We start from the raw sequence: 228232 nt of genomic DNA, 5'->3' as shown, positions 1-228232 counted from the left end.
AGATGACAGCGTCGGGAATCGAACCCCTGACTGCCGCGGCAATAAAGACATTTTCCAGTCGTCATAACCAATATATAGCTAAAGTAGTGAATAATGACTTCAAAATATAGATACTTATAATCGAGACAGTTTACCTGGAGTATAAGCGTGACAAACGCTTTTCCATTTTCATCTTAAAAAGTAGTAAAAACAGCAAATTCTCAAGTGTTTCCGTAACATAAAGTATGTTAGTAATTAAGGTTTAAAGCCTTCTTAAGAAATATAGCATTTATTTCAAGACATCTAAAAAAAAAAAAAATTGTTGTCAAATGATCTGGAGGCATGCCGCTTTAAGAAGAAATGTTGTAGTTGGAAAAACTACATGTTTCTCTCTTCAAGAAAAGCTGTCAAGTGAAATGTGTATTTTCAGTTGCCGCCAAGAACGTGATTTTGTGAGATTTTAGTGTGCAGCCAATCAAAACTTGTTTTACATACTCTCTCGCATCAGCGATTTAGTTCAAGTTTCAAGTTTATTTCTACATCAGGGCATATAATATGCATGTGATGAAATGATACACATATTGAACAGTAAGTACAAAGACAATGCTAAGTGTATAAAACAACAAAGCAGCATATTGTATATCTAAAAAATAAAAGTTATATAAATCACTTTACTAAGAGTTACACATGTGCATCCAACTATGAGATCAGTATATTTTATATGGAGAATGAAATTATTTGAACTGAGACAAAATGGTTTCACAAAATAATGCTAGTTTAATAAGTTTTGTCTTAATTTTACAATTCATCATCTAGTTTGAATGAACTAGGATGATTAAAACAATACTTTGGCATAGACTTTTTTCTACTGGCACTGAAGAAGACACATTCAAATAGTGAAATTAATCACCAATTGAATGTTTGTCACAAAGTGTACATTTTCTTTCACAACGTTCAATGTTATAATGTCTTCCCTTCTCAATAGGTAGAGTGATTCATAGTTCTAAATTTTCAAAGAGTCTTAGCCAAATTATGTGGCAAGATATCCAAATATTTTTCAAAACAATGTACTTTTTTATACATACGATATACAAGGCATTTAGGAGAGTTATCAATAGAGTTATTCCATTTTTGTACAAAATGATCTTGCAATCTAGTCTTAACCAGTGATTTAAAATGTCTCAAGTTTAATAAAATATTCAGACAAACCAAGCTCGTCAAGATTAGACTTAACAAAAGATATCCAAGGGTAAGTAAATGCAGAATAGTTTTATACAATATTTTACAAATTTTATCATCTTTAGCATTTAATAATTTGCTCCAATAACATACTCTAGATTTGGCCTGCAGCATAGGTATGACAATACCAATTTATTTTACACACTGTGACATATACGTTGGGTTATTGAGGAAACACAGTGAAATTAAGATACCGAAATGTACAATTTAAAAGTAAAAATGCCTTGTATATTTACACTACTATCGTATGCAGCCCGGACTTAAATCCTTCGATGGTCGCAGCTGCAACAGTTTGAGCAGGAAGTGAGTTCCATAGTCAAATGGTACTTTGGGAGAATGATACCTTATGTATCTGGATCCTGGAGTGGAATGAGGTATCTCATGTTGTGCCTCCCTCGATTGACAGGTATTTGGTCTGGCCAAGTAAATTTCAGCTGGTATTGCAATAGGATGGTGGACTATGCAGTACAACATGATGGCTTTGGCTTTTTGACAGCATTGTGGTAAAGATTCCCGTGATAATTGATTCAGCATGGATGTGACACTAATAGTTCTGCTGTATTCACCAGTAACGTATCTTGCGGCTCTTCGTTGAACTTGTTCTATTTTATTGATGTTTTACTTTGTATATGGATCCCGGATAGTGGCAGCATATTCTGTAATTTGTCAAAGTAAAGACTTGTAGCACATCTCTTTAACTTTTGGTGGACAACTGTATGTATTTCTTCTAAGAAAGGCCAAGGTGTTACTAGCTTTACAACAAGTTATATCTATGTGTTTGTTCCAAGACAGATCTGAAGAAATATTTACACTGAAGTATTTTGTTGTTTTGACAGTTGATAAAGTAGATCCATGAATACTATATAATGGGATGATTGGTGAGCATTTCTTGGAGATTCTGATGACCTCACACTTGGCTGGATTGAATTGCATTAGCCACTTATTTTCCCATTCTTGAAGTTTATATAAATCTTGAAGTTACATTGCGTCTGTCATTTGTTTTGATGGTTCTGTAAAGCAAACAGTCATCTGCAAAGAGAGGAGAGGTAGATGAAACAGTCGGGCATGTCACTGATATACACTGAAAACAACAGCGGCCCGAGGACTGTGCCTTGTGAAACGCCGCATCTTACAGGAGTACGGGAGTAGTGTTGGTTTTCTAGCACCACTGACTGGGTTCTGCCTGTCAAAATGTCTGATGTCCTATCACACCATAACATCGTAGTTTTGCTAGTGGGCGTTGGTGGGGGCACTTTATCAGATGCTTACTAAAGTCAAGTAATATGGCATCAACTTGCTGGCCAATGTTGAGACTGTCAGCTAGGTCTTGGACTGTAAGGATCAGCTGTGACTCACAGGATCTCTGTTTATGAAAGCCGTGATATGCATCACTGAGTATGCCATGTCGATCTATGTGAGAGATGACATTACTATGTATGACATGTTAAGAAGTTTACAGCAAATAGAAGTAAGCGATACTTGTCTGTAATTAAACGACATACTCTTGTCCCCCTTCTTGAACATTGGAGTGATGAAAGCTTCTTTCCAGGCAGATGGTAACTTGCCGCAGTCTAGTGAGGTCTGAAAGATAAGTGCTAATGCATCTACACCTTGCGGATATTGATGTTTTTCAGTAATTTCAGAAGTCCATTTTTGGTAACAGTAATATGAGTCACTTTCTTATAAAATTCATATAATGTTGGTATATTTTCAGTGCCTTCTGAACTAAAATTTAGTCTTGTTATAATATTTCTTTTTCTAAACTGATAGATGTTTAATACTTCGATTCATCCAAGGCTGGCTATATCTGGACGTAGTCATCTTACTTGGAACATGTAGATCTAAGAGTTGCTTTGATTTACTTGAAAAACAGCTCCAAAGAAAATCCATATCCGTATTGGTTTTGTGTTCGTTACAAACGTTTTTACTAAATTCAATGAAGTCCGATTTTAATCCCTCTTCGTCAGCGCTTTTCTAAAGATAAATCTTTCTTTTTACAGGGCACCGATATTTGACGCTGATATCTGATTTGCCCCATGTGGTTCTGGGACGATCTGTGTATGAAAAGAATTGGAACCACTGCCTTACCCTTGCATGATCGTAAGAGGCGACTAATAGGGTCTTAACACTTGGTTGTGCAGTAACTCTGTGATTCCAGCAGGTATGCAAATTTGGATTCCATACCTCATGTTTTTATTTCGATGTAAATGAGATGTGGAACCAAAATTTGTAGTCCTGTTTGGCGCCATATAACCTATACTGTGTTGGTGCGCCGTAAAACCCAAATAAATAAATAAATAAAGATATCTGATTTTGCAAACACTATCTTATGATCACTGACACCGGGTAAACAAATACAACTTGTCACTAGAGATGGTCTGTTGGTTGTGAACAAGTCTAAGGTTTTATTAATCCTAGTAGGAAAATCCAGCATTTGTAAATTGGTAAATTAAGGTCACTAACAAGCCATATACAGTCTTTCAGATGAATTACTAATTGCTCTACCTCTAAGCAAATGTGTAAGTATAATCTGGGTCATTGTTACTTGGTCTAAATCCATTCAGAATGATCAAATTAGAATGTTTACCCGCATCCTGTACTGCAACAAGTTCAGCATCCTATTCCATAGTAAGTTGATAGCAGATAAGTGTCTTTTTAACAGGTCAGTACTTCGCCCAAACCATCCTTGCGATCCTTTCGAAATACCTTGAAATCCTCCGGAATAACCACACTACTATGTATACTAGAATTAAGCCACGTCTCCAAAACCGTTACTATGTCAGGATTTGTTTCGCTAATCGATAACCAGAGAATTTCTTTTTTAGCTCTTATACTTTGAGTGTTCACTATCATAATTGTCAAGCTGTTAAGTTTTTGCTTACGTTGTTCAGGTTTTGGTTCAGACATGAAAACACTATCATCAAGTAATGAGTCATTTTCAACATTTAAAGAATCACTTAGTGGGGAAAAAGATGATGTTGATGACATATCGACTGACTGAAAAAGATGTCCTGAGGAAACTGTCTGGGATTCATATTTGGTGCAAACCATAGTAATACTGCTGTCTGACAGATATCTTAACTGTAACAATTACTCATATTCAAGCATTCAATATGGCCCCAGCTATCACAACAGATACTAGGATCATTGTTTTTCACAGCTTTATTACACTCTTTAGACAAGGGTACTTTGGGGTGCATGGTCCTGGGTTTGGGTGACAATCAGATGAGTTCATAATAAGTAATAAACACAGGTAGGTTAGACATATCTTTCCATTATATGATGCACTATATATGTGTGAAAAACTGCTACGGTTGGTCAAGAATACTCCAACAAACAGGATGGTAACACTGTCATAACGAGTACAACTGACAGTTATGTATTTGTTATTTGAGGCAGTTTGTTTGTCAGGCTTTAAGTTCAATGAAATGCATATTGAAGTAGTAACTAAGGCTAAAGTCAATGTGGGAATCCTGGTCTGCTACAGGATGACGATTCTGCCAAGCTAGGTACCATGTGCCAATTTTGTCAGTACCTGGTTAGAACTCGAAGTGACCACTTGGTTATACCACACATTTGATCACGCCAAAGTACCTTATGAATGTTTTCCAGCTACCTAGATGGTATAGTAGAGCCACATTTGATTGGCAGAATATTTCTTAGACGGATACCTTCCCAGCCATGAAACTTTAATAAATTCCTTTAATAAACTTCATTTCTCCTGACCAGATATAACATGATATTCACAACCAAGAATAAAATACTATTTCTTATTTCCCAATACACCAGGGACCCTGAATAAACTGATTACTATTTAATTTACTATACTACCTATACAAGACTACCATTATTTAGACTTAACACAGATTCCTTTCAACAACCATATTTTCTGACAAAACCTATAGGCAAGATGTTACACTGTTTTTGTCAGGGATGGGGTAATGGATAATGGTAATGGGCATTATTATTTTTTCAGTAATGGAATGTAATGAGTAATGGAGCTATTTTCCCATTACGTGTAATGGTAATGCTTTGCATTATTTTTTTTTAATGAGGGTAATGGTCAATTAGTTTTCCATTACTTGCAATTAGTTATCTATATATTGAGGAAATCCGTGCTTTTATTATATTTAAAACAAATGTTTCAGTAAATAAATTTACCCTCTGATCATAATGTAGGTGTTAAACAGTCCATTGTTTGACCAAATGTAAGGTGTGAACTGTTGGTATGGACTGTGATATATAACCTGTAAATTTGGTATAGTATTTTAAAACAAGTTACACTAATTACGATTTGGAATATATCCCGGCATTGACCAGTAATGCATAGATCCGTAACAGGTCTCAAAATTCAAATTTTGCTGGGCCTACGATTGATTAGTTTAGCTGGAAACGGCCATACCTACGCAGCGCAGTGTAACCAAATAAAAATGAATAAAACAAAACAAAATAGTAAAACAAGCAGTTCTGATGGTTCAGCATTTTAATCCTAAATCATATGCAAAATGTACCCTTATACTGTACTGCCTGGGGCAAATCAACACAGTACATTTATGTTCGCTGTATAGATTAGTATATCATTCGCATCTAGTTTAGAGTATAGTGAAGATAGTAGAAGTATCAACTAGTATACTAGTACTATAAATGTTCTTTAAAATGTTTAAATATAATGATAACGGTAATGCACTACCATGGCATGTTAATGGTAATGCAGTATCTTCAAAACTGATGTAATGGTAATGGGGTAAATCTCAATGTAATGGTAATGCATTATGTTACCAAGTAATTGGCCCAATCCCTGAAGGCAAGACGTGACACTGTTTTTGTTAAGCCTCTTTTAACACTTTTGAATTTTCTGAACTACATCTAGATGAGGAACTTTTGACTGGCATAGATGAGCATTCCTGACCAGAGGTAGACAAGGAGCCAGGTCCATAATACAGATAAACCATATCCCATTATATTGTTTGTGAAATGACATATAAATAAATTATTGTCTTTTAACTTTATTTCAGGTGTCCGAATAATTTACTCCCTATCATCTCCCTATTTTCCCCCACGTGTGTTTGAGAAGAACTCACGTTTGGATATTGACGTGTGCATGGGCTAGCAGACCCCGTGTACGTTTCAATATATAATGTACAATAATTTCATTGAAAAATAGGTCATTCATAATTTACAAACAAATAGATTACCGGACGCCAAGAAAACCCCTTAATATTCGGTTACTGGACTTAACAATAACGTCATTGTCAGTTTATATAATCAAACAACAAAAAGAAGTACTGTCATCATTATAATTATAAAAAATTTTTTGGGAAAATTGCTTCCAAAAAGTCGGCTTAATAAGCATTGCGCTATCGGTTACCGTAAACGCAGCCATACTTAACCACAGAACACATGATCAATGATAATTGTCCATTTTCCAAGAAAGCCCCATATTGCAACTTCGAATGCTGTTGCATTTCATCAAAATAACTCAAAAACTTTGGAAATATACAGGCCAGAATCTTTCATGGGCACATGTAAATTGTGTATCAAGCGTACTGATTGGGCGTAGTACATATCGGAAATTTTAGTTGGTCATATACGTCACGCGTATTAAAGACGTTAAGTTTAAAAATAGAATTATTGGAAATCCAAATTAATCCTGTCAAAGTAGATTGAAGTTCTGTAAGGACAATAATCAATCTGTGAAACAATTTGTCATTTCTGCAGCTGTGCAGTGCTTAAAGCTATGTTTGACACATGAAAAAATGTCAAATGTTTGTCAATTAAATGTACCTGCAAACATAATATACTGATATTTAAATCAAATATCCAAATAGCATGGTAGTGCCGCCTGCTTTGCATGTGAAAATGGCTTAAATTAAATTGTCAGGCTTCCTGACAGATGTAAATATCCATGTTATACACAATTGAAATTGAAATCCAGACAACAGATATTTATTTTTAATCAATGAAGATCAATCATAAATTTAGATAAGAAAATATATTGACTTAGTTTTTTGAAATCAAAAGTAGGTTGTCAGAATGTCTGCTAGCGCTGCGAAACTGCCAATTTTTCATGGAAGTTTCTCTTAATTTATTTTAATAATAGGTAATATCAGATACTGTCAAATGCTGTTAAACTGTCTTTGAATCATTGCAATTTGTAAAACATATTATTGAAACTGGAGATTTAGGTAATGTTTATGAAAGTGTATCAGTATCTGGACATACATTTTTGGATGTCCAGAATTTGACTTATAAAAAGGGGATTTCAGATAGTGAAGCTTTGTTTTTGATTTGTATGCAAACTTGTTTGTTGATTTTGTTTCATAAAGTTACATTTTGTACTGGTGATATATTTTTAATAGACAAAATGTAAAGTCAGGTATTCTTTGCTTTATCCTAGCTGTTAACAAATGCCTTTGAGGTACACGATAGTTGCCATTAAACAGGAAATAAACGTATCAAAACTCACCCCCACCAAACGTCTCAAAGCTTTGATGTCAACTATACTTATATACTACAAAATGTTAGCCAAATTTAGTAACCAGCTTTTTTGGAGCAGTATCTCTTGTGGCCCTTGAATTGGTCAAAATTGCAAAAATTGACTGTGTCCCCTCAAAAACTATGGTAATTTTTCTTTGATGTCAGCCATACTTACAGAAAAGATAATTACTGTACAATCTAGGTCAAGTTTAATTAACAGACAGATCAGACCATATTTCGAGTTATGGCCCTTGAATGAGACATTGCAATAATTGATTGGTGTCCACTCTATAACAAGTTTCCACTCAATAACAAGTTAGAGTAATTATATGCCCACGAAATGGGACATATTATGTGATCACCTGTGGCAGAGTTGCAGTTCACTTCTCTCAAACTTGAGCAGTTCATATTCAGTGTTCATCAAATTTGGTCACAATGTTTATGGGTATAATGTCTCAGTTATGTCTGATAACCATCTGCACTGTCTCAGTGGCTGTGGAGTTCTAGCCTTTTAATTAATAAAAACTGGTTCTCCAATGGTCACTCAGCTTGGTCACAATGTTTATGGGCATAATATCTGGGTAGAGTTTGATAACCAGCTGTATCCTCCAAGTGTTTTCAGAGTAATGGCCCTTTAATCAGTCATTAAATAGCAAACAAGAGGGCCAAGATGACCCTAGGTCGCTGACCTGAGTAAAACACTGTAACAGTGTAAACATGTTTTACCTAGTGATTTCATGGAGAAAAATTTTCCGACCAATTTTCATTAAGATTGGACTAAAATACGTGGCCTCTTGAGTGTAAACAAGCATTTTCTTTGATTTGACCTAGTGTCCTAGTTTTTTACCTCACATGACCCAGATTCGAACTTGTTCAAAATTTCTGAGCAAGTTTTATGAAGATAAAATCAAAAATGTGCCCCTAGGGCGTAAACAAGCTTATTCTTTGATTTGACCTGGTGACCTAGTTTTTGACCCCACATGACCCATACGAATTTCATGAGCTTTTCCTTTGCTTTGACCGGATGACCTAGTTTTTGACCCCATACGACCTAGTTTCGAACATGGCCTAAAAGTCATCAAGATAAACATTCTATCCAAGTTTCATGAAGATAGAGTCATAAATGTTGCCTCAATAGTGTTTACAAGCTCTTCTTTTGATTTGATCGAGTGACCTAGTTTTTGACTCCATATGACCCAGTTTTAAACTTGGCCTAGAAATCATCAAGATAAACTTTCTAAGTTTCATAAAGATAGGGTCATAAATTTGGCCTCTAGGTTGTAAACAAGCTTTTCCTTTGATTTGACTGGATGACCTAGTTTTTGACCCAACATGACCCAGTTACAATCCAGGCCTAGAGATCATCATTCTGTGCAAGTTTGTATCAAATCAAAGCCTAAATGAAACCTCTATATGGCTGAAAGGGCCAAAATAAAAAAATTTGCCCCTTTCAGGGGCAGTAACTCTAGAACCAATGATGGAATTTAGCCGGTTTTCGAAAGGAAGTGAGATCTTATTGTGACTTAAGTTATAGGTAAGTGTGGTTAAAATCAAATATAAAATGTCACTTCAATCGTGTTCACAAGGTAAAAATTAATTAAATTTGGCTCTTTCAGGGGTCAATTAGGGGTCGTTACTCCGGAACCTATGCTTGGATCTGACAGATTCATCATTGAATCAAACATTTATTAATGTTGAAGATATTTTACAAGTTTGTATCTAACAAATGAACCCCAGGGTGGGGCCTCTTTTCACCCCAGGGTCATAATTTGAACAATCTTGTTAGAGATCAACTAGGCAATGCTACATACCAAATATCAAAGCCCTAGGCCTTAAACTTTCAGACAAGAAGATTTTTAAATCTTTTCCTATATATGTCTATGTAAAACTTGGGATCCCCCAGGGCAGGGCCTCTTTTCACCCCAGGGGCATAATTTTAACAATCTTGGTAGCGGACCACAAGGAAATGCTTCATACCAAATATCAAAGGCCTAGGTCTTGCGGTTTCAGACAAGATTTTCAAAGTTTTTTCCTATACGTCTATGTAAAACTTGGGACCACACGAGGCAGGGCCTCTATTCACCCCTGGGGCACAATGTGAACAATTTTCATAGAGGACCATTAGATAATGTCACATACCAAATATCAAGGCTCTACGCCTTGCAGTTTTGGACAAGAAGATTTTTTAAGTTTTTCCTTTCGGTTGCCATGGCAACCAGAGTTCTGCAGGGAATTCAATTCTTTGAATAATTTTGAAAGGGGGCCACCCAATGATCATTCCTGTGAAGTTTGGTGTAATTATGCCCAGTGGTTTTCAAAAAGATTTTTTTAGAAAATGTTGATGGACACACGGCGGACACAAAAGCTCACCATGAGCTAATTGTATTAGAAATCAAAATAAACAAAGGGCCATAACTCAAAAATTGTTGAACCAGTCTGATTTTCAGGGGGACATATCTAGGGTACCAATACATCATTCTGACAAAGTTTGGTCAAAATCCCCCCAGTAGTTTCTGAGGAGATGCAATAATGAGAAATTGTTAACGGACAGAATGTCAAGACGCAGTGTGATTTGAATACATTACCCTAAATGTTAAAATATCTATAGAGTTTCAATCCAGTATCTGCATTAGTTTTGGAGATAGTAACTTGCATGTAAAACTTTAACCAGGATTGTTCAAAAGGGGACATAATTTGACCAAAATGCATGTCAGAGTTATGGGACTTCATGCAATCAACTAGTTTTATAATCCCGAAGGCACGTGAAGTTTCAATTTAATATCTGCATTTCTTCTGCAGGCAAAACTAACCAGAATTTTCTAAGTCTACAAAGGGGCATAACTTGCCCAAAATACATGTCAGAGTTATGGAACTTGACCCAGTGAGGTTGGTATCCAAATATATACATGTAGATATTTTAACATTTAGGGTAACATATTCAAATCACTCTGCTTCTGTCATCAAGAAAAATAAACAAGAGCTGTCAGTGGACAGCGCGCTCGACTATTCTCAGTGCTTGATAGTATAATATAAGCAATGAGTAAAACTTTAACATTACAATAAGCATATTCTAAGTCAAAATGGGGCCATAATTCAGTCAAAATGCTTGATAGAGAACTTTGCCTCCTCCTTTTTACAGACTGGGGTCATGATGGTATACAAGTATGCAAAATATGAAAGCAATATCTCAATGGACTTTGCAAATATTTGGGGTGGTACGCAAACTTTAACATTTATTCTAAGTCGAAAAGGGGCCATAATTCAGTCAAAATGCTTGATAGAGTTGCCTCCTCCTTTTAACAGACTGGGGTCATGATGGTAAACAAGTATGCAAAATATGAAAGCAATATCTCAATGGACTTTGAAAATGTTTGGGGTGGTACGCAACTTTAACATTTATTCTAAGTAGAAAAGGGGCCATAATTCAGTCAAAATGCTTGATAGAGTTGCCTCCTACTTTTTACAGACTGGGGTCATGATGGTAAACAAGTATGCAAAATATGAAAGCAATATCTCAATGGACTTTGAAAATATTTGGGGTGGTAGGCAAACTTTGTGTGATGCTCACGCTAACAGGGCGAGTAGGATAGCTCCCCTATTCTTCGAATAGTCGAGCTACAAATAAGTTTCAAATATATATGCCTTTAAGTAATAGCTGTATGTACTTGCATACAAAACTTTAACCAGGATTTTCTAAGTCAAAAAGGGGACATAATTTGGCCAAAATGCAGGTCAGAGTTATGGGACTTGATGCTATCAGCTAGTTTTATAACCTCGAAGACACATGTTAAGTTTCAATTCAATAACTGCATTAGTTTTGGAGATAGTAACTTGCATGTAAAACTTCAATCAGGATTTTCTAAGTCCAAAAAGGGGCATAATTTGCTCAAAATACATGTCAGTGTTATGGGACTTGACCCAGTGAGGTTGGTAATTGACCTAGAAAGAGAAAAAATAAGTTTCAAAGCTATATGCCTTTAAATGATAGCTGTACTTGCATGCAAAACTTTAACCAAGGTGTGACGTCGATGCCACTATTCTTTGAATAGTCGAGCTAAAAACCAAGGTGCACAACTTCACATACTGAATAACATTCCTGTAATATTTCATGACTAAAGCAATAGGTGCGACACTAACTTACCTCCTTTATGCATTTTTTTTTTTTTTTTTGCTAAGTCTAGGGTTGTAACTCTCTTCCCACTGAGTGATTTACATGCTGAATAACAGTCCTATGTCTGGTAACTCTAGGCAAAATCCTTTCTGAGCTGTGCACTTTCTGACAAAGAGAAATCAAAGTGCACAAAAACTTCAAAGCTCAGTTAACCAGCCTAGGTAGCTTCAAAGAAATCATTGACAACACTGAAGATGAAAAATAATTGTAATTGTGTAACACCCAATACTGTTTTAAATCCCATCATTACTAAAACAAACACGGCAAATGTGTTTTTCTCTTTATTTCCAGCACAATTACAAAGCAAAAGCTGATGACTATGACGTCTCCATAATGGATTCTTCTGTGTGTTTGCCTTTGTCTGCTGCCTGTCTGGAGCGAGCTTTGCGCTCGAGGATCTTCTTACGGTCCTTGTCCATTTTTAGTTTTACAATAACCACCTGCAAAAATAATAAAAACCTTAAAATGTACAGCAGGTTTGAATAAGTTTTAAAATTAAATGGCAGTTTTCTATTAAGTTAACGAGCCAAAAGTTGCAGTCTACAATCAAGACCAAAACCTAATAGAATGTAACAAATAGATTTCACACCTTAAGCAAAGCTGTAAGTATGACTAAGTATAACACTTGGGAGGCCAAATTCACAGGGATTTTCTAGGTTTAAAAGGAGCCCAATACCAAATTAATACAGAGTTACAAACCTCCCCCACCCAGGGACATTTTTCACAAAATATACTGCCACCCAATACGAAACCACTCAAGTTGGTAAGAAAGATGAAGGGTATACCCAGTGCGCGAGTTGAGTTGGTAAGGAAGGCGAGAGTATACCCTGTGTTCGTAGTTGAATTGTAAGAATGGTGGAAGATATAGCCTGCATGCATAACCGAGTTGGTAAGAAAGATGGTGTACCCTGCGTTTGTAGTTGAATAAGTAAGGAAGATGGAGGGTATACCCTACATGTGCATTTGAGTTGGTCAGAAAGATGAAGGATTATACTATATGAGTTGGTAAAGAAGATGACAGGAAAACACTCTGTGCTGCCATGTTTGTAGTTGAGTTGGTAAGAAAGATGGAGGATAAACCATTCATCTATCCAGCTTCTAAACATTTACTATTTCCCTTCAATATGAAGTCAGCACTATACAGAACCAACTTTGAGTAACAGGGAATGAATGCATTCTGAACAACATAGGTTACTTTTTCTTTCACTTAGTAGAGATGGTACCTAAAAATTCAAATTTGTCTTTACAGTTTTCTTTTTTTGGTGTGAAATGAGCTTCCCCAAATATAGTCTATATCAACAGTTTCCACAGTAGGGTATAAGTACTTTCAACACTCTGAAAGAGCCTATACGGAACTTTCTTTTGTGTTTTAGTAATTTCAAAATCCAAGACTAGCCAAGAAAACTCATGAAAAAAATCCGAGTGAAAGAATGACATGCTCTTTATTATAAGCTTACCATAACCATACTAAGATTTTATAATGTAAACAAACCCTTCCAACATTTTACCATCAATATTTTCCACCCATGAATGCACTCAATTCAGATGATAATTGTTGATATAATTGTAAATGTGAGGCTCCTACAACAATCTTTTTTAAGTAGTGTAAACAGTCTAACCCTTACCCTGCTCAATTTCTATAATGAGCTTGTCCATCTTTAATTTGGACAGTACCATTAACTGTAACAAGAGGGCCATGAAGGCCCTGTATCGCTCACCTGACCTACTAACCTAAAGATCATCAAGATTAACATTCTGACCAAGTTTCATTAAGATATGGTCAAAAATGTGGCCTCTAAAATGTTAACTAGCTTTTCCTTTGATCTGACCTGGTGACCTAGTTTTTGACTCCACATGACCCAGATTCGAACTTGACCTATAGGTCATCAAGATTACCATTCTGAACAAGATTTCATTGAGGGTAACAACATTCTTTGGGCCAAAATTGTGATTTCTAGTGTTAACAAGCTTTTCCTTTGATTTGACCTGGTGAATAAGTTTCACTTTGTGTTCAGGTGAGCTAACAAGAGCTGTCCGTAAGACAGCGCACTCGACTTTTCTCAGTGCTTGACTCTGAATTAGAGCTTTGCCAATAAAAACTTTATAAAACTTTAACCAAAAAATCTAAGTTAAACAGGGACATAACTCTGTCAAAAAATTCTAAATTAACAAGAGAGCCATAATGGCCCTATATCGCTCACCTGTTATCATTGCACTTAAGGACAAGAAGCTATTTATAGTAACATAAAAGGGAAGTAATTAAAATTTTTTTTATTGCAAGTGAACAAAAGAAGGATCTGCCAAATAAAAACAATAGAACTGCAATGCAAGGCAAATGCAGAGTAATATACCCATTATAGGATCTGGCCGGTTCAAGAAAGGAACCAAGATCTTATGGTGACACAAGTTTTGTGAAAGTTTGATTAAATTCAAATCATAAATGAAGCTACTGTTGTGCAGACAAGGTCAAAATAGCTAATTCTGGCCTTATCAGGGGCCACAACTCTGGAACCCGTAATGGAATCTGGCAAGTTCAAGAAAGGAACCAATATCTTAAGGTGATACAAGTTGTGTGCAAATTTGGTTAAAATCAAATCATAAATGAAGCTGCTATTGTGTAGACAAGGTCAAAATAGCTAACTTTGGCCTTTTCAGGGGCCATAACTCTGGAACCCATTATGGGATCTGGCTGGTTCAAGAAAGCAATCGAGATCTTATGGTGACACAAGTTTTGTGCAAGTTTGATTAAATTCAAATCATAAATGAAGCTGTTATTGTGCAAACTAGGTCAAAATAGCTAATTCTGACCCTTTCAGGGGCCATCACTCCGGAACCCATAAAGGCATCTGGCAAGTTCAAGAAAGGAACCAAGATCTTATGGTGATACAAGTTTTGTGCAAGTTTGGTTAAAATTAAATCACAAATCAAGCTGCTATTGTGCAGACAAGGTCAAAATAGCTAATTCTGGCCCTTTCAGGGGCCATAACTCTGGAACCCATAATGGAATCTGGCCAGTTCAAGAAAGGAACCGAGATCTTTTGGTGATACACGTTGTGTGCAAGTTTGGTTAAAATAAAATCATAAATGAAACCACTATCGTGCAGACAAGAAATTGTTGCACGCACGCACGCACACAAATTTTGGCCCTTTAAGGGGCAATAACTCTAGAACCCATGATGGGATCTGGCCAGTTTTCGAAAGGAACCGAGATATCATGCCAATACAAGTTTTGTACAAGTTTGATTAAAATTGCTTGCAAAATGTGGTCTCTATTGTGTTCACAAGAAATTGTGGACAGACGGACGAAGGGCGATCAGAAAAGCTCACCCTGTCACTATGTGACAGGTGAGCTAAAAAGGGGCATAACTCTGTCAAATTTAAATCAGAGTTATGAGGTTTGTTTCTCCGGGTGTAGACTTTGATAGTAAATAACTGTTTAAAGTTTCAAGTCAATAGCTTTGATAGTACCAGAGATATTTCACTTTATCAAAAACTTTAACCAAAAATTCTAAGTCAACAAGAGGGCCATGATGGCCCTATATAGGGCCATGATGGCCCTATATCGCTCACCTGAGTAGAGTTGCTTGCTTGAACAAATTTCTTAGCTAAAGCTTTAAGATCTAGGCCTTCTGGTTTATTTTTAACAAATTTATGAAGATTTCCCTATGTACAATCAAGTAACCCCTGGGGCTAGGTCAATTTGACCCTGGGGGTCAAGATTTGAACAAATTTTGTAGAGGTCCACTAGGCAATGCTACATGTCAAATATCTAAGCTCTAGGCCTTCTGGTTTATTTTTAAAAAATTTGAAGATTTTTCTATGTACAATCAAGTAACCCCATGGGACGGGGTCAATTTGATCCCGGGGGTCATGATTTGAATTTTTTTTGTAGAAGTCTAATAGGCAATGCTACATATCAAATATCTAAGATTTTCCTATATAAAATTAAGTGACCCCTGGGGCGGGGGTCAATTTTGACCCCGGGGGTCATGATTTGAACAAATTTTGTAGAGGTCCACTAGGCAATGCTACATGTCAAATATCTAAGCTCTAGGCCTTCTGGTTTATTTTTAGAAACTTTTGAAGATTTTTCTATGTACAATCAAGTAACCCCATGGGACGGGGTCAATTTGACCCTGGGGGTCATGATTTGAACAAATTTTGTAGAGGTCCACTAGGCAATGCTACATGTCAAATATCTAAGCTCTAGGCATTCTGGTTTATTTTTAGAAAATTTTGAAGATTTTTATATGTACAATCAAGTAACCCCATGGGACGGGGTCAGTTTGACCCCGGGGGTCAAGATTTGAAATTTTTTTGTAGAAGTCTATTAGGCAATGCTACATGTCAAATATCTAAGATCTAGGCCTACTGGTTTATTTTTAGAAATTTTTTGAAGATTTTCCTATATAAAATCAAGTGACCCCTGGGGCGGGGTCAATACTGTCCCCGGGGGGTCATGATTTGAACAAAATTTAATGTTGTAGAGGTCCACTAGGCAATGCTACATGTCAAATATCTAAGCTCTAGGCCTTCTGGTTTATTTTTAGAAATTTTTTGAAGATTTTCCTATGTAAAATCAAGTGACCCCTGGGGCGGGGTCAATTTTGACCCCGGGGTCATGATTTGAACAATTTTAGTAGAGGTCCACTAGGCAATGCTACATGTCAAATAACTAAGCTCTAGGGCTTCTAGTTTCTGAGAAGAAGATTTTTTAAGGTTTTCCTATGTAAAATCAAGTAACCCCTGGGGCGGGGTCAATTTTGACCCCGCGGTCATGATTTGAATAAACTTGGTAGAGGTCCACTAGGCAATGCTTCACACCAAATATCTAAGCTCTACGACTTCTGGTTTTTGAGAAGAAGATTTTTAAAGTTTTTCTGCATGGAATTCAATTCTTTGAACAATTTTTAAAGAAGACCATCCAAGGAACATCCCTGTGAAGTTTCATCAAAATTGGCCTGTTGGTTTAGGAGGAGACGTTGTTTAAAGGAAAGTGTGGACGATGGACGGACGGACGGTGAGCAATCACAATACCTCACCCTGAGCACTTTGTGCTCAGGTGAGCTAAAAAGGGGCATAACTCCATCAAAATTCAAATCAGAGTATGGGGAATGTTTCTCCTGGTGTAGACTTTGATAGTAAATAACTATTTTAAGTTTCAAGTCAATAGCTTTGACAGTAACAGAGATATTTGACTTGATAAAACAAGAGGAACATGATGGTCCTGAATCGCTCACCTCTTCCCACATGACCCAGTTTTGAGTATGACGTCGTTTTTTCTATTATTTGACATAGTGACCTAGTTTTTCAGCTCATGTGACCCAGTTTTGAACTTGACCTAGATATTATCAAGATAAACATTCTGACCAATTTTCATGAAGATCCATTGAAAAATATGGTCTCTAGAGAGGTCACAAGGTTTTTCTATTATTTGACCTATTGACCTAGTTTTCGAAGGTACGTGACCCTGTTTTGACCTTTACCTAGATATCATCAAGGTGAACATTCTCACTAATTTTCATGAAGATCTCATGAAAAATATGGCCTCTAGAGAGGTCACAAGGTTTTTCTATTTTTATACCTACTGGCCTAGTTTTTGACCGCACGTGACCCAGTTTCGAAACTGACCTAGATATCATCAAGGTGAACATTCAGATCAATTTTCATGAAGATCCATTGAAAAATATGGCCTCTAGAGAGGTCAAAAGATTTTAATAATTTTAGACCTACTGACCTAGTTTTCGACCGCAGTTGACCCAGTTTCAAACTTGACCTAGATATCATCAAGATGAACATTCAGACCAACTTTCATACAGATCCCATGAAAAGTATGGCCTCTAGAGAGGTCACAAGGTTTTTTTATTATTTGACCTACTGACCTAGTTTTTTATGGCCAGTTTGTGACCCAGTTTTGAACTTGACCTAGATATCATCAAGATGAACATTCTGACCAATTTTTATGCAGATCCATTCACAAGTATGGCCTCTAGAGAGGTCACAAGGTTTTTCTATATTTAGACCTACTGACCTAGTTTTTGATCACACATGACCCTGTTTCGAACTTGACCTAGATACCATCAAGATGAACATTCAGACCAATTTTCATACAGATCCCATGAAAAATATGGCCTTTAGAGAGGTCACAAGGTTTTTCCATTATCTGACCTACTGACCTAGTTTTTGATGGCACGTGGCCCACTTTAGAGCTTGACCTAGATATCATCAAGACGAACATTCAGACCAACTTTCATACAGATCCCATGAAAAATATGGCCTCTAGAGAGGTCACAAGGTTCTTCAGTTATTTGACCTACTCAGTGTTCGAAATTCACGGTAGTCTGACAGCCCGTGGCTACCAAATTTCAGCTCGGGCTACCGATTTTCCGCAGGTACAAGCCCGACCAGGCTACCGAATTTTCCTAATTTGTTTGAAAAATCATGCTAATTAAACGAGTACTGCATCCAGACTGAGAAACGCTTATGGAATTATTGTTGGTTTTGCACTCTCACGTGCTGACAATCAAACACAACCGCAGCGCTTATTGGCTGAATACAATCACCTCTAGCGTAACGGATAATTTGATTAGCTTTGAAATTCATACTTCTTGCGAAAATCTCACAAGTAGCTGCAGTAGGCGGAGCTTAAATTATGCTATCAGCGTGTGTGTAAATGTGTATTCAGCACTCGTTATTACATCTTGCAAATTGTCAACAGTCAGAGTTGCAGTAATTGGCGAGTGCGGATCCTAAAAAATCGGGCGTAACAGTTTAGATTTTGTTTTGGCAAGGAGTGTCATGTCCGATGCTTTTGGACTCTGACGATGCTGATCTGGACTGGAGTATTTAGAGTTAAAATTTTTCAAAAACATGGCAAACATGTACTGTATGTCTTTTTTATTACTTCAAACATGCATAGAGATGTCTGTAAAACAAAATGTTATATGGTGCAAAAATTATATATTTTAAGGTATAAAGTTCGGGCTATTGAAATTGGTGTCGGGCTTGGAAAATTTCCAATCTTGTAGCCCGAACGGGCTAGTGGATTCAAATGTAAATTTCGTACACTGCCTACTGACCTAGTTTTTGATGGCACATGACCCACTTTCGAACTTGACCTAGATATCATCAAGGTGAACATTCTGACCAATTTTCATGAAGATCTCATGAAATATATGGCCTCTAGAGAGGTCACAAAGTTTTTCTATTTTTAGACCTACTGACCTAGTTTTTGACCGCACGTGACCCAGTTTCGACTTGATCTAGATATCATCAAGATGAACATTCAGAGCAACTTTCATACAGATCCAATGAAAAATATGGCCTTTAGAGAGGTCACAAGGTTTTTCTATTATTTGACCTACTGACCTAGTTTTTGATGGCACGTGATCCAGTTTCGAACTTGACCTAGATGTCATCAAGGTGAATGTTCTGACCAATTTTCATGAAGATCTTGTGAAATATATGGCCTTTAGAGAGGTCACAAGGTTTTTCTATTTTTAGACCTACTGACCTAGTTTTTGACGGCACGTGACCCAGTTTCGAACTTGACCTAGATATCATCAGGGTGAATGTTCTGACCAATTTTCACGAAGATTTTGTGAAATATATGGCCTCTAGAGAGGTCACAAGGTTTTTCTATTTTTAGACCTACTGACCTAGTTTTTGAAGGCATGTGACCCAGTTTCGAACTTGAACTAGATATCATCAAGGTGAACATTCTGACCAATTTTCATGAAGATCTTGTGAAATATATGGGTCTAGAGAGGTCACAAGGTTTTTCTATTTTTAGACCTACCGACCTAGTTTTTGATGGCACGTGACCCAGTTTCGAACTTGACCTAGATATCATCAAGATGAACATTCTGACCAACTTTCATAAAGATCCCATGAAAAATGTGACCTCTAGAGTGGTCACAAGCAAAAGTTTACGGACGGACGCACGGACGGACGACGGACACCGCGCGATCACAAAAGCTCACCTTGTCACTTTGTGACAGGTGAGCTAAAAAACTTTAACCAACGGCGACGCCAACACTGGGGCGAGTGCAATAGCTCTACTTTTGCTTTAAAAAGTCGAGCTAAAAAGGGGTGCATACAGAAAAGAAACTGACTGAATGGCGACCAGTGAAGATCATGATCAGACTGCATGGATGTGAAGGCTGATCATGATCTGCACTGGTCACAAAGGCAGAATCAATTGTGTCCAGCAGTTGTAAATTGATGTGAATATCTTAAGTTACCCATTTACATTGTTTACAACAATCTTATTTCAGTTTGTTTAAGGTAGTCGACCTGTAACGAAAATTGTCAAATTATGAATTCTCCATATGCATTTTTAGCTTTTTGTTTGTTTGTTTGTTAACAGAAAGCAATGATAACGTAAAGCTCTAGTTACTTCCAGAGTATGTCGAACTGCTTACAAACACATAATTACATGGAAATTGCAGTGCGTCATTACAGATCCACTATCTTAAAATTTAATGCTTCAAAATAAGTAAAGCACAAGAAAGGCTTGTTTGTCAATGTTTGGGTCGCTCGAAACCATGGATAACTCTAGCATTTTGCTCATCCCATTGCGACCTCGAGCGAGCGGTGTTTTACTGTATGTTGTTCCTAAATCTCATTGTATTTTACATTTGAATATATATTATATCAATTTTTGTATAAATTAAGTTATCATCATTGAGTACAAAATATAAATTTAGCTGATAAGCCAAAATTTAAATTCGAGGCAACGTTTCTTAAATGTCGTAAAATTTCTTGACAGGAGTTTATTCAATTATTATTTTATTTTGATGCACTACTAAACTTTCTAACAGGGCCTCAGCACAACATATAAAATAATTGCCAGTGTAAGCCATAAGAAAAGTGTATATGTTGTATTTCAAATATAAAGAGTTTTAACAAATGAAGGTCGTATTTTGTCTGCCTAATCAGTTATTGGGAAAAGGACACATTTAGTTTTACTTTCACTTTTGACCACTGTTTTTATGTGGGCTTCAGTTAATTTGTCAATTCTTAGATCTTCCTGAGTAGGTACTATCTCTATACTTGGGCTACAGCAAATTGACTTTGACAAAGATACAGACCATAATTATGCAAGCCTGCTACTGTATGTGTAGATGAACTGTTGATAAGGAAGATGGAGGATATACCCAATGTGTGTAGTTTAGTTGATAAGGAAGACAAGAGGGTATACCCTGCGTGTGTAGCTGAGTTGATAAGGAAGATGGAGGATATACCCAATGTGTGTAGTTGAGTTGGTAAGGAAGACAAGAGGGTATACCCTGCGTGTGTAGTTGAGTTAATAAGGAAGATGGAGGATATACCCAATGTGTGTAGTTGAGTTGGTGAGGAAGGCAAGAGGGTATACCCTGTGTGTGTAGTTTAGTTGATAAGGAAGATGGAGGATATACCCGATGTGTGTAGTTGAGCTGGCAAGGAAGACAAAAGGGTATACCCTGTGTGTGTAGTTGAGATGATAAAGAAGATGGAGGATATACCCAATGTGTGTAGTTGAGTTGGTACGGAAGACAAGAGGGTATACCATGCGTGTGTAGTTGATAAGGAGATATACCCTACTTATGTAGTCTAGTGGGTAATGAAGATGAGAGGCAATCACTGTACTGCCATGTTTGTAGTTGAGTTGGTAAGGAAGATGAAGGATATACCATTCATCTATCCAGCTTCTAAACATTTACTATTTCCCTTCAATATGAAGTCGGCACTATACAGAACCAACTTTGAGTAACAGGGAATTAATGCATTCTGAACAACATAGATTATTTTTCTTTCACTTGGGCTATAGCCTATTGACTTGAACAAAGATACAGAGCACATGCAAGACAGGAAAACAGCTCTGCTTCCATATGAGTAGATGAACTGGTAAGAAAGATGAAGAATGTACCCTACATATGCAGCTGAGTTGGTAAGGAAGACGGAAGATATATCCTACATGTGTAGTTGACTGGGTAAGGAAAAGGGAGGATATACCTTGCATGCGTAGTTGAGCTGGCAAGAAAGGAAGGAAGATGGAGGATATATACCCTGCATGTGAAGCCCAGTTGATACAGAAGATGAAAGATATACCCTACCTATGTCATGGTTCATACACATTCTTTCAGATAAAATTCCCTGACATTTCCCTGACTTTTCCCTGACATGAAAGCATTTTTCCCTGACTTTTTGGTTCGGTACGATACAAACCAAGTCACCTAGTATGACTTCTGTTATCTTAAAATGTGCACATTTAGTGGTTCAATTTTAAATGAAAAATAGAATGTTGGCCTCCACCACCCCTACAGCCAACCCTTACCTCCTTTTTTGACAAACATTTACATTGTTTAATATTTTGTTTGTTTATTCCAAATCAACTGGATATGGAGCTGGTGATTATACAAAACACATTGGCAAGCAAAATGACATGAATTATCATGCATTAAAAAGTAATCAAATACACTGTTTCAAACAAACAAATGTTTTTATGTTATGACCAATAGTTGCCTAACCAGATCAGAAAATTCCCTGACATTTTCCAAATTTCCCTGACATTTTGTAAAATTCCCTGACAATTCCGACCTTGAAAAAAAAATTTTCCCCCTGACTTTTCCCTGACGCGTATGAACCCTGTATGTAGTCGAGTTTGTAAGGAAGATGAGAATAAAACACTCTGTGCCACCATGTTTATAGGTCAGTTGGTAAGAAGATGGAGGATATATGTTGGCTTCAGTTAATTGGTCAATTCAGAATTGTTTCCCTTTGATCTTCTTGGGTAGGTACTATCTCTACACTTAAGCTACAGCATATTGACTTGAACAAAGATACAGACCACATCCAAGAGAGGAAAACAGCTCTGCTACCATATGAGTAGATGAACTGGTAAGGAAGATAGAGGATATACCCAGTGTCTAGTAGAGTTGACAAGGAAGACAAGAGGGTATACCCTGTGTGTGCAGTTAAGTTGATAAGGAAGATGGAAGAAATACCCTATATGTGCAGTTGAGTTGGTAAGGAAGACTGAAGATATATCCTACTTATGTAGTTGACTGGGTAAGGAAAGGGAGGATATACCTTGCATGCATAGTTAAGCTGATAAGAAGTCGGAAAATAAACTCTACTTATGTAGTTGATTTGGTCAGGAAAGGATATACCTTCAGGGTTCGAATTTAAGCTCGCATACTCGCGAAATGCGAGTGCAAATTTCAAACTGCAAGGTGAGATTTCAGACACCAGCATTTTTTTGCGAGTGAAAATTTTTGGCCGAATAATGTGCATTTCTAACGGTCGTCTCGATCTTACACTGTTCTTTCTTTCGGAGCACTATTTCATCTTTTGTCGTAAAAGGACATTTACACTCGATACATGTCCCGTGCGCATGTCTTTTCAACTACTGACAAGTACCTGCGCCAATTTTGATGACATTTACCACATCCGGTGGGTTTTTTGGTAATCTATTAAGTTACTATTTATATAGCGCAAATACGATTGGCTGGACTTGTCACGTGGATGTTTGTGTTAATGTTCTAATAATGTAACATGTCGCGGAAAATGCAAGTTGTTCTTCATTTAGCATGTTAAAAAAATACCACTTGCGAAAAAATGCAAGTAGAAAATCAGGCTAAATTCGAACCCTGACCTTGCATGTGTAGTTGAGCTGATAAGGAAGTCGGAAGATATACCCTACTTATGTAGTTTAGTTGGTAAGGAAGATGGAGGATATACCATTCATCTATCCAGCTTCTAAACATTTACTATTTCCCTTCAGTATGAAGTCAGCACTATACAGAACCAACTTTGAGTAACAGGGAATAAAAGCGTTCTTATTAACACAAGTTAAGGATTCAGCATATTGACCTAACAACAATACAGACCACATCCAAGACAAGAAAACACAGCTATTATATGTTTAGTTGACTTGGTAAGGAAGATGAAAAATATACCATACATGTGTAACCCAGTTGGTAAAGAAGATGGAGAATATACTATGCATGTGTGGCCCAGTTGGTAAGGAAGATATAGGGTATACCCTGCATGCATAGAGGAGATGGTTAAGGAAGATGAAAAATATACCATACATGTGTAACCCAGTTGGTAAGGAAGATGGGAGAATATACCATGCATGTGTAGCCCAGTTGGTACAGAAGATGGAGAATATACCATGCATGTGTAGCCCAGTTGGTAAAGAAGATGGGAGAATATACCCTGCATGCATAGAGGAGATGGTTAAGGAAGATACCATGCATGTGTAGCCCAGTTGGTAAAGAAGATGGGAGAATATACCATGCATGTGTAGCCCAGTTGGTAAAGAAGATGGAGAATATACCATGCATGTGTAGCCCAGTTGGTAAGGAAGATGGAGAATATACCATGCATGTGTAGCCCAGTTGGTAAGGAAGATGGAGAATATACCATGCATGTGTAGCCCAGTTGGTAAAGAAGATGGAGAATATACCATGCATGTGTAGCCCAGTTGGTAAGGAAGATGGAAGAACATACCATGCATGTGTAGCCCAGTTGGTACAGAAGATGGGAGAATATACCATGCATGTGTAGCCCAGTTGGTAAAGAAGATGGAAGAACATACCATGCATGTGTGGCCCAGCTGGTAAGGAAGATGGAGAATATACCATGCATGTGTAGCCCAGTTGGTACAGAAGATGGGAGAATATACCATGCATGCGTAGCCCAGTTGGTAAAGAAGATGGGAGAATATACCATGCATGTGTAGCCCAGTTGGTAAGGAAGATGGAGAATATACCATGCATGTGTAGCCCAGTTGGAAAAGAAGATGGAGAATATACCATGCATGTGTGGCCCAGTTGGTAAGGAAGATGGGAGAATATACCATGCATGTGTAGCCCAGTTGGTAAAGAAGATGGAGAATATACCATGCATGCGTAGCCCAGTTGGTAAGGAAGATGGAAGAACATACCATGCATGTGTAGCCCAGTTGGTACAGAAGCTGGAGAATATACCATGCATGTGTAGCCCAGTTGGTAAAGAAGATGGAGAATATACCATGCATGTGTGGCCCAGCTGGTAAGGAAGATGGAGAATATACCATGCATGTGTGGCCCAGTTGGTAAGGAAGATGGGAGAATATACCATGCATGTGTAGCCCAGTTGGTAAAGAAGATGGAGAATATACCATGCATGTGTAGCCCAGTTGGTAAAGAAGATGGAGAATATACCATGCATGTGTGGCCCAGCTGGTAAGGAAGATGGAGAATATACCATGCATGTGTAGCCCAGTTGGTAAAGAAAATGGAGAATATACCATGCATGTGTGGCCAAGTTGGTAAAGAAGATGGAGAGTATACCATGCATGTGCATGGTAAGGAAGACTGAAGATATATCCTACTCATGTAGTTGACTGGGTAAGGAAAGGGAGGGTATACCTTGCATGTGTAGTTAAGCTGATAAGGAAGTCGGAAGATATACCCTACTTCTGTAGTTGAGTTGGTAAGGAAAGGATATACCTTGCATGTGTAGTTGAGCTGACAAGGAAGTCGGAAGATATACCCTACTTATGTAGTTTAGTTGGTAAGGGAAGGGAGGATATAACTTGCATACATAGTTGAGTTGATAATATTTATTTATTTATTTGGGTTTTACGGCGCACCAACACAGTACAGGTTAAGTTGAGTTGACAAGGAAGTCGGAAGATATACCCTACTTACGTAGTGGAGTTGGTTAGGAAAGGATATACCTTGCATGTGTAGTTGAGCTGATAAGGAAGTCGGAAGATATACCCTACTTATGTAGTTTAGTTGGTAAGGAAGATGGAGGATATACCATTCATCTATCCAGCTTCTAAACATTTACTATTTCCCTTCAGTATGAAATCAGCACTATAAAGAACCAACTTTGAGTAACAGGGAATAAAAGCGTTCTTGTTAACACAAGTTAAGGATTCAGCATATTGACCTAACAACAATACAGACCACATCAAAGACAAGAAAACACAGCTATTATATGTGTAGTTGACTTGGTAAGGAAGATGAAAAATATACCATACATGTGTAACCCAGTTGGTAAAGAAGATGGAGAATATATACCATGCATGTGTGGCCCAGTTGGTAAGGAAGATATAGGGTATACCCTGCATGCATAGAGGAGATGGTTAAGGAAGATACCATGCATGTGTAGCCCAGTTGGTAAAGAAGATGGGAGAATATACCATGCATGTGTAGCCCAGTTGGTAAAGAAGATGGAGAATATACCATGCATGTGTAGCCCAGTTGGTAAGGAAGATGAAGAATATACCATGCATGCGTAGCCCAGTTGGTAAGGAAGATGGAGAATATACCATGCATGTGTAGCCCAGTTGGTAAAGAAGATGGAGAATATACCATGCATGTGTAGCCCAGTTGGTAAGGAAGATGAAGAATATACCATGCATGCGTAGCCCAGTTGGTAAGGAAGATGGAGAATATACCATGCATGTGTAGCCCAGTTGGTAAGGAAGATGGAAGAACATACCATACAAGTGTAGCCCAGTTGGTAAGGAAGATGGAGAATATACCATGCATGTGTAGCCCAGTTGGTAAAGAAGATGGAGAATATACCATGCATGTGCAGTTGAGTTGGTAAGGAAGACTGAAGATATATCCTACTTATGTAGTTGAGTTGGTAAGGAAGATGGAGGATATACCATGCATGTGCAGTTGAGTTGGTAAGGAAGACGGAAGATATACCCCACTTATGTAGTTGAGTTGGTAAGGAAAGGATATACCTTGCATGTGTAGTTGAGCTGATAAGGAAGTCGGAAGTTATACCCTACTTATGTAGTTTAGTTGGTAAGGGAAGGGAGGATATAACTTGCATACGTAGTTGAGTTGATAATATTTATTTATTTATTTGGGTTTTACGGCACACCAACACAGTACAGGTTAAGTTGAGTTGATAAGGAAGTCGAAAGATATACCCTACTTATGTAGTTGAGTTGGTAAGGAAAGGGAGGATATACCTTGCATGTGTAGTTGAGCTGATAAGGAAGTAAGGAAGTAGGAAGATATACCCTACTTATGTAGTTGAGTTGGTAAGGAAAGGATATACCTTGCATGTGTAGTTGAGCTGATAAGGAAGTCGGAAGATATACCCTACTTATGTAGTTTAGTTGGTAAGGAAGATGGAGGATATACCATTCATCTATCCAGCTTCTAAACATTTACTATTTCCCTTCAGTATGAAGTCATCACTATAAAGAACCAACTTTGAGTAACAGAGAATAAAAGCGTTCTTATCAACACAAGTTAAGGATTCAGCATATTGACCTAACAACAATACAGACCACATCAAAGACAAGAAAACACAGCTATTATATGCGTAGCTGACTTGGTAAGGAAGATGAAAAATATACCATACATGTTTAACCCAGTTGGTAAAGAAGATGGAGAATATACCATGCATGTGTAGCCCAGTTGGTAAAGAAGATACAGGGTATACCCTGCATGCGTAGAGGAGATGGTTAAGGAAGATGGAGAATATACCATGCATGTGTAGCCCAGTTGGTAAAGAAGATGGAGAATATACCATGCATGTGTAGCCCAGTTGGTAAAGAAGATGGAGAATATACCATGCATGTGTAGCCCAGTTGGTAAGGAAGATGGAGAATATACCATGCATGTGTAGCCCAGTTGGTACGGAAGATGGAGAATATACCATGCATGTGTGGCCCAGTTGGTAAGGAAGATATAGGATATACCCTGCATGCGTTGATTTTTAAGATTTCTACTATATACATAGAGGGAAAAGTGACCACGCCCTCTGGCAGCCACGTTTTTTGACGAAACGGTATAATTTCAACAGTCTTGGTAAAGGGTCACACATGCACCATTTGTGCAAAATTATTTTAAAATCAGGCAAGCAGTTTCACACAAGATTTTTTAAATTTCCACTATATACCATATAGGGAAAAGTAACCACGCCCCCTGGCCGCCATGTCTTTTGATGAATCCAAATAATTTGAACAATCTTGGTAGAGGGTTACACAAGGACCATTTTTGTTAAATTATTTTAAAATCGGGCTAGCAGTTTCACACAAGAAGATTTTTAAAATTTCCACTATATACATACAGTGAAACACCGCTCCCTCGAGCATCGATGACTCAAGCACCCCGGCTCGCTCGAGCAATTCATGTAGTCCCGGCCGATTTCCTTCTATTTTCTATGTGAAATTACCATGGCTTGGTCGAGCATCGATAACTCGATCGAACGAGCGTGACACCTGTCCCTGTGTATTAATTTACTCTTTGTTGCTTATGGCAAACTCGAGCAAAATTTTTCACACCTTCGGCAGTCAGAATGTATCGGTTATTTTAAAATTTTCTCACGCAGTGAGAATTGCATGGTCTATTCCCCGACTGTCTTAAATGTTTGTTTGTTGGTATATTTGATCTGATAATGAGATTAATTATTGATGAAAGTTGGAAGAAAAATTTTATTGATCCAAATTGTTATTAATTATTACATTTTTTGCGGGATCGAGAAGATAATTATGAGATGTTAATATTTTATTCAACAATTGTTTGCATGCAAATAAAGGAAATAATATAGCCTTTTCATAAAAATGAGACGATAATTATGAGATCTTAATTTGGAGAAAAAAAATGCGAATTCGATTACAGTATTTCAAATAAATAAAAGTCTTAGCTGTTTCTTCACATGTGCCATTTACGATCTATCATAAATAACGTTTGTAATATGATTTTTTTTGAAAATGTCACGAGTGTGTTATTATTACGTATCACCGTTTCCTCTGCAAATGGTCTCGGTGACAATTGGTAAAACAAACTTCAATTTTCTTCGTATGTTGGTCAATGTTTGGGTCGCTCGAAACCATGGATAACTCGAGCATTTTGCTCTTCCCCTTGCGACCTCGAGCGAGCGGTGTTTCACTGTATAGGGAAAAGTGACCATGCCTCCTGGCGGCCACGTTTTTTGACGTATCGGAATAGTCTGAACAATCTTGGTAGAGGGTGACATAAGGACCATTTGTGTGAAATTATTTAAAAATCGGACCATTGGATTAGATGGAGATGTTGTTTGAAGTTTTTTCTATTTTTAGATCTGGCAGCCCCTATGTGCAACCAAGCGGAACCGTTTGAACAACTTTGGTAGAGGACCACACAAGGAACAAGGAACATTGTGGCCAAGTTTCTTCAAAATCCATACAGTGATTTTGGAGGAGATGTCGTTTAAACACAATTGTTGACGACGGTTGGACGACTTGACGAACAGACGACGGACACAGCGAGATCACAATACCTCACCATGAGCACTTTGTGCTCAGGTGGGCTAAAAAGTTACCATATAAGTTATTTATCTATAATATATAATCTGTCAGTAACTCAGTTTCAAAACCTTCTTAGAAATATAACAACAATATAAAACAGGAGGGCCAAGACGGCCCTAGGTCGCTCACCTGAGTAACACACCATAACAGTGTAAACATATTCAGTGATTTTTTTTTACTTTTTTTGGCAACAGCCCATGCCTTTTCAATTGGGAATTTTAAGCACGATAAACTTCAAAATTGGGAAAAATTAACAAACCTTAATAAAGAAATCATTTTTAAAAAAATGTTTTATTTTAAGATAAATTTATTTCATTCAAATATGCAATGAGGTTGAACAGACAGGACAGACAGGTTATTTTCTGATGTCACAGGATCTGATGGCTCAGATAGCTTAGGGTCACCATGAGCTTCTGTTGATGTCTGAGGGTCATTTTGTGGGGACTCAGATTTCTTGGACAGATAACTCTGATTTTCTGACGTTTGATTTGAATTTAATTTCTCTTTAACTTTACCAAAAGATGTTCGAATGTCCGGAGTACCGATGGCGTGTTTAAGTTTTATTTTCTTATTATAATACAGTGAAACACCGCTCGCTCGAGGTCGCAAGGGGATGAAAAAAATGCTCGAGTTATCCATTGTTTCGATCGACCCAAACATTGACCAACATACGAAGAAATTTGAAGTGTCACCATTTGCAGAGGAAACGGTGATGCGTAATAATAACACACTCGTGACATTTTCAAAAAACGTATTAGAAACGTTATGTAAATGGCACGTGAAGAAACAACTAAGACTTTTTTTAATAAAGGTCCCTTAATTATCGTCTCAATTTTATGAAAAGGCTATATTTATTTTCTATCATTTGCATACAAACAACTGCTGATTAAAATATTAAGATCCCATAATTATCTTCTCGATCCCTCAGAAAAGATGTAATAAGTAATAACATACTTGCTTTAATCTAAAACAAACAGTAATTGATCAATGAAACTTTTCTTCAAGTTTTTAGCAATAATTAATCTCATTATCAGATCAAATATACCGACAAACAAACATTTAAGGTAGTCGGGAAATAGACCATGCAATTCTCATGGCATGCAAATTTTTTAATTAACCGATACATTCTGACTGCCGAAGGTGTGGAAATTTTTGAAACCTCTGCTCGAGTTTGCCAGAAGCAACAAAGAGTAAATTAATACACAGGGACAGGTGTCACGCTCGAGCGATCGAGTTATCAATGCTCGACCCAGCCATGGTAATTTCACATAGAAAATAGAAGGAAATCGGCCGGGATCACATGAATTGCTCGAGCGAGCGGTGTTTCACTGTATTTGGAATTATGCGACATTTTTCAATAATTTAGGTAAGTTTCTAACAATTTTTTTTCCGACTCATTTTGACGCACGAAAAAGCGTTTAGCGACCGTGATGAAAGTCATACTAAATGCCGTACTATGCCGTGACCCGTTTTATGTAAACAACGCGCTTCGAGTTGGCAACAAAATTCTACGAATAAACCATAATTAGAGTCGGAATTTTTATGATTATTTGCATCGTTTTAGTTCAACTTTCACATGAAATCAATCTAATTGGGAAAAATCATCTCGTTTTTGGGAATTTTTAAGCATTTTTTTTGGGGAATTTTGACCATTTTTGTCAGTTGGGAAGATGCCGAATTTCAGAGTCAAATCGGCGCAAAAAAAATCACTGATGTTTTACCTAGTTATTTCATGGAGACAAATATTCTGACCAATTTTCATTAAGATTGGACCAAAAAATGTGGCCTCTTGAGTGTAAACAAGCATTTTCTTTGATCTGACCTAGTGACCTAGTTTTTTACCCCACATGACTCAGATTCGAACTTGTCCAAAATTTCATGAAAACAAACATTCTGACAAAGTTTCTGGAAGATTGGAGCAAAGAAGTTGCCTCTAGTGTATACAAGCTTTTCCTTTGATTTGACCTAGTGACCTAGTTTTTGACCCCACATGACCGAGTTTCGAACTTGGCCTAGGAATCATCAAGATAAACATTCTGACCAAGTTTCATGAAGATAGGATCATAAATGTGGCCTCAAGAGTGTTAACAAGCTTTTCCTTTGATTTGACCATGTGACCTAGATTTTGACCCCATATGACCCAATTTCGACCTTGGCCTAGAAATCATCAAAATAAACATCTGACCAAGTTTCATGAAGATACGGTCATAAATGTGTTGTTTAGGTTGTTAACAAGCTTTTCCTTAGATTCAGGGGCAGTAACTCTAAAACCCATGATGGAATCTAGCTGGTTTTTGAAAGAAACCGAGATCTTATTGTTTGTGTGTGTGGTTAAAATAAAATACAAAATGTCACATCTATCATCTTTAAGGGGCCATAACTCTAGAACCCATGATGGGATCTGGCCAGTTTTCAAAAGGAACTGAGATATTATGCCAATACAAGTTGTGTGCAAGTTTGATTAAAGCTGACTGCAAAATGTGGTCTCTATCGTGTTCACAAGCCAAAAATCGCAAATTTTGGCCCTTTAAAAGGGCCATAACTCTGAAACCCATGAAGGAATTTGGCCAGTTTTCGAAAGGAACCGAGATATTATGCCAACACAAGTTGTGTGCAAGTTTTATTAAAATCAATTGCAAAATGTGGTCTCTTTATCGTGTTCACAAGCCAAAAATAGCAAATTTTGGCCCTTTAAGGGGCCATAACTCTGGAAACCACGATAGGATCTGACCAGTTTTTGAAAGGAACAGAAATATAATGCTAATACAAGTTGTGTGCAAGTTTTATTAAAATTGATTGCAAAATGTGGTCTCTATTGTGTTCACAAGCCAAAAACAACAAATTCTGGTCCTTAAAGAGGCCATAACTCTGGAACCCATGATGGGATGTGGCCAGTTTTCGAAAGAAACCGAGATATTATGCCATTACAAGTTGTGTGCAAGATTGTTCAAATTATTTTGATTCGTCAAAAAACATGGCCGCCAGAGGGCGTGGTCACTTTTCCCTATATGTATTAATGGAAACTTTAAAGATCTTTTTTGCGTGAAACTGCTGGCCCGTTTTTAAAATGATTTTGCACAAATGCTTTTTGTGTGACCCTCTACCAAGATTGTTTAAATTTTACCGATTCGTCAAAAACATGGCTGCATGGCTGCAAAATGTGGTCTCTATCGTGTTCACAAGAAATTGTGAACGGACGACGGACAAAATGCGATCACAAAAGCTTACTCTGTGACAGGTGAGCTAAAAAGGAAATGTGCAGTTACCTTTGATGGGTGGATGCCCACATTTACAGATGCACCATTAGCCTTCTCCCTCTGTATTCTCTCAATATATACAACAAACTTCTTTCTGTAACAAGACACAATTTTGCCCACCTGCTGACCTTTGTAATGTCCACGAACAACCTGTAACACAAGCACAGATGATATAAATACAGTTGAAGTTCACTTATTTACATCAACACCACTGCACAAATGTTAAACAGTGCATGCATGTTGCTGTATCATAAACCTAGACTTCTGAGCATTAAGTCTTAACAAAAGATAGGACAGAACTAGAATTGTCTGTAGGATACAGGGAGTGCCCTCACTGGTATATTTGTCACAAATAAGGGGCAATAATTCAAATGTTTGCAGTCTTAAGGGCCAGATGACCCAATATCAAACTCATCCAAGATTTTACTGAGGGTAACATTCTGACCAAGTTTTATTAAGATTATGCCAAAATTGTGACCTCTAGAGTGTTAACAGTCAAATTGTTGATGACGGACGGACAGACGGACGACGGACACAAGGCGATCAAAAAAGCTCACCTTGAGCACTTCGTGCTCAGGTGAGCTAAAAACTTTAACCAAAGTGGAGACGCGGAAGGATGCCGACACCTGGTTGAGCAGGATAGCTCTCCATATACCTCGTAGAGTCAAGCTAAAAATTAACAAGGCATTCTGAAAGACAGCTTAATCCCCTGCCACTGCTATGGATAGTGAAAGGGTAAACCTTTGATTTTAGCTGTGACCTTGACCTTGAACTGACATGGCTGACTCATGAATTCTGCACAACGTCTTGTGGTGATCATTTGACCAAAGTTTCATGAAAATCTTCAAGGGGTTTAGGAGATACAGAGCTGAAACCTTTGACCTTCAGTTGTGACCTTGACCTTGAGTTGACATGGCTGACTCATGAGTTCTTGATGAGGTGATCATTTGACCCAAGTTTGATGAAAATCCTTCAAGGGGTTAAGGAGATACAGAGTGGACACCAAATGGAAGGCTCAAACCTTCGACCCTTAGTTGTGACCTTGACCTTGAGCTGGCATGGTTGACTCATAATTTCTGCACATCGTTTTGATGAGGTAATCATTTGACCCAAGTTTTATAAAATTCCTTCAAGGGGTTTAGGAGATATAGAGCGGACACGAAATGGAAGGCTCAAACCTTTGACCTTCAGTTGTGACCTTGACTTTGAGCCGACATGGCTGACTCATAAGTTCTGCACATCGCCTTGATGAGGTGATCGTTTGACCCAAGTTTGATGAAAATCCTTCAAGGGGTTTAGGAGATATAGAGCGGACACAAAATGGAAGGCTCAAACCTTTGACCCCAAGTTGTGACCTTGACCTTGAGCTGACATGACTGACTCATGGGTTCTGCACATCGTCTTGATGAGGTGATCATTTGACCCAAGTTTTATAAAATTCCTTCAAGGGGTTTAAGAGATATAGAGCGGACACAAAATGGAAGGCTCAAACCTTTGACCTTGAATTGTGACCTTGACCTTGAGCCGGCATGGCTTACTCATGGGTTCTGCACATCGTCTTGATGAGGTGATCATTTGACCCAAGTTTTATAAAATTCCTTCAAGGGGTTTAGGAGATACAGAGCGGACACAAAATGGCAGGCTCAAACCTTTGACCTTCAGTTGTGACCTTGACCTTGAACCGACAAGGCTGACTCATGGGTTCTGCACATCGTCTTGATGAGGTGATCATTTGACCAAAGTTTCATGAAAATCCTTCAAGGAGTTTAGGAGATATGGACCGGACATGATTTTGTTACGGACGGACGCAGACCATTCCTATAATCCCTCCGCCACGGCGGGGGATTAATAAAAGATGCATAAATTTATAATTAACAGGGATCTAACTCTTTGTTTGTTTGTTTGTTTTGGGTTTAACGCCATTTTTCAACAGTATTTCAGTCATGTAACGGCGGGCAGTTAACCTAACCAGTGTTCCTGGATTCTGTACCAGTACAAACCTGTTCTCTGCAAGTAACTGCCAACTTCCCCACATGAATCAGAGGTGGAGGACTAATGATTTCAGACACAATGTCGTTTATCAAATAGTCACAGAGAACATATGCCCCGCCTGAGGATCAGACTCGCGACCCCGCGATCCGTACACCGACGCTCTACCTACTGAGCTAAGCGGACGGGTCTAACTCTTTGTAATTTGTCTTTTTGTTCATAAAATAAATCTCAAACAGAATGTACTAAATCTGAAAAATGTCATATAAAATGTTGCTTAAATGTGATCGACTATCTTTAATGGTTACCCCTACACTTCTTAAGGTGAATAATAAATCCTGCATATATGTGCATCTATAATTGAGGCCCATATTTAAGATTGGTTGCCAAATATATTTGCCTCATAAAATAGTCATTATTATTATCATTACCTGCACTTCATCATCCTTTCGGATTGGAATAGACCTAACACTGTATTTCTGTTTAAGTTCTTTAGACAGAGGAGCACTCATCAGCTTCCTTCTCACATGAGACGGAGCATTGAAGTGACGCTTCCTGTTCTTGCGTCGTGAAGACGATGACATCTTATTAAACTTCATCTTGACGGCCCTGAAATTTTAAAGAAATCAGTAACTTTTTACAAATAATAATCTCTTATAAAATCTTTAAATTTATTCATTTAATATCCCTTGTTCTTAACATAAATATGTAACTTGATTGGAAGTATCTAGCTCAAGTGTCAAAATGTCTTTTGTCCCCTTCTGTAGCTGGGCACTCTTGAAAATTTCTTTTAAACCAAGCAGTATTCTCCTAAAATTGACTTTACATCAAGATTTTTCAACTGCCTGCATACCAGGCTATTTTTCCCCAAATAAAAGGTGCAGACCCCTTTCCCTCTTAGAAATGAAATGACAATGGCGGCCATGTTTTTTTGATGAAACAGAATATATAATTTGTATAATCTTTGTAAAGGATCACCAAAGAAACATTTGTGTCAACTTACTTTAAAATCGGGTCAGCAGTTTCTGATAGAGATTTTTGAAGTTTCACTACATAAATATAGGGAAAAGTAACCATGTCTCCTGGGGGCCACGTTTTTTTTGACAAGCCACAATAATTTGAACAATCTTCATGCAGGGTCACCAGAGACGATTATTCTAATGCTAGCTCTGACAGCCCCTATGTGCAACTAAGTGGAACAACTTGAACAATTTTGGAAGAAGCCACCCATCCAGGCCAAGTTTCATCAGCATTCACCATATGGTTTCAGAGATGTTGTTTGAAGAAAATTGTGGACAGACGGTGAGTGATCACAACAGCTCATCCCTAGCACTTTGTGCTCAGATGAGCTAAAACAGGACTTTTTCTAGGGTTTTTGGGAAAAAGGCCCCTGGTCAATTGGTAATTTTTTACGCGGTAAATTGCCAAAATTGGGAACTGTATCGACAAATCAGGGGGCTCATTAGACTTTAAAATTCAAGAGTCAATGACCCTTGAAGCCAAAATTTCAAGAATCAAAATGAAATTCTCAAGAGTCAATGTCCAAACTTCAAGAGTCAACCACTGTGAACGCATTGTACTGTACACAGGTTTGAACTTCGGATTCATAAGTACATTTTTGTACTTAACCACAACTAACTCCAAAATTAAAATGGCTTTTCTGAGCCATTGTTTTTAACGCAGTAAGTTGTCAAAATTGGGAAAATGTATCAACAAATAAAGCGAGTTTTTAACATTTAATTATGTTCATTTAAAACTTCAGTTTCAAGTATTCAAATGAATTGTGTTAAGTATCAAGTACAAATTTAAAGTATCCCCTTGTGCAATTTTGAGAATTTATTTTTTCAGGATTATTTTCCAAGTTGCTGATACTATATAATATTGCAAAAATACAATACAGTAACTCTTCATTAATGGCATGTTTAAATTTTGTTTTCATATTCGCCACAATTATAACTGAATTTTCTAAAAAGTAGAGTGGCAAAGTGCGTGTATGTTTGAGTGAAAAAGAAAACTGGGTCGCGAAAATATGTGAAAATTGACTTTAATAGTGTAAGAACTATCTGTCAACATGTTTTGAGTACTTTAACCAAAAAATATTGATGTACTTACGCATTTTGAGGTTTTTGCATACAAATCATACAATTTTTTTAGCAAAATCTTGTATTTAATTTTTGCCGAGGTTACAGACTAAAAATAAAGATAGTTGGTTTTTCCAAAATTTTGTTTAATTTCCTTGGCAAACAAAACTTGCTATGCAAGAATTATATTTGAATAACAAAAAATAACTGATTTCAGTTGGGAATTTTTTCTTTGGATTGGGAATTTTTTGCTCCATATTGGGAAAAATGGAACATATTTGGCATTGGAAATGGGGCCGAATATCGGCACCGGGAGACAGGTCGAGAAAGCCCTGAACTTTTCATAGAATGGCTTGATGTTTGTGCCCGTTAATATTTTACAGAGGAACAATTATATTTTTTATAACAATATGCCATAATTGTTACTGTTGATAATAAATTATTATAAAATCAAAATTATTCCTACTCATCGATCAAGTTGGTCCCAACAGAATGGCAACCATAAGAAAAGTTTTTTCCTTATGTAAGTCTTTGTAAAAACTTGTGACCCCCAGGGCGGGGCCTCTTTTTACCCAAGGGGCACAATTTTAACAATCTTCATTGAGGACCATTAGATGATGTCACATGCCAAATATCAAGGCTCTATGCCTTGCGGTTTTGGACAAGAAGATTTTTAATGTTTTTCCTTTCAGTTGCCATGGCAACCAGAGTTCTGCATGGAATTCAGTTCTTTGAACAATTTTGAAAGGGGGCCACATAAGGATCATTCCTGTGAAGTTTAGTGTAATTCTGCCCAGTGGTTTTCAAGAAGATTTTTTTAGAAAATGCTGACGGACGGACGACACATGTCGCACAACTGACGACAGACATTGAGCGGTCACAAAACTTGAAAAGCTCACCATGAGCTAAAAAGAAACAAGAGGGCCATGAAGGCCCTGTATCGCTCACCTGACCTATTGACCTAAAGATCATCAAGATCAACATTCTGACCAAGTTTCATTAAGATATGGTCATAAATGTAGCCTCTAAAGTGTTAACTAGCTTTTCCTTTGATTTGACACGGTGACCTAGTTTTTGCCCCCACATGACCCAGATTCGAACTTGACCTAAAGATCATCAAGATTAACATTCTGATTAAGTTTCATGAAGATACAGTCATAAATCTGGCCTCTAGAGTCTTAACAAGTTTTTCCTTTGATTTGACCTAGTGACCTAGTTTTTTAACACACCTGACCCAGATTTAAACTTGACCTATAGATCATCAAGATTAACATTCTGACCAAGTTTCATTAAGATATGGTCATAAATGTGGCCTCTAAAGTGTTAACTAACTATTCCTTTTATTTGACCCCCGTGACCTAGTTTTTGACCCGACATGACCCAGATTCGAACTTGACCTAAAGACCATTAAGTTTAACATTCTGACTAAGTTTCATGAAGATATAGTCAACAAGAGCACCGTCTTGCGGGTGCTGACGCTCATCTGATTTTTTTTGTATAATAGAAATATTGTCCTACCCATGATTTTCTAAGTCTAAAAAGGGCCATCACTCTTGCAAAAAGCAGGATAGAGTTATGTTTCTTGATGTACAGTGTCCACTTATGATGGTGAAAGACTGTTGCAAGTTTTAAAGCAATAGCTTTGATAGTTTATGAGAAAAGTAGACTTAAACATAATATTCAACCAAGAAAATGATTTTTCTAAGTCCAAAAGGGGCAATAATTATTGCAAAAAGCAGGATAGAGTTATGTTTCTTGATGTACAGGGTCAGCTTATGATGGTGAACAAGAGTTGCAAGTTTTAAAGCAATAGCTTTGATAGTTTAAGAGAAAAAGTTGACCTAAACATAAAACTTAACCAAGAAATCTGATATTTTCTAAGTCCAAAAGAAGCCATAAATCTTGCAAAAAGCAGGATGGAGTTATGTTTCTTGCTGTACAGGGTCAGCTTATGATGGTGAACAAGTGTTGCAAGTTTTAAAGGAATAGCTTTGATAGTTTAGGAAAAAAGCTGACCTAAACATAAACTTAACCAAGAAAACTGATTTTCTAAGTCCAAAAGGGGCAATAATTCTTGCAAAAAGCAAGATGGAGTTATGTTTCTTGATGTACAGGGTCTGCTTATGATGGTGAACAAGTATTCCAAGTTTCAAAGCAAAAGCTTTGATAGTTTAGGAGAAAAGTTGACCTAAACATAAAACTTAACCAGGCAACGCCGACGCCGACGCCGACGCCGACAACCGCTCAAGTGATGACAATAACTCATCATTTTTTTTCAAAAAATCAGATGAGCTAAAAATGTGGCCTCTAGAGTGTTAACAAGCTTTTCCTTTGATATGACCTAGTGACCTAGTTTTTGACTCCATCTGACCCAGATTTAAACTTGACCTAAAGATTATCAAGATTAACATTCTGACCAAGTTTCATTAAGATATGGTCATAAACGTGGCCTCTACAGTGTTAATTAGCTTTTCCTTTGATTTGACCCGGTGACCTAGTTTTTGACCCGACATGACCCAGATTCAAAATTGCCCTAAAGATCATCAAGTTTAACATTCTGACTAAGTTTCATGAAGATATAGTCATAAATGTGGCCTCTAGAGTGTTAACAAGCTTTTCCTTTGATATGACCTAGTGACCTAGTTTTTGACCCCACCTAACCCAGATTTGAACTTTAGCTATAGATCATCAAGATTTGACCAAGTTTCATTAAGGTATGGTCATAAATGTGGCCTCTAGTGTAAACTAGTTTTTCATTTGATTTGGCTTGGTGACCTAGTTTTTTATCCTACATGACCCAGATTCAAACTGGACCTTAAGATCATCAATATTAACAATCTGACCAAGTTTCATGAAGATACAGTCATAAATGCGGCTTCAACAGTGTTAACAAGCTTTTCCTTTGATTTGACCTGGTGACCTAGTTTATGATCCCAGATAACCAAATATCGAACTCGTCCAAGATTTTATTAAGGGTAACATTCTGACCAAGTTTCATTAAGATTGGGCCAAAAATGTGACCTCTAGAGTATTAACAAGCTTTTTCTTTGATTTGACCTGGTGACCTAGTTTTTGACCCCAGATGACCCAATATCGAACTCGTCCAAGATTTTATTGAGGGTAACATCCTGACCAAGGTTTCATTAAAAATTGGGCCAAAATTGTGACCTCTAGAGTGTTAACAAGCTTTTCCTTTGATTTGACCTGATGACCTAGTTTTTGACCCCAGATGACTTAATATCGAACTCGTCCAAGATTTTATTGGGGGTAACATTCTGACCAAGTTTCATTAAGATTGGGCCAAAAATGTGACCTCTAGAGTGTTAACAAGCTTTTCCTTTGATTTGACCTGATGACCTAGTTTTTGACCCCAGATGACCCAATATTGAACTCGTCCAAGATTTTATTGAGGGTAACATTCTGACCAAGTTTCATTAAGATTGGGTCAAAAATGTGACCTCTAGAGTGTTAACAGTCAAATTGTTGACGACGGACGGACGGACGGACGACGATGGACGCCGGACACAGGGTGATCACTAAAGCTCACCTTTGAGCACTTCGTGCTCAGGTGAGCTAAAAAAGAGAAAATTTTCTATTTAACTGGTTTCTATTATCATAATTAATATGATTAACTGTGTAACGGAAATATTTTAGTTATAATTAATTCTCCTAATCTTTATGCTGTAGTAAGTATATTTAGAATATAAATTTTGCCAAACTGAGTTTTAATTTTAATGCAGTCTAAGAATCATAACTAACTGATATATCATTCACGAATTATGGATTATCATTAATGCAAACAATTGTGTTAATAACTTAAAGAACATTAAACTTCTTAAGAAGAATCTGTAATACCAGGTATTTCCATAAATTTACACAACACTAATTAGGCCTAGGTCAAGATCAGCAGCTTTCCCACAGGTTTTACTTTTTTTTCTGTATTATCTTTTTCATGCCTCATTTTTTATTTTCTTAGAACTTTGCATCTAGTGATGGGCCGATTAGCGGATATAATCGATTGACGGCTAGAAAAGCCCAACCGATTCCGATGATTGATTATGCTTTCTCTGAGTCGATAGCGGGTACGAATCTAAACGAGTATGAACGAAGGTTCCGAAGGGAAATACGATGGGTGAGAATTTGAAATGTGCGAAATATGGACTACCTGAATGCATAGCGGATAAAACAGAAGTATGTCGACAATCAAACGTTAGTATTTCGTTTCAGTTATCCAATGAAAATGGATTTAACATCTTACAGTTAGGCACAGCTGTTAACATGGCGGCGTCCATAGTGTCAATAATGGGGCAAAAAATTAGCGAAACTTTGATAAATCTTCGTATTTTACAACGGTATGTCGAGGGAATTTATCTGTTGAAACTAAACAATAATGCTGTCAGTAATGTATAAATATGTACTGTTACAGGGTTACTTCCCTTGCTCTTTTATGACTGTGCTTTTCCTTTACAGCTGTTTTATTCTATTTTATTCTATTATCATTTGTTTGCCGGGAAATAGCTTTAAGCTAATGTTAACTGTTAAATTCATATCAGACGTTAAGGTTCTTGTCAAGTCTTGAAACCACCCCTTGGGTGAATTTTTGTTTTAACCCCTTCTGAACAATTCTGTATATGTTATGAATATTACGGGTCTGTCAGGTATGATTTCCAAAATGAAAATTTACCCGAGGGGTGGTCTCAAAGGTTTTTACATGATCCTTAAATAAAGTTTCTTGTATCTTCTATCTTGTAACACAACTTCTTAAATTTTTTTTATAGGGCAATGATGTTGATTTATCTTTAGGCTAATTTCATATTGGTTTCCTATTAATTGTGATGTCCATTTTCTCTTCAAAAAGACGTTTTAAAAGAAAATTTTAAGTTTGCTATGAAGCATGAATAATGTCACGTCTGACTTGATGTTGCAACATCATCCAAATGCACTGATGCCATGAGATTGAGCATGATGTTATGCAGGATTAATGTGTATTTTTTAAAAAACAACAACTATGTAACACATGAACTGAAAAGAAACTTTGCATTCCCGTATTCAGAAATTTGTATAAGAGAGCTTATACAAATTTACAGCAAACATATGATCGTTGAGGTGAATAACGCCGAGTGTAGGTATGTACCAAAGGGGGTATACTGGACAGTTTTAGATATTAGGATGTATGTAAATACCTCTGGTGCATTTTGGAACTAGATTCTGAGCACCCAAATATCACTATTATCTTTAAATCATGAATACTATTTTCCATCACTAGTCCCTTGACACATTTGAAGAATGATTAGCTCCAATTCATTTAAACCAAACATTTTAAAACGTTTGTCTTTGTTCATAATTTTCATAACAAGAGCAAAACCGTCAGGCTTAGTATCCTGGCATCATGACATTGTGGTCACAAGCAAAAGTTTACGCACGGACGGACGGACGACGGACGCCGCGTGATCACAAAAGCTCACCTTGTCAATTTGTGACAGGTGAGCTAAAAAATACATGTTTTTATTTTCGTTGAGTTCATAGTAGCACATTTTATCAGTGACCTTAGTGTTTCCTGCAGACTCTTAAAGGGGCATGGTGCTTCCCTTGAAAAAGGGCACTTTTAACGCGCGGTTTGGCATTGAAAGGGCATTCGTCCAAGAACACTAAGTCTTGCCGGCGTCATTTTACAGGCGCCATTTTACATACTATTTTCACATTGCATTTGAGAATCTTTCATATCTCAGATATGGGACAGATATTTTGTGTTATTCTTTAGGTAATGCCTACCATGTTGTGAAAGAGCTTTTCTTTCTTTTATTCAAAGATGACACTGATGATTCGTACTTTCAAACATTCTAATTCTGTTATCCTAATGAAGTGTTGGCTTGCATTTTCAGAGACAGATATCAGGTGATAATTAATAAGCGACAAGTTTTATTGAACAACTATCAATGCGCAACTTTATTTTGTCAATCATCACATATCATTTCACCATTTATTTACGTTAAGAGCATAGGCAGTTCGTCAAATCTACATGTAATCAATGACTGTGTACCTATATCGCTGATTAAACCCATTGTTCTTCGTTGTCAGTAAGATTTAGACGACAAATCGACATGGAAAGTTATATTTTTCTAGTGTTTTGAGCATGCGAAAACGAAAGTAGAATGTGACGTAAAAAGTACATGCTGTGAAATTTGCTAGATTAGATCGTCTGCTAGGGCTGTCATTGATTGGGTCTTAGGCGTATCGACGATACCGATATATCAGAAGACAAATATCGACGATACATCGATATATTGATTATTAAGTTAGATTAACGACCTATTTGTTCATATGCATACAATATACCTTCCTGTAAATGCTATTTTAAGTTTTATTGCCTACTTTCCATATTTCTGTTTGATTGTGTTGTATTTGTATTTATGAAATAAAAGAAATACATAAAAACAAGAGATCACAGAGTGATCTTGGCGCCCACCAATGCGCCATTTTTGAGTATTCCAAATTTCAAGACTTACTGACCAGCTCAAGGTCAAATTTCAGTTCCGTACACAACACTGTGCATGTGGTCCAAATTCGAAAGCTGTAGCTTGAGAAATGTGAAAGTAGGTCACTAGATCAATTTCAAGGACAAAGTTCTTTGTACACAAAACTATGCATGTGCATCAAGTTTGAAGGCTGTAGTTTGAGAAATTTGAAAGAAGGTCACTAGGTCAATCTTAAGGTCAAAGTTTATTTCGGTACACAAAACTATGCAAGTGGTCCAAATTTGAAGGCTGTAGCTCGAAAAATGTGAAAGTAGGTCACTAGGTCAATGTCAAGGTCAAAGTTTGTTTCGGTACACAATCCTATAGATGCATGTGGCTGTAGCTCGAGAAATGTGAAAGTAGGTCATCAGGTCAAAATCAAGGTCAAATTTTATTTCGGAACACAGAACTATGCATGTGGTCCAAATTTGAAGCCTGTACCTTAAAAAATGTGAAAGTAGGTCACTAGGTCAATGTAAAGGTCAAGGTTGTTTCGGTACACAAAACTATGCATGTGGTCCAAATTTGAAGGCTGTAGCTTGAGAAATGTGAAAGTAGGTCACTAGGTCAAAATCAAGGTCAAATTTCATTTCGGAACACGAAACTATGCATGTGGTCCAAATTTGAAGCCTGTACCTTCAAAAATGTGAAAGTAGGTCACTAGGTCAATGTCAAGGCCAAAGTTCTTTTCAGTGCACAAAACTATGCATGTGGTCCAAATTTGAAGGCTGTAGCTACAGAAATGTGAAAGTAGGTCACTAGGTCAAAATCAAGGTCAACTCATGTCAAGGTTCATCTTGCCACTCAAAACCATACATGTGGTCCAAATTTGAATGTTGTAGGTTATTGACAAGAAGATTTTAAAAGCTTTTCCCTATATAAGTCTATATGAACCATGTGACCCCAAGGGCGGGGCTATATTTGACCCTAGGGGGATAATTTGAACAAGACTGGTAGAGAACCACTAGATGATGCTACATTACAAATGCCAAAGCCCTAGGCTTTGTGGTTTGGACAAAAGATTTTCAAAGTTTTTCCTTATATAAGTCTATGTAAACCATGTGACCCCCAGGGCGGGGCCATATCTGACCCTAGGGGGATAATTTGAACAATCTTAGTAGAAGACCACTAGATGATGTCACATACAAAATATCAAAGCCCTAGGCCCTGTGGTTTTGAACAAGAGGTTTTTCAAAGTTTTTCACTATATAAGTCTATATAAACCAAGTGACCCCCAGGGCGGGGCCATATTAGACCCCAGGGAAATAATTTGAATCATCTTGGTAGAGGACCACTAGATGATGCTTCATACCAAATATCAAAGCCCTAGGCTCTGTGGTTTTGGACAAGAAGATTTTCAAAGTTTTTCCCTATATAAATCTATGTAAATTATAGAAATAAACAAAGGGCCATAACTCACTAAAAAATTGTTGAACCAGTCTGATTTTCAGGGGGACACAACTAGGGTACCAATACATCATTCTGACAAAGTTTGGTCAAAATCCCCCTGGTAGTTTCTGAGGAGATGCGATAACGAGAAATTGTTAACGGACGGAAGGACGGACGGACTGACTGACGGACGGACGGACGGAAGGACGACGGACCACGGACGCAGAGTGATTTGAATAGCCCACCATCTGATGATGGTGGGCTAATTAATAACATCTTTCATTTTTATTTTGCCTTCACTCCTTTTTTGCATTTATCCAAATTTACAACTTTTTGAACTTTAGTTGTTTTTTAGGGTCTGAGTGTTTATTTGGGTAGTTTTTTTCTCTCTGTAAAATATCGATTTTTGAAAATGGGAATCGATAATCGATCGACAAAAAAATATCGTTGATACATCGATATCGTTTCTATCGATGACAGCCCTATCGTCTGCCACTATTTTTATCACTCCCTCGTTGCTCGGAAGTTTCTGCGATACATACAACGACTGACTATGAATTATTTTCCATCTAATCATACAGTATTCAATAATATAAATGTGAAAACCTATGGTTCATTGCTAGTAATAACTCAAAATTTCGGCTTGCTTGACGCATGCGGTCGTGCACTTTCAACTTAAATTTCGGCATTATAAAATCATTTTGACAAATTATTAACGAAAACAAAACTAGGGCCTTGCATTTTTAGTTATTCATTTAAATCTCGATCAGTTTTTATAACTTAATCGCTAAGTTATCGGTTATTTTCATACCGATGTACGTTTTCAAAATTTCAAGATGGCGGCGACTTCTGCATCGGCGCGTTATGAATGTGCTTTGGAAAGTACGACTTCGTAATTATAAATCAAGACATCGGTAAATTTTAATGAATTTGTTATCATTCTAAAGCTTAAACGTTCATCTTATTATTTTTATAAATAATATCCATAAAGGAATAAAATAAATCTTGTAGATAAAATCGATATAAAATATTTTGAGTCTGGTCAATTTTCATGGGTTGGTCGGCGATCGGGCAAAGGGCAAACATTCAATATTTTATTTTTAAAGGCCTAATGAGCGCATCGAAAATGTGCGACAATCAATCTACATTTTAAATGATTACAACCTTTTAAAATAATTATTGTTTAACTGACCGTTTTCAATCATGTCTTCCGTAAAAAAGACTACATGTAGCTTCACAGTCGACATTCTAAAAACAACAAATTTTCATCTACTGTTCCCAATTAAAGTGTCATAAAACAGTAATTGATTGCATAATCCTATCAGTTCTTAATCAGGGTCATTCACGGTTGATGCACCCACGTGCCGACCTGTTGATCAAAGCCGCTAATTGACGGTACAATACACGGAACATGTCCCGCGGACATTGGCTATCCAGACTGGTTTTGAAAGGGCACTTTTCAAGATAAATACAAAAGCCTGATAAAATAAAAGGGCACATGGCGCAAACGGGCAGCTTGAAGGGCACCTTGGCGGCACTTCAAACAGGGCATGGCGCTGCGCCATGTTAAAAAGGCCTGCAGGAAACACTAGACCTACTTTCTAGTTCCAGGAAGCACCCGTCATATATTCCCGAGCTATATTTAGAAACCGGTCACACATTAAACCGGAATCCACCTAAAAAACACTTTCCATAACCGGAATACACCTTAATTTTTTAAGTTAAAGGTATTTTTGAAGGGTTTTTGATATAATTCAATCATATATATCATAAATAATTAACATACGAAAGGAAAATAAAATACGTTTACGCAAAATGATTTTATACGAGAATGAAGTTCGGCGACCGCGCGGGAAATTTCCATAACCGAAATACACCTGTATTTTATAAATAAATGGTATTTTTGTAGGGTTTATTGCAGAAATCATTCGTGTATAATATAAATGATAAGTTTACAAAAGGAAAATAAAATACTTTAACGCAAAACGATTTTATACGAGATTTGAATTTAGCGAGCGCACGGGAAGTTTCCATAACATAAATGCACTCGTCCTTTTTTAAAAAATAAATAGTATTCTCTTAAATAAACACTTTTATCATTTTTTGTAAGTTGTAGAACCATGTTCAATCAGATAAAATATGAATGAATATTTGAGAGAAGTTTATTAAAATTTAATTCTGTATACGAGATTATAACTTTACGATCTTACGGAAATTTTTTACGCTTACGTCGCTATGACTAGATACCGGAATGTTGATTATTAAAATTTATTTAATTGTTTCTTCAAATAATAAGAAAATAATTTAAGATGAAAACATATCAATATTCGATTTTAAAGGAATCATAAACAAAATACGGGTCCCGACATAAACCGCGCGGATCGGAAAGGGCTTAACATGATCGGAAAGGGCATGTCACATGTTTATTATTGAAACTTATTTAATTGTTTCTTCATATTTCGTTTAACAAATAAAAAAGAAAATTAATTAAGAAAAAATATCAATATTCAATTTTTAAATGAATTATACACAAAACACATGTCAGTGCATAAACCGCGCTGATCGGAAAGAACCGGCCGTACGTTTATTATTGGAACTAATTGAATTATTTCTTCATGTTTAATTTGATAATTTAAGAAGAAAATAAATTACGAAAAATCAGTTTTCAAAAGAATTATATTATGTTTAATATATAAATATAAAAACGTTTACTGCGCTTATTTCCAAAGCACAGTTAATATCATTTGAATAATATTATTATATGCAGCGTAACAAACACGTGCCTCTGATTAGTCCTGATAGAGTTTGATTGGATTATCACACCTATTGATTATATCAATTAATCAGTATATTTGTAAGCACACACATGCGACATGTGACAAATAATGTCTGACAAGGTATGTGCAGTTAAATATGATAAGCTTTTATTTAATTTCATACTTGTCGTTATAATTGCAAATTGAACAAGAGCACCGCCTTGCGGGTGCTGACGCTCATCTGATTTTTTTTGTATAATAGAAATATTGTCCTACCCATGATTTTCTAAGTCTAAAAAGGGCCATCATTCTTGCAAAAAGCAGGATAGAGTTATGTTTTTTGATGTACAGTGTCCACTTATGATGGTGAAAAACTGTTGAAAGTTTTAAAGCAATAGCTTTGATAGTTTATGAGAAAAGTTGACTTAAACATAATACTCAACCAAGAAAATGATTTTCTAAGTCCAAAAGGGGCAATAATTATTGCAAAAATCAGGATGGAGTTACGCTGCTTGCTGTACAGGGTCAGCTTATGATGGTGAACAAGTGTTGCAAGTTTCAAAGCAATAGCTTTGATAGTTTAAGAGAAAAAGTTGACCTAAACATAAAACTTAACCAAGAAATCTGATATTTTCTAAGTCCAAAAGGGGCCATAAATCTTGCAAAAAGCAGGATGGAGTTATGTTTCTTGCTGTACAGGGTCAACTTATGATGGTGAACAAGTGCTGCAAGTTTTAAAGCAATAGCTTTGATAGTTTAGGATAAAAGCTGACCTAAACATAAAACTTAACCAAGAAAACTGATTTTCTAAGTCCAAAAGGGGCAATAAATCTCGCAAAAAGCAAGATGGAGTTATGTTTCTTGCTGTACAGGGTCAGCTTATGATGGTGAACAAGTATTCCAAGTTTCAAAGCAATAGCTTTGACAGTTTGGGAGAAAAGTTGACCTAAACATAAAACTTAACCAAGAAATCTGATATTTTGTAAGTACAAAAGGGGCCATAAATCTTGCAAAAAGCAAGATGGAGTTATGTTTCTTGCTATACAGGGTCAGCTTATGATGGTGAACAAGTATTCCAAGTTTCAAAGCAATAGCTTTGATAGTTTAGGAGAAAAGCTGACCTAAACATAAAACTTAACCAGGCAACGCCGACGCAGACGCCGACGCCGACGCCGACAACCGCTCAAGTGATGACAATAACTCATCATTTTTTTTCAAAAAATCAGATGAGCTAAAAATTGAAGAAAAACAGGTACATTCAGTATATTTTTTTATTTTTCATGTACTTTAACGTATCAATACTAATTCAATGTTTTGCTAAAACAGCGATGTATTGTAGATTTAAACATTTACCCGGGAGTCGTAAAGATACAAAACATCATGCTGGTAATTTTCCATTCCACGAGCACGTGCGACCTATCGTAATATCTAATTTACATCGCTCGACGTTACTTTTGTTAATCAACACGTACAAAAAACGCGCGTAGTGCATTTATTTTTTAATATTATCGCTTCAAGTTTTTAGCACCGCTTAAGAAGTAATACAATTTGAATTCTATAACGATTTTAATAAGATATCGACAGTAATGTAGGGAAAATTCTATAAAAACGGTCGAATTTTCACATGATTATTTGTAAAACTTCAAACAGCGCGATCTTAATTACTTATTTCTTTCTAAAAGTAAATAAATGATACGTACTATGGCCATAAAATTCAGACTTTTGACCAGAAAGTACAAAGAACAGAATAAAAAAATCTTAAATAATGAAAAAGCGACAGCAATTTAAATAAATGGAGTAAAACGATTTTTTGGCAAACAGAAACAGATTTCTGTTAGTGTGGCATAATAGGTTACGTGACCTCGTGAACGTAAATAGAAATGTGGTTTTAAATGAAGCAATATGATGTCGTTGCGGTTTTAAATGCATCTTTGTACATGTATATTTTTGACACGACACTTTACTTTTAAGATATTCTTCTTAAACAATAATGTAAATTCCTTGAGGGCAAATAGGTCATAGAGGTAGGATATCCGCTATTATCGTTTGACACATTTACCTGTCAGTTTATGCACATTCGCTTTTAATAACAAATTGAAGGAGCTGATATGGTTACACTATATTTCATAAAGGAATATTATATTATAGCATAAAAAGACTATTTTGAAATAATTTGAACCAAAAAGTCGAAACTTGAAAGAAATTTACCGACCTAAGTAAAATCTAACAAAATTATGGCGATTGTGGTTCATCCACGAGTGCGCAAATTTCCCGTGCGCTCAACAAATTTGCAACCTCCTATAAAACGTTATGCGCATTTTAATTTCCTTTTGTAAATTAATTATTTATTTTAGATATGATTGATTTCTATCATAAACCCTAAAAATATGATTTATTTAAGAAATACGGGTGTACATTAGAGAATTTTAGGGCATGGAAATTCATTTACGAATACGAAAATATCCAGTACCTTTGTCGATTTTCAATCATGTACAAAACGTAATGCGCAAAAGTATTTTAATTTCATTTTGAAAATTAATTATTTATGATATATATTTTTGAATTCAATCATAAACCACTTCAAAAATAGCATTTGTAGAAGAAATACGGGCGTATTTCGGTTTAATATGGTAATTTCCCGCGCGGTCGTCGAATTTCAATCTCCTATAAAATCGTTTTGCGTGAACGTATTGTATTTTTCTTTGGTATGTTGATTATTTATGCTATATATGATTGAATTATATCAAAAAACCTTCAAAAATACCTTTAATTAAAAAAATACAAGTGTATTCCGGTTATAGAAAGTGTATTCCGGTGTATTCCGGTTTTTAGGTGGATTCCGGTTTAATGTGTGACCCTTTAGAAACTGATATTTTTACCATTTCTGTTAAAATCACTGTTGTGAAACTGTGTCACTGCAAAAAGTATATAATTTTGAAATATCACCTGTTTTACAAAAATAGCATTTTTCATTATTTTGTTAATATTTCTAAACTAAAACAATGGGTATGCACAAATGATATGGTTGCCCAGCAACTTATCTGACAATTGAAGTAATTCGAAAACCCCAAATTGCTACATATTTTTCAAAACCTACCGATATCAATATCAAAAGGCTATAGACTAAACTTCTTTTAAAAGTTAACACTTTTCCTGAGTCCTCTAAAATATTTCCTTTACAGATAGCCCTGATTTATATCTGAGAAAATAAATGTGTTTCAGTTCTTTCACGTAACGCCTATTGCTACTTTACGCAGTCCACATCTCTTACAGTTGAAATCAGGCAGATTGATGTCATCTTGGTTTATTTTGATTGACTTCTGATGTAGAACTTTTGATAGCAGTAATGATGCTTGATGGAAGATTTATGGATATATACCAATTTTTAAACCATGTTAAGTTACATTAAGATTTTCTAACTTAATTACATAATTTGAAATCAAACTGAAACTGTCTTGCTTCGACTCTAGGTAAATTGTTTATTTTTTCATTTTTAAAACAGCAGACACAATGTTTACACCCTTGTGTATTTACTTGTGAGGATTATGTTGCATGCAAAAATATACTGGCCATTTCCATAATAGCTCGAGAACACATGACGTCGGGATACTGTCAAAACTGAAAATATCAAAATGAAAACTTATGCAGAAAGAAGAAAGAATCGGTATGAACAGGTTTTCCCATTAGATAGGCAGAGCCTAATTTCATATTATTTGTTATTTTATGTGCCAGGATTTTTTTCCAGCCGTTTTAAAAGCCGTTATTCGGCTATATTCCCAATGCCAAAAAGTATGTATTTTTCCCAAAATGAGTGCAAAAATTCCCAATCTACATTCTACAAAAAAAATTCATCAAAATTAAACAAACATTGACCAAATTATGGACAATTTTGTAATGGAAGTAATTGTTAAAGAGGTTGTACAATGTGAAACAAGTGTATGAGAAAGAGCTTAAACACATCCTTGCTATAGCCTATTTTATAGAAGGGGGGTCTTTTTTCATATACAGACTTTTCGTGGCTTTTGGATAGAATTTCAGGCTCCTGTGTATGTACAGAGGCATTTCCTTTCAGTTCTGGTGCCAGTGATCCTATGGGACTAAGTATTTCCCAATTTTGAACATTTACGCGTCGAAATTCCCAATTTTGGGGGTATAGGTTGTTCCCAAATTTGCTACAAAAAACTCTGTGTGCCCTCTCAGGCCATGACAGCAAAGGTCGAAGGCTAATCTGCCTATAAAACCTGTACTTTAAAAAAAACAGCAAAGCTGATGTCAATGGCTTTCGATAACTAAAATGTTTGTAACCTGTCTGTTATGGCCTGAAACCGGAAAAGGAAGAAACCGGGCGCAAAGTGCAAACAAGTAAAAATTCTGTTTATTTTTTGTCTTTGATTTTAAATGAAATGTTTCAAACATTTTGTTCTTTGATATAAATGGGTTCTTATTTTGTTATTACACTTAAGGTAGATACGAATTTAATTATTAGGCAGTTATCTGTTGTGCATTGCCAATTACATTTCCGGTATAAGCGGCCATAATCAAAGAACGACAACTCAATTTCCTTAACGTTTTCTATTGATAATACACACAGAGCTATGCCAAGGAGTCGAAGTAGAAGTAGATCTCCGAAAAGAGGTATAGTTCTTCTCCAGTTAATTTTGTAATCAGTATAGATGTCCAGGAAAAAATATCTCTACTATCATCTATTCCCATAGGCCATAGCCTGTTCCCCTATATAAATTTCTCGCGGTACTAGTGACACTAAATACAGTAAACAAGCAAATAGAAATATAACAGTTATTTTCTTTAATAAATAATTTAAAATAATTCATTAAGGGGACGCATATTGCTACATTCACAGTTCATACAGAAATGCGGAAGGGGTGCATATTCAAGAAATCGATGGTGGGAAAATAAAAAATATATTCCTAAACTGATAATACTGATGGACACCTGTAATATTCAGTACTTTGTGGATAAGGATGCGGTACAATGAATGTAATAGCACATTTTCAGATTACAGGTATCACTACGTCACACTCAATGTGGTCATCCCTATTACTAGTAACAAACACACGTGGCAGAGAGATTTTCGGACAGTAGAATTCTGCAGCACATAGAGTTAATTACTGTAAGGATTGCATTTGCACATTCTTATCTCACAGTAAATGATGTACCTGGCCAGTGTTGCAAAATTTGTTTATATTTAAGGCACTAGTACGCATATTAACTGAGATGGTTGAATATTTGATGCATTTTGTTCATATATCTTTTAATATAATCATAAATGGAATATACATGTAATAATTGATCATGTATACATATTTATGAGACTTATTCTTTGTAAAAGAAATGCTTATAAAATGTCTTAAGAATTGGCGAAATTGGGCAGTTAAAATCAGGGTCCACGCTTCTAGGCGACGTGAGCGAAGTGGTCGCTTTTTTTCTGATGACTTCGCTCTGTTTGTACAGAAAAGCTAAAAACAAGTCGCCCTAAAATCTGGCGCCCGAGGCAGTTATCATACATGTATATATCAATCTAACAACATTTTCACTGTATTTTCAAAATTAAAACAGTTTTGAAACAACATTTTCACTGCATTTTTAAAATTAAAACAGTTTTGAAATACTTACAATTTAAATATGTTAGTATTCAAATATTTTTTAATGAATAACTGTTTTAAATGAAACAGTTCATTATACTTACTCCATTTTATTTAAGAAATAATAAATCTGTTCCTATATTTTATCAGTAAATATAATATGGGCAGGAGTTTGGATGCGTAATAGTTAAATCACGAGTGCGTAGCACTGTTGCTGCTTCCCACAAGCTTCTTTCAAAATGGCGGATTCATGCACATTTGCGATGGACTTGCTAGAAAGTATTACAGATGATTTTTCTGTGAAATGCTTGTCAAATTGTGAAAAAAATGCACCAAGAAAGCTGTCAAAGGTACCTAATTATTTTACTGAAATTACTCAAGGGTATGTACATGACATTAAAATTAACCACGGTAAAAGTTAGCGCTAAATGTTGGCGTTCTCAAAGAAAGAGTGAAAAACCGTGGACACTCACTAGATATTGTTGGCAGGAAAATTGCTTAGTCCTTACGAAGGTGCATGATTTGGCATATATAATTAATGTTAATTATTTTCTAATAGGGATGGGAACGAATATTCGGATATTCGAAAATCGGCCGAATATTCGAATATGAAAATCAAATTTGAATATTCGTAATTAGTGTATATTAAGTATAGTTTATTTAGGGAAATATAAGCATGCTATTTTTAGCTCATCTGATTTTTTGAAAAAAAATGATGAGTTATTGTCATCACTTGAGCGGTTGTCGGCGTCGGCGTCGGCGTTGCCTGGTTAAGTTTTATGTTTAGGTCAGCTTTTCTCCTAAACTATCAAAGCTATTGCTTTGAAACTTGGAATACTTGTTCACCATCATAAGCTGACCCTGTATAGCAAGAAACATAACTCCATCTTGCTTTTTGCAAGATTTATGGCCCCTTTTATACTTAGAAAATATCAGATTTCTTGGTTAAGTTTTATGTTTAGGTCAACTTTTCTCCTAAACTATCAAAGCTATTGCTTTGAAACTTGGAAATCTTGTTCACCATCATAAGCAGACCCTGTACATCAAGAAACATAACTCCATCTTGCTTTTTGCAAGAATTATTGCCCCTTTTGGACTTAGAAAATCAGTTTTCTTGGTTAAGTTTTATGTTTAGGTCAGCTTTTATCCTAAACTATCAAAGCTATTGCTTTAAAACTTGCAACACTTGTTCACCATCATAGGCTGACCCTGTACAGCAAGAAACATAACTCCATCCTGCTTTTTGCAAGATTTATGGCCCCTTTTGGACTTAGAAAATATCAGATTTCTTGGTTAAGTTTTTGTTTAGGTAAACTTTTTCTCTTAAACTATCAAAGCTATTGCTTTGAAACTTGCAACACTTGTTCACCATCATAAGCTGACCCTGTACAGCAAGCAACATAACTCCATCCTGCTTTTTGCAATAATTATTGCCCCTTTTGGACTTAGAAAAATCATTTTCTTGGTTGAATATTATGTTTAAGTCAACTTTTCTCATAAACTATCAAAGCTATTGCTTTAAAACTTGCAACAGTTTTTCACCATCATAAGTGGACACTGTACATCAAGAAACATAACTCTATCCTGCTTTTTGCAAGAATGATGGCCCTTTTTAGACTTAGAAAATCATGGGTAGGACAATATTTCTGTTATACAAAAAAAGTCAGATGAGCGTCAGCACCCGCAAGGCGGTGCTCTTGTTTCAGAATAAAACCGTTTGTTCTGTCGTGTTTGTTTATCGTATATCAAATTAATAAAGATGTCCAATTAACAAGAAAAATGCAATGCATAATTGACAGGGCTTACCGTTACGGATTAACCGTTTGCAACAAGTGTAAATGTGATGCATGTCAAAAATTGTCCAATTAACTAGAAAATTGCAGTGTATAATTGACAGGGGTCATCATTACGGATAAACAGTTTGCACCAGGCATACATGTGATATTTATTTGTCTTTTGTTCATTTTTATTGGCACCTGTTATATGTAACAAGTTTTAGATTATTTTTTTCGAAAACAATAACAAACTTGTAGATATTGGCGATCTTTTTGCAAAATTTTGTAAGAGATTTCATACCGTCCACAGAATCGGTTTTCATCCACAGCGCCCAGACAATCGGCCGTATTTGAAATAAATTTTGAAGTAGTTTATATTAAAATCAAGGAATAGTATATGATCATGTTGAAGAAGGCTTAAGTCTGCCTTTGTTTAGTTTGTCGGATTTTACACGCCGATTGAAAATTTTCAAAATGATGGCGGTAATACAACACTATGACACGTGCTTAAATTGGACGACCTGCTATTTTTAGATAAAGTTGCGACGGTCTAAATTATATTCGATTTGGATGTTTCTTCTAAAAATCTGAATTAGTTAAATATGTTCATGAATATACTGTTAGAATCGTGAAATAAAACACTAGGGTCGGCGGGTCTAACTAGGTAGGGTCAGGTTACCCGAAACAAGCATTTTTCGGTCTAATAACGTACGATGATTCACGTTTTAAACAGCGGAATATATTGTGTATATGCTAATCACTTAATAAGAATTTAAAAATTCCATTAAAACATGTCGAATATTCGAATATTGGAAACCGAATATTCGAATATTGATTTCAGTATTCGTTCCCATCCCTATTTTCTAAGCAACATTTTAAAATAGACTACGTCTTAGATTATTAAACAAATTATCTGATTAAACTATTAGGCCTACTTCAGTAGTAGATACATTAATTCCACGCTAGGCTTATCTGATAAAAATACCAAAGCTCCATGTGTTGTCACAAATGGTGTAAGTGATTTCTTATATGGGTGGTTTTCAAAATAATGAAGCAAAAGTGTGACATAGGGGTTAAAAATTCAAACTCATTTCTTATGGTGGTCACCTATTTTTTATGATAGCAAATACTTCAAATTTGAAGGAAATAACTTTAGGAAAGTGTTGAGAAATGCCAATCAGAAAATATTTCAGCCTTTAATTCGAAAGTTCAGTGAATTTCCAGTAAGATGGGTGATAAATGTTGCATGGTTTTATGACAAGGAAATATGTATAACAGTATTTTTTTCAACATAAATGATAAGTAATGGGTGTATGTGTATTGTTTGAAACTTATTTAATCATATGTTTGTGAACATTGGTTTTTAAAATCACCCTTTCTGCACAAATCTGACATGAAAATAAAACATTACCTAGAAAAGTTGTTGCTGAATGCAATATAACTAACATATAATTATAAAACCTATTTTTTTCTCACACTTCGCATGTTTATAAACCACATGCCAAATTTCAAGAATGTCCAGTAATTCTAATTTCTAGAATTGTCTACAGATGCACAGGGGACAGATACTGAAGATCAGTGTAATATTCATCCATTATTAGTTTTCTATTCATAAAAAGACTAATGGTAATCAACTTTAGACAAATACTATTAAAAAATTAGTTTATTCCACAAAATAACTACAAAATTGAAAATTTTCACTACAAAAACATGAAAATTCAACAGAATGTAATGCTTTAAATAAAAAATAAGTGACTTTAAACATAACTAACACATTGAAATCATTTAGCTTACATGAACTGCTTATTCAGAGAAGAAAAATGGCTAAATGCCATGCATGATAAAACGGAATAGTAAAATTCATACATACTTTATAATTTTACTAAAAAGGGTGCACAGGGGACAAATTGTGTCAAAATATTTATTCATAGAATATGTTCATGGTAAGTAAAATTCTTTTAACTACACAATATTTACTAGTGAACATTTACATATGTAGGTAAACTTAAGAGCTTAAGAAGCAATAAAATTGACGTTTCCACTTTCAAACTTGAAAACTGGCAACTTCAGAAAAAATGCAAACAATGAATTTTAAATTGTCCAGGGTTTCTTATATAATGCTAAATTATCAAGTAATGCCTAAATTTTGCATTCACACTGCTAAGAATATAGAACTGCCACCACAAATTACTGGAATGCTATGATAATTGATATATGTAAAAAAGGGTGCACAGGGGACATCACTTTTGTCTTTGTGAATATTTAACAGTCTGTAATATGTGAAGTTGAACGCTGCTTTTGTATCTGTTGTAACTCCCTTTCAAGGAAAATAAAGTAAAATCCTATTTTATTTAAAGAATAAAAGAAATCTGACACTTAACAACTGAAAAGGTGCACAGGGGACATTTTTAGGTGTATAGAAATTCATCAAGTTTCTGAGAAAGTCGATTTATTAAAGAAAAAAATCATACTGTGTCTTCATAGCTGAAAGGATAAACATCTTAGAAAAACATTAAGACTTTAAAAAGTAATAGGGTTATGAAATTGTAGTGTTCAACATTTTAATTTAGTATTTTTTTCACTATTTTTTGTGAAGGGGGTTCCATCACAAGATGTGAAATATTGGTAACAATAAGATGTATGTAATGAAAAAGAAGTATTTTATTTAAATGTGCAGAGTTTAAGTTACATAAAAAAGTCAAAGCTGTAACAATAAAGCATGATTTTAAAAAGTAAACCACAGTTGAAAACTATACTTCATGTAAAATGTCACACTTTTTTGGGTGCACAGGGGACAAAATTAGCTATATAATTTAATATAACTTTAAAACTGCTTGAGCCATCAAGATAAAATTGCACACATTTATTGATTACATTGATTTGGATATAATTTGCTCCAAAACACATTCTAAAACTGAACTGAATTAAAGTAAGGTGAGAGAGAAGAAAAAGCTTCATTATTTTGAAAACCACCCATATCAAAAAACATTTTCATCAGATAAAGAAATGCATTAATTAGTTCAATAGCTTTTTATTAACATTGCGTAATACCATAGCTACTGTTCTTATTTTACAAGTATGTACTGCGCTTGCGCTGCAGTTGATTGCGGACATGTCGATCAGGGCCCCAAAACAGGCTAGTTTGATCATTAGAATGTTAAAAACGGCAGGAAACGACGCAATTAAAATTTAAAAACATGGACATGACCATTTTATAACTTCAATAACTCTGACAATTCGAAATCTACAACCCTGAAACGCAGAACCGAGTGTGACGTAGACATAGAACTGATGCATGCACATATCCATAGAGTTCAAAGTACCATAGAAACCCACTTACCTGATAAAAAAGCAAGCGAACATGCGATGATTTCAGAAAATATCCGGCATTTTGTAAGTTTGCAACCATTTTGCCCGCTTGAACCAAGTGTGCAATGACTTCACGTCCTACCCCTTGATTAATGTTTTTGAAATTCTGTTTTCAACTGTTTTGCCCTGAAATAATCACAGACACTTGGGGTATGAACCCCCCCCCCCCCCCCTAATGAGATATAATATATTTTTTTAAATTAGCTCAAATAAGTTTAACAATGTTTGTGTGATTAGTGTCTGGGTCTCGATATACAATGATGATGATAAAAAATATATACAGGTGCGTAGTAGTTTGGGCTGGGGAGGGGGGGGAGGTCCATACCCCAAGTGTCTGTGGAAATAATTTGTATGTAATGGAACTGAAGTAGAATCTCTCATAATCATAGGGGGTTGAAATGTAACAGCCAACCATATTTTATCGTAGATTCATGTATAGGCGATTTCGCTATATGTTTATATAGCAATTGCTGCTGATCATGTTAGAATTCGAAATAATAGTCAAAATTAATTAATGAATTGCTTGTTATGTCTCCCACCACACAGTGGTGTGGGAGACATATTGATTTACTCCAGTCTGTGTGTGTGTCTGTCACAAAGCTTGTCCGCACTCTAAGTTGAACATTTCTCATCCGATTTTCACCAAACTTAAACAAAATGTGTTTGACCATAAGACCTCGGCCAAGTTTGATAACTAGCCAAATCGGTCCAGGCGTCTTGGAGTTATGGCCCTTGAATTACCAAAAATCGGTCTTTTTACTCTTGTCCACACTCTGATTCGAATATTTCTCATCCAATCTTCACCAAACTTAAACAAAATGTGTTTGACCATGAGACCTCGGCCAAGTTCGATAACTAGCCAAATCGGTCTAGGCATTTTGGAGTTACGGCCCTTGAAATATCGAAAAATTGGCCTTTTTACTCATGTCCACACTCTTAATCAAACATTTCTCATCCGATCTTCACCAAACTTGAACAAAATGTGTTTGTCCATGAGACCTCGGCCAAGTTCGATAACTAGCCAAATCGGTCCAGGCATTTTGGAGTTACGGCCCTTGAATTATCGAAAAATCGGCCTTTTTACTCTTGTCCGCACTCTAAGTCGAACATTTCTCATCCGATCTTCACCAAACTTTAACAAAATGTGTTTGACCATGAGACCTCGGCCAAGTTCGATAACTAGCCAAATCGGTCTAGGCATTTTGGAGTTACGGCCCTTGAATTACCGAAAAAATCCGTCTGTTTACTCTTGTCCACTCTCTAAGTCGAACATTTCTCATCCGATCTTCACCAAACTTTAACAAAATGTGTTTGGCCATAAGACCTTACCCAAGTTCGATAAATAGCCAAATCCGCCCAGGCACTTTTGATTTATGGCCCTTGAATTACTGATTGGATCCACTCATCCAGACCATCTAATTGGATCCACTCGTCTAAAACATCTAGAGAAGCTAACATTTTTCATATTGGCAGTTGTGGGAGACATGCGCTTTTCTCAAAAGCATCTCTAGTTTAATATAAGCTTTTCCATTCTTCAAAAATATATAGGGGCCTACTGGTATATATAAATTTGTGTTTTAAGAATAAAAGTTTAAGCCACTTTTTACAAATCAACATGGACGTTCGGCAATCCATGTTTTATCATTTCTAATAATAGAAAATCAACGGATTTTTATACAGACATGATCTCATTCGTTTTATCGGCTGAAAAAAAATCAGATAAGTATTGATATGTTAAGTAAATAACATTTAAAACTATATAAAATCATTACTTATTCATTAAGAAAGTTGAAAATATTGTAGTTCATTTGTGTCCTATACACAATATAATTACTGTGTTGCTGATAGACCTGTCAGCCAATACACACGACTAATTTTCGAAATGTTTTTTAATTGCAGAACGAAGACGGTCAAAATCTAGAGAAAGGGATCGTTCCAGGGATAGAGATAGGCACAGAAGTAGGTTTTATTGGCTTACTTAAGCACTCACAGCATGCTGGAAGTGAACAGTTGTGATTGCCCAATGTCCATCATGAATGCATTGTCCAGCATTAACATTTTTACAGTAAAAATTCAATTTAGGCCCAACCTTAATGAAACTTGGTCAGAAAGTTTACCATGGTCCTTTAACTAGGTGAGTAGGTCATTAGGTTAAATCTCCTTATTTTAAGCTTGACTATACGAAGTATATGGAGAGCTATCCTACTCACCCCGGCGTCAGCGTCTGTGTCTGTCTGTGTCCCCACCTTCTTGGTTAAAGTTTTTTTTATCCCCTGTCAAAGGCAGAGGGATATAGTTTTGGAGTGTTCGTCCTTCTTTCCGTCCATCCGTCCGGAGCCATAACTAGGAAGTGATTGGGAATATTTATATAAAACTTCATATACATGTTCACCACTATGGGTTATGTGGCCCATCAAGTTTCAGTCAGATTGCCCAAGTAACACCAGCAGGGTTCCCGCTGTCGGTCGCCAATGGCGCCAAATGCGACAAAATATAAATTCTGGCGCTAAAAATCTTCAATTGGCGAATTTCATTGGCGCCTACAAGATAATCGTCGATCTGATCTTGTGATCTTTCTCAGTGACGCAATAACGGATTATCCGATACTTAACACTACACGAAGACAATACACAACATGTCAATATCGATTTACACCTCGGGGCATAATTTAAAACTTCGCCTAGTCACTAGAGCGTTCCTCCACGCAAGAACGATTATCAGTCAATCTGATTCGCCAAATTTAGCCCCGCCTACTTACACGAAAGCAAATGAAACGAAATATTAGCTGCGTGCTTCGTCTAAGCACTACCTTTTTATGATGCAAAAAACGCGAGATAAATTTACAGGTTATTTTAATGACAATCCGATTCGCCGAAGTAACTGAGACCGAGAAAATGCCGGAAATAATGACACGATTAAAAGATACACATATTCTCCGATCGTAAATAGATCAATTTTGCACAAGCGTTGTTAAATAAATTTACCCCGTTCGTAAATTTCAGTCGCGGTCGTATAATTTCAATCGGAGAATTTCAGTCGCGGTCGTATAATTTCAATCGGAGAATTTTTGAGATACAAATGAACTAAAGCAGTTCTTTTGGTTCTTTTATGTGCCCAACGTAAAGCATTGATACACGGGGATAATTGTAAAAAGCTCAACCCCAGAGCTTTGAAACAAAGTGCTAATAATACCTGTAGGTGGTATTTTCGCCATACATTAGTATGTATGAAAGGAAACAGAAATTTAGTTATATATATAATGAAACTTAAGCATTTTTAAAAAGCTTTTCAAAAGTTATAAAATAATATAAAACAACACTGTTTTTGATAAATGACCTAAATTAATTTTGAAATAAAAAGTTAAAAGAATAAAGAGATAAATATTCATGTTTTAAAAACATCTATTTAGTGAAAATAACCATTAAAGGGAGATAATTTAAAATGGCAAACTATATAAAGAGATAATTTTATAGATTGAGCAATTACTTTTGTTTAGAAAATGTTCCTGAAAATGGTTGAGAAGATTAAAAACTTTTTTTGATTCAATTATGATATTAGGATAAATATTCATGTTTTAAAAACATATATTTAGTGAAAATGACCCTTAAAGGGAGATAATTAAAAATGGCAAACTATCTAAAGGGATAATTTTATATTAGATTGAGCAAAAACTTGGTTTAGAAAATGTTCTTGAAAATGGTTGAGAAGATTAAAAACTATTTTTGATTTAATGTGATATTAGGATAGACTGGTTCAAGAGCAAATTGCATGGTTACTGTAAAGAATCAAATGAAAAAGAGATTGAAAAAGAAAACGGTATGTCGCCCATCACAGACTATTGGCTCCAACTTGAGAGCCACTGGCGCTAACTTTTCCTGATTGGCGAATTTGTTGGCGCAAAGTGAAATTGACCCAGAGGAAACCCTGACCAGAGTTATGGCCCTTAGAAGTTTCTAGTGTTACCTATATAAGGTACTATAAATATGGCAATTTATGCTTCATAACTTGTGATATATTTGACCTATGGATCACCATAATGTGGTATTGCACACACAGTTTCGTCAGGATCTCTTTTGTAACTTCAGAGTTATTGCCCTTTAATTGTTTAAAAATCCTCATATTTGTACATAACAAACTAAGCAATTGTGACACGCCTAACTAAAAATGTATCACATCAGGGTTTCAGAAATCTGCAAATTTATTGGTAGCCTACCAGAATTTTAATCTGGTAGCCCGAACATTTACGTTTATTTGGCAATGGCCATTTCGGTTTATTTACTATGTGCTTCTATACTACAGTGGATGGAATGATTAAATCATTAGAGGTTTCATAATTTTAGCCATGCGCACATTGTTATAAATTTTGTTGTCTTAAATAGCAATTATCATTACTCCTTTTTCTCATTTTAAAAAATAAAACTACATGTATTTAAACTGAGAAATATTATCAGGAGTACTCCAGATAGTTATTGCAACATGGCAATACAAAATCAATTTTTATAAACTTGCAAATTCCTTAGAGCTGTATGAATTGTAATTTATCTCAAAATTATTTAAAGTTGATTTAATAATTCTGTCTGATTCTATACATCTGTTAGTTTAATAAACAGACTAGAACCGCGTATATAACGTCTCTCAGTTTCTTGGCACTGTGTATTCACTTATCCGAATTTATGTTTGTCCAAAATTATGTATACTTTCTGATATTTTGCTAAATCATGGTTGATTTTGTTTTTCATGTTAGGCAAGTATTTAAACTGAAAAGCATAAACAATAAGTGTAAGCACTAAACTGCCTCAAAATCAAATATCTTTTCTTTCTGATCGCTCGATAAATATTGAGGTCAGCGAAACCGAAAGTACACTTTGGCAGGTGGCGCTAAAATGACGTAATTTTAAGACTGGTTTGCACATTGTTTTAAACAAAACCGATCACCGACTTCAGTGTTATTGGACCAGTCTAAAATCACTCGTGCACGTGTTTTTGTAACATTTGCCTGCGGGTACGATTAAACGGTTAATTGTTTGCCGATTGTGACAGTAGGTGGTAAGGTAATTAAAGCCTCGGGCGTGTATCTCTTGATAAACAAGGGGATTATAGACAACTATCAAAATTATATTTGAAGACTAAATTATTGATTTCCGGGCTACTCGTTACGGAGTTTCAAGATAGCCCGGCGGGCACGCTCTGAAAAAAATTAGTAGCCCGATAGAATTTTCTGGTAGCCCCCGGGACTCCGGACATGCGATTTCTGAAACCCTGATCACATGTAAATTGATTAAACCTTGCATGAGTCTTTATCATGATATGAACATGTGCACCTCCTATTTTTTTTTATCTGCCTCCGCCCCCTATTTTCTGAGTTGTGGCCCCTGAAATAGTCAAAAATGCACATTTTCACCTTCTGACGCACCTAGCTCAAAAAGTATATGGTATAAATGGATGAAAACTTGCATGAGTCTTTATCATTATATAAACTTACACACCTCCTATTTTTTGGCTGGCTCCATCCCCTATTTTTAGCTCATGGTGAGCTTTTGTGACCGCTCAATGTCCGTCGTCCGTCCGTCAACATTTTCTAAAAAAATCTTCTTCTTAAAAACCACTGGGCAGAATTACACCAAACTTCACAGGAATGATCCTTATGTGGCCACCTTTCAAAATTATTCAAAGAATTGAATTCCATGCAGAACTCTGGTTGCCATGGCAACAGAAAAGAAATTTTTTAAAAATCTTCTTGTCCAAAACCACAGGGCCTAGGGCTTTGATTTCTGGTGTGTAGCATCATCTAGTGGTCCTCTACCAAATTTGTTCAAATTTTCCCTCTAGGGTCAAATATGGCCCCACCCCGGAGGTCACATGGTTTATATAGACTTATATAGGGAAAACTTTGAAAATCTTCTTGTACAAAACCACATGGCCTAGGGCTTTGATATTTGTTATGTAGCATCATCTAGTAGTCCTCTACTAAGATTGTTAAAATTATCCCCCTAGGGTTAAATATGGCCCCGCCCCAGGGGTCCCAAGTTTTATATTAGACTTATATAGGAAAAAGCTTTAAAAATCTTCTTGCCTGAAACCATACAACCTAGGTTTTGATATTTGGTATGATGCATTGTCTAGTAGTCCTCTACCAAAATTGTTCAAATTATGCCCCTGGGGTTAAAAGATTCCCCGCCCTGGGGTCACTTAGTTATTATGTGAGTTATATAGGGAAAAATTCCTAAAAAAAATCATCTGATCCTATTTCCAAGACTGTTTAATTATAATTACCTGATGACCCCAAGTAATATGATGTCACTTGACTGTGACCTTGACCTACTGACCTACTTTTTTGTTTTTTTAAGATACAGCCTTGAAATTTTGATGACATACACAGTTTTGCACACAAATCGTAAAACTGAATTTCACTGACCATGAATGTGACCTACTGACTTTCTTAATATTTTATCATCAGTTTGACATTTGAAACATGTAGCTCATATTACTCAGGTGAGCGATCCAGGGTCATCATGACCCTCTTGTTAAAGTTATGGCCCCTGAAATAGTCAGAAATTGCATATTTTCACCTAATTATGTGCCGAGCTCGAGTCTTTACCATGATGTGACCTTGCACACATTTTGGCATTCTTTTTGAGAATCTTAGCGCTTATTACAGTTTTGTTGATATACTTTTTTCTGTTCATATACTTTTTTCACAATTCGTGTTGCCAGAATTTATGTGATAATTGGGCCAAATCATAAATTACAAACAGCTATTTGACATGTATGATGTTTTATCATATTGAGGCTGAAAAGCATTTTGCTTTTTGGAGAACATTTATGACTGTGTCTTACTGAGCAAAAACATAATTTCACATACCTGAAATTGGTCTTTTTTACGTACATGACCAGCATCGGATGTTGCGCAACCCATTTTAAGCGTATTCTCAGGGGGAATTGGATTGCATGTTTACCGACCATGTATATGGCATGACCAATGAGTAAAAATAGATGTTTACCTATATATCATATATAATGTAAAATTTGATAATTAGTAGATATGCATTGTATATCCATGTTTTAAGGGCACAGAAGAAGTAGATCACGTGACAAAGGTCGTAGAAGGTCAAGGTCAAGAGAAAGAAGACATGACAGAGATGACAGGTTGGTTTTTGGTTTGTTCAAATGGGGACTCTTGATGACTTTTTATTCGGTTTACTAACAAAGCCAGTTGTTAAAAAGTAAAAAAAAATACACATGAAAGAATTCCAGCGTTTTTAAGAAATGAACATAATACATTTTATAGAAATAAGGAAGTGTAGATTTTGACTTTTACTAGAAAACCTTAAATTTCACACACATTAAATGCTCTTTAATGACAGGGCACGACAACAACTTTATTCTGTTTGTGTTGTCACTTCCCTCGTAACAGTAGTTTGTAAATTCTAGAAGTTTTGGTATATTTTTGTGACTTTTCAAAGATGGGTTGAAGTCGTAAAATGAGCAAATTTATATGATACCAGAATTTGAATTTGTTTCAGTTGTGAAACTTAACATATTGTTCTACACATAGACTAAATTTCAAAATTGTACGTTCAGAAATTTTTAGCTCGACTATACGAAGTCCGCACTTTGGTTAAAGTTTTGATGCACTTTCTCTATCTTTGTTATTACTTGATGGATTTGCTTCAAACTTAAAATAATTGTTCCTCATCACCACCCACATCATAAGGCACAAGGGTCATAATTCTGGCACCAGTATTTCATGAATCATCCCCCCTTCTTAGCTCACCTGAGCCAAAGGCTCATGGTGAGCTTTTGTGACCGCTCAATGTCCGTCGTGCATTGTCTGTCCGTCAACATTTTTAGCCCACCATCATGATGATGGTGGGCTATTAAAATCACTCTGCGTCCGTGGTCCGTCCGTCCGTCATTCCGTCCGTCCGTCCGTCCGTCCGTTAACAATTTCTCATTATCGCATCTCCTCAGAAACTACTGGGGGGATTTTGACCAAACTTTGTCAGAATGATGTATTGGTACCCTAGTTGTGTCCCCCTGAAAATCAGACTGGTTCAACAATTTATGAGTGAGTTATGGCCCTTTGTTTATTTCTATAATTTATATAGATTTATATAGGGAAAAAACTTTGAAAACCTTCTTGTCCAAAACCACAGAGCCTAGGGCTTTGATATTTGGTATGAAGCATCATCTAGTGGTCCTCTACCAAGATGATTCAAATTATTTCTCTGGGGTCAAATATGGCCCCGCCCTGGGGGTCACATGGTTTATATAGACTTATATAGGGAAAAACTTTGAATAATCTCTTGTCCAAAACCACAGGGCCTAGGGCTTTGATATTTTGTATGTGACATAATCTAGTGGTCTTCAACTAAGATTGTTCAAATTATACCCCTAGGGTCAAATATGGCCCCGCCCTGGGGTCATATGGTTTACATAGACTTATATAGGGAAAAACTTTGAAAATCTTCTTGTCCAAACCACAAAGCCTAGGGCTTTGATACTTGTAATGTAGCATCATCTAGTGGTTCTCTACCAAGTTTGTTCAAATTTTCCTCCTAGGGTTAAATATGGCCCCGCCCCGGGGTCACATGGTTCATATAGACTTATATAGGGAAAAGCTTTTAAAATGTTCTTGTCAGTAACTACAACATTCAAACTTGGACCACATGTATATTTTTTGAGTGGCAAGATGAACCTTGACATGAGTTGACCTTGATTTTGACCTTGTGACCTACTTTCACATTTCTGTAGCTACAGCCTTCAAATTTGGACCACATGCATAATTTTGTGCACTGGAAAAAACTTTGACCTTTATTTTGACCTAGTGACCTACTTTCACATTTTTGAAGGTACAGGCATCAAATTTGGACCATATGCATAGTTTCGTGTTTCAAAATGAAATTTGACATTGATTTTGACCTAGTGACCTACTTTCACATTTCTCAAGCTACAGCCTTCAATTTGGACTACATGCATAGTTTTGTGTACCGAAAAAAACTTTGACCGTGACATTGACCTAGTGACCTACTTTCACATTTTTGAAGGTACAGGCTTCAAATTTGGACCACATGCATAGTTTTGTATTCTGAAATAAAATTTGACCTTGATTTTGACCTAGTGACCTACTTTTACATTTCTCAAGCTACAGCCTTCAAATTTGGACCACTTGCATAGTTTTGTGTACTGAAATGACCTTTGACCTTTACATTGACCTAGTGACCTACTTTCACATTTTTAAGGTACAGGCTTCAAATTTGGACCACATGCATAGTTTTGTATTCCGAAATAAAATTTGACCTTGATTTTGACCTAGTGACCTACTTTTACATTTCTCAAGCTACAGCCTTCAGATTTGGACCACATGCATAGTTTTGTGTACCGAAACAAACTTTGACCTTTACATTGACCTAGTGACCTACTTTCACATTTTTGAAGGTACAGGCTTCATATTTGGACCACATGCATAGTTTTGTATTCCGAAGTAAAATTTGACCTGGATTTTGACCTAGTGACCTACTTTTACATTTCTCAAGCTACAGCCTTCAAATTTGGACCACTTGCATAGATTTGTGTTGTGTACGGAAATGAAATTTGACCTTGAGCTAGTCAGTAAGTCTTGAAATTTGGAACACTCAAAAATGGCACATTGGTGGGCGCCAAGATCACTCTGTGATCTCTTGTCTAAAAAAAAATTCTTGAAAACCACTAGGCAGAATTATACCAAACTTCACAGGAATGATAATTGGGTGGCCTCCTTTCAAAATTGTTCAAAGAATTGAATTCCATGCAGAACTCTGGTTGTCATGGCAACCGAAAGGAAAAACTTTTAAAATCTTCTTGTCCAAAACCGCAAGGCATAGAGCCTTGATATTTGGCTTGTAACATCATCTAATGGTCCTCTTATAAGTTTGTTCAAATTGTGCCCCTGGGGTGAAAAGAGGCCCTGCCCCGGGGGTCAAAAGTTTTACATAGACATATAGAAAAAAAACTTTTAAAATCTTCTTGTCTAAAACCACACGACCTAGGCCTTTGATATTTAGTATGTAGCATTGCCTTATGGTCCTCTACCAAAATTGTTCAAATTATAACCCTGGGGTGAAAAGAGGCACTGCCTCAGGGGAGTCTAAAGTTTTACATAGACTTATATAGGAAAGAACTTTAAAAATCTTCTTGTTTGAAACTGCAAGGCCTAGGCTTTTGATATTTGTTATATTGCATTGCCTTGTGGTCCTCTACCAAAATTGTTCAAATAATGCCCCTGGGTTGAAAAGAGGCCCTGCCCCGGGGGGTCTCAAGTTTTACATAAGACTTACATAGGAAAAAACTTTAAAAATGTTCTTGCCTGAAACTGCAAGGCATAGGCTTTTGATATTTGGTAGGTTGCCTTGCCTAGTGTTCCACTACCAAACTTGTTCAAATTATGCCCCTGGGGTGAAAAGAGGCCCAGCCCTAGGGGTCCCAAATTTAACATAGACATATCTATAGGGAAAAAAATCTTCTTGTCTGAAAGTTCAAAGCCTAGGCCGTTGATATTCGGTATGTAGCATTGCCTAGTGGATCTCTAACAAGATTGTTCAAATTATGCCCCTGGGGTGAAAAGAGGCCCCGCCCTGGGGGTCACTTGTTATATGAGTTATATAGGAATACATACTTCAAAAATTATCAGATCATATTTCCTGGACTGCTTGATTATAATTACCTAAAGACCCCAAGTGATTAGGGGTCACTTGACTGTGACCTTGACCTACTGACCTACTTTCTTATTTTTTAAGATATAGCCTTGAAATTTGGATGACATGTACAGTTTTGCACACTTAAAACTAACGCTCAGTGACCATGAATGTGACCTACTGACCTACTTTCTAATATTTTAGCATCGGTTTTCCATTTTAAACATTTCAGGGCCCACGCTGTCGTTCGCCACTCGAGCCATTTGGCGAATCTGCGATGAAAGTGGCGAAGAAAAATCACGAGTGGCGAAAATGAAAAAAATGTTCGTAATTTGGACCGCCATTTTGTTTCAGACGTTCTAAATCGTAACCTCCGAGAAATTATGTTAAAAAACAGTTGACTGGTTCCGATAATTTTACCTTATAAAATTAACTTATTTCGGGATAGTACTACCCAGTCTGCGCTTACTTTACATATAACAATGTGTAATAAACATCTTGACACGCGAGAAGATGCAATTTGCAACCAATTAGCAACCGATTATCGGGTTAAAATAATCTTTTTGTTTTGTTGTCATTACGGCAGATTAAATGATTGATGCCTTTAATTTCCATGGATCAAATAATTAATAAATAAATCGGCAAAATAATGAATGGTTTGATGAATTTTTTAACGTTGTCGCCACCGTCAGACACTGTGACCGGATTTTTGTCATCATTTTTTTTTTTCATTTGACTAACATATACTGTAGAAAGCTATTTGTGTGAAAAAAAGGTTGTTTTTTATATTAATCAAAAAAAAAAAATACACTGGACCCGTGTCTGTGATCTTAGTAAGTAATTAGTAAAGGTGTTTGCCAAGTTTTTTGAATGTCTTTAAAAGTTAGGAATGGATTTGAAATGTAATCCTGTATCAGGGTAGATTTCTCGGAAGCACAGAGCACCAAAAACACAGCCCCCGGGCCATGCATTTACATAGTAGGCCCACAACAAAAAGAAGCTGTAATGGAAAAATATTTCAGACAGGTTGCTTCAAACATCCAACAACATTTTAAAATACAAAACTTGCTTTAGAGGTATACCCGCTTTCATTCAAAAGTCCCCCTATATAGCTAGAATATCACCATTTGCTTATGGGAAGTAACAAAAATTTTCAACGGACCGCGGGAAGGGAAACCTCTCCAGCAACCTCCCTACCGTTTCCGAGAAAAAAAGTGGCTCCAACTTTTTTCAGCCCAGTGTGGGCCCTGCATTTGTCTCATATTACTCAGGTGAGTGATTCAGGGTCATCATGACCCTCTTGTTACTTAGAATTTCAGGTTAAAGTTTTGGTGCACATCCACTTTATCTCAGTTATTACTAAATGGATTTGATTCAAACTTAAAATAGTTGTTCCACATCATCACCCATATCATATGACACAAGGTTCGTAACTCTGGCACCAATTTTTCATGAATTATGCCCCCTTTTTACTTAGAATTTTATGTTAATTTTGATGCATTTTCACTATATCTCTGTTATTTCATAAGGGATTTGATTCATACTTAAAATAATTGTTCATCATCACCACTACATCATTTGACACAAGGGTCATAACTGTGACACCTGTATTTTATGAGTTATCCCCCTTTTGTACTTAAAATTTCAGGTTAAAGTTTTGATGCACTTTCACTTTATCTCTGTTACTACCAAATGGATTTGATTCAAACTTAGAATAGTTGTACTACATCATCATCTGCATCATATGATACAAGGGCCGTAACTCTTCCACCAATATTTCATGAATTATGCCCCCTTTTTACTTAGAATTTCAGGTTAATTGTGGTGCACTTTCACTACATCTTTGTCATCACATAATGAATTTGATGAAAACTTAAGTTAGTTTTTCCAGATCATCATCCTCATCATATGGCACAAGGTCAGTCACTCTGGCAGAAATGTTTTATGAGTTATATCCCCTTTTTACTTAGAATAAGTTTAATTTTGATGCTTTTTAGCTCATCTGATTTTTTGAAAAAAAATGATGAGTTATTGTCATCACTTGAGCGGTTGTCGGCGTCGGCGTCGGCGTTGCCTGGTTAAGTTTTATGTTTAGGTCAGCTTTTCTCCTAAACTATCAAAGCTATTGCTTTGAAACTTGGAATACTTGTTCACCATCATAAGCTGACCCTGTGTAGCAAGAAACATAACTCCATCTTGCTTTTTGCAAGATTTATGGCCCCTTTTGTACTTAGAAAATATCAGATTTCTTGGTTAAGTTTTATGTTTAGGTCAGCTTTTCTCCTAAACTATCAAAGCTATTGCTTTGAAACTTGGAATACTTGTTCACCATCATAAGCAGACCCTGTACATCAAGAAACATAACTCCATCTTGCTTTTTGCAAGAATTATTGCCCCTTTTGAACTTAGAAAATCAGTTTTCTTGGTTAAGTTTTATGTTTAGGTCAGCTTTTATCCTAAACTATCAAAGCTATTCCTTTAAAACTTGCAACACTTGTTCACAATCATAAGCTGACCCTGTACAGCAAGAAACATAACTCCATCCTGCTTTTTGCAAGATTTATGGCCCCTTTTGGACTTAGAAAATATCAGATTTCTTGGTTAAGTTTTATGTTTAGGTCAACTTTTTCTCTTAAGGCCAGAGTTTTTTTATCTTTCGTTTTACGGGAGATTTTTGAAAAATGAGCAGGGGGAGGAGGGAATAAGAATAAAAATAAAAAGCTTGAAAGTGAGCATCTCGGAAAAAAATAAAAATAAAATAGAATTTTTTAAGATTTTTTTTATTTTGATGAACTTTCGTTTCAAGTTTTGTTTTCTTGTGTTTGTGTCCAGTATTTAATATTGTGATGTATTGTTATGTTTTAAGACTATAAAAGCCATTTATACAGGATGAACATTGAATAAAATTTTCATGCATGCTTGTGAATAAACTGCTTCAGGCACTGTAACTCACACTGGCAAGCCTTTAAAATTCAGAAAGCTTGTTTTACTTAATTTAAGTGGAAGACAAAAATTATTTTATCTGTTACAACTGCCACAGTAAATTTCAGTGACAGCAAGTAGAGACTAAACACGTCTGGTATAAAGTGGCTTAGTAGTGTAGTAATTTGGTGGTTTGGTTTGCTTGCATCTTCTGCTGTGTAACCTCTGCTTTTTATACACAATATTTACTTATTGTATCTTTCACCAATATCATCTTTAACGAGCTAACTTTACAGTTTATGCCAGCTCATAATATACTGGATTTTATCAGCAAAATAAAGTATTTAATAACTTTGAATAACAGTCACAGTGCAGAGGGCAAGATTTTTTTTTCAGTGATGAAAAATGAAAGATAATCTAGCAAAAAGTAATCTGAAAATTTACTTCATTTAACTCTGTAATTTGCACCTTTTTATAATACACTTAGTTCAAGTACTGAAGTTGCTTCTGTAATTTGCACCTTTTTATACTACACTAAGTCAAGTACTGAAGTTGCATCACTTTTTATTAAAATATTGTCTCCAATAAAAAGTATTCTTTATTATTCTTTATACACTTATGAATTCTATTGAAGTTAAAAAAGAAATGGACCATCTGTCTGAGATTTTGCCAACACTACCAGCTGCTTTATGCCAGACAGTCCCAAGCCTGTGTAAAGTGTGATCGAGGGGTCACCATTGAAATAGAAATGTAAAAAAAAATCTGTTGTTACAAACATTTATTTGTTCTGCAAACAACTAATGTTTGAATAAAATTTAATGTCAAAGCACCTTTGATATTGTATTACCTTTCTATGGCAAACTTTAAGTTGAATCTATGAAAACAAAATGTGAGTAAGACAATCTTTAGACAATTTAATACTTTAAATACTGTCACTTTATGAAAGGAGTATTATGTACAATAGTATTATTTCCCGAAAAATATATTTTTGAAAAGTGTCTAAAAAATTTGGATACAATCATCGTCCATCCACCCGTGTAGAAAGAGAGAAAAAAAACGTTAAAGATTATCGGTAACTATTCAGTGATAAACTAAGTCATGTGACCTATGTTTTCATGATCAATTACACCTCTCTAAGAGCTAAAAGAAGTGTGTCAGTATCTTGACATCTGAAGCGGAGATCAAAGCGGTATTTTTGCTCGAGATTGTCATGGCATTACGTCATGTTTTCGCGCCATGTGACATATCACTGTCTGATCGTACCGCATCGGTTCTTAAAATTGCTGAGAAATAGAAATCAATAAAAAATTTCTTCTTTAATTTGTTATCAAAAGCGAATGTGCTATATCCCGTATAAAAGGTAAATGTCTCAAACGATAGTTACTATAGTGGATATCCTACCTCTGTGACCTATTTGCCCTCAAGGAATTTACATTATTGTTTGACAAGAAAAAACTTTTAAATTGTTGGTAAAAAAATACATGTACAAAGATTCATTTTAAAACATATGAAAAAACCGCAGTGACATCACATGCTTTATTTTAAAATCGCATTTCTACTCACGTTCACGAGGTCACGTAACCTATTCTGCCGCACTAACAGAAATCTGTTTGCCGAAAATCGTCTTACTCCATGCATTGTAATCGCAGCCGCTTTTTCATTATTTAAGATTTTTTTATTCTGTTTTTTGTACTTTCTGGTCAAAAGTCTGAATTTTTAAGCCCATAGTATTCATCATTTATTTACTTTAGAAAGAAAAATAAGTAAACTAAGATCGCGCTGTTTGAATTTTTACAAATGATTATATGGAAATTCGACCGTATTTTTATAGAAATTTTGCCTACATTTCTGTCGATATCTTATTAAAATCATTATAGAATTCAAAAAGTAATTATTTCTCAAGGGTGTTGAAAACTTGATGCGAAAATATTAAAAAATGAATGCACTAACGCACGGTTTTTGTGTACGTGTCGATGTAAATTAGATGTTACGATAGGTCACACGTGCTTGTGGAATGGAAAATTACCGGCATGACGTTTGATATCTTTACGATTCGCGGGTAATTCCAGTCAATCCAGGTAGCGACTGAACCATCTCAAAGTTTGTTGACGTTTTGTAGATGTAATTTCTGAATTTGGTAAAAGTAAGGACGTAAAAAAAACCACTCGCCCGATCGGCCGAGTACACAGTGAGGTCCACTCGTCCTACTCAGACTTAACTCGCCAATGCGAGCAGGCGAGTGGAATTTTACACCCTGTTAATGCCGATAAATGTACGGCAAAACACGATATTTTGCACACGTTAAACTCCCTTCCTGTGAAATTACGTCCAGGTGAAAATACACTAATTTTATTTTCTTTGGGGCTGTAAACAACCAACCGGCGGAAAAAATAACATAAAACTCGGGAAAATGAATTTTAATTTTATTCCACTTTTGCAATATTTAGGACCGGCGCTCCCGTAAAACGAAAAATAAAAAAACTCTGGCCTAAACTATCAAAGCTATTGCTTTAAAACTTGCAGCTCTTGTTCACCATCATAAGCTGACCCTGTACAGCAAGCAACATAACTCCATCCTGCTTTTTGCAATAATTATTGCCCCTTTTGGACTTAGAAAAATCATTTTCTTGGTTGAATATTATGTTTAAGTCAACTTTTCTCATAAACCATTAAAGCTATTGCTTTAAAACTTGCAACAGTTTTTCACGATCATAAGTGGACACTGTACATCAAGAAACATAACTCTATCCTGCTTTTTGCAAGAGTGATGGCCCTTTTTAGACTTAGAAAATTATGGGTAGGACAATATTTCTATTATACAAAAAAAATCAGATGAGCGTCAGCACCCGCAAGGCGGTGCTCTTGTTATATCTTTGCTGTTACTAAAAGGATTTAATCAAATAGTTGTTCCACATCATCACTCACATCATACAACACAAGTTCGATAATGTCGGCACCCGTACATTCTGAGTTATGCCCTCTTTTTACTAACAGAAGTTCCGGTTCAAGTTGCGATGCACTTCTGCTGTATCTGCAGTATTACTAAAAGATTTGATTAAAACTTAAAATAGTTGTTCCAAATTATTAGCCACATGATATGACACATGGTGCATTACTTTTGCAGAAGTTTTCCATGAATTATGTTCCTTTTATACTGATTTAATTTTTTGAGACTTAAGCTATTGTCCAATATCTTCATCCACATTTGAGTCGTTAAACACTCCAGTGACAGCTCCAGCTTCCTCAGATGTACGCAGTTTCACTTTCCAGCATCAAAATAGTCGAGCGCCCTGTCTTCTGTGACAGCTCTTGTTAAATCACTGGCAAAAGAACTAATGGCGGTTTAAGTGTTTTGTTCATGGGGATTTCTACTGATAGACAAATAATTCATTTTACTTGTCCTTTTCAGGCTTTCAAATGGCCCTAACATTCCTAATTTTTTAGGCCTCCCTAAAATTCCTAAAAAAAAACAAAACACTCAGAAAGGGCCAAATTCCTAAATAAAGGCCCTTTTTTTTTTTTTAGCTCACCTGTCACAAAGTGACAAGGTGAGCTTTTGTGATCGCGTGGCGTCCGTCCGTAAACTTTTGCTTGTGACCACTCTAGAGGTCACATTTTTCATGGGATCTTTATGAAAGTTGGTCAGAATGTTTATCTTGATGATATCTAGGACAAGTTCGAAACTGGGTCACGTGCGGTGGAAAACTAGGTCAGTAGGTCTAAAAATTGAAAAACCTTGTGACCTCTCTAGAGGCCATACTTTTCAATGGATCTTCATGAAAATTGGTCAGAATGTTCACCTTGATAAGTCAAGTTCGAAACTGGGTCACATGCCATCAAAAACTAGGTCAGTAGGTCAAATAATAAAAAGACCTTGTGACCTCTCTAGAGGCTATATATATATATATATTTCATGGGATCTGTATGAAAGTTGGTCTGAATATTCATCTTGATGATATCTAGGTCAAGTTCGAAACTGGGTCAACTGCGGTTAAAAACTAGGTCAGTAGGTCTAAAAATAGAAAAACTTTTTGACCACTCTAGAGGCCATATTTTTCAATGGATCTTCATGAAAATTTGTCTGAATGTTCACCTTGATGATATCTAGATAAAGTTTGAAACTGGGTCACGTGTGGTCAAAACTAGGTCAGTAGGTATAAAAATAGAAAAACCTTGTGACCTCTCTAGAGGCCATACTCTTCATGAGATCTTTATGAAAATTGGTGAGAATGTTCACCTTGATAATATTAGGTCAAGTTCAAAACTGGGTCATGTGCCTCCAAAAACTAGGTCATTAGGTCAGATAATAGAAAAACTTTGTGACCTCTCTAGAAGCCATATTTATCAATGGATCTTCATGAAAATTGGGTCATGTGGAGACAAGTAAGCGATTCAGGACCATCATGGTCCTCTTGTTTTTTTTAATTATCCTTATTTTTAGCTCACCTGAGCACAAAATGCTCAAGGTGAGCTTTTGTGATCGCCCTGTGTCCGTCGTCGTCAACAATTTGACTGTTAACACTGTAGAGGTCACAATTTTGATCTAATCTTAATGAAACTTGGTCAGAATATTACCCTCAATAAAATCTTGGACAAGTTCTATATTGGGTCATCTGGGTTTAAAAACTAGGTCACCAGGTCATGTCAAAGCAAAAGCTTGTTAACACTCTAGAGGTCACAATTTTGACCTAATCTTAATGAAACTTCGTCAGAATGTTACCTTCAATAAAATTTTGGATGAATTTGATATTGGGTCATCTGGGGTCAACAACTAGGTCACCAGGTCAAATCAAAGGAATAGCTCGTTAACACTCTAGATGTCGCAATTTTGGCCCAGTCTTAAAGAAACTTAGTCAGAATGTTACCCTCAATAAAATCTTGGATGAGTTTGATATTGGGTCATCTGGGATCAAAAACAAGGTCACCAGGTCAAATCAAAGGAAAAGCTTGTTAACACTATAGAGGCCACATTTATGACTGTAATTTCATGAATCTTGTTCAGAATGTTACGTATGATGATTTCAAAGTCCAGTTTGAATCTGGGTCATGCAGGGTCAAAAACTAGGTCACAAGGTCAGATCAAAGGAAAAGCTAGTTAACACCCTAGAGGCCACATTTGTGACTGTATCTTCATGAAACTTAGTCAGAATGTTTATCTTGATGATCTTAAGGTCCAATCTGAATCTGGGTCATGTTGGATCAAAAACTAGGTCACTAGGTTAAATAAAAGGAAAAGCTAGTTAACACTTTAGAGGCCATATTTATGACCATATTTTAATGAAACTATCTTGATGATCTTTAGGTCACTAGGTCAGGTAAGTGATACAGGGCCTTCAAGGCCCTCTTGTTTTGTAATTTCTGTCTGAACTTGAAAACATTTTGCACAAAATCATGCATATAATGAACCAATTAACTTACTGAAGTTAATATTCTTTAAGATTCATTTACAGTGGGAGAGCGTCGGTCTTTGGATCGCGGGGATGGTGAGTTCGGTCCTCGGGCCGGGCTTATGTTCTCCGTGACGATTTGATGAAAGACATTGTGTCTAAAATCATTCGTCCTCCACCTCTGATTCATGTGGGGAAGTTGGCAGTTACTTGCGGAGAACAGGTTTGTACTGATACAGAATCCAAGAACACTGGTTAGGTTAACTGTCAGCCGTTACATGACTGAAATACTGTTAAAAAAGTCGTTAAACCCAAAACAAACAAAAGAGGATGCTTCTACCGGTTTCCATGAATTCCTAGGTTACAGCTTCATGAAACATAGTTATGCTCTAAATTATTTATAACCTCCAGGCATACACCTTTAAATAAACAACAAACAACAGTATATGTTTAGGCCTGAGGTCACCTGGGAGCCCTTATTTTTGGCAACAATAGTCCAAGCTTTAATTTAAGCCCTAATTTTTTGGCCAAATAGTGCTTGTCAATGAAAGCCTGCTGTTTTTATCAGGTACAAAATTATACATGACCCTTAAAGTTCATTGTTTGTCCAACTTCTATGTTTTGACTGAGTTTGGTGCCCTGACTATTGTATGTCATTGTCAGAAATTAAATGTAATATAATTAGTAATCACAAATTTATGTAATCATGATTACTGATGTCAAGTTATTAGTAATTCAATCATAGCTTTGCAAAATATTGCAATCAGTAATTAAATCTGATCAGACTTATTATCCCCCGACGAAAGTCTGAGGGATATAGTTTTGGCGTTGTCCATCCGTCCGTCTTTCCGTCTGTCCGTCCGGAGCCATATCTGGGAAGTAGTTGGGAATATTTATATAAAACTTCATATACATGTTCGCCACTATGAGTTCTTGCGGCCCGTCAAGTTTCAGTCAGATTGCCTTAGTAACACTAGAGTTATAGGCCCTTAGAAGTTTCTAGTGTTAACTATATAGGGTACTATAAATAAGGCAATTTCTGCATCATAACTTTTGATATATTTGACCTAGAACTATGAAACTTAAACAGAATTTAGATCACCATAATGTGGTTGTGTACACCCAATTTCGTTCGGATTTACGTGTAAATTAAGAGTTATTGCCCTTTAATTGTATAAAAATCCAGATATTTGTACATAACAATTTTACCATTTGGTAGAATTTCATTAAATTTCTTTCATTCTTTTCCATTATTATTTATTGTTAACATGTGAAGTTGTGTACCCACACCTGGTCAGCCCCTGACCTTGATCACACCCCTTCCCCCCCCCCCCCCCCCCCCCCCCCCCCCCCCACCTCCAAAAAAAAATATAAATTTTTTTTTTTTTTTTTTTTTATTTTTACAAGTTTCTAGTGTTAACTATATAGGGTACTATAGATATGGCAATTTCTGCATCATAACTTTTGATATATTTGACCTTAAACTATGAAACTTTAACAGAATTTAGATCACCATAATGTGGTTGTGCACACACAATTTGGTACAGATTTCTTTTGTAACTTCAGAGTTATTGCCCTTTAATTGTCTAAAAATCCACATATTTGTACATAACAAACCATTTGGCAGAATTTCATTAAATTTCTTTCATTCTTTTCTATGAACATTTACTATAAACATGTGAAGTTGCGCATCCACACCTGGTCACCCACTTGCCTTGGTCACACACACCCCCCCCCACCAAAAAAAAAATATATATATATATATATATATATATATATTTTTTTTTTTTATCATTCCTTATTTTAGATTTTTTTCAAACCTTCCATGAATATTTATCAACATGCAAGTTGTACCATTCTCCCACCTCGCTCCTCCACCCAGTCAATTCAGGGGTGTAAAATTCCACTCGCCCGCTCGCATTGGCGAGTTAAAGTCTGAGTAGGACGAGTGGACCTCGCTGTATACTCGACCGATTGGGCGAGTGGTTTTTTACGTCCTTACTTTACCAAAATTCAGAAATTACAACTCCAAAACGTCAACAAACTTTGAGATGGTTCAGTCGCTACCTGGATTGACTGGAATTTACCCGTGAATTGTAAAGATATCAAAACGTCATGCCGGTAATTTTCCATTCCACAAGCACGTGCGACCTATCGTATTAAATATCTAATTTACGTCGACACGTACACAAAACCCGTGTGTAGTGCATTCATTTTTTAACATTTTCGCTTCAAGTTTTCAACACCTCTTGAGAAATAATACTATTTGAATTCTATAATGATCTTAATAAGATATCGACAGGAATAAAGGCAAAATTCTATAAAAACGGTGGAATTTTCATATAATCATTTGTAAAAATTCAAACAGCGCGATCTTAGTTACTTATTTCTTTCTAAAAGTAAATAAATGATGAATACACTGGGCATAAAATTCAGACTTTTGACCAGAAAGAACAAAAAACAGAATAAAAAAATCTTAAATAATGAAAAAGCGGCAGCAATTACAATACATGAAGTAAAACGATTTTTGGCAAACAGATTTTCTGTTAGTGCGGCAGAATAGGTTACGTGACCTCGTGAACGTAAATAGAAATGCAATTTTAAAATAAAGCAATGTGATGTCATTGCGGTTTTTAATAAGTTTTAAATGAATCTTTGTACATGTATTTTTTGACCAACAATTTAAAAGTTTTTTTTTTGTCAAACAATAATGTTAATTCCTTGAGGGCAAATAGGTTACAGAGGTAGGATATCCACTATAGTAACTAACGTTTGAGACATTTACCTTTTATACGGGATATAGCACATTCGCTTTTGATAGCAAATTAAGAAGAAACTTTTTATTGATTTCTATTTCTCAGCAATTTTAAGAACCGATGCGGTAAGATCAGACAGTGATGTGTCACATGGCGTGAAAACATGACGTAATGCCATGACAATCTCGAGCAAAAATACCGCTTTGATCTCCACGTTTTTTTTTTCATCTTTTTCAACACGGGTGGATGGACGATGATTATTGTGTCCAAATTTTTTAGACACTTTTCAAAATAAATATTTTTCGGGAAATAATACTATTGTACATAATACTCCTTTCATAAAAGTGACAGTATTAAAAGTGTCAATTATTAGGGCGAGTGGCTGTTCACTAAGGGCGAGTAGATATTACTGGCTACTAGTCCTGCAGGGCGAGTGGTGTGAAAAAAAATTTTACACCCCTGCAGTCATGCCCACCACTGATCATGCATCCTCTGCCGCCCCCCCCCCCCCCCCCCCCCCCCCCCCACACACACACACACACACACACTTCACCCATTTTTTTAGCTCACCAGAGCCAAAGGCTCAGGGTGAGCTATTCTTATCGTTCACCGTCCGTTGTCCGTCCGTAAACTTTTACTTTAAACGACATCTCCTTATAAACCGCTAGGCCAATTTCATCCAAACTTCACAGGAATGTTCCTTGGGTGAAGCTCTACAAAAATTGTTCAAAGAATTGAATTCCATGCAGAACTCTGGTTGCCATGGCAACTGAAAGGAAAATTTTTAAAAATCATCTTCTCAAAAACCAGAAGCCCTAGAGCTTAGATATTTGGTGTCAAGCATTGCCTAGTGGACCTCTACGAAATTTGTTCAAATCATGACCCCGGGGTCAAAATTGATCCCGCCCCAGGGGTCACTTGATTTTACATAGGAAAATCTTAAAAAATCTTCTCAGAAACCAGAAGCCCTAGAGCTTAGTTATTTGACATATAGCATTGCCTAGTGGATCTCTACTAAAGTTGTTCAAATCATGACCCCGGGGTCAAAATTGACCCTGCCCCAGGGGTCACTTGATTTTACATAGATTTCTATAGGAAAATCTTCAAAAAAATTTAAAAAATAAACCAGAAGGCCTAGAGCTTAGATATTTGACCTGTAGCATTACCTAGTGGACCTCTACAAAATTTGTTCAAATCATGACCCCCGGGGTCAAAATTGACCCCACCCCATAGGTCACTTGATTTTATATAGGAAAATCTTCAAAAAGATTCTAAAAATAAACCAGAAGGCCTAGATCTTAGATATTTGACATGTAGCATTGCCTTATAGACTTCTACAAAATTTGTTCAAATCTTGATCCCCGGGGTCAAATTGGTTACTTGATTGTACATACAAAAATCTTCAAAATTTTCTAAAAATAAACCTGAAGGCCTAGAGCTTAGATATTTGACATGTAGCATTGCTTAGTGGACCGTTACAAAATTTGTTCAAATCATGACCCCGGGGGTCAAAATTGACCCCCGCCCCAGGGGTCACTTGATTTTATATAGGAAAATCTTCAAAAAATTTTCTTTAAAAAAACCCAGAAGGCCTAGATCTTAGATATTTGATATGTAGCATTGCCTAGTAGACTTCTACAAAATTTGTTCAAATCATGACCCCCCCCCCCCCCCCCCAGTCAAATTGACCCTGCCCCATGGGGTTACTTGATTTTCTAAAAATAAACCAGAAGGCCTAGAGCTTAGATATTTGACATGTAGCATTGCCTAGTGGACCTCTACAAAATTTGTTCAATTCTTGACCCCAAGGGTCAAATTGACCCAGCCCATGGGTTACTTGATTGTACATAGGGAAATCTTCATAAATTTGCTAAAAATAAACCAGAAGGCCTAGATCTTAGATATTTGATATGTAACATTGCCTAGTAGACTTCTACAAACTTTGTTCAAATCATGACCCCCGGGGTAAAATTGGCCCCGCCCCAGGGGTTACTTGATTGTACATTGGAAAATCTTCCAAAAAATTTCTAAAAATCATCAGTTTGACATTTGAAACATGTAGCTCATATTACTCTGGTGAGCGATCCAGGGTCATCATGACCCTCTTGTTTTATTTTTTTTTTATTTTTAATTTTCCATCAATATTTATAATCAACATGTGAAATTTTGTTTCCTCACCCGTTCCCCCGCAGCCCCACCCCCTAAAAAAATAAATATATACATATATCTATATAGATATATATATTTCCATCCTTTTTTTTTTTTTAAATGTTCAAACCTTCAACGTGTTAAGTTGTGACTGCACAAACCTTGCCCTCAGCCATGTTCAAGATATCTTACTTGATTGTGTTATCTTAAGGACATCTGTTCTTTTAAGTTCAACTGTACATGTTAAACAGCAACACCTGGTGCCAAACCACTCAAAGACAATATTTCGTTCCAGTTAAACTTCAAGCTCACATTTCAATTAACTGCATTTAATTTTAAAAGCAAAGCTTATTACAGTAAGCATATCCCATTCAAAATAAATTCTTTAGTCAGGATCAAAGTATCATACATTTATTATGTACTCTTTAATCAAACATTTGTTTTCTGTTAAATTGATTTTGACTAATGAAATTATTTGCTTCTTATTAACATCCTTAACTTTTTGCCTTAAATATTTTTTTGCCATTCCTCACCACAAACCCTTTCGGCGGGGGATACCAATTCATCAAATATGCTTGTTGTCAACTAATTTACAACCCAAGTGAGATTAGGGGTGTTGCAGTTTCCATTACCTCTTATGTAAAACTGCTATCATTTTGATTGGTTGCATTCTTTGCTTCTAAGGGATCTTCTTGTAGATTTAATTGATAAAATATTTCTTTTATCATATAAAACATAGAAAAAATATTTTAATACATGTATATATTTACAGACGTCGTGATCATGGAGATCGTGATAGGGATCGTGGTCGTGGACGAAGACATGAAGAGGAGGAAGAAGAAGAATTGATTTTCCAGACAATAGATAAACCTCCAGTATCAGGTCTGCTGTAAATTTTTGTTATTTGGTATTGAAATGGCGTTGTCCGTCCGTCATTCCGTGGGTCCATCCACAGCCACAGCCATTTCATAAAACTTGAAATAAACATGCACCAATGTACTGCGATGATGCTCGTCAAGTTTTTTTTTTGGATTGGTCAATTTCCCTTTTTGCATCATTGTAAGGTCCTCTCAATTTTGTTCCAATGGGCACTTGGTCCCTTTTAGGGGCTGCTAGAGATAAGCATAGAAAAACCTTTAAATAAGTTCTTCTCATGAACTGCTTGATGGTCTTTCATCAAGTTTGGTCTGTAGCGTCATTGTGAGGCACTCTCGCCGTGGCGGAGGGATTATAGGAATGAACTGCGTCCGTCCTTCCGTCCGTAACAAAATCGTGTCCGGTCCATATCTCCTACACCCCTTGAAGGATTTTCATGAAACTTGGGTCAAATGATCACCTCATCAAGATGATGTGCAGAACCCATGAGTCAGCCTTGTCGGTTCAAGGTCAAGGTCACAACTCAAGGTCAAAGGTTTGAGCCTGCCATTTTGTGTCCGCTCTATATCTCCTAAACCCCTTGAAGGAATTTTATAAAACTTGGGTCAAATGATCACCTCATCAAGACGATGTGCAGAACCCATGAGTCAGCCATGCCGGCTCAAGGTCAAGGTCACAACTCAAGGTCAAAGGTTTGAGCCTTCCATTTTGTGTCCGCTCTATATCTCTTAAACCCCTTGAAGGAATTTTATAAAACTTGGGTCAAATGATAACCTCATCAAGACGATGTGCAGAACCCATGAGTCAGTCATGCCGGCTCAAGGTCAAGGTCACAACTTAGGGTCAAAGGTTTGAACCTTCCATTTTGTGTCAGCTCTATATCTCCTAAACCCCTTGAAGGATTTTCATCAAACTTGGGTCAAACAATCACCTCATCAAGGCGATGTGCAGAACTTATGAGTCGGCCATGTCAGCTCAAGGTCAAGGTCACAACTGAAGGTCAAAGGTTTGAGCCTTCCATTTCGTGTCCGCTCTATATCTCCTAAACCCCTTGAAGGAATTTTATAAAACTTGGGTCAAATGATAACCTCATCAGAACGATGTGCAGAAATTATGAGTCAACCATGCCAGCTCAAGGTCAAGGTCACAACTAAGGATCGAAGGTTTGAGCCTTCCATTTGGTGTCCACTCTGTATCTCCTTAACCCCTTGAAGGATTTTCATCAAACATAGGTCAAATGATCACCTCATCAAGAACTCATGAGTCAGCCATGTCAACTCAAGGTGAAGGTCACAACTGAAGGTCAAAGGTTTCAGCTCTGTATCTCCTAAACCCCTTTAAGGATTTTCATGTAACTTTGGTCAAATGATCACCTCATCAAGACGTTGTGCAGAATTCATGAGTCAGCCATGTCAGTTCAAGGTCAAGGTCACAGCTAAAATCAAAGGTTTTACCCTTTCACTATCCATAGCAGTGGTGGGGGGATTTAGCTGTCTTTCAGACTGCCTTGTTTTAAATGGAATACTTTGCCTCTTTAAGGGGCCATTAGAACTAAAAGTAGAAAATCCATGTAACGACTTACATGAACCTCTTTATGGATCTCCATCAAACTTTGCATGAAGAATCATTGTAAGATCATCCTCCATCAAATTTGTTCGAATGCAGGCATGTGGCTATTCAAATCACTCTGCGTCCATGGTCTGTCCATCCCTCCGTCCTTCCATTAACAATTTCTTGTTATCGCATCTCCTGAGAAACTACTGGGGTGGGGGGGGGGGGGAACAATTTTTGAGTGAGTTATGGCCCTTTGTTTATTAGCTCACCTGAACAAAAGGCTCTTGGTGAGCTTTTGTGACCGCTCAATGTCCGGCGTGCGTCGTCCGTCCGTCAACATTTCCTAAAAAAATCTTCTTCTTGAAAACCACTAGGCAGAATTACACCAAACTTCACAGGAATGATCCTTGGTGGCCCCCTTTCAAAATTATTCAAAGAATTGAATTCCATGCAGAACTCTGGTTGCCATTGCAACCAAAAGGAAAAACTTTAAAAATCTTCTTGTCCGAAACCACAGGGCCTAGGGCTTTGATATCTGGTGTGTAGCATCATCTAGTGGTGTTCTTCCAAAACTATTCAAATTATCCCCCTAGGGTCAAATATGGCCCTGCCCCGGGGGTCACATGGTTTATATAGACTTATATAGGGAAAACTTTGAAAATCTTCTTGTACAAAACCACATGGCCTAGGGCTTTGATATTTGGTATGCAGCATCATCTAGTGGTCCTCTACCAAGATTGTTCAAATTATCCCTCTAGGGTCAAATACGGCCCGCCCCGGGGGTCACATGGTTTATATAGACTTATATAGGGAAAACTTTGAAAATCTTTTTGTACAAAACCATATGGCCTAGGGCTTTGATATTTAGTATGTAGCATCATCTAGTGGTCCTCTACCAAGACTGTTCAAATCATTACCATGGGTTGAAAAGAGACCCCACCCCAGGGGTCCCAAGTTTTACATAGACTTATATAGGAAAAAAAGTTTAAAAATCTTCTTGTCTGAAGCCACAGCACTTAGACGTTTGATATTTGGCTTGTAGCATTGTCTTTTGGTCCTCAACTAAAATTATTCAAATTGTACCCCTTGGGTGAAAAGAGGCCCTGCCCTGGGGGTCCCAAGTTTTATATAGACTTATATAGGAAAAAGCTTTAAAAATCTTCTTGTCTGAAACCATACGACCTAGGTTTTGATATTTGGTATGATGCATTGTCTAGTAGTCCTCTACCAAAATTGTTCAAATTATGCCCCTGGGGTTAAAAGAGGCCCTGCCCTGGGGTCACTTAGTTATTATGTGAGTTATATAGGGAAAAAACTACTTAAAAAATCATCTGATCCTATTTCCAAGACTGTTTAATTATAATTACCTGATGACCCAATGTGACCTACTGACTTTCTTAATATTTTATCATCAGTTTGACATTTGAAACATGTAGCTCATATAACTCAGGTGAGCGATCCAGGGTCATCATGACCCTCTTGTTTTTATAATTTACATAGATTTATGTAGGGAAAATCTTCTTGTCCAAAACCACAGGGCCTAGGGCTTTGATATTTGGTATGTAGCATCATCTAGTGGTCCTTTACCAAGATTATTCAAATTATTTCCCTAGGGTCAAATATGGCCCCACCCCTGGGGTCACATGGTTTATATAGACTTATATAGGGAAAAACTGAAAATCTTCTTGTCCAAAACCACAGTACCTAGGGCTTTGATAGTTTGTATGTGACATCATCTAGTGGTCCTATACCATGATTGTTCAAATTATTCCCCTAGGGTAAAATATGGCCCCGCCCTCAGGGTCACATGGTTTACAGAGACTTATATAGGGAAAATCTTCTTGTCCAAAACCACAAAGCCTAGGGCTTCAATATTTTTAATGTAGCATCATCTAGTGGTTCTCTACTAAGTTTGTTCAAATTATTCCCCAGGGTTAAATATGGCCCCGCCCCGGGGTCACATGGTTTATATAGACTTATATAGGGAAAAACTTTGAAAATCTACTTGTCCATGACCTACATCATTCAAATTTGGACCACATGTATAGTTTTGAGTGGCTAGATGAACCTTTGACATAAGTTGACCTTGATCTTGACCTAGTGACTTACTTTTACATTTCTGTAGCTACAGCCTTCAAATTTGGACCACATGCATAGGTTTGTGTACGGAAATAAACTTTGAAATTGACTTAGTGACCTACTTTCACATTTTTGAAGGTACAGGCTTCAAATTTGGACCACATGCATAGATTTGTGTTCCGAAATAAAATTTGACCTTGATTCGACCTAGTGACCTACTTTCACATTTCTCAAGCTACAGCCTTCAAATTTGGACCACATGCATAATTTTGTGTACCAAAATGAACTTTGTCTTTGAGATTGACCTGGTGACCTACTTTTACATTTATCAAGCTACAGGCTTCAAATTTGGACCACATGTATAGTTTTTATGCCCCCCGAAGGGAGGCATATAGTTTTTGAACTGTCTGTCCGTCTGTCAGTCTGTCAGCAATTTTCGTGTCCGGTCCATATCTTTGTCATCGATGGATGGATTTTCAAATAACTTGGCATGAATGTGTACCACAGTAAGACGACGTGTCGCGCGCAAGACCCAGGTCCATAGCTCAAAGGTCAAGGTCACACTTAGATGTAAAGGATAGTGCATTTTATGGGGGTGTCCGGTCCATATCTTTGTCATCCATGGATGGATTTTCAAATAACTTGGCATGAATGTGTACCACAGTAAGGGCGACGTGTCGCGCGCAAGACCCAGGTCCGTAGCTCAAAGGTCAAGGTCACACTTAGACGTTTAAAAGGGTAGTGCATTGATGGGGGTGTCCGGGCCATATCTTTGTCATCTATGGATGGATTTTCAAATAAATTGGCTGAATGTGTACCACAGTAGACGACGTGTCGCGCGCAAGACCCAGGTCCATAGCTCAAAGTTCAAGGTCACACTTAGACGTTAAAGGATTTGTGCATTATGGGGTGGGCCGGGCCATATCTTTGTCATCCATGGATGGATTTTCAAATACCTTTGGGATGAATGTGTACCACAGTAAGACGACGTGTCGCGCGCAAGACCCAGGTCCGTAGCTCAAGGCCCAACTCTAACTCGGCCATAACTATTCATTCAAAGTGCCATCGGGGGGCTGTGTCATCCTATGGAGACAGCTCTTGTTTGTTCTGAATTGAAATTTAACCTTGATTTTTACGTAGTATTTACTTTCACAGTTCTCTAGCTACAGTCTTCAAATTTGGACCACATGCATAGTTTTATGTATCTAAATGAACTTTGACCTTGATTATGACCTTGAGCAAGTCTTGAAATTTGGAACATTCAAAAATGGCTCAATGGTGGGCACCAAGATCACTCTGTGATCTCTTGTTGTATGCTAAACACAGATATTACCATCCATGATTCAGTGTGTCATCTGTATATCGAAGGTCTAATTGTCAAGGTCCAGTGAGCGACTTGTATATTATCCTAGGGATCGTGTGTTGACCAACGACTAGGTTAATGGGCTTGAATACTTAAGAACAAGAGAATAAAAGTGATATTTTTGAGGAGGGAGGGGGAAGGGTTGGATAGGGGAGGGGATATATGTGAGTGGTGATGAGGTGATTTCAGGAGTGCAACAATCCACGTAACACATTACTCCTCCCCCACTCCCCTCTTACACATTAACACCCTTCCCCTTCCACCCCCAGCCCCCAAAAAGAATATATATATCAGTTTTAGTTTCTTGTGCCTGAGTATTCTGCCACCACCAGACAATGACCTCCAAACCCCTACCCATTACCACATTACATCCCCTCTCCCCAAACTCATCAGAAAAACCAGAATGCAGCCTGGGTTATGTCTGGTCAAGGTCGTCCAGGGAGACCAAAGATAAAGTAGAGATTATTTTGTTTCATCTCCTGTATCTCTTAACCCCTTGGAGGGAATTTCAAGTAACTTGACGCAATTTCTAACTAATTAACTTTATTTTATTTCGTTGATGTAACTCGATTGTTCAGGTCTCAAAAAGTAGCACTGTTTACCTTTAAGTTTAAAAATAAACTTAACTGTTAGAATTAACCTTTTACAAGGTTGGTGGTTCATAATAATGTTGAGGGTAGCCTGGGGTCTCCCTCAGTATCAAAGCTGGAAACTTGCCTTATGACCAGAGTTGCATTAGTGTCACTTAAGTCCCAACAAGAGAATGTCTAAGATGATTACCAGTGCAAGTACATGTAAAGGTGGAGTATCTACGGTATAAACACCTCCCTTAAAGGTAGAAATTTCAAATTCCCAAGACAAAAAAAAACCAGCAGTACAGCAAACAGGTTTTAGTTGTCCCACAGGTGTTTGCTGGAGATAGATTGCACTGTACGTAATGAAATATTGTATGTTACAGAGGAGGAGATACAGAACATGCCTGAAGATGAGCAGGAACTAATGAGGGTGATGGGATTCTCAGGATTTGATACAACTAAGGTATGATTATTCCTTTGAAACTTGGTATGGAATTTCTTGTATGATCCTTTTCCAAAGTTGTTTAAAGAGTTCTGCTCGGCTAACACAGCTAAGAATAAAAATTTCTTCTAACAGCATCTGCTTTACTACAGGTTAGACACGTAAGTTCCTTGAGTGACCTTTTACACTTGGCCCAAATTAGGGGCCGCTAGAGATGAAAATAGAAAAATTCTTTAACAATCTTTTTCTCACAAATCACTTGATGAATCTTCATCAAACTTGGTCTTTAGCATCATAATAAAGTCCTCCCATTTTTTGTCGAGCCCGCTTGCGTTGAGCTCGATAGTCAGCACTTTGGCGGGTCAGTGTATGTGCGTGCGTGCATCTGTGCCCATGTTTCTATCTCAAAGGTCAAGGTCACAGTTGGAGGTCAAAGGTCAGATTGAAGTTTGTCCAGACCATAACTTTGACATGCATGGACCAAATTTGTTTATATTTTTAATCCCCCGCCGTGGCGGAGGGATTATAGGAATGGTCTACGTCCTTCCGTCCGTCCGTCCGTAACAAAATTGTGTCCGGTCCATATCTCCTAAACCCCTTGAAAGATTTTCATGAAACTTGGGTCAAATGATCACATCAAGACGATGTGCAGAACCCATGAGTCAGCCTTGTCGGTTCAAGGTCAAAGTCACAACTCAAGGTCAAAGGTTTGAGCCTGCCATTTTGTGTCCGCTCTATAACTCCTAAACCCCTTGAAGGAATTTTATAAAATTTGGGTCAAATGATCACCTCATCAAGACGATGTGCAGAACCCATGAGTCAGCCATGCCGGCTCAAGATCAAGGTCACACCTCAAGGTCAAAGGTTTGAGCCTTCCATTTTGTGTCCGCTCAATATCTCTTAAACCCTTTGAAGGAATTTTATAAAACTTGGGTCAAATGATAACCTCATCAAGACGATGTGCAGAACCCATGAGTCAGTCATGCCGGCTCAAGGTCAAGGTCACAACTTGGGGTCAAAGGTTTGAGCCTTCCATTTTGTGTCTGCTCTATATCTCCTAAACCCCTTGAAGGATTTTCATCAAACTTGGGTCAAACGTTAACCTCATCAAGGCCATGTGCAGAACTTATGAGTCAGCCATGTCAGCTCAAGGTCAAGGTCACAACTGAAGGTCAAAGGTTTGAGCCTTCCATTTCATGTCCGCTCTATATCTCCTAAACCCCTTGAAGGAATTTTATAAAACTTGGGTCAAATGATTACCTCATTAGAACGATATGCAGAAATTATGAGTCAACTGTGCCAGCTCAAGGTCAAGGTCACAACTAAGGGTCGAAGGTTTGAGCCTTCCATTTGGTGTCCACTCTGTATCTCCTTAACCCCTTGAAGGATTTTCATCAAACTTGGGTCAAATGATCACCTCATCAAGAACTCATGAGTCAGCCATGTCAAGGTCACAACTGAAGGTCAAAGGTTTCAGCGCTGTATCTCCTAAACCCCTTGAAGGATTTTCATGAAACTTTGGTAAAATTATCACCTCATCAAGATGTTGTGCAGAATTCATGAGTCAGCCATGTCAGTTCAAGGTCAAGGGCACAGCTAAAATCAAAGGTTTACCCTTTCACTATCTATAGCAGTGGCGGGGGATTTAGCTGTCTTTCAGACTGCCTTGTTGCATGAATGTTTACCTCAATGAGAAGGAGTGTCATGCGCAAACCCCATGTTCCTATCTCAAAGGTCAAGGTCACAGTTGGAGGTCAAAGGTCAAATTGAAGCTTGTCCAGAGCATTTCTTCTTCATGCGTGGTGGGATTTTGATGTAACTTGGCATGAATGTTCACATTTATGAGACAGAGTGTCATGCACAAGAACCAGGTCTGTAGGTCTAAGGTTAAGGTCACACTTATAGGCCAAAGGTCAGATACAAGAATGACATTGTCTGGAGCATGTCTTCTTCATGCATAAGGGGATTTTGATGTAACTTGGCACATATGTTCAACACCACAAGGCAACCTTGTTTTTAGAATTACTTCCCTTTGTTGTTTCTATAAATAGCTTATATTGTAACTTTTTTATTACTGGCCGTCTGGAAAAATTGAGACCACTTTTCTGTGGTACAGTATGCATGTTACATCCAATTTTTAGGTGTATTTTGACCTATTTCTATCTGGTAAGGTGTTTTGTGTGGACTTATATTATATAGATATTTTTTTGTAATTGGTCAAATTATTCCATATGCAAATACAGGTGCTAGTGTAAATCAGTTCTGACACCGCCAAATAGTATAATAAATGTTACTTTTTCAGACAGCTGGTGGGCTTGACATTCTGCCCGTGGGCATGCAGAATTTATTTGTAGTTTTTTAAATGGGGCACTTAGTCCCATTTAGGGACTGCCAAAAAAAAAAACGACAGAGAAACCTTTTAATAACTTTTAATGAACTGCTTAGTGGATGTTCACTGAAGTTGCTCAGAAACAAGGTCTGAAAGTCACGATCTTCCTGAAATGAGCAGCTTAAGGCCCATTTGGGCCTCGTATACGCCCGACGCTGAAAGAGGGTATTATGTGAACACCCATAGCGGGTAGCGGTCGGCGTCCAAAGCATGACCGCTCTCTAAGTCGAACAGTTTTCATCCGATCTTCACCAGACTTGCTGATATTGTTTGTTGGCATAATATCTAGGCCAAGTTCGATAACCACCCAAATCGCCTTACCAGGCACTACTGGATTATGGCCCTTGAATTACTCGAAAAAACTGCGAATTTAACCTTGTCCGCTCTTTAAGTAGAACAGTTTTCATTCAATCTTCACCAAACTTGCTGACAATGTTTGTGGGCATAATATCTCAGCCAAGTTTGATAACCACCCAAATCGCCCCAGGCACTCTTGGATTATGGCCCATGAATTACTCGAAAAACTGTGTATTTAGCCTTTTCCGCTCTCTAAGTCCAACAGTTTTCATCCGATTTTCACCAAACTTGCTGACAATGTTTGTGGGCATAATATCTTGGCCAAGTTCGATAACAACCCAAATTGCACCAGGCACTCTTGGATTATGGCCCTTGAATTACTCGAAAACCTGCGAATTTAGCCTTGTCCGCTCTTTAAGTCGAACAGTTTTCATCCGATCTTCACCAGCCAAATCACCCCAGGCACTCTTAGATAATGGCGCTTGAATTAGGCCAAGTTCGATGACGGGTGTAATTTGTGACAGTCTGGCACTCTTGTTTTATCTTTTGACCTTTTTTGTGTTTTATAACTATACATTATTATTTATTACTATTATATTATTTTTTCTTCTTTTCTATTACAAGTTGGAAGGAAAAAGCAACATAAGTTTCTTGTTTTTTAAAGTAAAAAAAAATATTCATTTGTCTCTTGTTTTCTGTTTCAGGATAAACAAGTTGTAGGCAATGATTTCTATTCAGCAAATATTTGCAAGAAGAGGCGTTATAGGTAGATTATTTTTACTGTAAATTTCCTGGCATGATTGATAAACAAATCACACTTTTAACTGTGTCTGTTTTAACACTCATAAAAATTGGCAATTAAAGAATGTCATATCAACATTTATAATCTCTGTTCATGTCTCATAAATCAGCAGCGGCTTTAACGAGCCTTTTCAACTGACCTGGACTGGAGAAACTTCACACGCAGTGCTGAATTTAAAAATGGTTAAACCATATATAATAAGGTTACATTTGCTCATAACACAGTTGTTTTTAACTTTAAAATTATTTTTTCCTAATTGTCCTTAGTTAAAACCCAAACAAGAAGTTAACTGCAATGCAATTATTAAAATAAAATGAAATGTGCCTACATACGCAGGTTTATTTCTGATTTCAGATAATATTATGCACATGTTATTTTACTGTATACATGTAGCATGTGTATGCTAACATGATCATTTTAGACTGACCAGTGTTGCTATTTTAAGAAAATTGATAATACGCTTGATGAAGTTTACAAGTGCATCTATGGATAGGTATATAAACTGAATGATAAAATTTAAATTGTTTCAGTTTGTTCTGTCTCCCACATGTGACGGGATCTGTCTGTCAGTCACAAAGTTATTCCGTGCAACTTCTCCCACACCACCAGGCGGATTTACACTAAACAATATAAAAGTGATCATTGCCAAGCCTACTTATGTATGTCGTTGGCATGCTCTGGTTGGGAGATTTTCAGCAGAATTATAGCCCTTGATTTGTCAAATTTTATGTTTCAACCACTTCTCTAATATTATTGGTCAGATTTTCACCAAACCTTACAAGGGTAATCAGTGCCAAGCCTCATTATGCAGATTGTTGGTATGTTCCAATTTGGTGATATTCAGTAGAGTTATACATGGCCCTTTTTGTCCCCCACCTTTATCGAAGAAAAAAATGGGGATATAGAAATAGGCTTTGTCCTTCCATCCATCCGTCCGTCACACTTCGTGTCCGGTTCCATAACTCAGCCATCCATTAGGATTTTGAAATAAATTGGCATAAATGTTCCTCATAATGAGAGGACATGTCATGCGCAAGACTCAGACCCCTAGCTTCAAGGTCAAGGTCACACTTAGAAAAGGTTACAGGATATATTTCATGTCCGGTCCATAACTCGGGCATTCATCAGGGATTTTGAAATTACTTGACATAAATGTTCCCCATAATGAGACAACATGTCATGCACAAGACTCAGACCCCTAGCTTCAAGGTCAAGGTGACACTTAAGACTTCAAAGGTTAACAGGGTATATTTCGTGTCCGGTCCATAACTCTGCCATTCATCAAGGGATTTTGAAATTAGTTGGCACAAATGTTCCCTATAATGAGAGGATGTTTCGTGTGCAAGACCCAGACCCCTAGCTCTAAGGTCAAGGTCACACTTAGAGGTTAAAAGTTAACATGGTCTGTTTCTTGTATGGTCAATAACTCTGCCATTCATCAAGGGATTTTAAAATTTAAAATCTAAGGGCTCACTTAGAGGTTAAAGGTCAGATTTAAGAATGACTTTGTCCTGAGCATTTCTTTTTCATTCATGGAGGGATTTTTATGTAACTTGGCACAAATGTTCACCACCCAGCGATTTTTTAGCTCACCTGAGCACAAAGCTATTGTGACCACTCACCATCCGCCATCTGGCCATCCACACTTTCCTTTAAGCAACATCTCCTCCTAAACCAACAGGCCAATTTTGATGAAACTTCAAAGGGATGTTCCTTGGATGGGCTTCTTTAGAAATTGTTTAAAGAATTGAATTCCGCACAGAAATCTTCTTGTCCAAAACCACAGGTCATAGGGCTTTGATATTTGGTATGTAGTATCATCTAGTGGTCCTCTACCAAGATTATTCAAATTATCCCCCTAGGATCAAATATGGCCCTGCCCTGGGGGTCACATGGTTTTTATAGACTTGTATAGGCAAAACCTTTGAGAATCTTCTTGTCCAAAAAAACAGGGCCTAGGGCTTTGATATTTGGTTTGTAGCATCATCTAGTGGGCCTGTACCAAGACTGTTCAAATCATTACCATGGGGTGAAAAGAGACCCCACCCCGGGGGTCCCAAGTTTAACACAGACTTTCCATTACTGCTCATGAACAGACTCAATCAAACCGAGTCTGCAATTTTCACTGTTTGCTTTGTTTTCGGTGCTTCCGAGGGATCTACTTTCCAGATTTTATATAGGAAAAAAGTTTTAAAAATCTTCTTGTCTGAAGCTGCAAAACCTAGGCTTTTGATATTTGGTACGATGCATTGCCTAGTGGTCCTCTACCAAAATTATTCAAATTATGCCACTTGGGTGAAGAGAGGCCCCATGTTTTACATAGTCTTATATAGGAAAAAAACTTTATAAATCTTCTTGTCTGAAAGTTCAAGGCCTAGGCCTTTGATATTTGGTATGTAACATTGCCTAGTGGTTCTCAAAGTTTTCAAATTATGCCCCTGGAGTGAAAAGAGGCCCCATCCCAGGGTCACTTTGTTGTTATATGAGTTATATAGGAAAAAATACTTCAAAAATTATCTGATCATATTACCTAGACTGTTCAATTAATCCCCCGCTGTGGCGGAGGGATTATAGGAATGGTCTGCGTCCGTCCTTCCATCCGTAACAAAATCGTGTCCGGTCTATATCTCCTAAACCCCTTGAAGGATTTTCATGAAACTTGGGTCAAATGATCACCTCATCAAGACGATGTGCAGAACCCATGAGTCAGCCTTGTCGGTTCAAGGTCAAGGTCACAACTCGAGGTCAAAGGTTTGAGCCTTCCATTTTGTGTCCGCTCTATATCTCTTAAACCCCTTGAAGGAATTTTATAAAACTTGGGTCAAATGATCACCTCATCAAGACGATGTGCAGAACCAATGAGTCAGTCATGCCGGCTCAAGGTCACAACTTAGGGTCAAAGGTTTGAGCCTTCCATTTTCTGTCTGCTCTATATCTCCTAAACCCCTTGAAGGATTTTCATTAAACTTGGGTCAAACGATCACTTCATCAAGACGATGTGCAGAACTTATGAGTCAGCCATGTCGGCTCAAGGTCAAGGTCACAACTGAAGGTCAAAGGTTTGAGCCTTCCATTTTGTGTCCGCTCTGTATCTCCTAAACCCCTTGAAGGAATTTTATAAACTTGGGTCAAATGATTACCTCATCAGAACGATGTGCAGAAATTATGAGTCAACCATGTCAGCTCAAGGTCAAGGTCACAACTAAGGGTCGAAGGTTTGACCCTTCCATTTGGTGTCCACTCTGTATCTCCTTAACCCCTTGAAGGATTTTCATCAAACTTGGGTCAAATGATCACCTCATCAAGAACTCATGAGTCAGCCATGTCAACTCAAGGTCTAGGTCACAACTGAAGGTCAAAGGTTTCAACTCTGTATCTCCTAAACCCCTTGAAGGATTTTCATGAAACTTTGGTCAAATGATCACCTCATCAAGACGTTGTGCAGAATTCATGAGTCAGCCATGTCAGTTCAAGGTCAAGGACACAGCTAAAATCAAAGGTTTACCCTTTCACTATCCATAGCAGTGGCGGGGGATTTAGCTGTCTTTCAGACTGCCTTGTTATAATTACCTGATGTCCCCAAGTAGTTAGGGGTCACTTGACTGTGACCTTGACCTACTGACCTACTATCTTGTTTTTAAAGATACAGCCTTGAAATTTGGATAACACTGACTTTCAGTGACCATGAAGTGACCTGCTGACCTACTTTCTTAACATTCTAGCATCAGTTTGACATTTGAAACATGTAGCTCATGTTACTGAGGTGAGAAATCCAGGGTCATCATGACCCTCTTGTTAATAATATTCTTAATACAATATGCAGTATGTGTGTTTCTTTGCTAATTCTGACCTTATTTTATTATACCCTGCCAAAGGCAGAGGGATATTGTTATGGCGTTGTCTGTTCGTCTGTCCATCCGAAATTGAAAATGCATATTATTCAAGAAGTTGTTTAATTAGAATCACCAGACCTAACATAATTATTAATTAGCACATGAGTTTTGCTCGCATTCCTTGACCCAATAAAAGTAGAGATTTCACCCTTGATTTGGTACAAAATAAGGATTTTCAACTGTATCTAAGTAACGTATTGATGGATCTTCATGAAATTTAACATTAAATGAAGTTCATTATTGGGCGATGGTGCACAAGCAATTTTGTCAGGATCACTTCATTTACAATAGTTATTGCCCTATAATTATTTTACTATCCATAATTTCACACATAACAAAGTAATCCTTGGATGGTTCTTCTTGACATTTTGCACAAATATATAACACTATAGGGCAGTGGTGCATACTAGTATGCATCTTTCATCAGGATCTCTTCTGTAACTGCAGAGTAAATGCTCTTTTATTGTTTTAAAATTCACAGATTTCCTCAAAAAATAAGTAACTCATTGATGGATCTTCATGAAACTTAATACAAACAAGGTCACTATAGGGCAGACCTTTTCCCACTTTATTTTGTAAAAAAATGAAACCAGCAAACTGTTGAACAGTCCTTTTGTACATGACTTGTGTATACCTTGAAATTAAATATCTTTCAAAATATAGTCCCCTCATCCAGAAAACGACTTGTTGGGTGTAGTTCACCCGCTTAGCTCAATAGGGAGAGCCTAGATCTACGGATCTTTGGGTCATAAGTCAATCCCTGGGCGGGGCATATTATGTTCTCCGTGACAATTTGATAAAAGACATTGTGTCTGAAAACATTCGTCCTCCACTTCTGATTCATGTGAGGAAGTTGGCAGTTACTTACGGAGAACAGGTTTGTTCTGGTACAGAATCCAGGTTAGGTTAACTGCCAGCTGTTACATAACTGAAATACTGTTGAAAATGGCGTTAAACCCAAAACAAACAAACCTGTTCGGTGTGGGATATAAATTCACTGAATTGGCTTGTATGAAACAGTGGAATCTTGGTTGGCTCGTACAAATTTCCAGGGGTCAAGTTTGAGCAAAATGAGTTAAAACTGTGTATGATTTTACCCATTACCATAGCAGCGTACAAGCTTTTAGCTCACCTAAGCATGAAAAATCTCTTTTAGGATTGTCAAAATTAATGTCCGTCATCTATTTTTCTGAAAAGTGAGCTGGGATCTTCATGGATGTTCCTTCAATGGCTGTTGTGTTTACTGCTGGTTCAGTGTTAACAGTGTCAAACCAAAAATTCATATTTGTGACATTCATTGAGATACTTTATGAATTTTTATTTTCAGACAATACATGAACAGAAAAGGTGGATTCAATCGACCATTGGACTTTATAGCTTGATACAGTATATAGGATCTCATGTGTTTAGTTGTCAGCAGAGATTTAAAATAGGAAAAACTGGCTGAATTTAAATGTGGAGGGAAAAGAGCGCTACATATTCTTCTTTTAAAAAAGAGGTAGCAGTGTGTGATTTTCAAGGAAGAAATTTAAATTGATAGAACAGTTGTCATTGGATCAAAATGAAAGGGGTGTGTTGGATTTACAAAAGAAAATGGACCCAAATTTTCAGAAATTTCAAAAGTGAATGACAACATTTAAAAGTAACTTGCTTTTAAAATATTGATGTCTTATCTAAAAAAAATGTTACGTTGGGTATCGGAAACTTAATATTTACATCAACAGATACAGGTACTTTCTACATTTTGCACACAGAAACACCAGGAATTGTACTTAGTCTTTGAAATGTGTTTAAATGGAGGCTTAAGGAGAACTCTGTCATTAAATTTCTTTTGCTTTTCAAGAAGTTATGTGTATGTCTGATGGTATCAGTTGTTTTGCATGTTGTAATTGACTCTTGCAATTTCTGAAAATTAGGGGCCATTTTCTTTCATAAAACCTATGTACATCTTTAAAGGTGGTTAATCAGATTTTGGTCAAGTAACGGAGATGTTCAAAACTTTAACATCCTATTAATTACACTTACTTGTGTTCACTGAAAGGACATACTTTTATTTTATTTACCTATCTCAATTGCCTAACCAAGATGAGGGTTTTATCATGATAAGTATGAATTTGCTAAACATACTTTGACTGAGGAAATATATACATATCAGGCTTATTGTGTAATATTTGTTAAATATTTTCCTGAACAACAGTCTTACCTAGCTAAAATTCATTAGAAATGCAAGTTTGAAATGTTGGTATTACCACCCTTTGCCTGTCTTGTTTTTGCAACAAAAATAGATTGGATATACATGTAGGTTAATTCAGAATCTATACACAGTTTTAAGATTTGCTGTTTGGTCCATATTGTTGAACCAATATTTATTAAATGCAAATGTAAAATTAGAACTTATTGAATATAAAAAGAAATACTCGGCTTTAAATTGTAATTAATTATTTATACTTTCGTATTAAAATGGGGTAATTACAATATTTATAAAAGTCATTGAAACAGACATTTCTAACTGGGATCTAACTCTACGGAAAGGAGTCTTTTTGTTCCTTAAATAAATCTCTAACCGAATATACAAAACATGAAACATAACTTAAAATTTTCCTTAAATGTGATTGACCACCTTTAAACTTAAGACATGTATAATGAATATATATATAATGGAAATATGATAACACCTGTAGTTACTGCTAGATCTCTTAGTAGAAAGGTTAAGTTATGATTATTTGGAATTGCCAAATTGGTTTAAATTACAGCATTAGATGTCACATCATCATTCCTACTGACATTTGCCGTCTGCAAGCAGCAACTGGTGTTTTAAACTGTATGCTCTGTTTCTTTTTTCCTAGTCTGCAGAAGATTCTGCTTCAGTTCATGAAATTACCATTATATGACACGTTTCAGGCAATAATATGTGGTATGTTAGTAAAAATATCCATTTTAAAGTACTATTTTTTGTCTCTTAACCATAGAGTTTGGTTTCATGTATTCATATCATTTCATCTTGACATGTTCCTGGTAAAACTGATCAGATATCAAGTAAAACAGATTAAATGATCACTTCAATCTGTGCTATGATATACTTTAACTTGATGTAAACAAAACTTGTTTCTATGGTTTAGTGAACAAGCTGGGTATTTGACTTTTCCAAAACATTATAAAGTAACAATTTGCACAAAACACAGCCTTTAGGGAGGCACTGCTTAAAGAAACACTGCCTGTTTTGTTTTTACATAAGATCATTTGTATGAAGTTATTTTTACCTTTCTTTGAACAACTTTCTGTGAGACAGTCGTGTGTCTTGTTGGTGGTATATTTTACCTGTACGAATGTATTTGATCGTGAGAAGTGTTGTCTGTAATTATATTGTCATACTGATAGAGTGTCCTGTCAATATTTTAAAAGAATAACTACTTTGTAAAATAATTGATCAATAAAAAATGTAAAATGGTTTGTTTCATGCTTTCTTCTTGACATTTTACAGGTCATCTACAAATTTTCACTGTAAAATATTTTATTTAACCCCACTTCAGAGAAATAGGGGCATATTGCTTTGCACATTTTGGTTGTGTTCGCCAAGATGTCAGTCTGTTGGTAGAGCAAATGATTTCCACTCAATAAGAACCACTTGACCCAGAACATTCAAACATGGTAACATGATTGGAATTAAGAAGTAGATTACCCCTCTTGTTCTCACGTGAATTGTTGTGATCGCTTGATGTCCGGCGTCTGTCGTCCGTCAACATTTAGCTTGTGTATGCGATAGAGGCTGTATTTTTCAACTGATCTTCATGAAATTTTGTCAGAATGATTACCTTGATGAAATCTAGGCCAAGTTCGAAAATGGGTTATCTAGGGTCAAAAACTAGGTCACTAGGTCAAATCAAAGAAAAACCTTGTGTATGCAATAGACGCTGTATTTTTCAATTGATCTTCATGCATTTTGGTCAGAATGATTACCTTGATGAAATCTAGGCCAAGTTCGAAAATGGGTCATCTGTAATCTACATATGAAATCTAGGCCAAATTCGAAAATGGGTCATCTGGGGTCAAAAACTAGGTCACTAGGTCAAATCAAAGAAAAACCTTGTGTATGCGATAGAGGCTGTATTTTTCAATTGGTATTCATGAATTTTGGTCAGAATGATTGCCTTGATTAAATCTAGGTCAAGTTTGAAAATGGGTCATCTGGGATAAAAACTAGGTCACTAGGTCAGATCAAAGAAAAACCTTGTGTATGCAATAGGGGCAGCATTTTATACCGGATCTTCATGAATATTGATCAGAATTTTTGTCTGGATAAAATCTAGGTCGAGTTTGAATATGGGCCATCTAGATCAAAAACTAGGTCACCCGGTCAAATAAAAGAAAAACCTTGTGTACGCAATTGGGGCTGCATTTTACACTGGATACTCTTAGAATTTAGTCAGAATGATTGCCTTGATGAAATCTAGGCCAAGTTCGAATGTGGGTCATCTATGTATAAAAACTAGGTCACTAGGTCAAATCAAAGAAAAACTTTGTTTATGCAATAGGGGCTGCATTTTGCACCGGATCTTCATGAAATTTAGTCAGAATGGTTGTCTGGATGAAATCTAGTTTGAGCTTGAATATGGGTCATCTAGGATCAAAAACTAGGTCACCCGGTCAAATTAAAGAAAAACCTTGTGTACGCAATAGGGGCTGTTTTTTACACTGGATATTCATAAAATTTAGTCAGAATTTTTGCCTTGATGAAATCTAGGTCAAGTTTGAATATGGGTCATCTGTGTCAAAAACTAGGTCACTAGGTCAAATCAAAGAAAAACCTTGTGTAGGCGATAGAGACTGTATTTTTCAACTGATCTTCATGAAATTTGGTCAGAGTGATAGCCTTGATGAAATCAAGGTCAAATTTGATTATGGGTCATCTGGGGTCAAAAACTAGGTCAAATTAAAGAAAATGTTTTGTATGCGATAGAGGCTGTATTTTTAGCTCACCTGTCACAAAGTGACAAGGTGAGCTTTTGTGATCCCGCAGCGTCCGTCGTCCGTCCGTCCGTCCGTGCATCCGTGCGTAAACTTTTGCTTGTGACCACTCTAGAGGTCACATTTTTTATGGGATCTTTATGAAAGTTGGTCAGAATGTTCATCTTGATGATATCTAGGTCAAGTTCGAAACTGGGTCACGTGCCATCAAAAACTAGGTCAGTAGGTCTAAAAATAGAAAAACCTTGTGACCTCTCTAGAGGCCATATATTTCACAAGATCTTCATGAAAATTGGTCAGAATGTTCACCTTGATGATATCTAGGTCAAGTTCGAAACTGGGTCAAGTGGGTCAAAAACTAGGTCAGTAGGTCTAAAAATAGAAAAACCTTGTGACCTCTCTAGAGGCCATATATTTAACAAGATCTTCATGAAAATTGGTCAGAACGTTTATCTTGATGATATCTAGGTCAAGTTCGAAACTGGGTCACGTGCCATCAAAAACTAGGTCAGTAGGTCAAATAATAGAAAAACCTTGTGACCTCTCTAGAGGCCATATTTTTCATGGGATCTGTATGAAAGTTGGTCTGAGTGTTCACCTTGATGATATCTAGGTCAAGTTTGAAACTGGGTCACGTGGGGTCAAAAACTAGGTCAGTAGGTCTAAAAATAGAAAAACCTTGTGACCTCTCTAGAGGCCATATATTTCATGAGATCTTCATGAAAATTGGTCAGAATGTTCATCTTGATGATATCTAGGTCAAGTTCGAAAGTGGGTTACGTGCCCTCAAAAACTAGGTCAGTAGGTCAAATAATAGAAAAACCTTGTGACCTCTCTAGAGGCCATATTTTTCATGGGATCTGTATGAAAGTTGGTCTGAATGTTCATCTTGATGATATCTAGGTCAAATTCGAAAGTGGGTCACGTGCCTTCAAAAACTAGGTCAGTAGGTCAAATAATAGAAAAACCTTGTGACCTCTCTAAAGGCCATATTTTTCATGGGATCTGTATGAAAATTGGTCTAAATGTTCATCTTGATGATATCTAGGTCACGTTTGAAACTGGGTCAACTGCGGTCAAAAACTAGGTCAGTAGGTCTAAAAATAGAAAAACCTTGTGACCTCTCTAGAGGCCATACTGTGAATGGATCTTCATGAAAATTGGTCAGAATGTTCACCTTGATGATATCTAGGTCAAGTTCGAAACTGGGTCACGTGCCTTAAAAAACTAGGTCAGTAGGTCAAATAATAAAAAAAACCTTGTGACCTCTCTAGAGGCCATACTTTTCATGGGATCTGTATGAAAGTTGGTCTGAATGTTCATCTTGATGATATCTAGATCAAGTTTGAAACTGGGTCAACTGCGGTAAAAAACTAGGTCAGTAGGTATAAAATTATTAAAATCTTTTGACCTCTCTAGAGGCCATATTTTTCAATGGATCTTCATGAAAATTGGTCAGAATGTTCATCTTGATGATATCTAGGTCAGTTTCGTAACCGGGTCACGTGTGGTCAAAACTAGGCCAGTAGGTATAAAAATAGAAAAACCTTGTGACCTCTCTAGAGGCCATATTTTTCATGAGATCTTCATGAAAATTAGTGAGAATGTTCACCTTGATGATATCTAGTTAAAGTTCAAAACAGGGTCACGTACCTTCGAAAACTAGGTCAATAGGTCAAACAATAGAAAAACCTTGTTACCTCTCTAGAGACCATATTTTTCAATGGATCTTCATGAAAATTGGTCAGAATTTTTATCTTGATAATACCTAGGTCAAGTTCAAAACTAGGTCACTATGTCAAATAAGAGAAAAAACGACGTCATACTCAAAACTGGGTCATGTGGGAAGAGGTGAGCGATTCAGGACCATCATGGTCCTCTTGTTTCAATTGAGGTTCATGAAATTTAGTCAGAATGATTACCTTTATGAAAATTTAGGTCAGTTTCGAATATTGGTCATCTGGGGTCAAAAACTAGGTCACATGGTCAAATTAAAGAAAAACCTTGTGTACGCAATAGGGGCTGCATTTTACACAGGATATTCATAAAAGTTAGTCAGAATGATTGCCTTGATGATATCTAGGTCATGTTTAAATATGGGTCATCTGGGATCAAAAACTAGGTCACTAGGTCAAATCAAAGAATAACCTTGTGTATGTGATAGAGGCTGTATTTTTCAACTGATCTTCTAGAAATTTGTTCAGAATAATTTCCTTGATGAAATCTAAGTCAACTTTGAATATAGGTCCTCTGGGGTCAAAAACAAGGTCACTAGGTCAAATCAAAGAAAAACCTTGTGTATGCAGTAGGGACTGCATTTTACACTGGATCTTCATGAAATTAAGTCAGAATGGCTGCCTTGATGAAATCTAGGTTAAGTTTTAATATGGGTAATCTGGGGTCAAAAACTAGGTCGCAAGGTCAAATCAAAGAAAAACCTTGTGTATGCAATATGGACTGCATTTTACTCTGGATCTTCATGAAATTTGATCACAATATTTGTCTTGAGCCTCTCAGTCAAGTTCGAATCTGGGTCATGTTGGGTCAAAAACTAGGTCATCCAGTCAAATCAAAGGAAAAGCTTAATAACACTTTAGAGGCAACATTTTATTACCATATCTTCATGAAATTTGGTCAAAATATTTATCTTGATGATCTTTGGCCCAATTTTGAATCTGGGTCATCTGGGGTCAAAAACTAGGTCACCTGTTAGAATTAAAGAAAAACCTTGTGTATGCAATAGGGGCTGCATTTTTCATTTTAAGTGCATGACACTGTCAGAATGTTTTTCTGCATGAAATCTTGGTTTAATTTATATCTGGGCCATGTGGGGTTAAAAACTAGGTCACCAGGCAAATCAAAGAATAAGCTTGTTTACATCCTAGGGGCCACATTTTTTTATTCTATCTTCATAAGACTTGGTCAGAATGTTTTTTATCATAAAGTCTTGGATCTGGGACTAATGTAGGTCAAATCAAAGGGAAAGCTTGTATACACTCTAGAGGCCACTTTTTGCTCCAATCTTCCCAAAACTTTGTCAGAATGTTTGTTTTTATGAAATCTTGGACAAGCACGAATCTGGATCATGTGGGATCAAAAACTAGGACAAATAAAAGAAAATGCTTGTTTACACTCAAAGAGACCACGTTTTTAGTCCAATCTTAATGAAAATTGGTCAGAATATTTGTCTCCATGAAATCACTAGGTAAAACATGTTTACACTGTTATGGTGTGTTACTCAGGTGAGCGACCTAGGGCCATCTCGACCCTCTTGTTTTTATTATGTATATACTGGAAACTTAAAAAAGTCTTGTATGAAACTGCTGGCCCAGATTTTAAAAACATTCACATAAATGGTCCTTGGGTGGTCCTCTACCAAAATGGTTCAATTTATTCTGATTCGTAAAAAATACGTGGCCACCAGAGGGTCTGGTAACTTTTCCTTATTATATATATAGTGGAAACTTAAAAACAAATCTTCTTGTATGAAACTGCTGGCATAATCACACAAATGGTCCTTGTGTGACCCTCTACCAAAGTGATACAAATTATTCTGTTTCTTCAAAAATCGTTGCGGTCAGGGGATGTGCCCATACACATTTAACCCTTTGTCATGTGTTTGCAGAATATATTTTGAATATTTGTTTTCTCAGAAACTATATTCCAAGTGATTGCAAAGTATTTGCACCAGACTTTCGCAAACAGTCTGCAAAACATATCACAGTGAAGCAAAGGGTTTGCAAATAAACACTTAGATAAATTACAGACTGCAAAGGTTTTGCAAACAGACAGCAAATTATCAGATCATATTTCCTAGACTGTTTAAAGGTTAAAGGCTTAAGCCTTTGATATTTGGTATGTAGAATGGCCTAGTGGATCTCTAACATGATTATTCAAATTATACCCCTGGGGTGAAGAGAGGCCCCACCCCGGGGCACATGAGTTATATAGGAAACTTTAAAAATTATCAGATTATATTTCCTAGACTGTTTAATTATAACTACCTGATGACCCCAAGTGATTAGGGGTCACCTTACTGTGACTTTGACCTATTGACCTACTTTCTTGTTTTTTTTAAAGATAAAGCCTTGAAATTTGGATGACATGCACAGTTTTGCACACTGATCTTAAAACTGACTTTCAATGACCATGAATGTGACCTACTGACCTACTATCTTAATATTTTAGCATCAGTTTGATATTTGAAAATCGTAGCTCATATTACTCAAGTGAGCAATCCAGGGTCATCATGAACCTCTTGTTTAAGATACAGCCTTGAAATTTGGGTGACATAAAATTGTACAGTAGTGCACACCAATCTCAAAACTGACTTTCAGTGACTATGAATATGACCTACTGACCTACTTTCTTTATATTTTAGCATCAGTTTGATATTTGATACATTAAGCTCATATTACTCAAGTAAGCCATCATGAACCTCTTGTATGTTAATATTAATTTTATTGAATTACATTCTTACAACACAGACATATCTGACATTTCCTTATTGAAAAATATGAAAGAATTTGGATTTGTGTGACAGCATTTTTAGGGTAGGTCATTATTTTTTTTCTCCTTCATTTTTGTACACATGTGAAACAGGACATAGTATGGGATTGCTGTCTAAGTTGAGCAGTTTTCATTGTTCACCAGACTTGGTCAGTGTTTATAGGCTTAAAAGCTCAACCAAATTTAATAACCATCTGGATTCACTATACCTTTCTCCGGAGTTATAGTCCAAAATAGAAAACCTAAAGAGTCCACTCTCATAATTAAGCAGTTCTAACTCAATATTCACTAAACTGGGTCACAATGATGATGGGCAAGTTAGATAACCAGCCAGTCCCTTGAGACTGTTGAGTTATGATCCTCGAATTAAATTGAGAAAACTGACAGTGTCCATTTAATAATTTAAATTAATTCTAATCCAATGTTTAATACCAAACTTAGAATGTTTGTAGGTATATTATCTAGGCCAAGTTCGATAATAAGGAGGATAGTCTTTGTTGCTCAAGAGTTCTGGCTCTTGAATTAGTTGAAATTTAGACAAGGCAGTCTAAAAGACAGCTATATCCCCGCCACTGTTACGGATACTGAAAGGGTTGATGGTATTGGGCGGAAGCATTGAGTTTGATAAGTATATTTTATAGTCCATGTATGAGGAAATCAATGAATTTGAAAATACTTCAAGGGGTTAAGGAGATACAGAGCAGACACAAAATGGAAGGCCCAAACCTTTGACCTTGAATTGTGACCTTGACCACGAGCCAACATGGCTGCATGACTCATGAGTCCTGCACATCGACTTGATGATGTGATCATTTGACCCAAGTCTCATGAAAATCCTTCAAGGGGTTTAGGAGATAGAGAGCCCAAACTGTTGAACTCGAGTTGTGACATTGAGCTTGAGTAAACACAGCTGACACATGAGTTCTGCACATCGTCTATATGAGGTGATCATTTGACTCCAGTATCATGAAAATCATTCAAGGGGTTTAGGAGATAGAGAGCGGAGGCGAAGGCTCAAACCTTTGAACTTGAGTTGTGACCTTGAACTTGAGCCAACATGGCTGACTCATGAGTTCTGCAGTCCGTTGGTTGACTCATGAGTTCTGCACATCGTCTAGATGATTTGATCATTTGACCATAGTTTCATGAAAATCCTTCAAGGGGTTTAGGAGATACAGAGCTCAATCTGTTGACCTTGCATTGTGACCTTGACCTTGAGTCAACACCACTGACATATAAGTTCTGCACATCGTCTTGATAAGGTGATCATTTGACTAAAGTTTCATGAAAATCCATCAAGGGGTTTAGGAAATAGAAGCAGACACAAAATGGAAGGCTCAAACCTTTGACATTGAGTTGTGACCTTAACCTTGAGCCAACATGGCTGACTAATGAGTTCTGCAGTCAGATACCCTCATATTGCCTCATTTCTGAAAGCAGTCTGCAGAATAAACACCCTACTTTCGTTTTCAAGTAAACAACTCGAAAACATGCGAATATTAGAATATGTAAAATTCATTCCATTAGTGGAATGAATTACGCGCATAAACCGGGGATCAAATGGGCATTATTTCACTAATGGAATGAATTTTACATAAAATAAGACACTTTTCATGCTAATATTCATGTTTTCGAGTTGTTTACTGCGGACCGCTTTCTGAAATTGAAAAAAATCAATAGCAGTGCCCGCCCATGTAGTAAATTTATTTACTAGTGTAATACCTACGTGAGATATACCATTATAGGCCTAACTAAACTAAAGGAACCAGCGTGGGAGCCATCTGGTCTAGTCGCGTAATGGCTGCCAGGTATTTGAACACTAATTTTTCACTTGGCTTGGCAACAGAGGTCTAAATTGAAGCTAGTTTCTGTTTAAATTTCATTGTGGATGTATTTTTGACATTTTGGTAGGAAAAATGGGAGAGCAGGTTGTATTTGGTGAAGTCAAGCTCAATTTTAGTATGAGTAGTAGTTCCAGGTCACAGCAGTGTGATTTTGATGTCTGTTTACACAAAGAGCTATAAAAATAATGAATATTTTATACTTCTTTGGTTTACAGTAAGCAAATGTGACCAGAGAAATCTCTCTTAGAAGATACATGACCCCTACTTTTCTCTTCATTTTATATTAGTTTTATTATAACTCTTTAAAATGGGGTAAGGATTTGTTCTCTGAAATGGGTCTAGCTATGTTTGGTAGCTCTTTAAAAAAGGTCAGTTTTATATAGAATATATAGGGAAAACTATTTAGCTTATTGTGACCTATAATGGGATAAAACCAAAACATATCCGATTGTCATATTTTTGCGGGAAATGCTCATAGTCGCGAAACGCTTACCATCAAATTGTGTTTGTGCCCAACATTTTAATGTTTGCATGCGAAGATATACGATATTAAGCAGCAGCATTTTAAAAATGAGTAACCAGAAGAATATTTTAAGTTTTTTCTCCCCGCAGCAAAAGCGATCTTCAGATAAATTCGAGGTAGGGTAATTTATAATGTCAAAGGGGTCCGGCACATGAGTGGATTGAGTTTAAGGTGTACTTCCGCAAATTGAAATTAGAAATTCATGTAAAAAATCAGAATCCTCGAAACAGCTTTCGAAATGCAAGGACACAAAACATATATGATAAAAGTTGAAAAGATATATCTGTAGGTTAACTTGTGAGCATGAAAGCTACGCTGAATCAGTTTTTATCCAGGTTTGAAGAACATGACCCTCCAAAGGTATTTTATATTGAAAGAAGAAGGAAAATTTACGGATATTTAACACTTTTCAGTGTACTTTAGTTTCACTGATATCCGTAGAAGTCTGCATAACTGATAATTTTACTTGTAAGCATGTTAGGCTAAAAAAAAAAAATATGTGTGGTTCAGGTAACCCGACCGACCCTATTTTTTCATCGCCGACCCTAACACTTTTTTATAGTTTTTTTGTGGTTTTTAACCTGGTACGAAAAATATTGAGTACGAAAATATACGAATCAATGCAAGCGTCCTGAATATGGATTTGAATTGTTCCTGAATATGGATTTATATGTAGTTAGCAATTAGTAATCAATAGTGCTTGACAACTGACTTGTATTTTGGAGAACTCTGTGCATCCGAGTGTTCGCATGGTACACAGTATCACACACCGACCATCCAGGGTCTTGGGCTGGAGCACTGAAGAGCTGATTTCCCCACACAAACAGTCAGTGCCCGAGCCTGGCCATTGGTCACATATATTAAGACCATGTTGCCAATTTTGATCAAACTTCACTGGAATATCCCTTTGAAAGTTCTTTTTGGTTTATTGGATAAAGCATTGAAATCCGTGCAGAACTCAACTGCAGATTAAGTAGCATTTTTGTATGAGGCCTGTTTGCCTGGACAAGGATTTGAACCTTGGTTTTAATCCAGAGAACGGATTATGTCTTAACCACTAGACCATCCTGGCACCATGTAGTAGCCTATTTATAACAGAATGCCACTTAGAATTGCATATATTGTTGAGATGCTTTCCATGTGCATATCTCACAGAGTTGTGACCAACAATGTCTGTACCAACTGGCGTCGAAGGGGAAAAAAAAAAAAAAAAAAAAAGCCTACCTACCTACCCTATTTTTTTTACCAATGTTACCTGAACCACACATATTTTTTTTTTTTAGCCTTAGCTTTCTATTATAAGCTTAAAATTTATATGTCGCGGGGCTCGTGTTTCCATGGTAATGCATTTTCTTTCATTTTTAAACAAGTATGTATAAAAAACGGGGTTTTCGACGGCTTCAGTACAATTTTGTTAATGACCAACATGGAATATTTGGATAATATTATTAGCAAAATACCAAGCACTTTACATGGTACCCTATTTTTCTTAAACAAAGAATGATGTTTAAAATAGCTTATATCTTGCTCTTTGTCGTAATTTCTTATAAAAATATTGAATAAAAGTATTTTTCTTGTCAATGTAGCTTTAAAACATATTACATTCACACTGACCAGATCTACCAATGATAAGGTATTCTAGCCCATACTTACATCACTGATTTCCAGATGGCAATAATTTAGATAAGTTCATGTAAGGTCAGGCAGAATTCATCTTAGATAGTGTATGAGGCACATTTGTATTTGTTTCTCATACATGTATATTTATACAGGGTTCTCGGGAACGCTTAATTCTGCATATTTGTACGCATACTTTTCGGAAAATGATGCCAAAATATTCCAACCACGAGTCCTAAGGACGCGTAAAAATTGTCGGACGCATAGCTTACTGAGTACACAAAATAACTGTTGGACAATTAAAGGCGGAGTTTCAGTGGCTGCTTGGCGCTCTCGACCAATTAGAAATCATTGTTTTCCAATAATCGCAGGGTAGATTGGGGTAGTACTGTTTATTACGTAATAGATTTAATCAACACGCGACAACACGCCTTTGATTGTGGTAAGTGTGTTGGTCAATTAATGTACACAACACGCGGCTTACTTATGCTTCTTGCATTCGCCGCAAATTTAGATAATTGGATTAAATGAATACTGAAGAAGGTCAGTGTAACTGAACTAATTGTGATGTTTTTCGTAGCCGTTCCCGAATTATGATTTATAAATAAATATCGCTTTGTTTCCACATTTTAATTGACCGAAAGATGTCGACGTTTGAAATGTTTTTTGTAATGCATCCATTCAATGTCATGGATAAAATTTTGGGTATTATATCAACCAAATCACAAAGTTTGAACATTCTAATGTGATTATGTCGCAGTTAGCATCAGAAAAACTCGCGTGTTGAATCTACATATTGAAAGTGAAACTGAAAGTAGCCCTGGTAATGCTTACACGCCGGTTTAAATAAGCAATTGGTATGATCAAAGATGTATAAAATTATACATTTGTTTATTTGTAGCTGATTGGTATGACGTTTTAGAAGTATGTTGCAAAAATGCATATGTAGCCTAGTTTATGTCATTGATGAAGAGATCTGATAATGAATTGTTTATTATTTTATTTCACTTGAATAAATTAGACTTTGTTTTGAAATGTTATTCCTTCATCTTTTTACATGAATGGAATTTTATAAGGTAACAGTTGTTAATTAGTTGTTTCTTGGGAGCAATAAACAAGATAAACTGAAATTAAAAAGTGAAAATAAAAGTAGGCCTGTTATGACATTTAGATTTACAGCAGTCTGAGAAAAAATCTCTGTAAAGAAGTTTTAAGATGAGTATCCACCCAAGGTCCCTTCCTCCCAATATCTTTAAATTATACAACTTTTCTGAGACCAGTCTGAAAGGTGCAGCTACTGTTTCATCACTTTGTAATCAACATGACTATTCATCACATTGAAGACCATTCTCTGTAAGTTATATAAACTACAACCTTCTTCAGAAGGCTACGACTTAATGTAACCACCGGCAAAAATATAGGACTCCAATTTTTCATACTGGGACTCCAACTTTTTCCAGGAAGGGAGTCCCAGACTCCTACTTTGAAAATCCTAGCGAGAACCCTGTTTATAGATTGGCATTTGCTTTGTTAAAACTGCCAACATTAAATCACCCCTATTGCATGTACGCACGCACGTTTTGAATGTACAATATACAGACTAAAGGTTAGGGTTAGGTTTAACATAGGTTTAATAGAGTACATTCAATGCCTGCGTACGCTCAATGCGGGAGATTTAATACCGACCTAAAATCTACCAAAACCCGCAACCACCAGACGTCTCAAGGCTTTGATTTTAACCAAACTTGCACACAACTTGTATCAACATAAGATCTCGGTTCCTTTCTTGAACTGGCCAGATTCCATTATGGGTTCCAGAGTTATGGCCCCTGAAAGGGCCAGAATTAGCCATTTTGACCTTGTCTGCACAATAGCAGCTTCATTTATGATTTTATTTTAACCAAACTAGCACACAACTTGTATCACCATAAGATCAGGGTTCCTTTCTTGAACTGGCCAGATTCCCTTATGGGTTCCAGAGTGATAGCCGCTGAAAGGGCCAGAATTAGCTATTTTGACCTTGTCTGCACAATAGCAGCTTCATTATACCCCCACAAAACGAAGTTTGGGCGGGGTATATAGGAGTGAGCTTGGCGGTTGGTCGGTTGTTCCGTTGGTTTTTGTGGGTTCCAGATGATAACTCATGAAAGGCTTGACCGATACGAATAATTTTTTGTACACAGGTGTGACATCAGAAAATACAGGTCAAGTTCGAATTTTGGGTCAATAGGTCAAAGGTCAAGGTCACAGTGACCCTGAACAGTTAAACAGTTTCCGGATGATAACTTGAGAATGCTTGGGCCTATGATCATATATTTTGGTACGCAGGTGTAACATCATGAAATACAGGTCAAATTCAACTTTGGGGTCTGTAGGTCAAAGGTCAAGGTCACAGTGACTCGGAACAGTTAAATGGTTTCCGGATGATAACTTGAGAACACTTGGGCCTAGGATCATAATTTTTTGTACACAGATGAAACATATGAAATACAGGTCAAGTTCGACTTTGAGGTCTGTAGGTCAAAGGTCAAGGTCATAGTGACTCGGAACAGTTAAACGGTTTCCAGATGATAACTTGAGAATGCTTTGGTCTAGGATCTTAAATTTTTATACACTGGTGTAACATGATTAAATACAGGTCTTGTTTCGACTTTGAGGTTAGTAGATCAAAGGTCAAGGTCACAATAACACGAAACAGTTAAACGGTTTCCGGGTGGTAACTTGAGAACGTTTGGGCCTAGGATCATGAAAATTGATAGCGAGGTTGGTTATGACCAGCAGATGTACAGTAGACTTCATTTATGGTTTGATTTGATACAAACTTCCTAACTATCTTCAACAACAATAAATCTTGGATTCCATGACGAATCTGTCAGATCCAGTCGTAGGTTCCAGAGTTATTTTATATCTGATTACCTCCCCCGATTGTAATCAAAATGGATTTATATCAGTAAGTACTTATAGTTATAGGACTTATTTGAAATTTCATAATTGTCATTAGTTGGACTGAGGCAATCAGGGTAGATAACTATGGACTGATTTTATGTCAAATTACCTCCCTTTATTTCAAATTAAAATGGGTATATCTCCGTAACTAATGAAGACACTGATCTGAAATTTCATTATGTCAACAGATGGACTTGGACAATCAGTGAAGATACATATTGACTGAATTTATGACAAACTACCTCCCTTTATTTTTTATCTAAATGAATACACCTTAGCAGCTTCTAATGAGATTGGTTTGAAACGTTATTTATGTCTTCCATGGTAAGAAATAGTCATATTAGATAACTCTTGATATAACATTTATCGATAAGAATACTTTACTAATATATTGTTTTATAGGCTTGTACTCTGTATCTTCTAACCAGTGCATGATTACCTCCCCTGATTTTTATAAAAATGGATTTATCTCGGTAAATATTTATAGAACTCATTTGAAATTTCATTATTGTCTTTAGTTGGACTGAGGCAATCAGGGTAGATAGCTATGGACTGATTTTATGCAAAATTACCTCCCTTTGTTTCAAATTAGAATGGGTGCTCAGTAACCAATGAAGATACTGATTTGAAATGTCATTTGTGCCATCAGATGGACTCTGACAATCAGGGTAGATAACTTTTGACTGAATTTATGACAAATTACCTCCCTTTATTTTATGTAAACAAATATATTACTATTACTGAGGCCATTTACCATGTAGTTAGTTTGTTTTTGATCGATACAGGAACGTTCATTCCGATGTATCGATCGAACCCTGAATACCGGTATTAATACATATAGAGAACCAGTACGCACCCCTATCGCCCGGTGCAACCAGATTTAAAGCTGGTCAAGTCAATCTTTCAAGATAGTCACCCAGTTGGCGAATGGCTTTGAATTCTTCTAATGTCAATATTCTGGGTTTTCCGAGACTCTTATAATTGCAAAGTCAACAAATATGGCTGAAACTCACAAGTGACCTTAATTTATGCATACTGTAAATAAACCATTAATTTCAAACTGCGGTTTTGAGAATAAGTATAATTTCATCAGTTTTCATACACACATTCTGAAAATTTATTGATTGAAAAATCTGTCAATTTATAGATTATCTGTAAATTTACAGATGTCTGTAAATATACCACTTTCTTAGACCTGTTTATAGTGTGACAGGTCAAACTGTAACTAAAATCCAATGCATACAGTTTGTTTCATAGCGTGATAGGTCAAACTGTAATGTCGCAGTGGCTGCAATTAAATGTAAGAAATTAAAAAGCTCAATGACAGTAAGCTAGTCTACTCCTGCTACAGGATAATGTACTGAAATGAACTGATGAAATGTCACTGCCCACAGGTGCAATACACATAATCAGATATTTTACTTAATAAGCCTATACTCTCGAAACCCTTTATAACGCTATTCGATATACCGCTGTATTCGGTATAACGCTGTATGCTCTTGGGCTTCCAAGACCAAAAGAAAAAAATCGGCGCTCGCGGACATAACTTATTTTGATCATAACCAGCGATACAACTACCTGTGTACCTGACACCTTTGCCATGACAACTGTGACGAAAATCAATAATCGTCTGCCAGCTTACTTGTTTCTGTAACGCCTTTGTTAAACTTTGAATAAATATAGGCATGTGGCAATAGGCAATCAGGAGCATGTCAGAATTAGATTGTTTGCATTGCATAAATATTGTTCAGTCAACTATCAAACCGTTCAACTTTGCACCAATTAAGCGGACGACATGAAAATTTAAGTGAATAAAAAATCACTGTCCGCAATTTTTCTCTTATAATATTTTTAGCTCCCCAGAGCACAATGTGCTCAAGGTGAGCTATTGTGACCGACATTGTCCGGCGTCCGTCGAGCGTCTTCTGGCGTCCATCAACATTTGCCTTATGAACACTCTAGAGGCCACATTTGTGACCCAGTCTATGAAACTTGGTTAGAATGTTAGTCTTGATGATCTCTGGTCAAGTTCGAAACTGGGTCATGTGGGGTCAAAAACTAGGTCATTAGGTCAGATCAAAGGAAAAGCTTGTGAACACTCTAGAGACCACATTTGTGACCCAATCTTTATGAAACTTGGTCAGAATGTCTTGATGATCTCTAGGTCAAGTTCGAAACTGGGTCATGTGGGGTCAAAAACTAGGTTAGTAAATCAGATCAAAGGAAAAGCTTGTGAACACTAGAGACCACATTTGTGCCCCAATCTTTATGAAACTTGGTCAGAATGTTAGTTTTGATGATCTGTCATGTGGGGTCAAAAACTAGGTCAGTATGTCAGATCAAGGGAAAACCTTGTGAACACTCTAGAGACCACATTTTTAATCCAGCCTTTATGAAACTTAGTCAGAATGTTAGTCTTGATGATCTCTAGGTCAAGTTCGAAACTGGGTCATGTTGGATCAAAAACTAGGTCACCTGGTCAAATCAAAGGAAAAGCTTGTGAACACTCTAGAGGCCACAGTTGTGTCCCAATATTTATGAAACTTAGAAAGTTTGGCATGATGATTTCTAGGTCAAGTTTGAATCTGGGTCATGTGTGGTCAAAAACTAGGTCACCTGGTCAAATCAAAGGAAAAGCATGTGAACTCTTTAGAGGCCACAGTTGTATCTCAATCTTGATGAAACTGGGTCAGAATGTTTGTCTTAATCATTTCTAGGTCAGGTTTGAATCTGGGTCATGTGGGGTCAAAAACTAGGTTACTAGGCCAGATCAAAGGAAAATCTTTTCAACACTCTAGAGACCACAATTTAAGTTTGAAACTCATGAGAATTAGTCAGAATGTTTTGATAATGTGTAGGTCAAGTTCGAATCTGGGTCATGTGATGTCAAAAACTAGGTCACCTGGTCAATCAAAGGAAAAGCTTGTGAAATCTCTACAGGCCACAGTTGTAACCAAATCGTAATGAAATTTAATCAGAATGTTTGTCTTGATGTTCAACTCTTGGTCATGTGGGGTCAAAAACTAGGTCAATAGGCCAGATCAACTCTGGTGAGCGATATATAGGGCCATCATGGCCCTCTTGTTATTATTCTACTTGTTTAAAAAACCCTTCAGCTACGCTATTGCATTGTAATATTCACCTCCACGCACTTCTCACATAGTTTACATGTCTGTTTTCGGGATACACAATATCAACTTTCTTTTAGAATCATGACGAAATGGGAAGCTAACATGGTTATAATCTTTTTTTCATATTCTCCAGTAGCATATAAGGTAAATAAATGTCCCGTTTATATGCATAGAATTTCTCATACAACATGTAGCAGCATTCAAAAATATGTCTAATGCATTAAGGGTGGGTGGGATATTGCGTATATGGCCAACCAGCCAACCACATTAGATCCGCCGGTCAGGAACCTTGGATCCCATCGATAGGCGTTATAAAGGGGTCCCAGTGTATATATAGGGGAAATCCGGTGAAACACTGGACATCATTGAAATAAGGACAAATATTTTACTACATGTAAAATTTTATGTCTGAGTTTTACCCAGTATAACATTATACGTCCGAGTTTTCTAACCCTGATGTCCGTGTTATGCCTTCCGTGTCTGTATTACCCCAGAATTGATCATCGTGAATTATTATTTTAATATTAAGCATTATCTCAGACCATTACTATAGCCAGTGTGCATTTTTATCTCACCTGAGCCAAAGGCTCATGGTGAGCTTTTGTGACCGCTCGATGTCCGTCGTCCGTCGTGTGTCTGTCAGCATTTTCTAAAAAAAAAATCTTCTTGAAAACCACTGGGCAGAATTACACCAAACTTCACAGGAATGATCCTTGGGTGGTCCCCTTTCAAAATTATTCAAAGAATGTAATTCCATGCAGAACTCTGGTTGCCATGGCAACTGAAAGGAAAATCTTTAAAAAATCCTCTTGTCCAAAACCGCAAGACATAGAGCCTTGATATTTGGCGTGTGACATCATCTTTTGGTCCTCTATCAAGATTGTTCAAATTGTGCCCCTAGGGTGAAAAAAGGCCCCACCCCGGGGGTTACAAGTTTTACATAGACTTATATAGGAAAAAACTTTAAAAATCTTCTTGTCTAAAACCAAAAGACCAAGACCTTTGATATTTGGTTTGTAGCATTGCCTTGTGGTCCTTTACCAAAATTGTTCAAATTATTACCCTGGGGTGAAAAGAGGCCCCGCCTCGGGGGTGCCTCAAGTTTTACATAGACTTTTATAGGAAAAAACTTTAAAAATCTTCTTGTCTGAAAGTACAAGACTTAATCCTTTGATATTTTGTATGTAGCTTTGCCTTTTGGTCCTATATGAAGATTGTTCTAATTGTGCCTCTGGGATGAAAAGAGGCCCGCATCGGGGGTCCCAAGTTTTACATAGACTTATATAGGAGAAAACTTTAAAAATATACTTGTCTAAAACCAAAAGACCTAGACCTTTGATATTTGGTATGTAGCATTGTCTTGTGGTCCTGTACCAAAATTATTCAAATTATTACCCTGGGGTGAAAAGAGGCCCTGCCCCGGGGGTCCCAAGTTTAATATAGACTTATATAGGGAAAAAAATAGAAATCTTCTTGTCTGAAAGTTTAAGGCCTAGGCCTTTGATATTTGGTATGTATCATTGCCTAGTGGACCTCTAACAGGATTGTTCAAATTAAGCCCCTGGGGTGAAAAGAGGCCCCGCCCTGGTGGTCACTTGTTATATTAGTTATATAGGAAAAAATACTTCAAACATTTTCAAATCATATTTCCTAGACTGTTTAATTATATTTACCTGATGTACCCAAGTGATTACTGTGACCTTGACCTACTGACCTTTGGAAGACATGTGCAGTTTTGCATACCTATCTTAAACTGACCTACAGTGACCATGAATGTGATCAACTGACCTACTTTCTAATATTTTAGCATCAGTTTGCCATTTGAAACATGTGGCTCATGTTACTCAGGTGAGCGATTCAGGGTCAACATGACCCTCTTGTTTCGGATATCCATAGAGATGTTCTGATTGAACAATACTAAATCCAATTAGGTTTGGGGCTTCCCAAACTTGCAGTGACGTAAACAGTCTGCATACACTGAAATCGTCTGTATTTCTCAGGAATTCCCCTATATAAAGATATCTTTATAGGCTTATTGATTGATGTGTCTAGCACCTGTGCTACTGCCATTGTGGTTATAAAGATTTATGCAAATAGACTTGTAGTCAAAACAATTTGACAGTCAGATATTTTTAGCTCACCTGAGCCAAAGGTTCTGGGTGAGCTGTTGTGATCGCTCAATGTCCGGCGTCCGTCCACACTTTCCTTTAAACAACATCTCCTCCTAAACCATCAGGCCAATTTTGATGAAACTTCACAGGATGTTCCTTGGATGGTCTTCTTTAAAAATTGTTCAAAGAATTGAATTCCATTTAGAACTCTGGTTGCCATGGCAACCGAAAGGAAAATCTTTAAAAATCTTCTTGTCCAAAACCACAGGTCATAGGGCTTTTATTAGCTCATCAGAGCCAAAGGCTCAGGGTGAGCTATTGTGATCACTCACCGTCCGTCGTCCGTCCATAAACTTTTACTTTAAACGACATCTCCTAATAAACCGCTAGGCCAATTTCATCCAAACTTCACAGGAATGTTCCTTGGGTGAAGCTCTACAAAAATTGTTCAAAAAATAGAATTCCATGCAGAACTCTGGTTGCCATGGCAACCGAAAGGAAAAACTTTAAAAATCTTCTCAAAAACCAGAAGCCCTAGAGCTTAGATATTTGGTGTGAAGTATTGCCTAGTGGACCTCTACCAAGTTTGTTCAAATCATGATTCCGGGGTCAAAATTGATCCCGCCCGAGGGGTCATATGATTTTACATAGGAAAATCTTAAAAAATCTTCTCAAAATCCAGAAGACCTAGAGCTTAGATATTTGACAAGTAGCATTGCCTAGTGGACCTCTACTAAAGTTGTTCAAATCATGACCCCGGGATTAAAATTAGCCCCGCCCCAGGGGTCATTTGATTTTACGTAGATTTCTATAGGAAAATCTTCAAATTTTTAAAAAAAATAAACCTTAGATATTTGACTTGTAGCATTGCCTAGTGGACGTCTACAAAATTTGTTCAAATCATGACCCCCGGGGTCAGAATTGACCCCGCCCCAGGGGTCACTTGATTTTACATAGGAAAATCTTCAAAAAAATTCTTAAAATAAACCAGAAGGCCTAGATCTTAGATATTTATCGTGTAGCATTGCCTAGTAGACTTGTACAAAATTTGTTCAGATCATGACCCCAGGGGTCAAATTGACCCCGCCCCATGGGGTTACTTGATTGTACTTAGAAAAATCTTCAGAATTTTCTAAAAATAAACCAGAAGGCCTAGAGCTTAATATTTGACATGTAGCATTGCCTAGTGGACCTCAACAAAATTTGTTGAAATCTTGACCCCCCAGGGTCAAATTGACCCAGCCCCAGGGGTTACTTGATTGTACATAGGGAAATCTTCATAAATTTGCTTAAAATAAACCAGAAGGCCTAGATCTTAGATATTTGATAGATACCATTGCCTAGTAGACTTATACAAACTTTGTTCAAATCATGACCCCCGGGGTAAAATTGGCCCCGCCTCAGTGGTTACTTGATTGCACATCGGAAAATCTTCAAAAAAAATTCTAAAGATCATCAGTTTGACATTTGAAACATGTAGCTCGTATTACTCAGGTGAGCGATCCAGGGTCATCATGACCCTCTTGTATTTGGTATGTAGCTTTTATATTTGGTATGTAGCATCATCTAGTGGTCCTCTACCAAGGGTGTTCAAATTATTCCCCTAGGGTCAAATATGGCCCCGCCCTGGGGGTCACATGGTTTACATAGACTTATATAGGGAAAACTTTGAAAATCTTCTTGTACAAAAGCACACGGCCTAGGGCTTTGATATTTGGTATGTAGCATCATCTAGTGGTCCTCTACCAAGAGTGTTCAAATTATCCCCCTAGGTTCAAATGTGGCCCCGCCCTGGGGGTCCCAAGTTTTACATAGACATATAGGAAAAAAAGTTTAGAAATCTTCTTGTCTGAAACCACAAGACATAGGCCTTTGATATTTGGTTTGTATTGTCTTATGGTCCTCAACCTTCTTCATAAATTTTTGTCAGAATGATTGCATTGATGAAGTCTTGGTCGAGTTTGAATATTGGTCATCTGGGGTCAAAAAGTAGGTCACTAGGTCAAATCAAAGAAAAACCTTATGTATGTGACAGAGGCTGTATTTTTCAATGTTCTTCATGAAATTTAGGTCAGAATGATTGCCTTGATGGAATCTAGGTCAATTTCAGATATGGGTCATCTGGGTTCAAAAACTAGGTCACTAGGTCAAATCAAAGAAAAACCTTGTGTATGCGATAATGGCTGTATTTTTAAATTGATCTTCATGAAATTTGGTCAGAATGATTGCCTTGATGAAATCTATGTCGGGGTTGAATATGGGTCATCTGAGTTCAAAAACTAGGTCACTAGGTCAAATCAAAGAAAAACCTTGTGTATGCGATAGAGGCTGTATTTTTCAATTGATCTTCATGAAATTTGGTCAGAATGATTGCCTTGATAAAATCTAGGTTAAGTTTGAATATGGGTCATATGTGGTCAAAAACTAGGTCACTAGGTCATATCAAATACAGTACTTGTTTAAACTCGAGAGACCCCATTTTTGGTCCAATCTTAATATAAATTGGCCAGAATATTTGTTTCCATGAAATCACTAGGTCAAACATGTTTACACTGTTATGGTATGTTTCTCAGGTGAGCAACCTAGGGCCATCTTGGCCCTCTTGTTTTTCTGTACACATTTGTTTGTTTCTTATTTCAGTTAGTAGACAAACCGACAAAAAAGCCAAAACTTGATGATGGGGAAAACTCCCCAAAGGCGGGTAAAGAAAATGTGAACATTTCATTAAGTCCAGAACAGAAGCAGAGGATTGAGGAAAACCGACAGAAAGCTCTTGCCAAATTGGCAACCAAACACTCAGATCCTGGTGGAATATTAGTCAATGTTGGGGAATCATGGAAAGAAGCTTTGCAAGATGAGTTTTCAAAACCATACTTTGAAAAAGTATGGAACTTTTGTAAACCATACACTCTTATTATGCCCCCCTTCAAAAAAGGTGGGATATATTGTTTTGCAGATGACGGTCGGTCGGTCTGTCCGTAGACCAATTGGTTTCCGGATAATAACACAAGAACACTTGGGCCTAGGATCATGAAAGTTGATAGAGAGGTTGATCATGACCAGCAGATGACCCCTATTGATTTTGAGGTTAGTAGGTCAAAGGTCAAGGTCACAGTGACCCGGAACAGTTAAACGGTTTCTGGATGATAACTCAAGAACACTTGGGCCTAGAATCATGAAAGTTGATGGGGAGGTTGGTCATGACCACCAGATGACCCCTATTTTTTAGCTCACCTGAGCAATGCTTATGGTGAGCTATTGTGATCACGCTGCGTCTGGCGTCCATCGGTCGTCAACAATTGGGTTTAAAAGACATCTCCATAACCACTGAATGGATTTTGATGAAACTTGCTGTGGATGTTCCTTGGATGGTCCTCTACCAAAGTTATTCAAACAGTACCGCTTGGTTGCACATAGGGGCCCCTAGAGCTAAAAATAGAAAATCATTTCCTAAACCGATGGTGCGATTTTGAAATAATTTCACACAAATGGTCTTTATGTCACCCTCTACCAAGATTGTTCAAATTATATTGATTTGTCTAAAAACATGGCCGCTAGAGGGAGTGGTCACTTTTCCCTATATGTATATAATGGAAACTTTAAAAATCTTCTTGTGTGAAACTGTTGGCCCGATTTAAGAATAATTTTACACAAATGTTCCTTGTGTGACCCTCTACCAAGATTGTTCAGATTATTTTGATTCATCAAAAAACATGCCCGCCAGAGGGCTTGATCACTTTTCCCTATATGTATATAGTGGAAACTTTAAAAATCTTCTTGCTGGCCCGAAAATCTTCTTGTCCAAAACCACAGGGCCTAGGGCTTTGATATTTGGTAATTGTTTTACCTTTTCAAACCTGGGGCCCGGGGCCCATTCAGTTGGGAAAAATGATGCGTAAAACCTGAAAATTGGGAAATTTCAAAACTAAGTTAGTTTAACCATCATATGACATTTATTTCAATCAGCATTGTAAGTCACTATGTTTACAAGTCAATTTTTCTCTTTTTTTATTTTTAGCTCACCTGTCACAAAGTGACAAGGTGAGCTTTTGTGATCGCGCGGTGTCCGTCGTCCGTCGTCCGTGCGTCCGTCCGTCCGTCCGTAAACTTTTGCTTGTGACCACTCTAGAGGTCACATTTTTCATGGGATCTTTATGAAAGTTGGTCAGAATGTTCATCTTGATGATATCTAGGTCAAGTTCGAAACTGGGTCACGTGCCATCAAAAACTAGGTCAGTAGGTCTAAAAATAGAAAAACCTTGTGACCTCTCTAGAGGCCATATATTTCACAAGATCTTCATGAAAATTGGTCAGAATGTTCACCTTGATGATATCTAGGTCAAGTTCGAAACTGGGTCACGTGCCGTCAAAAACTAGGTCAGTAGGTCTAAAAATAGAAAAACCTTGTGACCTCTCTAGAGGCCATATATTTCACAAGATCTTCATGAAAATTGGTCAGAACGTTCACCTTGATGATATCTAGGTCAAGTTCGAAACTGGGTCACGTGCCACCAAAAACTAGGTCAGTAGGTCAAATAATAGAAAAACCTTGTGACCTCTCTAAAGGCCATATTTTTCATGGGATCTGTATGAAAGTTGGTCTGAATGTTCATCTTGATGATATCTAGGTCAAGTTCGAAACTGGGTCACGTGCGGACAAAAATTAGGTCAGTAGGTCTAAAAATAGAAAAACCTTATGACCTCTCTAGAGGCCATATATTTCATGAGATCTTCATGAAAATTGGTCAGAATGTTCACCTTGATGATATCTAGGTCAAGTTCGAAAGTGGGTCACGTGCCATCAAAAACTAGGTCAGTAGGTCAAATAATAGAAAAACCTTGTGACCTCTCTAGAGGCCATATTTTTCATGGGATCTGTATGAAAGTTGGTCTGAATGTTCATCTTGATGATATCTAGGTCAAGTTCGAAAGTGGGTCACGTGCCTTCAAAAACTAGGTCAGTAGGTCAAATAATAGAAAAACCTTGTGACCTCTCTAAAGGCCATATTTTTCATGGGATCTGTATGAAAATTGGTCTGAATGTTCATCTTGATGATATCTAGGTCAAGTTCGAAACAGGGTCATGTGCGGTCAAAAACTAGGTCATTAGGTCTAAAAATAGAAAAACCTTGTGACCTCTCTAGAGGCCATACTTATGAATGGATCTCCATAAAAATTGGTCAGAATGTTCACCTTGATGATATCTAGGTCAAGTTTGAAACTGGGTCACGTGCCTTAAAAAACTAGGTCAGTAGGTCAAATAATAAAAAAACCTTGTGGCCTCTCTAGAGGCCATACTTTTCATGGGATCTGTATGAAAGTTGGTCTGAATGTTCATCTTGATGATATCTAGATCAAGTTTGAAACTGGGTCAACTGCGGTCAAAAACTAGGTCAGTAGGTCTAAAATTATTAAAATCTTTTGAACTCTCTAGAGGCCATATTTTTCAATGGATCTTCATGAAAATTGATCTGAATGTTCACCTTGATGATATCTAGGTCAGTTTCGAAACTGGGTCACGTGCAGTCAAAAACTAGGCCAGTAGGTATAAAAATAGAAAAACCTTGTGACCTCTCTAGAGGCCATATTTTTCATGAGATCTTAATGAAAATTAGTGAGAGTGTTCACCTTGATGATATCTAGGTAAAGTTCAAAACAGGGTCACGTACCTTCGAAAACTAGGTCAATAGGTCAAATTATAGAAAAACCTTGTTACCTCTCTAGAGACCATATTTTTCAATGGATCTTCATGAAAATTGGTCAGAATTTTTATCTTGATAATATCTAGGTCAAGTTCAAAACTGGGTCACATGAGCCCAAAAACTAGGTCACTATGTCAAATAATAGAAAAAACGACGTCATACTCAAAACTGGGTCATGTGGGAAGAGGTGAGCGATTCAGGACCATCATGGTCCTCTTGTTGAAAGTTTCTACTAGATTCTCTAGCATTTCCTCAGTGAGGGACTCAGGTCCTTCACTGATGAGCATCATCAAGTAGGTGAGGTGTTGTTGGGTAAGCCTTGATCTCAGGGGAGTGCATATATCATTCATAAGACTGAAGCCCCTCTCCACCACTGCTGTGGATGCTGGTATCAAAAGGCTGTATTCTAACAATTCATAGACCCTTGGGAAACAATTCTTCAACACCTCATCTTTTTGCATCTCTTTAAGAACTTCAGCATTACAAGTGATTCTTCTCTGCCTGCAAGGAAATTGGTAATAATATATTTCACCTGACTCAAGGAGACATTTAAGATTAAAGTGTAATGAAAAAAAAGATGGAAAAGGAAATTTTTACCAATCATTTACATTATTATATTGTATCAAATTTCTATGAAATCTTGTTTTAAACTAACACTTTCAGAACAAAATTCTTTATCAAAACAAATTTGTTTTAACTTTATTTTTCTGTATCCTTGAAACATCAACTTTGAATAAATGAATGCAACTGAACTGATTCTATGCTGGTCCTTTTTCAATGCTGGGCTTGCAGACATTGAAGGGACAGATACTGGAAGGTCAGTACCAGTGTCATATTCTTGGCAATCTTGCACAGTTTTGTCAAGACTTGGTGTTTTTAAACTTTTGGCTTGATCTGAGGATTCATCATCTAATGATGCACTTACAGACATTGAAGGATCGGATAATGGAGGGTCAGTACCAGCGTCATGTTCTTGCACAGTTTTGTCAAGACTTGATGTTTTGCAACTTTTGGCTTGATCTGAGAATTCATCATCGGTGTTCACCGATCTTACCAAAATTCCAGAATCCTGGGGCGGAATCGTGGTTGTCTTTTCCTCGGCGATTGCTTTTTGTACAAAACCGAAAGTTGAGAGCTTTTTATTATCGGCAGCGTACTTTTTTGTTAATTTTTTCGAGTAATCCTTGCTGTTATTACTGGGCATGTTTACATTTCCAGTGGAAATTGGCGAGCTTGATTAAACATGATTGCGGTCATGAATACGGAACAGTGTAACTGTTCGCAAGATTTAATCGAATATGCGGGTACGGCGCGGAACAGCGTTAACTCGGTTAAATAAAAGGAATATTAAAGGTTCAAAACGAAATATAATCAAGCCAGTATTGGAAGTCACCGGCAATATTTTTTGAAACTTTAAGCAATATTGTTATTTTTGACAGATTTTTTGGGAAATATAACCCTTAGAATTGGGAAAATATGCAGATTTTTACAATTGGGATGGGGTCGAAATTCGGCCCCAAAATCGGCCTTAAAAATGTCATATGATGGTTAAACTAACTTAGTTTTGAAATTTCCCAATTTTCAGGTTTTACGCACCATTTTTCCCAACTGAATGGGCCCCGGGCCTCAGGTTTGAAAAGGTAAAAAAATCCCTGGGTATGTAGCATCATCTAGTGGTCCTCTACCAGGGTCAAATATGGCCCCGCCCCGGGGGTCACATGGTTTATATAGACTTATATAGGGAAAAACTTTGAAAATCTTTTTGTCCAAAACCACAGGGCCTAGGGCTTTGATATTTTGTATGTGACGTCATCTAGTGGTCCTCTACTAAGTTTGTTCAAATTATTCCCCTAGGGTCAAATATGGCCCCGCCCTGGGGGTCACATGGTTTACATAGACTTATATAGGGAAAAGCTTTAAAAATCTTCTTGTCCAAAACCACAAAGCCTAGGGCTTTGATATTTGTAATATAGCATCATCTAGTGGTTCTCTATCAAGTTTGTTTAAATTATCCCCCTAGGGCCAAATATGGCCCTGCCCCAGGGGTCACATAGTTTAAACCTTAAAAATCTTCTTGTCCATATCCTACAAGATTCAAATTTGGACCACATGTATAGTTTTGAGTGGCTAGATGAACCGTGACATGAGTTGACCTTGATCTTGACCTAGTGACCTACTTTTGCATTTCTGTAGCTACAGCCTTCAAATTTGGACCACATGCATAGTTTTGTGTTCTGATATGAAATTTGACCTTGATTTTGACCTAGTGACCTACTTTCACCTTTCTTAAGCTACAGCCTTCAAATTTGGACCACATGCATAGTTTTCTGTACCGAAATGAACTTTGACCTTGATCTTGACCTCCTTCCACATTTCTGTACTTCAGCCTTCAGATTTGGACCACATGCATAGATTTGAATACCGAGATAAACTTTGACCTTGACATTGACCTAGTGACCTTCTTTCACATTTTTGAAGGTACAGGCTTCAAATTTGGACCACGTGTATAGTTTTGTGTTCCGAAATGAAATTTGACCTTGATTTTGACCTATTGATCTACTTTCACATTTCTCAAGCTACAACCTTCAAATTTGGACCACATGCATAGTTTTGTGTACCGAAATGAACTTTGACCTTGATCTTTACTTAGTGACCTACTTTCACATTTCTGTAGCTACAGCCTTCAAATTTGGACCACATGCATAGGTTTGTGTACCGAAATAAACTTTGACCTTGACATTGACCTAGTGACCTACTTTCACATTTTTGAAGGTACAGGCTTCAAATTTGGACTACATTCATCTTCTTCTCTGAATCAATAATAGCTAGAGCCTTGATTTTTGGCGTATTATATCAGAGTTGTACTGTCTAACTATTGCCTTAGGCTAAAGAATATGTGTGACGGCTAACATAGAAGAAACCTATCAATACTTGTACCATTACGTCATACAAGCACACTTAAAGACTTATACACAGGTGGGCACATTGACCCAGAACAGTAGAACTTTTTTTTGCCAAGTAACTGGAGAATGCTTTGGTCTAAGATCACATTGGATACTGAGTTTACTTATGATTGGTACATGACCCATAATTATTGATTTTAGGCCAGTACGTCAAACATCCAGTGCACAGTGACAAATAATTTCTGTTCCTTGTGCAATTACTGAATGCATCAAGGGGGTCATTTCGTGTTCTACGAGCTCTTGTTTCTTCAGAGTTAATAAGTTTGTTTTGATTCATAAATTTTTGATGTATGCATATATTTTGCACATTCACTGGTACAATGTATATGGCAATTTGTACAGGTTTGAGATAAAAGTTGTGTAATTTAACCTCTGTGTTTTATTATATATGCTTATTTTATTTCACCTTGATTATAAAGAGATAATTCAGCTTATAATTTTAATCAGTTTTCCGAAAAGGCTGTGTTGTAATATAAGGAACTGAGTATGCCCGTAGTAATAGTTCTAGTAACACCAAGTCTATAAATATTCCACAATACCATGAACAATCTATATCTCCTGTTTACTTTGCCAGCAACATTAATTCCAGTAAACACCTTCAATAAATTAATGAATTTTCTCAAGATGTCTTTATGTATTCAATGATTGCAGTTGAACAAGTTTGTGATGTCAGAGAGAAGCAAAGGAACAGTTTATCCGCAGCCAGAGAATGTGTTCAGCTGGACAAAGGCATGTACTGTTAATGATGTAAGTGTTATACCTTAGTATTATTACCATTTTTGTATGCCCTTGTGTCAAAGACCTGGAAGGCATAGTGTTTGAACCACCCATCTGCCAGTCCATCTGCCAATTGGTCCATCTAACTTCTTTTTACTTGGCATCTACAGTTTCCAGCCAATTTAAATGAAATTTAGTATACATCATCAACATAAAGTGGACATGTGCAGATGTCCTTCTGACCGACCTTTATGAAACTTGCTTGATAATCTCTAGGTGAAGTTTGAAACTGGGTAATGTAGGGTCAAAAACTAGGTCAGTAGGCCAGATCAAAGGAAAAGCTTGTAAACACTCCAGAGGCCACAATTGTGATGCAATCTTAATGAAACTCTGTAAGAATGTTTGCCTTTATGACCACTAGGTCTAGTTTGAATCTTGGTCATGTGGGTTCAAAAACTAGGTCAGTAGGCCAGATCAAAGGAAAAGCTTGTGAACACTCTAGAGGCCACAGTTGTGACCTAATGTTTATGAAATATAGTCATCGTTACGGATTAACAGTTTGCAATAGGCGTAAATGTGATGTCTTTTTATACCCCCACAAAACGAAGTTTGTGGGGGTATATAGCAGTGAGCTTGTCGGTCTGTTGGTTTTCTTGGTTTTCGGACAATAACTCATGAAAGGCTAGACAGATCTAAATAATTTTTGGTACATGGGTGTAACATTAGAAAATCAGGTCCAGTTCGACTTTAAAGTCTGTAGGTCAAAGGTTAAGGTCACAATGACCCTGAACAATTAAACGGTTTCCAGATGATAACTTGAGAACGCTTTTGCCTAGGATCATAACTTTTGGTACACAGATGTAACACCATGAAATGCAGGTCAAGATAAACTTTAGGTCAGTAGGTTGAAGGTCAAGGTTACAGTGACCTGGAACTGTTGAACGGTTTCCGGATGATAACTTGAGAATGCTTGGGTCTAGGATCATAAATTTTGGTACACAGGTGTTAGATGATCAAATACAGGTCAAGTTCGACTTTGAGATCAGTAGGTCAAAGGTCAAGGTCACAGTGACCTGAAACAAATGGTCAATGTGACCTGGAACATTTAAACCGTTTCAGGAAAATAACTTGAGAATGTTGGGCCGAGGATCGTGAAACTTCATAGGGAGGTTGATCATGACCAACAGATGACCCCTATGATTTTGAGGTCAGTAGGTCAAAGGTCAAGCAAATTCTGCTTTGACATTGGCATAGTTCTGTAACGAGGCCTTATTGTGGGGGTATAGTTTGTCACTCCTGTGGCAACTTTTGTTATCTTTTGTTCATTTTAATTGGTGTATATAACAAATTTTAGAATGTACTGTCAGTTTCTGCTACATCTCTGTACTATCAGTTTCTGCTACATCCCTGTACTATCAGTTTCAGTTGCACCAATGTACTGTCAGTTTTTCCTACATCCCTGTACTGTCAGTTTCTGCTACATCCTTGAACTATCAGTTTCTGCTACATCCTTGTACTATCAGTTTCTGCTACACCCATGTACTGTCAGTTTCTGCTACACCCCTGTACTGTCAGTTTCTGCTACATCCCTGTACAGTCAATTTCTGCTACACCCATGCACTGTCAGTTTCTGCAACACCCATGTACTGTCAGTTTCTGCTACACCCATGTACTGTCAGTTTCTGCTACATCCCTGTACAGTCAATTTCTGCTACACCCATGCACTGTCAGTTTCTGCTACACCCCTGTACTGTCAGTTTCTGCTACACCCATGTACTGTCAGTTTCTGCTACACCCCTGTACTGTCAGTTTCTGCTACACCCATGCACTGTCAGTTTCTGCTACATCCCTGTACTGTCAGTTTCTGCTACACCCACGCACTGTCAGTTTCTGCTACACCCCTGTACTGTCATTTTCTGCTACACCCATGCACTGTCAGTTCTGTACAGCCATGTACCGCAGTTTCTGCTACACCCATGTACTACCAGGTTCTGCTACACCTGTGTACTATTACTTTCTGCTACACCAATGTACTGCTAGTCAGGCGCGTAGTACGCGACTGAATCCACATGATTCTGACCAAAAAAAATCAAACAAAGTTTACACATACTGCAGACAAGATGGGCCAGTCTTGCGGACTCGCTTTACATCTTTAAAGCTGCATTCACCACTATAGTAAATGCCCTCGAGGTGCTAGAGCGAGAAGGAGACTCCAAGGCGCGCAGCTATAGGTGCAGCATCCTTGGGTTCGACTTTATCGTCTCTCTGGTTGTTGTTGAGCTCGTGCTTCAGGGTGTAATGCCACTGAATAAACTTTTACAGAAGCAAAACATCGACTTAGTCGAGGCAGCCAGGGAGAGCCAGGTTCTTATAGCAACATCCTGTGCCAAGAGAGCGGACGACGCTGTGTGAGCTATACGGCAAAGCATGGCCAAGGTGCAGGAAGTGGTACCACCGTAGCAACGTTCCCGCCGATTCCGTCTCGGAATACTGGAAAATGGTACTATACTATCCGTTCGTTGACCATCTGGTTGTAGAACTGGAAGATCACCTTGTAATCGATCGGCAGTGACAGATTCAAAGCACAGTACCTGATACCAAGTCAAGAAGATTCCATGATGACTTCAGTGCAGATTGTGAAAGTTTCAGACGTGAAGTTGCCCGCTGGAGAGTAAGGTGGTCTTTGGAAGAAACAAAGCCTTCTGACCTGAGTGCAACTTTAAAAGACACAAACAACACTTTGCATCCAGACATTTTCATATGTTTTGGTGGTGCTTATCACCATGGCGGTCTCAACAAACTCAGCTGAGTGGCAGTTCAGTATCATGAGAAGGGTGAAAAAACTATATGAGATCTACCGCTGTCACCCAATGTCTGGACTAGCAATGTTGCATAGTTACAGACATATGGATATTGACATTGAAAATGCAATCATACAGTTTGCTGGCAAAAAGGACAGAAAATTAGACTTCTTTTAGACAATCTGATTATTATGAATATAATCGGGCTTGTATTTATTTGATATTTTAGCTCTATTTCAGAGAAAAATCTGCCGAGTAAATGGTTTATTTGTTGATATATGCTCTTTAAACTGTCGATTTTCAGTACTAAATAAAGCACCTCAGAATGCACCAGATTGCACCATTGTTTTCAAAATTTTCCAGGGTGTGGGGGGCATGCCCCCGCACCCCCTAGCACAATTATGAATCCACATGAATAGATGGCTAGCTACGCCCCTGCTAGTTTCTGCTACACCTGTGTAATGTTAGTATGTGTTACACCACTTTACTGTTTCTTCTACATCAGTGTACTGTTCAGTGTACTGTCAGATTGATAGCTTCTGAAAGTGTTTACGGCTGGTACTTGCTGTACATAGCAAAAGTGCATTTTAGAACTGAAAGAAATAGTAGCAATGTAATTTAGTTACAGTAAGTGGTTAAATGAACAAAATATTATTGTTTTCATTTGAATAGGTGAAGGTAGTGATATTAGGTCAGGACCCATATCATGGACCTAACCAGGCACATGGTAAGACCAGTTTCTTTGTTTATTTCTCAGGTTTTTACATAATTACAGAATGTATTTTAAACTCTACTGTAAGAGCTACTGTTGTCACTCTTCTATTGGCATCTTGAAAGTTTTGCATGTAAGTTGATGTCTCTGTAACTATTGGACAGAATGCTTTTAAACAGGATCATGAGTCGGGTTTCATAACTGATTTAAATTTTACACACTTATACCCCTTTTTAACGTACATATTTTAGTAAAAGTATGTAACCTTACTCCTCAGCAGATAGTAAAACCTTAAAAAGACTTCTTCTCAGGAACCGCTCAATGGATCTTCATCAAACTTGTCTGTAGCATCCTTATAAGGTCCTCTTCCAATTTTATTCATATAGGGGCACTTGATCCATTTTAGTGACTGCTTGAGCTAAAGTAGAAATATCTTTAAACAACTTCTCATGAACTGCTGGATGGATCTTCATGAAACATGGTTTGTAGCATCATGATAAGGTCTTCCAGTTTTGATCAAATGGGGATGATGTAAAATGGGGACACTTGGGCCGTTTTAGGGGCCACTAGATTTAAAATAGTAATACCTTCTTCAAATTTTGCGTTTTTGGTGGGTGACAGCAAAATGTAGATTTTTTTTAAATGACTTCTGTTTTAATGAACAGCTTAAAGGGTTTTCACCGAACCGAGTTAGAAGCAAAGTCAGATGGTTAAGGTTTTCATCAGGTGAGGGACTTAGGCCCATTTAGGCCTCCTGTTTAAACAGAATCTGGTGGTGCCATGCAAAGTTTGAAAACCTTGTTTTCGTGGAATTTCCATGTTTATTGTTGTAGGAATGGATTCAAAGTTGCTTAGATGCACAACCTTATCTGAATACAATTTGCATCAAACCTTTAGTCGAACATCTTCATGTGAAGATGGACTGTACTAAAAACTTTGCTATTATATATATGGCACAGTATGTGGGGGAATCCGTGTCCAATGGACACAATTTTTATTTAAGGTCAGTGTGGGCCCTGTATTTTAAAAAGTGTATGCCTTCTAGCTTGACAGCGTTAAACCCAAAACAAACAAACAAAAGATGACTCCTATTGATTTTTGGGTCACTTGATCAAAGGTCAAGGTTACAGGAACCAGAACATGGAAAACAGTCTCCGATTAGTAACTTGAGAACCATTCGACCAGGAACCTTTAAACTTTATAGGATGATAGGACTTACAGAATAGATGACCCTTACTGTTTTTGAATCATTTGAGGTGAGGTCAAGGTCACAGGGGTTTGAACATGGAAAATAGTTTCCGATCAATAACTTGAGAACCACTTTACCCAGAATGTTGAAACTTCATAGGATGATTGGACATGCAGAGTAGATGACCTTTAATGATTTTTGAGGTCATTTGATCAAAGTTCAAGGTCACGGGCATGAACATAGAAAACGGTTTCCGATCATCAACTTTAGAACCACTTTACCCAGAATGTTGAAACTTCATAGGATGATTGGACATGCCAATTAGGTGACCCCTGTTGCAGCCAACCATCAGTGTCTCTTTTGACTTTGCGCCTGTCCTCTATTGATGTCTTGCTTATTACAACTATGCATTGGGGGAGACGTGCGCTTTTCTATAAAAGCATCTTCTAGTTTTGATAAAAATCTTACTGATTAACACTCCAGGTAGTATCGCTATGTTGTGTGTACAACCCACAAGAAAGGTGAGTAATTTCACTAGTGTCTTTTGTATTTTTTACTTTCAGGAATGGCATTCAGTGTTTTACCAGGAGTAGCACCTCCTCCAAGGTATGCTTTTTGTTTTGTACCAGAGACTGTATTCACCTCTCCCTAGTTATATTTTCCATTTTTAGCTCGACTATTCAAAGAATAGTAGAGCTATTGGACTCACTCATGCGTTGGTGCTGGCGTCCCAATTTGGTTAAGGGTTTGTATGTAAGCTGATATCTCAGTAACCACTTGTGGGAATGGATTGAAACTTCACACACTTATTCACAGTGATAAACTGACCAACATTGGAAAGGTTCCATAACTCTATTTTGCTTTTTTACAAAATTATGCCCCTTTTTCGACATAGAAATTCTTGGTTAAGGTTTTGTATGTAAGCTGGTATCTCAGTAACCACTAGTGGGAATGGATTGAAACTTCACACACTTATTCACTGTGATAAACTGACCTACATTGCACAGGTTCCATAACTCTATTTTGCTTTTTAGCTCACCAGAGCACAAAGTGCTCAGGGTGAGCTATTGTGATCGCTCACCGTCCGCCGTCCGGCCATACGTCCGTCGTCCGTCCGTCCGTCCACACTTTCCTTTAAACAACATCTCCTCCTAAACCAACAGGCCAATTTTGATGAAACTTCACAGGGATGTTCCTTTGATGGGCTTCTCTAAAAATTGTTCAAAGAATTGAATTACATGCAGAACTCTGGTTGCCATGGCAACCGAAAGGAAAAACTTAAAAAATCTTCTCAAAAACCAGAAGCCCTAGAGCTTAGATATTTGGTGTGAAGCATTGCCTAGAGGACCTCTACCAAGTTTGTTCAAATCATGACCCCGCCCCAGGGGTCACTTGATTTTACATAGAAAATTCTTAAAAAACTACTAAAGGTGTTCAAGTCATGACCCCGGGGTCAAAATTGACACTGCCCCAGGGGTCACTTGATTTTACATAGGAAAATTTTCAAAAAATTTCTAAAAATAAAGCAGAAGGCCTAGGTCTTAGATATTTCACATGTAGCATTGCCTAGTGGACCTCTACAAAATTTGTTCAAATCAGACCCCCGTGGGTCAAAATTGACCCTGCCCCAGGGGTCACTTGATTTTACATAGGAAAACCGTAAAAAATCTTCTTCTCAAAAAGCAGAAGCCCTAGAGCTTAGATATTTGACATGTAGCATTGCCTAGTGGACCTCTACTAAATTTGTTCAAATCATGACCCCGCCCTAGGGGTCGCTTGATTTTACATATGAAAATCTTCAAAAAATTTCTTAAAATAAACCAGAAGGCCTAGAGCTTAGATATTTCACATGTAGCATTGCCTAGTAGACCTCTACAACATTTATTCAAATCATGACCCCAGGGTCAAAATTGACCCGGCCCCAGGGGTCACTTGATTTTACATAGGAAAATCTTCAAAAAAATTCTAAAAATAAAGCAGAAGGCCTAGGTCTTAGATATTTGAAATGTAGCATTGCCTAGTAGACCTCTACAAAATTTATTCAAATCATGACCCCCGGGATCAAATTGGCCCCGCCCCATGGGGTTACTTGTTTGTACATAGAAAAGTCTTCAATATTTTCTAAAAATAAACCAGAAGGCCTAGAGCTTAGATATTCGACATGTAGCATTGCCAAGTGGACCTCTACAAAAAAAATTCAAATCTTGACCCCCCAGGGTCAAATTGACCCAGCCCCAGGGGTTACTTTATTGTACATAGGGAAATCTTCATAAATTTGCTTAAAATAAACCAGAAGGCCTAGATCTTAGATATTTGATATGTAACATTGCCTAGTCGACTTCTACAAACTTTGTTCAAATCATGACCCCCGGGTTAAAATTGGCCCCGCCCCAGGGGTTACTTGATTGTACATCGGAAAATTTTCCAAAAAATTTCTAAAAATCATCAGTTTGACATTTGAAACATATTACTCTGGTGAGTGATCCAGGGTCATCATGACCCTCTTGTTTACAAAATTATGCCCCTTTTTCGACTTGGAAATTGTTGGTTAAGGTTTTGTATGTAAACTGGTATCTCAGTAACCACTTGTGGGAATGGATTGAAACTTCACACACTTATTCACTGTGATAAACTGACCTACATTGCACAGGTTCCATAACTCTATTTTGCTTTTTTACAAAATTATGCCCCTTTTTCGACTTAGAAATTCTTGGTTAAGGTTTTGTATGTAAGCTGGTATCTCAGTACCCACTAATGGGAATGGATTGAAACTTCACACACTTGTTCACTGTCATGATCTGACATGCACTGTGTAGGTCCCATAACTCTACTTTGCATTTTTTTCAAAATTATGCCCCTTTTTCGACTTAGCAGTTTTTGGTTAAGTTTTTGTATGTAAGCTGGTATTTCAGTATCCACCTATGGGAAAGGATTGAAACTTCACGCACTTGTTCACTTTATGAGCTGATAGGCACTGTGAAAGTTCCATAACCCTTTTTCCCATTTTTACAAAATTATCCCCCTTTTTCGACTTTCGTATTAATTCAGTTTACAAGGCTGTTGAATAGTCGAGCATTGCTGTCCTCCGACAGCTCTTGTTTACCAGAGTATTAATGAATGTTTCAACCTTTTCCTAGATATACTTTATATTTTGTAGCATGGCCAGTATTCATCATGTTATGTCCCCCTTTGAAGAAGCAAGGGTATATTACGTTGCACCTGTCTGTTACCTCTGTTTGTCAGTACAGGGGTGTTTCATCTTCCATAGAGCCAACGCTTTTGCCCAATGACATCAGAACCACTGGTAGCATGATTTCGCTTTTGAGTAGATGATCCTGATTGTTCTTGGGGTCAGTGGATCTAATGTCAAGATCATAGGGCCCTGAACTTTTAAAATGCTTTTTGCTCAATAACTAGAATACCACTTGACCTAGAACCTTCAAACTTGATAGCTTGATTGGGCTTATAAAGTAGATGACCCTGATTGTTTTTGTGATCAGTAAGTCAAAGGTCAAGGTTACAGGGACCTGGATCTTGAAAATGGTTTCTGCTCAATAACTTTAGAACCAATTGACCAAGAACCTTCAATTCTGATAGCTTGATTGGACTTTTGAAGAAGATGACCCCTGTTGTTTTAGGGGTTAGAAAGTCAAAGATCAAGGTCACAGGGACTTTAGACTTGAAAACAGTGTGTGCGATAACTTGGGAACCACTTGACCTAGAACCTTCAAACTTTATTGCTTGATTGGGCTTATCAAGTACATGACTATTGTTTTTGGGTGAATAGGACAAAGTTCAAGGTCAAAGGGATCTGAACATTGAAAACTATTTCTGCACGGCCACTTGAGAATAGCTTGACCCATAAACCTGCAAACTTGAAAGCATGATTGGGTTTATGAAGTGAATGACTCCCTATTGGTCAGTAAGTCAAAGGTCAAGGTCACAGGGGCCTGAACTTAAAAAAAAAGTCTGCTGAATAACTTGAGAACAACTTGACCCAGTATCATCAAATTTAATAGCATGAGTTGGCTTAAGAAGTAGATGACCCCTAATGCATTAGAGTTTTTGGGTTAGTAGATCAAGGTCCTAGTGATCACATGACTGAAAATGGGACAACACATCATTTGGGGCATAGATGTATTACAGATTTTGAAGCTCAGTTGATTTGTTCAGTTGTTGTTTTTTTTTTTAGAGAAAAGAGCATAATACATTTTATCCTGGATGTTATTTTCTGGTTTCTGTATGATAGCAGGACAATTGCAGTTACAGTTGAACTTCGATGGCTCGAACTCGAGGGTCCCGTGAAAATTAGTTCGAGTTTTCCGTTGTTCGAGCCATCCAAATGACGGCCATTTTGAATTTGGGAATTTGAGGGCATGATGTGTTACAAACCTTACATCGTAATATATTGTCACATTGTACCTAAATGTGTGTATGATATGATGATAAATAAAAACCGAACGGTGAAATATGCTTTATTATTTATTTTCAAACATGACATAGATACGGAAAAAACACGGATAAAACACTAATATAATTATAAGAATTTGGTGAAGACAGCATCAAACAGAAAGACATGAATAACAAACCTTTTTGAATCATAGTCCAGTACAAATATTATCAATTATTTTGCTTTCCAGTAGCCGACTTAGCTATCCCCCCGTATCCGGGTCCTTTACTAAGTTGTTCAGCCATGCAAAAGCAGTATGAAAGTTGACGTCGGATCTCCCGTTTTTATGCAGAAAAAATAAAGACAAACGTAGTATGTACATTGCTCAATCATTTTTTATTAATAAATCAAAGCCCATTAAAGCATTGCAGTGAACGAAAGTCACTTTGTTTAATTTGTTTACCGACGCTAATTACGTAAGCGTGTGAAAATTACGCACAAGCCGGTTAAAGGGGAAGCTTGGCAAATGTCAGGCAGAAATGTGAAAAACTTTGTAAACACAAGCCATCCCGGCAAAAATTGTCTGTTCGACTGAATAGGTGTAATTATCACTGTAATTAAGCCGAGGGGACCACCAAATGAGTTCGAGAGTTCGAATTATCGAAGTTCGAGCGATCCGAGGTAAAACTATATAGAATAAAGAAGGAATAAATTTGGGACCGGGCGACGAGTTCGAGCGATCCCGGGTGTTCGAAAGATCCGAGTTCGAGCCATTGAAGTTCAACTGTATTTGTTTCTGACTTGTGTATACACATTCCTCATTCTTGAATCATGGATATTTCAGTTTACTGAATATGTACAAGGAACTAGAGAATGATGTGGAAGGATTTAAACGACCAGGTCATGGTTACTTGATGGGCTGGGCAAAACAAGGTAGGAGTAGTTTTGTAAAAGATTGGTGAAAAAATGTTCTTCATGTCTTCCAGCTCTTGCAGTATAGTTAAGGTAGTGTATCAGGTAATGACAGACAAACAGCAGTTTATACACTATTTCATCATTCTCTGATGTTTAGCTATTCCATACAGGTAATGAGCATTCACTACAAACTAGGAAGATCAAAAGAGCAAACAAAGAATATGTAATTTAATCATGCAACAATTATAGAAACTTCCCAGTAACGCTTGCCTGATTTTTAGCTCACCAGTCACAAAGTGACAAGGTGAGCTTTTGTGATCGTGTGGCGTCCGTCCGTGCGTCCGTAAACTTTTGCTTGTGACCACTCTAGAGGTCACATTTTTCATGGGATCTTTATGAAAGTTAGTCAGAATGTTCATCTTGATAATATCTAGGTCAAGTTCGAAACTGGGTCACATGCGGTCCAAAACTAGGTCAGCAGGTCTAAAAATAGAAGAACCTTGTGACCTCTCTAGAGGCCATATTTTCAATGGATCTTCATGAAAATTGGTCAGAATGTTCATCTTGATGATATCTAGATCAAGTTTGAAACTGGGTTGCGTGCGGTCCAAAACTAGGTCAGTAGGTCTAAAAATAGAAAATCCTTGTGACCTCCCTAGAGGCCATATTTTTCAATGGATCTTCATGAAAATTGGTGAGAATGTTCACCTTGATGATATCTAGGTCAAGTTCAAAACTGGGTCACGTATGATTAAAAACTAGGTCAGTAGGTCTAAAAATAGAAAAACCTTGTGACCTCTCTAGAGGCCATATTTTTCAAAAGATCTTCTTGAAAGTTGGTCTGAATGTTCACCTTGATGATATCTAGGTCAAGTTCGAAAGTAGATCACATGCGCCTGGCGTCTGTCCATCCGTGCGTATGTGCGTCCTTCCGTAAACTTATGCTTGTGACCACTCTAGAGGTCACATTTTTCATGGGATCTTTATGAAAGTTGGTCCGAATGTTCATCTTGATGATATTTAGGTCAAGTTCGAAACTGTGCGGTCAAAAACTAGGTCAGTAGGTCTAAAAATAGAAAAACCTTGTGACCTCTCTAGAGGCCATATTTTTCAATGGATCTTCATGAAAATTGGTCAAAATGTTCACCTTGATGATATCTAGGTCTATTTCGAAAGTGGGTCACGTGTGGTCAAAAACTAGGTCAGCAGGTCTAAAAATAGATAAACCTTGTGACCTCTCTAGAGGCCATACTTTTCATGAAATCTGCATGAAAATTGGTGAGAATGTTCACCTTGATGATATCTAGGTCAGTTTCAAAACTGGGTCACGTGCCTTCTAAAACAAGGTCATTAGGTCAAGTAATAGAATAACCTTGTGACCTCTCTAGAGGCCATAATTTTCATGAGATTGGTGAGAATTTTCACCTTGATGATATCTAGGTCAAGTTCGAAACTGGATCATGTGCCTTCAAAAACTAGGTCATTAGGTGAAATAATAGAAAAACCTTGTGACCTCTCAAGAGGCCATATTTTTCAATGGATCTTCATGAAAATTGGTCAGAATTTTTATCTCGATGATATCTAGGTCAAGATCAAAACTGGGTCACATGAGCTCAAAATTTAGGTCACTATGTCAAATAATAGAAAAAACGACGTCATACTAAGTTCAAAACTGGGTCATGTGGGGACAGGTGAGCGATTCAGGACCATGATGGTCCTCTTGTTTAGCTCACCTGAACAATCTGGTGAGGTGTTGTAATCACCATCGGGTGTACGTCCTTCCATCCACTCTTTTAGCTTGACTATTCAAAGTAAGAAGAGCTGTCCTATTCAACCTGGTGTCGGCATCTTTCCGAGTCCGTACCTTGGGTAAAGTGTTGATGCACTTTCTCTTTATCTCTGTAATTACTTGATGGATTTGTTTCAAACTTAAGACGGTTATTTCTCATCATCACCCACATGATATGGTGCAAGGGCTGTAACACACCAATATTTTATGAATTATCCCACCTTTTTATGCCCACACTTTGAGGGGGGGCATATAGATTTGCCCTTGTCTGTCCGTCCTTCTGAGAATGTGTCGCGCCTGGCGCCAAAAGTATTTGACGTAGAGTCACAAAACTTAACAGGAATGTTGGTCAGCATGTGTAGTTGTGCACCTGGGGTTTTGCGTCTGGATTCATTCAGTCATGTAGGAGTTATGGCCCCTGACTTTGTAAAAATTGGTCATTTTAGTGTTGTGTTGTGCTTAGCTCCAAAAGTATTTGACGTAGAGTCACAAAACTTTACAGGAATGTTGGACACATGTGTAGTTGTGCACCTGGGGTTTCACGTCTGGATTCATCCAGTCATGTAGGAGTTATGGCCCCTGATATAGTAAAAATTTGGTCATTTTAATGTTTTGTCGCGCGTAGCTCCAAAAGTATTTGACCTAGAGTCACCAAAGTTTACAGGAATGTTGGTCAGCATGTGCAGTTGTGCACCTGGGGTTTCGCGTCCAGATTCATTCAGTCCTGTAGGAGTTATGGCCCCGGACTTAGTTAAAAATTGGTCATTTTAATGTTGTGTCGTGCGTAGCTCCAAAAGTATTTGACTTAGAGTCCCCAAAGTTTACAGGAATGTTGGTCAGCATGTGCAGTTGTGCACCTGGGGTTTTGCATCCGGATTCATTGAGTCGTGTAGGAGTTACGGCCCCTGACTTAGTTAAAAACTGGTCATTTTAATGTTGTGTTGCACGTAGCATTAGAGTTACCAAAGTTTACAGGAATGTTGGTCAGCATGTGCAGTTGTGCACCTGGGGTTTGATGTCCAGATTCATTCAGTATTGTAGGAGTTACAGCCCCTGATCTAGAAAAAAATTGTCATTTCAATGTCATGTAGTGGGGGCATCTGTGTCCCATGGACACATTTCTAGTTACTCACAATTTCAGGTTAAAGTTTTGGTGAACATTAACTCTATCTTGGTTATTACTAAATGGATTTGATTCAAACTTAAAATAGTTGTTCCACTTTATCACCCACATCATATGATGCAAGGTCCATAACTCTAGCAGCAATTTTCATGAATTGTGCCCCCCTTTTACTTAGAATTTAAGGTTAATTTTGATGCATTTTCACTAAATCTCAGTTATTACAGAGAGGATTTGATTAAAACTTAAAATAGTTGTTCAACATCATCACTCACATCATATGACACAAGGACCATAACTCTAGCCCAATATTATATGAAATATCTCCCCTCTTTACTTAGAATTTCAGGTTAAAGTTTTGGTGCACATTTTCGCTCTATCTCAGTTCTTATTGTATGGATTTGATTCAAACTTAAAGTAGTTATTCCACATCATCACCCACCGCATATGACATTAGATGCATAACTCATGCACAAATATTTTATGAATTATGTCCCCATTTTGCTTGGAATTATACTTACTTAATGTTTTGATACACTTCATCTTTATCTCCCTTATAAATTATCACTTTTGACATGGACTCAAGCTATTGTCCAATATCTTCATCCACACTGGAGTCATTAAACACTCCAGTGACAGCTCCAGCTGCAGTTGAAACTTGCAGTACTTGCTCATAGTGACAGTGTGCATTAGTGTGACAAGATGCATAATTTCCTGCCATACCCTGAAATCCTGTAAATAAGCCGTGGCTTATTTTAAATTTTCGTAAGGATTTGGTGGCTTATTATTGAGACCGGCTTATTTTTTTTAGTCCAGCGAATTTTTGAGTACATATATCCAGAAACGGTTTAAAAACCGGCATATTTTCGAGTACCGAAAGACTGAAGATATGGATTTCATATAGTTTGCTTTTTAGTCAAAACATCGACGTCAATAAATATTTATACTTCTGACATACCAGTTTTGTTACATTTTATTACAATTTCTTAATGAAAATGATCCAAAGCTAACAGATAATTACCCATTAAATAGTTTTGTCTGGCCTAACAAACAAATACACCTATGATTTAATCGGCCAACAGGTATGAATAACTTACACAATAGGTGATAAACACTGCATTGTGTTATAAAGACCGGTCACTTTAATTAGTAGAATTACTGACGTGACAAAAAGTGTTTGAGACAAGTTTTTTTTATATTTTTTTTCCTTTTAAAGTTTTAATTTGTCTGTGGTTTTAAATATCAGCACAACTTTCATTGTTCTAGGTGTTTTATTCCAAAGTAAGTTTTATTGCTATTACGTTTGGAAATAAATGTGCTATGTACACATTGGTGACTTTTGCTATCTCATATGGTGTCCTAACAAAGTCATTGATATTATTACTGATACAAAAAACTGGATGGCTTATTTTTGAGTGCGGCTTATTTATGAACCCTTTTTGCCTGTAGTGAAATGGTGGCTTATTTTCGAGACTGGCTTATTTTCAAAACCGGCTTATTTTTGGGATTTCAGGGTATTTCCAGAGTTATGCCTCTTTATCACCTGCCGAAGGTGGAAGGGAAATAGAATTGGCATTGTCTGTCTGGCTGTTAGTCTGTTCATCTGAAATTGAAAATGCCTGTAATTTAAATTTAAAAAGAATTTAAGCTGTAAACCAAACCACACATAACTTTTATGCCCCCCTTAAAAGAAAAGAAGTTTATTGCGTTGCACCTGTCAGTCTCGTTGGCAGTTGGTCCATCCATCAGTAGAGGGAATGGTTTCTGACCACTAACTTGAGTACCATTTGACGCAGAACTGTACAATATGATATAAGGATTGGGCATATGAAGTAGATGACCCCTGTTTTTGGGGGATCAGTAGGTCAAAGATCATGGTCACAAGGGCCTGAACCTTTTAAACAGTGGCCAGCCAATAACTTTAGAACCATCTGACACCAGAACATTCCAACTTGGTAACATTATTGAGCTTACAAAGTAGATGACCCCTTTTGTTTTGGGGATCAGTAGGTCAAAGGTCAAGGTAACAGGGTCCTGAACATTGAAAATGGTTTCCACTCGATATCTTGAGAACCACTTGACTCAGAACCTTTAAACTTCATATCCTGATTTAGCTTATTGAATAACCCTCTTTTTTTATGGTTTTTTTTTTTTGGTCAATAAATCAAAGGTCAGGGTCACAGGGGCATGAACCTTGAAAACAGTTTTCAGTGTCTCAGGTACCTGAACCTTGAAAAACAATTTTCACGCAGGTCAAAGGTCAAGGTCATAGTGAGCATGGGACTTGAAATGGGACAACCCATCATGGGGCTCATACATGTTTTACAAACATCTCTTGTTCCCCTTAATTTGGAAAAATAGGGACTTGACTATTGATGGATCTTCATGAAACTTAACACAGATATAGGTCACTGTACTGCAGCAGAGCATTCACAACTTAGCTCATGATTACCTCAGTAACCTCTAAGTTATTGCCATTAACAGTTTACAATCCATAAATTCCCACATAAAAAAGTAATCTGTATTTTCATGTGATTTAACAGAAAAATATAGATCACTTTTGAGCGCTAGTGCATGCAATCTCTTTAGTAACTACAGACAGGGTTGCCACTTAATTTGAAAAGTCGGGAAACATTTTTGAGTCGGCTAAACGCTGTCAAGCGTTTGACGAGTCCTTGCTATCGCACGATTTCTCATTCTTAAATGGCCTCACAACACAGCGAAGTGATGTAGTTCCATTGGATTGTCTCTAATTTCAAAGAGTTCATTGATCGAATGAAGTTCATTTATGTCAATCCTATTTGCTATGACCAATATACGATGTAATCTGTCATATTTATGACTTGTAATTGTGCAATACTCGAATAAAGCCACGTATTTTCTTCCGCAGTAACTCATTAAGCATAAACACGCATAACGATTCTGCGGGATTTGGTAATACATTTGCGCATATGATTATGGTGATGAATTTTATGCCCTTTTGTCACAAAATAGCAAATATGATGTTCACAAATTCAAATAAAAGCTGCATATTAACTTATTAGCCAAATTATCCATTTGTTACCCTGTCCGTTTCAAAAATAATCTTTAAAATCATTGCGCAAATAACAAATTTATTGTGCTGTGCATTTTATGAATTGCGCAGACTTACAAAGCTTGCGTAACATCCAGCGAAAGACAAAATATAGTTCCAGAACGGTGTGCCTTAATACAGTAATGTATATTTATCTAAGTAATGATGCAAAATGAGGCGTAATGAGGCGTAATGCTATATAATGAATGAGGGAATTGGGCGTAATGTAGATTTATCTTGGTTATTGATTGTTTTAATGGAAGAAAAAAGATTTTATACGACTAAATTATGCATTTATAGCCTAGAAATCAGGCATATGTATATTCAAAACTAGCAACAAAACATTTACAGTCAATAATTAATCGGCAAATAATATTAATGATTTGATAAAATAGGGATAACAATGTAAAATAATTAAGTATATATTCAAGTATTATGATGTTATGTGTTACAATTAGGAAATTTATCAAAATGTCTAAGTACAAAGAAGTACAGACATGAAGAAGGACTGTTTTAAGGCAATGAAAAAATATTTATAAACAATATTCTTTTAAATATTGCGATTTTGTTCACTTCTTTAAAAGACTTATTCCGGATCCTTTTCTATAATATTGAATTGAAACCTAATTCTCTAAATATATAAGGATATTACCCTCTAAAGGTAAATTTCTTTCATTTTTAGAATTCCCATAATTTGCAGCAATTAGCAGGAAAAGGCAATGTTTTTCCTGTGTTTAAGCATTTATTATATACATTTAGACATTCCTACCCCTTTATCTTTTTTAGTAATAATAAAGAAAAATAATATTTTATTTTGAATATAATTTGACCTTCAATATAAGTTTTATTTCCTATATGTATTGATCCAATGTCATTTAATGTCTATTCTCAAAGGATACCGCTGTTCAAATTCTTAAAAATCATTGTCACATTTGATTTAATCAAAATTAAATCGCATCATGGAGGAATGTTTATTAAGCAAACGAGGGGACAATAACCTGCTATTATCGTGTATATCACACGTGTCTTCTTTAATTAATTAACGTGTATGTCACACGTGTCATATTTGATTGAAAAAAAATGCGTCGGGTAACCTGTGAAATACGATACAGTGAATGTGTTGATTATGGAAATAATTGCGTGAACCTTTCACATCAGCAATTGTGTAACTTTTAGGAATTTAAGTTGATATTAATATAATTGTAGTTGATAAAGTATAACACTATGTATATTTTTTCGAAAATGTTTTATTAATAGTCTCGGGTTATACAGTCGCGTTTGACTTATTTCATGTAACCTTTTTAAGATTTTGGGGAAGATCTTATACAGATAGTTTCAATCTAGTTCAAGAAGATACGACAGTAATGATTCAAAGTCAAATGCATATGTAATTAAACTTTCGAATACGTAAGAAAAATACACAGCGTTAGTCACACCGAAAATATCAACTACTTATGAAAGTTTGATAACATTGATAAAACATTTTCCATATTTCATAGACTTTGTATTTACCTTAAAATTCGTTGTTATTTTTGACGAAGACATAGAAGTCGGAACTAGTAAAGAATGTGTTGTCTCCTTTTGATCTACTAAATAGATATAGTAAATAAATATTGCGGTCATTTCATTGCTTATGTGGTGAAATAAATACATATATACATTACGCCTCTATATATTACTTTATATTTACAGCTTATAATTACTCGGCAAATAAAACTTATGATTTGATCCTAAAACTAGAAACAAGAAAATGTAAAATTAATTCAGTATATATTCAAGCATTATAATGTTATAAATTACAATTAAGGAATTTATCAAAATGTCTAACACAAATCACTAATGAGATATATTATTTCTTAAACAACATTCATGTTTTGCGATTTTGTTCATTTCTTTAAATGTCTTATTCAGGATCATTTTCTATAATATTAAATCGAATCCTTATTCTCTAAATATCTTAGGATACTGTACCTTTAAAGGTCAATTTCTTTTATCAATGGAATTTCAATTATTTGCAGCGATTCTATAAAGGGAAAGGCAATGTTTAAGCATTTTTATATTTAGACATTCTTTCTCCATATTTTTTTTCAGTAATAGTTATAAAAAATACAATTTTTAATATTGCTTGACATTCAAAAGCAATTACAAATCCAATATAAATTTTATTTTCTAAGTATCGAGTCTGGTGCCATTAAATGCCTTTATATTTTCAAAGGATACCGCGGGCGGATCAAATTCTTAAAAACCATTAGCATATTTGATTGAATCAAAATAATATCGCACTATCAAGGATTTTTTGTTAATCAAGCGCGGGAACGATAACATGCTACTACCGTGTATATCACACATGTCTTCTTTAATTAACTACCGTGTATGTCACACATGTCATATTTGATTGACCAGAAATGTGTCGATTTAAAACAACACTGAAATTATCTAAAAGGCCGTACCAGTTAGGATCTCAATCAACATGAAAGGTATTTTTAAGTCAAAATTGTACTATGTTCAAAAAAATGTTTAAGTTATGTCTTTCACATCAGTAATTATGAAACTTTTAGGAATTTAAGTTGATATTTATATAATTTAATTGATCAAGTATAACATTATATATATATATATATATATATATATATATATATATATATATATATATATATATATATATATATATATATATATATATATATATTTAATATCTAATATCAATTTACCATAGATTTTTTTTATACTCAATAAAACTTGTCACTCAGCGAGTATTTAGCCTTTGGTATAAAATTTGTACATGTATATACATTACGCCTCTACAAGCTTTACTGATGATCATTACTTAGCTGTGAGAGCGATCTATATAATGTGTTTAGCCGCATACAAAATAATATTTCTCATGAATTTATGAAAGATAATGATTAATATTTCCACAAAAGATGTCATTGTGCAAGTATTTTGTCACTGGTATTAAATTTACACATACATTACGCTTTTACCAGTCTTACAGGGCATCATTACACCGACCTGAGCTTTGAGTGCTATCTAGATAATGTATTTTACCATTTATAAAATAATATTTTTCATCATTTTATGAAAGATAATGATTTATATTCCATAAAAGATGTCATTATGCAAGTATTTTACCACTGGTATTAAATTTATACATACATTACGCTTCTACCAGTCTTACGGGGCATCATTACGCCGATCCGAGCTTTGAATGCTATATAAATAATATGTTTTACCATTTACAAAATAATATTTTTCATCATTTTATGAAAGATAATGATTTATATTCCATAAAAGATGTCATTATGCAAGTATTTTACCACTGGTATTAAATTTATACATACATTACGCTTCTACCAGTCTTACGGGGCATCACTATGTCGACCTTAGCTTTGAATGCTATATAAATAATATGTTTTACCATTTACAAAATAATATTTTTCATTAATTTATGAAAGATAATAATTCATATTCCATAAAAAAATGTCATTGTGCAAGAATTTTACCACTGGTATTAAATTTATATATATACATTACGCTTAACCGTAAACTTCAATGTCAGATACTGCCAATTGCTGCTAAATGTCTTCGTATCATCACAATTTGTAAAATATATTGTTCAAACTGGAGAAAAGTGTAATCGTATCCGGATATAATATTTTGGGTAAATATCGAGTTGTGTTATGAAATTTTAACATTCAAGTAACATACATGATAGATATTATTGTAACAGAAATGATTCTAGAATTTATTTTTATTACACCTACATATAATCTATGTCAGACTCGTATTCTAGTCCTGAGGCATGATCTGAAAGTAAAAAGATGAAGTGACAGTCATACTTTGGATATTATAATACTAGAAAGAATCTAGATCGTAACCTTTCTGGAATTTCGACTGGTTTGGATAATTTGCTTACGATTCAGGTTCACAAAAAAATGAAACCGTCACCCATTCTGCTTTTCATGATGACACATGGCTTGATTTTTGCAGTCAGTAAGCGGATAAATTATCCCGAGAAAGAGCTCTTACTGGTTTGTTTAATTACTACCGATTTAAAAATGATTTTATTTCTTATTTTTCGAGAAATAAACAAATCGGCGAAACATTAAATTGTATTTTCTTGTAGTTTTTGAAATCGAAAGTAGATCGTCTATGTTAGAGTGCTTTGACGAAATGAAACAATTTTTTTTATGAAATGATTTAAATAATTTCACCGAAAACTTCAATGTCAGATACTGCCAATTGCTGCTAAACTGTCTTCATATCATCACAATTTGTAAAACATATTGTTGAAACTGGAGATTTTGGCAGTATAAAAGAAAGTGTAATCATATCCGGATATAATATTTTGGGTAAATATCGAGCTGTGTTATGAAATTTAAACATTAAAGTAACAGACATGATAGATATTATTGTAACAGAAATGATTCTAGAATTTATTTTTAGCCCACCATCATCAGATGGTGGGCTATTAAAATCACTCTGCGTCCGTGGTCCGTCCGTCCGTCATTCCGTCCGTCCGTCCGTCCGTCCGTCCGTTAACAATTTCTCGTTATCGCATCTCCTCAGAAACTACTGGGGGGATTTTGACCAAACTTTGTCAGAATGATGTATTGGTACCCTAGTTGTGTCCCTCTGAAAATCAGACTGGTTCAACAATTTATGAGTGAGTTATGGCCCTTTGTTTATTTTTATAATTTACATAGATTTATATAGGGAAAAACTTTGAAAACCTTCTTGTCCAAAACCACAGAGCCTAGGGCTTTGATATTTGGTATGAAGCATCATCTAGTGGTCCTCTACCAAGATGGTTCAAATTATTTCCCTGGGGTCAAATATGGCCCTGCCCCGGGGGTCACATGGTTTATCAAAAACCTCTTGTCCAAAACCACAGAGCCTAGGGCTTTGATATTTTATATGTGACATCATCTAGTGGTCTTCAACTAAGGTTGTTCAAATTATCCCCCTAGGGTCAAATATGGCCCCGCCCTGGGGGTCATATGGTTTACATAGACTTATATAGGGAAAAACTTTGAAAATCTTCTTGTCCAAACCACAAAGCCTAAGGCTTTGATACTTGTAATGTAGCATCATCTAGTGGTTCTCTACCAAGTTTGTTCAAATTATCCTCCTAGGGTTAAATATTGCCCCGCCCGGGGGTCACATGGTTCATATAGACTTATATAGGGAAAAGCTTTTAAAATGTTCTTGTCAGTAACTACAACATTCAAACTTGGACCACATGTATATTTTTGAGTGGCAAGATGAACCTTGACATGAGTTGACCTTGATTTTGACCTAGTGACCTACTTTCACATTTCTGTAGCTACAGCCTTCAAATTTGGACCACATGCATAATTTTGTGCACTGGAAAAAACTTTGACCTTTATTTTAACCTAGTGACCTACTTTCACATTTTTGAAGGTACAGGCATCAAATTTGGACCATATGCATAGTTTCGGTGTTTCAAATGAAATTTGACATTGATTTTGACCTAGTGACCTATTTTCACATTTCTCAAGCTAGAGCCTTCAAATTTGGACTACATGCATAGTTTTGTGTACCGAAAAAAACTTTGACCTTGACATTGACCTAGTGACCTACTTTCACATTTTTGAAGGTACAGGCTTCAAATTTGGACCACTTGCATAGTTTTGTATTCTGAAATAAAATTTGACCTTGATTTTGACCTAGTGACCTACTTTTACATTTCTCAAGCTACAGCCTTCAAATTTGGACCACTTGCATAGTTTTGTGTACTGAAATGACCTTTGACCTTTACATTGACCTAGTGACCTACTTTCACATTTATAAAGTACAGGCTTCAAATTTGGACCACATGCATAGTTTTGTATTCCGAAATAAAATTTGACCTTGATTTTGACCTAGTGACCTACTTTTACATTTCTCAAGCTACAGTCTTCAAATTTGGACCACATGCATAGTTTTGTGTACTGAAACAAACTTTGACCTTTACATTGACCTAGTGACCTACTTTCACATTTTTGAAGGTACAGGCTTCAATTTTGACCACATGCATAGTTTTGTATTCCGAAGTAAAATTTGACCTGGATTTTGACCTAGTGACCTACTTTTACATTTCTCAAACTACAGCCTTCAAATTTGGACCACTTGCATAGTTTTATGTACCGAAATGAACTTTGACCTTAAGATTGACCTAGTGACCTACTTTCACATTTCTGTAGCTACAGGCTTCAAATTTAGGACCACATGCATAGTTTTGTATACCGAAACAAACTTTGACCTTGACATTGACCTAGTGACCTACTTTTACATTTTTGAAGGTACAGGCTTCAAATTTGGACCACATGCATAGATTTGTGTTTCAAAATGAAATTTGACATTGATTTTGACCTAGTGACCTATTTTCACATTTCTCAAGCTAGAGCCTTCAAATTTGGACTACATGCATAGTTTTGTGTACCGAAAAAAACTTTGACCTTGACATTGACCTAGTGACCTACTTTCACATTTTTGAAGGTACAGGCTTCAAATTTGGACCACTTGCATAGTTTTGTATTCTGAAATAAAATTTGACCTTGATTTTGACCTAGTGACCTACTTTTACATTTCTCAAGCTACAGCCTTCAAATTTGGACCACTTGCATAGTTTTGTTTACTGAAATGACCTTTGACCTTTACATTGACCTAGTGACCTACTTTCACATTTATAAGGTACAGGCTTCAAATTTGGACCACATGCATAGTTTTGTATTCCGAAATAAAATTTGACCTTGATTTTGACCTAGTGACCTTCTTTTACATTTCTCAAGCTACAGTCTTCAAATTTGGACCACATGCATAGTTTTGTGTACTGAAACAAACTTTGACCTTTACATTGACCTAGTGACCTACTTTCACATTTTTGAAGGTACAGGCTTCAAATTTTGAGCACATGCATAGTTTTGTATTCCGAAGTAAAATTTGACCTGGATTTTGACCTAGTGACCTACTTTTACATTTCTCAAACTACAGCCTTCAAATTTGGACCACTTGCATAGTTTTATGTACTGAAATGAACTTTGACCTTAAGATTGACCTAGTGACCTACTTTCACATTTCTGTAGCTACAGGCTTCAAATTTAGGACCACATGCATAGTTTTGTATACCGAAACAAACTTTGACCTTGACATTGACCTAGTGACCTACTTTCACATTTTTGAAGGTACAGGCTTCAAATTTGGACCACATGCATAGATTTGTGTTGTGTACGGAAATGAAATTTGACCTTGAGCTAGTCAATAAGTCTTGAAATTTGGAACACTCTAAAATGGCACATTGGTGGGCGCCAAGATCACTCTGTGATCTCTTGTTTATAATACATACATAGAATCAATATCAGACTTATATTCTAGTGCTGAGGCATGACCTGAAAGTAAAAGTATGAAGTGACAGTCATTCATACTTTGAATATTGTAATACTAAAAAGAATCTAGGTAATATTTAAAAATTGAAACATAAAATTTTCAGTTAGAAATCGCACCAAAGGCTGTATCAAGGGTCTACATTTTCAAAATTTCCTTGCAGTGATACACCAAACCCTACTTGCAGGAGAGGGTATCCTCCCACACCCTCCCCCCATATTGCCACTTTACAGTTTGATACATTTGCCCTTTTACCACCTGCCACAATGCCTATTTCAAAATCTGACTGCAGTTCAAGCGGGAAGGAACACCCCTCCCCACACCCACCCTGCTACCGACCACGTAAAAATGGCTCAAACATTTTTTCAGCCCAGTCTGGGCCTGTCTGTCTACATGAATCAAAACGGATAATTGAAAGTACATAGACTTGGGGACTACTGGCATGGTTTTGAAGGGGTTAACAGGTCTGAAATAGAATAAATGATGGTTTTAACTAAAAAAGAATATTGGTTATCTTTTCCGAAATTGGTAGCTAGTCCGAGTAACTTCTCTTAGTTTTGAATGCGCAATTTTCCTGTCAGTGTAAACATTCATGACACTATATGTTGACACTCAGCAACATTTACATATCTTTAAACGCAAAAGTAAGTATACTTTAAATTCACATCCCTTATAATATGATTGAACAATACCTAGCGTGTGACACGGTTATTGTCAGGCCCCTTATCTGTAAAATATCTGAACAGTTCTTTCGTCCATCCGTTACAAATTGTATGTGGCAATCCGCGCTATAAAATTTCAATATATAAATTTTCATATTCAAATTCTATCATGTGCGAATATATACCAGCCGATAATTGCCTGTTTTGGTAATGCCGGAAATCAAATGTTTACTGGAAAAATATTTATAGTCATGGGCAGTATCTTAGTGTCACCTGTCAAATTGTAGTTTGTACTTTCAACATTTTTATTTTTGCGAACCACTCTTCAATTTTAGAGAAATATATTGGGTTTAAATACTTGTATAATGTCAATCAAAGTTTTACTAGGCATCGATTGAATGTCCATTTCATCTATTGTAACAAAATCTCTGTTTAGTTGGGGAAAAAAAACTAAAACCAAACTGAAACTGGTAGACTATACTACCAGTACATCAATCATTAGCCGACTCTCAGGCCCTTCAGGCCTTTGATTTTTTTTCAAGGTCAGTGAATTGTCAGGGAAATCTTGATAATGGTCGGTGAAAAATGAAATTTTAGAAAGGTTGGGGAAAAGTCAGTGAAAAATGAAATTCTTGGTCAATGTGTAAAATGTTCAGTGACTATGGCAGTCTTCAAGCAGTATTTATAAGTATTTCCAGACACATTTTGGTGTAATTATGTATAAACGTAATTTAAATGTGTTTGGATCAATTTTGTTTTTGTGTTACTTTTGGAATTTTGAAGACTGAATGGCTTTGCAACACTTGCCTCGAGAGCAGACTAATCCTATACTTTTCCTTTGTATAAAAGGATGGAATGGACATCTGTAGGGGAGGAAGATGCCGAAAACATATGGTGGTATTGATCAGTGAAAAGTATGGTTTAGTCAAGGAAAAGTCAGGGTATTTCATTTTCTCAAGTAAGTGGCAACCCTGAAAAAGCTTGTTAAATCTCTAGAAGTCTCAGTTTAAGAGCTAAGTCAGGTGAGCGATAAATCTGTAACAAATGTACATATTCTTGTAATGTTGTTTTTGTGTAATCCACTTTACAGGTGTATTGATGTTGAATGCTGTTTTAACTGTTAGAGCACATCAAGCTAACTCCCACAAGGATCAGGGATGGGAGAGGCTTACAGATGCCACCATTTCATACCTGAACAAAAATAGGTCAGGAATTGTGTTTATGCTTTGGGGATCATATGCACAGAAAAAAGGAATGCATATTGACAAGGTTTGTTTTCATTTTATAGCAATATTTAAGTTAGATGTTTATCAGTTAGGTGTTGGTTGGTCAGTTAGTGTTGATCTGTTAAGTGTTGGTCAGTTAGATATAGATCAGTTTAGTGTTGATCAGTTAGACATTGATCTGTTAAGTCTTGGTCAGTTAGATATTGATTTGTTTAGTGTTGATCAGTTAAGTGTATGTCAGTTTGATAAAGGTCAGTTAAGTGTTTGTCAGTTAGATGTTGATCAGTTAGATATAGATCTGTTAAGTGTTGGTTAGTTAGAAGCTGGTCAGTTAGATATAGATCCAGTTACGTGTTGGTCAGTTAGATATAGATCAGTTCAGTGTTGGTCAGTTAGATATTGATCAGTTAAGTGTTGATCAGTCAAATATTGATCTGTTTTGTGTTGATCAGTTAAGTGCTGGTCAGTTAGATATAGATCAGTGAAGTGTTGGTCAGTTAGATGTTGATCAGTTAATTGTTGATCAGTCAGATATTGATCTGTTAAGTGTTGGTCAGAAGTTGGTCAGTTAGATATTTATCTGTTTTGTGTTGATCAGTTAAGTGCTGGTCTGTTAGATATAGATCAGTTAATTGTTGGTCAGTTAGATATTGATCAGTTAGATATTGATCTGTTAAGTGTTGGTCAGTTAGAAGTGTTGATCAGTTAGATATTGATCTGTTAAGTGTTGATCAGTTAGATATTGATCTGTTAAGTGTTGGTCAGTTAGATATTGATCTGTTTTGTGTTGATCAGTTAGATATTGATCTGTTAAGTGTTGATCAGTTAGATATTGATCTGTTAAGTGTTGGGTTAGATATAGATAGTTAAGTGTTGATCAGTTAGATATTGATCTGTTAAGTGTTGATCAGTTAGATATTGATCTGTTATATGTTGGTTAGTTAGATATTGATCTGTTAAGTGTTGGTTAGTTAGATATTGATCAGTTAAGTGTTGGTTAGTTAGATATTGATCAGTTAGATATTGATCTGTTAAGTGTTGGTTAGTTAGATATTGATCAGTTAAGTGTTGATCAGTTAGATATTGATCTGTTAAGTGTTGGTTAGTAAGATATTGATCTGTTAAGTGTTTATCAGTTAGATATTGATCTGTTAAGTGTTGATCAGTTAGAAATTGATCTGTTAAGTGTTGGTCAGTTAGATATTGATCTGTTAAGTGTTGTTTAGTTAGATATTGATCAGTTAAGTGTTGGTCAGTTAGATGCTGTTCAGTTAAGTGTTGATCATTCAGATATTGATCTGTTAAGTGTTGGTGAATAAAATATTGATTAATTAAGTATTGATCAGCTATGTCTCAATCTGTTCAGTGTTGATCACTTGGGTGTTGATCAGTTAAGTGTTTATAACCTAGGTGTTGATTAATTAAATATTGATCAGTTAAGTATTGGTCACGTAAGTGTTGATGTATAAGGTGTTGGTTGATCAGTATGTGTTGGTTGATCATTTAGATGTAGATGCACTCCTAGATATTGTGATCACGCGGTGTCCATCGTGCGTCTGTCTGTCTATCGTCAAGAATTGTGTTTAAAAGACATCTCCTCCAAAACCACTGAATGGACTTTAAAGAAACTTGGCATGAAATGTTTCTTTGATGGTTGGTTGCACATAGGGGCTGCCAGAGCTAAAAACAGAAAAAAATCTTCAAACGACCTCTACTCCTAAACCGGTTGTTCGATTTTGAAAAAATTGCACACAGTTGGTCCTTATGTCACCCTCTACCAAGATTGTTCAAACTATACTGATTTGTCAAAGAACATTGCTGCCAGGGGGCATGGTCACTTTTACCTATATGTATATAGTTGAAATTAAAAAAATCTTCTTGTGTGAAACTGCTGGCTAGATTTTAAAATAATTTTACACAAATGGTCCTTGTGTGACCCTCTATCAAGATTGTTCAAATTTTTTTTATTCGTTTAAAAAACATGGCCTCCAGAGAGCGTGGTCACTTTTCCCTATGTGTATATAGTAGAAACTTAGAAAATCTTCTTATATAAAACTGTTAGCCGGATTTTAAAGTAATTTCACACAAATTGTCCTTGTTTGACCTTCTACAAACATTGTCCAAATTTTTTAGATTCGTCAAAAAACATGGCCGCCAAAGGACGTGGTCACTTTTCATCAACAATCTTTAAGCAACATCTCCAAAACCACTGAATAGATTTGATGAAACTTTACACAAATGATATCTGGGTACCCCCTCCTAAAAAGTTGTTAGAACGGTTAAAAATAGGTTTTCAGCTATCAGACTTTTAAAAATATTTTTCTCTAGAGCTTTATATTTGGCATGTGATATACTTTACCATATTTATCCAAATTTTTGTCCTAAGGTCAAAAATGGCCACGCCCCTGTGTGTGACATGTACTTACTATAGACTTATATGTAAGAAACTTTGAAAATCTTCTCTGAATCAATACAGTGCTCCGATATTTCAGTTAGGTTACAGGGCTCCGATATTTCAGTTAGATTACAGTGCTCTGATATTTGTTAGGTTACAGTGCTCTGATATTTCAGTAAGATTACAGTGCTCTGATATTTCAGTAAGGTTACAGTGCTCTGATATTTCAGTTAGATTACAGTGCTCTGATATTCAGTTAGGTTACAGTGCTCTGATATTTCAGTTAGGTTACAGTGCCCTGATATTTCAGTTAGGTTACAGTGCGCTGATATTTCAGTTAGGTAACAGTGCTCTGATATTTCAGTTGGGTTACAATGGTATTTAAAGTGACAAAGCTTGTAGATTTCAGCAAGGTGTGATTACATTGTTTAACAGTGATAGGTTAAAGTAACTGTGCTCCTAGATTTCAGTTAAGTAATTGAGGAAGTTTGGTAACAGTCCATCTGCCTGTAAATTAAATTGTTTCCATTCTTGTCTTTTTACCCCATGGAAGGATTTTCAAATTACTTATGATTGATGTTTGCCATAACCAAACACCACGCATAGTGCAGCTTTAAAGTAATGCATAGTGCAGCTTTAAGGTAATGCATAGTGCAGCTTTAAAGTAATGCATAGTGCAGCTTTAAGGTATTGCATAGTGCAGCTTTAAAGTAATGCATAGTGCAGCTTTAAGGTAATGCATAGTGCAGCTTTAACGTAATGCATAGTGCAGCTTCAGCTTTAAAGTAATGCATAGTGCAGCTTTAACGTAATGCATAGTGCAGCTTTAATTTAATGCGTAGTGCAGCTTTAAGGTAATGCGTAGTGCAGCTTTAAGGTAATGCATAGTGCAGCTTTAAGGTAATGCATAGTGCAGCTTTAACGTAATGCATAGTGCAGCTTTAACGTAATGCATAGTGCAGCTTTAAGGTAATGCATAGTGCAGCTTTAACGTAATGCATAGTGCAGCTTTAACGTAATGCATAGTGCAGCTTTAACGTAATGCATAGTGCAGCTTTAAAGTAATGGAGCCATAATGGCTGTCAGCAGTTGCCATGCGATAACGTATTCTCCTTATGTGATTCCAACATTCTCCGCCTGGTATGAACTACACTAGCAGCCAGAGATTAGAAGAATATGTAATGTAATCGTATGTAAGTTGCTAAATGTCATTACAGATCCATTACCTTAAGTCAGGTTGATTGAAGGTCAAGGTCTATGGAAAGATCAAAGGTAAAAAGAGGCAGTTTTTCTTGTCTGCTCAGTATCTTCTTACCAACTTGAAGGATTTTCAGATATCTTGGCTCAAATGTTTGTGATGATAAGATCTTAGATGAGGTGCAGAACAAAACTTACTATCATGCTGGTTCGTGTATGGCGATATAAAAGGTCAGAAAGGCAGTATTTCATGTCAACTGGTTATCTTTTAAGCCCTTTAAGGAGATTCAAGTAACCTAAGTGCAAATATTTGCTGTAATGAGGCCATGTACAGAATGGTAACTTTCAGTCATTTAGGTAAAGTTGTACATAAAGATCAAAGGTCACTTATGTAGTACACTCAACAAAATTCCTAATTGGTCAGTTTATATTGTATTACTGTTTTGTTAATAATGCATGTATTCATACGAAATTTCACATACCGATATTTGAATAGGTACTGCAGCTAATTATTGATTTATTTTTGACGACTCACAGCCAAAGTAACCGCATTAGGCATTTTGACCAACATTACATATTTTGCACATGCAGGGCATGTGTACTAACATGCACGTGTTCGTTTACACTTTTGGCATCACTGACGAAAGTCATACTAGAAAAACACATATTATGGTGAAATTGACACAAAAGCAACGCGATCGAGCTGTCTGAATGTTGCTAGCCCGGACACATTTACGACACGTGTGTAATTACTTTTTGCAACTTTAAAATAATTTTGATATAATTTGTTTGTAGCTGTTACTTTGATAGTTATTTCCATTTTTAACCTTATTTCCGTTTACAAGAACCTTCAATCATTGGTTATCTACCATCCGCATTCTTTTGGCAAAATTAAACCCAAGGACAATTCTTTAAAGTGACCGATTTTGAGTTTTTGTTGTAAAATTCCAACAGCCCGGGTGCGTTGCTCTTGTGTCAATTTCACAATGATATGTGTTTTTATACCCCCACCAAACATGTTTGAGGGGGGTATATAGGAGTCAGTTTTGTCACGTCGCGTCCCGTCCCGAAATCTATTATCTCTGTTATTACCAAATGGATTTGATTCAAACTTAAAATACATGTTACACCTTATCACCCACATCATTTGACACAAGGTGCATAACCCTTGACACCAAGTTTTCATGAATTATGTCCCCTTTTACTTAGAATTTAAGGTTAATTTTGTTGTATTTTCACTATATCTCAGTTATTACTAAATGGATTTGATTCAAACTTAAAATAGATGTTCCACCTCATCACCCACATCATGTGACACAAGGTGCATAACTCTGACACCAATATTTTATGAATTATGCCCCTTTTTACTTAGAATTTAAGGTTGATTTTGATGTATTTTCACTATATCTCAGTTACTACTGAATGGATTTGATTCAAACTTAAAATAGATATTCCACTTCATCACCCACATCATCTGCCCACATCATGTGACACAAGGTACATAACTCTGACACCAAGTTTTCATGAATTATGTCCCCTTTTACTTAGAATTTAAGGTTAATTTTGTTGTATGTTCACTATATCTCAGTTATTACCGTAGATACCCATGTATAATGCACAGTTTTTTGACCCCCGGGACCACCCCCGAATCGTGGGTGCGCATAATATACAGGTATAGACAATTTTCCTACTTCAAAACAAGTTTGTTACCGATGTTCGCCATTTTGGTAAAGGGAAACTACTCCCCGCGCTTACTGTCTCCGCTAAAATCTAAGATTGCCGTTACGTTCCGTAAAAGATCGAATTGTTTATTTTTCTTTGAAACAAAATTAATTTCATATAAATTTAAAGTATTTTGACGAAAGAAATGTTTATAAATCACAAAAATTATGATACTAATTAAAGATCGAGAATTATCTTTAACCGAGATCAAACTGTGAACAACATAATTGACACGAGGTGACACGTTAATTGCCGGTAATTACTGGCTTTATGATCGTGACAAAAAGACTATCACACCTTTTGTTATCAGTTTGAATTGAGAAGCTCATGTCATTTTGAAAGATACCATTCCGAAATATTGAATCAGCTGCTATTTATTTATTCAAAATAGTGAATTAAAAAAGGTAAAACAACAAATATAACAATAATTTACTGGTTTTATTTTCGAGAAAACAAAAATCGATAGTACCGTGAGACAGATGCTGCTCTCCGCCGCGGAGATAAAATTTATTACCGGTGTCGATGTAAACTCTACTTTCGTTTTCCATCCACCTCAAAAATTGACCAAATTTTTTTTTTTTTTTTTTTTTTTTTTTTTTCCCCAGGATTTTGGACTAAGATCGGGGGTGCGCATTATACACGGGTGCGCATTATACATGGGTATCTACGGTACTAAATGGATTTGATTCAAACTTAAAATAGTTGTTCCACCTCATCACCCAGATCATGTGACATAAGGTGCTTAACTCTGACATAATTTTTTATGAATTATGTCCCCTTTTACTTTAAATTTAAGGTTGATTTTGATGTATTTTCACTATATCTCAGTTATTACAAAATGAATTTGATGCAAACTTAAAATAGATGTTCCACCTCATCACCCACATCATGTGACACAAGGTGCATAACTCTGACACCAATTTTTCATGAATTATGCCCCTTTTTACTTAGAATTTAAGGTTAATTTTGATGTATTTTCACTATATCTCAGTTACTACTGAATGGATTTGATTCAGACTTAAAATAGATGTTCCACCTCATCACCCACATCATGTGACACAAGGTGCATAACTCTGACACTAATTTTTCTTGAATTGTGTCCCCTTTTACCTAGAATTTAAGGTTGATTTTGATGTATTTTCACTATATCTCATTCTGATTGGCTTAGAGCCAAAGGGAAGTAACCTTTTTTTAACTTTTGTACTGAGTTTCTTTCCCTTAAATTCCAGGAATTAGTCTATTTTTAGAAATCCTATTTTTAGATTTTCAATATTTTAGGTATTTTTATAACTTTTTTTATTATAAGTCCTATGTAAAAAGTAAATACATTTTTCTGTGGTAACATGGGTCGGTAAGACACTTTTTTGTATTCACTTTTAGTGTATCTCTAATATTAGAGATTTAATATATTTACTAGTATTACTATACTAGTATTATACTAGTATTACTTATATGTGGAAGCCCAGAATGAAGTACTCCAAAGACTAAGTACTTTAAAGATTTCTTACGGTTGCCATTCTTCTGTGACAAGACCGTATGGTGGGGGTATGAGTCACTCCTGTGACAGTTCTAGTTCTAGTAGGACTTTCGTCAGTAATGCCAAAAATGTTCACTAACAAGTGCATATTGGTGTGCATGCCCTGCACTTGCAAAATATGCAATATTGGTCAAAACGCCTAATGCGGTTAGCTGGCCGTGAGTCGGCCAAAAATAAATCAATAATTAGCTGCAGTACCTATTCAAATGTCAGTATGTGAAATTTCTTGTAAATACATGTAGTAATACAATATAAACTGACCAATTAGGAATTTTGTTAAGTGTATTTTATCTCTGCTGCATTTTTAGCTTGACTATTCGAAGAATAGTCTAGCTATTCTACTCACCCTGGCATTGTATTTTGAGCAAATTATGCCCCCTTTTGAACTTAGAAAATCCTGGTTAAAGTTTTACATGCAAGTTACTATCTCCAAAACTAATGCAGATATTGAATTGAAACTTCACGTGTCTTCGGGGTTATAAAACTAGTTGATAGCATCAAGTCCATAACTCTGACCTGCATTTTGGCCAAATTATGCCCCCTTTTGAACTCCTGGTTAATGTTTTGCATGCAAGTACATTCAGCTATTACTTAAAGGCATATAGAAATTTGAAACTTATTTTCCTTTTTCTAGATCAATTACCAACCTCACTGGGTCAAGTCTCATAACTCTGACATGTATTTTGGGCAAATTATGCCCCATTTTGGACTTAGAAAATACTGGTTAAAGTTTTGCGTGCAAGTTACTATCTGCAGCATTTGTTATTGAAGCTTCAAATGTGCCTTCGGGGTTATAAAACTAGTTGATTGCATCAAGTCACATAACTCTGACATGCACTTTAGTCAGATTATGTCCCCATTTGAACTTAAAACTTCTGGTTAAGTTTTGCATGCAAGTTACTATCTCCAAAACTAATGCAGATACTGGATTGAAACTCTATATAGATACTTTAACATTTAGGATAATATTTTCCTGCTTCTGGGATAATGATTCGAATAGTAAAGCATTGGCTGTCTTACGGACAGCTCTTGTTTTTTAAATCCTAGAAATGCACCTTTTTAGTTATTTCTGTTCAAGGTCAAGGTCATACAATGAGTTACCCAAATCTATTTTTTCCAAGATAAATCCTACTTTTCTTCTTTTGGCTTAGAACTTAACTGCATGATTCTGCTAGATAGCAAATGGCCTTGAACAGAACCTCATCTCTACGCTGCACACAGCAGTAAATGGCCTTGAACATAACCTCATCTCTACGCTGCACACAGCAGTAAATGGCCTTGAACATAACCTCATCTCTACGCTGCACACAGCAGTAAATGGCCTTGAACATAACCTCATCTCTACGCTGCACACAGCAGTAAATGGCCTTGAACATAACCTCATCTCTACGCTGCACACAGCAGTAAATGGCCTTGAACATAACCTCATCTCTACGCTGCACACAGCAGTAAATGGCCTTGAACATAACCTCATCACTACGCTGCACACAGCAGTAAATGGCCTTGAACATAACCTCATCTCTACGCTGCACACAGCAGTAAATGGCCTTGAACATAACCTCATCACTACGCTGCACACAGCAGTAAATGGCCTTGAACATAACCTCATCACTACGCTGCACACAGCAGTAAATGGCCTTGAACATAACCTCATCACTACGCTGCACACAGCAGTAAATGGCCTTGAACATAACCTCATCTCTATGCTGCACACAGCAGTCAATGGCCTTGAACATAACCTCATCTCTACGCTGCACACAGCAGTCAATGGCCTTGAACATAACCTCATCTCTACGCTGCACCCAGCAGTGAATGGCCTTGAACATAACCTCATCTCTTCGCTGCGCGCAGCAGTGAATGGCCTTGAACATAACCTCATCTCTACACTGCGCACAGCAGTGAATGGCCTTGAACATAACCTCATCTCTACGCTGCACACAGCAGTGAATGGCCTTGAACATAACGTCATCTCAGCACTGCACACAGCAGTAAATGACCTTGAACATAACCTCATCACTACGCTGCAAATGGCCTCGAACATAACCTCATCTCTACGATGTGAAACCAAAATTTGTAGTCCTGTTTGGCGCCATATAACTATACTGTGTTGGTGCGCCATAAAACCCAAATCAAATCAAATCAAAATCATCTCTATGCTGCACACAGCAGTGAACGGCCTTGAACATAACCTCATCTCAGCACTGCACACAGCAGTAAATGACCTTGAACATAACCTCATCACTACGCTGCAAATGGCCTTGAACATAACCTCATCCCTACGCTGCACACAGCAGTGAATGGCCTTGAACATAACGTCATCTCAGCACTGCACACAGCAGTGAATGGCCTTGAACATAACGTCATCTCTGCACTGCACACAGCAGTGAATGGCCTTGAACATAACGTCATCTCTGCACTGCACACAGCAGTGAATGGCCTTGAACATAACGTCATCTCTGCACTGCACACAGCAGTGAATGGCCTTGAACATAACGTCATCTCTGCACTGCACCAGGCAGTGAATGGCCTTGAACATAACATCATCTCTGCACTGCACACAGCAGTGAATGGCCTTGAACATAACGTCATCTCTACACTGCACACAGCAGTAATTGTGAGTGAACATCCCACCTTTTGATAGAAAATCAAAGTAGTCAGTAACTTTTTAAGATCAGCTGTATTCATGGATGACATTGTTGTTTTACTTCTTGTTTATTTAATTGCAGAGTAAACACCATATCCTGAAGGGGGTACATCCCTCACCTCTCTCAGCACACAGAGGATATATGGGGTGTAAACATTTCTCAAAATGCAACAGTCTTCTTAGAGATGATGGTAATACACCTATAGACTGGGCTTATCTACCTGTTAACCCTGAGTGAAAAATGAACAGACTATTATGTAGTTCTACAGTTGTACAAAAGGTTGTTACTCTCTTGATTGACAAATTGTAATTGTTGTATAAACCAAGGAGGCTGGTTTGGTTAGATACTGGAATCTTATCAAATCCTAATAAACAATGACAACACTTGGGCGTGTCGATGCCAGTGACTTGACACAAAGATCTCTAGCAGTTCTGAAAGCTTAGAGATGTATTAACACATTGGCAGAAAATTTACTGTGAGAGATGGTTTGACATTCATGTGGAGTTGTTCCTGCATTCAGTTGGTGACATGTGATCAGTGTGAAAGTGTTTGTAAAGAAGGGACTATAATTTTTTGAGTTTTATTCCTGAAAAATAATACTAAACCATTTGTATCAGCAAGACATTTACCTGCTTATTAGTACTACACTTTGGTTTTAACTGTTTTAGTATTACATTAAGTGAGCTTTTTTGTAAGGTGTTAACAGTGCTAGTTGCTAACTGATTTGTACAGAAATTGTTTCAATGTCTAGTTACAATATTTCAAACTGGAATAGTGCAAAACAATTTTCTGCTGTTTGCTATTATAAGATGACTGAAGACAGATGTTGTATGATCTAACATAAGTCTGTGATATAATTAAAACTCAAAGCACTGATGGTGGTTGCAATTGATGCTAATTGATTTGTAAAATACTGGAAAGAATGTGACATTCTGAGGAATTCTTACTTATAATCGGAAGAACTTTTTTCAAAACATTTAGCTTTCCTTTCAAAGTTATGCGTTTTTAGCTCACCTGAGCACAAAGTGCTCATGGTGAACTATTGTGATCACACTGTATCCATTGTGCGACTGTCTGTCCTCAACAATTTCTTTTAAACAACATCTCCAAAACCACTGAATGGATTTTGATGAAATTTGCCCAGGATGTTCCTTGGATGGTCCTCTACCAAAGTTTTTAAAACAGTTCCGCTTGGTTTTACATAGGCGCCGCCAGAGCTGAAAAACCTTCAAATGACATCTCCTCCTAAACTGCCTGGCCAGTTTTGAAATAATTTCATGCAAAAACCTACTACCAAGATTGTTCAAATTATTCTGATTCTTCAAAAAACGGCCACCAGGGGCGTGATTACTTTTCTCTACAATCATGTATATAGTGGAAACTTCTTGTGTGAAACTATTGGCCCTATTTTAAAATAATTTTATGCAGGTGTTGTTTGGGTGACCGTCTACTAAGATTGGTAAAATTATTCTGATTCATTTAAAAACATGGCCGCAAGATGGCATGTTCACTTTCCCTATATATATATATATATATATATATATATATATATATATATATATTATTCTGATTCATTTAAAAACATGGCCGCAAGATGGCATGTTCACTTTCCCTATATATATATATATATATATATATATATATATATATTATTCTGATTCATTTAAAAACATGGCCGCAAGATGGCATGTTCACTTTCCCTATATATATATATATATGAAAGTTCAAGGCCTAGGCCTTTGATATTTGGTATGTAGCATTGCCTAGTGGATCTCGAAACAAGATTGTCCCTGTGGTGAAAAGAGACCCCTCCCTGGTGTGTCACATGTTATATGAGTTATATAAGAATAAATACTTCAAAAATTATCAGATCATATTTCCTAGACTGTTTAATTATAATTACCTGATGACCCCAAGCGATTACGAGTCACTTGACTGTGACCTTGACCTACTGACCTACTTCCTTGTTTTTTAAGATACAGCCTTGAAATTTGGATGACATGGCTGTACAGTTTTGCACACCAATCTAAAACTGGCTTTCAGTGATTATGATTATGAACTTCTGACCTTCTTTCTAATATTTTAGCGTCAGTTTGCCATTTGAAACATGTGGCTCATATTACTCAGGTGAGCGATTCAGGGTCATCATGACCCTCTTGTTCTTCATTTTTTTTTCCTTTTATGGATCTCTTGAAAGTTTTAACTGATACATCATTGTTGTAATTGCATTGATCCTTGTACATAAAAATGTGCTGCTTTTATTGTTTGCTAGAAGTAGAGTGTCTGAAAAAAGTTCTGCTTATATAATCCAATAGTTTTATTGAAACTTTTTTAGTGATACACATTTTTGTAAATTAAATAAAAGTTAATTAAATGAATATGTTGTTTTCTTTTAGTCTTTGTCATAAAGACTCTTGGGGTGGGGGTAAATTTATTCAAGTCAACATAAACTTTAAAGTGTGTTTGTAATCATTCATGGAACTAAGCAGAAAAGGGTTGTATATTTTGCTATCCCCTGTCAAAGATAGAGGAATATAGATTTGGCATTGTTCGTCTGTCCACCCATGTGTATATCTGTCTGAAATCTGTTTAAAATAAAAAAAATATTTTAGAAAGAATCACCAAACCTCGCACAATTATTAATCAGCACATGACCTTTGCTTAATTATAGTATTATCCCAAGGAGAATTTTTCCCCTGGATTTGTATTTTCAACTAAGCAACCTATTGATTGATCTTTATGAAACTTTATACAAATATTGATCAGTATAGGATGTTGGTGCTGGCACATCTTTCATGAGGATCTCATCAGTAACTGCAAAGTTATTGCCTTTTAATTGTTTTAAAATTCATAAATTCCCACATAATAAAGTAACAAGTTTCTTTTATATTTTCCTATTCAAATATAGTAGCCGCAACTTGACCGCGATGGTTGACCTTAGGCTGATTATTCATATCGATTATTTCATTATAGAAATCAAAAGTGATTAGGGTAGCCATGTATATTTATATGCAATTAGTTTGTATACAATGCAGTATCAAAGTATTCATACTTACATTTGATCAGTTAAAACCTTCCAATACACTTATTCATACTTACACAAATTTATATTTCCTCTTTCTCGTGCAGCTCGTGTTTTACATACACTCCTTTTCAATAATAGGTTGTGTCTCATTATGTATTATAATTCAAAGGTCAACCATCGGGGTCAAGTTGGGTCCACTATACTTGTTTTGCACAAAACCCACAATGTTTCATTGCAGACGTTTAAACAAAACTAGAACTATTATGTTCTTTTTGTCTTAAGGTATTGGACCCGTAATAGAGTACCTCCTTTTTGAAGAGTATTCAATTCCTACTATAAACCTACTTTGACTGCAATTTTCAGGGGGGCGTAGGTTCAAGCCCCACTGGGACCAACATTTTTATGCCCCCGAAGGGAGGCATATAGTTTTTGAACCGTCTGTCGGTCTGTCCCCAAATTTTCGTGTCCGGTCCATATCTTTGTCATCGATGGATGGATTTTCAAATAACTTGGCATGAATGTGTACCACAGTAAGACGACGTGTCGCGCAAGACCCAGGTCCGTAGCTCAAAGGTCAAGGTCACACTTAGACATTTAAGGATAGTGCATTGATGGGCGTGTCCAGTCCGTATCTTTGTCATCGATGGATGGATTTTCAAATAACTTGGCATGAATGTGTACCACAGTAAGACAACCTGTCGCGCGCAAGACCCAGGTCCGTAGCTCAAAGGTCAAGGTCATACTTAGACGTTAAAGGGTAGTGCATTGATGGGCGTGTCCGGTCCAGATCTATGTCATCGATGGATGGATTTTCAAATAACTTGGCATGAATGTGTACCACAGTAAGACGACGTGTCGCACGCCAGACCCAGGTCCATAGCTCAAAGGTCAAGGTCACACTTAGACATTAAAGGTCATTTTTCATGATAGTGCATTGATGGGCGTGTCTGGTCCATATCATTGTCATTCATGCATGGATTTTAAAATAACTACGCATGAATGTGTGACACAGTAAGACGACGTGTCGCGCGCAAGACCCAGCTCCGTAGGTCAAAGGTCCTAAACTCTAACATCGGCCATAACTATTCATTCAAAGTGCCATCGGGGGCATGTGTCATCCTGTGGAGACAGCTCTTGTTTTCTCCATATTTTCCTTTTTTTCTAGTAAGATTTTACTTCTTTCAAGACTTATTATGGACGTATTGTACAAAAGTGGAAAATTCTCATTTTATAGGCGATTTTTTGCAGTTAAAAGTGAATTTACCTCTGAATCAGGAGGGGTAGAGTTAGACATCTTTAAAAATACTGAGTTACATGCGGTAAAAGTTCTCTATTTTGCCTTCATTCTTTAGATTACATATTGTGGAAGAAATGCTGGTAGGTTTTACTTCTGCTCCAAGGTTATTTTTGAATGAATTGAGCAAAATTCAAAACAGACCCACAGGATTCCACCTTAATTTTTATGCCCCTGAAGGGAGGCATATAGTTTTTGAACCGTCTGTCGGTCTGTCAGTCTGTCTGCAATTTTCGTGTCCGGTCCATATCTTTGTCATCGATGGATGGATTTTCAAATAACTTGGCATGAATGTGTACCACAGTAAGACGACGCGTTGCACGCAAGACCCAGGTCCGTAGCTCAAAGGTCAAGGTCACACTTAGACATTTAAGGATAGTGCATTGATGGGCGTGTCCGGTCCATATCTTTGTCATCGATGGATGGATTTTCAAATAACTTGGCATGAATGAGTACCACAGTAAGACGACGTGTCGCGCGCAAGACCCAGGTCCGTAGCTCAAAGGTCAAGGTCACACTTAGACATTTAAGGATAGTGCATTGATGGGCGTGTCCGGTCCATATCTTTGTCATCGATGGATGGATTTTCAAATAACTTGGCATGAATGTGTACCATAGTAAGACGACGTGTCGCGCCCAAGACCCAGGTCCGTAGCTCAAAGGTCAAGGTCATTCTTAGACATTAAAGGATATTGCATTGATGGGCGTGTCCGGTCCATATCTTTGTCATTGATGGATAGATTTTCAAATAACTTGGCATGAATGTGTACCACAGTAAGACGACATGTCGCGCGCAAGACCCAGGTCCGTAGCTCAAAGGTCAAGGTCACACTTAGACGTTAAAGGTCATTTTTCATGATAGTGCATTGATGGGCGTGTCCGGTCCATATCTTTGTCATCGATGGATGGATTTTCAAATAACTTGGCATGAATGTGTACCACAGTAAGACGACGTGTCGCGCACAAGACCCAGGTCCGTAGCTCAAAGGTCAAGGTCACACTTAGACATTAAAGGATAGTGCATTGATGGGCGTGTCCGGTCCATATCTTTGTCATTGATGGATAGATTTTCAACTAACTTGGCATGAATGTGTACCACAGTAAGATGACGTGTCGCGTGCAAGACCCAGGTCCGTAGCTTAAAGGTCAAGGTCACACTTAGACGTTAAAGGTCATTTTTCATGATAGTGCATTGATGGGCGTGTCCGGTCCATATCTTTGTCATCGATGGATGGATTTTCAAATAACTTGGCATGAATGTGTACCACAGTAAGACGACGTGTCGTGCGCAAGACCCAGGTACGTAGCTCAAAGGTCAAGGTCACACTTAGACATTAAAGGATAGTGCATTGATGGGCGTGTCCGGTCCATATCTTTGTCATCGATGGATAGATTTTCAAATAACTTGGCTTGAATGTGTACCACAGTAAGACGACGTGTCGCGCGCAAGACCCAGGTCCGTAGCTCAAAGGTCAAGGTCACACTTAGACGTTAAAGGTCATTTTTCATGATAGTGCATTGATGGGCGTGTCCGGTCCATATCTTTGTCATTCATGCATGGATTTTAAAATAACTACGCATGAATGTGTGACACAGTAAGACGACGTGTCGCGCGCAAGACCCAGCTCCGTAGGTCAAAGGTCCTAAACTCTAACATCGGCCATAACTACTCATTCAAAGTGCCATCGGGGGCATATGTCGTCCTATGGAGACAGCTCTTGTTTAATGTTTGAATTAGAATTCTGTTTACTTGAGGCACCCTAGAAAAAATGATATTTACAGTTTTATTTTGTGTTTTATAATTGTTTAACAATAGTTTGAGGTTTCTTTTATCAAATTTAATGCTGTAATGAATTCTCTGCAAACGTTTTAGATAGTGGCCAACACATTGAAATTTTTCTCTACTTGAGCTTGAGGAAATACCATAAATTATACAAAATTTACAAAAAACGGCACGGTAAACAACAGTGCGAAACATGGTCAACTTTAAGAATATACCAAGCAAATGCCATTTTTAGCTCATCTGATTTTTTGAAAAAAAATGATGAGTTATTGTCATCACTTGAGCGGTTGTCGGCGGCGGCATCAGCGTCGACGTCGGCATTGCCTGGTTAAGTTTTATGTTTAGGTCAGCTTTTCTCCTAAACTATCAAAGCTATTGCTTTGAAACTTGGAATACTTGTTCACCATCATAAGCTGACCCTGTATAGTAAGAAACATAACTCCATCTTGCTTTTTGCAAGATTTATGGCCCCTTTTGTACTTTGAAAATATCAGATTTCTTGGTTAAGTTTTATGTTTAGGTCAACTTTTCTCCTAAACTATCAAACCTATTGCTTTGAAACTTGGAATACTTGTTCACCATCATAAGCAGACCCTGTACATCAAGAAACATAACTCCATCTTGCTTTTTGCAAGAATTACTGCCCCTTTTGGACTTAGAAAAATCATTTTCTTGGTTAAGTTTTATGTTTAGGTCAGCTTTTATCCTAAACTATCAAAGCTATTCCTTTAAAACTTGCAACACTTGTTCACCATCATAAGCTGACCCTGTACAGCAAGAAACATAACTCCATCCTGCTTTTTGCAAGATTTATGGCCCCTTTTGGACTTAGAAAATATCAGATTTCTTGGTTAAGTTTTATGTTTAGATCAACTTTTTCTCTTAAACTATCAAAGCTATTGCTTTAAAACTTGCAGCTCTTGTTCACCATCATAAGCTGACCCTGTACAGCAAGCAACATAACTCCATCCTGCTTTTTGCAATAATTATTGCCCCTTTTGGACTTAGAAAAATCATTTTCTTGGTTGAATATTATGTTTAAGTCAACTTTTCTCATAAACTATCAAAGCTATTGCTTTAAAACTTGCAACAGGTTTTCACCATCATAAGTGGACACTGTACATCAAGAAACATAACTCTATCCTGCTTTTTGCAAGAGTGATGGCCCTTTTTAGACTTAGAAAATTATGGGTATGACAATATTTCTATTATACAAAAAAAATCAGATGAGCGTCAGCACCCGCAAGGCGGTGCTCTTGTTTAAACATTACTATTAGGGGTCCAATACCTTAAATGTAACATCATGACATAGTTCCTGCTTAAAAATGTGAAACTCTACCGCTTTCTTAAAACACTACCATAAGAAATTGGTGCTGTAAGAAAGTCAGTGGTTAAATTCCATTAAACATTACTATTAGTGTCTTGCTGAATGAAAAGATTCTATCACTGGTTGTAATCGCACTCTCCGCTAACTGAGCCTCATTAATACTTTACAGTTACCTTAGAGCTGGATAATCCCATCTGCACCTACAACTAGTGAAAGAATCCTATATTCATTAATGAAATATAGTCTTTATTTTAGATGGAAAATTTGTCGGTATGTATTAAACATATAATATGTCAGTCAGTCACTGGTTTTATGCTTTGTTAGTAATCATCTAGCCATTCAATACCCTGGCTATTGATTTAGTGTGTTTCTTTCAGGGTGTTTTATTCTAACATTGCTCAATTTGTTTGTCAGTTTAACAAAGAAGAAAACCAATGCTTGTATATTCTGCAATAAACAGCGGATGCCACAGGGACTATTGTGAGATATATAAAGATAATGTTGACAGATTGTGAAAACTAATGACAAAATTTGACAGGTATATGATGATTCATGACCTTATTAAAAGTTTGCTTTTATTATGCCCCCCTTCGAAGAAGGAGGGCATATTGTTTTGCAGATGTCAGTCGGTAGGTCTGTCTGTCGGTCGGAATGTAGACCAATCCGTTTCCGGATAATAACTCAAGAAAGCTTGGGCCTAGGATCATGAAAGTTGATAGGGAGGTTGGTCATCACCAGCAGATGACCCCTATTGATTTTGAGGTCTGTATGTCAAAGGTCAAGGTCACAGTGACCCTGAATAGTAAAACGGTTTCCGGATGATAACTAAAGAATACTTGGGCCTAGGATCATGAAAGTTGATAGGGGGGTTGGTAATGGCCAGCAGATGATCTCTATTGTTTTTGAGATCAGTATGTTAAAGGTCAAGGTCACAGTGACCCTGAACAGTAAAACGGTTTCCGGATGATAACTCAAGAACGCTTAGGCCTAGGGTCACGAAAGTTAATAGGGAGGTTGATCATGACCAGCAGATGAACCCTATTGATTTTGAGGTCAGTATGTCAAAGGTCAAGGTCACAGTGACCAGGAACAGTAAAATGGTTTCCAGGCAATAACTCAAGAACGCTTGGGCTTAATGTCAGGAAAATTGATAGTTAGGTTGGCCATAACCAGCAGATGACCCCTATTAATTTTGAGGTCATTAGGTCAAAGGTCAAGGTCACATTGGCCAGTAACAGTTAAACGGTTTCAGATCTTCTTGTCCAAAGCCATAGGGCCTAGGGCTTTGATATTTGGTATGTAGCATAATCTAGTGGTCCTCTACCAAGATTGTTCAGATTATTTCCCTGGGGTCAAATATGGCCCCACCCTGGGGGTCACATGGTTTATATAGACTTATATAGGAAAAAACTTTGAAAAACCTCTTGTCCAAAACCACAGTGCCTAGGGCTTTGATATTTTGTATATGACATCATCAAGTGGTCCTCTACTAAGATTGTTCAAATTATTCCCCTAAGCTCAAATATGGCTCCGCCCTGGGGGTTTACATAGACTTATATAGGGAAAAAACTTTGAAAATCTTCTTGTCCAAACCACAAAGACTATGGCTTTGATATTTTGTTACGTAGCATCATTTAGTGGTTCTCTACCAAGTTTGTTCAAATTATCCTTCTAGGGTCAAATATAGCCCCGCCCCAGGGGTCATATGGTTCATATAGACTTGTATAGGGGAAAACTTAGAATCTTCATGTCATTAACTTACATCATTCAAATTTGGACCACATGTGTAGTTTTGAGTGGCAAGATGAACTTTGACATGAGTTGACCTTGATCTTGACCTAGTGACCTACTTTCACATTTCTGTAGCTACAGCCTTCAAATTTGGACCACATGCATAGGTTTGTGTACCAAAAAAAAACTTTGTTATTGACCTAGTGACCTACTTTCACATTTCTCAAGCTACAGCCTTCAAATTTGAACCACATGCATAGTTTTGTGTACTGAAATGAACTTTGATCTTGAGATTGACCTAGTGACCTACTTTCACATTTCTGAAGGTACAGGCTTCAAATTTGGACCACTTGCATAGTTTTGTGTTCCGAAATAAAATTTGACCTTGATTTTGACCTAGTGACCTACTTTCACATTTCTCAAGCTACAGCCTTCAAATTTGAACCACATGCATAGTTTTGTGTACCGAAATGAACTTTGATCTTGAGATTGACCTAGTGACCTACTTCAACATTTCTCAAGCCACAGCTTTCAAATTTGGACCACATACACATTGTTTTGTACCGAAATGAAGTTTGACCTTGATTTTGACCTTGAAGAAGTCTTGAAATTTGGAACATTCAAAAATGGCTCAGTGGATGGCACCAAGATCACTCTGTAATCTCTTGTTAGGTTAATAGGTTAAAGGTCAAGGTCAGATTAAACCAGAATGGTAGAACTTTTTTTTACAGTGAGCATATAATTTCTGTTCCTTGTGCAATTACTGAATGCATCAAAGGGGGCATTTCGTGTTCAACGAGCTCTTGTTTTAACCTTCAAGTTTGGTTTTCTGAAAAAGGTTTTTCTGTACTGTAGCCAACAAATCATAAATTGAAACAATAAAAGAGCATACTGTTAACTTACTGTTGTTTTGTCTATACAAATCTCATAAGAATTTCTACTGTTTCAATCATCTGTCACTAATTAGGGCCACTCACATGGTTGCAGTAAGACTAACCACATCCCTTATTATGCCCCCCTTCGAAGAAGGAGGGGTATTTTGTTTTGCAGATGACGGTCGGTATGTAGACCAATTGGTTTCCGGATGATAACTCGTCAAGAACACTTGAGCCTAGGATCATGAAAGTTGATAGGGAGGTTGGTCATGACCAGCAGATGAGCCCTATTGATTTTGAGGTCTGTCGGTGAACCCTATTGATTTTAAGGCCAGTAGGTCAAGGTCACAGTGACCCAGAAAAGTTAAATGGTTTCCGGATGATAACTCAAGAACGCTTGCGTCTAGGATCATGAAACTTGATAGGGAGGTTGGTCATGACCAGCAGATGACCCCTATTGATTTTGAGGTCAGTAGGTCAGAGGTCAAGGTCACAGCGACCTGGAACAGTTAAACGATTTCCGGATAACTCAAGATCTCTTGGGTCTAGGATCATGAAAGTTGATAGTGAGGTTGGTCATGACCAACAGACGAGTCCTAAATGCTTTGAGGTCAGTAGGTCAAAGGTCAAGGTCACATTGACCCAGAATAGTAGAACTTTTGTGTACATTGACCAAATAATTTCTGTTCCTTGTGCAATTACTGAATGCATTAAGAGGGGCATTTCGTGTTTTACAAGCACTTGTTTTCACATAGATATTTAGGATTTGTCTTTATTAATAAGCATGTGTATTGGAAACAAAATTTTAATACCACATTTTCCATTTATCTTCATAAAAAATTGCCATAATGTTTATCTTTGTGGAATATAGGTCAGGTTCAAAACTCGGTTACCAGAGATCTTAAAGTACTAGGTCAAATCTTGTGTACACTAGAGACTACATTTTCTACACGATCTTCTTTAAGCTTGTCTTTCAAATCTAGGTTTGGTCAGAAACTGGATTATCTAAGTCAAATACAAGGTCACTGGGTCAAATCATAGAAAGATATTCTTAACACTCAAATTGCCACATTTTTTACCTGATCTTCATGAGACTTGATTAGAATGTTTGTCTGCTTTGAATATAGGATAAATCTGTAACTGAGGCACATGGTATTAGGTCAAGTCTTGGAAAAATCTTTGTAAATACTTAGTGGCATCTTTTTCAATTTTATCATCATAAATTTTTGTCAGAATGTTTGTCTGTATGAAACCTAGGGCAAGTTCAAAAGTGGTGTACCTAAGGTCAGAAACTATGTTACTAGTTTAATGAACTGCTTCCAAGATTTTCACCAATACTACAGTAGTTAGAAGCAAGGTCAGATGGTCAAGGTTCTCTTCAGGTGAGTGACTTAGGCACATTTGGGCCACTTGCTTCTCTTATTTTCTCAGCAATTTAAAAATGAAATATTCTTAAAAATACTTTTTATTTTATGCTAACTAATGAAATACTGTATTCTATCAGTTAACTATTTATATATCTCGTCACTCACACTGTGAAAATATGAAATCTATATTTTCACACTGTGAGAGATATAGCTCTGCCCCCTCATACATTGTGTACAAATTTTGAATTATTTGCTTAAAACAGGATGAAAATTGTAGTCGCACTTTGTTCTTTATTGTATATTTCTCATTCAAATTATTTTACTTGAGAATTTCATAATGTTATGCAGCAAAAAATAAAATAAAAGGGAACTTTGTTGTGTGCGTCTTTCTAACGTCACAGTGTTAAAAATTGTTGCAAAATGCACATCTCAACGTAATTGAGCATAAAATAAAAAGAAAATTTGTTTGTTTTTCGTGAATATTGAATATATCTCACCTCGAAGTGAGAAAATGTTCACATTTTCACTTGCGCTACGTGCTCCTTATTCACTCAGAACAAACAAATATCCTCTATTTATTTTATGCTAACTAATGAAATACTGTATTCTATCAGTTAAATATTTTCATATTTCATCACTCACACTGTGAAAATATGAAATCTGTATTTTCACACTGCGAGAGATATAGCTCCACCCCCTCATTACATTGTGTATGAATTTTAAATCAATTGCTTAAAACAAGATGAAAATTGTAGTCGCACTTTGTTTTTTATAGTTTATTTCTCGATTCAAATTATTTTACTGAAAGAGAATTTCATAACGTTATGCAGCGAAAAATAAAATAAAATGGAACTTTATGTTGTATGCATCTTTATAACGTCACAGCATGTCTGACGTCATGTCTGTTTACGCGCGTCTGTTTCCCGCGCTGAGATTAAAAATAGTTGCAAAATGCAAATCTCAACGTAATTGAGCATAAAAGAATAAGAAAATGTGTTTGTTTTCGTGAATATGGAATATATCTCACCTCGAAGTGAGATAATTTTCACATTTTCACTCGCGCTACGCGTTCGTGAAAATATTTGAAATTTTCTCACTTCTCAGTGAGATATATTCCATATTCACTCAGAACAAACAAATATTCTCTATACATTCATAGATGTTACAAGCAATTGTAGATATCTATATAATTATGCAAATTCTAATTTGAACCTTGTGCATTATACATATTTATTACATGAGTACCTATAAATAGTAAATTTGTGTTGAAAATTCTCCCATTATCGCATTGCGTCATGCATTATCACATTATCATAATAAGCCCCGGGGCCATTATCGATAATGGCCCTGGCGTTAGCGCGGGAAATTAACGTCTGTAATCAGAAATGACGTCATGGCGTTTCGTGGAGGTAAAACAGCGAATATTTCCGTTTTATTTTATCATCTTGAGCGTAACATCGTGTATTCTTCGTGAAATATCGTATTTTATCCCTAAATTATGCAATAAGCAAGAAAGTACAACTATCCAGGTATTTGATTTTATACAGTAAATAGACTCTTATACAAATAATATAGAAACTGAAAAGCTGAAATTTATTGTGCCAGAAGATGCAAGTATCTACCCATAAAAATGACACAAAAAAACATTTCTTACTATATTATAGGTAAACATGTAATAAACAGGTAAATACATGGGAGAGCGGTGCCTTTGAGTGATAATGGCCCTGGAAGAAGATAATAGCCCTCGGGCTAAAGCCCTCGGGCTATTATCACCTTGCCAGGGCCATTATCACTCAAAGGCACCGCTCTCCCATTTATTAACCTATACATACACACCACTGATACATATCAGATCATTAGGTTATACTGCTGTTCAGATAATTATAGACTTCTTCCAATAGGGGACTATGTATTGTATAGTAATACTTTATTCACTTGTACTGATTCGGAATGTTTAAATATATGGAAACATGGTTCTGCCCCCTCGTGATATGTCCTTCACATCTTAACTTCACATAATGATTTTCTTCAGTGACAAATCACTATATGAGATATATTATTAAAGAAATAACACACAGTTTCATTCTCCTTTGTATAATAGGAAAATATATCGGGTTGTGTGACAATTAAGTGTAACAACATTCTGGTATTTGATCTTATTCTGAAATGTATTTATATAAGACAGTAGACCAAATGTTGTAACACTTTCTTTCTTGGCATAATATGTCAACACTATGTCTGTGTTGTTATGTTTTAATGAATATAAACATAATTTCTATTATCATAATATACATGTAGTCTGAAGTCTGAATTTCAGACAAGGGGATGCGAGAGGTTTCAAGATAACCAGCTCAAGACTGCTTTTGCAGTGTTCTAACAAATATGGACACAGTATCAACAGCATAGAGAAATAATGTCAAAAAGATATACATCCTGTTGGTATATGTAACAGTACTTTAACATCTGATATGATATTCATTGCTGGGCAACAATTGAGATAGGGAAAAACTTCAATGACATACATTGATACAGAAACCATGAACATAATTTGTGTACAATGCTCCCTGTCTTCTATATAGAGCGGAAGGTCAACAATTAATTCACCATAGCTGGAATCCTTGGTCAACGTCAAAGTAATTTGCTGGCTCGAGATCTTGATCTTGTATTGTGTGAAATGCCTAGTCTATTCTTGAAAGCTTTTTCTTTAAAATTACTTCCACCTTTAGCATCAGCATCAAATTCTTTTTCAGCTTTGAATGTTTTTTGTTCAGTGTCTGTTGTTTTCTGTCTAATGTATGGTATTTTATTAGATTCGTTAAATGTGTGTTCACTAAAATCATTTGCATCCTTCACATTAATAACGGAATCCGAAGGAACATCGTTCTTCATACTACTGATATCAGAAGGATTTTGAGATAAACATAATTCTGATTTAGAAGTTGTCTCTATTTCAAGAGGTACTTGTTGATGTTTCTCTGGTACAGTGGTTACTGAACTGATGGCCTCTGTATCAGTTGTTTTAACAATGTATATTTCTCTGTCGAAGGTTTCAGCATCACAATTCTCTTCTAGAGAGAACTCCTTTTCAGTTGTTTCTGTTTCATAGACTTCAGATTTACTGTTCTCTACTTCAGCTTTTTGTGATTTAGCAGTCTTTATATTTTTATCATGAATGATTTCGTCCAGTATACTGTCGATTAAATGGTTTGTTATTTGCTGATTCAAGTCCTTATCCTTTTCTGTTTCGTTTAAAACCTGGTTTATCTGCATTGCCATTTCATTTGTAAGTAATTCTCTGTCCTCAACATTTTCCTCAACTTCATTATTATCTGTAGCTGAAGTTACCTCGGTAATAAGGTCCCCTGTGATAATATCACCACTCTCGCTCGTCTGCAGGTGAACATTTAGCAGACGACAAAGTGTTTGTTTCAGCGGCAGAGGACTTATAGAGATATCGTCTTCGTTATTATCTTTTAATGGCTTGAACGGATCAGGATTATCAATACAGTTCCCTGCAATTTCTTCATTTTCTTCAAGATAGCGATTCCATCTGTAATTGAATAAGCATCATTATTATCACAAAAACTTTACCACAAATATTTTCTTGAAAACATTTGGCGCATTTTGTAAACAAAATTAGATTCTGACCTTTTGTTTCCATTGTTTAACATTAGTGAGCACGATTCTTTGTTGTGTATAACAGTAACCAAATTACAATGTCATGTATTGGGCTATAATAAAAATTCTAGTCAGAATATCTCCACATCGTTCAATGGGACCAGAAAACTACTCATTTAAATTTCTGCCTTAGCACAGTGGACGAAAACAAATGACAAGATGGGGTTGATGCTTTCAAGGACTTTCTACACTGAATACCTTTCTATATCCAATTGAAGTGATCCGGGAAACGTGTGTGACAGTAGTGTATCCGCTGACAGGAAGGGGTCGTACGGGTCAAACAGTTCCAAGTATGCGTTTTTTGGAAATTCTGTAAGATAAAAATCATGCCCACTTACCGTTTTGTTCAGAAATGACAAGTATATAGAATAACATAATTTTATTTCTTTACATTGAGTCGTGAAGGTATGTTTATCACACCTGTATATTAGTAAACTAACCCATTCTATGAGTATCTGGGCATGTTCATTTAAATGCTTAATCTGAATCTTGAACAGTTTAAACATAAACCTTTTATGTCCCAGTCAGAGGGATTTTCTGAGAACGGAAACGGCCAGAGCGTGTCAACTTCCGTTTCGAAGTCTTCTGGCTGGAAAATAAGTCCCCTTGTGTCTGAAAAATAAAAGAAATTGCTTTTGACATGCTAGTGCTGCAAGATTTATGATAACGCTGGTGGTGCCGCAGGATGTATCTAAGAAATCAAAATGTTAAAAATATTCTAAAGCAGCATTTGATAGTTTGCCATTATTTTATATTGGATGTTAAGTTTTCTTCATGAATCTAAAAACCAAAACAAAAAATGGAACATAATTCTGTCGCGGTGTGGCCAATTAGCACGTGCAATTAATGCAAGATGTCCGACAACGTAATACAATCGGACGGATATTAACACAATATATACTGTTTATGAATGTACAATGTCATGTTTGTCATGGTTCTGATATTTCATGATACTGAACGCAAAATAGTTACTTGCCGTAGAGTATCTTTTTGCATATTTTTCCTTGATGTAAAGTGTATATTCACACAGTCTGATTTGATATGTTCAAAAGGTTCCACAGTAAATCGCAACCTTTTTAATCAAGCATTCCACAGAAGACGAATCTCCAGATTTCATTCATTCAACATGTATGCGTCTAAAATAACACATTTCCCCCATATTTCCCCCAATATAGAACTTGCTGCATTGATGATGAACAAACATAGGGACGGGAGTTAGTCTAGACCGGGTCATACCTTCGTTCAACTTTGTTACCTTTTGTAAGCGTTCCTTGTACTACAGATTTCTTTTGTACTTGGTCGCCAGAGTCAGCTGCAGATTTCTCCTGTATAGTTTCGCCTACATAGACTGCAGATTTCGTAGGTATAGCATCATTAACGTTAACTTCATATTTCATTGCATGGTCACCGGCGCCAGCTGCAGATTTCGTATGTATATGGTCGCCAGCGTCAACTGAAGATTTCGTCTGTAACTGGTCGCCAGCGTCTACTGAATATTTCGGCTGTAACTGGTCGCCAGCGCCAGATGCTTTGGTCGTCTGTACACGTTCGATAGCGTCAGCTGCTGATTTCGTCTGTTTATTGTTACCAGCGTCAGCTGCAGATCTTTTCTGCGATTTGTCTTCCGAAATGCCTTTGTTTACTTCGTTGTCTTTCATTTTTGAAAGTACAACATTCGAGTAACGTGATGGAGGCGTTGCTGGCATGTCGGACGATAAGAGGTCGTGCTTCAAACCCGGGTTATAAGTGCGCACATGTGCAGAGATTGGACTTACATGTGTCTCTACTATCGGAATACCCATTGGACCACGGATACATTCCGCTGAAATGTAACGATGTATGATGACGACCATGATGGAAAATGAAAAATGAGATTATTTCTTTCTATAATATCTATCGAATTATATAAGTATTCTGAACCTGTTGATCACTTTAGATAAATAAATTGACAACTTTGACGAAAGTCGTGAGTTTCACATCCTGAGTTCAAAATATTTCATAAACTTGCATATACAACTTTTAATTGCTCATTAATACCTTGTTGTCTGTGGACAGGCAATGTCCCATTCGGAGTCAGTTTAGTTGTTAACGGTATCATCTGCGGTCTTTGTTGTTGTGTATCTAGTAACAGTTTGGGCGACACTGGTTGTACATTGGGTTTTAATTCATTCAGCAAGGAAGGGCGTACTGCGTGAAATCTCACATTATCCATTCCATGAAGAGGTGGTGCCACAATACCCATTATTCTCGGCGTTGATGGCACTTTTAATATAGGAAGGGGAGATTTGATGGTTCCGGCTATTTTCTGCGACAGACTAGTTTGATGTATCGGCGTTATTGGAATATTCGGCCGCTTTATGAAAGGTGCTCTCTGTTGATAATATCGTCGATCGGGACCTGTTACATTGACGTTTTCTGCTCGCCCCTGTGATATTTTATTTGCAAGAAGACCTCTTGTTGTATCAGAAACTGTATTTTCCTTGGGTATTTCAAGCGCGGATTGGTAGGAAACACGTGTCACATATAACGGTCGTATGTGACACATGTCTGTGACAGTATTGACGGAACTATTTATGTCGTCTTGAGGTTTTTGTTGTATATCTTGGAAAGTAGTACCATTGTTGTGTTGCGACTGATTCAAACAAAATTTACTTCCAACATTTTTCGATGTTGCACCGCTTAACGTCCCTTGCAAGGCATTTTCTGATTCCAGACCGGAAATCTCGTCGCCGGATATGTGTGCGGACTCTGTCTGACCTAATCTGCCAAAAGTAAAATTCAACGGCGGCGTCGGCGTCCGTGTGTAGATGACAGTATCATCTTTTTTTTTCAGTGTCGGTACACTAGGCTGATATACCCAATCTGTGAAAGAAATACGATAAACTGCTAATGAATGTAATCAAGGAATGCCGAGTCAGTACCTTTAAAACCTTAAAATGTTACGTTTTACATAATGTGTTTATACACGCTACGTTTGCTAAATTAATGTTGTCATAAATACAGATTAGCCTGGCAAGCATGGTTTACAAAAACAAGTACAGAAAGTGACTTGATAATAATCTCTGTATACGTTAAGGTTTAGCAGTATATCACCATAACACGAGCATTTTCTGCCGTACTGTCTCGTATAAGCGATACTTAAAATATTCTCAAAAAGTTGTCCCCCTTTAAAAACAAGAGCACCGCAGACGCTCATCTGATTTTTTTGTCTCTGTATAATAGAAATATTGTCCTACCCATGATTTTCTAAGTCCAAAAGGGGCCATAATTCTTGCAAAAAAGCAATGTAGACTTACTGTGCAGAGTCAGCTTTAAATGGCGAATAACTGCTCCAAGTTTTAAAGCAATAGCTTTGACCGTTAAGTTGACCTAAACGCAAAACTTGACCAAGAAATTTGATATTTTCTAAGTCCAAAAGGGGCCATAATTCTTGCAAAAAGCAGGATAGGGTCATGTTTCTTGCTATGCAGAGTCAGCTTTTGATGGTGAACAAGTGTTGCAAGTTTTAAAGCAATAGCTTTGATAGTTTAGGAGAAAAGCTGACCTAAACATAAAACTTAACCAGGCAACGCCGACGCCGATCAAGTGATGACAATAACTCATCTTTTTTTCTTCAAAAAATCAGATGAGCTAAAAAAAATGAAAATGCCTTTTGTGAAGAAATAGAAATAAACAATTGCTGAAAACTATGTTCCTCATAGTCATGTGAAATTTCAGCACTGGGACATTATTGCAAATGCATCGGGAACGAAGATATGTAACAGTTCTATGAAAATGTCGAGTTCTTAAGGCGTTAACTGTCCAAAAGTTTGGCCCCAAGCCTTTAAGCAGTCCTTTTCCGGAATTGAATGTATATATTAGTAAATTGACAATTGTTTTATATAGTAATATATATGTTTTATAATTATGCTGTTCAATTTTCATGTGAACAACCCTTTCTTTCTATGATTCGGTGTTGTTTGATTTTTTGATTTGGTGTGGTTTGATTTTTTTCTCAAAATGTAAGGCTAAGCATTAACTAAATTAAATTTGTATGGCTAGTTATGGTTTTGTTCCATCGGACTTATAAAAACAAGCAAATTCAGTGAATTTATATCCGCCGATGATGAATAGGTTGTTTTGTGAATGAGGGGAACTATATTTCGAATAAAAAACGATATAAGGGCAATAACTCTGCAGTTACTGAAGAGATCCTGACAAAATTTGCGCGTGCATCACCGCTCTATAGTATTTGTATTAAGTTCCATGCAGATCCATCAATAGATTATTTTGTTATATTTCAAAACAAAGAGCAATAACTCTGGTTACTGAAGTGATGTTAACGAAAGTGCGCATGCATCACCGCCCTGTAGTGATCTACATTTGTGTAATGTTTCATGAAGATCCATCAGTAGTTTATTACTCACACACAGTCAAAAATTCCTATTTATTTACCAAATCGTTGAGAAGAACTCGGTCAAGCGGGGATAATACTGAATTCGAGCAAAGGTCATGTGCATATTAATAATTATCTGAGGTTTGATGAGTCTAGCTAAAGTACTTTTTGAATTATAAGCAGTTTCAATTTCGGACGACGCATGCACGCACAGCCGGATGGACAACGCCAAAACAATATCTGTCTTCGGTGGGGGATAATTATGAGGAAAAACTGAGCAAATTAATCATAATATTTCATGAATCAGGAGCTATTGTGCAAGATCATCAAACAGAATATATTTTGAAAAACATATCTACCCGGATAATCCTGTCTATGTTTAGCTTTTATTTTTTCAGCAACGTCATAATACTGTTTCTTTTCTTCTGGTGGCATGCTTGCCCATATCTGACCGAGCTTGACACTTATTTCCGAGTTAGTGGCATTTGGCATCGAAGAGGCTAGATAACCACGATAGTCACGTGCCCATACCATGAATGCGTTCATCGGACGCTTGATTTTACCATTTTTGTTCTTGTAATGGGCACCGGGTGTGCGGTATTCAATATCTGTACCTAAAACAGGGATGCAAAAATTTTGTATATTTCCTCACTTCAAGAGTACAAAGAAACAGAAAAATAGCATGGTATGAAGAAAATAAGAAGGTAGTTTCATATAGCAATAGTTCCTCGCTTGGCGTTCAGTATTAAGAGGATAGTGCTAGGACTGGTCAGCCCGGTGTCAGTATAATGTGACTGGGTGGGGTATCATGCCACGTGTCTACGGCGTGATATTCCAGTGAGGCAGCACTATAAAGTTGGGCATTGTGCTCACTGCTACAAGTAGACACCGTCGTTTATATGACTGAAAAATTGTTGAGAAAGACGTTAAACCCGAACACACACACGCACACGCACACGCACACGCACACACACACACACACACACATAGCAATAGTAACCAAAAAAGACAATAAACAGTTATTGTATTAAGTTTATGACTATAAGGATCTTTCATGGGAATATCCGGCACGAGGGTAACTGTTTTTGGCGGTAACGAGGCTCCTGCCGATATTCCCACCTTTACCTGCTGCCAGTGATTGATTCTTTTTCTTGCATGCCTTATTCTTCAATTTGTAGAAGATATGAAGAAAAACTAAGGTTTTTCTTTAAGGCGCTAATTTGTTATAGTAGCGTATGAATTTACACATTCATTCGTGGGTGTAAGATGAGTTTTTCTAGCACCGGAAAAGCACGAGAAAATCCTGTCGGGCATGCAAGAACAAGGTGATATTCAACGAATTTATTAAGAAAGACGTTTGATCTTGTCGAACGTGAAATGTTACTTTACAAATTGAAATTCAAATTCTGTTGAGTGTATGCAACCTATGATTACAAAAGGTAACAGTTAAGGGCCACGCGCCACACTTTAGGACCCAAAACCACAGGTATTTTATATAGAATTTTAGACAGAGGTCACCGTTCATAGTCAGGATTTTCATGCTTTTTCAGTGACAATTTAAGGTTAAAAGGTAGGACTGGAGCAGGTCTTTAAAGTTTATTTCTCGTACTTCAGCGTTAATATTTTGAATAAAATACATGCTGAAATTAAGGAATTCATGACATTACAAACATTAAAAAAAGGTTTCAAACTACACATGTGCACGTAATATACCTGCGCAGCTGTTTTATACTAGTACGTGCGCAAGTATCAGTTATTACGTTCGCACGTAATATGTTTAAAAAAACATCTGCGCTCGCATTGGTATTAAAGTATGTGAGTACGTATTGGTATAAAAACATGAGAACATGTATAATTATAACGTGCGCACGTAATAGCGATAACGTGCGCACGTATTACTTTATACGTCCACAGATGTTTCTTTTACTTACGCACGTATTAATATAAAAAGCATCTATCTCACCTTTGTGCCGCCGTATCGGAGTTCTTCTTTGGATTCATGTTTAATATCAATTCTTACATTTATCAAATAATCAATGTCTTCCAGTGGTTTGTCCGTTCAGGTTTCAGATGCGCAGGAATTGAACCACGAGGGCGTTAGCACGTATTTGTATACAAAAATATTTGCGGAGGTACAACTTACTGCATTTTAGTTAATACGTGCGCACGAATTAGTTCAGTAAAAAAACATCTGCGCACGTACTAGTATAAATCAAAGTACTGAGAGGACTGATGGGTGCTTTGCAGTTTCAAGACTTAATGTAACTCATTCATATCGGGGAAGTACATACAGGCATTATGTAATGCACTGGTGTGTGGCAAAAATGCATTGGTCACAACTTTTACAGTGAACAACAATAAAAAGAAACAAGTTCTTGTTTCAATAAATTTATTAACTTTGTGTTCTATACACTTCTATGTTTTGTTCAAAAGATAACGTTAAAAAATATAGTCTTGTTTAACAGCAATTGTTTATCGACAAACACAAACCTTTCATTACCAGGTTTGATAAAATGAAAAAGATAAAGCTATACATTTTGTATTTCAGTTTCCTCAATACTTCAGTTTGCACTGTATGTCCTCACTCTTGTGTTCTTGACAGTCTAACAAAAAACAGGCATATTTAAAAAATAAATAACACAACTCATCTCTAAGATATTTTCCCTTCCTAATCATCCTGATAGAATAAAGATATAATTCTATTTTTGTTGAGTTCACAGTAACACACCTGCCATAAATTCCTGAGTTATATTTATACAATTTGTGTTTAAATCACTGTTGCAAAACTATATCAATGCAAAAAGTATACTATTTGGAAATGTTACCTGTTTTATAAAAATGTAAAGCGGATACTTACATGTCACTATAACTATCGTTTAAATGAAATAAGATACGTAGCTCTTTATATGCAAATTTACGATCTTTTGTGGTTTTGTCTAGATCTCGTTCTGCTACATAAAAATGGCGGATATCACGTGACAAGCAACTAGAACACTAAATTATTTCAATCAAATTATTCAGTATAATAAATGGTAGATCTATGTGTTTCAGCTGTTCGCACAAAAATATTCTACAATTATCAGATGTGAGGCAATCCTAAAACTTTCAAAGACGGTGCAAACTTTGATACTTTCAGTTAAGAAACTTCTGAACTTGCACCACTGGGCATTTGCCTGAATTCTTTATAAATTCGTAGATCTATAAACCGTACACTAAAGGGAGAATAAGTAGTCGGTTCAAAAGCTCACATTAGCTATATTATAGTTGGTTGCTATGTTGCCGACTTTAGATAAATTTAATCTTATGTAACTCACTACTAACAGTCTGGCACAGACACAGCTACATCTATTTCTTATTCTCGTATACAGGATATTGATGGAATTACAAGTCAAAGACTGGTATTTAACGCAACAATAGTATTTGACGAGTAGCCTATAATGTAACACAATATGTTAATTTAATTAATACATGAAATGAATTATGCTTACGATAACGAAGAATCAGTGCTCAGCTTAGGGGAGGATACCCCATGATACTCCCCTACCAAACTTGCGCCTTCGGCTCTAGATCTGCCGGGCCTGCAACTTATAAAAAGCCAGCTTCGCCCCTGATTTGATTACATTTTATAAAAAGAATATAATATTTAGCGCATTCTCCGGTTTGAGCGTCTGCAATGAGCGATGTATATATTTAGCCTGTTTAAGCATATAAACGTTATGTATTTACGTTTTTCATTGTCCATTCAAGAGAAATAATATTTCCACAACTTTATTTCACAATTAGACAAATGCAGCGCTATTTGATTGTATGTCCAGGGCTTCAACAGAAGAATGTAAAAAATGGCACACTTGATTAGAACAATACATATTTTGACCGATTAAGTTAGCCCCTACAACTGCAGACAGTTCAGCGCCTAGTCATATGAGTATCATAAGAATAACTCAATGATTGCTAAAACACAGAGGCTTGACGGGGCCCTATGGCCCATTTGGCCCCTGGACAAGGCTTTGTCATGAATGCACAGGGGATCCCTTGCCGCCCCAAACCACCGTCGAAAAGGTTTGCCCCCCACCCCCCACCCCTCTCCCAAAGGTAAACTCGCTCCTACGCCTATGTATATTCGGCAGCCTTATTTCTTATTTACCAGCCATCTACCTTACACTGAAACAATCGTAGCTCTACCTATTTTCCTCATTTTTTTTTAGATTGATATTTGCATAAGCCAGAGATTAACTCCTCCCCGCCAGGTCAAATAAAACGCACTATAAAACTTTATAAAAACAACTTATTTATGCCCGATATATAGAGAATAATAGGTTAGTGCCGTAGATGAGAAAGTTTATCTGGCGAGGTGGAGGAGGTTATCGGGTGAGCCAAAGGCGAACCTGATAACGTCCGGAGCCAAGCCAGATAAACTTTCTCCATCTTAGGCACTAACCTATTATTCTATTTATCTTGTCATTACTTCATATTCCGATATTTGTCAATTTATTTTACAAAAATAAGTGTGCGACAATCGCTTTAATGACGTCATATTCGTAATGACGTCACTTATATAGGCCTAATGACGTGATTACCGGCAAAATCGCAATAACTTCTTCGTTTTTTAATAAAAACTCATTATTTGACCACTCATTTTCTTAGTTCGGACATTTCCAACACAATGATGATGGTTTCGTTGCAAAATTTCTTATGACAACAATATCGATCATAAGGTCACATGATCAATTGACCGTATATCACTGGTCACATGATCAACTGACGGTATATCAAGAAAGATATACGGCACCCTGATATCGGGTCGAAAATACTGCAAGTGACAGGATAAATGTCCGTACACAGCTAGTTTATTTATTGACTACACGCTTATCGCATATTTATGTGCAAGTATGTTGACTGTCTAGAGCGTTTTACTCCATGCTTTTAAATTGATGCCATTATTTCATTTGTTAATATTTTTCTATCCTGTTTTTTGCATTACCAGGCAAAAATTTAATGGTCGCGGCGGTTTAAATATATTTACTTATAAAACAAAATAGCTATTTACGATCGCGCTGCATGAATTTTAATGGTAATTTTGTTGAAAATCGGCTGTTTTTGTATAATTTTGCATACAAATGCGTTGATATCTTATCAAAAATGCCTAGCATTCGAGCTATATCTATTCTTTATCGATAGTGAAAGTTTGAAGCGTTTTGTTTTTCGTCTGCAGTAGTACACTCTAAATACACGCAGCGTGACGTAGACACAGGTCAAGACTCAGCCAATCATTGCTCGCTGGAAATCTCTAGCAGTTAGGGATAAGTTCTTTACACGTTTTTCTTATTTTCCTAAAAATGCTATCTTTTGAAATAATAAAAATTTTATGCAGTTTCCAGCTCCTAATTCCTTTATGTAAGCATTTCAATAACTGTCTTATAATTCTTTTATTTACAATATCATTTTTTCATTGTCACATTTAATAACTTCTCTATATCAGTGGCAAAATCTTAAAGCGTATCAATTAGGTTTCAGGATACACGGTGGGGAAACCAAGAATGCAACGTCATCAAAAAGCAGCGCAAATGAGCTGACCACACACAAATTTACGCCGATTCAGGTAAGAAAAGTCTTGTAACTTTTTTATTACTGCAGCTTTCGACTCGAGTTAAAGAGCACCGTACCCGAACTGGAGTATACTTTTCTGCGGTAGTGTTCCATATTGTACGTATAGCTTGGTTTTTGCTCGAAAACGCGAACAGTTGGCAAAGAGGGTATGAGCTGTACCACACTTTTGTCTAAGAAAGTGAGTTTTGACCGTATTTTCGTGAAATGAGGACAGATTTGACGCTTATTAAATATCAGTGACGGGCATAATAGTCAACCATTGTTTTATTTTGCTATTTACAAGGATATCTGACGATATTTTATTCAAAACAAACAACATCATTAAAATGAGAACATCCACACTGACGACTTTGTTGGAGAACATCCACACTCTTAATTACCATTATTGCAGTTATGCTTCTTAAAAGCTATGTCTTAGGCAGTCAAGCTACGTTATTCAACAGCAAATGTCGTCTATACATACAATCAGCAGTTCAAACCATTTACCCCAAGGCTATAGCCCAGTTGAAATAGATCTGCCAAAGCATATAGCAATGGCTGAGCACATGTTATGCTAACATTAATCTCTGTGTATAGTGTGGCATAAGGACACGGTGTTCAGATTGATTGCATCCTAGGAAAAACATTATTTTAAGATAAAAAGACAAATGTGCATAGAAGTCCTGCACAAAAAGTTTAAAAGCGAATAGAGGATTGGAATAGTTATTGTATTGTTATTTTGTTTATAACTATATCCACCCCAAAGTGCATAAAACGCGGATAGTTAGTACTTTAACTAAATATTATAACTGTAAGATATTTTAAGTCTTATTTCAGCAAATGGAAGTCTCTTTCAAATATCAAATACAATCCAACCTTATACATAAAAAGGGCATTATCACTTAAGGTGATTATGCACATTTGATAAACCGGCAGAAAGGCATACAATGTATTATCATTACGTAGACTAAAGCCTGGGTTCTGCATACGGAACCGAAATTCATTTATTGAATGGCAATCCCATGACAACAATATTATATTTCTAAAAATAAAACGTGATATTAAAATTGTTCGAACATTAAATAGTTCTAACTATTGTCTTTAAATCAGCTTGAAATGCGCTATCTCATAAAATAAAGGCAATGTCTATAGCCTAGTGGTAGAGCATCCGCTTCGAGTGCGCAAGGTCGTGGGTTCGATCCCCGGCCGCGTCATACCAAAGACGTGAAACATGGTATTAGTAGGTCCCTTGCTTGGTGCTCAGCATTAAAAGGGAAACTGGCCTCTTCTCTCATACCCTCGTGGCGATTAATCCTATCAAAAAATGAGGGGTCGAGAGTGAATAATATAAGTTGTAGAACTTCCTTTACAATTGACCTAAAATGAATTCTGTATAAACTTAAATAAAGGCACACATAAGACCGTAGCTTATATTTTCGACTGAGAAGATTCATTAAAAGCTTCATTGGGGACAATTTACTTTTGAAAAGATGGTTTCCTATAGGCACATATTACAAAAAGTTACTTAAGGTCAAAACATTTTGTTTAGCAGAAAAATCACATGACACTATCAATTTGCCAAAAGTTGCAAGTTTATTCTATAATTTGGAAAAAATCGGAGTTTAATCAAATTTCAAATCCGTGAAGAAAAAAATGGATCCGAACTTGTAGAACTACCTTAGGCATCATACGGGAAAGATTTTCATGTGACGCTTAAACTTTCGTCAGTATTTATACACCTTTCCACACTTCCTCACATCCTTTGTTTTCTCTCTCCGCTGTGACTGTCTAAGTGTTCCCGCAGAGCAGGTTTTCCGGCTGAAGCTTAGCCCCTAATATCGCTCTTCAATCAAATGCTGATTTATTAAAATAAATTTCCCATAATTTGAAATGTACTGCAATGCCATTGGACAAAATAATAATTTCAAACACTAAATACTGTATTTAATAAATTTACTAGTTGCGGACACCTATTCACATTAGCAGATCTTAATAATTTCAAACTGTTTTATAGAGCTTGAGCCGTATTGTTCGTTAATAGTAGTTCAGCCAGGAAAATTGTAAGGGTGTTTAAGTATAGCTTTGTGGTTTGGAAAAAGAAATTTACATATACTTTGTTATCTCGCATATGTAATTGGTGCCAAAATAATTTGAATGGAATGAAAAGTTTTATTTTTCAAATTATTGGCTAACCTGTTTAGTGTTTAAAATTATTTTTTGTTAACAAATTTAAGCTCCGCGTACAGTATGTGACTTAGCGGGTTTATAAACGACTGGAAGTAAATGTTGATTTACCGAAATTAATTTCCCCATAATTCCAAAAATACTGCAATGACATTGGAGAAAAATAATTTCAAACACTAAAAAGGTGGAAAAAAGATTTATGCTTTCTTTTCCATTTTTATATTATATATTATATTTTATTATACCTCACATAAATGTCCAATGCAAATTTCCCATTAGTTTAACTAGAATAATATATCATATTCCCCAGTGATTTTATATCACATGCGCAAAATCATTATTTTCATTTTCTGCGCAGGTGATAATATCCATAATTTCATATCACATGCGCAACAGCGTTATTTTGTTTTTCTGCGCATGTGATATTATTTTTTTTCATATCACCCGTTGAGAGATTGATGCTTTTGCATTGATTAAAAGAGTGAGTCGATTAATTTTCAGACGAGGCGCTTATATAATTATACTTTAGGATTAAATTACCCTTTTCTGCTGCTCTTGCATGTGCGAGCACGGCCGTATTTTCTTTTTTATGCTACGTGCAAAATATTTCGAGAACAAATTTTCATCAAATATTGAATCGAAACTACCACAATAAGTTTGGAAATGATCTAACTAAGAAAATGAGTGCTCACACTTATATGTTTCGTTTAGAAAAAAGAAAGTTATCGCCGTTTTTCGAACGCTACTGATTGACGCAATGTTAAAATATTAGAATAAATATAGGGGTCAGCTATAAACGTCTCGATTAAATCTATCAAAAAAGTCTTATTACATGGCAAAGTCGCCACAAATTATAAGTGCTAACAAGTAAAGACTCTTTAATTCTGTCTTCATTATTTGGTTAGTAATTACTTTTAATGTTAAATAAATTACTATGTTGATTTTCCAGTAAATGCTTTGACCCTTATAATCTTTCGGTATAATAAAATAAATATTGCATTCGTGAGAGGGTGATATGAAAAATGTTCACCCCTCGAAATATGAATATAGACCTCGGCTGGCGCCTCAGTCAATATTCATATATCTCGTGGTGAACATTTTTCATATCACCCTCTCACGAATGCAATATTTATATAATATATAACACGATCTTATTCATGTAGAATCTACTCTACTAAATATTTATATAGATCAAACGCCATACGGATTGCAACAAAATTTTCAAATTGACATTATTAAATTTATGTCAAAAAAAGAAACAAATACTGTCATCTGAAACAAAATAACGAATGACGCGCAGATTGAATGCAGTGAAGCTTATCACTTTTACTTTACTTTTTCACATGTCAGATTTTAAAACAAAAACGGGTTTGTCTTAGATTTTTCTAAATAGTGCATGATAATAGTGTGGATGTTCTCCAACAAAGTCGTCAGTGTGGATGTTCTCATTTTAATAATGTTGTTTGTTTTGAATAAAATATCGTCAGATATCCTCGAAAATAGCAAAATAAAACAAAGATTGACTATTATGCTCGTCACTGATATTAAATGAGCGTCAAATATGTCCTCGTTTCACGAAAATACGGTCAAAACTCACTTTCTTAGACAAAAGTGTGGTACAGCTCATACCCTCTTTGCCAGCTGTTCGCGTTTTCGAGCAAAAACCAAGCTATATGTACAATATGGAACACTACCGCAGAATAGTATACTCCAGGCCGGGTACGGTGCTCTTTATCTCGAGTCGAAAGCTGCAGTAATAAAAAAGTTACAAGACTTTTCTTACCTGAATCGGCGTAAATTTGTGTGTGGTCAGCTCATTTGCGCTGGGTTTTGATGACGTTGCATTCTTGGTTTCCCCACCGTGAGGATAGGTCACATGATCAAAACAAGTGTCGGTTTCAGAATCGATCACGTGATCAAATCAAGCGTTTTTATTATTCATACGTTTAAGTAGATCTATTATTTATATTTACAATACATTTTAGTTTTCTTCAGATACTGTTGTTAATATAAAATGTTGTTTAATCATATTTGGATAAAAAATATAATTGCAAAAAGTCAAAATTGAAGTTATGTTTGGTAAATACTTTGGAACTTGTTTTCTTTGTGTTGTCAGGTTGGTCATAAGCTCGACAAGGACATTGACAGACGGTTTGTTGAATCTGGGGGCACTGCCCCCAAAAAACATCTGCGGAAGTTTAACTTATTACGTCTCGCTCATTAGTATAAAAATCTGCATTAGTTTAGAAAAAAAAAACATCTGCGTCAGCGAACGTATTGGCATAAAAAAAAAAGAACGTATGCGAAGGTACAACTTTTTAGCTAATACGTGCGCACAAAGTAGTTTAAAAAAAACTTCCGCGCACGTACTAGTATAAAAACATCTGCGCATGTATAACTTATTACGTGCGCACGTATTAGTATAAAAACATTTATGGTTAGAGACCACCATTTTCCCCATAGACTTACATTATAACATTATGGCGTGTACGGCCTTCCGTAAATCGAAACATGTTTACTAGTATCTAATTACATGTTTTCCAAGAACTTTCTTATTTCTACCAAAATATCGGACGAAAAACGTATGAATAGTGATACTTTATTTAAGTAATTTCCGTGTGAATGAGATTTACATCGTTGGCATGGCGGGAGAAACTCGTTTGATAAAACTTTTTTTCTATACACATAAAATGTAGCATATTTTGTCAAAATGTATAATGAAATACTGTAAATGAAGTAAAAAATACAAATTTTGAATAAAATAATCACTTCTTTGGTTTCTTTACATGACTGACCAATCAGAACGCACAGACGTTACCTTATTCCCAGGTATACACACCTCATTCCCAGTAAGTTTGAATTGGTGGTCTCTGACCCTTTGTCATTTCTGTGCCACCGTAAATGCACGTTACGAAAAAGTAGAGCAGACAGTATGAATCTCGGCCATTTTGGACACCAAATATTTCTAAAATTCAGTTTTGACGTTATTTGTTGAAGGATTTCATTAAATGCCAGGATAAATGAGTTAGCATTGGAGAAACATTTCTATATGAAAAATTTATAAATTTCATAAACATATTTTCATGGGCCAGAAATATACACAGGGAAAGTATGGCTTTACCTACCTGGTACAAATGATGATTTTGGATCATTTACGTCTTGTTGAACACGTTGTAGGTTTTGTTGTTTCACGAATGACTGTGCCAATCTTCTTTTCATCTCCTCCAGCACATCATGTTCTTTAGCAACATTAGCAATGTATGGAACAAGTATACTATTGGAAGTGGTGGTGTCAAACGCACCTTGGACACTGTCTTGACTTCCTGGTAATTGTGTTGTCTTTTCTGTTAAGTAAGGATGAATTTGAATTAGGGTTCTCGTGTCACCTTGACCGCAAATATCAATGGGTGTCGTTCTAACGGAAAGCTGGCGCGGATGATTAACCTGATTTCCATGGTGCAAACCTTCATTACTCACTTTGAAGGACTTGTCAGTACATGTCGAAGCTTCCTTGGAATACACAGGAACTGTTCCTTCTCCACTTTTAACAACAAGTTTAATGGATTCATTCTGTTGTAATATAGTGTCATTTGTTAGTGTAACTGTATCCATATTTTGTGTAAATGTACCGGAAATAGAATGCTGAGACCGTCAGGGCCAAACAAACGCACGTCACACTTAACGTAACGTCAACAGCGTTGGTTTTCCCGCACCGAACGTTAGCTAGTGTGTACTTCATAAATTTTGTTGATGATATGATCTTTATAGTTTGACAATGATGATTATACTTATATTTTATGTCCGAAAGGTGCTTTGAATGGAAATAAATACTATTCTATGCTATGTATACATGTTGCGGCGGAGGATGCGATAATTCAATAAAGAACTGTTCAGAACTTGTTCAGGCTAACAGAAAAGCAAACTATAGATAGAATCAAAAGATTGGGTTTGAATTGGCCGCACCTCTGGACGTATGGAATGCACAAAATATTGTGACGGCTCAATGTCCATCGTCAGTCGTGCATCATCCATCTGTCAACATTTTCTTAAAAAATCTTCTTGAAAACCACAATGCAGAATTACACCAAACTTCACAGGAATGAATTGTGGGTGGTCCCCTTTCAAAATTGTTCATGTTGAATTCCATGCCTCTGGTTGCCATGGCAACCAAAAAGGAAAGAACTTAAAATAATTTCTTGTCCAAAACCGCAAGGCATAGAGCCTTGATATTTGGCATGTAATGGTCCTCTATGAAGATTGTTCAAATTGTGCTCCTGGGGTGAAAAGAGGCCTCGCCCCGGGGGTCACAAGTTTTACCTAGACATATATAGGAAAAAAAATTAAAAATCTTCTTGTCTAAAACCACAAGACCTAGGCCTTTGGTATTTGGTATGTAGCGTTGCCTTGTGGTCCTGTACCAAAATGTTCAAATTATAACCCTGGGGTGAAAAGAGGCTCTGTCCTGGGGGATCTCAAGTTTATATAGGGGGGAAAAAATCTTCTTACCTGGAACTGTAAGGCCTAGGCTTTTGATATTTGGTTTGTTGCATTGCCGTGTGGTTCTCTACCAAAATTGTTCAAATTGTGCCCCTGGGTTGAAAAGAGGCCCAGTCCTGGGGATCCCAAATTTACCATAGACTTATATAGGGGAAAAATAAAAATCTTCTTGGCCTAGACCTCTGATAATTAGTTTGTAGCATTACCTAGTGGATCTCTAACAAGATTGTTCAAATTATACACCTAGGGTGAAAAGAGGCCCTACCGTAGGGGTCACTTGTTATATGAGTTATATAGGAATAAATACTTCAAAAATTACAAGGTCATATTTCCTAGACTGTTTAATTATAATTACCTGATGACCCCAAGCGATTAGGGGTCACTTGACTGTGACCTTGACCTGCTGACCTACTTTCTTGTTTTTTAAGATACAGCCTTGAAATTTGGTTGACATGTACAGTTTTGCACACCAATCTTAAAACTGACTTTCAGTGGCCATGAATATGAACTACAGACCTACTTTCTATATTTTAGCATCAGTTTGCCACTTTAAACATGTGGCTCATATTACTCAGGTGAGTGATTCAGTGTCATCATGACCCTCTTGATCGACATAAAATATCTTTATTTTCCTGCCAAAGGGAGACAGATGTCAGCCATTTTTTATTGTACACCATCAGTTAAAGTCATGTGATTCTCCACACTTACGCAGGTGGTCTCTGGCCCAGACAAATGTTGATACATTAGGACTGGTAGTCTCTGACCTATACATAGTCCCTGTCTGTGTTTCTTGTTAACCTACCCTGATCATTGTCTGTCCACAGTCAGAAGGAATGGCTATTAAAATTTGGAGTAATTGATTTTTGTCTTCCAGCCAGGATTTTTAACACAATGATGATTAAAATTTTCTGAATAGTAAGTTTGATCTAGTGCATGATTTTGTGCAACACATGATATTTCATGACATGAGCATTTTGCAGTACCCGAGGAAAGTCATCTACTGACCTTCCAATATATCTTGGATTTGTTTTTCCTCATTGATGATGTCATATCCATAATACATCACTGTAAGCGCTTTCGTTCAGCATTAGATATTTATACCGTATAGCAGTTATTTGAAATCACAATGTCTTTAGCAAATTCAGAAAGCACTGGCTCAGTTGAATTTTTATTTTTATGAGAAACTATTATTTAGTGATAACATTTAAATACACAAAACATTTTTGCAGAGAGATCTAGTTCTATTTTTTATTTTTTATAGAAACCCGGGATAAGCTTCTGTTGGCAAACTGAGCATGACTGCTGCATGTCGTATGTTCATGCATATATTCAGTAGCTGTTTTTTCTTTAACTTTGATGATTCATTTTCGTTGCAAGTTGAATTTTTTAGTTCCAGTGTAAACAAATCTTGGACAAAAGGTAAAATCAAAGCTGAAGGACAGAACTGGGCTCGACATTTGATGGAAATGCCAGCTAACAGACTTACACCGGCTCTCTTTGTAGAAGCTGTACAAAACAAGTTATCAAATAGATCAAATATAACTATCAATGTGAGGTGAGACTTTACACAAGGTAGTCAAAATTACGGTTTGTAATGAAATGAAAGCTTGATGTTGCTCATGGATTAGGATAAACTAAAGACAACGAAGCAAGTCTGTGAATTAATGGAATAATTTAACAATGAATAGCCATGAAATAATGTTTCTCACATTTACAATTAAATTGATTCATTATGCCCTCTTCGAAGAAGGAGGGGTATATTGTTTTGCAGATGTCGGTAGGTCTGTCTGTCGGTCGGTCTGTATGTAGACCAATCCATTTCCGGATGATAACTCAAGAACGCTTGGGCCTAGGATCATGAAAGTTGATAGGAAGGTTTGTCATCACCTGCAGATGACCCCTATTGATTTTGAGATCTGTAAAAAAAACTGGTCATTTTAAAGCTTTAAATAATTATGATCCCCTGCCCCACCACTAGACATATTGTTTTTGCCCTGTCTGTCCCGTCAGGCAGACACTTCATTTCTGATCATTAACTGGAAAACCATTTGACCTAGAACCTTCAAACTTCATAGGGGGTAGGTCTTATTGAGTAGATGACACCCCATGGGTCACTCCATCAAAGATCAGGGTCACACTCAGGGAGTGGGGGGGGGGGTGTCCTGAACATGGAAAACCATTTATTTCCAATCAATAACTTGAGAACAACTTGACCCAGAATGTTTTAAACTTCATAGGATGATTGAACTTGCAGAGTAGATGACCCCTATTGATTTTGGGGTCACTCTATTAAAAGTCAAGGTCACAGGAACCAGAACATGGAAATCCATTTCCAATGAATAACTTGAGAACCATTTGACCCAGAACTTTCAAACCTAATAGGGTGATAGAACTTACAGAGTATACGTTTTTGGGGTCACTCCATTAAAGGTCAAGGTCACAGGGAACATCTGCCTGTCACACTTCATTTTCGATCAATAACTGGAGAACCATTTGACCTAGAACCTTCAAACTTCATTGGTTGATAGGGCATATAAAGTAGGTGACCTTATCATTTTGGCGGTTACTCCATCAAAGGTCAAGGTCACACTCAGGGGGCTGAACATGGAAAACCATTTCCAATCAATAACTTGAGATCCACTTGACCCAGAATGTTTAAACTTCATAGGATGGTTTGAAATGTAGAGTAGATGACCTCTAATGATATTTAGGTCATTTGATCAAAGTTCAAGATCACAAGGACCAGAAATTGGAAAACCATTTCTGATCACTACCTTGAGAACCATTTGACCCAGAAACTTCATAGAGTGATAGGACTTACAGAGTGGATGACCCCTATTGATTTTGGGGTTATTTGAGCAAAGGTCAAGGTCACAGGGGCCTGAACCTGGAAAACATTTTCCGATCAATAACTTGAGAACCACTTGGCCAAGAATGTTGATACTTCATAGGATGATTGGACATGCAGAGTAGATGACCCTATTGATTTTTGGGACACTCGATCAAAGGTCAAGGTCACAGGGGTCAGAACATGGAAAACTGTCTCCAGTCCATTACTTGAGAACCACTAGGCCCAGAATATTGAAACTTCTGATGATGATTGGACATGACCAGTAGATGATCCTTATTGCAGCCAACCATCGGTGTCTCTTGACTTCTTGTCTATTACTTCTATGCATTGGGGGAGACATGCGCTTTTCTACAAAAGCATTTTCTAGTTAGTTTTTAATATTCAAGCACACACTGTATTATATATTTATTTGTACTTGCAGAGATAGGTCTTGGATAGAGAGTGAGAGTATGAATGCTTTTCTAGCAGTGTCACAGGGGTCTGTTGAGCAGCCTTACTTCCTACATATAGAGTATAAACATCCAGATTGCAACATGTCTAGTCCAATTGCTCTTGTTGGCAAGGGTGTTACTTTTGACACGTATGTATTTGAAATGTTGTATTTTTCGAAATATTTATGTCACTCATTTTTGTGACAACTGCATCTTGCAGACTTAAAACAGTTTTTTTAATTTTAGGGCTAACACATGTATTTTGTCTGTTATAACAGATGCAGAATCTTACTCTCCTGTTTCAATAACATTGGTTTTATACTCATAGTACCCAAGAGTGGGAGCGGGTGGGGCAGGGATAGATGTATATGAATCTTCCCTGTCCATCTAATCCCGTCCTGAAATGTTGTACTTACCCATCACATCCAGAATTTTTGTTGTTACATGTCTCTGTTACAGATATCATTTTAAAGCAGGTTTTAGGACTCTAAAACAAGTTCAGATACCATGTTTTATAACTCTTTCCCTTTTTTTGCACTTTGAAAATGAATATATAAAACCTATGCATGTATTGGGTTGAAACTTCATGCTAACTTTCTGGACTATAATGCAAGTTTACATATTTACATCAATAACTGTCTTTTACTTTGACAAAAATATTTTGCTTCTAGACTTAGAAAATATGGCAAAATTTTTTTTTTTTTTCCTATTTAAGGAAAACAACAACTTTGCCATATATTGAAACCTTTGAATGTATTGCACTGGAACTTCACATAAACTTCTTAGTTAACACAGCAAGGTGATGTAAATTCCTAGGAAAGAAACATTAAATCCACAGAAAGGAATTTATTGTTACTTGATATAATTGCAGATGTCAAAAAGAGGAAATGAAAAGTACAGTAACAATTCTGCCCTGAGTGATGATAAAGTTGTCTCCCTTTTTGGTCCTTTTTTCCTATTTTTAAGTTTAAGGTAAAAACTTTGACTACGTTGAAGGGAATTTAACAGATCAGACACTTATTACTGCCTAAACAGTTACCCTTGAGTCAGATTATTTTTTCTACACCTACAACCAGTGAAAGATTCTTATAATGTTAAAGAATATAAAGTATTTCATGTATTTCAATGACTAAAAGCGCCTCTGTTGTAAGTACTGATTTGAGTTCAATAAGTGACAGCACTGACATAAAACATTAAACAAATTTACATACATATATGATAGATGGGGTAATTCACACTGTGTTCTCTACAGGGGTGGTATATCAATCAAGCCTGCAGCTAGCATGGACCAGATGAGAGCAGATATGGGTGGGGCAGCATGTGCTGTTGGTTCACTGTATGCTGTAGATAGACTGGATCTCCCAGTACATGTTCATAGTAAGTTATTGACCAGAATGTATAAAATTATATTCATTGTATGTTGTCTCCCACTACATTTTCATTGTAAATTGTTCTTGGTCTCCCAATACATGTTACTTATAAGTTCTGATTTCCCAGTACATGTTCAATGTTAGTTGTACTTCATTTCCCAGTACATGTTCAATGTCAGTTGTACTTGATTTCCCAGTACATTTTCAATCTCAGTTGTACTTGATTTCCCAGTACATGTTCACTGTTAGTTGTACTTGATTTCCCAGTACATGTTCACTGTTAGTTGTACTTGATTTCCCAGTAAATGTTAACTGTTAGTTGTACTTGATTTCCCAGCACATGTTCACTGTTAGTTGTACTTGATTTCCCAGTAAATGTTCACTGTTAGTTGTACTTGATTTCCCAGCACATGTTCATTGTAAGTTGTACTTGATTTCCCAGAACATGTTCACTGATAGTTGTACTTGATTTCACAGTACATATTCACTGTTAGTTGTACTTGATTTCCCAGTAAATGTTCACTGTTAGTTGTACTTGATTTCCCAGCACATGTTCATTGTAAGTTGTACTTGATTTCCCAGAACATGTTCACTGATAGTTGTACTTGATTTCACAGTACATATTCACTGTTAGTTGTACTTGATTTCCCAGTACATGTTCATTGTTAGTTGTACTTGATTTCCCAGCACATGTTCATTGTAAGTTGTACTTGATTTCCCAGAACATGTTCACTGTTAGTTGTACGTGAGTTCCCAGTACATGTTCACTGTTAGTTGTACTTGATTTCCCAGTAAATGTTCACTGTTAGTTGTACTTGATTTCCCAGCACATGTTCATTGTAAGTTGTACTTGAGTTCCCAGTACATGTTCACTGTTAGTTGTACTTGATTTCCAAGTAAATGTTCACTGTTAGTTGTACTTGATTTCCCAGTAAATGTTCCAAGTAAATGTTCACTGTTAGTTGTACTTGATTTCCCAGTAAATGTTCACTGTTAGTTGTACTTGATTTCCCAGCACATGTTCATTGTAAGTTGTACTTGAGTTCCCAGTACATGTTCACTGTTAGTTGTACTTGATTTCACAAGATCAATGTTGTTACTTAATGGATTTCATTCCAACTTTAGATCCTGTAAAGTAGATATATTAGTGGATCAAAATTTTAGCTTTCAGATGATACTTTATCATTTTAGATTTTTGGTGCAAATATATGAATTAGTGCTGCAATAACAGCAGCTACTGTTAAGTGGATATTTCCACGGGTTGAAAAGTTAGTGAATTCAGAATTCCAGACATTTGGCCTGCGGAAATATTAGCGAATTCCCAATTTCCAACTTGAGTTAAAAAAGCACTTCATAAGAATTACTATTGTGTTTGGCGTAATAATGCATTTTTGCTGTATGACAGCATTATTATCCCTTATATGGAGCTAGTGAGGGAAAATCATCCGGTTGAAAGATATGGTCATTTATCTTTTCTTTTTTTTTAAATCATAAAGTTATTATCTCAATATTCATATACGTTCAAAAAAGTAGAAGTAAAAATAAGATATCAAGATATCTTAAGGTATAAATATTACACTTGATTGTAGTTTAAGTTATTCGTGAACGTTCATATATAAAAGAAAGTGCTACACATTACAAAAATTGTTGTTTATCTTTTCTTTATAAAAAAATAATTACTTGAAAACGTACTAGTATTTATTAAGGAAAACAGTATATGTGTAATTATCAAACTGAAAAAGTCTAACAATATGAATTGAATTAAATCCTTTGTTACATTTTGTAAAGTGTGTGAAATGCATTTTTAAGTCAGTATGTTTTCTCGCTTCCATACTCGCCTATGTCAGTTTACGGTAATTAGCTTTGCTAGTTTTATATGACGATGAGCTGTATGCTTAAGTCAAAATAAAACTTCTGTTCTGTTCTGTTCTGTTCTATTCTGTATCTGTCAACAAATGGAAATTTTATCAAATTATGATAATCTTTACCTTTTTGAAGTGTAACCAAACAACTCGGGCTTTTTTACGTATTTAAGTCCTAAAAAGATAGCTTAAACATGTAAGTGTACTGTCAGAGACAGAGGATCAATTTCTCTTGTTTACCACCGGTGTTTTTATGCCCCCCTTCGAAGAAGTGGGGTATATTGTTTTGCAGATGTCTGTCGGTCGGTCGGTCGGAATGTAGACCAATCCGTTTCTGGATGATAACTCAAGAATGCTTGGGCCTAGGATCATGAAAGTTGATAGGGAGGTTGGTCATCACCAGCAGATGACCCCTATTGATTTTGAGGTCTGTATGTCAAAGGTCAAGGTCACAGTGACCCTGAATAGTAAAACGGTTTCCGGATGATAACTCAAGAACGCTTGGGCCTAGGATCATGAAAGTTGATAGGGAGGTTGGTCATGACCACCCCTTCGAAGAAGTGGGGTATATTGTTTTGCAGATGTCGGTCGGTCGGAATGTAGACCAATCCGTTTCTGGATGATAACTCAAGAATGCTTGGGCCTAGGATCATGAAAGTTGATAGGGAGGTTGGTCATCACCAGCAGATGACCCCTATTGATTTTGAGGTCTGTATGTCAAAGGTCAAGGTCACAGTGACCCTGAATAGTAAAACGGTTTCCGGATGATAACTCAAGAACGCTTGGGCCTAGGATCATGAAAGTTGATAGGGAGGTTGGTCATGACCAGCAGATGACCCCTATTGATTTTGAGGTCAATATGTTAAAGATCAAGGTCACAGTGACCCTGAACAGTTAAATGGTTTCCGGATGATAACTCAAGAAGGCATAGGCCTAGGGTCACGAAAGTTGATAGGGAGGTTGGTCATGACCAGCAGATGACCCCTATTGACTTTGAGGTCAGTATGTCAAAGGTCATGGTCACATTGACCAGGAACAGTAAAATGGTTTCCGGGCAATAACTCAAGAACGCTTGGGCCTAGTGTCAGGAAAATTGATAATTAATCCCCCGCCGTGGCGGAGGGATTATAGGAATGGTCTGCGTCCGTCCGTCCTTCCATCCGTCCTTCCGTCCGTCTTTCTGTCCTTCAGTCCGTAACAAAATCGTGTCCGGTCCATATCTCCTAAACCCCTTGAAGGATTTTCATGAAACTTGGGTCAAATGATCACCTCATCAAGACGATGTGCAGAACCCATGAGTCAGCCTTGTCGGTTCAAGGTCAAGGTCACAACTCAAGGTCAAAGGTTTGAGCCTGCCATTTTGTGTCCGCTCTATATCTCCTAAACCCCTTGAAGGAATTTTATAAAACTTGGGTCAAATGATCACCTCATCAAGACGATGTGCAGAACCCATGAGTCAGCCATGCCGGCTCAAGGTCAAGGTCACAACGCAAGATCAAAGGTTTGAGCCTTCCATTTTGTGTCCGCTCTATATCTCTTAAACCCCTTGAAGGAATTTTATAAAACTTGGGTCAAGTGATCACCTCCTCAAGACAATGTGCATAACCATGAGTCAGTCATGCCGGCTCAAGGTCAAGGTCACAACTTAGGGTCAAAGGTTTGAACCTTCCATTTTGTGCCCGCTCTATATCTCCTAAACCCCTTGAAGGATTTTCATCAAACTTGGGTCAAATGATCACCTCATCAAGGCGATGTGCAGAACTTATGAGTCAGCCATGTCTGCTCAAGGTCAAGGTCACAACTGAAGGTCAAAGGTTTGAGCCTTCCATTTCGTGTCCGCTCTATATCTCCTAAACTCCTTGAAGGAATTTTATAAAACTTGGGTCAAATGATTACCTCATCAGAACGATGTGCAGAAATTATGAGTCAACCATGCCAGCTCAAGGTCACGGTCACAACTAAGGGTCGAAGGTTTGAGCCTTCCATTTCGTGTCCACTCTGTATCTCCTTAACCCCTTGAAGGATTTTCATCAAACTAGGGTCAAATGATCACCTCATCAAGAACTCATGAGTCAGCCATGTCAACTTGTTTCAAGGTCAAGGTCACAACTGAAGGTCAAAGGTTTCAGCTCTGTATCTCCTAAACCCCTTGAAGGATTTTCATGAAACTTTGGTCAAATGATCACCTCATCAAGACGTTGTGCAGAATTCATGAGTCAGCCATGTCAGTTCAAGGTCAAGGTCACAGCTAAAATCAAAGGTTTTACCCTTTCATTATCCATAGCAGTGGCGGGGGATTTAGCTGTCTTTCAGACTGCCTTGTTAGGTTGGTCATGATCAGCAGATGACCCCTATTGATTTTGAGGTCATTAGATCAAAGGTCAAGGTCACATTGGCCAGGAACAGTTAAAACGGTTTCTGATCTTCTTGTCTAAAACCACAAAGCCTAGGGCTTTGATATTTAGTGTGAAGCATCATCTAGTAGTCCTCTACCAAGATGATTCAAATTATTGCCCTGGGGTCTAATATGGCCCCGCCCAGGGGGTCACATGGTTTATATAGACTTATATAGGGAAAAACTTTGAAAAACCTCTTTTCCAAAACCACAGGGCCTAGGGCTTTGATATTTGTTTGTGACATCATCTAGTGGGCTTCTACTAAGATTGTTCAAATTATCCCCCTAGGGTCAAATATGGCCCCGCCCCGGGGGTCACATGGTTTACATAGACTTATATAGGGATAAACTTTGAAAATCTTCTTGTTCAAACCACAAAGACTAGGGCTTTGATATTTGTAATGTAGCATCATCTAGTGATTCTCTACCAAGTTTGTTCAAATTATCCCCCTAGGGTCAAATATGGCCCCGCCCTGGGGGTCACATGGTTCGTATAGACTTATATAGGGAAAAGATTTTAAAGTCTTCTTGTCAATAGCCTACAACATTTAAATTTTGACCACATGTATGGTTTTGAGTTGCAAGATGAACCTTGACATGAGTTGACCTTGACCTTCACCTAGTGACCTACTTTCACATTTCTGTAGCTACAGCCTTCAGATTTGGACCACATGCATAGTTTTGTGCACCAAAAAAAATTTTGACCTGGACATTGACCTAGTGACCTACTTTCACGTTTTTGAAGGTACAGGAATCAAATTTGGACCACATGCATAGTTTTGTGTCAGATTAAACCAGAATGGTAGAACTTTTGTTTACAGTGAGCATATAATTTCTGTTCCTTGTGCAATTACTAAATGCATCAAGGGGGCATTTCGTGTTCGACCAGCTCTTGTTTATGATGTGTTGGCTGATATTTATGCTGGAGAAAATGTTAGCGAATTTTGTCTATTTGCGAAATTCGCCAGTATTTCCACCTCGCTAACTTAACCACTTATACAGTATTTCCCACCCTTATTTTAACAGAGTTTTATAAAGTGTTCCTCATGATCAATATAATACACAGTGAATAGAAAAATTAACCCACGAACACACACTACCGGTAATCTAGTTAGTAACCTAACAGTCTATTTTCCTAAACATTTACTTATAGTTTTCAAAAACGTTTAGTTTGCTGTGTGTATATTATTGTGAAATAAGTATAGGATAGACAACGAGTGCCGTTGTCTACGGGATATATACAACGAGCAAAGCGAGTTGTATATATCCCGTAGACAACGGCACGAGTTGTCTATCCGACTTAGACCACGTGACATAAAAACTGCAATTATTGAAAACTGTCCCACGTGTTCTATAGAAATTAGGATTAACGTGTTTTTATAAGAGTGATATTATCTTTGTACCGTTAGCGCTTTTTGTCAGTAGGGCATGTAAAAGAATGCAGGTTACTTTGTATAAATTCAGTTTTACTCAAATACCGGATTTACAAAAATTTGACGTTCATTAACACATTGAGTCATTTGCAATCGCAAATGCTAAACAGTTAAATATGGATTTCTCTTGAACTATTGAACTACTGAACAATTAGTTTTTGTGAGGAGTGTTGGCGAAACACGATGACAGATACGTTGATTCAAGAAAATAGCCAGGTTCCGAAACTACAAAAAAGGCTGACAGCAAATCGGAGGTAAACATGTTGGATAAAAAAAATACTGTTTGAAGTAATCTGGTATTTTAAGTATGGACTAGTGCTTACTGGTAATATACATAATCACATATAAATTATCAGATTCTATTAGAAATCACTTTTCAACAATCGGTATAAAGTGACAACATAATTATGGTTATATTCATTTTTGTTCTTATAAAAACAGGAACGCGTGTCGGTGTTTGTTTATTTATTTATTTATTTATTTTGTTTATCAGGATATAGTTAGTGCGTAGATGCTCGTAGGACTACGAACACTTTTAACTACTAGTAGTATATCGTGCCTTTCTTGTAAGAATGATGTAGTTGTTCGACTTTCTAACAGGGCCAAGTTGTTCGGAACTTTAACGGGCTGTTAGTTTAGTTTAGTTTATACTAATTTGTTTTAGCTCGATTGTGATGAAAGCTTCAAGCTTATTGTAACCACTCTCTAGTCCGTTTCCTGGGAAAACCAGTACTGGTGCCATATGAGAAGTCATGGTCGTGACCACAATGGTGCTCGAACCCACGACCACTGCAGTAAGCTGTTAAACTAACCGCCTGTTAAATTTCTATTCACGATACTAGTCTTGGTGGGTGGGAAACACTAGTATGATGTTTTAATTTTACTGTAAAGATGATTTAGTGTTTATGATACTTAACAAGTACATTTGTTTTTCTAAGTTTTATAAACTGTCGAAATATACTAATAAAGTTAACCGACCGTTAGCTCAGTCTCCTGTTAAAGTTTCGAACAACTGGATTCAGTTGTTTGCAAATGTAAGGATCGTGCTGACATGTCTATTTTATAATAAATGAACATAAAAAGTTACAACTGTTGGAAACGTTTCAGTGAATGTAAATTACGTATTTACCCAGTTGGTTCTACACTACAAATATGGAGTTTCTTGTAATTCAATTTGATTTTTATATGTATAGTTATTCCAGTCTTGTATTTCAGTCATGTGAACCCTTTTACTGATATCCAATAACATGGGGTCATTTTTACGATATTAGTATTTAAACGTTGTCAACTGAATTTACCTCCAAGTCAATCTTATTTTTTATCCCATTGATAATTGGTGAGAATATTGCAAGGTCATTTAACTCCGGCGTTAGCCTGTATTGTTAGATGGTAAATTGACACGAAATTCACGCGTTTTTTGCCCAAGTTTCACCAGATATATATACAACGCTACTGTTGTATATGAAATATAGACGGGTACAAGTCTGCTTTGCGATTGGCTATTTACGGATTATTGTGGTCTAAAGTTACTTTTCGCTAGTTATAGTTGTGAAAATAATGAATGCCTTCAGCAAAGATTTGATGTTTTGTGACAAACAATTATTGTCCGTAGTAATCTGTATCACATTGCGGAAATTACTGACAAGTGTCATTCAATGGACTTTGTCATAACATTTTATCAGTAAATTATATCAATTAAATCACTGAGATATAGAGAGACAGGATATTAATATCTTTTAAATGGTGTATTGTATTTATAGGTACCTGACTAAATGTTAAACGATTTTGAGATTTCATCACAATATCGCTGATTCATATGTATTTATTTATGCGAAATCAAGAATTAGTGCCCACATGACAGTGTTTACAAAAGTTGTTCAATATCAGTTGCCGCTGAATAACTAAGGAATGCTTTAGCCTACAGTCATCAAACTTCATAGGATAATTGCCTGTGGTCAGTAGATGACCTGTAATGTTTTGATGAGCAATGAAGAGTAAAACCACACACTGTCAGATGGATTACACTGATTTCAGCATTCTGTGTGAGAACATGCCTCATGACAGAGACATCAAACAGCACGAGGATGTTGTATGCAAGGAATGTAAAACTATACAGATAGATAATAGTGATATTGTTGTTTCAGCATTTATTAGCTGCTAGCAAATGGCCTGAACTTAGTTCAAGGTGAGCTGCTAGTATAGCTGGATGATCCATCGTCCTTCTTCCTGTATCCATCGATCGTCCTGTGTCCATCGTCCTGTGTCAACATTTTGACTTTAACATCTTAAACTACTGGTCACAATTACACCAGACTTGGTCATTAGCTTCCTGGTTTAGACTTCTCTCAGATTTGTTCAAATGGTTCAATTTTAGGGGCTACCAGAGCTAAAAATAGAGAAAAAAAACTTCAAACAACTCCTCATTAACCACTTGATGTATCTTCACCAATCTTGGCCTGTAGCATCCTTTCATGGTTCTCTCTACAGTTTGTTCAAATGGTTCTGCTTGTCACATTGTCTAGGGGCCACCAGAGCTAAAAATAGAGAAAAAAAAACTTCAGACAACTCCTCATTAACCACTTGATGTATCTTCACCAATCTTGGCCTGTAGCATCCTTTCATGGTTCTCTCTACAGTTTGTTCAAATGGTTCTGCTTGTCACATTGTCTAGGGGCCACCAGAGCTAAAAAGGAAAAAAAACAACTTCAAACAACATCTCATGAACTACTCGATGGATCTTCACCAAACTTGGCCTGTAACGTCCTTTTAATGTCCTGTCTCAAGTTGTTTCACTTGGCCCATCTTACGGAATTCTTGAGGGGAAAACATTATACAATTATCGACTTTTTCATAGGTTGATATCAGGCTTTATCAACCTGAAAAGAGTTATATTCACCGAGCCGAAGGTCAAATAAAGTCAATAATTGTTTTATTACATGAATAATTGTATAGTCAGTCTTGTTATTACAGTTGTATCTTTAATAAAGACCAAATCAGGTTGATATTGGTTTTCCAAGCACCTACTTCGATCTATTTTTATTTTCATACTATTTATAACCCAAGATAAGTTGATATGATATGTACTCATTACTTTTAGAACTGTTTTCAGCCAATCAGAGAAACAATAGAATACAGTCATGTAATAATTAATCTTGCTGCATCTTCACCAAACTTGGTCTGTAAAATTCTTGTAAAGTCCTCCATACACTTTATTCAAATGCTTCTGCTTGACCCCTTTTAAGAGTTGCCAGAGCTAAAAATAAAAAAAAAATCTTTGAATAACTTCTCATGAACAAGATGATAGATCTCCATCAAACTTGGTTTGCTTTAGCAGCCTTGTATGCAATGCTTGTGCTTATCAGTTTCAGGGGATTCCAGAGCGCTAAAAAAAAAAAAGAGAAAAAACTTTTTAACAGCTTGTTCTTGTGAAATACTTGATGATTCTTCTGTAGCATCCTTATGTGGTCCTCCCATATTTATACAAATGGTTCTTGGCCCCTTGTAGGGGCTGCAGAGCTATAAATAAAGAGCCTTGAAACCACTTCTTGTCATGAACCAGTTTATACATTGTTAAAAACCTTGGTCAAGAGCATGTTTGTATGTACCTCTCTGTCTTGTTTTTTTTTGTTTTTGTTTTTTTTGCAAATTGCAAAAAAAAATAATAGAAAAAAACGTTTGAATATTTTCTTTTCATGAATTACTTAATTGATCTTCTTGATACTTGGTTTGTGGCATCTTAATAAGGTCCTTTCTTTGATATGTTCAAATGGCTATTCTTTGCTCCTTTAGTGGCCACTCGAGCTATACTAGTAAATAGAAAAAATGTCTTCTTATGAATCACTTGATGAATTTTCACCAAACCCAACCTGTAAAGTCAGTATAAGTTCCTGTCTTAATTGCGCTCAAGAGCTCAGAGCTGAATATTGAAAAAAATCTTTAAAGATCTTCATGATAGATCTTCACCAAACTTTGTCTGTAGCATCCATATAAGGCCCTCACTCTCCAGTTTGTTCAGATGGTTCTGCTTGGCCCCTTTTAGGGGACATCAGAGCTAAAGATAGAAAGACTTTGAAACACAATGATTGGATCTTCACAAGACTTGGTTTGTAGCATTTTTGTGAGATCCACTCTAAAGTCTGTTCAGGTAGTTCTGCTTTGTCCTTTTTATGGACCACCAGAGTTAAAAGATAGAAAAACGTTTAAATGTTTCTTCATGAACCACCTGGTCGATCTTCACCGAACTTGGCATCTTTGTATGGTCCTCTCAGATTTGTTTAAATGATGTTGCTTGACCCTTTTTAGGGGGCTGCCACAGCTAAAAATTGAAAAAAAAAACTAGAAACAACTTCATTTTATGTTTCACCAAACCCAGTCTTAAGAAAGGTAAAACGGACAAATTCCTTCTCTTGTGAGTGACTTAGACCTTTGTGCGCTGCTTTTATATGAGAACATGCCTGGTGGTTGAGCCATCAAGTGTGGGAATGATGTACGAGCAAGGAACTCACTGTACAGATAAATAACACTGATGTTGCTTTCAGCATTTATTCCTCTATGTGAGAACATGCCTGGTGGTCGAGCCATCAAGCCTGGGGATGTGGTACGAGCACGGAATGGTAAAACTATACAGATAGATAACACTGACGCAGAGGGACGTCTTATATTAGCAGATGCTTTAAATTACGCAGAGACTGTTAATCCTCGGCTCATACTTGATATGGCTACATTGACAGGTTTGTAAGATTTATTTAATGTTACAGGTTAATAACTTTCTATATCATATCCATTTCCATAATATAAAACTGGTACCTTTAGCTACACAGGATGAATGGAGTAGAAAAATGCAAAATCCTTTGATGAACATTTCCTTGAAAATACAGAAACTGTCGACAGTCAGATGGAATAAGATTGATGCAAAATATTCAGAAAAGATTCAGTCCAGATATCTAAAATGAGAAGCATTACAATAAGGGATTATTACAAGCATATTGTATTACAGGTGCCATTGATGTTGCACTGGGATCTGGAGCTACAGGAGTTTATGCCACATCCACAGATACATGGAATATATTGCAGAAAGTGAGTTATTTTGTCTGTTAAATCTGTTTGAAATATTGCTGTATAATTTCCTAAAGAATCCATCACATCTCTGTTTTACAGTGATACAGACATTAGGCAGTAGTTTGTCATGGAGTTATTTTTGTAGCTCACCTGAACCAAAGTTGCAGGATGAGCTATTAGTAAAGGAGGATGGATGCATAAACATCTTCTCGTCTGAAATTACAAGTCAGAATTACCCTGAACTTGGTCTGTAACATCATAGCAAGGTCCTCTAAATTTCTGATTAAAACGGTACTTCTTGACTCATTTTAGGGGCCACTAGAGCTAAAGATAGAAAAATGTTTTATATGCTGTTTAATTTTCTTGTCATCAATGTTCTCTTGGTTATTTATTATGTTTTTTAAACAAAAGATTTCTGCAAATGAGTAATTGTTGCATAAAATATATAGATACCCCAATTTCTTGTAAAACGACTTTTTCACATGAACTGTGTGATCTTCATGAAATTTGGTCTTTGGCATCAGTTTCAGCTCTAATCCTTTGATCAGGCTGTGTCCATCGTGCGCGCGTCCATCGTCAACAATTGTGTTTAAACGACATCTTCTCCAAAACCACTGAATGGATCTTGATGAAACTTGGCCATGATGTTCCTTAGGTGGTCCTCTACCAGTGTTGTTCAAATGGTTTCGCTTGTTTGCTCATAGGGGCTGCCAGAGCTAAAAATAGAAAAAACAAGAGCGCCGCCAAGCGGGGCAATATACGCCCGAAGGCTTACATCATAGGATGGGAGCAAAATTTTAAGAACTTGACTGTTGTAGCCCCAAAGGACTGGAACAACAAAAGGAAAACTTCAAAAAACAAATCTAAGTCCACAAAAAAAATATTCGAAGTCTACAAAAAAATCCTTATCAGGTACAGGTATGTAAAAAAACACATTAAAACTGGAGGTACCATCCATGTTGTACCACAGAAAAGTGGTCTCGGCTTTTCCCTACTGCCAATAATAAAAAAGTTTCAAATTAAGCTATTTATAGTAACATAAAAGGGAAGTAATTCAAAAAAAAATTATTGTAAGTACAAAAAAGAGATATGCCAAATAAAAACAAGAGCACTGCAATGCAGAGCAATATACACAAAGCAAAGTCATATATGACCTTTGACCCTTAAGTGTGACCTTGACCTTGAAGCGAGTCATCCGGAACATGCGCTCTGCACATCGTTACAATGTGGTGAACATTTCTGCCAAGTTTCTTTGAAATCCTTCCAGAAGTTCAAGAGTTACAGAGCGGACACGAAACAAACTGACATGACTTTTGACCCCTAAGTGTGACCTTGACCTTCAAGCAGGTCATCCGGAACATGCGCTCTGCATGTCGTCTTGGTGTGGTGAACATTTGTGTCAAGTTTCTTTGAAATCCTTCAAGGGGTTCAAGAGTTACAGAGCGGACACGAAACAAAGTGATATGACCTTTGACTCCTAAGTGTGACCTTGACCTTGAAGCGAGACATCCAAAACATGCGCTCTGCACATCGTCTCGGTGTGATGAACATTTGTGTAAAGTTTCCTTGAAATCCTTCAAGGGGTTCAAGAGTTACAGAGCGGACACGAAATTGCTAAGGGACAGACAGACGGACGGACGGACGGACAGACGGACACCAGCGTCATAACATAATACGTCCCTTCGGGCGTATAAAAATTCGAACGACATCTCCTCCTAAATCAATAGTCCGATTTTGAAATAATTTCACACAAATGGTCTTTATGTCACCCTCTACCAAGATTATTCAGATTATACTGATTTGTCAAAAAACATGGCCACCAGGGGGTATGGTTACTTTTCCCTGTATGTATATAGTGGACTTTAAAAATCTTCTTGTGTGAAACTGCTAGCCCGATTTTAAAATAATTTAATAAAAATGGTCCATATGTGACCCTTACCAAGATTGTTCAAATTATTCTGATTTGTCAAAAAATATGGCCACCAGGGGACGTGGTCACAGTCCCTATATGTATATAGTTGAAATTTGAAAAATCTTGTGTGAAACTGCTAGCCCAATTTTAAAATAATTTTTGCACAAATGGTCCTTGTGTGACCCTCTACCAAGATTGTTCAAATTATTTTGATTCATCAAAAAACATGGCCGCCAGAGGGTGTGGTCACTTTTCCCTATATATATATAGTGGAAAATTTAAAAATCTTCTTGTGTGAAACTGCTGGCCCGATTTCAAAATAATTTTACACAAATGGTCCTTGTGTGACCCTTTACCAAGATTGTTCAAATTATTCCGATTAATCAAAAAACATTGCTGCCAGTGGGTGTGGTCACTTTTCCCTATTATGTATATAGTAGTTTTAACTTAGAAAATCTTTTTGTATAAAACTGGTTTAAAATTTTAAAATAATTTTACATAAATGGTCCTTGTGTGACCATCTACAATTATTGTTTAAATGTTTTTGATTTGTTAAAAAACATGGCCCCCAGAGGGCATGGTCACTTTCATCAACAATTTCTTTAAACAACATCTCCTCTAAAACCACTGAATGGATTTTGATGAAACTTTACACAAATGATCTCTGTGTAGCCCTCTTTCAAAGTTGTTCAAATGGTTCCGGTTCATTGAACATATGGGTCTTTTTGGTTAGAAATAAAAATCTTTTTCTCTAGAGCTTTAATATTTTGCATGTGATATAAGGGTGTGGCTCTCTACCATAATTGTCCAAATTATTGCCCTATGGTCGAAAATGGCCATGCCCCTTTGTGTGACATGCACTTACTATAGGCTTATAGAAACCTTGAAAATCTTCTTCTCTGAATCAAAAATAGCTAGATATTTGGCATGTGATATCACAGTTATACTGTCTACCATAATTGTTCAAATTATTGCCCTTAGTTCAAAAATGTGTGTGATATTTATATAATATAAGCTAACATAGAAGAAACCTAACTTTGTATTTGTACGTTAAACAAACACACTCGAAGCCGTGTACACAGGTGAGCCCTTTAGGGTCAATGATCCTCTTGTTTTATGTCTCAGACATCAGTTTTGGCACAAACGCGTCATAAAATCTTGAAAAAAGCACTCATTGTAAGAATTATTTGATTTTCCTCATAGTCTTAGAACACCAGGTACATTTTAAAGACATTCGCAAGGCATATGTATGTTTTTTGACAACAGAAAATGACATCTGACAACCTTCAGCTTTTCCTGGAAGTAGCGAAAATAAAAGTACAAAGGCTATAAACTTGAAAATGTGAGCTGGGGTTAGCTATTGTGATCACTCGCAATCCATCCATCCATCCGCACTTTTCTTCAGATGACATCTCTTCCGAAGCGATTGGTCAGAATTGCACCAAAATTGGTCAGTAGCATCCTTGCATCGTCAACAAGAGGGTTATGATGACCCTGGATCGCTCACCTGAGTAATATGAGCTACACGTTTCGAATGTCAAATGATGCTAAAATATTACAAAAATAGGTCAGTAGGTCACATTCATGGTCACTGAAAGTCAGTTTTAAGATTGATGTGCAAAACTGTACATGTCATCCAAATTTCAAGGCTGTATCTTAAAAGACAAGAAAGTAGGTCAGTAGGTCAAGGTCACAGTCAAGTGACCCCTACTTGGGGTCATCAGGTAATTATAATTAAACAGTCTAGGAATTATGATCAGATAATTTTTATGCCCCCGAAGGGAGGCATATAGTTTTTGAACCGTCTGTCCGTCTGTCGGTCCGTCGGTCTGTCAGTCTGTCCGCAATTTTCGTGTCCGGTCCATATCTTTGTCATCGATGGATGGATTTTCAAATAACTTGGCATGAATATGTACCACAGTAAGACGACGTGTTGCGCGCAAGACCCAGGTCCGTAGCTCAAAGGTCAAGGTCACACTTAGACATTAAAGGATAGTGCATTGATGGGCGTGTCCGGTCCATATCTTTGTCATCGATGGATGGATTTTCAAATAACTTGGCATGAATGTGTACCACAGTAAGACGACGTGTCGCGCGCAAGACCCAGGTCCGTAGCTCAAAGGTCAAGGTCACACTTAGACGTTAAAGATTAGTGCATTGATGGGCGTGTCCGGACCATATCTTTGTCATCGATTTATGGATTTTCAAATAACTTGGCATGAATGTGTACCACAGTAAGACGACGTGTCGCTCGCAAGACCCAGGTCCGTAGCTCAAAGGTCAAGGTCACACTTAGACAATAAAGGATAGTGCATTGATGGGCGTGTCCGGTCCATATCTTTGTCATCGATGGATGGATTTTCAAATAACTTGGCATGAATGTGTACCACAGTAGGACGACGTGTCGCACGCAAGACCCAGGTCCGTAGCTCAAAGGTCAAGGTCACACTTAGACATTAAAGGTCATTTTTCATGATAGTGCATTGATGGACGTGTCCGGTCCATATCATTGTCATTCATGCATGGATTTTAAAATAACTACGCATGAATATGTGACACAGTAAGACGACGTGTCGTGCGCAAGACCCAGCTCTGTAGGTCAAAGGTCCTAAACTCTAACATCGGCCATAACTATTCATTCAAAGTGCCATCGGGGGCATGTGTCATCCTATGAAGACAGTTTAAGTATTTTGTCCTATACACCTCATATAACAAGTGACCCCTGGGGCGGGGCCTCTTTTTACCCCAGGGGCATAATTTGAACACTCTTGTTAGAGAACCACTAGGCAATGCTACATACCAAATATCAAAGGCCTAGGCTTGAACTTTTAGAAAAGAAGATTTTTATTTTTTTTCCTATATAAGTCTATGTAAAACTTTGGACCCCCAGGGCAGGGCCTCTTTTCACCCCAGGGGCAAAATTTGAACAATTTTGGTAGAGGACCACTAGGCAATGCAACATACCAAATATCAAAAGCCTAGGCCTTGCAGTTTCAGGCAAAAAGATTTTTAAAGTTTTTTCTTATATAAGTCTATGTGAACCATGTGACCCCTAGGGCGGGGCCATATTTTACCCTAGGGGGATAATTTGAACAATATTGGTAGAGGACCACTAGATGATGCTACATACCAAATATCAAAGCCCTAGGACCTGTGGTCTTGGACAAGAAGATTTTTTAAGTTCTTCCTTTTGGTTGCCATGGCAACCAGAGTTCTGTATGGAATAGAATTCTTTGAACAATTTTTAAAGAAGACTATCGAAGGAACAACCCTGTGAAGTTTCATCAAAATTTGCCAAGTAGTTTAGGAGGAGATGTTGTTTAAAGGAGAGTGCGGACAAATGACGGACAGTGAGTGATCACAATAGCTCACCCTGAGCACTTTGTGCTCAGGTGAACTAAAAATAGAAAAACTGAATGACTTAACTGTGTTTGATTTTTTATGTGAGGAAGACATCCTGTTGGCTTACAGATGGCCACTGGTCTTATGCAGATGTGTGCCCATGCCTAAAATAATGCTGGGATCTTCCTTCACCTAGAGGCACCTGGAGTCTTCCTTCACCTAGAGGCGCACCTGGGGTCTTGGGGTCTTTCTCATGGGATCTTCCTTCACCTAGAGGCACCTGGAGTCTTCCTTCACCTAGAGGCACCTGGGGTCTTCCTCCTGGGGTCTTCCTTCACCTAGAGGCACCTGGGGTCTTCCTCCTAGGGACTTCCTTCACCTAGAGGCACCTGGGGTCTTCCTCCTGGGGTCTTCCTTCACCTAGAGGCACCTGGGGTCTTTCTTCTAGGGTCTTCCTTCACCTAGAGGTACCTGGGGGTCTTCCTTCACCTAGAGGCACCTGGGGTCTTCCTTCACTGTCAAAAATGGGAAATTGCCATAATATTACGTAAAGTTGTCATAGTGTGTCTTTAAACCAAACAAAAACAAAACTGATTAACTGTGTTTAATGGCTATGGAACATTGTTTACTATATCATTTATAGGCAGGTTGTAATACTGGTGACAGAATGTGGAGAATGCCACTGTTCAACCACTACACCAAACAGGTGACAGACTCACAGCTAGCAGATCTCAACAACATTGGGAAACATGCTCGATCTGGGGGATCATGCACTGCAGCAGCATTCCTTAGGGTATCACCAGTTTTCCTGTTTAAAATTTTGTCAGATTGATTGTAAAGTCAGCTTGAACCGTACTTGATATGTTCTCAAGCCAATGAAAAACAATAGTGTTGTAATTTGAGCAGACACCTTTCTGGTTGTGTAGCCAAAACCTTATCAACTAGGCTGTCTTTGTTAAGCCATTACTACTTAAATTTGTTTTATCAGTCAATTCCTTGATAGTCTAATAAATAGATGTATGTTAAAGTTTATGATGTTAACTTAAAACTTACCTCTGCTCCTCTACTTTATCTCTGCTCCTCTACTATACCTCTGCTCCTCTACTCTACCTCTGCTCTGCTCCTCTACTGTACCTCTGCTCTCCTCTATTCTACCTCTGCTTCTCTACTTTATCTCTGTTCCTCTACTCCACCTGTGCTCCTCTACTCTACCTCTGCTCCTCTGTCTCTGCTCTCCTCTGTTCTACCTCTGCTCCACTATTCTGCCTCTGCTCCTCTATTCTACCTCTGTTCCACTATTCTACCTCTGCTTAACTATTCCACCTCTGCTCTTCTATTCTACCTCTGCTTCACTATTCTACCTCACATCTATCTCTGCTCCTCTACTCTACCTCTGCTCCTCTATTCTACCTTTGCTTCACTATTCTACCTCTGCTCCTCTATTCTACCTCTGCTCCTCTACTCTACCTCTGCTCCTCTTTTGTACCTCTGCTTCACTATTCTACCTCACATCTATCTCTGCTCCTCTACTCTACCTCTGCTCTTCTGTTCTACATCTGCTTCACTATTCTACCTCTGCTGCTCTATTCTACCTCTGCTCCTCTATTCTCTCTGCTCCTCTACTCTACCTCTGCTCCTCTGTTTTACCTCTGCTTCACTATTCTACTTCACATCTATCTCTGCCCCTCTACTCTACCTCTGCTCCTCTACTCTACCTCTGCTCCGCTATTCTACATCTGCTCCACTGTTCTACTTCACATCTATCTCTGCTCCTCTATTCTACCTCTGCTCCTCTACTCTACCTCTGCTCCTCTATTCTCTGCTCCACTATTCTACTTCACATCTATCTCTGCCCCTCTACTCTACCTCTGCTCCTCTATTCTATCTCTGCTCCACAATTCTACTTCACATCTCTCTCTGCTCCTCTACTCTACCTCTGCTCCTCTATTCTACATCTGCTCCTCTACTCTACCTCTGCTCCTCTATTCTAAATCTGCTCCTCTACTCTACCTCTTCTCCTCTATTCTATATCTGCTCCACTATTCTACTTCACATCTATCTCTGCTCCTCTACTCTACCTCTGCTGCTCTACTCTACCACTGTTCCTCTACCAAATTTCTGCTCCACTGTTCTACCTCTGCTCCTCTTTTCTACCTCTGCTCCTCTACTCTACCTCTGCTCCTCTATTCTACCTCTGCTCCTCTACTCTACCTCTGCTCCTCTATTCTATCTCTGCTCCACTATTCTACTTCACATCTATCTCTGCTCCTCTACTCTACCTCTGCTCCTCTATTCTACCTCTGCTTCACTATTCTACTTTACATCTATCTCTGCTCCTCTACTCTACCTCTGCTCATCTATTCTACCTCTGCTTCACTATTCTACTTTACATCTATCTCTGCTCCTCTACTCTACCTCTGCTCCTCTATTCAACCTCTGCTCCACTATTATACCTCACATCTACCTCTGCTGCACTACTCTACCATTGCTCCACTACGTTATTGAAAGACATATACCTGAATCTTTTGGGCAGTTCTGTAATTTTAATAGCTAATTATTAAAGGTGACTAGCTCATTAAATGTAAAAGCAATTAAATTTTCATATATTCTCAGGAGTTTGTCACAAACAAGAACTGGTTACATCTGGATATAGCAGGTGTTATGGCTAACAAGGATGAGGTACCATATCTTGGGAAAGGAATGGCAGGTATACAACATCTTTCTGTGCATCTCTCTGTTTCATTTTGTTTGAAGCATATCAGATGAAAAACTGTTATGGTCAAATAATTAAAACTTTTATGTCTCCCACCACACAGTGGTGTGGGAGACATATTGATTTACTCCTGTCTGTGTGTGTGTCTGTCTGTCTAGTCAGTCTGCCACAAATCTTGTTCGCACTCTAAGTCGAACAGTCCTCATCCGATCTTCACCAAACTTCAACAAAATGTGTTTGACAATAAGTCCTCCACCAAGTTTGATAACTAGCCAATCAGCCCAAGCACTTCGGAATTATGGCCCTTGAATTACAGAAAATACTGATGCCAGTGATATAGGTCTTAGTGCATGGTTGATTCAGATAGATAATGAAAGGCAATTTACTCCAAAACTTATTCCAAAACTATCAAAGAGATTATTTTCTGTGAGTAAACAGTATATAAAGACAGACTTACTATTCAGATGATTAGGCAGTTGTGGGAGACATGTGCTTTTCTCAAAAGCAGCTGTAGTTCATAAATGATTTTTAGAAGTGTTTAGAGTAAGATAATAAGTTGATTAAGGTATCCGGTCTGCAGAAAGCAAGTTCTATATAACAATGTTATTAAAATCAAATATTGATGCTTGGTAAGCTGATACAACTTTGGTATCATATGAATGTGTATTGTCTACTGAAGCAGAAAATATAAATTGCATGACAAAAGTATGAGTGGGTCAATGGTTGTTTATACACTATTGACAGTGAAAACAAGGCCTAATTGAGCGGGTCAGTGGTTGCTTATACACTATTGACAGTGAAAAGGCCTAATAGAGTGGGTCAATGGTTGTTTATACACTATTGACAGTGAAAACAAGGCCTAATAGAGCGGGTCAATGGTTGTTTATACACTATTGACAGTGAAAACAAGGCCTAATTGAGTGGGTCAATGGTTGTTTATACACTATTGACAGTGAAAACAAGGCCTAATAGAGCGGGTCAATGGTTGCTTATACACTATTGACAGTGAAAACAAGGCCTAATAGAGCGGGTCACTGGTTGTTTATACACTATAAACAGTGAGTGAAAACAAGGCCTATTAGAGCGGGTTAGTGGTTGTTTATACACTATTGACAGTGAAAACAAGGCCTAATAGAGCGGGTCAGTGGTTGTTTATACACTATTGACAGTGAAAACAGGCCTAATTGAGTGGGTCAGTGGTTGTTTATACACTATTGACAGTGAAAACAAGGTCTCATAGAGTGGGTCAGTGGCTGTTTATACACTATTGACAGTGAAAACAAGGCCTAATTGAGTGGGTCAGTGGTTGTTTATACACTATTGACAGTGAAAACAAGGCCTAATAGAGTGGGTCAGTGGTTGTTTATACACTACTGACAGTGAAAACAAGGCCTAATTGAGTGGGTCAGTGGTTGTTTATACACTATTGACAGTGAGTGAAAACAAGGCCTAATAGAGCGGGTCAGTGGTTGTTTATACACTATTGACAGTGAAAACAAGGCCTAATAGAGCGGGTCAGTGGTTGTTTATACACTATTGACAGTGAAAACAGGCCTAATTGAGTGGGTCAGTGGTTGTTTATACACTATTGACAGTGAAAACAAGGCCTCATAGAGTGGGTCAGTGGCTGTTTATACACTATTGACAGTGAAAACAAGGCCTAATTGAGTGGGTCAGTGGTTGTTTATACACTATTGACAGTGAAAACAAGGCCTAATAGAGTGGGTCAGTGGTTGTTTATACACTACTGACAGTGAAAACAAGGCCTAATTGAGTGGGTCAGTGGTTGTTTATACACTACTGACAGTGAAAACAAGGCCTAATTGAGTGGGTCAGTGGTTGTTTATACACTACTGACAGTGAAAACAAGGCCTAATAGAGTGGGTCAGTTGTTGTTTATACACTACTGACAATGAAAACAAGGCCTAATTGAGTGGGTCAGTGGTTGTTTTTACACTATTCACAATGAAAACAAGGTCAATGTTACTTATTTACAACTGATTGTGAAGTCAAGGTGAAGCAATTTTGGATGAAGATAGGTTATATGACATTGCCCGCCCACTTAGCTTAGTAGGGAGAGCGCAGATCTACGGATCGCGGGGATGTGAGTTTGAGCCCTGGGCAAGGCGTATGTTCTCCATGATGATTTGATAAAAGACATTGTGTCTCAAATCATTCGTCCTCCACCGCTGATTCATGTGGAGAAGTTGGCAGTTATTTGCGGAGAACAGGTTTATACTGGTACAGAATCCAGGAATACTGGTTAGGTTAACTGCCCGCTGTTACATAACCCCCATCCCCTTCCCCCCCCCCCCACCCCAACACACACACACAAAAAAAAGGTTATATGACATGATAAAATGTATATCTATTGTATATTGTTGATAGGTCGACCTACAAGAACTGTGGTGGAATTTATCGAGATGCTTGGCAAGTCACAGTGATAGTTTGTTTGACTGGAGGCTAGTGAAGAACATATGGGAAGAAGGACAATTATGATGTTGTAGATATAGGGCATGTTGGTTAAGCTATCTCAAGATCAGACAAATGTGCAGAGAAACTTGACACTAAGTCTTGTGAAAATAGCAAGGGGTAGTATTTGCTGGACTGTGTTAATGCTCATAGCAGGCAAGCTATATTCCATGGAACTTACACACAGACAATTTATATAATGTCTTGTTGATTCAAGACATACATTCTGTGATAGAGAAACTAGATACATTGTTGGTCCTATACACACTTCATTCTTTTACTCTGTAAAATTGTTGGTCATAGGTGTTTTCATTTTAATTTGACACAAAGCATTTAATATTGTAGTACAGTACTGGCTGTCACCCAGTCTGTGAAGATATTTCTGCCATATAATTTGACATATTGATTCCTGTTTTATATGAGGAACATCCCTGTTTTCCAATTGTTTCCTGTATTTATTGCTCAGGTGAGTTTTTGTAATCACCCTATGTCTGTCATTGTCCATTGGCATCATCTCTTTAGTCCCCTACCGGTGGAACACCTGAGGGGACTATAGGAATGCCCTCCGTCCATCTGTCTGTCCGTACACTAGGTTCATAAAACTGGTATGTGAATAGAGGGCAATATGTAGATTATGCACTTACATGACTTATGTTTGTAGGTCAAAGGTCAAGGTCACTATTGAAGGTCAAGTAGAAAATGTTTCTGCTCCAAGACATTTATACATTGATGGATTATCTTAGTGTTACATACAAATGTTCCCCATGGTAAGACAATGTATTAATGGATGATCTCACATGCTCATGACACATGGTTGCCAGTCAAAGGTCAAGGTCACTATTGAAGGTCAAGTAAAATTGTTTTTTCAGGGGACTTCTGTATTGCCACTGCAATAGTCAGTCACTTGTTACTTAAGCATCTTCTCTATTAAAACTCTGGTCTTTTCTTAGGGGCTAAGACTTGTCAGAGCTAAAAATAGATAAACCTTTAAATGGCTTCTTTTCATAAACCACCTGGTGGATCATCACAAAACTTGGTCTATAGCATCCATGTATGGTCCTTTGTCAACTTTGTACACATGGTTAGTTTGGCTAGTTTCAAGTGCTACCAGAGGATTAAAATAGAAAACCTGTTAACAATTTTCTCTCTTGAACCAAAATCATCACAGGCATAGTCTGTATCGTCCTTGTAAGGTCCTCTCTCAAGTTTTGGCAAGGCTCCCCCCCACATAAAAACTAAAAAAATTCAGAGTTGCCCTTGTCTGTACTTGTGATGGAATTTATGTTGTTCATATCTCAAAAAATATTTGACCCAGAATAATCATACCTCAGGATTGTCATTCAGTATGTGAAGCTAAAAGTTTGTGTCACACAAATCTTAAATGATATTAGTAGAAATAGTAGAACTACTGTTGAAAATTAAAAATCAAAGCCTTGAAATGTCTGATGGTTGCGGGTTTTGGTAGATTTATTTTCTGTTTAAATGCCAGTCTATGAATTTAAATGAATGAGAAACAAATACAAATTTAATGTGCCTCATTTCTAAGATGAACTCTGTCTGACCCAGCTTGTGATGTAACCATCAGCTGGAATACCTTATCATTTATAGATCTTATTAATCTAAATGGTTTGTGCCAGTGGATACAGGTTGAATAAGAACTGCTTGTTTATTGCTAATTCATCCGTATTGTTCATGAATGGGACTATTTTGTGTAGCACATGAACATCCTTTGGATGTGATTCGGAATGAAATAAAGATGCTATGATTGTCAGAAATACACTTTAACTTTGGTAGCAGGATAAACCCGCAACCAAAAAACAAAAAACCTAGGCAGTAACAATGGTTTGGGAATTTTTAGTTCAGCGCTGGGAAAAGATCATAGTTTATGCACTAATATACACTTTGTTCAGGGTGAGCTATTAGTATAGGTGGATGGTCTGCCATTCATTTTCCAGCATCATTTTTACTTAAACACCTCTGAAATTACACCAAAATTGCTTAGTAGCATCCTGGCATGGAACTCTATCCAGTTTGTTCAAATGGTTCACCATGGCCCCTTTTAGGGGCAGCTAGAGTTAAAAATAGAAAAACCTTTAAAGAACTTCTTACCATGAACCACTTGATGCATCTTCATCCATGTTGGTCTGTAAGGTCCTCTTCCAATTTTGTTCAAATGAGGCACTTGGCCCATTTTAAGGGCCACTAGAGCTAAAGTTTAAATTAATTTTAAATGACTTCTCATGAACTGCTGGATGGATCCTCTGTTACTTTGCACATTAACATTGATTGGACCTCTCAACCATTTCATACCTTATTTTAGGGTTTTTAAGACAATACATTTTCAAAAGTTTGTTGAATTGTTTTGATATTTAAGTGCATTGTAGTTCATGAATACCAAGTTAAAAATTAATAATGGCAACATTTCTAGGCCCTTATTGTAAGCCACTAGACTTCTGTAACGATAAATGTTTAATGTATTAAGGGGAATATACTCTTTTAGTTTTGGAATGTGGCATTCCTTGACCACCGTATCTTTCTTATGCACTACTTTTAAACAAACTAAATAATGTGTTTTAGCTTACATATGTGAAATGAAAAGCAAGACAGTGGCCATATTCACATTCTTTCTTTAAATTAGGACATTGATAAATGTTTGGACAAGGTGAAGCACTATTATTTTCACACCAAAAAGTCTTAATTGTAGACTTTGAATGTACACAATAAGTCTTATGTAATTCAACAATAACTTTCTTGTTTCAGTTTTCTCTTTTTTAGCTCACCTGTCACATAGTGACAAGGTGAGCTTTTGTGATCACGCACCGTCCGTCGTCCGTCCGTCTGTAAACTTTTGCTTGTAACCACTCTAGAGGTCACATTTTTTGTGGGATCTTTATGAAAGTTGGTCAGAAAGTTCATCTTGATGATATCTAGGTCAAGTTCGAAACTGGGTCATGTGCCTTCAAAAACTAGGTCAGTAGGTCTAAAAATAGAAAAACCTTGTGACCTCTCTAGAGGCCATATATTTCACAATATTTTCATGAAAATTGGTCAGAACATTCACCTTGATGATATCTAGATCAAGTTCGAAACTGGGTCATGTGCTTTCAAAAATTAGGTCAGTAGGTCAAATAATAGAAAAACCTTGTGACCTCTCTAAAGGCCATATTTTTCATGGGATCTGTATGAAAGTTGGTCTGAATGTTCATCTTGATGATATCTAGGTCAAGTTCGAAAGTGGGTCACGTGCCAAAAAAAACTAGGTCAGGTCAAATAATAGAAAAACTTTGTGACCTCTCTAGAGGCCATATTTTTCATGGGATCTGTATGAAAGTTGGTCTGAATGTTCATCTTGATGATATCTAGGTCAAGTTCGAAAGTGGGTCACGTGCCAACAAAAACTAGGTCAGTAGGTCAAATAATAGAAAAACCTTGTGACCTCTCTAAAGGCCATATCTTTCATGGGATCTGTATGAAAGTTGGTCGGAATGTTCATCTTGATGATACCTAGGTCAAGTTCGAAACAGGGTCATGTGTGGTCAAAAACTAGGTCAGTAGGTCTAAAAATAGAAAAACCTTGTGACCTCTCTAGAGGCCATACTTGTGAATGGATCTCCGTAAAAATTGGTCAGAATGTTCATATTGATGATATCTAGGTCAAGTTCGAAAGTGGGTCACGTGCCATCTAAAAGTAGGTCAGTAGTTCAAATAATGAGAAAACGTTGTGACCTCTCTAGAGGCCATATTTTTCATGGGATCTGTATGAAAGTTGGTCTGAATGTTTATCTTGATGATATATAGGTCAAGTTTGAAACTGGGTCAACTGCGATCTAAAACTAGGTCAGTAGGTCTTGAAATAGAAAAACCTTGTGACCTCTCTAGAGGCCATACCCTTGAATTGATCTTCATGAAAATTAATTAGAATGTTCACCTTGATGATATCTAGGTCAAGTTTGAAACTAGGTCACGTGCCTTAAAAAACTAGGTCAGTAGGTCAAATAATAGAAAAACCTTGTGACCTCTCTAGAGGCCATACTTTTCATGGGATCTGTATGAAAATTGGTCTGAGTGTTTATCTTGATGATATCTAGGTCAAGTTCGAAACTGGGTCAACTGCGGTCAAAAACTAGGTCAGTAGGTCTAAAATTATTAAAATCTTTTGACCTCTCTAGAGGCCATATTTTACAATGGATCTTCATGAAAATTGATCTGAATGTTCACCTTGATGATATCTAGATCAGTTTCGAAACTGGGTTACGTGCGGTCAAAAACTAGGCCAGTAGGTGTAAAAATAGAAAAACCTTGTGACCTCTCTAGAGGTCATATTTTTCATGAGATCTTCATGAAAATTAGTGAGAATGTTCACCTTGATGATATCTAGGTAAAGTTCAAAACAGGGTCACGTACCTTCGAAAACTAGGTTAATAGGTCAAATAATAGAAAAACCTTGTGACCTCTCTAGAGACCATATTTTTCAATGGATCTTCATGAAAATTGGTCAGAATTTTTATCTTGATAATATCTAGGTCAAGTTCAAAACTGGGTCACATGAACTCAAAAACTAGTCACTATGTCAAATAATAGAAAAAACGACGTCATACTCTAAACTGGGTCATGTGGGAAGAGGTGAGCGAGTCAGGACCATCATGGTCCTCTTGTTATTTTAGTGAGCAATCCTTTGTGTACTTATAACAGTTAAAACAGTATCCATTTCATGTACCAAAACCTTGTACTTTTTTGCAGGTAAATTTTTTCATACCCCACCCACTTTTTAGCCCACCATCATGAGATGGTGGGCTTTTAAAATCACTCTGCGTCCGTGGTCCGTCCGTCCGTCATTCCGTCCGTCCGTCCGTCCGTCCGTTAACAATTTCTCGTTATCGCATCTCCTCAGAAACTACTGGGGGAATTTTGACCAAACTTTGTCAGAATGATGTATTGGTACCCTAGTTGTGTCCCCCTGAAAATCAGACTGGTTCAACAATTTATGAGTGAGTTATGGCCCTTTGTTTATTTCTATAATTTATATAGATTTATATAGGGAAAAGCTTTGAAAACCTTCTTGTCCAAAACCACAGAGCCTAGGGCTTTGATATTTGGTATGAAGCATCATCTTGTGGTCCTCTACCAAGATGATTCAAATTATTTCTCTGTGGTCAAATATGGCCCCGCCCTGGGGGTCACATGGTTTATATAGACTTATAAAGAGAAAAAATTTGAATAACCTCTTGTCCAAAACCACAGGGCCTAGGGCTTTGATATTGTGTATGTGACATCATCTAGTGGTCTTCAACTAAGATTGTTCAAATTATACCCCTAGGGTCAAATATGGCCCCACCCTGGCCCCATATTCGTGTTTCAAAATGAAATTTGACATTGATTTTGACCTGGTGACCTACTTTCACATTTCTCAAGCTACAGCCTTCAAATTTGGACTACATGCATAGTTTTGTGTACCGAAAGGCTTCAAATTTGGACTACATGCATAGTTTTGTATTCTGAAATAAAATTTGACCTTGATTTTGACCTAGTGACCTACTTTTACATTTCTCAAGCTACAGCCTTCAAATTTGGACCACTTGCATAGTTTTGTGTACTGAAATGACCTTTGACCTTTACATTGACCTAGTGACCTACTTTCACATTTTTAAGGTACAGGCTTCAAATTTGGACCACTTGCATAGTTTTGTATTCCGAAATAAAATTTGACCTTGATTTTGACATAGTGACCTACTTTTACATTTCTCAAGCTACAGCCTTCAAATTTGGACCACATGCATAGTTTTGTGTACCGAAACAAACTTTGACCTTTACATTGACCTAGTGACCTACTTTCACATTTTTGAAGGTACAGGCTTCAAATTTGGACCACATGCATAGTTTTGTATTACGAAGTAAAATTTGACCTTGATTTTGACCTAGTGACCTACTTTTACATTTCTCAAGCTACAGCCTTCAAATTTGGACAACTTGCACAGTTTTGTGTACCAAAATGAACTTTGACCTTAAGATTGACCTAGTGACCTACTTTCACATTTCTGTAGCTACAGGCTTCAAATTTAGGACCACATGCATAGTTTCGTGTACCGAAACAAACTTTGACCTTGAAATTGACCTGGTGACCTACTTTCACATTTTTGAAGGTACAGGCTTCAAATTTGGACCACATGCATAGATTTGTGTTGTGTACGGAAATGAAATTTGACCTTGAGCTAGTCAATAAGTCTTGAAATTTGGAACACTCAAAAATGGCACATTGGTGGGCGCCAAGATCACTCTGTGATCTCTTGTTTCTAATTTCAAAGTATGCGTCCCCTTAACTGAAGACACTTGGCCCCTTTTCCGATCGCTAGAGCTAAAACTAGAAATACATTTAAACAACTTCTTCTAACGGATGGCTTTGTGGATTTTCATCAGACTTGGTATGTAAGATTATTATAAGGTGAGTTTTTCTGATCGCTCGATGTCCGGCGTCTGTCGTCTGTCTGTCAAACATTTAGCTTGTGTATGCGATAGAGGCTGTATTTTTCAATTGATCTTCATGAATATTGGTCAGAATGATAACCTTGATGAAATCTAGGCCGAGTTCGAAAATGGGTCATCTTGGGTCAAAAACTAGGTCACTAGGTCAAATCAAAGAAAAACGTTGTGTATGCGATAGAGGCTGTATTTTTCAATTATTCTTCATGAATATTGGTCAGAATGATAACCTTGATGAAATCTAAGCCGAGTTTGAAAATGGGTCATCTCGTGTCAAAAACTAGGTCAAATCAAAGAAAAACCTTGTGTATGCGATAGAGGCTGTATTTTTCAATTGATCTTCATGAATATTGGTCAGAATGATTGCCTTGATGAAATCTAGACCGAGTTCGAAAATGGGTCGTCCGGGGTCAAAAATTAGGTCACTAGGCCAAATCAAAGAAAAACCTTGTGTATGCGATAGAGGCGGTATTTTTCAATTGATCTTAATGAATTTTGGTCAGAATGATTACCTTGATAAAATCTAGGCCGAGTTTGAAAATGGGTCAAAAACTAGGTCACTAGGTCAAATCAAGGAAAAACCTTGTGTATGCGAAAGAGGCTGTATTTTTCAATTGATCTTCATGAATTTTGGTCAGAATGATTACCTTCATGAAATTTAGACCAAGTTCGAAAATGGGTCATCTGGGGTCAAAAACTAGGTCACTAGGTTAAATCAAAGAAAAACCTTGTGTATGCAATAGAGGCTGTATTTTTCAATTGATCTTCATGAATTTTGGTCAGAATGATTACCTTCATGAAATTTAGACCAAGTTCGAAAATGGGTCATCTGGGATCAAAAACTAGGTCACTAGGTTAAATCAAGGAAAAACCTTGTGTATGCAATAGATGCTAAATTTTTCAACTGATCTTCATGAATTTTGGTCAGAATGATTACCTTGATAAAACCTAGGCTGAGTTAAAAAAATGGGTCATCTGGGGTCAAAAACTAGGTCTTTAGATCAAATCGAAGAAAAACATTGTGTATGCAATAGAGGATGTATTTTTCAATTGATCTTCATGAAATTTTGTCTGAGTGATTGCCTTGATGAAATCTAGGTCGAGTTTGAATATGGGATATCTGAGGTCAAAAACTAGGTCACTAGGTCAAATTAAAGAAAAATCTTGTTTATGCAATAGAGACTGTTTTTTATGCCCCCCCCCCTTCGAAGAAGGAGGGGTATATTGTTTTGCAGATGTCGGTCGGTAGGTCGATCGGTCGGTCGGAATGTAGACCAATCGGTTTCCGGATGATAACTCAAGAACACTTGGGCCTAGGATCATGAATGTTGATGGGGAGGTTGTTCATCACCAGCAGATGACCTCTATTGATTTTGAGGTCTGTATGTCAAAGGTCAAGGTCACAGTGACCCAGAATAGTAAAACGGTTTCCGGATGATAACTCAAAAACACTTGGGCCTAGGATCATGAAAGTTGATGGCGAGGTTGGTAATGACCAGCAGATGACCCCTATTGATTTTGAGGTCAGTATGTAAAAGGTCAAGGTCACAGTGACCCTGAACAGTAAAACGGTGTTCAGATGATAACTCGAGAACGCTTAGGCCTAGGGTCATGAAATTTGATAGGGAGGTTTGTCATGACCAGCAGATGACCCCTATTGATTTTGATGTCAGTATGTCAAAGGTCAAGGTCACAGTGACCAGGAACAGTAAATGGTTTCCAGGCAATAACTCTAGAATGCTTGGGCCTAGTGTCAGGAAAATTGACAGTTAGGTTGGCCATGACCAGCAGATGACCCCTATTGATTTTGAGGTCATTAGGTCAAAGGTCAAGGTCACATTGGCCAGGAACAGTTAAAACGGTTTCTGATCTTCTTGTCCAAAACCATAGGGCCTAGGGCTTTGATATTTGGTATGTAGCAAAATCTAGTGGTCCTCTACCAAGATTGTTCAGATTATTTCCCTTGAGTCAAGTATGGCCCCACCCCGGGGGTCACATGGTTTATATATATAGTCTTATATAGGAAAAACTTTGAAAATGCTCTTGTCCGAACCACAGGGCCTAGGGCTTTGATATTTTGCATATGACATCATCTAGTGGTCCTCTACTAAGATTGTTCAAATTATTCCCCTAGGGTCAAATATGGCTCCGCCCTGGGGGTCACATGGTTTACATAGACTTATATAGGGAAAAACTTTGAAAATCTTCTTGTCCAAACCACAAAGACTATGGCTTTGATATTTTGTAATGTAGCATCATTTAGTGGTTCTGTACCAAGTTTGTTCAAATTATCCCTCTAGGGTCAAATATGGCCCCACCCCAGGGGTCATACGGTTCATATAGACTTATATA

General features: G+C 36.9%; 6 protein-coding genes and 1 long non-coding RNA gene across 9 annotated transcripts; 4 read left to right on the top strand and 3 right to left on the bottom strand.

Moving 5' to 3' along the window:
• Positions 1–12134: 12134 nt before the first annotated feature.
• On the bottom strand, positions 12135–51564 carry LOC123546986 (60S ribosomal protein L26-like). Of its 2 annotated transcripts, none has more exons than XM_045333698.2 (4): positions 51458–51564; positions 34843–35020; positions 32432–32572; positions 12135–12306 (listed from the first exon to the last, which is right to left on the bottom strand). In XM_045333698.2, the coding sequence occupies exons 2-4, from the start codon at positions 35008–35010 to the stop codon at positions 12184–12186; spliced, it is 432 nt and encodes a 143-aa protein (XP_045189633.1). In that variant the 5' UTR covers positions 35011–35020; positions 51458–51564; the 3' UTR covers positions 12135–12183. The 2 variants fall into 2 exon arrangements, with proteins under 2 accessions (XP_045189633.1, XP_045189632.1); XM_045333697.1 differs by lacking the exon at positions 51458–51564 and adding an exon at positions 50687–50721.
• A 95-nt stretch (positions 51565–51659) lies between these two features.
• On the top strand, positions 51660–99505 carry LOC123546985 (U4/U6.U5 small nuclear ribonucleoprotein 27 kDa protein-like). Its single transcript, XM_045333696.2, has 7 exons — positions 51660–51787; positions 59799–59858; positions 64967–65045; positions 82558–82667; positions 88616–88695; positions 92065–92126; positions 97383–99505. The coding sequence occupies exons 1-7, from the start codon at positions 51748–51750 to the stop codon at positions 97435–97437; spliced, it is 486 nt and encodes a 161-aa protein (XP_045189631.1). The 5' UTR covers positions 51660–51747; the 3' UTR covers positions 97438–99505.
• Positions 99506–107849: 8344 nt separating this feature from the next.
• Positions 107850–163398, top strand: LOC123546984 (uracil-DNA glycosylase-like). 2 transcript variants are annotated; one of them, XM_045333695.2, is made up of 8 exons: positions 107850–108012; positions 120342–120584; positions 127018–127113; positions 130557–130611; positions 132349–132391; positions 137020–137108; positions 152211–152389; positions 161924–163398. In XM_045333695.2, the coding sequence occupies exons 1-8, from the start codon at positions 107905–107907 to the stop codon at positions 162077–162079; spliced, it is 969 nt and encodes a 322-aa protein (XP_045189630.2). In that variant the 5' UTR covers positions 107850–107904; the 3' UTR covers positions 162080–163398. The 2 variants fall into 2 exon arrangements, with proteins under 2 accessions (XP_045189630.2, XP_053407280.1); XM_053551305.1 differs by lacking the exon at positions 107850–108012 and adding an exon at positions 108123–108256.
• A 1544-nt stretch (positions 163399–164942) lies between these two features.
• On the top strand, positions 164943–171900 carry LOC128559502 (uncharacterized). The gene is made up of 2 exons (XR_008372409.1): positions 164943–168637; positions 168813–171900. It is a non-coding gene; the product is annotated as an uncharacterized LOC128559502 (long non-coding RNA).
• A 3581-nt stretch (positions 171901–175481) lies between these two features.
• Positions 175482–178628, bottom strand: LOC128546047 (uncharacterized). The gene is made up of 5 exons (XM_053550530.1): positions 178266–178628; positions 178159–178198; positions 177433–177534; positions 177121–177232; positions 175482–176794 (listed from the first exon to the last, which is right to left on the bottom strand). Exons 1-5 carry the CDS (start codon positions 178626–178628, stop codon positions 175873–175875), a joined length of 1539 nt encoding a protein of 512 aa, XP_053406505.1. The 3' UTR covers positions 175482–175872.
• On the bottom strand, positions 178181–192694 carry LOC123546980 (uncharacterized). The gene is made up of 3 exons (XM_053551302.1): positions 192193–192694; positions 181657–181911; positions 178181–179784 (listed from the first exon to the last, which is right to left on the bottom strand). The coding sequence occupies exons 1-3, from the start codon at positions 192677–192679 to the stop codon at positions 178919–178921; spliced, it is 1608 nt and encodes a 535-aa protein (XP_053407277.1). The 5' UTR covers positions 192680–192694; the 3' UTR covers positions 178181–178918.
• Positions 192695–194834: 2140 nt separating this feature from the next.
• On the top strand, positions 194835–220812 carry LOC123546146 (cytosol aminopeptidase-like). Its single transcript, XM_053551303.1, has 8 exons — positions 194835–195119; positions 196837–196995; positions 198099–198223; positions 208445–208636; positions 208903–208982; positions 214862–215011; positions 216832–216925; positions 219320–220812. Exons 1-8 carry the CDS (start codon positions 194860–194862, stop codon positions 219373–219375), a joined length of 1116 nt encoding a protein of 371 aa, XP_053407278.1. The 5' UTR covers positions 194835–194859; the 3' UTR covers positions 219376–220812.
• Positions 220813–228232: the final 7420 nt, after the last annotated feature.

Source organism: Mercenaria mercenaria, chromosome 9, assembly GCF_021730395.1.
Source record: "Mercenaria mercenaria strain notata chromosome 9, MADL_Memer_1, whole genome shotgun sequence".
Taxonomy (NCBI): domain Eukaryota; kingdom Metazoa; phylum Mollusca; class Bivalvia; order Venerida; family Veneridae; genus Mercenaria; species Mercenaria mercenaria.
This window is presented reverse-complemented; position numbering and strand designations above follow the sequence as displayed.

Excerpts from the sequence above, each read along its gene's own strand:
- LOC123546986 (XM_045333697.1), bottom strand. The coding sequence starts at position 50,706 with ATGCAACATAATCCTCACAA. Across the intron at positions 35,021-50,686 it reads ATGCAACATAATCCTCACAA|GGCCGTCAAGATGAAGTTTA; the intron begins GTAAATACACAA and ends TTAAAATTTCAG. Across the intron at positions 12,307-32,431 it reads TGGGCATCCACCCATCAAAG|GTGGTTATTGTAAAACTAAA; the intron begins GTAACTGCACAT and ends TTATTTTTGCAG.
- LOC123546985 (XM_045333696.2), top strand. The coding sequence starts at position 51,748 with ATGCCAAGGAGTCGAAGTAGAAGTAGATCTCCGAAAAGAG. Across the intron at positions 65,046-82,557 it reads AGACATGACAGAGATGACAG|ACGTCGTGATCATGGAGATC; the intron begins GTTGGTTTTTGG and ends ATATATTTACAG. Across the intron at positions 82,668-88,615 it reads AGATAAACCTCCAGTATCAG|AGGAGGAGATACAGAACATG; the intron begins GTCTGCTGTAAA and ends TGTATGTTACAG.
- LOC123546984 (XM_045333695.2), top strand. The coding sequence starts at position 107,905 with ATGCGAAGATATACGATATTAAGCAGCAGCATTTTAAAAATGAGTAAC. Across the intron at positions 108,013-120,341 it reads GATCTTCAGATAAATTCGAG|TTAGTAGACAAACCGACAAA; the intron begins GTAGGGTAATTT and ends TTCTTATTTCAG. Across the intron at positions 120,585-127,017 it reads CAAAACCATACTTTGAAAAA|TTGAACAAGTTTGTGATGTC; the intron begins GTATGGAACTTT and ends CAATGATTGCAG.
- LOC128546047 (XM_053550530.1), bottom strand. The coding sequence starts at position 178,628 with ATGCCAGCAACGCCTCCATCACGTTACTCGAATGTTGTACTTTCAAAA. Across the intron at positions 177,535-178,158 it reads GGTAACAAAGTTGAACGAAG|ACACAAGGGGACTTATTTTC; the intron begins GTATGACCCGGT and ends TTTATTTTTCAG. Across the intron at positions 176,795-177,120 it reads CTTCAATTGGATATAGAAAG|ATGGAATCGCTATCTTGAAG; the intron begins GTATTCAGTGTA and ends ATTCAATTACAG.
- LOC123546980 (XM_053551302.1), bottom strand. The coding sequence starts at position 192,679 with ATGGATACAGTTACACTAACAAATGACACTATATTACAACAGAATGAA. Across the intron at positions 181,912-192,192 it reads AAAATCATCATTTGTACCAG|GTACAGATATTGAATACCGC; the intron begins GTAGGTAAAGCC and ends TCCCTGTTTTAG. Across the intron at positions 179,785-181,656 it reads ACATAGACAGGATTATCCGG|ATTGGGTATATCAGCCTAGT; the intron begins GTAGATATGTTT and ends TTTCTTTCACAG.
- LOC123546146 (XM_053551303.1), top strand. The coding sequence starts at position 194,860 with ATGACTGCTGCATGTCGTATGTTCATGCATATATTCAGTAGCTGTTTT. Across the intron at positions 198,224-208,444 it reads TCTCCCAGTACATGTTCATA|CATTTATTCCTCTATGTGAG; the intron begins GTAAGTTATTGA and ends TGTTGCTTTCAG. Across the intron at positions 216,926-219,319 it reads TCTTGGGAAAGGAATGGCAG|GTCGACCTACAAGAACTGTG; the intron begins GTATACAACATC and ends TATTGTTGATAG.